Source organism: Geotrypetes seraphini, chromosome 6, assembly GCF_902459505.1.
Source record: "Geotrypetes seraphini chromosome 6, aGeoSer1.1, whole genome shotgun sequence".
In the NCBI taxonomy this organism is placed as follows: Eukaryota; Metazoa; Chordata; class Amphibia; order Gymnophiona; family Dermophiidae; genus Geotrypetes; species Geotrypetes seraphini.
Genome location: NC_047089.1, coordinates 197,951,560 through 198,185,019, shown reverse-complemented (window position 1 = coordinate 198,185,019; position 233,460 = coordinate 197,951,560). Strand labels below are relative to the sequence as shown.

The 233,460-nt window shown below is 42.7% G+C and overlaps 2 protein-coding genes across 5 annotated transcripts; one reads left to right on the top strand and one right to left on the bottom strand.

Annotated features, from left to right (window-relative positions):
- The first annotated feature begins 12,963 nt into the window (after window positions 1-12,963).
- On the top strand, window positions 12,964-190,098 carry LOXL2 (lysyl oxidase like 2). Of its 3 annotated transcripts, none has more exons than XR_004539830.1 (14): window positions 12,964-13,093; window positions 32,998-33,416; window positions 36,218-36,393; window positions 87,582-87,793; window positions 111,509-111,731; window positions 112,887-113,070; window positions 119,754-119,905; window positions 128,555-128,722; window positions 148,636-148,801; window positions 151,923-152,166; window positions 163,343-163,469; window positions 176,129-176,265; window positions 181,301-181,412; window positions 188,167-188,238. XR_004539830.1 is itself a non-coding variant. In XM_033948229.1 (14 exons), the coding sequence occupies exons 2-14, from the start codon at window positions 33,059-33,061 to the stop codon at window positions 188,244-188,246; spliced, it is 2,328 nt and encodes a 775-aa protein (XP_033804120.1). In that variant the 5' UTR covers window positions 12,964-13,093; window positions 32,998-33,058; the 3' UTR covers window positions 188,247-190,098. The 3 variants fall into 3 exon arrangements, 2 of the variants coding, with proteins under 2 accessions (XP_033804120.1, XP_033804121.1); XM_033948229.1 differs by having other exon boundaries at window positions 163,343-163,458; window positions 188,167-190,098; XM_033948230.1 differs by lacking the exon at window positions 12,964-13,093 and adding an exon at window positions 21,891-21,965 and having other exon boundaries at window positions 163,343-163,458; window positions 188,167-190,098.
- Window positions 190,099-191,473: 1,375 nt separating this feature from the next.
- Window positions 191,474-209,879, bottom strand: R3HCC1 (R3H domain and coiled-coil containing 1). Of its 2 annotated transcripts, none has more exons than XM_033948232.1 (7): window positions 209,777-209,879; window positions 206,552-206,689; window positions 205,458-206,139; window positions 200,740-200,912; window positions 196,762-196,832; window positions 196,176-196,271; window positions 191,474-192,724 (listed from the first exon to the last, which is right to left on the bottom strand). In XM_033948232.1, exons 1-7 carry the CDS (start codon window positions 209,794-209,796, stop codon window positions 192,615-192,617), a joined length of 1,290 nt encoding a protein of 429 aa, XP_033804123.1. In that variant the 5' UTR covers window positions 209,797-209,879; the 3' UTR covers window positions 191,474-192,614. The 2 variants fall into 2 exon arrangements, with proteins under 2 accessions (XP_033804123.1, XP_033804122.1); XM_033948231.1 differs by lacking the exon at window positions 209,777-209,879 and adding an exon at window positions 209,216-209,469.
- Between the last annotated feature and the right edge of the window lie 23,581 nt (window positions 209,880-233,460).

Below are 233,460 nucleotides of genomic sequence, written 5' to 3'. Positions count from 1 at the left end.
CGATCCAGGGCAAGTAGTGGCTTTCCCCATGTTTATCTCAATAGCAGACTATGGGATTTTTCTCCAGGAACTTGGCCAAACGTTTTTTACAAAACCAGCTACATTAACCACTCTTCCCACATCCTCTGGCAATGCATTCCAGAGCTTAACTATTCTCTGAATGAACATAAGAACATATAAGAACATAAGAATTGCCACTGCTGAGTCAGACCAGTGGTCCATCATGCCCAGCAGTCCGCTCACGCGGCGGCCCTCTGGTCCAAAACCAGCACCCTAACTGAAACTAGCCACACCAGCGCACGTTCCTGTTCAGCAGAAACTTGTCTAACTTTGTCTTGAATCCTTGGAGGGTGTTTCCCCTATAACAGCCTCTGGAAGAGCGATCCAGCTTTCTACCACTTTCTGGGTGAAGAAGAACTTCCTTACGTTTGTACGGAATCTATCCCCTTTCAACTTTAGAGAGTGCCCTCTTGTTCTCTCTACCTTGGAGAGGGTGAACAACCTGTCCTTATCTACTTAGTCTTTTGATCATGTCCCCTCTCAATCTCCTCTGTTTGAGGGAGAAAAGGCCCAGTTTCTCTAATCTTTCGCTGTACGGCAGCTCCTCCAGCCCCTTAACCATCTTAGTCGCTCTTCTCTGGACCCTTTCGAGTAATACCATGTCCTTCTTCATGTATGGAGACCAGTGCTGGACGCAGTATTCCAGGTGAGGGCGTACCATGGCCCAATACAGCGACATGATAACCTTCTCTGATCTGTTCGTGATCCCCTTCTTTATCATTCCTAGCATTCTGAAAAAAATATTTCCTTCCATTGTGCATTTTGATTTGATAATACCAACTTGAAAACATTTTCCATTTAGAATCAGTAAGAACAAGTGTCTTTTCATGCGTAGGCCCTAGTGAATGGAATACACTACCTGTATATATTAGACAACAGGAAGATGTATGAGCCTTTAGAAACATAGAAGCATGATGGCAGATAATGGCCAAATGGCCCATCTAGTCTGCCCATGCACAGCACCCACTATCCCTTCCTCTCCCTTAGAGATCTCATGCAGGGGTGATGGCTCAGTCCCAGCCCCAGCTGGTAAGAAAACCCTTAGGACCTGTTATAGTTGCTCCAAAGACCCAGTCCATAGGCAAAAGATCCAAACAGGAGTGGTGGGATGGTAACTGTCTCCACCCCCACAAACAATTTAACCAGGAAGTGTTCTGTGGTCTGAACCCAGGGGAATGAACAGACAAAAAACACCTCAGCCCAACAGACAATGGCCATAGTCTGAGTCCAAAAAAATAGCAAAAAGTCAGACCAGCTGCACCAGTCCAACTTGCACCATCTGCTGGAGGTGGAGAAATACTGACTAGTTTCAAGCTGTTAAACAGGTAATGTCACTGGAAACTGTGTTCCTCTACCGCCATCTGCTGGTAAGAGAATATAAATCATTGGTGTGGACTGATCTAGCTGGACAGTAAAGAAATCTTATTAACACAGCTTGCACTCTTTCTCTTTCAGAGGGGTAAAGTGTGGTCAAAATTCCTTCTTAAACCCAAGACAGGGTAGAAGTCTCTTTTGACTTCTAATACCTATTTGGTTACTGAAACTTAACTGTATTATATCTATCAAAGCTCAGCCTAATGTGACAGCTGTGTCTAACCAGCTATAGCATAAAGTATCTAGGCTCTCCCTCATGCAAGGGTCTAGGCCAGGGGTCTCCAAAGTCCCTCCTTGAGGGCCAAATCCAGTCGGGTTTTCAGGATTTCCCCAATGAAAATACATTGAAAGCAGTGCATGCACATAGATCTCATGCATATTCATTGGGGAAATCCTGAAAACCCGACTGGATTCGGCCCTTAAGGAGGGACTTTGGAGACCCCTGGTCTAGGCCATGAGGCAGGAACCAAAGACAAGATTTGAATTTGAGCTACAGGATTTATACTTCTGAGTTGTTCCCTGTAATTTCAATCTCCTTCCTTAATTAACATATTGACTATAAAGGATACTCCTACTCCCCATAGTTCATAAGCGACTTGAAAGATCACTAGAGTAATACTCTTCCTCAGTAACCAATGATGTAACTACTAAGTCCAGGTTACACTGCTATTGATGGAGCCTTAGGGATTTTCTGCACATTCTATAATGGCCAAAATACTATGGGTTTCTACAGGAAAAATCAAAATGGATAACAGCATAAGTTGTGAGGATGGAAGCAGACCTTCCCCATTGTGGGCTGACAGCACGTACTGAAAGCTGTTTCCAGAGCTGCTTAGTCAGGAAGAAGACTTTTTGGCTAGTCCAAGTTGTGATCTTATATCCTACAGCAGTTTGGCATTTGTTCCTGATTTTACCCATTTAAATCACTGCTGAAGATCCTATAATGTATTAGGCTTGGGATATGAAGCTGGAGGACCTTACTGAGCTAGCACAAAAATTATTTCTTTTTAGGTCTGTAATTCATCAAATCGCTTGGACTTGAACACAAGTCGATGGCACTTAACTAACTGTTAGAATCCAGAACTGGTCCAAATTCTCCTTCCTGGAACTGAATTACATGGCAGCTCTAAGTTTGTTATTAAGAAGCTCCCAGAGCCCCTTCAGCTTAATGCACCTGAAAAATAGCTCTCCAGGATATCCCTATAATGGGATGGAATTCCAACTTAAAAAAAAGAGCTGTAGTTCTGGTGTTCTCTTTGCCATGACAGTTTAAGCAGGCCAACAAGACTTAGAACCTGAACAGGTCAGTCTAAGAAAGGCCCTTGCAGTGCAGCCTCATGTGGAAAAAAAAGTGAGCTGTACAATGTGCAAAAACAATTAAGAGAGAGAGAGAAACATTTCAAACATCATTTTTTCCAGTAAACATACCTTGGGCTGAATATTTCCAGCTATTGCACCATACAGACAGCTCAATGAGTTTTGCAGAACTGAGACCCTTGTAAATATAAAACCTGCCCTCCATACCTGAGTCATGGGTCAAAATCTTATCATCAACATACAAACTCTTCTATCAAAACCAGTCAAACATCTACAATGACAACTGTAGGGTTGCTTCCCGTTTTCACTTGAAATGTATTTTGCTTTGTAGGGTGTTACCTGTGGGGCAGCAATTCCTGATATATGAATGAATGTGGTGGTGATATTACTGTTTCTTATTTGGCTAATTTTGTACTGGAATAAATGCTCAAACTTATCTGCATGATTAACTGATGTGTTACAGAAATGAAATGCATAAAAGAGATTTATTCTTTATGATAGGTAATGTATGTTCCACTATTTACTGTATTTACACCACTAGATAAGTTGTATAAATTGAATAAATTTCTAAACATTTTAAGCCAGCTTTGTTCACAGTCATACTACTTGGATTTTTTTTTCCTGAGGGGGACGGACATTTTACCCATTTTTAACCTTCTTCCTCAGCATTCGACACCTAGAGTTACCATACATCCGGGAAAACCCAGGGTTGTCCTCGTTTTAGGATAAAGTAGTAATGTTTTGGGGGTGTGGTGGAGCTGGGGGTGGGGTCATATGCCCTTTTTTTTCTTGTCTTCACAAATATGGTAACCCTACTGACACCATGCGACAAGGGATCGACAGAGCCTGCCTGAGGGTGATGCTTCCCAGGTCATCCTAGGACCCAAGGATGCCCAAATCGGGTGTTATATTAATTATTTTATATTGAAAATCCCTTAGATTGTTGACTTTACAGTATATCATGCAAAGTTGATGATGGTAACAATAAGAAGGAGGTTGTTTTGTATAGTAGCAGGAAGGATTTTCTGTCACCCTTGCCATTAGAAACATAGAAACATAGAAAGATGACGGCAGATAAGGGCTACAGCCCATCAAGTCTGCCCATACCATTGACCCCCTTTTAAGTCTACTGGCCCCCTTAACTCTACTGACCTGCTCTATTAAGTCTATATCCTAGCGACCCTATTCATTGGTATGACTCTCGCAGTGATCCCACATAGGTATCCCATTTATTCTTGAAGTCTGGGATACTGCAGGCCTCGATCACCTGTACTGGAAGCTTGTTCCAATGCTCTATCACTCGTTCCGTGAAGAAGTACTTCCTGACGTCTCCACAAAACTTCCCTCCCCTGAGTTTGAGCGGATGTCCTCTTGTGTTCGAGGGTCCTTTGAGAAGAAAGATATCATCTTCCACCTCGACCCGTCCCGTGATGTACTTAAATGTCTCAATCATGTCTCCCCTCTCCCTACGCTCCTCGAGAGTATAGAGCTGCAATTTGTTGAGTCTCTCTTCGTACGAGAGACCTTTTAGCCCCGAGACCATCCTGGTGGCCATCCGCTGAACCGACTCAATTCTGAGCACATCTTTATGGTAATGTGGCCTCCAAAATTGCACACAGTATTCCAGATGAGGTCTCACCATGGCTCTGTACAATGACATCATGACCTCAGGCTTCCTGCTGACGAAACTTCTCTTGATACAACCCATCATCTGCCGTGCCTTAGATGAAGCCTTCTCCACTTGAGTAGCAGTCTTCATGTCTGCACTGATGATCACTCCCAGGTCTCGTTCTGCTGTAGTCTTGGTCAAAGTTTCTCCATTCAAGGTGTAAGTTCTGCATGGATTTCCATTTCCGAGATGCATGACCTTACATTTCTTGGCATTGAAGCCCAGCTGCCAGACAGAGGACCAGCTTTCTAAAGTACGGAGGTCCTGTTCCATAGTATTCTGCAGATTGTAGCCGTTTATGATATTGCATAGTTTGGCATCATCAGCGAATAAGGTTACCTTACCTTGAAGCCCTTGAGTCAAATCCCTAATGAATATGTTGAAGTGGAGTGGACCCAGGACTGAGCCCTGCGGCACTCCGCTGGTCACTTCCGACGTTTTGGAGAGGGTGCGCTGCTACCATTGGCACTGCAGCATTTTGGAAAAGCAAAAGCATATACTTCCTGTTTCTTGTAAGAAAGTGCCTGTTTGTGTCTTTTAAAATTGCCATGTTGCTGGAGGCAGAAGTACAGCACAGTGGCAAGGAACAAGTGCCCTTAAGCTTAAACCCCCTGAACCCATGCCTCACTGGTTTGTACCTTAAGCCAGCTCTGGTCCCCACAATATGTGCAGGTGCCAGCAAATACTGATGTTCTTTTGCAAGTCCTAATACCTATTTCATCAAAAGCTTTACATTTATTGAGCTTTTGGTAAATACCTGGGAAATATGTGAATGTTCTGATTTGGATGTCCCCATTTCTGACCTAGATGCCCTTTGCAAAATGGGGCTTCATATTTCAATCAGAAAGTTTCCCAGCTCACAGAGTGTTTAGGGGGAATTTTCCTGGGAACAGAAGAAAATTGATTTTCTTTAAACCATTAACATGCATTGGAATTATTTATCCCACTGGATTTCTCCACAAAAGTGATTCTCAGTTTTCCACTGATGCCATTCCATTGTGGGATAAACAAACAGGGCTGCAGAGCTCATTATTCACCAAATGTTTTTATAAAACATACTTGAGCTAATTCACGCTCTGCATTTAGGAGGTTTAAACTCTGTATAATATAACCCTAGCCCTATGAGTAGATATATGAGCCATTCTGTGGTTGCTACTTTGCAAAAAAAAAAAAAAAAAATGGAGAGCCTGGTGTATAGGGGAAAGGGAGAGAGGAAACTGACCCAAGGCCCTAAACTAAACTAAACTAAACCTTAAGTTTGTATACCGCATCATCTCCATAAAGATAGAGCTCGGCACGGTTTACAGGTAATTCAATAAATGAGTGAAAGGACATAATAAGAAATTAGAGGTTATGAAGAGGATAGATAGCTTTACGTTTTGGAGAAAAGCCATGTTTTCAGATGCTTTCGGAATAATTGGAATAAGCCTAGGTTCCGCAGCGGGGCAGGGAGGTTATTCCAAAGCTCAGTGAATTTGAAGAAAAGGAATTTCCCTAATTTACCTGCATACATGACGCCTTTTAATGAAGGGAAAGATAGTTTGAGTATGTGGGTGGATCTGGTAGTGTCAGGTCTCTAAGAATTCTAGGATAGTGGGATTAGGGGAGGAAGAATGCCATGTAGAATTGAAAATTAGGCAGGTATATTTAAAGTGAATCCTAGAAATCACCGGAAGCCAGTGAAGTTTTGACAGAAGTGGGGAAACATGATCTACGGGGCGGTGAAAGGTCTTGTCCCCATTCCTGCAGTAAACCAGTTGCAAAAGTCTCCATTCCTGCGGATTTACTGCGGTGACCACGGTTTACTGCGGTCATTCTCTAGCAGCCATTTCACCATCTGCCAATTAATGAATTAATGAGAAGTGACTGTATAGTGAATTTTGCTTTTTCAACCTGATGACTGCCTACATTGAAGAAGTTGTATATAGTTAAGATTGAAATCTTCAATCAAGTTGAATAGAGTTCCTCCAGTTTGTTTCGGTTATACCTTGGCCTCTGCCTGCTTCTTGCAAAAACAGGGGTGGTGGGGCAGAGAGACTGAGTGCTGTGTCTGAGACCCAGGATTTCCTGCTCCTCTGGTCTACCAGAGTTATGTGGCCCCGGCCTACTTCCAAGCTCAAGTGAGATCTTTTTATGAAGCTGAGATCAGTGTGATCTGAGAGAACTGTAAAATATTTTTTTGTGAGCCCTGGTTGTGGGTTTTCAATCTGACGAGCTGGCTGGAGCCCTGTGGTATGGCCACAAGACGGGACCAGGGCTACATAAGCACAAGAATTGAATGAAATTAGATAACTATCAAATAACAGAAATATTGCTCAGTCTTGCCATCAGACAAATCCTCATTGTCATCTAGTGGGACACCTTTTTGATCTTCTTGGCAGCCTGCAAGCAGAATGCTTTGCCAATTCCAATCTTCCTCTTAAAAACTGAGGATGAGGATCCAGGGTGCTCATCAGAGACCCACTGATAAGGAGTAAAGAGTCTCTTTTTCAAGAAGAAGAGAAGGATGATTGGAATTGGCCATGCAGTCTGCTTGAAGGTTTCCGACAAGAGCAACAGGTAGCCCAGTGATTCCCAACCCTGTCCTGGAGGAACACCAGGCCAATCGGGTTTTCAGGCTAGCCCTAATGAATATGCATGAGAGAGATTTGCATATGATGGAAGTGATAGGCATGCAAATTTGCTTCATGCATATTCATTAGGGCTAGCCTGAAAACCCAATTGGCCTGGTGTTCCTCCAGGATAGGGTTGGGAACCACTGAGGTAGCCTGCCAGATAATGAGTGTTTTGTCTTTAGGAGAAACTCCTCTATGATAATCTCAAATTTCTTTACCCTGGAAAAGCGGAGGCTCAGAGGAGACATGATAGAGACTTACAAGATCATGAAGGGCATAGAGAAGGTGGAAAGGGTCAGATTCTTCAGCCTATTGGGAACTACCAGAACAAGGGGGCACTCAGAAAAATTGAAAGGGGACAGGTTTAGAACCAATGCTAGGAAATTTTTCTTCACTCAGAGGGTGGTGGACATCTGGAATGCGCTTCCGGAGGATGTAATAGGACAGAATACATTAAGAGGATTCAAAGAGGGATTGGACAAGTTCCTGAAGGATACGCGGATTGAGGGATATAGATAGAGACAGAGATAGGATGATGAAAGGGTACTGAAAGGTTTTAGACAAAGGATCACTTACAGGTCATGGACCTGATGGGCCGCCGCGTGAGCGGACTGCTGGGCGCGATGGACCCCTGGTCTGACCCAGCGGAGGCAACTTCTTATGTTCTTATGTTCTTTACAGTTGTAGGGAACCTCATCTCTGAGGGCACTATCTGAGGCTACAGAAAGATGATGATGGGTTCTGTGAGGTGATGGAGATGAATTTCCTTCAAGGCCCTCATTCCTGCAGCCCAACTATGGTATCTGATTTCTGCACTTGGAACTTCTTCAAATCTTCTCCTCTCCTGCTCCTGCTTATCATTTCTATAGTACTTCCAAATGCATGCAGCACTGTACATTAAACAAGCAAGAGACAGTCCCTGTTTAAAAGAGCTTACAATCTAATTATGACAGACAAACATGATAAAAAAGGGCTGTGTGATGAAAAGGGACTTTTACAGCGTAACTGGGCAGGTGATGGCTTAAGTATTCCCTGGTCATGATACTGAGCACTTTTGATCCAATATGATTGCTTCCCAGGCCTCTGCAAAGTGAAGGAGCCTGTCTCCCACTGGGTGAGAGTCAAAAGAATGGGATGGGCTTGATAGCAGAGGCAGGTGAAACTGCAAGCTGTTTCTATTCACTAGTGCTTTGTTTTAGAGAGTTGCGCGGGGACAGAAATCTCATCCATCCCTGCCAGGATCCTCTCCGTCCCCACCCGTCCCCGCCAGGATCCTCTCCATCCCCACCCGTCCCCGTCAGGATCCTCTCCGTCCCCACCCATCCCTGCCAGGATCCTCTCCATCCCCTCCCGTCCCAGTCAGGATCCTCTCCATCCCCACCCATCCCCGCAAGGAATTACCTCCATCCCCGCCCGTCCCCATAAAAAGCAGCAATTACTTCTGACAGGATCATCAATTCTACAGTTTCTTTTGTGTTTGTGCTGCTGTTTTCCTTGTGGAATCTCTTTGGTGGAACCCTTTTTTTGTTTTCTGTTCAGATAATAAACTTATAAACCCCCTCTTTTACTAAGGCTGACGTGTCCATTATATTATATGGACGAACCCTGCTTCCAAAGCCTTCCATCCCGTTGGCTAGAGGGGGGTCCCCATGGAAGTCCCGTGGGCCAGAGGGGGGTCCCCGTGGGAGTCCCGTGGGTTAGGGGGGATTCCCACGATCCCTGTTCCCATGCAGACCTTTACTTTGTTTCTGCCCAAAGAGTTAGGTGGACTTGTGTTGCAGGGCTGGCCTTGATACTATTTGTATATCTTCATTGCAAGAACTGCTGAAAGATATTGTTGAGGGCAAGACTTCCTGAAGGCAAACTGCATTGGTCTTTTATATTAGGATAACTGTTCCAGTAGTTGGGAAGAGAGCTTACAGGGTAGAGAATTGCCCTTAATTTGAGAAGCTGTCTCTCACTTTATCTCCAGAGAGAGAGAGAGAGAGAGTCTCCCAGACAGAGCCAAGGTCTTCCTGTATGCTTGAGACTTTAAGCTAGGCCATATATTAAGCACTGAAATTTTGGGAACCTCCTGTAAAGAAGATCTGATTTTCCCTTGCACTCCTCTCATTCACTCCATTCTAAACTCTACATGTAAGTTCTAGGGGACCCTAACTGTGTTAGCTGGAATAGGATCCTCTTCTCTGGAGTATCTCCTGGGGACAGAGTTCAACTGAGGCCCTAGTGCTTCTTTCTCGCCTTTATTCCTGGCACTCCTCCAGAGTTTTACTTTTATCTCCTTCCTGAAAGTTCAGAGACTCCCACTGGCTTGTGCTTATCTAGCATTCAGATCAGATTGATAGAAAAAAAGAGCCCTTCAATGGGTCTGCTTCCACACTTTTCCTGGCAGGTAAGCTGAACCTCCAGGTAAGTTTATAGAAGTAAATGGCCTATTGGTTATCCTCCTTCTCTTTAAGGACAGAGTATATCTCTGTTCCAAGATCTTTCACCTGAGCATGATAGAGAAGGTAGAAGGTGGCAACAGTAATATGGAGTCAATGTCCAAAGCCCATGGAAAAGTCCCATAGCCATCGCTCAAGAATAACACCTGTTGATTAAGCTCAGGGTGTTGCTGCATTAGCTTGTTATGATAATATTTATTAATTCTATAGTGTAATTAAATGTATACAGTACTGTACAATGGTGATACATGTTCAGGGACAAGAAGTCCTTGCTACAATGAATGTACAATCTAAGTAGCACAGATTGTTCATGGCAGAAGTAGAATTTCAGTGCTGGCTTCTCTGGCTCTCAGCCTGTTGCTCTAACCTCTAGGCCAGTTTTCCACATCAAATGTTGTGGTAGGTGACTTCTGGCTACCGAGTATGTATGCAATGACTCGACTAGATGAATGATGGTTAAAAATGGGGGCGGGGGAAGCAACTCTCAAGGAAGCAAAAATAATACAAATCACGAAAAAGGTTTTCAAGTGTGCCTGCTATATTGATTATTGTATTATGGCCCGAATAAAATCCAGGTCTTGTAGGATTAATAAGAGCTCTTTTTCATCTCTAACATGCTCCAGAGATACTGAGTCAAGGGTCCTTGGGCCACAGCATACTATGACATCACTCTCACAGCCACGATCAGAGACAGAAAGAGGTCGTGGGAAGGCAAGTGGTGAAAGGTGAGTCTTGACATGCTAAAAGTAACACCCAGTTGATAAGATAAATATTATGCCCCATACTAATTTGAAAGCATTACCAAATTACAAATGGCTACTGTGAACTGGGCCAACCCCTTGTTCAACTCTCTTATGTGCTGTTTCAGTGATTTCTTACAATGTATAAATCTTTAAGGGCTTTATTCATTTTCTTTAATGGAAGACTATTTCTAAATTTCCCACTTAGATTGCAGCCTACAGCTACTATGTATTTGCAGACCTGTAAGGGAATTTTGAAATGCAAACGACATATGCAATTTTCTTGCAAAATCTGATGAGCCCTGCATATTTTGTAGGTGCATGAGACAAAGCAAGACACTGGGGAGGTCAGATGCATAAAATTCCGGCCCTGCTTGAGAAAACACCAGCTTTTATAGCAATTCTCAAGTACCGATCGATGCTCAATACTAACAGCGTGCAAATTTATACTGTATGCAAGCTGTTAGTGTTGAGCATTGGTGGTAAAAAGGGGAAGCATGTGCCCGGCACATGCGCCCAAGAGCTGAGTGGTACGCACAACTCTGGTTCGCACACCCAGTAGAGTGTACGGCCGAGGTCTCCGGCGCTCCAGCAAGGCAAAAGCAGTATGCAAGGCCAATAAAAAGACAAACCTTCACAGAGTGGCAGCTGAAGCCTCTTGTTATGGCAGTAGTTTGGAAAGTTTTGTTGTTGTTATTGTTCCATGACAATTGTGGACATATCCGTTAAGCACACATACAATACATGCACATGGCCACATTTCACACACATGCAGACTGCTCTATGAAGAAGTCACCCTCATGTTGCCACAGCTCCAGAGCTGCCGGAAAATTTTCAGTGCTAAAAGGTAGGTGTTCCTCTCTATGCATTAAACACAAACATTGATTGGGAGAAACATTAACTGCATGGGTCAAGGACTGGCTAAACAGTAGACTTCAGAGAGTGGTGGTAAACGGTACCCTTTCCAAAACGTCGGAGGTGACAAGTGGAGTGCCGCAGGGCTCGGTCTTGGGCCCGATCCTGTTCAACATATTCGTAGGCGACCTGACTCAGGGGCTTCAAGGTAAAATCACATTATTCGCCGATGACGCCAAACTATGCAACATAGTAAGTAAGAGAACTATGCCCGACAGTATGACGCAGGACCTACTTCTATTGGAACATTGGTCCTCGACTTGGCAACAGAAATCCATGCAGAACTTACACACTAAATGGTGAGACCTTAGCTAGAACTAAGTCAGAACGTGACTTAGGGGTGATCATTAGCGAAGACATGAAAACTGCCAATCAAGTGGAGAAGGCTTCATCAAAGGCAAGACAAATGATGGGTTATATCCGTAGGAGTTTCGTCAGCCGGAAGCCCGAAGTCATAATGCCGTTGTACAGATCCATGGTGAGACCTCATCTGGAATATTGTATACAATTCTGGAGACCACATTACCAAAAAGATGTGTTGAGAGTTGAGTCGGTTCAACGAATGGCCACCAGGATGGTCTCGGGGCTCAAAGATCTCCCGTATGAGGAAAGGCTGAACAGATTGCAGCTATACTCACTCGAGGAACGTAGAGAGAGAGGAGACATGATTGAAACGTTTAAATATATCACGGGCCGCATTGAGGTGGAAGATGATATCTTCTTTCTTAAAGGTCCCTCGGCCACAAGAGGGCACCCGCTGAAAATCAGGGGTGGGAAATTTCATGGCAACACCAGGAAGTTTTGCTTCACCGAAAGGGTGGTTGATCATTGGAATGAACTTCCACTTCAGGTGATTGAGGCCAGCAGTGTGCCAGATTTTAAAAGGAAATGGGATTCACATGTGGGATCTCTAGGGGGGTAAAATCAAGGGGGGTGGGTCATTAGAGTGGGCAGACTTGATGGGCTATGGCCCTTTTCTGCCATCATCTTCTGTGTTTTTATGTTTCTACACGGAGTGCTCATTTTAATACTAATGAGCGTGGGCTAATGGAACATACTAGCTAGTTAATGCTTCCATGCATATTCTCCACCCTCTCCAAAATATATCTATAACAAATAATATATGGTTCGTGTGTGGAAAAGAGGATATTACCACAAAATGCATTAAACTATTTTGCGATAAGCATTTTCTCATGTATTAAACACGTGTTAGGTCTTAATGCCATTTAGTAAAAAGGCCTTAATGTCCCCTCCCCCTCCCCTTTTAACTTTATGACAGCTGGGTTGTAATAGTATTGAAATCTTGTAAATAAATATTAAATGTGACCCCCCCTTAAAAAGCTCTAACCCCATAAATAGAATAAATACTCATCTCCACACAGATGATTTGAATGTATGAGAAAAGTACTGCAGAACTATAACCTGGTTTTCTTCTTTGTGAGATACGACACTGGTGTTCTGTCATATCAATTTATTGTAGAGCATTCTAGGTGAGGCACATGGTCCTATCTGCCAACTTCTGGCTCACTTTTTAGTTTTTAATTGTACCTTTCATTTAAAAGAAAATGAATTTTCCACACTTATATGAGTACTGTAAGCCTAACAGGATAGATTTTTTTAAGGTCTCCCACACCTCCCTCTCCAATTTTGTATTAACCCGCTACTCCTGTTGGACATGCAATGCTGAAAGAATGCCAGCTCTCAAATTACAAAAAAAAAAAAAAAAGCTCATGATATCACGCAGTGCTGCCTGGAATGGCTGAGTCTGTGGGGGTGGGCTGTCCATGGGAGGTGTTTGCAAAAATAATCCATCTAAAACAAACTTCCAGGAGAAAGCAGTCTTTCCTATGCTACAGTACAGGATCTCCAAGCGGGGAGCTCCTACTAAGCTCCCTCGGCCCAGGAGAGGGCAAGAGCGCCCCGGAAAGTGGAGACAGGAGGACCTCAGAGATTTCCCAAGTAAGTGCTTGCGGAGCTGAGCATCACTTTATCCACAAATTATTTTGAATGAACGTTAATCCTATTCATGGAACACAGGAAAGAAGTGGCCAGTGAGTATCTGTCAATTAACATAACGGAAACATTCTTAAATTGATTTCAAGAGAGATCACTTTTAAATTACCCTCTGGATGAATTTTCATCACAGAAATAAGTTTAAAAACCAAAATGGAAGATGACACCTTTTTTTTCCTGCCTTTTAATGATTTGTTACTTAGCGTTTGGGAGTTCACATCCTTTCCTCGAGTCAGAATAGAATGAACAAAAGATGACCTTAGCAGAAAATATAAATGAATCCTAAACAGCATTTCAATGAGAGCACAGAGTCGAAGGAGGAACCATAGGTGATACCTTCTCATGAATGGAGGAACAGCTGGTCGTGTTCTAATTGCTTTTGCTTTAACCCCCAATGACTTCTGCGCCACGGACCAAGAAATAATGCAGTGGCTTTATGAAAAGGATTTTTTAAGAGAGCACAGCTTGGTTACCTCCCAAAGGTTTAATTATTGGTTGGAACAAGGGGAAAACACAAAGTTTCCGTTTTAATAGATTTATATCAGCTGCATTTAGCTTTTCTTCTGTTCCCTTTTGGGCTGCAACCAACCAAAAAAAAAAACAACAACCCTAAAAGAACAAGAAAATAGGTAGGAAAAGTAAACAAGTTTGACAGATGTTTACAATGCCTGCTTCAGGTTATATGTGGTCCCTCCTGCTTCCCAGAGAAACCAGTTGCCAATGAGTTAATGGAAAAGGCTTGCTTGCGTGCCTAGACAGCCTATTAACAAGGACAGAGTACTTTTGCAGTTTGTCTGTACCGATGTTACACAACTTAAGGCACTCCATTACTCAAAGCAGTGCCTTCAGATCAGTCCATAATATACTCTCAGTCCTAAATTTCCTCTTCCTCTCTCTCCATAACTTTAGTTTGGTTTGCTCCTAGAAAGGATGGTATGTGGAAAAAGTAAAGCAAAGGTTTCCTGCTCCTTGAAAGCAGCTGCATGCACAGACAACAACTTTTCATAATGATCACAACACAAATTACCTCTCCCAGGCACTTCAGTTGGAGAGAGAAAGGAAGACATCTTAAGGTTGAAATAAGTAGTAAAATGTAGGTTAGCAATATTGTTGGGTTAATTGTGTATTGATTGAATCTCTGCTGCAGTCATAATAATATAACCTAAACCATAAGAACATAAAAATTGCCATACCAAGACAAGCCCAGTATCATTTCCAACAGTGGCCAACCCATGTACCAAGTACCTAGCTAGATACCAAGTAGTAAAACAGATTTTATGCTGCTTATCCTAGGAATAAGTGGTGGATTTCCCTAAGACATCTCAATAATGGCCTATGGACTTCTCTTTTAGGAAATTATCAAAACTTTTTTTAAACCCTGCTAAGCTAACTGATTTCACCACATTCTCCGGCAATGAATTTGAGTTTAATTACAAATTCCCAACCAACCAACCAACTTCCTAAATTCTGAGTGTTATTTTGCTACTCTGTAGCTGAAAAGAGTGTTATCTTATTTCATTAAGTGCCAATTTGAAGGAACAAAATTCTATGTTTTAACATTGTTTTTGATCATTGATTGAACCATTTCCACATCATTTTCTTCTTGGTTGGGCTGAAAACTTTTCAGCAGCCCCTCATACATTGATATATAATATGTGTAATTTTATATATATACAAGTGATGTATATATATATATACCTCGCTTGTATATGTACATAAGAACAGCCCCACTGGGTCAGATCAATTGTCCATCAAGCCCAGCAGCCTGCTCCCACGGTGGCCAATACAGGTCACTAGCACCCGGCCAAAACCCAAAGAGTAGCAACATTCCATGCTACCGATCCAGGGCAAACAGTGGCATCCCCCATGTCTTTCTCAATAATAGACTATGGACTTTTCCTCCAGGAAATTGTCCAAACCTTTCTTAAAACCAGCTATGCACTCTTACCACAACATCTGGCAATGTATTCCAGAGCTTAATTATTTTCTGAGTGAATAAAAAAGTGTAGTATATATTAGCAATTTCAATCATTTTTATTAATATGAGTATAAGTAATAATGAACTTGTTTGCAAAATCAGAAAACTGATAAGCCTGAAAATAGAAAATGTATGCTTAAAAATATTTCATAAATTCATTATGTATGAAGCCATTTTAAAGTACAGGTGAAATTAATTCCACCTCTTGAACATTTAAATAAATTTAATAGAAAAACCATATGACATTTTTAATTTTTGTGAGGCCCCTGCAGATTGTTAGGTCCTAAGCTGTAGCTTATTTAGCTTATAGGTAAATCTGGCACTCCTCCCACCTAGACATTTTTTGTACAGCATATTAAAATGTGATGCTTATCATGTTACAGTCTCTGGTAGAAGCTGCATGGGAAGGTTTGTACTAGCTGCAAAGCAGCAGTTCTTATCTCAGAAGGGAAACTTCACCTTGGAGGAGGTAGACATGTTTGGAGAGGAACACGGAAGTGCTGAGACACTGCAAACATCTTTTTGCTGTGGCAAGGCAAAGGATCAGTGCCCACGCCTCTTAAAAGGCATGGGTAGGGAATGGGATCTGCCATGGTGACAGAGGACTGTTCCAGTGCCTCAGACAGTGGAAAGGGTTGTGGGCAGAGTGCTGAGAACCAGACAGGCTCACAGAAGCAACCCAGAGAGGATGGAAGAGGGAAAGAGGATAGGGGAGGGGCAAGAAGTATGGAGATGGAGGGGTTTCAGATGACAGACCTTAGTGGATAGGATCACAGACTCTCTCTTGCTCTCTCACAATCAGCACCAATGCCAGCAGTCACAAGGACATGTCTGGTGCCAGTGGCATAGTAAGGGGGGATGGGGCAGACTACCCCTGGTGCCATCTTGCTGGGGGCACTGGCACCTCTCTGGCCCCCCATGCCACGCTCATGCCCTCTCTTCCCCACCTCCATTTCTTTAAATCTTCGCTAGTGCAAGCAACGTTTCCAGCCTGCTGCTCGTGCTGGCTTGGCTCCCCTCTGAAATCACTTCCAGGTTACGGGGCCATGAAGTGACATCAGAGGGAAAGTGAAAGCCAGCGTGAGCAGCAGGCCAGAGAAGCTTCTTATGTTGGATGAAAATTTAAAGGGGTATGGGAGGGGGGAAGGGAGGTCGCATGTGTGGCATGGGGGTGGAGAAGGAGCAAGGGGTATGGAAGGAGCGGAGGGTGGAAAGGGGGGGCATAGGGAGTGCCACCACCCCAGACACCTCCTACCCTCTCTACGTCACTGTGTGGTGGCACTATAGAAAGGGAATATTGCTACACGACCACAGCGAATATTAAAGCACAGGAAAGAAAAACAAGTGGGGAGGGGATAGAACACGTCGACCTTGAGACAAGTGACCTTTATTTCCTCAAATTTTAGTACATATAAAACCACATAGATAAAAAGTCCCATAAATGAAATGTCCTATGTTGGAGGGATCCAATAGATGACCCGATACCCTGGTTTCGATTCTTCCACGATTACTTCTGAGTCCTGCAGACGTTTCAGATTCCTTTTAGAGTCCAGCAGACATTTCAGGTATTATTTTTAAAGTTTGTATTCCCAGCACTGGACTGACACCTAGTGGACCCATAATCACACCCCTGAGGTAGGCCACTGTCTGGTGGCTGAAACACAGACCGTGTCGGGTTATGATCCCTCCAACATAGGACACTTCATTTATGGGATTTTTGTATCCAGGTGGTTTTATATGTATTATAATTTGAGGAAATAAAGATCGTTTGTCTCAAGGCTGACATGTTCTATCCCAGTCCCCACTTGTTTTTCTTTCGTTTGGTTTTACGTGGGGTTTCTGTTCCCTCTCTTTTTTCTATATTAAAGCACAGGAACATAATAGGGCCACATTGGGTAAATCTTTCTCGCATGGTTGCAAACTGGCAACAATCCTACAGTTTATTTAAATTGCAGATGAAATTTAATGTGGACAAGTGTTAAACAATGGCCAGAAATCCCAACTACAACTGCAAAAGATTCTTGGAGTCATGAAATTTTAGTCCAGGGTATCACAGCTGCTAAAAAAGCAGAGCAATTATAGGAGTTATCTGAAAAGGAATGAAGTGAGATTATCACTATGGGCTCCTTTTATCAAGGTGCGCTACGGGGGTTAGCGCGTCAGACATTTCATCACGCGCTAACCCCCGCAGCAAGCCAAAAATGGAGGCATTAGCGAATCGCACGGCAGGCGGTTGAATGCGTGGTATTACGCGCGTTAACCGCCTACCGCACCTTGATAAAAAGAGCCCTATGTCTTTGTATGAGTTGTGTGGAGTTCTTTTTGCCTCATTTGGAAAATAATATACATCTAGAAGAGATTTAGAGAAGTGTGACAAAAATAATAAAGGTGATGGAACACCTTCCTTTTGAAGAGAAAAAAGACAAGCTTTTTCAGCCATGGAGAAAAGATAGTTTCATAGTTTTTTAAAAATTTGATTGCACACCTATCAAAATTCTAGGCGAAAGTACAATACTGTATTAATAAAAATAAGGGGTACAATAAAATTTCCCACTGAAAATCAGGGGTGGGAAATTTCATGGCGACACCAGGAAGTTTTTCTTCACCGAAAGGGTGGTCGATCATTGGAATGATCTTCCACTTCAGGTGATTGAGGCCAGCAGCGTGTCAGATTTTAAAAGGAAATGGGATACACACGTGGGATCTCTAGGGGAGTAAAATCAAGGGGGGTGGATCATTAGAGTGGGCAGACTTGATGGGCTATGGCCTTTTTCTGCCATCATCTTCTATGTTTCTATTATACATGGAAAGGGGGAAAGAACTACAATAAAGTTAAAAAAAGAAACATATAAGGAACAAACACAAGGAAGGAGAAACACATGTTATGCTGCTGAATTTCTGTTAAAAGAAAGAAGAGAAACTGGATGATGGTAAAGGATATGATAGAAGTTTATAAAATCAGGAATGGAATGGAATAGGGAATGGTTTTAACATTTTAAACAGTAAAACAAGATTGACACTCCAAAACTAATAGCCAGGAAAAATATTATTTTTTACACAACACATACCGGTAATTAAACTGTGAAATCTATTGCCCAAGGATGTAGTATTTCCAACTTATATAAGGGGTTCAAAAGATTTTTGGATAAGTTCTTGGAGTAAAAGTCCATAAAAAATGATTAACCAAGTAGACTTGGGAGAACCATCATTTATCTCATGAAACGAGCTTTGAGAACTTAGGTCAGGGTTGCCCAATTCCGGTCCTCGAGATCTACTGGCAGGCCAAGTTTTTAGGATATCCACAATGAATATGCTTGAGAGATATTTGCCTTAGATCTTCCAGGAACATGTAACCCAGACTGGTTTCTGTCAGAGACAGGATGCTGGGCTCAACATATCTTTTTCATGTTCTTACGTTCATCCAACCTATGGTCAATGGGTTAGATGGGTCAGTGAGGAGATCTGAGTTTTCATCCCAGACGTTCTCCTTTCTGCAATCTCTGAATATGACAATGGCTGGCTCACTTTTTCAATACCTTAATATCAGGATAACCAGAAATCCTTAAAAGCAATGAGGCAAAGTAAAGGTTGGATCAACCTAACCTGAAAACCTATTACCGTTTGGCCATCTCTCTTGACATGTCAGACATACCAGGGTCCTCTCAGGGAGCTTTTGTGTTCATTGTATACTGCTTGCTTCTGGCTGCTCACAGACTGATCAGGTGATATAATACACTCATCTAATTTAACTGCTGGCATATCCTATTGCTTCTAATTTGAGAAATAATTTAGGTTTGGTCTTCAGTCTGGGTTTTCAGCTTTTAAGCACATTAACTTTTATTTGCCATAGCTCACTTTATGTACGAAGCAAAGTAAATCATTTGAAGTATTGAGAACTCTGGTTTTAATTAACAAAGAACCTTTTTTTTCTATATAGGTCAAAAATTCAAGAAACCTTTTAGTGAATGGGATCCAGAAAAATGATTATTTTTGACCCAAGTTTGGAAAAATCCTTTTTTGGGGATGTGTGTTAAGCACCATCAACTCGGGCTTAATTCCTAGCAACTTGATGAAATACTTGATTTTGTATTGTCTGGTAGGTCCTCCAGCATCAACCCTATGGTTGTTTTCAATGTATTCAGCCATCTGATTGCATGTCACCCTCTTCGCCTGGTTCCTTCGATCTTCCCAAACATGTGTCCTCCAGTGAACTCTATCTCCTGATGGTGTGGCCAAAATAAGACAGTTATAATTTCATCATTTGGGCTTTGAGTGATATAACTGGTTTGATCTCTTCCAGAATTGATTTGTTAGTTCTTCTGGCAGTCCACGGCATGCATTAAATCCTTCTCCAGCACTAAAGCTCAAATGAGTCAATCTTCTTTCTGTGTTGTTTCCATAGTGTCCAGCTTTCACAACTGTAATTGACCACTGAGAAAAATCAGTGTATGGACGTCTGATCTTTGTTTGGACTGCTATTTCCTTGCTTTCATTGAAGAGTGACCAAGTGCTATTCTGCGGAGTATTTCTTCCCTGCTCGTTGCTTTTTTGTATACGAAAGAGCCCAGGAGACTGAAATCCTTTACAACTTCTATTCTATTGCCTTCAAGCTCAAAATATTCATCATTTTCGGTGATCATGATCTTCATCTTGTTTATGTTTAATTCTAATCCCATAACTTTCGACTTTGACTTTTCTTAGTAGTTATAGCATGTCTTCTTTGCAGTCAAAACTGCAGATTTTCATCTTCGTCCTATGCAGATATAGTCAATTTGATTTCAATACATGCCATTTGGAGAGGTCCATGTGTACTGGTGATGACTGACGGTTTGTTTTACAAAACTGTACTAAGTTATCACCAGCTTCATTTCTTTCTCTTATGCTGTGCTTTCTAAACACTGGATCTTCAGGTATACTTCCTACTTTTACATTGAAGTACCCCATAATGATCAGTAGATCTTGTTTCGGCATTTGATCTATTACATTTTTGGGGGGAAATGCTCTATTATTAGCATTTTTGGGGGGAAAACAGTGTTTTTTAAGTAACAACATTTATTTATGATGTTACCATTATACATCCATCACATGGCCACATTATAAGAAAGAGCCATGATTGTCACGATTTTTACTTAGATATACGAGGAATGGAATTACAATTAATGGAATACAATTAATGGAAAATAAACTTGGACACGTATTACTTAAATATAATGGTTTTAGCATTAATGAAGCCTCAACATTGGTTTTACAATTCATTTTCAAGAGATCTTCTTATGTGTTTAGGATAAGAAACAATTGTAAAGCTGGCTCCTCACAAAATGGTTCTGGGACTGCGAAACGCACCCGGCTCGAACAAAAAGACGAACGAACCGGGCGACTTGATGTCATCACGAAAACGTGATGCATGATAGGCTAAACCTCAGCTGATAACAGACCAAAGTAGATTACTACTTTGGTCTGTTATCAGCTGAGGTTTAGCCTATCACGCATCACGTTTTCGTGATGACGTCAAGTCGCCCGGTTCGTTCGTCTTTTTGTTCCAGCCGGGCGCGTCTCGCAGTCTCAGAACCATTTTGTGAGGAGCCAGCTTTACAATTGTTGCGTTGGAAGAAGCGGGAGATTTTTGGACATTGGAATTTTCCCCTGAAGTAGCCTTTTAGGCGAAACAGAAAGACTTTTCTGTCGGGATAGGGAATTGAGAATCTTTTGAGTCACTTCGCATCTTCAGATGAGTGGATGTTTTTCTCTTACTTTTGTTCCAAACCCCACGCTTCAACAATTGCTTATACCCGTAAAGTTGAGCTGTAGCCCTCGTTAATTTTTTAGTTAGTTCGGGATCCTGTTCATGCTGTGGATATGTTCTAATATATTGAACTCTGCTTACATTGCTCACACTTAAAAACCCTTGGGGGGAAAAAAATCTTTGAAAAATATTAACTGTGCATGAATGAAAGTTATTTATTTAAATGTACACGGAGTTTTTTCATAAATCAGTGATGATGTGAGTTGGCTCGGGTACTTGTGTAGTCCCGGCCTCTCACAATTGAGGTTTATTTTTCTCCGTTGTTTTATACTTTGTTATATTGATGGTGTGATGCTAAGAGTTTCTGTTAATGTGGTATGAATGATTCCCTGCTACTAAACACTATTCTCAATACGTTTCATATACATTCTGCTATACACGATTGAATTCCCTTATACATTTAGTTGTATAACTTTCCTTAGGATAAGAAACACCATATCTGGTTGTTTAAATATCATACACACTTACTTCACTAGTATTATGCACCTACCATTATACAGGCTGTTAGTTGAAACATTGGCTGTGTTGGGTCTTTTTGAATAAAGAACATTTAAGTCCCAGTTCTTCAGGCCTTTGTGCTGTTTGTTTTTCTCAAAGTTGTTCATAAAATAATTTTATATCCTAACTTCCATGTCTGTTGTTGGAGCATATACTTGGAACAACGTGACATTGATCGGCTTGCCATGACTCTATCACTGATAACATTGTACTTTAGTACTGTCTTTGAAAGCTTATTGTTGAGGATGAATGTCACACCATTTTTCCTGTGTGTTTCATGACCAGAGTAGCAAATCCAATGCTCGTTTGATTGAAAATGGCCCTGTCCTGTCCATATGAGTTCACTGATCTTTAACAATTTCCAATTTTCCTTGATTCATGGTTCATATGTTCCATGTTCCTATGTTGAGAATATCTTTACAGCTTCTGATCTCCCTTTTCTGTCCAGCAACATCAGCATCAGGTGGTGGCTCAGATCTGTCAGCTTCGCAAACACTGGGCATACTCTGGGTGATGATCAGCTCTTCCCTAGTTGCAAGGTATGTGCTTTCTGACCAAGGGGACCATCTTCCGGCACTTTATATTGATTCTCTATGTCTCATCATCATCATCATCATCATCAAGTTTTCTTGGCAAAACACATAAGTAGATTGCCTTTCTTCAGCGCAGTATAAATTCGATGTCGTCACTGTTGTTGCATCAAATGCGATCGTCCATCTCCAACACTGCCCATTTGCTGCTGCCCAGATGGGTGGTACATCGTTAGTTTGGCATCTCCACTGAAAACTGTCCACCTTGGGAGGCTCTTGCTGGTAGTGAAACTACCAACAGCAACGCTTTCAGATTCTCAGATGCGCAAACCCCAGTGGCACGACTGGAGTTTCTGGAGGCACTGGGTGTAAGCATAGTGCTGTATCTCATATTTAGTAGAACTGTAGAAATGAACAACAATGATCTTAAATGGTTACGTTCATATAATTTTCTTTTGCCATACTTCACACTGTCATTTCTGAAAACCCTCATTACTACTCAATCTCTGACTATATGCTGTGATTCTTGAAAGTTTTTGTCATTTGTAAATGGTTACGTTCACATAATTATCATCTGTAACACTGTACACTGTCACTTTTGAGCCCCCTTGTTACTGAAAAATTGCAAACTTTGCACTTTAATTCATGGAAAATGTTGTCATTGTAAACCGCTTAATATACCTTGTCCGAGCAGTGTATCAAATGAAATAAATCCAATCCACTCTACTGTTTTGGAGCAGGCTTTTTCCTCATGGCTCTGTTTTTTTGGCATTTCCTTCCTGATGCAGTACCCTGTGTTCATTTCCTAAGGAAAAAGTCATCTGCATATACTTGGAAGCTCTCTGTTTATTGCGTTTGACTGTTTCACTGCACTAGGTACAATTGGCATTTTTCTGTCCCAGGGCTTACAATCTAAGTTTATACCTGAAGCAATGGAGGGTTACATGACTTGGCCAGTGGGATGTGAATGAGACTCCCATGGTCCTCAACCTACTGCTTTAATCATTAGGATTTTTCCTCCATTCCAATATGTCTTATTGTAGTTTTTATGATTATTAAATATCCTTTGGTTTTCGTCATGTGGCTCAAGCAAAGGCAATTAACAAAAACAGCATTAATAATTTAAAGAGACTCTGGGGCCCTTTCATAACATTTTCAGAAATTCCGTAATGAAATGATGCAAACTGTTTGAGCTGCATTTATAATTTATAACATTTTTCTTGACACCCTCCAACTAGCTGCCAGTTGGAAATATCCACCCTCCAAAGTGGAAAAAAATGCGCCATAATTTGTAATTCTGCTTGCAAACAGCTCATAGTTACCAACCCAGTTTAATTCTGTTTATAGCTTTTGGGTAAACTTGTGACCCTTGATAAATGAGACCATTGAGTATAGCAATGGAACCTGGCTAATGCTGTATTCTTGAATTCATCTCAGCTACATTACAAATGAAACCATTAAGATGAGTTAGGTAATAGAAGTAGGCTTCATATGGAATGTGCAGCATGTTATGAGCAAAATTGGGGATGCTAACAGAGTGCACAGTGTTGAATGTAAGTTCTTTATTAGTCCCTGTTAAAACATTCCAATAGGCTTCAAAAAGCATTTGTACTGTACCTTGGGAATTTCAATGTAGAACTTTGTAGCTTCATGAGTGCAGCGTTACCTTTCATGGGAAGCATCCAAAATCAAATCATGTTTTGCTTCCTGGCTGCATTTCAGGTAAATACCAAAAAAGGAGAAAAAAAAATCTCCTTGGAAAAAATACAAATGAAATAGGAGAGGACGGATAAAATAAATAAATACTAAAAAGTAGCCTGAGGGCTCCTTTTACTAAGCTGCAGCTTTTAGCGCATGCAGCGTTATAGCGCGCGCTAAACCCACGCTACGCGGCTAGAACTAACGCCAGCGTTAGCCTCTAGCACGTGTGGCAATGTAGCGTGCGCTATTCTGCGCGTTAATGCCCTAGCGCGGCTTAGTAAAAGCAGCCCTAAGTGTCAAGGAATGGCAAACCCAACCTCCCCTTCCCGATATACAGCCAGCAGTGAGCAGCACTTTGACTGTCCATGGCCGGTGTTCAGTCTGGATAGTCATTTCCAGGCTCTTTCTGGCAAATGACATTGAATATCTGGTTGTTGTTTTTTTAATGCCGGCTAGCGCAGGGCTGGTTAAGGTGATATTCAGACTTAACGGCAATGGCTTAGCGGGCAAAGATAGGTCTGCTTTTGTGCGGCCTTATTTGCCATCGAGCCTGGTTGCTTAAGTTACAAATATTGGGAACTTAAGTGGCCATGCCCCCCCCGGAATGCCCCAGAACACCAGCCATTTTCCAGAAGTAATAACCAGTTAAATGCCACTGAAAATGACCAATTAGCTACTGAGATGCAAGTTAACCAGTTAATGGCCATTCCCTGATGGTTAACTTGCATTGAATATTAGCCGGAAAGTTTATTCCCCAAAACAATGGAAATTTCAGTAGGATTCAACATGATGTCATATTACAGAACCAGGGCAGGATTAATTCGTCGAGAGCCCCTAGGCACTCAAGTATACTGGGCCCCCTGCCCTGCCCCACATGCGCCCAGGTGGAAACAGGAAACTGCGTCAGAGGGAAGCTTTGGGCAAGCAGCACCGCTTGCATAATTACAGTTCCTGTTGCCTTTCTTACCCGCATTGCTTGCTTGTCTTACTTTCTGTCGATGGGGGGGGAGGGGCTGCATTGCCAATCGGGGTGGGGCCCACGTTGCCGATCGATGCTGGAGGGGTCCATCGCCGTTTGGAAAAAACAATATTGATGCCCTCCTTCATCGGGCCCCCCCTGACCATTTTGGGCCCTAGGCAAGTGCCTACTTGGCCTATTGTTTAATCCTGCCCTGTACAGAGCAACTGCCTGCATCAGCGGTCACAACATTCTGAGTAGCTTGGGTGTGGGAAGGGAGTTAAATAACGTAGATCTCTCAATGTAGTATGAAGATGAAAGTGAGGTTATACAAACCTTAACAAATCCAAAACTTCACCTCACTTAATGTGAAGAAAAACTTGCTAAATTTATTATTCTTTAATCATGCAGAGTTCCTAGCATGCCCCTAGCATGATTAAAGAATAATAAATGATTGAATTATCAGACGTCATTTGCCTGTCTTGCTTCTGAGATGAATAGAAGATGACAATATTTAGCAAGTATTTAAAGACATACAACATATCAGATAATGGATGTTGTGGCATATCTCAGACTGGAGATTTAGCCATATTTTTAATAGTTTTTCTTCACATTAGGTGAGGTGAAGTTTTGGATTTGTTAAGGGGAGTTAAATAACCCTCAAAGGGGAAAATATTTATGTGAAAGCTTCCTCTTCTAAATGCAATAAGGAAAGTTATTATTTATTTATAATTCATTTGCTATACCACAATGAACTGTAAAAAAACAGAACTAAGGGCTCCTTTTACTAAGGTGCGCTTGCGTTTTTAGCGCACACACAATATTAGAGTGTGCTATAGCGCGCGCTAGCCGAAAAATTACCACCTGCTTAAAAAGCGGCGGTAGCAGCCAGCGTGTGCAGCATTTTAGTGCACTATTCCACGTGTTAAGGCCCTAACGCACCTTTGTGAAGGGAGCCCTAAATGTTTTACTGACTAATAAAGTAAGGAAAGGAAAACCATTTATTTGACAGGAAAGAAGGAAGGAACAAAAATCCTTGCAAGCCATTGCAGGAGAGAATCATAAAATAGATATTATTTATGTATTTCATTTTCTATCTCATTTTCCCCAAAGAGCTCAGAATGGGTTAAAGGTTAAACATACATAAAATACAGTTAACTGGATTTGCACTGGATTTGCCATAATTACAGGACAAGTTTACGATACAAGTTTTTATCCTAACTCGATACATACTAGGGGGTCTAATACCAATATACATAATATACAGTTTATAGGTTACAATTTGTCTTAGTTATCCATACATAACATAAATATTTATTAATATACCACAAAATGCCTTTTGGTTCAATGCGATTATAGAAAAGTAGGTACAACAATGGAGAAAACAGTGCAGGTTTTATCAATACAAGTTATTATTCTAACTTGACACACACTAGGAATCTAATACCAATATGCAGTATATAATGTACAATTTGCAGGTTAAATTTTCCATGGTTATCGTGGAAAAATATTCAAATCAAGTTTTTATCCTAATGTAACACATGCTGGGATCTAGTACCGATATACATTTCTGTGTAATCCATCGGCCATGGGTGAAAAGGTATGTTTTTATTGCTTTCCTGAAGTTGGAGTCCTTCAAGTGATCTGATCTGCGGAGGCAGTCGATTCCAGTGGCTCAGTATGAAGTGGGAGTAAGAACGTCGTTGGGTGGTTTGCAATTGCAGGGCACGGCCAGGTGGTGTTTTGAGGCATATTTCATCCTGGGAGATGTAGGTACGAGTCAAAAGGACAATTAGGGAAAAGGAAAAATCTGCAGGACTAGTTCAAGTGCACAAAGTAACCCTGCACAATTAATCTTGGAGTTAAAAGACTTGTGGGAAAAAAGGCCAGGTCTTTATTGCTACTGTAAATTTTTTTTAAGAGAAGACAAACTACAGATCAAAAGTGGGAAATTGTTCCAAGTAAATGGGGCTGTAAAATAGAATGCTCTCTGTCTTTTAACTTCGAGATGTAACTGCTAAGGACCTGGGAGAAACAAACGATGATCACTGAAGGAGCGCAATAAGCGGACAGGAGAATATGGTATGGTCAAAACTGAGGGCAAGATTCTCAAAAGTGTAACGCCATCGCTAACCTGTTTTCCAGCAGTCTAGCCTGTATGCAGTTTAGCGGCGGATGATCAAAAGGGATTATCTCTGTCTTTAGTGAGGTTTCTAGCAGTCTTCGACACTGACATTGAAACATTGGATTCTTAAAAATCGTCCAGGCATTTTTGAAGAGCGGCGTCGGCTTTTGGTGACAAAAGCAGCCACTGGTCCGGGGGTGCCATTACAGTGTGTTTTGACTGTGGCTAATGAAAAAGAAATGTGTGGAGGGTATTAAAATCACGCTTCTTTTGAGTTTGGGAAGAGGCATGTTTCATATGTGCTTGTTAAAAGCCGATGTTCTTGAGCACATGTATGATACCTTTATCTTGTGTGTTTCTGGCTGTTGGTCATGATTAAATTTGACATTAAAAACAAATTATAAGAATTACCTGAATTATAGTAGATTTTTGGGTAAGAAAGGCATGTTTTATACGCGATTGATAAAAGTCGACATTTCTTCTCCCCTCCTCTCCCTTCCATTCATCCAATAGCTCTGGGCATGCCTATGATTGACACACCGCTTATGGCTTATATGGCACCACTGATGCTTTACGGCAGGGAAACTTAACAAACCATGCCGGGATTTGTCCTGCAATTCCAGAATTCGAACGCCCGTGATTTAGAAGCGTTTCTGAGCCGCTCGTGTTTTGTGTTAAAATACGTATGGATGGTGGTTCATGTCTTCGCGCTCTCCTTGTTGTCCTGAAGAGAAGATATGCAAGACCCGAGGATGATGATGGTGATAACTGTGGAAGGAGGGAGATACAGCGGGACATGCGCACTTTCATGCCGCTTTCCTTGTATATTCTATGCATGTGCCAGTCACTAGCACCAGCGACTCAACACATATAAATTTAGTGAATTTTCGTTGCTATCTGCCAACATCATTTGCATACGCGATTTTTGGAGATTATCTCACTTTTTTAAATTCGCTATCAAAACCGCTGCGTTAGCAGACCGTTGCTTTTTCTGAGAATCTTCCCATAAGAGATAATCCGGAACCCCGAGACGAAATGCTTTAAAGGTCAAGAGTAAAGTTTTATATATAAATATTTGTTTAACTGGCAGCCAGTGATGGGATCTTAATAAAGATGTAACTTTATTATGTCAAGCTGCCTTACAAAGAAGCCTAATGGCTATGTTCTGGAATGCACAGATAATATTGTAGTAGTCAAGCCTTAAGACAAATACAAAAAGCAATGAATGGAAGGTATCATGATCAAAAAGATGCTCTAGGGCAGGGGTGTCCAACCTGCGGCCCCGTGAAGTATTTTGTGCGGCCCTGATCGAGGGCGATGCAGTGTTTTCCTCTGCTGCCCCCGGGTGTTTACTGTCTCGCCGGCTCCCTCCTCTGTCTTGCTGCAGCGTTTGCGCGTTTGTGCAGCCCCAGAAAAATTTTATGCGGCCAATGTGGCCCAGGGAAGCCAAAAGGTTGGACACCTCTGCTCTAGGGAGGAGATAGTGGATGCTGTGAATGGGCAGACTGGATGGGTCATTTGGCCTTTAACTGTCTTCATATTTCTCAGTTTTATTACATTTGAAATCTGAGGTAAGAAAGATAATTGAGAATCTGAGATAATTCCTAGATAACGAAAACTGTCAACAGGGGTAATCCTCTTTCCAAAAGAGTGTAATTGGGAAGGTTGTTGGTTTTTTTTATTGCTTCTCTCCTACTTCTTTTTCACTTGCATTTCAGGTGTTTGTTTTTTAGATATTTTTATTGTATTTTATCATGAATATAACATTTGTGCTCTGCCTACAATGTTAGTGCGGATAATAAATAATAAAAATAAATAATAAATAAATATTTCACATGTGTACATTTATTCCTGCTTTTGAATAGAGTTGTTAATTGACAATTATTGGTACAAGTTAGGCCTATTAAGCAATTAAGTTGTGCATGTACATTGGCTATGCACACAGATATATGCACACAACTTTGGTCACTGTACAGTGTTCCCCCACGAATTCACGGTTCACGGACTCACTCACTCTCGGTTTTCTCTGCTGCCTTTTCCTGTAGTAAAGTCGAGCTATACCAATCAGGAGCTCCGTGTTGGAGCAGACCGCAAGTGATTTTCTTCACCCGCTGGTGCTCCAGCTGCTCTCTCCTGCCTCTCCAGATGGCCTCTCCTGCCTCCCCTGCCTTTTGAAAGGCGAAAAACCGCATTTGCGGTTTTTCAAAATTTGTGGGGATTCTGTATTTCAGGGGAGTACCATATACAGATTTTAACTGTTAGTTCTTTCCTATATTAGCACTTTTCCCTTGAGTCTGATTAAATTCAGTTTTCTTCTCACATTATTTAGTCCTATCCACAGGGCCGGATTTTCCTACAGGCTAACTAGGCTTCAGCCTAAAGCCTCAAGATCAAGAGGGGCCTACATTCAAATTGTTAGCAAAATTAAAATTACACTATTCTAAAAACAGTGAAAACTAAAACACTGAACCGAAAATAAGGAGAAATTCTACACTTCGGGATCAGAACCAGCTCCGGCCGCAACGGGGCGCCGACTCGGATTCTCCCTTTCTTTTTCTCGCCCTGGGAGGAGGATCGGGGAGGGAAAGACGTCAGTCCGGAAACAGCTGGGCAAAGCCAAGCCCCATGGGGAGAGAGGCAAAACGTGGATACGTCAGGGCGGCCCAGACTGGCATCAGGGGGTGGGGTGGGGTGAGGGGTTTCAGTCGAAGGGGGATGGGAGGCAGGCAGGCTGGCAACAGAGGGGGCGGGGAGGGTTTAATGGAAGACAGGCAGGCAGAATGGCATGGGGGGTGTTCAATGGAAGGGGTATCGGAGGGGGGTGAGGTGAGGAAGGACGCACTGGGGGCACTATGGACATAGGAAGGGGCAATGTTGTGTATGTTTGATTAGTTATTGTTACAAGTACTATATATGGTGCTGAGAATAAATGTCCAAATAAGTGTTCTCATCTTTTTTTTATTTATTATCCGTGTCACATTTTTTATAAAGGTTAGTACCAATAACAACATGTTTCATTTAACATATTGATATATATCACAGTAATGATGTATTTTATTATCTCTCATGTAATTTACAAACTTAAAAATGGGAAGAAAAAAGGGCCTCATAAATGGAATAGCCTAGGGCCTCTATTCATCTAAATTCGGCCCTGCCTATCCATAATCATTTTTTTTCTATGCAATATATATATGCAGAGACTAAGGTAGCAAAATGCCCAAGGGGATTCTCATTAGCACTGCTTTACTTGTTGGAATCCTCACCAGACTATCACTGGACCGAGGTCCTTTTGTTTCATGAATTGCAGAGTCTGAGTTCCTGTGGTTAGCCACTCAGTTTGAACTCTGGTTTGTAAGACAGTTAAATGTCCTAGGTATCACTGTCCCAATGGAGGTAACAGTGGGTACTATGGTGATTGCCTAGCGACAGACATTACGGATTTGTTGGCTGGTGATAGTGGGATATCCCCAGTTTTTGTTTTTTGGTATGACTTCATACTGAAAATATTCAGACACCGGTCTGGTTGTCTGGTCTGGGTGCTGCTTACTGGTATGAATGGCCAGTGGAACTTTCCAAGAATTTCAGCAGGATGTCAGTGGGCTTCCAGCTGAGCCCCACAGCTGGGTTTATGTTCCCTTGCTCACCAAAAGATGCAGCTACTTATTCTTTAAGTAAACAGCCAAGATTTGAGTCTCAACATTTTGACATTTCTACCAGTATGCAATTCCAAGACAAACAGTGCCAGCTAACATCAAATGGATTTATTGACTGAGGTCATACTTCCTAAATGCAACATTTTGAACTGGGAAAAGCATGAATAGGGCTGTCTATTGAATTCCTAGCAAATACTTACATAAGAGAAATGCGGCTCTTATATAGTACATAGATCTGTATCATGTACTCCATACGACTGGTACAAGTATTGCTAATGGTTAGCACAATAGGCTGGAAGCCTGGTTCAAATCCCATTGTAGCTCCTTGTAATTTTGTACAAGCCATTTAACTTTTCAATGCCTCAGATAAAAACTTAGATAGTAAGTCCTATGAGGACAGGAAAATATCTATTGTATCAGAATGTAACTCCCCATGAGCTACTGCTCAAAGAAATGTGCGAGCTCAATCTAAATCCCTTTATGAGGGGCCAGCTGAAAAGTTCTCAGCCCAACCAACTAAGTTGGGGCAGTCTCCATCGAGGGTTATACAGTCCAGTGATTTTCTACATTTTTTGTTCTGTCAGAAAAATACCGAACGAAAAAAGTGGCAAATCATTGGACTGTATAGCCCTCGATGGAGACTGCCCCAACTCAGTTGGTTTGGCTGAGAACTTTTCAGCAGCCTCTTATATATTTTGAGTAGAGGAAGAGAATTAGGTGCCATAGGTAAACTTTCAACCTTGACTCCCCCCCAAATTAACTTTCAGGACCTAGACTCTCCCTCCCCATAAGAATTTGTTTACTAAACTCAATAACCATGGCCTTAACACCACCTCTACCAGATCAGTCCTGTAAAAATACATGGAGTGTACGGCCAAAGGTTTACCTAATATCCTTGCATCATTTGTTAGGATTTGGCTCACACCTTTTCCAGTTGTAGCTCAAAGTGGGGTTCATTCAGAGGCAGTAGGTATTTCCCTGTCACTGGCGGGCTCAAAATCTAAGTTTGTACCTGAAGCAAAGGAGGGTTAAAGAAACTTGCCCAAGGTCACAAGGATTAACTGTGGGATTTGAACCAGGCTCCCTTGATCTTCAGCTTCTGCTCTAACCATTAGTCTGCTCCTCCAAAGTGCTGTTAAGGTGGTGGAGAGGAAAACGGTAACAGAGTTCAAAAAAAGCAAGGGATGAACACAGAGGATCTCTATTGAGAAAATAATGGACATATATTGAAGAACTAAGGCCAGTACTGGGCAGACTTGCACGGTCTGTGTCCCATATAAGGCCATTCAGTTGAGGATGGGCTGGGGAGGGCATCAACGGCTGGGATGGTTTAGATGTGCTAGAATGAACTTTGATGGAGATTCCAGTAGATGGGACATAAGCAGAGCTCTGGATTTCTCGCCCAGAAATAGCTAAGCAAAAGGACAATTTAATTTAAATCAATCATGAATTTATAGAGTTTGTACGGCTGGGTAGACTGGATGGACCATTCGGGTCTTTATCTGCCGTCATTTACCATTTATTCATTATAATGTTTAAAGAAGGTGATTTTATAAATAGCAATTTTAGGAAAGCCCCTATTTATACATTTAGAACTATAGCACATGCAGTTTGGAAGGGGATATGTTCTGGGTGTTGTTTGGTGGACCCGCAAATAATACAATCATAGATGTTGACAATTACATTGTTCCAAAGCTGTCAGGTCACCTAACTTCTTTGGATCTGGGATTTCCAGCAAAGATGAAAGGAACAATTGTGCTTACCTTTGTGGGGCTTTAAACCAGCTCACGAATTCAACAAAAAAATATTTCTTTGTTTTCATTCAGCTTCTTAATTGGTTGTTCCTGGAACCCAGCTTAATAACACCTGGCACTTACATGTTTAAGTGCTGGCCCTTACATGCATAGGACTAAAAATCAGCACTAACATGCCCAAAACACTGAGTGAAGATGCTTTTTCTTTGAACGAGTTGTTTACTAAAATAGATGCACCCTCTGGATGTGCTGGCACTTACATGTGCATTTCCTCATGTACTCATGGGTATTTTACAAAAGATTCTGTTCATAGAGCTTTTTGTAAAATATCCTCGAAATTGTACACGTTCTGACCTGGGCTACTTTAATTCATATCTAGATCTCCTATGCAAAATTGTGTTTAAAGACATGGGGGAAATGCATATGTTGGGAGGGTGGCAAGGAATGCCTATCAGATTTATAAAACAATAAATAATATATAGACTGATAAGACCAGAAGGGTTTAAGAATTTCTTCTTAGAAAAAGAAATTATTTTACATTCTAGCTGGGAAAAACATATGTAATTCTGACTATCAGCAGCTTTCAATTTACCATACTTAGCTGCATCCTCTGGTCCAGCCAGACCCCTGGGAACAGGCTGTTTTGTGTTAGATTGGGAAACTATTTGAGGTTCTGGCCTTTAATAACAAATTATCCAAGGTCTCAAGGGGTCTCTTTTTATTTTGATAAAGAATGTAGATTTTATGACAGACATATAGATGGACAAGTAGATTCTTAATAAATTAATTTTAAACCCCACTTATTTTATGTATGGGTAAAGTAGTAATTTGATTTTATTTTCTGTTACAGGTACTGAATACAAGTCCAGCTGCTGGAGAGGAATTTGCACATTTCAAGTTGAACGCTAAGAATGGAAGGACCATTGTGTTCTCGCATCCCTGTTATCACTCTCCTTCTTTTGTATGCCTCTCTGAGCCACATCTGCTTTGCACAGTATGAACACTGGCCGTATTACCCTGAGCGCCACGAAGGGCAGCAGGAGCCTCCACAACACCAAAGGCCGCCCGATGTCCCCAAGATCTACCTACGACTCGCTGGGGAGAAGAAGAAGCACAACGAGGGCAGGGTGGAGGTGTACTATGATGGGGAGTGGGGCACAGTTTGTGATGATGACTTCTCTATGCATGCTGCTCACGTCGTGTGCAGAGAACTGGGATACATGGAGGCCCTGTCTTGGTTTCCAAGCTCCAAGTATGGAAAGGGGGAAGGTAAAGGTCTTTATTTACATACCAATTCAGCAGTAACTTATTCATTTAAATAATCATTTACACTTTTCCTATTATATTTTTGACCCAGCAGTTTTCTACGGACTCTTGAGCCTCCTAGTTCAAACAAAACCAACTTCAGTAGGGCTACAGAGTCACAAACTCTCATTCATAGCTATCCAGCAGGACAGATTTTTAAATTATAATTTATATTAGTGGGTTAGCTGTTGGATTATTTTTTGGCCCCGAACATCATTTTATGCTAATAATGTATTTATAATATGGACAGATAGACACCTCTTCTTTCTCTCAAGCCACGTGAATATCTTTAGAATGCCTATGAAATTCAGGGCTTATAGGCAAGGGATTCTTAAGCTCAATATTTTTATTTGAAAAATTCAAATACATACAATCCCCAATCAGTTTTTCACGCTGATTTTAGAGCTGTTATTATTTTTTTCAGTCACGTAAACTTTTAAAGTTATGACTAATGTTAGTTTATACTAAATCAATATCAATATTATAGGCTATTTCAGACCGGATTTCACAATGTAGCTATTAAACTATAAACCAGTCTCACATATTTCATCAATTCAATCATTCATTATGAGCTCTTCAAGATCCTCAGAGGGTTAGAAAGTCCCATTGGTTCCTGTGAAAAAATCACTGAACCCAATCATCATCAGATCTACCACTTTTAAAGTTTTTGAAATTTTTATATTTTTCTGTATAATTTATATTTATATTTATTTTCACTTAGCTTTATATATTAGCCCTTTCGAGTGGCTAATATATAAAGCTAAGTGAAAATAAATATAAATATAAATTATATAGATACAAAGCCCCTTCCCTTGTTTAAAAACAGACTAAAACCCCACCTTTTTGATATAGCTTTCAATCCTTAACCCTATTCCTCTGCCCTCCAACCCAGCCAGCTGATTAACCGTTCCCCTTAACTGTATCCATGACATCTTGTTTATCTGTTTTGCCTGTTTAGATTGTAAGCTCTTTTGAGCAGGGACTGTTTTCTTACTCTTTGTGACTCTGTACAGCGCTGCGTGCTTCTGGTAGCACTATAGAAATAATTAATAGTAGTAGTAGTTAAGTTATGATTCCTTTTTCTGTAATGAGTTATATTAGCATCTTTTGCAAGCAGGTGCTTTTTCTTAAGCCTTGAAGTAAGAAGTTCTGTTTTTTTCTTTTTGAAAGATTTAGATCACAAATAAGATCATTGAGCTCAGCCTGTGTAAATGTCTCTGGTTCTGAATCTTCATCAGGATCAGATAATTCCAGATTGTGACCAACTAAGAACATAAGAACTGCTGCATTATCATCACATTTCTCATCATGTTTCACAGAAGCATGTCCATCTTGTGGAGACAAAGACAGGCAGTGAGTCATCATGAGGAACAGGCCTAATAGCAGAATCCAGAGTAGGATATATAATTTTGTGTTTAGTTTTAGCTGAGAATCCACTTGTATTAACAAGGAAAAGTAGCAATATTTAATATGATCTCACGGTTCCCTTCATATCATTGGAATTGCAAATGACATTGCTGCCTTTTGTCGATTGAGCCAGTCACGAAGTCCATTGGAACAATTGGTACAGATGATATGTAGAGCCCAAGACTTATCCTGGTCACCCAGTGTACAGCCAAAGTACAATTTGTATACCTTCTTCAGATCTACGGTAATTGGTTGACGTTGTGCTTTCGTCGTGAATAAACCACAGACATAACAGAAACTATCTGGATGATTAGTACAATGTCTTGGCATGATAAAGACTGATATTAATCACCATAAATAATGTCTGTAGCATAAAAAACAAAGACAACTGTTGTTAACCCTCCTTATACGTTTATCTTATAAACACATGATATATCGCCCAATTAACATTTATAATTATATATCATGAGCCTCATTACAAAAATGTGACGTGCTAGTGAAAAACTAAACACAGATTTGAAATCAGCATGAAAAATACTACAAAACCCATCCAACATTAACTCTGATGAAAATGATGTGTTGACCTGTATTATTATTTTTATGTGTAATACGTGCACAACATCTCTGCCCATTAAAAAATAAATAAGCTGTGGTTTCTTTACACTACCAGCACCTCCAGACCTGTTTGAGATTTTGGAGCATTAAATACCGGCACTTCAGTTTGTGCATCATCTGGGTATCGATCAGAGTGCTCATTTTAATAATGATGAGCTCATTGTAATCTATTTACATAGATTATCGGAGACTTCTACAAAAGATTGTGATTAGCCATTTGAATGTTGGAATGTTGGAGTGTTGGATGTCCCAATTCTGTCTGTGCAAAACTGAGATTTGGATGCTTCTGGCACATGGACATTCACTTCAGCTTTTTGAGGTGTCCAAATGCTTCAAATAATGAGTGCCAGTGTGTCTCCAATATATGCATACTGTATGTATCTCATGCATAGTCATTGTGGCAATCATGAAAGCTTGACTGGTTAGTCATACCTCCAGAACAAGATTGAGAAGCACCGTTCTATATCTCTGGAACTGAGCGCATCCTAACTTGGATGTCTCAATTCTGATGTCTATATTCTATACAAAATGGGGCCCTTGTATATCTGTAAAGTAGCAGATCCTCCCCCAGACCCTGAAAGTTCTGGCAGTTCTCCCATTCTGCCTACTCAAGCTTTGGTTTGCTTATCTGATGAATTAAGGGGAGAATGTGAAGGTAGTTAATACCACATGAATGTCTGCTCAGTCAGACCTTGACCAAAGTTTTCTATAGCATCATTGCTTTCTTTTTCTTCGTTCTACAGGTCGCATCTGGTTAGACAATGTTAACTGTAATGGGCAAGAAGGAACCTTAGCTGCATGTACATCCAATGGTTGGGGCATATCAGACTGTAAGCACTCTGAAGATGTGGGAGTGGTTTGCAGTAGCAAGAGGATCCCTGGATTCAAGCTTGATAAGTCACTAATCAACCACATTGAGGTAAACACTTGCTAACATGCATGCACTGTTAACTTGGCAGATAAAGCAGAGCAGTTAATGCTGGTTCAAGAACATTATCTGCTCTGTAATTAGCATAGGTTAGTATCATTTTTGTGATAGCCCTCCTAAATGCCTCATCAATTAACCCCTTAAAAGACACAATATCAAAAGGAAGGGCTTGCCTGAGATACTATGGGCTCCTTTTACAAAGGTGCGCTAGCGTTTTTAACGCACGCACTGGATTAGCATGTGCTATAGCGCGCGCTAGCTGAAAATCTACCGCCTGTGTTTATAACAAAAAAGTGCCAAAACTCACTTACAATTCCAGGGCAAAGCTGGCAGTCGTGAGGATGGACAGAGGGGCCTCATGATAGCTTCATCTTTGTTTAGCCACTGTTGCTGATAGTCTGGAGAAGCAGCAATGGTGGTGGTCGAGGGAAGCTGGATAAAGGAGGAGAGAGGAGGAAGAGCCTGGATACAAGAGGGAGAGGAGGCAGATATGCTGGATGGAAGGGGGAGGGGAACAGACACTAAATGTAGGAGGTGTAAGGGAGGAAGATAAGTGCTGAAGACTATGAGGGGAGGGAAGGAGAGAAATGCTGATCATCTTAATGGGGAGGAGGTGTTCAGAGGTAGGGAAGGATGCTGTAATGGTGGGAAGACCACTATGGAATGGTAGGTAAGGAAAAGGGAAATTCTGGGGTTGGGGATGGAACATGTATGATGTTGGGGGAGGAGCTTGCCCCCCTCAACAAAAAAGCATTCCGCTGCCCCTGAAAGGTGAATCTTCTCCCTAGCTCCAGGTTTATGGAAGAAGGGGAACAGGTTTTCCTCAGGGTCTGCCTCTACTTTGAACCATCCATCTTTTCCTCAATCTTCATAAAAGTTACTGTTCCACTGCTGCATGACATCCACAGAACATATTGTAATACCGCCACCACTGTGCTTTACTTTTGGGATGGTGGTGCTATGTTTGTTTTACACTATATCTGTTACTTAGCATCGAGACCAAGAAGTTATACTTTGGTCGATGAAGAACAGATCTGTGAATCTGAGTTTTGAGATTACGACCGAGACTATGAGGTCAGGCTGGTCCGTAGTAGGTGTTTGGCATTAACCTCATACTTCAATGTTGTTGAAGGCACGTATAGGCAATAATTCTGCATGTTAATTGGTGGAGCTACTGTACATATCTTTTCATCTGTAAACCAGATGAAGCTGACACTGTGCTCCGGGTACTTGGTCAAAAGCTGCTTGCATCGTTTCAGGCATGTGTCTTTGTTGTGTAAAGTTAACTCTTGGGCAAGACACTTTTTAAGACACGCTAATTTCAGATCATCATGAATTATCCTAACTATAGTTGTCTGGCTTATTCCAACTTCTCGTGCTGTTTGGTGTGTTGTGGCACATTCTTCTGGCTCAATACAAGATCGCATACAATGTCAATGTGCTTTTGTTTGCAAATCAAACTTGGTTGTCCGCTGCCTGGCTTATGATCCACAGTGCCCGTTGCTCGGATTTTGCATAGCAGCACACATCAAGACTGGTTTTGTTCCAATCCTTTTGTGGGAACTCTTTCACAATTGTCAACTGCTGTTACCTTTTAGCAGTACCAAGTTCTTTATCAGAATTAGGTTTTCTGCAGAGACTGTATACAAACTATCGTTTGCCCCATAGCAACAATTCATTTTCACAAGGTAATGGTGTGGTGCGGTAGAAAATATTTACATTTTATATCAACTTCATTCAAGAAATGACGCACTAAATTTAATAAGAATCAGCTGAGTTCTGTGGAAGATATGACAAAAACTATTTTGGTGTGGTTTTTTAGTTCACAGTGTGTGTGTGTGTGTATATATATATATATATATATATATATATATCCCACACTTTGAAATGTCTTCATTGGCTGTTAATCGAACAAGGAATTCACTATAAAATGTTATCTTTGGTTCATCAGATTCTATATCAATCTACATCCAATTCGTTTCAGTTCCTCTGGGAGGTTTAGAGACCAAATAGGGCACTGCGATTAGAGGGGGGCGTGAGATTAGTAGCACAAACAGCTGAGAATGTGAGATATGTGGTTACGAAACTAAAAATGTTTTCTTTTGCGGGTATGTCTCCTTGGAACAAGCTGTCTTGTCATTTGAGATTAAGTATTGATCATTACAGTTTTAGGAAACTGTTAAAAATCAAGCTGTTTGTTGATGCTTATTTTTAGAACTACTTCTATACAAATTATTTATACTTCTTTTGGAATATAGTTTTTTGTTGTTTTTTTTTTTAAATAATATTGGGGTAGGATATCCCAGGTTGTATTTTGTTGTTTGTTAAGTAGTATGTAGATATTGCTCTGGGATGATGTAAATGATTTGCCAATTGTAAGACTTATACGTAATTATGTATGTTTGTTGTATGGAAACTGTTGAGATCTTTATTTATTTAATTTGATTTATATCCCGTCCTCCCCAGGGAGCCCAGAACGTGTTACATGGTAGCATACATAGCATATATAACAATATACATATATAACAATTAACAGCAGGGAACAGAAGACTAAGGTCCTAGGACACTGTGAGGTGTGTATATACATACACACTTAATACAAGCCACAGTGCTGGTGTGAGAGCCTAACTCCCCCTTTTACTAAGCCGCAATAGAGGTATCTACCTTAGCCTGGGACGCTAAATGCTCCAATGCTCATAGGAATTCTATGAGCGTTGAAGCACTTTAGTACTCTGGGCCACTGCAGAAACCTCAACTGCAGCTTAGTAAAAGTAGGGGTAAGTGAGGAAAATGTTTGCATACCTACCATACCTAAGTTACACACACAATGTGAGATTCCGGCATGTGTCCTACCTATAGTATTATTTAAAGGAAAATAGATACCTCCTTTTTTATATAGACTCATCTTCTGCTATGCTCTCTCTGGATATCTTTCTGTTCTAGAATTGGCAGGAGTATCATGTGCTGAGTGTACTTCCAGCTTTTCTACTTTCTAAAGACATCCCATTTGGCAGCCTTTGAAGTGTTACTTTTTGTAAGATTTAGCAAGTGCCCCCATTCATTGGCACAGCAGCCCTGCCATTGGTTAGTGTCTCAGGATGTGCGCACTATACAGTAAAGGACTGTGGATAATAATAATAATAATAATAACAACAGTTTATATACCGTAATACCGTTAAGTTCTATGCGGTTTACAGAAGATTAGTGGAGTACAAGTTGAGTTGACGTACAAGTTGAGTTAACTTAAGGGATGTGGGAACAATGGGGAGAAAGGGCAAGAGAGGGGAAGGAGGGAAGTGGGTCAGCTGTCTAGGTATGATGAGAGTCTTTTAGTCATTCATGTTACTATTTCAACTGAATGCCCAGTAATTAATTTTCAAAAAAAAAAAAAAGAAAGAAAAGAAATTGCTCATCTGTCATTACCATCTGAGGTAATATCTTCCTCTGCAATGAAGAGTCTAACAGAGCAATAAATTTCAGATGGAAAATCTGGCGTGAAACTTTCCAGTGGTGACTGCAGAACAATTTCCTCTTCATGTAGCCCCGATGGATTTATAGCATCAAATTAAGAATGAAGATAGGTTTCCAGCTCCATCTGTCAGGCTGTCTAGATTACAACTTCTGTTTAAACTATTGGTTTAATGTTTTTCATCTTATCCCCCGCATAAAGGGAAAAGGCAGATGCATTTCATGCCTTCGTGAGGACAGAGTTTTTTGAACAGATGTTTTATTTTTGTTTTTAAGTAAAAAAAAAAAAAAAATCACACAGAAAAAAGCACCTCTGAATTTCATATTTTGGATATAGATTCATGTTTTTAGGGGGTAAATAAGAATAAGACCCCCAATTTATCTTTCTGATTTTGAAAGTTAAAAGTCATCTAGTTGAATTTAATTTAACTACGGCCCTAAATACTATTTAATGCTAATAATGTATTTATATTATGAACAGTTAGACACCTCTTCTTTCTCTCAAGCCACATTAATATCTTTAGAATAACTATGAAATTCAGGGCTTATAGGCAAGGGATTCTTAAACTCAATATTTTTAATTGAAAAATTCAAATACATACAATCTCCAGCACACAAGACTTCATTCTCAAATAGTTCAGTTCCTAAACAAAGGGTTCTTATGCTATGGGAAAGCTGACAGAAATGTGGACTGCCATGGAATGCCTTAACATGAAACAAAAACCACTCTATATGTGTTTTGGTTTTTCCAGTCTGCACTCCTCAAGGTAGATTAGAATGTTCTGTTGCCACACAGAGCCCAGAAAAATATTTTTGAAACTTCTTGTATTTACAGAAATGTTATTCCATATTTATTTATTTAATTAGTTTTCTATTCCGTTTTCCCCAATGAGCTCAGAATAGGTTACAAGTTAACATACATAATATACAGTTAACAGGTTACAATTTTTATAGTTGTTGTTAGGTGCTCATGCTCGAGTCCTAGCAACTTGATGAATTACAGATCTATCGTATTTTTCGCTCCATAAGATGCACTTTTTCCCCCAAAAAAAGTGGGTGGAAAAAGGGGTGTGTCATATGGAGTGAATACCCAAACCCACCCCCCCATTACCTTGCAGGACCACCACCTGCTGCCGCTGTGAGTTGCTCACTGCCGCCGAAAGTAGAAGAAGGGAAAGGCCAGGTGGGTGCAGTGATTGCATGTCGCCGGCCCAGAAACCTTACCCCCAACATCAGAATTGACGTCAGGGGTAAGGCTTCTGGGCCGGCGGCGTGCAATCGCCGCACCCGCCTACCCCTTCTGGGTGCCGCGCTGCTGAGCCAGGAGTCCGCAATTCCGAGTACCACGCTGCTGAGCCAGGAGTCTGCCCCCCCTCCCCGCTGCTGCTGCTTTGGCAACGTGTCCTCACAGCAGCAGTGGGAGGTAATTACATCCAGCGGGTGGGCAGGCAGGCTTGGGGGGGCAGGAGAGGACAGAAGCTGGAAAGCAGTGAGGGGAACAGGAGGGAGGGATAAAGGGACAATTGTTGGGCCTGAGGAAGGAAAGAAAACACCAGACAATGGGGTGGGGGGAGAGAGGACAAAGGCTGGAAGGCAGTGAGGGGAACATAAGAGGGAGGGAGGAAGGAAGGGACAATTGTTGGGCCTGAGGAAGGAAAGAAAACACCAGACAACGGGGTGGGGGGGGGGGGAGAGAGGACAAAGGTTGGAAGGCATTGAGGGGGACATAGGAAGGAGGGAGGGAGGAAGGGACAATTGTTGGGCCTGAGGTAGGAAAGAAAGAAAAAAAGAAATCATCAGACTATAAAGGTAGGAAAAATGATTTTATTTTCAATTTAGTGAGCAAAATGTGTCAGTTTTGAGAATTTATATCTGCTGTCTATATTTTGCACTATATCTGTCAATTTTTCTATAGTTGCTGAGGTAACATTACATATTTTAAAAAGTCATCTGCCTTGACATCTGTGCCCTGTCCCTGCCTGCCCTATGCCCTGCCCCTGCCCCTGCCCGGCCTGTCCCGGCTACAAATAGACCACCAGAGGGGGGACAGGGTACAGAGCCTGGCAGGGAAGAGGGACAGGGTGCAGAGCCTGGCAAGGAGTGTGGGGTTCTGTGCAGAGCCTGGCAGGGAGAATTTGGTCCAGATGTTTTTTTCTTGTTTCCCTCCTCTAAATCTAGGGTGCATCTTATGGTCAGGTGCGTCTTATGGAGCGAAAAATACAGTAAAAAGAAATTTTTTTGTGCTAGTCAAGAAAGGTCCTCCAGCATCATCCCCATGGTTTTTACAACGTGTCCAGTCATCTGATTGCAGGTCACCCTCTTCGCCTGGTTCTTTCGATCTTCCCAAACATGATGTCCTTCTCCAGTGATCTCTTTCTTCTGATGGTGTGACCAAAATAAGACAGTCATAACGTCATCATTTGGGCTTCAAGTGACATAGCCAGTTTGATCTCTTCAAGAATCGATTTGTTAGTTCATCTGGTGATCCACAGTACACATGAAATCCTTCTGGTGGTCCACGGCACGCATAAAATCCTTCTCTAGTACCAAAGCTCTAATGATTCAATCTTCTTTCTGTCTTGTTTCCATAGTTCCAGCTTTCACATCCATAACTGACCACTGAGAAAATGAGTATGTGGACAAGTCTGATCTTCATTTGGAGTGTTACTTCCTTGCCTTTGAATACTTTGTCAAGAGCTTTTATTGAAGAGCGACCAAGTGCTGTTCTGCGGAGTATTTCCTCTGCTAGATGCTTCTTTATTTACAAAAGAGCCCTGGAGATTGAAATCCTTTACAACTTCTATTCTACCGCCTTTAAGCTCAAAATCTTCACCATTTTCTGTGTTGATGATCTTCGTCTTGTTTATGTTCAGTTTTAATCCCATGTTATGACTTTCAGTTTTGACTTTTCTCAATAGATAGGTCTTCTTTGCTGCTAGTGATGAGCGTTGCATCTTTTTCTTCCAAATTTGCTGTTCTGAAGATGGTTTCACCGAACATTAGAAATCAATCAGTGTTGCCATATTCAGTTTTCACTGCAGCTTCTTGATTTTCATATAGGCTCTCTATCAGCTGAGTTATGTGTTTGGGTATTCCCATTTGCACTAGAGTTCTCCATAGTTTATTGTGTTCCACACTGTCAAAAGCTTTGTTGTAGTTGATGAAGCAAAGGTATAGGGGTTTTTAGTATTCTTTGCTCTTCTCCATATCCATCTAACATTGGCAATAATGTCTCCTATTCCGCAACCTTTTCTGAAACAAGCCTGAAGTTTAGGTAGTTATTGCTCAATGTATGATTGGAGCCTTTGTTGTATTATTTTCAGCTATAATTTGCTGGCATGTGGAATTAATGCAATTGTTCTGTAATTGTTACAGTCCTTGATGCAACCTTTCTTCAGTTTTTTCCTTCCAAATCTGTTGACATAGTTGAGTGAGAGCCATGTTAGCACTTTCTGAGCCTTTTATTAATTCAATTAGAATACTGTCGATACTAGATGACTTGTTTTTCGATAAAGCTTTAATTGCTGCTGTGACTTTTAAAATATCAGGTTCTTTTTCGACTTCAGTTTCCAGTTCAATTTCCCCAATGTTATCTTCATTGTCATTTTTGTATAAATTTTCCGTATATTCTTTCTGTCTCTTCTTTTTTTCTTTATTTCAATTTTTCAAACAAACTCAGAAGTACACACTTATTCAAGCAATATAGAATCAAAAAGAAACATAATGCAAATTGGTACAATAGAAACAGATGTAAGGTTCTTCCTTAGACCTCTAAAGGGATGAGAAGCGTTCAAATATTTAAGGGAGAAAGAAAAACAAAAACAATATATAGAAAAGGCTTTAACATGAATTAAGCTCTATTATACTCTACATTAGCAATCTAAATAACTTGAACTTCAGGCAGACAACTTTTAAAAATCAATAAATGCCTTCAGATGTTCTGGTTAGAAATAAACATAAGTATATGACATTTACAAGAATAAGCCAACAAAAATTTCACACCCAATGCCAACACTTCTTGTCTCATATCCAAAAAAGCTCTTCTCACAATTTGTGTCTGTCGTGTCACATCTGGGTAAACACAAATCTTTTTCCCACAAAAAGTGACTTGGGCATTTCTAAACTATAGGTTCATAATCAAATTTACATCTTATTTGAATACAAATGAAATGTCAGAGGGGAGTGTCGAGGCCAGTTCGAGCATTATGTTGGAGCTGTTGGTCGTGCCGGTAAAATGTTACAGATACAGTTGGGGGGGGGGGGAAGTGAAGGCACGTGCGCAGGGAGGGAAGGAATGGGGGGAGGGAATATTGAAGGAGAGGTGCCGGCACCCCCTTCAAGACTGCACCCGGGGCAGTCCACTCCCCTTATCACACCACTGTCTGTGGGAGCAGTTGATTCCAGTGGCATGGTATGAAGTGGGAATAGGAACGTCATTTGGCAGTTTGCAGTTGAAGGGCATAACTTGGAGGTGTTCTGAGGCATGTTTCATCCTGGGAGCAGACTGGCCTGTTTGGGACGTATGAAGGAAGCTTAGTTGGCATGTAGCCTGGCGCCATGTTGTGCAAGGATTTTAATGCTAACATCAGGCCCTTGAAGACACAACAGCCAGTGAGCTGATGATAGAGCCTGGGAGACAGTGACATGGGCATGGAGGTTGTTGGGTCTTCATTGTGACAAACGGATGTCTTTCCCAAGGTTTGCCACAGGGAAAAGAAGGAAAGTATACAAACCCCAGTGCAGAAGGGCTGACCAGGTCAGTGCCCAGGACAATAAATTAGCTGACTACCCTGTGAGTGACAATGAAGAAATGGAAATAGAACAGGAAGGCTTAGACTTACCTGAAGCAGTCCCAAAGCCAGGCAGAAAGCTCATAAGCAGTTTCCCCTCAGAGAAACGGCATGGGCTGAGGAAGGAGTTCCCTTCCCCCATCCAAAGCCAAGGGGGAGTGGTTCTTTCCCTCAGCTTAAAGCCAGGCTCATGAGAGAGCAAGGGGAGTAAGGAGAAGGAGTAGAACTAGGCTTGGCAGAAGAGCAGAGGCAGAACGGGGCTGAGATTGCCTCAGACCCAGCAGAGCAGTCCCTCAGCACTGACTGGGAGATGACTGAGGAACAGGCTGGTAATTTGGCTACAGAATTCCTTCCCCCAGAGCCAGTGGTGTTGGAGGAAAGTAGGGCTATGCAAGAAAGCTGGCCAGAGGAAATGGAGAGCTGAACACACTGGGAAAAGGTCTGTGAAAAGGGTTTTCTTTCTGGCTGTATTTTTCTGTTTGCTCTTTGAGCTAATGACTGTGGGAGTTATCAAGGAAAGTAATCCTTTACTGCAGTTTCACATGCTGGTTTGCTGCAATTTGTGAAGGACACAGTAATCTCCTCTTCAGGACATTTTCCCAGCTGAACCAAACGCTAGGCTGTAATTCTAGCCAGTTTAAACCCAGAGTTTCCTTGTTTCAGGACTCTGTGCAAGAGCCCAGCTGTGAAGTGATTGCCATAGCAACTAAATAACTAAATTAGCCCGCATGCCTCGTAGGGAAAAGGAGATTAACCCTCTCAGGGTAAAGCCTGCTCATGACTAGGTAGAAAGTCCAGCCCAGCTGGAGAGAGTGAGTGCACTGTAGGTAAGCACAGAGGCCCTGATTCTCTAAAGTGCATCCCGATTTTAGGTGTCCTACAGCTGTCTAATCAGCCAATCGGGATGCACGTTTTTAAAAAAAAAATGCTCCCCAGGCAAGCCTGAAGGCACCTCCGGGAGCCTAGGGAGACCCGCAAGATGCCTAAGCTCGTCTAAGGGCCTTAGGCGGGCCTTAGGCTGAACCTAGGCGGCCCTACGCGTCTCCCTAGTAGAGGAGAAGCTTAAAATGTAGGCCAGCAAAATGCTGGCCTACATTGTAAGTAGAAGCGGCCGTTATACTTATCACGGCAAGGGATCTCTCTGCCGCTATAAGTATAGCGGGCCAAGGCCCCCTGACCAGGAGGGGGCCCAAACCCTCTGCCCGAAGACGCACCCCCCCGACACTAACGACCGCCCCCCCGACACTACTGACCGCCCCCCCCCCGACATTACCGATCTCCCCCTGACAATATCGATAGCTGGCAGGAGGGTGCCCAATCCCTCCTGCCCAAAGATGCACCCCCCCCGGCGCTAACCCCCCCAAACCTCCACTCCACCAAACCTGTTCTTAGATGGGTCTTGCACGTCTTGAGCCGGCAGGCACGCCTCATCGAAATGAAGCGGGCCCGCCCCTTCCCGGCCCATCCCGCCGAAGCCTAAGGCCTGATTGGCCCAGGCTCTAGAAGCTTGGACCAATCAGGCCTTAGGCATAGCGGGTCCGCCCATCCCCACTTAATCTAAGGTCTGTTTGGCCAATCAGGCCTTAGATTAAGTGGGGATGGGCGGACCCGCTATGCCTAAGGCCTGATTGGTCCAGGCTTCTAGAGCCTGGGCCAATCAGGCCTTAGGCTTCTGCGGGATGGGCCGGGAAGGGGCGGGCCTTCTTCATTTCGACGAGGCGTGCCTGCCGGCTCAAGACGTGCAAGACCCATCTAAGAACAGGTTTGGTGGAGTGGAGGTTTTGGGGGGTTAGCGTCGGGGGGGGGGTGCTTCTTCGGGCAGGAGGGATTGGGCACCCTCCTGCCAGCTATCGATATTGTCGGGGGCGGGGGGGATTGTTAATGTCGGGGGGGGCGGTCAGTAGTGTCGGGGGAGGGCGGTCGTTAGTGTCTGGGGGGGGGGTGCGTCTTCGGGCAGAGGGTTTGGGCACCCTCCTGGTCAGGGGGCCGCGGCCCGCTATACTTATAGCGGCAGAGAGATCCCTTGCCGCGATAAGTGTAGCGGGCCGTGTCTAATCTAACCCGTTTCTCTAACCCGCGTCTGTAACATGGACGCCGGTTACAGAATCGGGGTTTAGTTTAGGCCGATTCTGAATAGGACGCCTCTCCCGGGCGTCCTATTCAGAATCAGGGCCTAGGTGTCTTGCGGGCCTCGCCTTCAATATAGGCGGCCTGCCTGGGGAGCATTTTTTTTTTAAAAAACGTGCATCCCGATTGGCTGATTAGACAGCTGTAGGACGCCTACAGCTGCCTAAAATCGGGACGCACTTTTAGAGAATCAGGCCCAGAATGTCTCTCAGGCATGAATAAGAATGTCTCCTCTGTAGCTCTACAGTGAAAAGTTATTTTTGTCAATTGTTTCACCTCCAAGCCTCATGAAGAGCTAAATGACTGTATATGGTTTACCAAGCAAGCTCAGAGCTGATTACTGAGTGATAATGAGTGAAATGAACTTTTTCTTTTGGTTTTGTATTATGTTCATGCTACCAGGAAAACCTGGAGTGGCACAGTGATTCTACGGCCGGTGGCCAAATAAAAGCTTATGTTTTTGCACCAAGGCCATTCTGACAAGTGTGGTTTCTTCAAAGTCCTTGGGAATAAGCTTAGTTAGGCGTTTGCCTAGTGGCGGCCAACTTGAAAGGATACCCTAATTCTAAAGGGACCATGCCAGTAGCAAACATCGTGTCACTACCCGACGGCTCAGGGTGTTCACAGAGGGCCCGGGTGTGACATCATAGACCTCTTCTGAATCATCTGAAGAAGAGATCAGTAGGACTCTGAAAGCTTTGATTATATTTATTTTGAATTTCCTTGAATGGCTTGCCTAATTCTCTTGAACACATGGGAATGATCATTGTTCAGAACAGCATCAGAGATGACTCTAGTTAAGATTGGCCCATTTGTTAAAAAAGCAGGAGGACTAAAAAAAACAAAGCCTCTTTCAAGTAAGAAGGGCCAACTTAAACAAGTGGCTTAAAAATAAGAGTTAAAGTTCTGAATGGAATCCTAAAAAGCACAGGAGATCAGCAAACATGAATGGAGCAATGCTGTCCAAGTGTTTTAAAACTCCATCATGATTATGGTTGCCTCTGCTTAAAGCCTAATCTAAAACAATAATAAGTTCACAACTAGAGAATGGCACGGGGACAAATTTGTCCCCATACCCGCAGGAACTCAATATCCATGTCCCGTCCCCACGAGTTTTGTCGCTGTCCCTGTCCCCACCCCATTCCTGTAAGCTCTGCTTTAACCGCACAAGCCTCGGACACTTATGAGCTTGCAGGAACAGGGCAGGGGCAGGAAAAGAACTTGTGGGGACGGGAAGGGAAAATGAGTTCCTGCGGGGATGGGAAACAATTTGTCCCCGTGTCATTCTCTATTCACAAACACTGGACTGACAAGTCCAAAATTCTTACAATACCTTGTAAGACCAGTGTAAAGCTGACTACTCAAGATATAATATGAGGGGGTGCTGAAAAGATCTCACCCAATGGCTCAATCAAGGATCTAAAACAATGTCAAAACACAGAATTTTGTTTCTGCAATTTGGCAATTAATGATATAAGATAACACTCTTTTCAGCTACTTTGGCAAAATAATGCTCAGAATTTAGGAAGTTGGTTGCTTGGGCTGAGAAAAGTGTGGAATAACATGTAAGCTTCATGGCTCCACATCATTCTCTTCTTGGTTGAGCTGAGAACTTTTCATTGCCCCCCTCCCCTCCTCCCCCCCCCCCCCCGCAAATGTAGGACACCCTCAGAATTACATTTTATCTTCCTTACAGTCTAACTACTATGATTTATCTTTCATAGTGCTCTCTCTGAATACTGCAAAGTAATTTATGTGCTTAATAACAAATAAATCACAATTGTGCATATTATCAGAATCACAAATATCCAAAAATCATTATTGTGCCCATATAATTGAAAAATAATGATCACTTATCTGATTAACCATCTGTGAGTCGCAGTACATTCTTTAGTGCTGCCACTAGACTCCGGTGCTGCTGTTGCTTTACACTGGTCTTATTGTGAGAGTTTTGTAGGCTATTCTAAGCATCAGCCCTCCTGTCAGGGAAAAATAGGGGTTTGATATGTTATTATTTTATTTTGTGGTTATAAAATCTAATTTTACATGTTTTTAACTTTCAATCAATATTTTGCTTGCAGTTAATCACATCACCTGACAATTTTAAGCGAATAGCAAACTGATAATTAAAGGGCAGTCAGGTTATTTTAAAGTACTAGTCAAAATATTTGCACTGTGTTTTAGCCCAAGGTTTTAAATATAAAGTGCCCAACTGGAACTGGATTCAAACTCTGAATTTCATACTGAACAGCTAGGAGGTGAATGATATGCATGTCTCTGCAAGTGGGCACCCTTCGTTAGACACAACAGCTCTTATGGGAAGTGCCAAAACCTGTATTGTCCCCAAATTATTTGTCCTCTAGCCCCAAGCACTCTGAGGAGTATATCATTTTGGACTTCCTTACTTTAGAAACATAGAAACATGATGGCAGATTAAGGCCAAATGGCCCATCTAGTCTGCCCAACCACAGTAACCATTATCTCTTTCTCTCTCCGAGAGATCCCACGTGCCTATCCCAGGCCCTTTTGAATTCAGACACAGTCTCTATTTCCACCATCTCTTCTGTTCCATGCATCTACCACCTTTTCTGTTAAAAAGTATTTCCTTAGATTACTCTGGAGCCTATCACCTCTTAACTTCATCCTATGCCCTCTCATTGCAGAGTTTCCTTTCAAATGAAAGAGAATCGACTCATGCACATTTACATTATGAAGGTATTTTAACATCTCTATCATATCTCCCCTCTCCTGCCTTTCCTCCAAAGTATACAGATTGAGATCTTTAAGTCTATTCCCATACGCCTTATGATGAAGACCACATGCCATTTTAGTAGCCTTCCCCTGGACTGACTCCATCCTTTTTTATATGTTTTTGAAGGTGTGGCTTACAGAATTGTACACAATATTCTAAATGAGGTCTCACCAAAGTCTTATACAGGGGCATCAATACCTCCTTTTTCCTACTGGCCATATCTCTCTCTATGCATGCTAGCATCCTTCTAGCATTCGCCATCACCTTTTCAACCTTAATGGCCACCTTAAGATCATCACATATAATCACACCCAAGTCCCGCTCTTCTGTCATGCACATAAGTTCTTCATCCTCTAAATTGTACCATTCCCTCGGGTTTATGCAGCCCAAATGCATGACCTTGCATTTCATAGCATTAAATTTTAGCTGCCAAATTTCAGACCATTCTTCAAGATTCACCAGGTCTTTCTTCATGTTATTCACACCATCCGGTGTGTCTACTCTATTACAGATTTTGGTATCATCCGCAAAGAGGCAAATCTTACCCAACAACCCTTCAGCAATATCGTTTATAAAAATGTTAAAAAGAACAGGCCCAAGAACAGAACCTTGAGGCATACAACTGGTTATATCCCTTTCCTCAGAGTGATCTATATTGATCACTACCCTCTGCCGCCTTACACTCAAGTAGTTCTTGACCCAGCCCATCACTTTGGGACTCATCCTGAGGGCACTCAGTTTATTTATTAGACATCTGTGTGGAACACTGTGAAAGGCTTTGCTAAAATCTAAATACACTACATCGAGTGCACATCCTCTATTCAATTCTCTGGTCACCAAGTCAAAGAAATTGATCAGATTTGTCTGACAAGAACTACCTCTAGTGAATCCATGTTGCTTCCGGATTCCAGAAACTTGACCAAACTCTGTTTTAAAAGTGTTTCCATTAATTTGCTTACCACAGAAGTCAGTCTTAATGGCCTATAATTCCCTACTTCTTACTTATTTACACTTTTGTGGAGAGGGACCACATCGCCCTTCTTCAGTCCTCTGGTACCACTCCTGACTCTACTGTAGAGACTCATTGAAAAGATCAGTCAGCGGAGCTACCAGAACTTCCCTAAGTTTCTTCAGCAACCTAGGATGTACACCATCTGGCCCTATCGCTTTATCTACCTTTATTTTAGCTAGCTCCTAATAGAGGCCTAGCTATGTGAAAGCTTTTAATTAGTTGGATATCACATTAATTTAGCATCTTATAAATGGCTTCCGGTAAATCTCTGGCTTTCTAATCTCATGTTGGCACTAGATGGGTTTGTTTGGAGAACATTTTGACAGGAGTGAATCCCAATTTGAAGTCAGTCTATGCTGCATATAATCTCAATCTCAACTTTGTATGCATGGCTCTTCTTAATAGTTTGGTTATTAAATGATTTGATTAGAACACCTTTGAATGCAGTAAGGTAATTTACAAATTTATTACAAAATACTTATGTTGTGTCAAAGAGCTTCCTTTTGATGTTTTTGTAACATTTTCTTGCCCAAATCAGACTCAGGTAGGGTACTTTACATAAAATATACATATAGTTTTTGGCTGGGTCCATTGGCACAGCAATCCATACTCTCCACTGGCATTCATTAACTCAGTCTAGGCCAGAACTTGGATTCTGAACCAAAAGGTTTACTTAAAAATATAGCCTTAAGCAAAAGGGAGAAGAATCACAAAATCAAAACTATAGGCGGAGAGCAAAATTAACAGCCACTCGTTTGTTACTTCAGGACTTTCTACTCCTGTAAGACTCCTCTTCATCTCTATTACTCCTCTATACTTTCAGAATTGGTTTACCCGCAAAAGGGAATACTCATTCCACTGTCAGTCTCTTCTCTTTGTAGATCCAAGGGATATTCTCTATGTCCCTTCCTGTTTTTCAGAACCAGGATGCCTTGTTACTTTAGCTGGAGGAGTAGCTTAGCGGTTAGCACACCAGGCATGACATCCAGGGGTGCTCAGTTCACATCCCACTGCTATTTCTCATTTCCTTGGGTAAGTCATCCAACCCTCCATTGCCTCATGTACAAAATTAGATTGTGTGTAGAGAATGACACGGGGACAAATTTTTCCCCGCCCCCACGGGAACTCATTTTCCCATCCCTGCGAGTTTTTTTTTCCTGTCCCTGCCCTATTCCTGCATGCTCTGTCCTCATCTGCACAAGCCTCAAATACTTTAAAATCATAAGTGTTCAAGGCTTGCTTGGTTACAGCTGAGCTTTCAGGAATGGAGCAGGGACAGGGACAGTAACAAGACTTGTGGGGATGGTACCGGGAAATTGGGTTCCTGCGGGGATCATTAGATTAAACCTTTAGTATTTGTGTTAAATTTTTCAATTTATTTTTTTATTGCAAACATTCCGTTTATAATGCATGGAATGAGCACTTAGCTGGAGCTGAAGTCTAGAGATCCAACGGAGCTTCCATTTCACGTCTCTGGAAGCTTCTTCAGGAACCAGACTTCACTCATAACTCATGCAAGCTACCACATTCCAGATACACTGTATTTCGCGTTGGCTATAAAAGAACAACAACAGTGAAAAGGATCCGGTAACACTGTCTAGGTGTTTTTATTATTACTCTTTGAGCTTACATCTTAAATTTTATTTGCTTTGTCTAAATCAAAAAAATTGTTTTGTCAATTCACTCATTACCTACCTAGGGCTCCTTTTACGAAGCTGCGTTAGCGGCTTTATCGCACGCGACATTTTATCACACGCTAACTTCCGTGCTAGCAGAAAAACTACCGCTTGCTCAAGAGGAAGCGGTAGTGGCTAGCGCGGCTGGCAAATTAGCGCACGCTATTACACACGTTAAATTGCTAACACGGCTTCGTAAAAGGAGCCCTTAGTTTACAAATAGTGGCTGGGCATTTTAAATGCTTAAAGTGCAATGTAAGGCGTGATGATGTATTTTTCATCGCTACAAGATATTGTTGCCTTAGTCATTAACGTTTCTAAGCAGTATCCATTCTGAAAGATCGTCTAGTCATGCTCATTAAGCTGTCTATTTGTAATTCATAGAAATTTAGATACATCTTTGGAGTACTAAAGAAAATAATTATACTCCATTTCGCTTAATTTTTAAATTTTACTTACTTTATCAACATTTTTAAATTTTTAAAGAATGATAAAAAATTATATCTCACATTTCCTTAGTGCACTATTGGCTAATGCCAAGAACTGGATTGAACAAAGCATCTTGACATCATCGATGTTTAACTAACGACACGAGGTGTGGGGGACAGCGTAATTTATACCTCTATTGAACTTCATTTATTTGGCCTATAAATTTTTAAATTTTAAATAGTACCCATTCTGCAAATCTATCTTGACCTACTCACTTTACCATCGATTTGCCATGCACAGCAATTTAAATACATCATTGGAGCTCTATTCATTGAACCCTAAAGAATATTTGATGCTTGGATTCAATTTGATATCTAAACTGGTGTGGGGGTGGGGTGGGGGTGCATTTGCTTGGTGGCGGGAAGGAGTGGGCATCTCTCCCACTGCTGAGGAGGGGGGGTTGTCAGGGTATCTGTTGTGTGGCGGCAGGATAGAGTGGGCATTTTTCCTGCTGCCGGGGGGGGGGGGGGGTGTTATCTGAGTGTCTATTGCTTGGCAGTGGGAGAGAGTGGGCATCTCTCCCGCTGTGGAAGGGGTGGAGATTATTAGTGTCAGCAATGTGGCATTAGAGAGTGGGCATCTCTCCCGCTGTGGAAGGGGTGGAGATTATTAGTGTCAGCAATGTGGCATTAGAGAGTGGGCATCTCTCCTGCCGAAGTTCAATTTGGGTTGGGTTTTTTAAAATATTTATTTATTTTGCATGGGGGGAGGCTTTGCAGTGTCGGGTGATTATGCGACGAGACAGAAGAGAGTGAGCATCCCTCCTGCCGATCTTCACTGATCAGAAAGTAAGGCGACAGCTCAGACCTGTCAATAAATTTTGGCTGCAAATGTGGCACAACAACATTAGAGAATTGCTCGGAGTGATCATTTTAATATTAATGACTTCATTGTACTACATTTGCATGGCAGTATCGTAGACTGCTATAAAACTCGGAAAAGACCTCGCTAAACCGGATTGATAATCCGCTGCCAAAATACATGCACACTAAATCGGCTGGAACCAGTTTAGCAAACACATTAAAGGCAGATTTTAGTTTTGAGAATCTGCCCCTAAATGACTTGCTGAAAGTTGCTGCTCTAGGCCACGCCTTGTGTGATTCATATGTAACCGACTGCTTCATCTCCCTTCTCTAGGGCAATCCACAGTGCCTCACTTCCACTTTGCCTTTCCTCCATTTCTCTTGTTCTTACGTTAACCCTTATGTAAAATTCCACTCTACCATTTCCTATCTACCCTCTTTTTCTGTACAGTCTGGCACAGCCCTATTCCATTTATGGTGTTCATCACTCCAGTTTTCTGTGTTAGCCACCATGCTCAGATCACTCTCTCCCATTAATGCCTACAGGTTTGAACATTTGTGCATGAATTGAGGCTGTACTAGCAGAGGACTCAAGGTAATACAAATAAAGAGGGTTGAATCAAATTTTGATTCCATTTTTATGTAATTGCATTTTTGATCTGGCCATTTTCTCATACTGTACTCCTTTGAAACCAAGTTTGTAGGGCAGCAGTGCCAGGAATCTTCATATGTAACTACTCATAACTATAGTTTACATAATCTTCCCTCATCGAACTAGTGGTTGTCACCATGAAGCAATGGATGAACACTCTTTATCTTTCTCTCCCCTTGGGAATTGTGAATACATTACATTACATTAGGGATTTCTATTCCGCCATTACCTTGCGGTTCAAGGCGGATTACAAAAGGTTAATTTAAAAAATACAGAGTTACAATGATTAGCTAGAGAGGTAAGTTGTAGATTTTATAAACATTAACGGGTTGTTGAGGGTGAGGTGGTTTGTAAGAGAATTAATAGTTGGTCATAGTGGAGGTTCTTTTGTTGTGAATACTACCTTTACAGCATCCTCCAGATACTTTAGGGGGGGGGGGCAGAAATTGAACCTGGGTTTTTCACAGCACACTTGCCACTGAGCCACATGGAACGTCTGAAACTTTGTGGTTCTGAACAGACTCAAGAAATTCTGATAGAAGCTCTTTCCTGTGGGCAGTGTTGAGATTAGCAAAGATGTTTCCCTTGCTTGTTATGACAGGAGAATACTTATCTGAATGTCAGAGTAAATGTTTACTTCCTTATATACAGAGAGTGCAGCCCACCCCACTTGTTTCCATGAGCTCAGTCACAAAATATGTTTCCTTCCATTAAAGAGAAGAGCCATCAAACCCTAAAGATTTATATGAGCATTGTCACCCTCTTGTCTATTAGAGAAGGGAAGGTCCATTAATAAATCATATTGCAGCTGGCCTATGGACAGCACAGGGACCAAGTTGCCAAGAGTGAGGCTTTGGGGGCTTAGACAGAACCTGCCAAAAGGAAGTCCTCATACTGGATGGAGGGGTTTGGCTGCAAAATAAATAAATAACAGATATGAGTAGAGCTTAGAAACAGAACTGGTTTACGAGAAATGGGCTAACAAAAAGGGCAAATTATCCAAGGCCTCAGTAACACAAGAGAACCTCTAGCAAAGCTGAGTAATATTATTGAGGCAGAGTTTTAGGGTAGCTGGCATTGAGTGAGTTCACTCTTTAGTGTCTGATGTGCCCCCAGAACAGCTGACATTAAAGTGGGTAACAGCAGCTTCCATAGATCTCAGTATAGCTTGGGGGTAGCAAGAGTGTGGTGCAGTGATTAAAGCTACAGTCTCAGCACCCTGATGTTGTGGGTTCAAACCCATGATGCTCCTTGTGACCCTGAGCAAGTCACTTAATCCTCCCATTGCCCCAGGTACATTAGATAGATTGTGAGCCTGCAGGGACAGAGAGGGAAAAATGGTTGAGTACCTGAATAAAATTCATGTAAACCATTTTGAGCTCCCCTGAGAGAATTGTATAGAAAATTGAATGAATATATGAAAAGTGCCAGCTACATGGGCTCTTCTGCTTTTCGTTCTTTCTCTTCTTAATTTAGGCCTAGCTTACCTCAGAACCAGGGCCGGATTACCCAATAGGCCAACTAGGCATGTGCCTAGGGCCCGAAATAGACAGGGGGACCCGCTGAAGGATGACTTATCATGCCATTTTTTTTCAGATGGCAACGGGCCCCCCCTCTTCCCTCCCTGCATGGCAACAGGCCCCCACCCGATGACAACAACACCGGCACCCCCAGCAATAGGCCCCCACCCGACGACAACAATGTCGGCCTCCCCCCAGCATCGACGGACGGCAATGCAGCCAATGAAGCTCCAAGAAGGTACCGCGAAGACTGCATTCCCCTCCGACGTCACTTTTTCCGGCAGACGCAGTCATTACGGGACCTTCTTCGAGCTGCGTTGGCTGCATTGCCGTCTGTCGATGCCGGGGGAGGGCCGGCGTTGTTGTCGGGTGGGGGCCCGCTGCTGTGCAGGGAGGGAAGAGAGGGGGCCCATTGCCATCTGAAAAAAATGTCTGCTTTGCCGTTGATGCCAGCGGTTGGCTGCATTGGTTTCCGTGGATGCTGGGGGGGGGCAGTGTTATTTTCATCATTGATGCCGGGTGGGGGTCCGTTGCTGTAGGGGGGGCGCATTGCCGTTGCTATGTGGAAAGGGTGGTGGAGGGCGAGAAAGGGGGCATATGCTGATGGAATTGGTGTGTAGGGAAAGGGGGGAGACATAAGGGGGAAGGATACTGGATGGATTTAGGTCGGAGGGAAAGAAAGGGGGCTAATGTTGATGGAATTGGTATGCAGGGAAAGGGGAAAAACAAGGGGGAAGGATACTGGATGGATTTAGGCTGGAGGGAAAGAAAGGGAGCAGATGCTGATGGAAGTGGGGGGGGAAGAGAGACAAGAGAGTGAAATGCCAGACCATGGGGATGTGGGTGTGGGAGAGGGAAGGGAAGAAGAGAAGAGGAGAGAGATGCCAGATCATTGGAGGAGAGAATGGAAGAAGATGGATGCCAGACCAATGGGGGTGAAGGGAAAGATGGAAAGGGGAAGCATACAGTTTCTGGAAGTGGCATAGGACAGGGTAGTTGGGAAGAGAAACGGAGAGATGATGGACCATGGGGTGGTGAAGAAGGAGGGGGAGATGCTGGATGAAAGGGTAGTTGAGAAAATGACAGATGGTGGATCTGGGGATGGTGGGGTCCATTGCCGAAGCTGCGGATATGGATATGAAAAAAAGGAAAGATGCCAGACCTCCGAGGGAGGGAAGGGAAATGGAAGGGGAGGACAGAGATGGAAGATGGATGGTTAGCATGGAGAAAGAAGAAAATGACAAATGGGCAGGAGACTCTGGCAAGCGAGTTATCAGAAGACAATCAGAGCCTGGGACCAATAAAAGGTAGAAAAAAATAATTTTATTTTCTGTTTTGTGATTACAATATTTATTTTGTTTACACCACAGAGCTGGTGTGGGGTTGGAGATGTTGTAACCCTATATGTCTGTTAAGATTAAGCCTTAGTCACTTAGGGATCCTTTTATTAAGGTGCACATTTAGCGTGCGCAAAATCAGTTAGCGTACCTTAATAAAAGGATCCCTAAGTACCTTAATTAAAAATTTGACCCGCGACTTAACCTTTTTTTCAGATTTCAGCCCCTTATATGATTGAGTTTGACACCCCTAATGTAGAGTGAGGCAGTTAGGTGATGTAAATTTGTTTATTAATATAGACTTATATTTCAGATAGTATTACTGCTTTACAATATATTTGAACGCTTTTATATATGTATTGAAAGGGTTCAGAGTTAATGTCCTGGATAAGTAGGTAGGAAGGGAAGGAAGGGGGATTTGTTCAGAGATGTTTGGTGGTTGCATAGAAGAAAAACTTTGCATGGGTATGCTAATCTTTGTTTGTTTTGAATTTTTAAAAAAAGAAATATAAGTGGAAATAAAAAAGTAAATAAGAAAACAGATAAATGGGGCGGGGTGTGGGTGGGGCATGGGTGGGGCAGACCCAGGGGGGCCCAGTGTACTTGTGTGCCTAGGGGCCTTCGAAGAATTAATCCTGCCCTGCTCAGAACTGGCTTTATCACTGGACAGATGAAACATCTGCCTAGCTTGGCAGGCTTTGGAAGCAATAGCAAGCCTACAGGTGTTGTGTCAGTAGTGTGGCCAAAGGATGGATTGGTCTGTGTAATCCTACAAGGTGGGACATTAAAAAAAGAAAAATGGGATAAACAGGAAACAACACAGTATGTAAAAGGGTCTTTTGGAGGGGAAGGCAAAATGTCCCAGGATCTTTGCTGGAATGATCCTCATAAAAGAAGAACACACTGAAGAAACAAATCGTCATCAACAGGGTATCTTCTCTATAAAAACACTTTCACTTGGTGTGTTCTCAAAACAGAGTATCTACAAGAGAAAAATTTGGGCAATAGGTAAAAAGGCAAAGCAACAGGCAAAGTCAAAAAAGAAAGTCCTTACTCCATTGAGTAGGGTCCACTGTTAAACTCCCTTTTATAATCCTCTTCTTTTTCTTCCTTTTTTTCTTTCAGGTTGTGTCTCAGACAAGGTCCCCCACTCTTTCAAAAAACACTTTACAAACAGTTCTCTCAACAATACCCTAGCACTCTAATCCAGACTTTGGAAAACACATGTTGGTGCTCTTCCTCTTTGTCAAAAATCCCTAAAAATATTTCTCAAATGATATCTTCTAGACAGGAAATACAAAATAGGAAAAAAAAATCTCTCTTCATGCCCATAGGGAAAAGACAGAATGACACTGAGGGGCTGATTCTGTAAAGGGCATCTAACTTGCCCCCCCTTTTATGAAGCTACGTCAGGGGTTTTTTTTTATCGCTGGCTGTGGCAGTAAAAGCTCTGACGCTCATAGAATTCCTATGAATGTTGGAACTTTTACCACCGCAGCTGGAGATAAAAAAAAAGCTAATGCGGCTTCATAAAAGTGTGTGTGTGTGGGGGTGGTGTTAATTGGCAAAATACCCTTAATAGGCTCAGTAATTGGGGAAAAAAATTGTGCAATAGGCACCTATTCAATTCTATAAAATATAGGATCCTATGGCATGGCGCTTAGCGGTGCTTAACATCTACATGGGTGTTTTTGTGGGCTGATTGTGACTTAGACACCGCTAAGCGCAATTCTCCAAAACCTTAGGTGCCTGAAATGTAGGCCTTTAAAACCCTCACCTACATATCAAGCACCTAAGTTTTTACATAGGTGCTGGTACATAAGAACATAAGAATTGCTGCTGGGTCAGACCAGTGGTCCATCATACTCAGCAGTCCGCTCACGCGGCGGCCCTCTGGTCTAAGACCAGCGCCACAGCCAAGACTAGCCCTATGAGCGTGTGTCCTTGTTCAGCAGGAACTTGTCTAACGTTGTCTTAAATCCCTGGAGGGTGTTTTCCCCTATGACAGACTCCGGAAGATTGTTCCAGTTTTCTACCACGCTCTGGGTGAAGAAGAACTATAAATGGCAGTTCTATAAATGGCACCTAAGTGCTTTCATATATTGCCTAAGTGTGATTGATATGTGGCCGGCCCCTATGTTTTTTAGGTGCCGGACAATTTAGGCGCTGTTTATAAAATCAGCCCCTGAGTGCTTGTGTTGCAATGAGGAGAATGGTCCTTGAAATAAATAGCTTCTCAGGGGTAGAGATGGGATGCACCTACTAGATCCCACTCAACTCTTGAAAGAATCACAATTCCTCTAGCAGCTGGGCTATTGTCAGGATGTTTGGATTGAGCCCCTTCAGCCATTGCTGTTATCCCAAAATATTGCCAAGTTGGGTCCCCCCCAAAATCTACTTTGATTCATTTAGCCTCTCTCTTCTGCTTTTCCTTCTTCCTCTTCTTAATTTAGACCTAGCTTGCGTCAGGACTAGCTTTATCACTGGGCAGATGAAGCATCTGCCTAGGTTAGCAGGCTTTGGAAGCAGTAACAAGTCTTTGAGTACTGGTATACCCATGATCAAGCTGCATCCTATCCTCTTCAAAAGGAAGCTTGCCAAAGAAAGGTTGGGTTCTGGCAGGCCACAGTGCTCAAAGGCCCACCTCTGTACTTCTTATGCTTTTACTTGTAGGCTTGACTGAGTTGGCTCTAGCAGAGGTAAGGTAGCAGAAGAAATGGCATTGGGGGAGGGGGGGGTGAAATCCTGGGCACCTTGGAAAGAGGCTATGGGGAAGTATATAGATGCTGGACATTAGTTGGTGGGGGGGGGGGGGGAGAAATAGAGAAGGGGAGATGTTGAAAAGAGATTATTGAACATGAGATGCTGGAGACCTGCAGGGGTTAGGAGAGGGAAGGAAGATGTTGGACACCTGGAGTAGAGGGGAAATGGGAGATGCTGGACAATGAAAGGAAGGGAGGTAAAGAAGGGAAGGGATGGGGTAATACTGGACTACAGGACAGTAAGGCCTTCAGTTGCTCTGGTGAGGAAAAGAGAAATAGGGGGTTGTGAGTTGCCCTGGTGATGTGGGAAGGAGTAGGGTTGACCCTGGATGGTCTAAAGGAATACCACTCTTTGTTTATTATGACCTAACTGGCCATCAGATAGAGTGCGTCCCCCCCCCCCCTCCACTGTTGTGCACCCCTGGGTTCCTGTTGCACCTTTGCCACCTTAGTCTGAGTCTCTACTACAACTTTGTCTCTCTCTCTCAAAACTCCCAGACACTGATTAGCTTATTTCCTTATTTCCTTCAAAACAGAGAAGATACTCCCTCACCATATGTGGACAGGCAAGCCCAATCTCCACTATCTAACACTTGTTCAACATAATTTTAACAGCCAGAACCTCAAAATCTTCCTCATTCTGTCCTCCGTCTTGTAGTGTTTGAGTATTTTCCTTTCAATGTTTGCATTTATGTTCATCAAACAGTGGAGATAGTCAGCTTTGCACAGTCAGCAACAAATCCAAAAGCAGCGTCAAACAATGTGCCGGATGATTTTCTGTAGGTGTTTTACCATTGGTTGCTATTAAAGTGTGGTTCGTTTGAAGACCAGGTGCATGCTGCTTCTGCTTTTGGATTTGTTGCATTCATATACATTCACTTATGTCTATGCCTAATTTTACCATTATTTCTCTTGTTTTTACTTCACATTTTGTTTGCCATAGCAACGCTCTATAGGTGGATTTTTTTTTTTTTTAACAAAACTGCTTATTTGTCTTTATAAGCTCTTATGAATGTCCAAATCAAATTCCGCCTTGAACAATATATAATGTATAATGTATTCAAAATTAATTTTCCTATGAACTGTTTTCCTACCTTCTTCTACTCTATGTTTATAACCTAACTAATTTATTTTTCTCAAGTACTTTAGCAAGAATGTGAGCCTTTGGGACAGTCAGGGAACTCTAAGTACTCTCTCTTCATCTTAATTAATCTTACTTATTGCATTTCTTCTGTTTCTACTGTAAACCGCTTAGAACTTCACGGTACAGCGGTATATAAGAAATAAAATTATTATTATTATTATTATTATGAAGATGAGCTGGCAGAAGATCATTCTTCTCTCCTGACATGCTTTGGGAAAGAATATTTTGGGAAGGAAACAATTAATTTTAGAGGCAGGAGGGAAAAAAGGATGATGAATTGAGTTTGAAGGAACAGCACATCCTCCCCCACCCTGGTCTTCTGCAATGCTGGCTATTCTATTTACCGTAGTTTCTACATTACTCATTCATGGGGGGGAGGGGGCTATACCTACAGCAGCTTGTCTTCCTCATTGTTTGTTCAACCTCTGGGTTCGCCTACTAAAACCACTGGATTTCCGACAAGCATAATGAGTTCCAGATGTTCAAATTGGACTCCCATCCACTTGACTGACAAGGAAATACCCTCAGGAGCATTTCTGCATAGTTAACTTAACCGAGTGGATCATTACTTTGGACACCTGGGCCCTTATTTTAGAAGCATCTCCATACGTAAATAGTAACTTTTACACAGGTACATCAAATACAAATGTAAACAGAAATTTTAAGAAAGCTGCTATTTATATATGGAGAACAGATTTTAGAGGACGTGAGAAGGACCTTGTTTGGGCAGGCTGAAAGTCTTCACGTGTATTTTCCATTTTTCAAGGGGAATATATGTAGAAACTCTATAAGCTCCATGTCATTCTTTACACCTGCCCTGACACACACACACAAGTCTGAAGGGGCAGATGCACAGGCCGATGGAACAGTTCTCCTCCCCTGACAGCATCAATATGCATTCTGGCATCCCCAAACCCTCCTAACAGCACCCATATGCACTTCCCCCTCCCCTGAAAACTGCCTTTACTAACCATAAACACTTCACCAACACCCAAACACCTTCATAAAAACATCCATGATTACCGCCAAACCTTACTCCATTCTCACTGCACAAGAATAGCTCTCTTCCCTGATGAAGGCCTCTACCCTTCATCCTTATCCCTTGCCTGACCTTAATTCACATGACCTTCTTAATAATATTGGTTTCAAAATCTAATAATGCAATGTAAATTGTACAAATTATAGGGATCTTTGCTTTAGAACAGTGGTTCTCAACCCTGTCCTGGGGACCCCCCGGCCAGTCGGGTTTTCAAGATATCCCTAATGAATATGCATGAGAGAGATTTGCATATAATGGAAGTGACAGGTATGCAAATCTTTCTCATGCACATTCATTAGGGATATCTTGAAAACCCGACTGGCTGGGGGGTCCCCAGGACAGGGTTGAGAACCACTGCTTTAGAAGGATACACACAACCAAAGTGCTGACTTAATTTTTGAATTTTAAAATCATTCTCTGATTTTTAAAAAGGGCTCATTTCAATGTCTCACTTTCTTTGAAAAGAGATGAGATGAAATTAAACTGCTTCTGTCTCTTGGGCAGAAAAAATCTAAAAGTACTCGGAAAGCTTCATTTTACATGAGAAATAGCTCTATATTAAGGATATTACTCAACTGGATTCCAATTACATTTATCTACTTCACTGTGATTCCTGTCTACTCGTAAGCAATGTAATTCCAACATGTGACCACCATGACCCTCTTTTCAGTTCACCCTCCATTTCCACATTCACTTCAAGCTTCTCCTATTCACTTTCAAAAGTGTTCAGGTGAGTCCCACTTAAAAACCTCCCTTTTAAGTTTTGTTATTAAACCACGCTTTTCTTGATCATAGCATTAAGAAATGAATATGGGTGTATGTCACTCTCAGAGAGGAAACATATTTCAAAAGGGCACAAAATGTAAAGGGCCCTGCTGTTCAGGTGAGATGGTTCCCAAGTGCTAAACTGGAGTAAATTAACAAGTACAAAGGCAGCAAGGGAAAATAGATGGAACATATTTAAGTAAAATCACTTTTAGTGGGTGATTAGCATCAAAAGTATCTACAGCCCTTTCTTGAAGAAAAACCAAGTATTTGCACTGAAGAGCTCCTCTTCATACTCTTCTTCCTTATGCTCTCCCTTTGGATGGTTTCCAGGTAGGTCTCCTCCCATTCTCTCTCCTATTCTTATTCCACCCCCACCCCTGGTTATTTCCCGTGAGCCCCTCCTCTTCACTTGCCTTCCTTATTCTCTTCCCCTGGATGGTTCCCAATTAGGTACCCTTCTTTTTTTTTGTAAATCTTTATTGATTTTTAAACTTTGATAGTGCAATACAAATGGTAAATCATACAAACTGCATAAAAACACACTATTAACTATACAATTATTACATTAAACAATCATTTTCTCCCCTTGTTATCTTAATTATTAAAACAATAATACATATGATAGGTACCCTTCTTTTATAATGATTCTCTTTAGACTCTGGGCAAGTCACTTAATCCTCCACTAACCTAGGTATAAAAGCTTAGATTGTAAGCCCACTAGGGAGAGAGAAAGTACCTGTATATAATTTTTAAAAATTTAAACTGCTTTGCTTGTACTACATAAAGGCAGTATAATCAGGTTAAACATCTTCACTTAAGTAATAAACTCTGGATACAAAACTCCTCAGTTCCTCCAGTCCCTCTAAAAGTGAAGGGGATCTGACCTCAGTAGAGATATAATTAAGGAGATGTACTTTCTCCCTATGATGGCAAGTTTAAAAAACTTACAAATACAGTGGTGCCTCGCATAACGGCCGCCTCGCACAGCGAACGCTGCGCACAACGAACTTATTGTCTTGATTCGTACAACGGACTTCGTTTCACACAACGAAGTCGCCCGAGCTGCATCGCAAACCTCCCCCCGCCGCCACCGCATATTGTTAAACCTCCCCCCGCCGCCACCGCATATTGTTAAACCTCCCCCCGCCGCCACCGCATATTTTTAAACCTCCCCCCGCCGCCTGGGCCTGCGCTGATCTCTGAATGGCTGCAGTCAGCTCTCGCGGGACTCACAAGAACTAACTGCAGCCATTCGGAGATCGGCATGGGCCCACACAGGCGTGCAGAGGAATTGCTCCTGATCTCTGCGCTTCTGGCCTGTACGCCACTGGCTGGGAAAGATGGGAGGAATTAAAAAAGGTACTGGGGAGTATGTGGGGGGTGATTATAATACACAGCAAGGATCAACAAAACCCCTGTCTCCCCTCCCCTTCACATATATCCCCTCTATATCATGCTAACAGCTCTAACAAGATAAATTTATCTTTTTTTATGTCATCTTAGCATATTTTATGCTACAGAATGAATTATTTTTTTTTACATGTATTGTTATGGGAAAACGCGTTTCACATAACGAACTTTTCGCATAACAAACTTGCTCCTGGAACGAATTAAGTTCGTTGTGTGAGGCACCACTGTATAAAAATAACCCCGTCTTCTACGAAACTGTGATAGCAGTTTTTAGCGTGGTGGCCTGCGCTGCTCCCGGCGCTCATAGGGAGCAGTGCGGGCCATTCAGCGCGGCTCTCTGCGCTACAAGCTGCTAGAGCAGTTTAATAGAAGAGGGGGTAAGTTTATTTAGTCTCTGACTGGGAGGTTGGGGGATACACCTGGGTGTTAGAGTCCTCCTACAGCCTTGAATTTTTTACTCCTTTTCCTCTTTCGCCAACAAATGAGCAGATGGTTTTCCTCTCCTTTAGTACACCGACTCCTCTGTTGCTCCTCTCCACAAACTTGCCTTTGCCTGTATTCCTCTTTCTTCCTTGTTGCAGTGTGTTGCTAGTTTATGCCTAGTCAGCTTGTGGCTGAGCTGCAATCCTGTACCAAGTGGCTATGTTGTCTAGGAGGCAGCACCCTGGTTGTGTCATGCCTCAGCTGTGGGCTCAGACAGCTTTTCCTACTTCCCTGGACTCATTATAAAAGGAAGTCATAAGTCACTGCATGGAAGACCCTTGTATAGTTCGGTTGAGGGGAGATATGATTGAAGTCTACAAAATCCTGAGTGGCTTGATTTTTCACTCCGTCAGAAATTATAAAGACTAGGGGACACTCGATGAAGTTACAATCAATAGGAGGAAATATTTTTTCATTCAGAGACTAGTTAAATTCTGGAACGCGTTGCCAGAGGTTGTGGTAAGAGCGGATAGCGTAGCTGGTTTTAAGAAAAGTTTGGACAAGTTCCTGGAGGAAAAGTCCATAGTCTGTTATTGAGAAAGCCTCGGGGGAAGCCACTGTTTGCCCTGGATCGGTAGCATGGAATATTGCTACTCCTTGGGTTTTGGCCAGGTGCTAGTGACCTGGATTGGCCACTGTGATGGCCATTGGTCTGACTCAGTAAGGCTATTCTTATGTTCTTATGATAGAAAAGTCCAACCTTCATGACATCAGAATTCAGGTGAGTTCAACCTAAGAATGCTGCTTTTTGTGAATTTCAAGTTTATTTGGTTTTGATATACCGCTTTAAAATACAAAGCGGTTTACAGTTATACAGAAATTTTTTTAAAAAAATTTAAAAATATAAAAGAGGTAGCTAACAGACTTACATAAACAATACAGACATAACATGCTACATAAGGGTAGATGGGGGGAATGCATTGCATAAAACTAAAAAGAAAGGGGAACGGGAAGAACAAAAGGGGTAAGAGAGTCTTTAATGTAAAGCCAATTGTCTGAAGCTCATAAGTGAAAAGCCTTAGGAATAGATCTCGTAAGCATCTTTGAAAAGAAATGTTTTAAGGCTGGATTTAAAGTTTTAAGAGGCTAGTTTCTTGTCTCATAGCCAGAGGTAGGGCATTCCACAATGTGGGCTGTTACTGAGAAGACTGTTTTGTGTGTCATATCATAAAACAACTGTCGAACGGAAGGAACTGCAAGAAGATGTTGTTGAGAAGAGCATAGGGACTGCTAAGATTCTTAGGGGACCAGCAATCTGTCTATTAATGAGGGAATATGATTGGATTGAACTTTAAAAGCAAGAAGAAGATCACAGATATGCAACATAACTACTCATGTTATTCTTTCACAGTGGTCAATAATAAAATTAAAATACAGTGCCAAAAATCTTAACCCCCCCTCCCAACTCCTATAACCTCACAGAGGGAACAGTTCTGAGGTCTCAGCTACACTGTGATAAGTGCATTTCCTGAAATCTCCAATTTGTCTTGTCTGTGTGTTGTGTTTAGACCAGGGGTGGGCAACTCCGGTCCTCGAGGGCCAGAATCCAATCGGGTTTTCAGAATTTCCGCAATGAATATGCATGAGATCTATTTGCATGCACTGCTTTCAATGCTTATTCATTAGGGAAATCCTGAAAACCCGACTGGATTCCGGCCCTCGAGGACCGGAGTTGCCCACTCCTGGTTTAGACAGTACACATCAGAGAATAGGTATCTGTAAGTGTAAATGTTCAGAACTGCATTCATCTAGTGCAGTGATTCCCAACCCTGTCCTGGAGGAACACCAGGCCAATCGGGTTTTCAGGCTAGCCCTAATGAATATGCATGAGAGAGATTTGCATATGATGGAAGTGATAGGCATGCAAATTTGCTTCATGCATATTCATTAGGGCTAGCCTGAAAACCCAATTGGCCTGGTGTTCCTCCAGGACAGGGTTGGGAACCACTGATCTAGTGCATGGGTGGGCAACTCCGGTCCTTGAGGGCCGGAATTCAGTTGAGTTTTCAGGATTTCCCTAATGAATATGCATTGAAAGCAAATAGATTTCATGCATATTCATTGGGGAAATCCTGAAAACCCAACTGGATTACGGCCTTTGAGGACCGGAGTTGCCCACCCCTGATCTAGTGATATGATATGAAAGAAAAATTAGGATTACCAGATGTCCAGATTTACCTGGACATGCTCTCTTTTTAGAGGACTATCCAGGTGTCCGGATGGGTTTTCAAATTTTGGCAGTTTGTCTGGGTTTTGAAAAGCGTTGAGCTCAGGGCTGCTTCTGGAGGGCCTCTGCCCATGCGTGGATGCGCCACGATGATATCATACACTTGAGCGCATGCACGTGGCATCATTGCGTTGCATCCACACATGAACAAAGACCCTCTAGACTTGGCCCTGAAGAGACAAGGTTTGTGCGGGGGCAGAATGGGGCAGGGCTGTGGATGGAACAGGGTGGGGCTGTGGGAGGAACAGGGTAATCCTAGGAAAAATGAGTGAAAAACTGATGAAGTAGATGCACAGGACTGGGAATTTTATCATCTGCAACTATAAATATCTAAATCAAGGTTGTCCAGCATCAGTTCTCAAAGGCTGCAATCCAGTTGGGTTTTCAGGATTTCCCTAATGAATTTGAATAAGATATATTTGCATGCACTGCTTTCATTGTATGCAAATAGATCTCATACATATTCATTTGGGAAATCCCAAAAACCTCTCCCCTGGCGAAGGCCGAGGTTGGACACTCCTGATCTAAATAGTACCAGGGAATTCTCTATTATCTCAAATATGTAGGAATCAAAAGGAGCAGTGTCTATAAAATCTCATGACTCAGGAAGCAGGCAGCTGGAATATGACCTAAGTAGATTGGATGATGCCTGGGGAATTCAGAAATTTTCTATTAGAAAAGTAGCACTGTAGTTTTTTTTATTTTGAGTTTCTAGAATTAAAAAAAAAGCACAGTAAAGATATATTTTTAAGTATTTGACAAATGATATTGGGATTGAGTTATGGTGTTTGTTTGCCCTGCAGACAATAACTGGCAGGCAAAGTTCCTTCTCTAAACTTGAAAGAATATCATTCCGAAGCAGGCCTGGATTTATGCACAGCAGTTCTCTGCTTGTTGCTGCACGGCTGAGTAGCACAGTCTGTTTCACAAAAATGACACTTGGCTTTCAGCCTGGAACTAGATGAACCTTTTCATATTTCATCAGACTTCAAAACTTTAAAGAATTTTATTTCAGAGTTAATTTCTTTCTCCCTAGCTCTTATGTGAGGGTGGGGGTGGGGGGAGGCTTGCTTTGGGACTCTAAAGTCTCTGGACTTTCTCTGGTATCTCCAATAAAATTTTTGGGGTTGTTCCAAATGCAAAATCTTCACAGAGGTATTTGTGAGATGGTGATAATCTAACAAAATATATATCTTCTGGTCACATCCGTAGGATAAACAAAAATCCAGACAGTCACAAAATACAATTTATGAGAAAAAGCAATGAGCAACAGGGCTCTCTCGGGATCCTCTGTAGAGGCCTTCCAGGCTATGGGCTTCCTCTACTGGTAATTGAATATAAGGTGATGATTCTCTGTCTCCACTATTAAATGTTAGTCTTTGCCCTAGACAAGAGTGAATACCTAAGAACATAAGAATTGTCATACTGAGACCGACTGAAGGTCCATCAAACCCAGTATCATGTTTCCTACAGTGCTCAATCCAGGTCACTATTATCTGGCAAGATCCCAAGGAGTAAAATAGATTTTATGCTGCTTATCCGAGGAATAAACAGTAGATTTCCCCAAGTCCATCTCAATAATGGGGTATGAACTTTTGTTTTAAGAAATTATCCAAACCTGCTAAGCTAACTGATTTCACCACATTCTCTGACAACTAATTCCAGAGTTTAATTACACGTTGAGTGAAGAAATATTTTCTCTGGTTTGTTTAAATCTACTACTTAGTAGCTTCCAAGTTTCCAAGTTTATTAAAATTCATCACATGCCCCCTAGTCCTAGTATTTTTGGAAAGAGTAAACAAGTGATTCACATCTACCCTTTCCATTCCACTCAGTATTTTTTTTTAAATTAAGTATTTATTTACCACCTATCAAGGTTATCTAAGCAGTTTACAATCAGGTACCCAAGCATTTTTCCTATCTGTCCCAGTGGGCTTACAATCTATCTAGACCTCTACCATATCTCTCCTGAGACATCTCTTCTCCAGGCTGAAGAACCCTAGCTTCTTTAGCCTTTCCTCATAGTATAGGCAGAATCTAGCAGATACGGTCTTCAAAATTGAACACAATATACCAAGAGGGGCCTCATCAACGCCCTGTACAGGGGCATCAACACCTTCTTTCTTCTACTGGTCACGCCTCTCTCTATACAGCCTAGCATCCTTCTGGCAACAGCCACCGCCTTGTCACACTGTTTCTTTGCCTTTAGATCTTAAGACACTATGGGCTAGATTCACTAAAACCGATTCTGTCTCCGATCCGTTCCCAATTGCATGCAGGCCAACGAATTCACAAAAGGCCTGCATGCATATGGGGACGATCGTTGACATGTTCCCCACCCCCATTATTTATTTATGAATTTTTCAAATTACATACCAAGTATTCGCTTGTACAGAAAGTGGGTTAGGCAAGATATAACTTTCTTAAAAGAATAAATCACATTACACCTTCACATAATCCTATATAATAAAACCCTAAGGGTTTCGTGTCCCTGCCGCCGTGGTGTGTGATCCGTGGCCGTGTTCCATTTTAGAACCCTGCGGCAGGGAACACTCTGGCCACTCCCCTCCTCCCGCCCTCACTCACCAACCGCTGCTGCTGGAGGAAGCTGCAGGAAAGCTCTCTCCCAGCGGCGCCAGAGCTGCATCATCACCGCCCAGTACCGCTGCTGACGCCGCTCTTCAAAGGAGCCTGGTGAGAATAGCGGCCGCCTGTAACAAACTTTGCAGGCCGCTCAGCACCTCAGTAGCACGTTTCCTCTGACGTACGCGATTGCGTCAGAAGGAACTTGGTACTGAGGTGCATAGCGGCCTGCGAGGTTCGCTACAGCTGGCCGCTATCCTCACCAGGCTGCAAACGAACATGCTGGACAGGAGGAGCAGGTAAGGGGTGCTGATGGGCCGGGAAGCAGGGAAGAGGGACAGGGGGAGCATGGAAGAGGTGCTGATGGACGGGGAGCAGGGAAGAGGGACAGGGGGAGCACGAAGATGGGCTGATGGACGGGGGAACAGGAAAGAGGCTGCAAACAAACATGCTGGACAGGGGGAGCAGGTAAGGGGCGCTGATGGACCGGGGAGCAGGGAAGAGGGACAGGGGGAGCACGGAAGAGGTGCTGATGGACGGGGGGGGTAGGGAAGAGGGACAGGGGAGCACAAAAGAGCTGCTGATGGACTGGGGAGCAGGGAAGAGGGACAGGGGGAGCACAGAAGAGGTGCTGATGGATTGGGGAGCAGGGAAGAGGGACAGGGGAGCACAGAAGAGGTGCCGCTGGACACGGGGGACATAAAAGGAAGGGAGAAGGGCTACTGCTGGACAGGGGGAGCTGGCATGGGGTGGTGGTGGACAGCGGAGGAAAAAGAGACAGAAAGAAAGAAAGACAGACAGACAGAAAGCAGCCAAGCAGAGAGAGAGAAAGACACATCTATTCTAGCACCCGTTAATGTAATGGGCTTAAAGACTAGTTTTATAATAAAAGAAAATTTATTTATATACATGTTTTTAACTTGTTTGAAACCGCTTAGACCCTTGTGATAGGCAGTATGTCAAATTGAAATAAACTTGAAACTTCTAGGCCAAGGTTTTATAAGCCTACATTATAGGTGCCTAAGTACTTTAGAGCATCACACCTAATGGCGCCTAAGTCCTTCTTTGCACCTTAACACGCCTACTTTGGAGTTAAGCACTGTTAAGCACTATAAGATAGGCGTCTATCTCCCAATTAAATTTTTTTTTTCAATTATGAGCTTATTAAAGCTGATAATTGAAGCCAATATACTAATTAAACCCCCCTTTTACAAAAGCATGGAAAAAGTTTTTAGCACCGGCCGATGCACTGAATGCTCTGCGCTGCTCCAACGGTCATAGGGTTCCTATGAGTGTCAGAGCAGCGCAGAGCATTCAGCACGCCAGCCGGCGCTAAAATCTTCTTCCATGCTTTTGTAAAAGATGGGGGTAGGTAGTGGTAAGTTGCCTAACTTAGGCGCCTATTATTTTTATAGAAGTTCCCTCTATAAGCTCAAACTTTCCATGAATGAATAATTTTACAGTTTTGAACTGACGTACAAACTATTCGCATGCCTTATTCCTAATTTTGAAAGGAAAGTACATGCAGGAAATGCAAGCAAAGGCTGACAACTGGGAGAGCCATTTTTAGAAAACCGTCTCAACACGTCTGGTTCCAAAATCAATGCAGATGTAGTCAAATATCCTCAAACAGAAACTATATGAACATTTAAAATAATAATAATGATTACCAGCTTTTTATGCTTACCCAAACTTTGCACAAATAACAACAGAAAGTAGCTTTGAGATGTTTCCAATTTTGTATTTAGTTAAAGGACAAACATGATGTAAATTCTTACTAAATAGGGTACGCTGCTCCTGCCCTGTGAATGAGAGGACGCCAAAAATAAGTGCTCCCTTTGGAACCCTAGAGAAAGCTTGTTTAGGCGAAACGGGTTCCGTCGGGCATATAATTGTTGGGGCAAGCGAAAATTGTACAACAATAAAGGATAAGTAAATAAGAATCCATCGACTGCTGATTGCTTTTATGAATCTGCAAGAAATTTATTTGTGATATTCTTGGATGATTTAACCCTGATGAGTGAGGGCCTTTTATGCTGTGGACTGGCCCCTACCTACCTGCTATCTCATTTTGTGCTATTCAACCCTACCAGGATAACCAGGAATTGAAATTATTTACCTATCCTAGGATCACTGGCTGTAGATACAGGTCGTTTTTGGATAGGATGCTAGCATTCCAAGCAAGTAAATAACAGTCCTAGTTGGGCAATTATATTAACGGAACCATGCAATCTTACAGCGCATTTCAAAAAGGGGATTAAGACTGTACTATTTGATAAATTTATTTCTTAACTGAAGTTTTATTTTTAATAACAATTTTAAACTGTCTATACTATAGATAATATGTTGTACTTTTATTCTCAATACTTTGTACTTCGCTGATTGTCCAGTTTCTCTTCTGTGTAAACCGCTTAGAAGTCGTTTGATTGTTGGCGGTATAGAAGAATAAAAGTTATGTTAAAGAGCTTATCTTCCTAAATTTATGGACTTAAATTCCAGTTAAACTTTTGTATCAAAAGCATTTATTTGGAACGCTCCACTTATCATATAAACTACACTGCACAACAATTTTTTGGTTAAGTCTTGATTCCTGAAAAGTTTTTGGTGATTATGACAGGTACCAACTTGGTATGCTCAAATATGGTTTTGGTTTTACTGCATCACGTAAGAACTATGAGAAATAGACATTTTTATGTTTACTGACAATAAAATATATAGTCAAGTTTACGTTTCGCACAAGCGACTAAATGAAACAGAATTAAAAGTGTTTTGCTCCCGAGTTTCTTTTATATTCAGTGTCTGGTGCATCACGTTGTAGCATCCAACAATAGTCGGCAAGCATTGACGGATTCCAATTGCCCTGGTATCGTTTCTCCATCGTAGCTATGTCTTGATGAAACCTTTCACCGTGCTCGACACTCACAGCACCGAGATTTGCGGGGAAGAAGTCCAAGTGTGAATGGAGGAAATGAATCTTGAGTGACATATTGCACTTCATTCTCTTGTATGCTTTGAGAAGTTTGTCTACCAGCTGAATGTAGTTTGGGGCTCTGTAATTGCCCAGAAAATTGTCAACAACGTCTTTCAAGGCTTTCCAGCCAATTTTTTCCGGCCCAACTAACAGATCTTCAAATCGCTTGTCACTCATAACATGTCTGATCTGGGGGCCAACAAAAATACCCTCTTTGATCTTGGCATCAGTTATTCTTGGGAACATCTGTCTTAAATAACGAAAACCTTCCCCTTCCTTGTTCATTGCTTTCACAAAATTCTTCATGAGTCCCAGTTTAATGTGAAGAGGAGGCAAAAATATCTTTGTCGGGTCAACAAGCGATTCATGTGCTACATTTTTCTGTCCTGGAACTAACTTTTTACGGAGTGGCCAGTTCTTTCTAGAATAGTGCGACTCTCTGTCTCGGCTGTCCCATTCGCAGATGAAACAGCAGTACTTTGTATAGCCAAGCTGCAGTCCTAGTAACAGAGCAACGACTTTGAGGTCTCCACAGATATTCCAGTTATACCTGGTATACTGGACATACTTTAGTAACATTTCCATATTCTCATATGTTTCTTTCATATGTGCTGCATAGCCAACAGGTACTGAAGGATAAACGTTGCCATTGTGCAACAGAACAGCTTTCAGGCTTAACATTGACGAATCAATGAAAAGATGCCACTCTTCCGGGTTGTGATCACAACCAAAGACCGAGAACAATCCTTCAATGTCACAACAGAAACAGAGACTGTCGACTTGTGCAAAAAATTTGGTTATATCATGATGCCGGTCTCGAAACACAGAAATTTTCGTACCTGGTGATAGCAAACACCATTCCTGCAGTCTCGAACCTAGCAGCTCAGCTTTTGCTTTTGACAGACCCAAATCTCTGACCAAATCGTTCAATTCGGACTGTGTTATCAGATGTGGATCGCCTGATGAGGATGGTTCAAAATCCGGGTCAATGTCACTGTTAGAACCCTGCACTGCAGTTTCTTCATCTGGTTCGTCTAAGGTCCAATCCTCTGGTGGTTTCGGAACTGGAAGACTGTCATCATGTGGCATGGGTCTCATTGCTGAAGGCAGATTAGGATATTCAATTGACTTCTTGTTTTTGGCAGAGAAACCAGACACATTAGTCAAACAGAAATAACAGTCCGTCACATGGTCTTTCTGTTCTCGCCATATCATCGGAACAGCAAATGGCATCGTCTTTCGAGTACCTCTGAGCCAGGCTCTCAGACTAACAGCACATGTCGCACAGCAAATGTGAGGCGCCCATTGCTTGTCTTGATCACCTATTTTGCAGCCAAAATACAGATGATAGGCTTTCTTTACAAGGGCAGTCATCGAACGTCTCTGAGGCGTAAGTGTATATTCCCCACAGATATAGCAGAATGTGTCGCGGCTGTTACGACACCGACGAGACATATTGCCCGACACCAAAACGTCTATAGCATCAAGCTTACTTACTGTTATATTGCTACAGCTACTATACTACTATACTTTACTATACTGATACTATATACACACACGGACTATCTATATTAACCAAATGAGCAGGATCGGTGTATGGAAGCCACCATTATAGCATGGTGAGACAGCGCAAGCTCGTTCAGACCTGCCCAGACATGCCCAGGATGTCATCTTCCATAAAACAGCTTCCAACCTGGCTAGATTTTATGCATGGACATACCCAGGCGGCACAAACCGTTGTTGATAAGACACTTATGGGAGAAAAAATTGTTTGCATCCAAATATAAGAAAAAATCACGACAAAATTGAAGATTTCTCTGAAATGGTACGTGATGGGTAATTTTTGATGTAATATTCATGATCAGCACCCAAAATTCTATAAGAAACACCCAGCAGTGTTCAGGAAGCAAAAACTTTGTTGTGCAGTGCTATCAAACATTACTTGCAATCACATTGTACACACAGAAAAAATATGCAAAGAGTAGCTTCCCCACCCCAGACCACCTTGCAATCCCTTGTGGTCTAGTCGTGTAGTTAGGGCAGGAATGATCCCCAGTCATGACAGCTCTACTTTCAAAATGACTGGCATAACCTCTTGCAGCAATGTCGCAAGATTGCCACTAGCGGTCATGACAGATATTTTGAGAACAGAGCCATCATAACAGGAGCGACTGAGGATCACTCCTGCCCTGACTACTCCCCTAGGATGCCAGGGATTCCATGAGAGGCCCGAAGGGGACCCCTACAGATGGGTAAGAAGGAAAGTCAGCTCTTGTTCAGAGGGGAAGGGAAGGGAGGGAGATAAAAACACCAAAAACAGAGCCATGGCCATAGCCTTTTGGATCAAACTGAAACCAGGCAGAAAAATGATTTGGGGTCAGTTTCCGTGCTGTAAACCAAAACCAAAATTTAATCGGCCTCTACTAGGGAACACACCCTGAAGAATTTTTTCCTCTTCTGAAGGACCCACCATCCAAGAGAAGGAATCCTTTTGGGAGGGGGGGAGGGCAGCAGGTTGTGGCTGTCCATTGTACCTATTTCTATTTGTAGCACACCACTCAGAGTTAATTGGGGCTGAATGTGACCCCATAAACGGATACGCAAACAACATTGGAGGTGTTTGTGGGCTAAAATGCTCATACCACCTCTAAATCTTTTCCCCAAGCAAGTATGTTCAACCTCGTGAATGGCTGAATATTCACTTAGAACATAGTGTTTTAATGAGTACCAAAAATGACACTTTCTAAGGAAAAAGAAGGAAGACAATCCCATTTTATCTAATCCCTTCCAAGAAACAAAATATATAGAGCATCAAATGATGAGGCAAACAGTTCTCAAAAACAAAGGGCTCCTTTTACTATGGTCTGCTAAGGTTTTAGCGCTCGCACGAAATTACCGCGCGCTAAATCACGCGGTATGCTTCTATAATAATGCCAGCTCAATGCTGGCATTAAGGCTTAGCACGCGTGGTAATTTAGCACGTGCTATTCCGCACGTTAAGGCCCTAACACACCTTAGTAAAAGGAGTCCAAAGTAAAGTAGTTGAAAATGTATCAAAGATGTTCAACATATTAGCAGTTCTTGGTCTCCTTTGAGATGTGCCCTGTTATAAGTTATCAGGTATCGCTTCTTCTTTTCTGGACCAGTGTTTCACCTCTCTGCCCTTTATTTCTCTATCTGGATTGTTAGCAGCCTGTTTATTCTCCCCCGTTATGCTGAGTGTTTATGGCATAGGTTCCTCCCTGGTTTTTCTCCAATCCTCTCACTCCTGTTATGTGCTGATGCTGACTTATACTTGTATTCTACTATATACACTTCCCCCTCCATATTCGTGGGGGTTAGGGGCAGAACCGGCCTGCGAATATGGAAAAACCGCAAATAATATTCGAGCCGGTTCTGCCCTTATCCCCCCCGGCCCTTATCCCGCTTCCCCTGGCTATTTTTAGCCCTGTAAGCCCCCCCCCCTCTTAAGCTTTACCTGGTGGTCTAGTGGGTTTTCAGGCAGGAGCGATCTTCCCACGCTCCTGCCCCGTGCAGATCACTCACAGGAAATGGCTGCCTTGAGCTCCCGTAGTCTCTCGAGTCATTTCCTGTGAGCAATCCACACGGGGCAATAGCGTGGGAAGATCGCTCCTGCCTGAAAACCAGCTAGACCACCAGGTAAGGCTTAAGGGGGGGGAGGGCTTACAGGGCTAAAAATAGCCTGAAAAATAAAAATTTATTTTTTGGTCAAAAATCGCGAATAACCGAATCCGTAGATATGGAATTTGCGAATACGGAGGGGGAAGTGTAATGCCATCTAGGCACCCAGATATCATAATAACATAACATAACAAATTCACTTATATTCTGTAGTAACCTCTCAGTTCAATGTGGTTAACAACAATCAAGAGACTGTACAAGCACAATAATCACATTCAGAAGAATTTATCAAATAAGTAGGTCTTTAGCATTTTTCTAAAGGAAAGATAGGAGTTAGAGTTTATCTGGACAGAAACGGATTTATCCCATGGTCCAACTTGAAAAGACAAAATTCTATGGAAAAATCTTTTACAGTAGGAGAAATGCCAAGAAAAATGTTTTCTGTCAGTAAATTTAAAGTGATCAATAATATACCCCCTCTTTTACGAACGCATAGCGCAAGTTTTAGCGCCGGCAGTGGCAGTAAGGCCCAAATTCTGTAACCAGTGCCTAAAGTTAGGCACCTATTTCGGAGGCGCCCAACTAGATAGGCGCCTATGTTTCAATCAGTGCTGATTAAAAAGATTAATTGAGTTTGTTATTTAATTTAGATAGGCGCCTATCAAGAAAGCGCGATTCTGTAACAAGGCGGCTCTAAAAATTTAGGCGGCCTTCAAAAAAATAGGCGCTATGCATGTTAGGCGTGGGCATGGCTACGTGTTAGGCGCCTTGTTGCAGAATCGCTGCTTTTAAGCGTGCTTAAGCGCTCAGCTAGGCGCCTAACTTTTAGTTGTGCCTAGAGCTGGCCTATTTATTGGGCGCCTCTAAAATAGGTTCCGCTCAGCGTGATTCATTAAACAGCACCCAATTTTACTTGAATCGCGCTGAACAGTGCCTAATTAAGCGCTTAACTTTTGAGTGCTTCTTATAGAATTTGCCCTTAACTGCTCCAACGCTCAAAGGAATTCTATAAGCGTCGGAGCATTTAATAATAATAATAATAATAACTTTATTTTTGTATACAGCCATACCCAGAAGAATTCTAGGCAGTTCACATCAATTAAACAGAGTTACAAGCGGTTCAATACCAAATTGTTCAAAATTGCGAACTACGAGAAGTAGGGGAGAGTAGGTCAGGGTGGGGGGGGGGGTAGTTCGGTAGGAGGGGAGAGGTGTTGGTAGATAAAGAAGGGGCATTAAGGGTCCTGGTTTTGGAAGAGGTGGGTTTTGAGTGATTTTCTAAAGCCGAGGTAGTTGGGGGCCTTGAAGACCATTTGGGCTAGCCATGGGTTTAGCTTGGCGGCCAGCACTAAAACCCACGCGATGCTTTCATAAAAGAGGGACATAATCAGGTATAAGGCCAAACAATGTCTTGTAACAGGTACAACCTAACTTGAATAATATCCTTGCCTTAACTGGGAGCCAAAGTAGCTGCCAATAGAATTTAGTTCCACGATCAAATTTTTTTCAAGTTGAAAATCAACTGAAAAGCCGTATTCTGAATGATCTGCAACCTTTTTATATTCTTTGTACTGGAGGCTCAGCATGTGGCATCAAGGTTCCTACTGGAATGAAAAAAAGCGCCCAGAAAAATAAATGGCATGAAAATGTTTTGGCTGCCTTTCCCATGTAAAGCGGTCCATGGTCATGATGCACGTGTACTTTCAAAAGCAAAAGAAACAATAACATCCCATAAGAATAAAAAAAAATAAGTCACCTGACTCATCAAGGTTTTGGCTCATAGGCATAATACAAACATTGCATTTCTGATGAAAGTTCTTGATGGGGAAGTGAAATATTAGTTCTTTTGAATTATACGTGAATCCAAATTGTTTTTTCTTCAAGCTTGACATATCTGAATTAAGTACCATATTGATTCTTGTATCCCACAAATGTCAACTAGGAATCATTGCAGCTTACATAATATTAGAAATGATAGAGAGGTATAGACCACATACACATGAATACGTTATAACAGGTCACGGCAGAGAATAGATGTGCTTTCAGTGCCTTCCTGAATTGGAAGTATGTGGTAAGTCGTCGTAAGCTGCTTGGGAGTTCATTCCAGGATTGTTCTCACTCTTCCTGGTTGGCATTCAAGTGAAGGATATGAACTGGGAAGTGAGAAGAAAGCCTTCTTGGCCTTTTGGTTGAAATGAGAAGTTCTTCAATATAAGGAGTTAATGCTCTGCCATCTCTGTAAATGTTAGTAGCAAACAAAACATGTGGATTTGTGAAGGCACATGTAATTCATTTCATATTATTAAAACATCTGCTTTTCTTTGGAATTTCTAAGGCCATTTCCCCACTGGAAATGACTTCTTGCACCTGGTCATTGGTTTCAGTTCATGAAATATCTGGTGGGCTGGATGAAAGCCAAAGCTATAATGCAGCTGGGGATAGCCTTGTGGTCTCTCTTTCACAGAGGAAAGACCAGGCTTAGATTATTCTAGAAATTTGTAGAATTACTTTTTAATTGCCCACAGTAGTAACATTTTCCAGTTCTGTGCTTGAATTCCTAAAAGTTTTGTAGATGCATATAGGAGTATGCTTCTTCACTTAGGAAAAAAATCCATTTCCTTCTGAATTAGATAAATTAAACCCAGCAAAATAACTATATAGCCACAATGCTGTTTGTCTATATGTTTATTTGCATTTGTGCATTTAACCTTGTCAAGGATTCTGGTAAAGTGGGATATGATGAGATTTGAGGGGGTGGATATGATAGAGACATTAACATACCTCAAAAATATAAATCAAGCCCAAGGAAATAAATGCTCCAGAATAGTGATTTCCAAACCCGTCCTGAGGGCTCCCTAGATAGTCAGGATTTCAGAATATCCACAATGAATATTTATGAGAGAGATTTGTATTCACTGCCTCCACTGTATGTGAATCTAAACTAAACCTTGGGTTTATATACCGCACCATCTCCACGAATGCGGAGCTCGGCACGGTTTACAGGAAGAAGGATGAGAGAGGAACTACAGTGGAGAGATTAAAGAGTTAGGTGTAAAGGGGGAAGGTGAGAGGCCTAAGAGGGGGGAAGTGTTACAGTTTTGAGAATAGCCAGGTTTTTAGGTGTTTGCGAAAGAGTTGGAGGGAGCTTGAGGTTCGGAGTGGGGAGGTGAGGTTATTCCAGATGTCAGTGATTCTAAAGGGGAGGGATGACCCAAGTTTGCCTGCATGGGAAATACCTTTTATGGAAGGGAAGGATAGTTTAAAAATTTGGGAGGATCTGGAGGAAGTAGGGGTTGGGGAGTTCCAGGATAGAGGGATAACGGCAGGAAGGATGCCATGTAGGATCTTGTAGGCCAGACATGCACATTTGAAGTGGATCCTGGGGATTACTGGGAGCCAATGGAGCTTAGACAGGAGTGATGAGAGGTGATCAAATTTGCTTTTCGCGAAAACAAGCTAAGCTGTGGCGTTCTGAATCCGCTGAAGTCTGTGGAGGCTTTTCTTGGTTAGGCTGAGGTAGATAGAATTACAATAATCCAATCTGAAGAGGATGATGGATTGTACTAGGACTGCGAAGTGTTTTTGGTGAAAATAGGGTCTGTCTTTCCTTAGCATGTGAAGGCTGAAGAAGCATTTCTTCACCAGGGATTGGAGATGTTCTTTGAAGGATAGAGAAGAGTCTAAGGTGACACCCAGAACTTTGCTTGAGAACTCGAGCTGTAATGGGGGGCCAGAGGACAATGGGATGGAGGAAGGTAGATGGTCTAATTTTGAGCCGAGCCAAAGGAGTTTTGTTTTGGACTCGTTTAGTTTCATATGCATTGTGAATGCCCAGGATTGGAGGTTCTTTATGCATGAGGATATGTTCGTGGAGAGGTTAGTGAGGTTCGAGTCGGTCTCAAGGAGGACGAGGATGTCATCAGCGTAAGTGTAAAGAGTTTCAAGGGGGGATAGTTGGAGTAGTTTTAGGGAGGACATGTAAATGTTAAAGAGGATTGGGGAGAGGGGTGAGCCTTGTGGGACACCACAAGTCGGGGTCCAGAGGGAGGATGAGGTGCCGCTCATGTTAACCATGTAAGAGCGGGAGCGCAAGAATTTGGAGAACCAATCAAGAACTATGGAGCTAATGCCTATCTCGGAGAGTTGGAAAATTAGAATGTCGTGGTGGACAACGTCAAAAGCTGCGGAGAGGTCGAATTGTAGAAGGACAGCAAACTTGTTACGAAAATGCAGTTGCTGAACCTTAGAGATTAGAGAGGCCAATAGGGATTCAGTGCAGAAGTTGGGTCTGAAGCCATATTGGTAAGGTAAGAGGATGGAGAATCTTTCTAAGTAGGAAGAGAGCTGGGTAGATATGATAGACTCGAGCAGTTTGGTGAGGAGAGGGATATTTGCTATTGGACGGTAGTTGGATGGTATGGAGGGGTCTAGATCAGCTTTTTTCAGTAAAGGGGTCAATGCGATGTGTCCCATTTCACTGGAGAATAGGCCTGATAATAGGGCAGAATTTATGAGTTTGGTAAGAGATGTGATGGCCTGTGCAGGGATTTTCTCAAATAGGTAGGAGGGAAATGGGTCCAGGATGCAGTTGCATGATTTTAACTTGAGGCAGAGTTTAAGGGTCTGAGAATCAGATATGAGCTCGAAGACAGTCCAGGATCTGTCGGCAGGGATGGGGTTGAGAGCAGCTAGGGTGGGGTTGGGTTCGGGGGGCACCAGAGAATTGTAGGAGATTGCGGGCGGGAAGGAGCGCCTTAAGGTAGAGATCTTATCATTGAAGAATTTTGCTAGGACCTCGGCTGAAGGAGATGAGGGAAGAAGGGTGGAGTCATTTTTAGTGGTTAGGGAGCGCCATTCTGGTTTCTCTCTCATGAATATCCATTCTGGATATTGTGAAAACCTGACTGGCGTTAGAGGGCAGCAAACAGGGCAGGGGGCCCCCGACTGCGTGGTAAGGTGGTATAAACTTCCCTCCCTTCAACTCCCTCGCTGCCCTCTCTTCTGCCGCTGCCACAGCCTGTAAGCTCTAATACTGTGCGTGTCTACTTCCCTTCTCTTTCCTCCCCCTCATGACATAACTTCCTGTTTCGGAGGAGAAGAGAAGCAAATGGAGAGGGCAGATAGTAGATGGAAGTAAGAGAATGATAAGAAGATGAGGAAAGCAGAAACCAGACAACAAAGGTAGAAAAAAAATTCTATTTGTTTTATTTATTTCTCTTTGCTTTAGGTAAGGTAAGGTAAGGTAAGGTAAGGTACATCCCATTTTCAACGGGACAGTCCCGTTTTCGGACTGACTGTCCCGTTGTCCCGATCCACCACTTCAGGCCACCGAAATGTCCCATTTTCAGGGACAGCGTCCTGAAGCTGTGCGCAGGGACACCAGGACGGGCGATCACTTTCCCTCCCTGCCGCGCCGATTCAATCCCTGGGCCGCCACCGCTGCTTCTTGCCTTCTTCCCAGGCAGTAATTGGCTAGCCCGAACTTCCTCTCCGACATCAAAATTGACGTCGGGAAGAAGACAAGAAGCAGTGGCGGCAGCCCAGGGTTTGAATCGGCGCAGCAGGGAGGCAGACTGGCAGGCAGCGGCGGTACACGGACGGACGGATGGGCAGGGGGGGGTTGAATCAGGCACTGGAGGGAGGGAAAGAGGTGGGCAGGCAGGCTGGCTTCAGGAGAGGGACAAAGGCAAGGGAAGACATAGGAAGGGGGCACTAAGGACATGGGAAGGAGGCACTAGGGACACAGGACAGAGGCACTGGGGACACTAAGGACATATGATGGAAGGAGGGAGGGAATAGAAAGGTACAATTGTTGGGCCTGAGTGCAGAAAGAAAGAAATGAAAGAAAGGATACACAGTCAGAAGGAAACACAACCAGAGACTCATGAAATCACCAGACAGCAAAGGTAGGAAAAATGATTTTATTTTCAATTTAGTGATCAAAATGTGTCAGTTTTGAGAATTTATATCTGCCGTCTTTATTTTGCACTACTGTATATTTGTCTATTTTTCTATAGTTACTGAGGTGACATTGCATATAGAGAATGATATGGGGACAAATTTTTCCCCATCCCCGCGGGAACTCATTTTCCCATCCCATCCCTGTGAGTTCTTTTCCTGCCCCTCCCCCATTCCTGCAAGCTCCGTCCTCATCTGCACACGCCTCAAACACTTTAAAATCATAAGTGTCCGAGGCTTGTGCGGTTAAGTCAGAGCTTACCGTAATGGGGCAGGGACAGGAACAGCGACAAAACTCGTGGGGACGGGACAGGGAAATTGAGTTCCTGCGGGGACGGGGACAAATTTGTCCCCGTGTCATTCCCTAGTTGCATATTTTAAAGTCATTTGCCTTGACATCTTTGAAAACCCCCCAAATATAAATGATAATTAACATTTTCTCTGCGTATAGTGTGCTTTGTAGTTTTTTTTTTAATTTTAAGGTTACCATTATGAATTAATATGAAGATATTATGTGTACATGAAAAATGAAATGAAGAAATTGGGGGTGGGATTGGGGGCAGGACTGACAATTAATAGATGTCCCATTTTGATGAAAAAAATAAATGGTCTCGTTAGCTTTAGGATAAAGTATTATTGTAGCTGTGTTGATAATCATTTATGAATAGAAAATGGGAATACGGTGATACTGTTTATTGGACTAATTTTAATACATTTTTTTACTAATTCAGAGGCCATAACTCCTGTCCTCAGGTCAGGACAGGGATACTGTAACAGCAGTATAGTTTACTGACCTGAAGAAAGAGGTTTTTAACCTCTGAAAACTAATTGAGAAATGTATTAGTCCAATAAAATGGCAGGCACTAAATTTTCTTCCCGCTATGCCCCATGCATCCTACCCAAATGCAAAATATAAATTGGTGAGCATATGAATTGCTGCTCCTGGGTCAGACCAGTGGTCCATCGTGCCCAGCAGTCCGCTCACACGGCGGCCCTCTGGTCAAAGACCAGCGCCCTAACTGAGAATATCCCTTCCTGTGTGCATTCTGGCTCAGCAGGAACTTGTCTAACTTTGTCTTGAATCCCTGGAGGGTGTTTTCCCCTATGACAGACTCCAGAAGAGCGTTCCAGTTTTCTACCACTCTCTGGGTGAAGCAGAACTTCCTTATGTTCGTACAGAATCTATCCCCTTTCAGTTTTAGAGAGTGCCCTCTCGTTCTCCCTACCTTGGAGAGGGTCAACAACCTGTCCTTATCTACTAAGTCTATTCCCTTCAGTACCTTGAATGTTTCGATCATGTCCCCTCTCAATCTCCTCTGTTTGAGGGAGAAGTTTCTCTAATCTTTCGCTGTATGGCAACTCCCCCAGCCCCTTAACCATCTTAGTCTCTCTTCTCCGAACATTTCCTTCTTCATGTATGGCGACCAATGCTGGACGCAATACTCTAGTTGAGGGCACACCATGGCCCGGTACAGTGTAATGATAACCTTCCCCGATCTGTTTGTGATCCCCTTCTTTATCATTCCTAGCATTCTGTTTGCCCTTTTCGCCGCCGCACATTGTATGGACGGCTTCATCGACTTGTCGATCATAATTCCCAAGTCTCTTTCTTGGGAGGTCTCTCCAAGTACCGCCACGGACATCCTATATTCGTACATGAGATTTTTGTTACCTACATGCATCACTTTACACTTATCCACGTTGAACCTCATCTGCCATGTCGATGCCCATTCCTCGAGCCTGATTATGTCACTTTGCAGGTCTTTGCAATCCCCCTGTGTCTTTACTACTCTGAATAACTTTGTATCATCCGCAAATTTAATCACCTCACTCGTCGTACCAATGTCCAGATCGTTTATAAAGATGTTGAAGAGCACAGGTCCAAATACTGAGCCCTGCGGCACCCCACTGGTGACGCTCTTCCAGTCTGAGTATTGTCCATTTACCCCATTCTCTGTTTCCTATGCTGCAGCCAGTTTTTAATCCACGTATTTCACCCTCGATTCCATGGCTTACAATTTTCCGAAGTAGTCGTTCATGTGGAACCTTGTCAAACGCTTTCTGAAAATCCAGATATACAATGTCAACTGGGTCGCCCTTGTCTATCTGTCTGTTTACTCCCTCAAAGAAGTGCAGCAAGTTCATCAAACACGATCTGCCTTTGCTAAAACCGTGCTGACTGGCCCTCATCAGCCTGTGTCCGTCAAGGTGATCAATGATGCGGTCCTTTATCAGTGACTCTGCCATATTTCCCGGTACCGAGGTCAGACTCACCGGTCTATAGTTTCCCGGATCTCCCCTCGAACCTTTCTTGAAGATCGGTGTAACATTCGCCACCTTCCAGTCTTCCAGAATCTTTCCCGATTTAATCGACAGATTGGTTCCCGAAGCTCTGCTGGCTGAAGATCTCTTCCTCTAGGAAGGAAGGGGGGATTTGGTCAGAGATGTTTGGAGGTTGCATAGAAGAAAAACTACACTGGCACTGGTATGGTAATCTTTGTTGTTTGTTTTGAATTTTAAACTAAAAGAAATAAAGTGGAGGGAGGGGGGAGTGGCCAAGATGGCGGCACTAGTCTGACAGCGTTGAGAATGCTCAGGTAGCAGTGGAGGTGCGCGCTGCCCGACCGAGAAAATGGAAAAACCTTTTCCACGCTAAGATGCTACATACGAAAAGGAAGGATAGTGTGAGGGTGCCTACCTCCCCAACCCCCTCGTCTGCCCTCACACAGCATACACTGGAGCATTACCTGTCAGCAGTTTGCTCTGGAATGGGCGATTTGACTCCTGCTGCGAGAATAAGTAGAGAAGGCTCATTCTCGCTGGAACAGGAGATCTCGCTCTCGCCCACACTGGATGTCCCACCTCCCTGTCTGGCTGAGGCACCTGCCCTGGAAGTGGAAGGAAGAGGAACCGAGAGTGCACCCGATCCAACCACAGAGGAAGGCTTCACAGCAGATGAGCTTCTGCCAATGCAGACCAGCATTGGGGATTTTTCCCCTGCCAGAGAGGACACTTTAGTTGCAATCTTCAAGATACTCCAGAAATTGGATATTTTGCCACGATGAAGACAACTGAAGAGGCAAAGGCTCTTGGAGCCAAATTGGACAATTTAAGTAAAACTATTGAACAGTCAAATACTGAAACTAAAAATGTAATTGGGAAACTACAAAATGAGGTCCCATCAATACAAGCTTACAAAATAGCTACAATAAAGGATAGTGAATTGATACATCGATAAATAATATCCCTGGGAGCATCTTTCCTATTAGTATATCCTTGCAAATGTATAGTGAAGTATGTATTTTTTCTCCCTGGCCATTTAAAATCCTTTCTGGAACTGAAAAAGATAGCCTGAAGTTGACGAAGTGAATTATAAGAAAGCAAACCTGTGTTAAACCTTTCCTTTAATATTTTGCCTTATTGATTAAGAAATTTACTTCTCATATATTCTGGCCTTGACTCCCCCTTGTTATGTTGTGGTCTAAGTAAGGATATACAATTATTCTACTTTTCATTTAAAATGATAATTTGTAAATTTTATTATTGCTCTATTTCTTTCACAAGAAGTCTTATTTTCTTGTATCTGTTGTTGAAAATTATATTAAAAAAAAAAGAAATAAAGTGGAAATAAAGAAGTAAGAAATAAGAAAATGGGTAAATAAATGGAGGCAGGGGTATGGAAAGGAGCATGGCATGGGGTGGGGTGGGGTGGGGCAGGGGACCCAGTGGACTTGTGTGCCTAGGGACCCTCGATGAATTAATCCTGCCCTGATCACATTGCATTATGGGACCTGCAGCACTGATTTCAGTGGATAGAATCATGGACTACAAATGCTATACTGTTTGGGTGAACTTTCGGAAATAATCCTCCTTCTTCACATCAGAAAAAAGCAAACGTTGGCAAATATTAGTACGGGTGGATAGGAGACTGAAAGATAGCTCTGTCCAACCACCTTTCTGTCTCCAATCCCCAAAATGCTTTCATGTTTTTTTCTTATATATACTGATATTTGTCAACGTTTGCTTTTTTCTGATCTGAAGAAGGGTTACCTTTAAAAGTTCATCATAATATGCATTGAGTTAGTCCAATAAAAAAGGTATCATCTTATTTCTTTTGTTTCTTAAACTTACACCCCAAGTGTAGCATTTGTAGTCCATGATTCTATCCATTGAAATCAGTGCTGCCCTGCCTCATTCTGCCCCCTGTCACATCCTGTTCCGCCCCCACAAAAAACCTCATCGCTTCTTCCCCAAGTTCGGGCCACGTCTGGAAGGCCTCTGAACATGCACAGATGCAAAGTAGTGACATCACACACATGCATGCATGCGTGTAATGTCATTGCATCACATCTGCGCATGCTTGGAGGCCCTCCAGATGTGGCCCCAAGCTCAGGGCCTTCCGAAACCCAAACAAACTGCTGGGTTTTGGAAATCCATCTGGGCACCCGGCCAGTCCTCTAAAAAGAGGACATGTTTGAGTTTTTGCCAGAGATCTGGTAACCCTACGCGTATGTGTAAATGCAAACCTTTTCCCAACCCTAGCTATCAGGAAGGCCCATGTTTATTCTAGATCAGGGGTCTCAAAGTCCCTCCTTGAGGGCCGCAATCCAGTCGGGCTTTCAGGGTTTCCACAATGAATATGCATGAGATCTATTTGCATGCACTGCTTTCAATGCATATTCATTGGGGAAATCCTGAAAACCCGACTGGATTGCGGCCCTCAAGGAGGGACTTTGAGATCCCTGTTCTTTATAGAGTTACACATGTACAAGCTGTATGTGTATAACTTCACCCACATAAACATTTATTTCTGAGTGGAAAGAAAAACACTGCTTTACCCAAAGAAATGCCTTTGATCATCCTGGATTGCCTAAAGGTCGTCATGTCATGCCTAAAGGTCGTTTTTACCATGTATTGTGCCACTAATATTTGCATGGCTGAGGTTTTGGAGGAAAAATAACTCACACAGACACAAAATTTGAAATCTATGCATGTCCTTTTCACTCCTGACCTAATACCCCCTCCCTGCACTCCCACAAGCCAGAGGAACAGCTGCTATGAAATGGCACCTACTAAACCACGATTCCAAGGGAAATTTTCTAAGCCAGGGGATCTTGGTGCCTAACTCCCTTGTTAGACATCACCTTATTAGACACCATTCTTTTGACATTTTTCATCCCTGTGGCCTGGCAGAGTGTTTACTAATTAAGCTGTCATCCATACCAATAGCAACATCAGGTTTCAGGTTTATTTAAAATTTGATAGTATCGCTTATAATACTTCTAAGCGATGTACAATTTAAAAATTGGGATATGATATTACAAGTTAAGAACATATACCAAAACAAATAAGCAATACAGGTTGGGACAATTATTTTTCATCAGATTAAGGCAGACCTGCTATTTTTATAGGTATCAAAATTAAAGAACAACTTCAAGTTGACATAACAGAAAATAACCTAAAACACATATTGTTGTTTTAACTGAGTCTTTTGTATCTGATCTTCACCTGTACTTCCTTGACATCCTCCACATGCTATATTCTCTTTCTCCTGCTGTTTCTCCAGCAATTGAATATCCAAATAGAGGACATAAGAATACGTCCTGTTCTGTCTGCATACCGGAAGCGCATTCCAGTGACAGAGGGTCAGGTGGAGGTGAAGGATGAAGGCAGCTGGAAGCAGATTTGCAACATTGACTGGACACCAAGGAACTCCCGGGTCATCTGTGGGATGTTTGGGTTCCCCAGCGAAAGGAAATACAATAACAGAGTCTACAAGTAAGAATAACTGGATATAACAAATTGGTGCTTCCCCACATTTTAAGCCGTGCTGAGCAAGTACATTCTAGCTGATGCTCACAGAGCCTAGTTGAAGTCATTCTTACTGTCAGGTTTGCTTCTATAGAATTGCAGAGTTGTATGAATTTCCTTCACAGCAAATTTTAGTGATAAGAGAAGGGAAGCAATCACAGAAATGTCTGTGCTAGGTTTAGGAAAAACCGTATCCCTGATGCTGGACTGAAAAATCAACCTGAATCGGACTTTTGGCTATATACGCCGAGTTGGATATTCAAAAGCTTTGATTTGTATGGGGAAGCTGCTTGATCAGGGGTGGGTAACCACAGTCCTCAAGAGTCACAACCCAGTAGGGGTTTTCAAGATTTCTACAATGACTATGCATGAGATCTATTTGCATAAATGGAATCAGTAAATTAAATTAAATCAAATCAATCTCATGCATAGTCATTGTCCAAATCTTGAAAATCCAACTGGGCTGTGGTCCTCGAGGACTGGGTTGCCCACCCAGTACTAGATGGACAAGTGCCCTATCTACCAATTTTTAGAAGTACCATCTGGATAGTCCCGCTGAAAATTCTTACACACCACTTCAGTGCTATCCAGATGGTGCCCGGGCAGAGCAAGCATGGACTGTGGGCATTCCACCTACTTCTATGGATAGTCAATGATACCCAATGGAACCCACAACTGGGCCTTGATATTTGAGCACTGATCCAAGATGTTTGCCAGACTAAATTGGCTAACGAGCCAATTAGTGCCATGATTGGGTTCTAATCAGCACTAATTGATACCAATTTGAATTTGCATTCATATCTTGCTATGTGCTATTCTACAACATGTACCCAAATCCCATGGTGTGCAATCCAAAAGTGGCCGTGGCCTAGGAAGGTCAGGGGTGTTCCTAAAAATGGTACATAGTGCTAGATTCACTAAAGATACCGACTGGATCGATGTTGACCGAATCTTTGGCCGATTCTCCAGCAGAGATCGATGCAGTATCAAGTTTGCATGCAAATGGATTTGTTTGGAGGTACAAATCATTTGCATGCAAACATGACCGATTAATCGCTCAATGAACTATTGACACATGCGCAGAGTCCTAACAACAGTGACAGGGGACGCAGCCTCCTGTCACTGCTGTTAGGGTTTCTTTTTTATTAATGATACAGATGTTGTGTGTGTGTACTACACATGCATAAAAAAAAATAAAAAGCCCCCTCCCGGCGCCAGGCACTCACAGCCACTGAACCCATAAAAAAATGGCAGGAGGGATGCCCAATCCCTCCTGCCACGCAGTACACCCCTGCGACATAGTCCTCCCCTGTGCCAGGCACCCCCAAGCCACTGCCCCCGAACAAAAAAAAAAAAAAATTGCAGGAGGGATGCTTACTCCCTTCTGCCACCAGATGCCCCCCCCACCCCGAACCTCCCCCATACCTTTTTAAAAAGATGGAAGCAGGAAGTTCGCTCTGAGGTTCGTGCTTCAGGCCGCCAGTCCTAAATGATGGGCCTTCCCCTCCCCATTTGTTTTTTTGGAATAGCCAAACAATGTTAGTGCATCAATCGCTTGGCTACTTTGCATGCGGTTTTAGATAATTTGCATGACCGGATCGGAAAATGGGTGATCAAGGGAAAAAACACGTGGTGGGCTGTTTTGTGCATCAGGTCGGTAAAAGTGGTCATTGCTAAAGCTGTGAAAACAGGTTTAGTGACAATCGCTGACTTTAGTTTATCTAGCACTTAGTATTATAGAATACTGGGGATGTGCGGCCAAATTGGACACCAGGAATTATACCTGGTTACAACAGGCATATGTCATGGCGTCCAAATTTTGGAACCAAGTTTGGTAGTAAATGCTATTCTATAATGGGCATTCATCTTGTAGACTATAGTGGGCATTGTAGACTATAATGGGCATTGTAGACTAGCATTGAGTGCCAAATTTTTGGGAATGCCAACTTTTGGATCGTATTTTCTTAAAACCAATATAAATTATCAGAAAGTCTTTAGTGCAATATTTCATCCTTGCATAATAGACAAAATGGTAACTTTAGTCATTTTAATTCTGTAACTTATCTGCGAAGCTCTGTGTGTGTCATATCTTATTTAGAAATAGTCTATCTTTATAACACATCCCCCTATAATAAACCTTAATTATTATTAAAAAAAAAAACTGGACATGTAATTTAAAAAGTAATTTTTAAAGGTATATCTAGTGCAATAGGTGTGTCATTCTGGACAGCAGGGTGTTCTCCCTATGCTCACGAACCATGTAGAATGAAACCACTCCAGTTTTTAAATTCTTCCTCCTTCTCCAGAGGGCTCTGCTGCTCCCTTTAGTTTTTCCTTTTGCATGTGAGCCAGAAGGTGTCTTTCTGATCTGCCATGTATATTTCATTATTTTCGGTGTTTGTTCATATTTTTTTGTGGATTTTGGTGCACCAGAACTCCTCAATGTAGGAATAAGCTCTGCCTGCATGGAGAAGAAACAGACATGGGTCTGCAGCTGGCAATTTAATCCCTTGGGGACCTGTTTGGCCAGCATGCAGAAAACTAGGTGGAGCTCAGGGTCCGTATTCTTAGTAGCTTAGCTCAGCTACTGAATTGCAGGTGCTTGAGTATAGGCTTTTAGGCTCCTACAGGGGGCTCAGCAGGGCTCTTCAGGGTGCTGGCTGCTATTTTGCCTCCCCCCCCCTTCACATGCACGGTTTAATGGGGGTTGAGTTTAAGTCCGACTTCGGTCTGACTGGAAGCCCAAGGATTTCAACACTTAGAGAACTGACGGATTGAGGCAAGGATTCTTCTCCCAGATCCAGCTACTTCTTGGAACTGAGGCAGACTGCATCATCTTAAGAACACATGTGAGTAAAGGTTATTACAGCCTGTGGACAAAATTGGGGGGGGGGGGGGGCGGGGTCTGAAAGAGCTGTTTTTAAAAGTGTTTGCCATTTCCTCTAGAGTCCATTAGAAGTGATGCAACAGAGGAAAGGCCTTGCCAGGGTGGCCATGAGCAGTATGTTTTCAGCACTGCCTCTGTTTTCTGGCTGCTGTTTTGGTGAGGGAGGGACAGTGGGGGGTACGCAGCGCAGGTCCGCTGCTGCTGCTTCGGGAATGGATGGAGGGAGGGGGGTTCATGGCTCAGGACCGCTGCTTCGGAGAGGGCTGTAGGGAGGGGGCTCGCAGCTCAGGACTGCAGCTGCTTTGGGGCTGGTAGGAGAGTTGGGGTTGAGGCTCAGGACCACTGCTGCTGCTTCGGGGATGAATTTTTTTCCGGTGATTATGTATGCTGTTTGGGTGAGAGTGTCGGTTGCTTAAGTACCGGTTAATTGGGATTCTACTATATTAGCTATAATATCCTGCACTCCCAAGCTCAAGTACTTGTAAGATTTTAGACCTATTTTTCCAGAATATGTGCAGTGAATGTTCAAGAACCTGTGAGGTAGGTTAATTTGTATGTTTTAGTTACTCTGGAAACCAGACTTCTTGATGATTCACCAGGGCCAGAACTGGGGACCATTAATACCGTGAGGTCTCTGTTAGTCACATTAGAGCTATAAACTATGGAAACATCTAAATCTTTCAACTCACTCCATGTTTCCTAGAAATGCACAAGAACATGTCTAATAGGAAACATTCAAAGACTGTAGTCTGATCCTTAGCCATTCACTATTAAAGTGTTCTGTTGACTGCTCTATACAATACATAATCTATCTGGATTTATGTGATTGCCTGCAAACAATCTCTTTCAGCTTTGCCAGATTCTCCCCTCCTTTCCACCCCCCCCCCCCCTACACACACTAACACTCTTATATACTTCCAAGAAGCAAACTTAGGCTTTTGATGAGGTTAACACATAGAGGATCAAGCACAGCTGCAGTATTGCTAAATGATAATTTAAAACTCTTATGGGGGGAGTGTGCAGGCCCCAGAGCCAGTGCAAACTAATATCCCTCCCTCAGGCAAATCTTCAGCCTCATGGCCCCTACCCCCACTCCAAATTAATGTTTAGGCTTATTCCTCAAGAACTAAAATCATAATACCTCACTAGTATTCCTAGAAGGGTCTTGCAAAAATGTAATTTGACATTACTAGGGCTGAATTCAGTTTGCCACTACCACAAACAGGCAAATTCTATATAGTCCACCTAAAGTTAAGCACCCTACATGAGCATGCCTAGTCGATGTAGGTAGGGTTACCAGATTTTTGGGAACAAAAATCTGCACCCTTGGCCCTGCTCCCAGGCCTGCCCTGTTCTGCTCAGCCATGCCCCGTTCTGCCCCAACCCCGCCCCCTCAACCTGTTTGCTCGTCGGGACAGCATCTGCGCATGCTGTGGTGTGACACAATGATGTCATGCCCGACGTCACTCATTGCTAGAAGCTTTTCAAAACCCGGACAAATAAGAATAGCCATACTGGGTCAGACCAATAGTAACATTGTAAATGACAGCAGATAAAGATCTGAACAGTCCATCCAGTCTGCCCTATAATTACATGCATTACAATTTCATGATTATATTACAATGTCTCTTTTCTTTGTTGTTTATGGGCCATAGACCTTAGAGATCTGCCCAGTACTGTTCTTAGGTTTCAACTACTGGAGTTGCCATTGAATCTCACTCCGGCCCATCCAAACCATCTCATCATTTGCGGGATTCAAACCGTGAAAGTTTGCCCCGCACTGTCCTATGTGACAAATTGCTGGGCTCCCATCGAAGCCCTCCCAAGTCCATCTTAAACCAAATTGCCATATATGGGACACAGATCATGCATGTCTGCCTGGTACTGGCCTTAGTTCTTCAATTTATACCATTCATATTCTAATTAGATATCCTCTGTGTTCATCCCATGCTTTTTTGAATTCTGGCATTCACTACCAATGGTTTAACACAAAATTAAAAACCAGGATGTTCTAATAAACTTCCTAACATTCACTTTACAAATTCTATACTCAAAATGTTCTTATTTTATTTTATTTTATCATCTTTATCTCTTTTTATAAAAATTACATCATAAAGTGCAAAGTGCAATTATGTGCAAAAGACAAAAGACAAAACTGGACTATGACAATAGTCAATCCATACTGTTCATATAAAACTTCAATTGGTCTTTTTTTTATAGTTCATCCAAAAGTATAATTCATAAGTTCAATCCAAAGGAAATTTATAAGTTAATCGGCATTTACCTCTGTCCTTTTCACCAATCAAAATATCTTCTACTACCGCAGCCAGACAAGTTATCTCGGTGCGTGATTCACAGTGTTCCAAATCCACTAAGTAAAACAATGTTATATTCTCCTCATAAAGCAAACTCTATCTTCCATTTTCATTAGCTGCCATTAGCCTCCTAACGAAAACGGAAGATAGAGTTTGCTCTATGAGTATGCAATATGGATTGAGTACTGCCGTAGTCCAGTTTTGTCTTTTGCACAAAATTGTACTTTGCACTTTATACTTGTAGTAAAATATTCATTTTAGATAGAATATGTTAGAAATCATGTAATTTTTATAAAGATAATAAAATAAAATAAGAACATAGAATTCACTACCAATGGTCCATCTAGCCCAGTATCCCGTCTTCACAGTGGCCAATCTAGGTCACAAGTACCTGGCAAAAACCCAAATAATAGCAATATTCAGTGGTACGGAACCGGAGAGTGCCATTAAAATTGTCCTGTTAGCACCCAACTCAAAACAGACTATCTTGAAGGTGTTCTATGGCCAGTTAAGTATTGATATAGTCAACACATAACCAGCCATAGTAACCACATAAACAGAGTCACATAAAAGTCAGTCCTATCTTTATGTGGTTCACCATAGCAGATTAGGTACAGTACTGAGTATTGCATGTAAATGGCTATGTTCTCGCTGGTTCCATAAACCTGGAAATTCAATGCTTTAAGCCCGGACATTTTTACACTGCTATTTAGGCATGGCCTTTTAAAGTGAGACCCCTTTATATTATTGCTTTTTAAGTGCCTATTTTCCTTTACAAAATAGGCTCCTGTGGTAGCCAAACATGAATCCTCAACAAAAACAATTACTCAGAGAGCTGAAAATGAAAAGAAATCACTTTACTTATATTTACGAAAATGTAAAGCTTGTTTATTGTACAGAATGTATAACGTAAGAAAAGAAATTCTCAAATTCAAGTAATCATCTTGTAGCCATGCCCTCAGAGGAGCCTCCATGCTCCCCTGAATAGGAACCACTGTCACAGTTTACTGGCATGAGCTCTTCACATCTCCAAGTAGTGCTACTTTTCCCTGGTCACTAGGTTCAGGGTGAAATTCCAATGCAATATTCATAGGGTGGCCTGGATCATAGAGAGGCGCTGCAAGGACTACAGGGACCAGACGGACTCCATTTGACCAGCAGAGGTAAGAACATCTTCGGACACCGACTAGCCCGCCTACTTCGCAGGGCTTTAAACTAGGTAAGTTGGGGGAGGGGACCTACTCATATACTGGGGTGGAAAGGAACTATCCTGATGGGACGAGTCGACACTCAGATTCCGAGGTAAGGACCCAATATGCAAACAGTTCTCTTGGAGCCACACAGACTCAGTCAGGAATAGCCTTACAGGGACTCAGCAAACACAAAGTGTGGAGGGCCATGTATGTTAATGCACACAGTTTAGGCAATAAAATTCTAGAACTAGAAACTGAAATAAGGGATGCCAACCTGGACGTGGTGGCAATATCCGAGACTTGGTTCACTGACGCACATGGGTGGGATATGGCTATACCGGGGTACAATCTACTTCGTCAGGACAGAGAGGGCAGGTTAGGTGGAGGGGTAGCACTATACATTAAAGAAGACATCAAAACTACCAGGATCACTGATGTCAAGTATACCGGGGAGTCCCTCTGGGTTAACCTGGCACGAGGTAGTAAAAAATGCCTGTATCTTGGTGTGGTATACAGACCTCCAAGACAACCGGAAAACATGGACGCAGAATTAATTGAAGACATAGAGAATATAACTCTACGGGGTGACACTGTGCTGCTAGGGGACTTCAACATGCCTGATGCAGACTGGAACACATTTTCAGCAGCAACCAGCAGCAGCAGGAGGCTTCTGAACTCCATAAAAGGAGTACATCTCAGACAGATGGTAACGGAGCCCACTAGGGCCCAGACGATCCTAGACCTGGTACTCACAAACGGGGAAAGCATCTCAGAGGTCTCGGTAGGAGATACGCTAGCCTCCAGCGACCATAACATGGTATGGTTCAACATTGGGAAAGGATCCCCTAAATCAATTACAAAAACAAAGGTGCTCAAATTTCGGGGCGCCGACTTCGCACGTATGGGAGATCACGTTCATCAGACGCTACATGATCAAGCAGAGACCGGCAATGTGGAAACTATGTGGTCGTACCTGAAATCATCCATACACGAAGCAACTAATCGCTACATAAAATCAGTAGATAAACGGCAAAGAAACAACAAACCCCAATGGTTCACTGAAGAGATCTCACTCCTCATTAAGGAGAAGAAAAAAGCATTTCTTTCCTACAAACGCACCCAGAGAAGAGAAACTAAAGTAGAATATAAGACCAGATCTGCAGTGGTCAAAACAGCAGTTAGGGAGGCCAAACGTCGAGTGGAAGAAACTCTGGCAAAAAACATTAAAAAAGGGGACAAATCCTTCTTTAGGTATATCAGCGATAGGAAAAGGAACACAGACGGTATAGTACGCCTTAGACAACCGGACGGAAACTACGCGGTGGCGGATTCAGAAAAAGCAGAACTACTAAATGAATATTTCTGCTCAGTCTTCACCTGCGAAGCACCGGGACACGGACCACAGTTGATGATAATACAAGACGTGGATGACCCGTTTCAGAATTTTGAGTTCACTCCTGGGGACGTCTACAACGAACTGGCAAGGCTAAAGGTAAACAAGGCCATGGGACCGGACAATTTACACCCAAGAGTGCTCAGAGAATTGAGAGATGTCCTGGCAGAACCGTTGGCGGTGCTCTTCAATCTCTCACTAAGTACGGGGAAAGTTCCGTTGGACTGGAAAACAGCCAACGTCGTTCCTCTACATAAAAAGGGTTGCAAGGCTGAGGCTGCGAACTATAGACCGGTAAGCCTCACCTCAATAGTGTGCAAACTCATGGAAACACTAATTAAGTATAAATTAGATACGATCCTGAACGAGGGAAATCTCCGGGATCCCAGCCAACATGGATTCACCAAGGGTAGGTCATGCCAGTCCAATCTAATAAGCTTCTTTGACTGGGTAACAAGAAGACTAGACTCAGGAGAGTCCTTGGACGTCGTGTACCTGGACTTCAGCAAAGCGTTTGACAGCGTCCCACACCGCAGGCTGCTGAACAAGATGAAATCTATGGGATTAGGAGAGACTCTAACTGCATGGGTTAAAGATTGGCTTAGTGGCAGACTTCAGAGGGTGGTGGTCAACGGTACCCTTTCTAAAATGTCGGAGGTGACCAGCGGAGTGCCACAGGGTTCGGTCCTGGGCCCACTCCTCTTCAACATATTCATTAGGGATCTGACTCAAGGGCTCCAAGGCAAGGTAACTTTATTCGCTGATGACGCCAAACTATGCAATGTAGTAAACGGCTATAATCTTCAGGATGCTATGGAGCAAGACCTGCGTACTTTAGAAAGTTGGTCCTTGATCTGGCAGCTGGGCTTCAACGCCAAGAAATGTAAGGTCATGCATCTCGGCAACGGAAATCCTTGCAGAACTTACACCCTGAATGGAGAAACTTTAGCCAGGACTACGGCAGAACGAGACTTAGGAGTAATCATCAGTGCTGACATGAAAGCAGCCACTCAAGTGGAGAAGGCTTCATCTAAAGCACGGCAAATGATAGGTTGTATCAAGAGAAGCTTCGTCAACAGGAAACCTGAAGTCATGATGCCACTGTACAGAGCCATGGTGAGACCGCATCTGGAATACTGTGTTCAATTCTGGAGGCCACATTACCGTAAGGATGTGCTCAGAGTTGAATCGGTTCAGCGGATGGCCACCAGGATGGTCTCGGGGCTAAAGGGTCTCCCGTACGAAGAAAGACTGAGCAAATTGCAGCTCTACACTCTCGAGGAGCGTAGGGAGAGGGGAGACATGATTGAGACATTTAAGTACATCACGGGACGGGTAGAGGTGGAAGATGATATCTTTCTTCTCAGGGGACCCTCGACCACAAGAGGACATCCGCTCAAGCTCAGGGGAGGGAAGTTTCGTGGAGACACCAGGAAATACTTCTTCACGGAGAGAGTGATTGAGCATTGGAACGAGCTTCCAGTGCAGGTGGTCGAGGCACGCAGCATCTCAGACTTCAAGAACAAATAGGATACCTATGTGGGATCCCTACGAGGTCATGCCAAGGGATAGGGTCACTAGGACTGAATGAGCGGGTCAGTAGAGTGACAATATAATTACAATTATTCTTTAGGGGGTCAGTAGACTTAAGAGGGTGGGTAAATAGTGTGGGCAGACTTGATGGGCTATGGCCCTTATCTGCCGTCATCTTTCTATGTTTCTATGTTTCTATGTTTCTAAATACTGAAAGTAACTCAACAAGTCAACAATCTTACTGACTGTCTTTCAGAACTTGGAGACACCAGGTCAGCCCCCCTTCTCAATATCCCCAAACAAGAAGCTGTTTCTGACTGGTTCATTTGTTTTGAATATTAACCAGAATAATGTTATTGGGTTTTGCTATTCCTGTTGAACAGGAAATAAAGACTTTGAGTATGGTTTTGGCTGTCTTCTTTAGCTTTTGATTCATAGATTGATCGAGTGATTAAAAGAAGGCCTAGTATAAGCTAAATTTGGTTCAGCAGCTTAGATCATATTTGAGACCACATGATTTTCAGACAGTAATGCAGATGACAGTTCTTACTTAGTCATGTTGACTATTATAATGCAATTTATTCAGGCCTGCCAAAGAAAGCAGTGAAAAGGTTACAGTGAACTCTAATTTTGGCTATAAGGGTTGTAACACACAGTAAACTTAGGGATAAAGTTACTGCATTGCTCTATGTCTTGCACTGGCTCGCTTTGGAGAACCAGATAAAATTTAAGATGCTGTGAGCGATCTTTAAGGCAATTCATTGAGCCTAACTATTTGAATGAGAAATTGATTTTAGCTTCTTCAACCCAAATTTTGCATTCCAATTTGTAAGTGAATTTGGTACTTTTTCTGGAGCTGCTCTAGCTATGTAGAATTCACTCTCAACTGAATTTAGAAATGACGAAAAGCAGCTGCCTTTTAGGAAATTCTTAAAAAATATGCCAGGTGATCTTCAAAGCAGGTTAACCAGCCAGGAACAGTTAACTCGTTTCCATTCGACTATCTGGTCATTTTCAGCAGCACTTAACAAGTTAAGTGCTCATTTCCATCAGTCAGCCAGATCTTCTGTTTCACACATTACATCACATACCATCCTTGTCGCGTTCCCACTTCTTGTCCCTTACTCCCTTTGCTGTAAATAAAAAAATAAAGCTGAACTACTGATCCTTAATTCTATAGAGCTATGCATCCAGCTTTGCAGCTAGTGCACGATGTTTTGTATGCAATTTACAGAATCGGGTCAATTACACTTGTAACTTAACTGGTGTTAATGACCAATTGTTGACTATAAATGGCTTTACTTGGTGCTAACTATTACCAGTAATATTAACAGTTATGCACTTACCTGCCCCTAGTCGGTATTCTATAAAGTTAGCATGCAAATTCCAGCACATGCAACTGCGAGGGGGTGTGCCCTGACAAGGGCATGCATAGGTCAGAGTAGAGTTACCATATTTGAAATGGTAAAATCTCGGGCGCAAGGCCCCACCCCGTTCTACCTCAAATCCCGCCCCATTCCGCCCCCTTAGACCCGCCTCCGCACAGCCTCATCTCTTCTTTCCTGCTGGGTTTGGAGGGCCTCCGAACATACGTGGATGCATGTGACATCATCCACACATGCTCAGAGGCTCTCCAGACGCAGCGGGGATTTCCAGAACCCAGATAAACTGCTGGGTTTGGTAAGTCCATCCGGGCACTCAGACATATTCTCTAAAAAGAGTTGACTACAGTTGGCTCCCAAGAATTTTTTGAAGGAATTGCTGACAAATTAGTTGCAACTAAGGTTTTACATCATATTCTAGTGGGTGATTATAATATGATTATGAACCCTAGTATAGACAGAATTTCAAATGCCTAAGGCCAGGACCACCCTTTCTGACATAATGTCACATTTAGATCTGAAAGATGCTTGGCGTTGTCTTCACCCAACCAGTAAGGAATTCACTTTTTATTCATCACCTCACTGCTCATACTCATGCATAGACATGTTTCTCATCAGCCACTCTGTCAATTCATGCAATATGCTTCCATCGAAGAAATCTCGATCTCTGACCATGATGCCATAACTTTAACTTTAGACAATATTGCACGAGTGCCTGTTTCCAAACAATGGAGATTTAACTCCAATCTCCTTCAAGAATTGGACTTCAAAGAACATATTACCAACACCATTAAATAATTTTTCCAGTTTAATAAACCTGAGGATACTAATTAGATAACAACATGGGATGCCTTCAAGGCGTACATCAGAGGTGTGATCATCTCATTTAATTCCAAAATGAGGAAATTAAAGGATGTGGAAATTAAAGCGCTGGAACAGGAAATCAAGACCAAGGAGCTTGAGCACCAACAAGATACAAGAAATTTTAATACTCTCTTGGACCTTCAAAAATTTTGCTTCCAATACAACTCCATCTTAAGGAAAACCATGGCTCACTCAGTCTTCATCTTAGAAGCCAACTATTAGTCTGAAAATAATAAATCTGGGCATCTCTTACCAACTTACTTGCAAAAGAAAAGCGAAAAAACCAATTGATAAACTTATCTCTTCTACCGGTGACACCATTTCCACTACCTATGGAGATCTTAAATGAATTTTAAAAATATTAAGAAAAACTATATTCCTTTGAGCTGACTGACAATACTACTTCGCATACCTTTCTAGATGAAATCGAACTCCCGAAGCTACCCTTTGAAGATCAAGACCAGCTTTCCATACTCAATTTCAGAAATGGCTAAGAACAAATCGCCTGATCCAGATGGATTCACAGTTGAATTCTACCAATCTTTCCAAAATACTCTAGATTGCTAAATTTTCACATAAAGCCTCTAATCTATGTTGGCCTGTGAGAAATTAGTGGGTACACTACCCCATATGGGTTTTCAATGCTCTCTGCTTACAATATACTGGCAGAGAGTTTGGAGCACCATTTCCTCCATACTAAAGATCCGAGAACCGTTAAATTTCAAAATTATTGTGTTAGGAGGACAAGGTCTCACACAACCTCTAACGAAGCCCAATGCTTGTTTACTTAGGTCTCTTTTTACTAAGCTGCGGTAGCGTTTTTAATGCGCGCTGCAGATTAGCGCACGCTAACCCCTGCGCTACGTGGAAAACTAATGCCAGCTCAATGGAGGCATTAGCGTCTAGAGCGCGTGGCAATATAGCCGCGCTAAAACCGCTAGCGCAGCTTAGTAAAAGGAGCCCTTAATATTCTACTGTTTCTGGCTATCCAAAACATTTTACACTGCTGGAAGAATTTATCTAAGGTAGAATTCATAGTATGGTGGAACACAGTTTGTATTACTAGCAAATTTGAAAGTGTAATAGCAGAAAAACATCACTCTACTAGATCATACATTAAAATCTGGAGTCCAGTTCAATCTTAATGTAATTTAGACCTACTCTGACCTATTTTAGATCATATGCTATAAAGATTATACTGATCATCTCCTCTTAATTATTATGTGTTGCTCGTTGGAAGTTCTCTTATATGCTTGTATGTCTGCATGCATACCATTTACTGATAATGTGTGTACTGGTTTTATATATCTGCTATATACATTTTATATATATAATACGCATGATTTGTACAGTTGATTTGTTTTATGTTTTATTTGATATTTGTATATTTTATTTATCTGTTTCAAGCTTAATAAAAATATTTGAACCTGGTAACCCTAGGTCAGAGGCATGTTTGTTAGTTGCATGCATGGATATAGAATACCTGCATTTATGTCTCAACTGCCAACAGTTAGGTGCAAGCATTTTAGAACCCAACTTGAACCTTGGATCTTTGGTTTCTGTCGAAACTGAATCTGCAATTGAAACTGGCCGCTTGGTTTTTGCAGAAACTGAAACCATAAATGAAAGCACCCCACTACTTTCTTCCCCAACCCTGACCAAAAAAGCCAACCTCCTGAGTCCACCCCTGGTGGTGGCCCCCATTATCTCTGACCTCCGCATCACTCTTTCTTCTATCCCACCCAACCACCCATAAACCCTCCTTGGGCCTGCCTTAGGAAGTCCTGGTAGTCTAGTGGTCTCTTCAAAGGTAAGAACAAGTCTCCTGCCTGTGCTGGTTCCGATCACAAAATGGCTGCCAGGAGGCAGGACCTCCTGTAGCTGGAAGTTTCGGCAGCCATTGCATCAGATCAACAGCACAGGGCAAGAATGAGCAGGGTTTCTTCCTGCGGCTGAAGAGGTCACTACACCACTAGGGCTTCCTAAGGTTGACCTGGGGAGGATCTATGGATGATCAGGTGGGATGGGTAGATAGTGATCACGGGGAGAAGGGGAGTGATCATGGGGAGGGGGGAGGGAGAAAAAGGGAGCATCAAGGTTTAAACTGAAAATGCACAAGCATTTTCAGCTGAAATTCAAAACTGAATTTTAGTCTGGTTTCAATGCCGAATCCAAAACTGAAAATGAAATTTGGCCAGCCTCTAGAGCATTTCTACCAGCCATTTGACTAAAGTAAATACTCACACCTAATTCAAGGTATGTAAATGTGGACTTATACTAGTATTCTATAATTAGGGTTACCATATTTTACAAAGGAAAACCCCAGACACATAGCCCCACCCGGTTCCATCTCCAGCCCCGCCCCAGCAAGCCTCCTCTTTTCTGTGACAAGCTCTGGTTGCATCTGGAGGACCTGGAGCATGTGTGGATGTGTGTGACATCATCCGCGCATGCTCAGAGGTTCTCCATATGTGGCAGGAGTTCATCAAGGCTTTCCAAAACCCAGACAAATGCCAGGTTTTGAAAAGCCCATCCAGGAGCCTGGACAGTCCTCTAAAAAGAGGACATGCCCAGGTTTTCCCAGAAGTCTGGTAACCCTATCTATAATGGCACTTGTGCATGTAAATGTTGTTACAGAATTTGTACTCACATCCCGCTGTCCAACTTTAGACAGCCTCTTGGGAAGCAAACCAAGACAGGCTCATTTTGTAACCTAATCGCTGAGAATCAGTTCACCAGTTAGGTTTTCAAGACATCTACAATGAATATGCATGAGACAGATTTGCGCACAATGGAAACTAAACTAAACTAAACCTTAAGTTTGTATACCGCATCATCTCCATAAAGATAGAGCTCGACACGGTTTACAGGTAATTCAATAAATGAATCTGTTTCATGCATATTTATTGTGGACATCCTGAAAACCAGATTGGTCAGGCCAGACCCCAAGGACCAGGTTGAAAGCCACTGCTCTTCTTTACTTATAATTTAATCTCTGTGACGCATGCAAGGATTTTGGATTTTTAAGATGTGATTAGTTATCTTTCAGTTTCTAGCAGGGGCAGATCTGGGCCCCCAGGTAATAAAGGCCCTGGGCCCTCATCTAGGCTGGGCCTTGCCTCTCCCCTGGGCAATTAGGCTTCCAGCACTGTCACCCAGACTAGGCCTCACCCTTAAGCAATAAAGCTCCTGGCCGTTCTATCTATTTCTCCAGCAGCAACAAAAGAGCTTACAACAACAGCAGAGCTTCCTATCAGTTGTCTGCTGTGGAACTTGCAGCCTGCTCTGCATCATCGTGCTGTTACTGGAGTAGGAAATTACATCAGATAGAGGCAGGATGAGCAGAGAACAGGCCACAAGCTGAGCAGCAGACAGCTGGTGGGGAACATTGGGCCCCCCAACTGCTCTGGGTCCTCAGGCACTGCTCGGTTGCCCGTATGGTCGGTCTGCCCCTGGTTTCTAGCTTCCTAGCAAATGATGCAGCAAAAATAAAAGAGATTAGATTGGAAGGTTTACTTCTACAGCAGAGCTCCTCAAATTCCATTGCTTGCAAATAGATCTCATGCATATTCATTATGGAAATCCTGAAAACAGGCTGGGTTGGGGACCTTAAGAATTGGCTTTGATGACTGACCCCTGTTTTATAGTTTCTTGCTACATACGGTACCTAGCTATATAAAAGAAGAGGGTGGAGAAAAGGTATGTCTTTGCCAGGTTAGGTGCCCAATCACTGGCAGTGTTCTAAAGAGTGTAGCTTTAACTTAACCAGTCTTTAGTAATAATAATTATAGGCTTTGAGGAATAAAGAACTGAGCTTCAAAGTTGAGAGCAGGCCATTTGCTCAGCAACACACTTAATATTGTCATTGGACCTTGTGCCAAATTTAAGTAATGTTGTTGCATGGAAAAAATTCATTTGAAGATGCAAATTTCAGATGAGATGTATTTCCTTTCTTGCAACGCATGAAGCCATGGAAGGAAAATCTTATTACTCACCTTCATTCTCTCCTCATTATAAAAAGTGTTCTCACCAAAGCACCCACTCTAGTCATATGTTTGGGATAGTTAATGCAAACCACAGTGAATCTTTTCTTAGTCTGGGACAAGAAATACTTGTCGTATGAGTCACATGAAAGAAACCTAAATGTTTGATTGCTGAATATACAGCATAAATTTGAAAGTAATTACATTCTTATTTTGTTATTTTTTGGTTTTGGCAGCAGGGTTTTCTAAATTGCTTTGCTATGCCTTTCCATACTTCTCTAGTTTATATTATCAAACCATAATAGCTCTCCTGGTTCATATCTAAAATTGTTTTCTAGGTCCAGCACTAGGAAGCTGTTTTGGATTCTGTATGGTTGCCTGACTTGTTCTATTGTCCTTATGGATAAACTGAACCTATTCTGGTTTGCTTTGTTTTCCCTCCCTAATTTCCATAGAATTCATAAGTTCCAGAATCACTGTGGTTCTGTCTATCCCCTCTGAGGAACATTCCACAATGGCTCTCTCGGAAAGATGTACTCTTAGAAATGGAACATTCTATCTACTCCTTGCGCAGACCCTTTTGCTGATCAGGAATTTAAGAGGTTGTTACATAAGGATGTAAATGCTGGAGTAATAGTGAATTGGATAATCAATGCTGTTTTCCACAGTATTTTTTAGTCAGTCGATCTGTAATTTTAAAAAGGCTTATGTGCCAGACCAGTGGCTCAGTGGAAGTGTTGCATGTTGCTATGCAAAGCCAATGGTTCAATTCTGACTGGGTCTTCCATATCTGAATCAGCTGGGCTGATATTGTTCTACAAGCTGTGTTCACAGCCACTAGGGATGGTGTGGGAGTCATGGCCATTAATAATGGTGATAAATAGTGGCTATACTTACAGGCTCATAATCAAAAAACATAGATGTCCAAAAAGCATCCTAAATCCGCACTTGGACGTCCGAATCACCAGGACGTCCAAGTGCCAATAATCGAAACCATCTTTCTGTACATCTAACAAGGTGTCCCAGGATTTGTTCGTTCAGAGCACAAGATGGGTATGGTGGGCTTTGGGCGGTCTTAAGGTCAGGTTAGACATGGTCATCTTGCAGCAATAATAATCAAACATTTTGCAAAACATCCTGGACGGAACTTATACATTTGGAACGACACCTGTTTTAGAAGGGTCTAAGTGCCACAAAGGTGTCCAAACTGACCAGATGACCACTGCATGCATCAAGGTAAGACACCCCCCACACTCCCCCAATGCTCACTGACCCCCCCTTCCACCATACAAAAATAAGAACAAAAAGGTACATACCTGTCTCTAAAACAGCAATATCTGCACATAGTTGTTTTAAGTAGCCTGGTGGGTGGGCTAATGAACCACAGAGAGAAGGACCCAGGTCCATAAGCCACTCTAACCACTACATTTATGGCCATTTTTGTACCTCCAACTGGAAACGCCCAAGTTGGACTTAGACATCCTATCGAAAATGACCCTCTGTGTGCATAACCCTGCCCAGACTTCGCCCAGGTATACACCCACCTATAAACTATATCCTATCATTTATCTGCCTAGTTATAAAACAGTGTGTAGGTCCATGTATGTATGAACACATATATGTGCATGTATGTTAATCATTTAAGTGCATAATACTTCTGTAAATGAATTACCCCATAATAAATAGTAGTAGTAGCTGTAATTGCATAATGTACTGAAGAAATGTTTTGGGGTCTTTTGTTCTTTGCTGCTCTGGTTTCCCTGCTGGTTGGAAATGACGGCAGCCTCGCTCTCTGGCCACATTAGCAGTCCTTGTAGCAGCTGGATGTGGCTGAAATTTGGCATGAGTGGTGATTCATTTGTAAGACATTCTGTAATTAAATATCAGCAAATTCTATCTGCAGAGTAGTGCTGCCCGATTCACGATTCAAATTGGTTCACCGATTCACTTTGGGTGAATCGATTCGAATCGATTTAAATTTTTAAAAAATCGGCTTCCCGATTTGGACCCTCCCCTCTCACCCCCTAAAGCAGGAGTGGCAGCGCTGCTCTTGCTGGCCAGCCGCTGCCGCATCTGCTTTAGAGGGCAGGAGGGAGAGTCAGTCAGGAAGTGCTGCTGTCCCCCCTTGCATCCCTGAAGTACATTGCATCGAATTGCACCCCCTGAAGGAGTGCACCCCCCCCCCAGGAAGGCCTCTGTTTCGTCCCGTCCTCCCCCCCCCACGGGAAGGCCTCCGTGTTCCCTCTGGCCTCCCCGCAGCGTTTACCTTATAGCTGCAGCCTGCAATGAAGATCGCAGTTACAGTGTCTTTACTAAGTGCTTTCAGCTCTTTCCTCCGCCCGAATCTGCCTCTGACGTCAGAGGAGGGGCGGGACCACAGCAGAGGAAAGAGCTGAAAGCACTTAGTAAAGACACTGTAACTGCGATCTTCATTGTAGGCTGCAGCTATAAGGTAAACGCTGCGGGGAGGCCAGAGGGAACATGGAGGCCTTCCCGGGGGGGGGGGCAGGCCTTGGGGGGTGCAGGCCTATAAGGGGGGTGCAGGCCTTTAAGGGGGGAACAGGCCTTTAAGGGGGGGTGCAGACCTTTAAGGGGGGTGCAGACGTTTAAGGGGGGGTGCAGGCCTTTGAGGGGGAACAGGCCTTTAAGGGGGGGTGCAGACCTTTAAGGGGGGTGCAGGCCTTTGAGGGGGGACAGGCCTTCAAGGGGGGGATAAGCCTTTAAGGGGGGACAGATAGGCCTTCAAGGGGGGAATAGGTCGTCAAAGGGGGGAAAGGCCTTCAAAGGGGGGGACAGGCTTTAAAAAGGGGAGACAGGTCTTCAAAGGGGGGACAGGCCAGGGATGGTGGCACAGACCTTCAGGGGGGACAGGCCTTCAAGGGGGGGACAAGCCTTCAAGAGGGGTGACAAGCCTTCAGGGGGGGACAGGCCTTAAAGGGGGGGACAGGCCTTCAAAGGGAGGGACAGGCCTTCAAAGGGGGGGACAGGTCTTCAAAGGGGGGGACAGGCCAGTGATGGTGGCATAGGCCTTCAGGGGAGACAAGCAAGCCTAAGGGGGGGGGACAGGCCTTCAGGGATATGGGTACAGGCCTTCAGGGGGAGGTGCAGACCTTCAGGGGAGGGGGACCCTGGTGTAGAAGTACACGGAGGGAAGGAAGGGGGGTTCAAAGAGACGTGCATATGCCGGACTTTAGGGGGGAAGAAATAATGGGTCTAAAAATAGAGGAGAGGGAGAGAGATGATGGACAATGGGATTTAGAGAGGGAAGGAACAGAAAGGGAGAGAAGTTGGACACAAGGGATGGTGTGGAGGGGGGGATAGAGATACTGGATAGGAGGGTAGTTGGGAAAAGAAAGGGAGAGATGGTAGACCCTGGGGTGATGGGGAAGGAGGGAGAGATGCTGGATGAAAAGGTAGTTAAGAAAAGGTGGATCTGTGGATGGAGACAAAAAAAAAAAGAAAAATGCCAGACCTCCGGGGGAGGGAAGGGAAACGGAAGGGGAGGACAGAGATGGCAGATGGATGGTTAGAATGGAGAAAGAAGAAAGAAGGAGACCCTGGCAAGCAAGCTTTCAGAAGACAACCAGAGCCTGGGACCAAGATTTGACTAATGACCAGACAACAAAAGGTAAAAAAAACTAATTTTATTTTCCATTTTGTGATTACAATATGTCAGATTTGAAACGTGTATCCTGCCAGAGCTGGTATTAGACCGCAAACGTGAGCTAGGATTTAAGAGAGAGAGGAAAAGTCTTTTTTGTTTGTTTATTTTGTTTACACCATAGCGCCAGTGTGGTTAGGAGAAGGCAAAGGGAGTGAAGAAGCTATAAAAGGGGTGAAGAGGCTATAAAATAAACCCACCAGGATGTTTGAAAAAAACACCCAATTGGGCAGGAAAATCAAATCGAATCGAAAAACCAATTCAGTAGGCTGAATCGAATCAAAATTTTTTTACCTGAATCGAGCAGCACTACTGCAGAGAAGGATCCCACAATATGCATATGGACAGACAGACAGAAAGATGCACTGAGAATATCTGCTCTTACTCTAGTAAAATGTGCCTAAAATTTTAAAAAGCCTGCCTCCTTTCCAAAATTTTAGAATGTGAAAACATAAATGGATGTACTAACAGTGTCTCTATTCATACAGATGTTCACTTATCTGTATTTGTGGAGCATATTTCAGATCACCCATGTGGCCTCAGCTCTATGAATGTGAAAAGTTCAAATGCTAAAGCAAACACAAATTTGTGTGTGTTATGCTGTCAGTAGTATTCAGCCAGTCAGTCAGTCATTGGATTATCTCCCGTGCTGGTTGCTTTGGATCAGAGCCCATGATACCTTCCAACTTGGGAGCAAGATACAGAAGAGGCTGCCAGCACTTGCTGTGAACACAGCACTTGGGATTTGCATTCACTTCTGAAAATGGTTATCAAAAGAAATAGCAGGAGGTAACGGAACACTGCCAGAATTATGGAACATGACGTCTCAATTTCCTGTTCACCAAGCACGTCCATTGTAAGATACAAGAAGGCACTATATACCACAAGGGACTTGACTAGGATGTCAGAACTGAACAGCATAAGGATATATGTGGCATAAGGATGTGTGTAAATCTGGAGAAAGACAAAGTGGGCATTTCCTGTTAAAACCTTAGAACATCTGCAGTAATATAGGTTGAATCTTGACTCTACCGCTGACTCCCCTGTCTCTGACATCCAGGAAGGGACTTTTATGCTGCACTTTAATTAGCTAACATTAGATTATAATATAGTACATGATTCAGTCAAAATCTCTCTGGAACTTTCGAGGGCAAATAAGGGAGACAACTTGGAACAGCAACGGTCACAAAAGCAGATTGTTTTCCACAACATCTGGAAGATATATTCAGAGTATGTAGGAGGAGTCACTCTAAAGTCTTTGGGACTGTAGAAAAGAAAAGCAAATAGGGTTGGAGTTGTGGTATACCCTGATAGATTTTTAGAGGATTGCGTCCATGAGGAGCTCGCTAAACTAAAGGTGGACAAAGCGATGGGCTGGATTGTGTACATCTGAGGGTACTAGGAGTGGTCAGTGGTATAGTTAGGGGGGTCTGCCACGGGCATGGTCTTTGTAAGGGGTGCAGGCACCCATCCTCCTCTCAATCCCCCCTGCTCCTTGCCAACCCCCCCTACCGTGCGCATGCTCTCCTTCCCTCTCTTTGTATCTCTTTAATTTTCCCTGTGTGAGCAGCATTAAAAACTTGCTACCTGCATCGGTGTCGTCTTTCTCCGACATTTTTTTTATTGTTATACGCATTGAAAATATTTGATATTGCATTTATATCAAAATTTTAATAAACTTGAAACTTGAAACATCACTTCCGGGCCCTGCGCCTAGCAAGAGACATCAGAGGGATAGCTGACATGACATGGGCAGCAAGTTCGTGCTGTTGCTCGCGCCTGCAAATTAAAAAGTGATGGGGAGAAGGGTTGGGGATGCGCGTGCGGCAGGAGGTCAGGAAAGAATGGGGGTGGAGAAGAGGGCAGGGGAGGGGTGCCACCAATCTTCACTACGCCACTGGGAGTGGCATCAGAGGATTGGAAAAGGGCAGATGTAGTCCCTCTCCACAAAGGTGGAAGTAAGGAAGACGTAGGGAACTACAGACTAATAAGTCTGACTTCTGTGATTAGTAATTAATGGAAATGATTTTAAAACAGAGAATAGTGCAATTTCTGGAATCCAGTGGATTACAGGACCTGAGGCAACATGCATTCACTAGAGGCAGGTCTTCTAAGACAAATCTGATCAATTTCTTTGACTGGATGATCAGTGAATTTGATAGAGGATGTGCGCTAGATGTGGTATATTTAGATTTTAGCAAAGCCTTTGACAGTGTTCCACACAAACGTCTAATAAATAAACGGAGTGCCCTCGGGATGGGCCCCAAACTGATGGACCAGGTCAAGAACTGGTTGAGTGGAAGGTGACAGAGTAGCGGTCAATGGAGATCGGTCTGAGGAAAGGGATGTTACTAGTGGTGTGCCATGAGGTTCAGTTCTTGAGCCTGTTCTTTTGAACGTTTTTTGTAAACGATATTGCTGAAGGGCAGACTGGCAAGATTTGCCTCTTTGCAGCTGTTAGTAAAATTTGCAATAGGGTAGTCACCTCTGATGGTGTGGATAACATGAAGAACCTAGTGAAGCTTGAGGAATGGTCTGAAATTTGGCAGCTAAGATTTAATGCTAAGAAATGCAAGGTCATGCATTTCGACTACAAAAACCCAAGGGGACAGTACAGTTTAGGGCAGTGATGGTGAACCTTTTAGAGACCGAGTGCCCAAACTGTAACCCAAAACCCACTTATTTATCGCAAAGTGCCAACTCGGCATTGGCCTGCTGGGCAGAAGGGCGGGTGATGTGAGAAATGTCCTCAGGCATGCATGGAGAGGGAGAGGGGAGCAGCCCGGCGTCATGTCCCTCTGGCTTTCTAGTACCGTTTTTCCCAGAAAATAAGACACTATTATATTAATTTGGGGTCCAAAAAAACAAACTATGGCTTATTTTTGGGGATGTCTTATTCTTTTGTGTGTGTACAACGATCATCTCTCCCTTCCTCTTGTCCACCCCAATTCTTCCTCTTTCCTTTCTTCCCCACCCCCTCTTGTGCAGCATCTTTCTATCCCTCCTTCCCATTGCCCCCCATGCCACATCTTCCCTATAAAATAGAGCTTTACATGGTTAACAAATAAACAAATTACAGATTCTTAAACTGAATTCAGATGTCATAACATTTCTGAAATAAAAAAAAGTCTTGAGATCTTATAACAGAGCAAATTCATTAGCGTAAAATGAATGATAAGAGTTTAAGCAACTTGGACAGATAATACAAAGCCATTCCCCCATGCAGCAGAAGCCCGCCGACCCATCCTCTTGCACAGCATCTTTCCATCCCTCCTTCCCATCCAGTGCAGCAGAACCCCGCCGGCCCTCCCACCGCGAGGCCGACATACCTTTGTTCCAAACAGCAGGGGCTGCAGCACTCTGAACAGGCTCTTTGCGGCTTTCCCCGCCTGGGCCTTCCCTGTGCCGTGTCACTGATGACATTATCAGTGATGCGGCAGAGGTAAGGCCCCAGCGTGGAAAACAGTGAAACAAACCCTAGCGAACTCTGTTCTGGGGTGACGGCGCACGTGCCCACAGAGAGGGCACTGAGTGCCCCCTCTGGCATGTGTGCCTTAGGTTCAACACCACTAGTTTAAGGGGTGAAGAATTTTTGTGCACAAAAGAGGAGAGGGACTTAGATGTGATGATCTTGAGGTGGCCAAACAAGTTGAAAAGGCAACGGTGATAGCTGGAAGTATGCTTGGGTACCTAGGGAGAGGAATGGTCAGTAGGAAAAAGGAGATATTGATGCTCTTGGATAAGACTTCTAGTACTTATCATTTCTATAGTGCTGCCTGATTACTATTCAATGTATTATAAACCACTTTGGGTGAATCTATTCATGAAAAGGCAGTAACATGGTAGATGACGGCAGATAAAGACCTGAATGGTCCATCCAGTCTGCCCAAACTGATTCAATTTAAAATTTTATAAATTTACATTTTTTTTTCTTCTTAGCTATTTCTGGGCAAGAATCCAAAGCTCTACCTGGTACTTAGATCAGTAAATAAATAGCATTTTTCTAGTTTTTTCCACTGCATTGCACTGTTTCGCTATGGCAGTTATGACTACCATGAAATTTTCTTCAGTCTCTCATCCTTCCTCTCAGTCAAGTGCAGTTCCCTTATGATGTTAGAAGTTTTCTTTTATGTCTTAGCTGCCAGACTCCTTGAGCACTCCTCAGCGTTAACAAAGCAGCTTTCACGGAAAACATTTCAATTAGTTTTAAAACTAACTGAAATGTTTTCAGTGATATTAGAACAAACAATGCTAGACCCTAACATTGAAACACGATGGCAGATAAAGGCCAAATGGCCCATCTTTGATATGCATGAACACCAAATGCATCTATGATATTCTTGAATTTCCAGCAGTAGGTAACAGAGGCTGTTGTGATTTTGCTGATAATTCTGAGCTGTCATTGCATCAGAGATCCCAACACTGAAGATCTCATTCTCTCTTTCTTCTTGATTGTTTTTATTTTATATAGGCTTTTAGCCCAGCGACGGAAGCAGAAGTACTGGCCATACTCTGTGAACTGCACTGGCAATGAAGCTCACATCTCCAGTTGTAAATTGGGGGATCGCATCGTTGTGGATATGGAGAAAAACCAGAGCTGTGAACACGGCATGCCAGTGGTAGTGAGCTGTACAGCTGGGAGAGACTTTGCCCCCAGTAGCCATACTGGCTTCAGGAAAGCATTCAGACAGGAGGTGAGCCCTCTCTTTAATTCAGTGGTTCTCAACCTTTTTTTTTTTCTGTTGTGATACACCGAGCACTAACATCCTCTTTTACAAAGCCGCGCTAATAGTTGCCGCGCGGCTACAGCCGCGAAGCCCTTTAAATCTCTATGGGCTTTGGGGCCAATAGCGCAGCGCAGCCGCTAGTGCAGCTTTGTAAAAGAGGCCGTAAAAGTCACAGCTGAACAAGACACGCCTAAATTTTTCATTGTGTCTGAATTTGCCTATCCCATATCAAAAAGCTGTCTGTAACACATTAGTCCCAGATTTCTCACTTGTCATACAACAAAACAAATATACAGTGCTCCCCCGTGAATTCACGGTCTGCGATTCGCGGACCTAGTCATTCGGGATATTTTCCAACCGTGAATGACCGGACAGGAGAGAGTAGTTGGAGCGCCGGCGAGTGAAGGAAATCACTCGCGGTATGCTCTGACCGCCTCTTCCTGTACTAAAGTCGGGCCTCACCAATCAGGAGCTGCTTTGACATGCAGCTCCTGATTGGTGAGGGCCGACTAGTACAGGAAGAGGCGGTTGGAGCATACCGCAAACGATTTCCTTCACTCGCTGGCGTTCCGGCTGCCCTCTCCTGTCTCCCCTGCTAAAAACCATATTAGCATTTTATCAACATTCGCGGGGGTTCCTGGAATGGAATGGGAGTACTGTATATTCAAATTCTGGTGTCATCTCAGTAACAGCAACACAGAATCCCTCCACTGCCACATGCAGTGAAGCAAAACAAAAATATGCAAATATGCTACTGAGAAACTATATAGCAAACAGAATCTATGGAGAGCAGACCTGCAACATTTTCAGTTTGAGCAGGAGGCAGCATTTATTGTTGGGGGGTAGTGAGGAAGCGTGACTAAGGAACAGTTATGGGGATTTCAAGAACATAACTCTCAAAATTACTGGTCTTCCCAGCTTGCAGGAACTGATGGTTGTAAAAGCTTCACGTGTTTCAGTGTTTCATATTGAACCACTAGAAACTTGGTTTAGCATCCTCTTTTTTGGTTGCTGCACTTATTGATCTACCTGACTAGCAATGCAGTTATTGGTCAGAATTAATTGCATGAGCCTTTTATGGACTAAGCTCTGTTTTCATGTTTCTGGTGGCTTCTTTACCAGCAACCATTGGTGAGACTGAAAGGGGGAGCTAACATTGGAGAAGGCCGAATTGAGGTACTGAAGAATGGGGAATGGGGAACCATCTGTGATGATCGATGGAACCTGTTGTCTGCCAGTGTGGTGTGCCGGGAACTAGGCTTTGGAAGCGCTAAAGAGGCTTTAACGGGTGCAAAGCTTGGGCAAGGTAAGAACGCCAAACATCATATCTGTGCATCAAACAACATTGCTCTAAAATAAGATAATCAGTTTAGAGTTATTGAACAATGATCCAATTATCTATGCAAAATAATTGGATTGTTGATAGATTGAGTGGAGGAGTAGCATAATGGTTTGAGTAGCAGATTAATGGGTCCTTTTACGAGAGTGAAATGCCGAACAGCACATGCTAAATGCCGAGCTGACCATTCTATTCCTAACAGTAACAGAATAAATGACAGCGGATAAAGACCTGGACAGTCCATCCAGTCTGCCCAATAGTCACACTCATTATGCAGTATATTTTTCTGGGCAATAGACCATAGAAGTCCACCCAGTACTGTCTTTAGGTTCCCACTGCTGGAGTTGCCATTGAAGTCCACCCCAGGCTAATCTAACCATCCTGTTACTGGAGCGTCTATCAAAGCCGTCCACAGCTCATCCTAAACCAAATCACCATATTTGAGGCAAAGACCGTGCAGGATTGCCCAGTACCAGTCTTTGTTTTATACCATTCATTTTCTAATTAGAGGTCCTCTGTGTTCATCCCACACTTTTTTGAATTCTGTCATCGTTTTCATCTCCACAACCTCCCTCAGGAGGGCATTCCAAGCATCTATTACCCTCTCTGTGAAAAATAATTTTCTAACTTTACCTCTAAGTCTGCCACCCCACAACCTCAATTTCATGCCTTCTAGTTTTACCATTTTCCTTTCTCTAGAAAAGATTTGTTTCTATATTAATACCTGTCAAGTATTTAAATGTCTGCATCGTATCTCCCCTGTCCCTCCTCTCCTCTCGAGTATACATATTCAGGTCTTCCAATCTCTTCTTGTACGTCTTTTGGCACAAGCCCCATACCATTTTGTTGCTTTTCTCTGGATCACTTCAAGTCTTTTTACATTCTTAGCCAGATATGGCCTCTAAAACTGAACACAGCACTCCATGTGGAGCCTCACCAACGACCTGTACAGGTTCTGCTGGTTATGCCTCTTTCTATACAGTACATCCTCCTTCCACCTACAGCCACTGTCTTGTCACACTGTTTTGTTGCCTTCAGATCCTCAGACACTATTACCCCAAGGTCCCTCTCCCCATCTCTCACCTCTTAGCACATATGGTTCCTTTGGATCTCTGCTCTCCAAGTGCATTGCTCAGCACTTCTTCGCATTGAATTTTAGTTGCCAAACATTAGACTACTCTTCTAACTTTTGCAGATCCTTTCATATTTTCCATTCCCTCCAGAGTGTCCACTCTTACAAATCCGCAAAAAGGCAAACCTTACCTTCTAACCCTTCAACAATGTTGCTCACAAATATATTAAATAGAATCAGCCCTAACACTGATCCTTGTGGCACTCCACTACTCACCTTTCCTTTCTCTGAGCAAATTCCATTAACCACCACCCTCTGGCATCTGTCCATCAACTAGTTTCTAATCCAGTTCACCACTTTGGGTCCTAACTTCAGCCTGTCAAGTTTGTTCAAGAGCCTCCTATGAGGAACTGTGTCAAAGGCTTTGCTGAAATCTAATTAAATTATATCTAGTGTACTTCCTCAATCTAATTTTCTGGTTACCCAGTCAAAGAATTCAATCAGATTCATTTGGCTCGATTTATCTTTAGTAAAGCCGTGATTGTCTCTGAACTGAGCACCTTGAAAATTGAAGTGGAGGAAGTCAAAATAACATACCTCTCCCTCATAACTGAATTTTAAAGCAATAGTTTTATGATTGTGGTTCTAGGGAGCTGTTGATGCTGCTCTCTTCCAAAATCATGCCTGGGAATTCCAAAATCCCAAAACTACCACTTTAAAATTTGGTAGGTCTTCAGATATGGCATGGTAAAAAGACAGGAAAGGCAAGGTATTTTGACTTCCTCCTTTACTTCAACTTTTAAGGGTCTCAGTCCAGATGCTATACAGGCCTAAGGACAGAATTATTTGACTCCTGATACAGGTATAGTTGACAAAACAGGGCTGTGTCAAGGCCTTTTAGTCCCTTCATCATATTCTGGTTTGGTTGTTATTAATAAAGTGATTTTCTGTGAACATCTTGAGTTCCTATCTTGGAGCATAAATAATTCAAATTCTGCTTATGTTTCTTCTAAAATACAGAAAAAAATAATCACCCATAAATGAGTTGTTTGAAGGTGGTTAAATTCTGAAGGTCTGTTCTATAACATAGTAACATAGTAAATGATGGCAAATAAAGACCCGAATGGTCCATCCAGTCTGTCAAACAGTACATGCTCTATAAATTAATCATTTAATTTAAATGGTCCTTTTTCTTAGATATTTCTGGGCCAGAAACCCAGAGCTCTGCCCAGTAGTGTGCTTAGGTTCTATCTACTGGAGTCTCCATAAAAATAAAAAAATACCTCACTCCAGCCCATCTAAACCATCCCAGTCATCGAAGCCATCCCCAGCCCATCCTCAATTGAATGTCCATATATGGGACACTGACTGTGCATATCTCCCCAGTTCCTTCAATATATACCCATTATTTTCTGATTAGAGATCCTCTATATTCATCCCACGCTTGTTTGAACTCTGTCACCGTTTTCCTTTCCACCTCCCTTGGGAGCACATTCCATGCATCCGCACCCTCTCCCTAAAGAAGAATTTCCTAACATTTAGTACTCTTGAGTCTATCACTCCTCAACCTCAAATTATGTCCTCAGGTTTTACCATTTTCCTTTCTGTGGAAAAGATTTTGTTCTATGTTAATACCTTTCAAGTATTTGAATGTCTGAATCATATCTCCCCGTCCCTCTTTTCCTCTTGGGTATACATATTCAGGGCTTCCAGTCTCTCCTCATATGTCTTTTGATGCAATCCTCCTACCATTTTCATCACCTTCTTCTGGACTGCTTCAAGTCATCTTATGACCTTTGTCAGATATGGTCTCCAAAATTGAACACAATACTCCAAGTGGGTCCTCAACAATTGCCTGTACAGGGGCATCAACACCTTCTTTCTTCTACTGGTTATGCCTCTCTCTATACAGTCTAGCATCCTTCTGGCAACAGCCACTGCCTTGTCACACTGTTTCATTGCCTTAGATCTTTAGACACTATCACCCCAAGGTCCCTCTCGATCAGCCTCTCATCTCCCAGCACATATGGCTCCTTCCGATTTCTATTCCCCAAATGCATTACTCTGCTCTTCTTTGCATTGAATTTTAGTTGCCAGATATTAGACCGTTCCTCTAACTTTTGCAGATCCTTTTTCATGTTTCCACTCCCTCTTTGGTGTCAACTCTTACAAATCTTGGTATCATTCACAAAAAGGCAAACATTTCCTTCTAAACCTTTGGCAATGTCGCTCATAAACATTGAACAGGATCGGCCCCAGCACTGATCCTTGAGGGACCCCCACTACTCACCTTTCCTTCCTCCAAGCAAATTCCATTAACCACCACCCTCTGGCATCTGTCCGTCAACCAATTTGTATTCCAGTTCACCACTTTGGGTCCTAACTTCAGCCTGTCAAGTTTGTTCAAGAGCCTTCTATGAAGAACCGTATCAAAGGCTTTGATGAAATCTAAGAAAATTACATCAAGCATAAGTCCTTGATCCAATTCTCTGGTCACCCAATCAAAAAAATTCAATCATAATACTTTATTTCCCTTTGATTCATGAAAGATTGTTATACACATCCAGGTGGGGTGGGGGGAGAGTTAGGTTAGGGGGTGTTAAACAGCTTTATATTATTTGTTGGAATAGAGTACAGTATGTTATATTACTTGATTGTTCATATGTTTGCACTATGTTTTTGATGTCAAAAACGAATAAAGAATAATTTAAAAAATATATATATATTCAATCAGATTTGTTTGGCACAATTTACCTTTAGTAAAACCATGTTACTTCGGATCCTATAAGTTTGCTACTTTTTATTAGATTGATTTTACAATATTGGCTTTCAGCTCAGAGACTGGATTTGGATTCAGTGGGCAACTGGTCTAACCCAGCATGAGGTTTCTTTTGTTCTTATAAACATTTTCTTCCTGTGCCTTACATTTGGGGCTGAGTAATAATAGTTTTTCTTCTGTTCTTCCTTTATTAATAAGTTATATTAATCAGTTACTCATGAAACTGGAAAGACAAGTTCATACACATAATGGGAGTAAATTCAGTACTGACTCAGCTAGTCCCTTTTGGCAAAAGGCTATGTGGTCACCTCAAAGCATAATTACCTAAAACCTACCAGATGTTTTTTAAGTGCCATAATTGTGATGGGCGTTAGCTTAGCTGATGTCAGTTCATTCTATAGGCATCCATCCTTCTATCCAATAAAATTGTATAAACCGTCCAGAGCACCGAGGACAGAACTGTCGGTTACTTGACACGGGTAGAATGAATACAGTGCGTTATCAACGGACAAAAAAAATCATGTTTTTCTATTGCTGGGCCCATTCTCTGGAATGCCCTAACAGGCATACTGAGATTCTTTAGTAACCAGTCATATTTTCAAAAATTATTGAAAACCCTTTTTTTTTTTTTGCACATGCATTTTTGTACTAATTGTCCCCTACATTGAGTAGAATATGTGACTTTGTTGACAAAGTGTATGATAAAATGTTTAGTAAGTTACCTCTTTTAATGTTTTTACTCTTGTTATCAGAAGAATCATGAGATCTGTATGTTTTAAAGGTAGGGGTTCATAATAATAATAAAAAAAAAAGTCTAAAAAGTGTCCTAAATGGCTACTTGGATGATCAAAAAGCCTGATCGTCCAAGTACCCATAACCAAAGCTGGTTTTTAGACGTATCTAAAAACAACTTAGGCTTTTCCCCTGCCTCTAAACGCACAGAGAGAAAAGAGGCGTGTTTAGAGGAGGGGAAAGGGTGGGCAGTGGACGGGAGGTGGGCCGACCTACACCTAGGCATACAACAGGTTTAACCAAAACTGTAGGCAGGTTGCCTAGTCGGCACTTAGACCTTTTTGACTTAGATGAAGTCAAATCAGGTCTAAGTGCCGAAAAAGGGACGCTGAGCTGATTGTGGCCCACAGGAGGGGCCTAAGGCTCCTGGGCCTATTCTGATTGAGCCCATTCTGGACCCGGCTGGCCTGCTGGATGGGCGGGCTTGGCACCCGTCCATTTGACCAACGTGAAAGGTACGGGGGTGGGGGGGTCGTGGGGTCAGCCGGGGGGATCGGGGTCGGCAGTGGGGAGGGCCGATCGGGGGTTCTGGGGTGGGCGGTCATTGGAGGGAGGGGGGTTGTGACGAGAGCAGGAGGTCATGGGATCCCTCCTGCCCTTATTGTAGTGGAGGTTGGGGGGTAGGGGGTTGCCAGGGCCAGAAGGGCTTGGGCTCCCTCCTGGCCCAATACAGTCAGGGGGGTCACCGGGGCCAGGAGAGCTTGGGCTCTCTCCTGGCCCATTCCTGTCAGAGGGGGGGTCGCCGGGGCCAAGAGAGCTTGGGCTCTCTCCTGGCCCATTCCTGTCGGAGGGGGGGTCGCCGGGGCAAGAGGGCTTGGGCTCCCTCTTGCCCCGATATCGTCGGGGAGGGGGTTCGTGGTTCGACATGGCAGGAGGGCTTGGGCACCCTCCTGCCTGGATCGTTGTTGGAGGGGGGGGGGGGATTCTGTAACCGGTGTTGTTTTTGACAGACACCGGTTACAGAATCCAGCTTTTAGGTGAAGGACTGGCTCCTCCTTCGCCTAAAAGCCCTTCTGTTGGACGTTTGGGGCTTAGACGTTTTTTTGGTTCATTATGGCCAAAAAGTGTAGACGTCGTGGGGATATACTTGTAGACATAGTGGTGATCTGGGCGTTTAGTAGAGGCAGGCCATAATCAAAACAAAGACGTTTGTTTTGGTTATGGACACTTTCCCTGCTTCTGCTTTGAACGTTTAAGGACTTAGGCCAAAAAGGGACTTAAACGGTTTTTTTGATTATGCCCCTCCAAGTATGTTGAATTGTGAGCCACTTTGGCTAAAAGCAGAATGGAAATGTTTTAACTTTAAATCATTTTTAGTAAGCATGAGAAAATACATGTTTCAAGTTTCAAGTTTATTAAAAGATTTTTTAAACCGCTTAATCAGGTTTCTAAGCGGTGTACAATATAAAATTACATAAAAACATATTAAAATGTAAAAACATATAAAAACAAGGGATACTGGATAAAATCTCGGCGAGAGGGAGAATTAGAAGGCCTTGAGCATGCGCAGATGCATGCTCAAGGCCGGCAGAGGCTGGAAGATCTTCTAGTGGCACCGGCACGTCCTGTGGGCTGCGTGCCGGTGCCAGACAGGGGGTAAGTTCGTGTTTGGGTGGGAGGTGCTGGTTTGAGCAGAGGAGGTGGTGCCAGTTCACACGGGGGGGGGGGGGGCCTTTACGAGCGGGGGGGAGGTGGAGCAGCGCCGCTGGCTTCGGGGGAGAACGTATCAAAGCGAGTTTCCATTATTTCCTTTGATATCGAGTATTTTGGTTTACGAGCATACTTCTGGAACGAATTATGCTCGTAAACCAAGGTTCCTCTGTATAAATAAACAATCAATAATAAATTGAAACAATTTCAATTTCAACTACCACATTGTATCTTACAAACCCATTGCTCACCACCCACCCAATTTCCTGATTAAATAAGCATATGAATATAAGAAATAAAAATAGGAAATGTTTTAAATAAATAAGTTCCAATATAGCATTTTATTATTTTTTTTAGGGTTGGGTCCTATACATATGAATGAGGTACAGTGTACCGGCTTGGAAAAGTCCATCACTGACTGTGGATTCAACATTCAGTCCCTGGGATGCAACCACGAGGAAGATGCTGCTGTGAGATGTAACATCCCAGTCATGGGCTTTCAGAAACAGGTTAGACCCTCTAAAACCCAAAAGTACCAGTACCACCACGTGCACGTAATTCAAAATTAATTTATATTGACATGGTATTATAAAGAAGCACTTGTGATTTACAGAGATTAGTAGAAATCTGGAATGCTCTTATGGAGTCTGTTATAGGGGAAAACATCCTCCAGGGATTCAAGACAAAGTTAGACAAGTTCCTGCTGAACCAGAACGTATGCAGGTAAGGCTAGACTCAGGGCACTGGTCTTTGACCTAAGGGCCACCGTAGGTGCGGACTGCTGGGCTTGATGGGAGTTATGATCGACAAGTCTTTGAAGCCGTCCATGCAATGTGTGGCGGCGGCAAAATGGGCGAACAGAATGCTAGGAATGATAAAGAAGGGGATCACGAACAGATCAGAGAAGATTATCATGCCGCTGTACCGGGCAATGGTGCGCCCTCACTTGGAGTACTGCATCCAGCACTGGTCGCCGTACATGAAGAAGGACACGGTACTACTCGAAAGGGTCCAGAGAAGAGCGACTAAGATGGTAAAGGGGTTGGAGGAGCTGCCGTACAGGGAAAGATTAGAGAAACTGGGCCTTTTCTCCTTCGAACAGAGGAGATTGAGAGGAGACATGATCAAAACATTCAAGGTACTAAAGGGAATAGACTTAGTAGATAAGGACAGGTTGTTCACCCTCTCCAAGGTAGGGAGAACGAGACGGCACTCTCTAAAATTGAAAGGGGATAGATTCCATATGAATGTAAGGAAGTTCTTCTTCATCCAGAGAGTGGTAGAAAACTGGAATGCTCTTCCAGAGTCTGTCATAGGGAAAAACACCCTCCAGGGATTCAAGACAAAGTTAGACAAGTTCCTGCTGAACAAGGACGTACGCAGATAGGGCTAGTCTCAGTTAGGGTGCTGGGCTTTGACCAAAGGGCCGCTGCGTGAGTGGCCTGCTGGGCACGATGGACCACTGATCTGGCCCAACAGTGGCAATTCTTATGTTCTTATGATTTTCTTTTCAATGATGACAAGGATGCAGTCGAAGAGGTAAAACTATAATCTTCAGGTTTTGGATATATTAGGATTTTGCTATTCTGCCCATTATATGAAACATCTAGGCAGCTTACAGTCTAAAAAATGTACAAGGATGTGAAGGGGTAGGACACGACATGGCAAAAGGAAATGAAGGGCAAGAACTATACACTGGTACCTTGGATTACCAGCATAATCCGTTCCAGGAGCATGCTCGTAATCCAAAATGCTCGTTTATCAAAGCGAGTTTCCCCATAGGAAATAATGGAAACTCGTTTTGATAGGTTCCCACCCCCCCCCCGAGGCCAGCAGCGCTGCTCCCCCCCCCACGAGAACCGGCATAGCTCCCCCCGAAAGCCCCCCCCCGTGAACCGGCACCCTCCCCCCGCGATCCGCACCCCCCCACCGCCATCGGGCACCCCCCCGCCGCGACCTGAGGTCCCCCCAACCCACCCGAACCCTCTTCTTACTTTGCTGTAGCCTCCGCAGCGGCACCGGCACCAGCATGTCCTGTGTGTGGTGCCGGTGCCTGAAGATCTGCTTCCTGTGCTGGGCCTTGAGAGTTCACGTTCGACGTGAGAGTTCACGTTCGACGTGAACTCTCAGGCCTTGAGCATGCGCACATGCTCAAGGCCCAGCACAGGAAGCAGATCTTCAGGCACCGGCACCACACACAGGACATGCTGGTGCCGGTGCCGCTGCGGAGGCTACAGCAAAGTAAGAAGAGGGTTCGAGTGGGTTGGGGGGACCTCAGGTCACGGCTGGGGGGTGCCCGATGGCAGCGGGGGGGTGCCCAATGGCGGCGGGGGGTGCCGGATCGCGGGGGGGGGGGGCTCGCAAATCAAAGCGCGCTCGGTTTCCGAGGCGCCGATTTTGCGAATGTTTTGCTCGTCTTGCAAAACACTCACAAACCGGTGCACTCGTAAACCGAGGTACCACTGTAATTCAAATAGGACAGTAAAGACAATACATGAAGAAGTCATTCAGGTTCTCCTCAGCATGGATAAATAGTTATGTATACGTATAAGCATCCAAAAATAAAAATGGGGTCCTTTTATTAAGGCCCGCTAACTGATTTAGTGAAAGCTAAAGATTAGCACGTGCTAAATGCTAATACATCCATTATATTCTATGGGCGCCTTAGCATTTAGTGCGCTAAATCAGTTAGCATGTCTTAATAGAAGGACCCCCAATGAGAGAGGAAATTCCAGAATTGCCTTCTGGATACCACACATAAAGGAGGGAATTATCACACTGGACATAGAGCACACATACACTTTAGCCAGTCTTAAAGCATTTACGCTGAAGCTTGCTGTGCTACTCACAGTCACCTATTTATTCTGTGGGTAGGACTGTGTTGTAAAAGTTTACTCAGATTTGAAAATACCATATTTCTGCTCTGAGCAAAATGTTTTCCAAGTTTCAAGGTTCCGAGTTTATTTAAAATTTGCTATTCCACTTATTCAAGCTTCTAAGTGGAGCACAATAAAAACAGGGGCAATACATAAAATATATTTCATATATACAAGATAAGATTAGTAAACAAACATGACAGACATACTGGAATAGTAGGAAAAGGGGAAGAAAACAAAGAAGTGAAGTACAAATGGAAGGGAGAACCTGTCAAAGATTAGGGGAAATGTATGCTGTGCGTCCTCCCCAAAAGTACTGTACATACTAGTAAGTATATACAGAAACCAGCACACAACCTTACCTGTCACATGATCAGTGAATCTCTGCCTCAGCACCCTGAGGTTGTGGTTTCAATCCCTTGTGACCCTGGGCAAGTCACTCAATCCTCTGTGACCCTAGGTATTGTAGTTAGATTGTAAGGTATATAAGAAATGTAAATAAATAAAATAGAGAATAATGCACACTACTTCAAAATTCACATATGGGGATGCAGAAAACTTTCAAATATATACACAATAATTATTACCACATGAGATCTATATAAATTGATATCAGGACCATCAGAGGTAAAATTCTCAAGGCTGTGTCAATGAGAAAGTAAGTTCGCCAAAAACTTTTCATCGGTCCGATTTTTAGTACTTAATCCCAGTAATATAATTGTTAGGTGGAATTTCCTATTCATAAGACTATTTCATTACTGAATCTAATTCAACTTATCTTAGATCGCATTGGGGAAGCGCAGTCAGCCAACACAAATTTGTGTTTCACCAAGATAGGCTGTTTCAAGGCAACTTCCCCCTTACAAATTGTGCTTCCCTACACTCCCACAGTGCTCATTGATCCCCCCTTACACCCACAAAGATGAGAATATAAACGTACATACCTGTCTCCAGAGCATCAACACCTGGTATAGAAGAACATAGTACAGCTGCACACAGGGGTGGAAGGGGACGTATACAGATGGACTAAACACTGGTTGGCAGGCAGAAAGCAAAGGGTTGGAGTGAAGGGCCACTACTTGGACTGGAGGAGGGTCATGAGCAGTGTTCCGCAGGGGTCGGTGCTCGGACCGCTGCTGTTCAATGTATTTATAAATGACCTGGAAACGGGGACGAAGTGTGAAGTTATAAAATTTGCGGATGACACCAAACTCTGTAGCAGGGTTAGAACAGCGGAAGAATGTGAAGACCTGCAAAGGGACCTAAACAAACTGGAAGAGTGGGCAAAAAAATGGCAAATGAACTTTAATATAGAGAAATGCAAGGTCATGCATATAGGGAAAAAGAACCCGATGTTCAGCTACAAAATGGGGGAATCAGTGCTAGGGGAAAGTAACCTTGAAAAAGACTTGGGTGTGCTGGTGGATACAACAATGAAATCAACGGCACAATGTGCAGCAGCCTCAAAGAAAGCAAACCGAATGTTGGGTATTATTAAGAAGGGTATTACAACAAGGACGAAGGAAGTCATCATGCCGCTGTATCGCGTGATGGTGCGCCCGCATCTGGAGTACTGTGTCCAGTATTGGTCACCGTACCTCAAGAAGGACATGGCGATACTTGAGAGGGTTCAGAGAAGAGCGACGGAAATGATAAAAGGTATGGAAAACCTTTCATACGCAGACAGGTTAGAAAGGCTGGGGCTCTTCTCCCTGGAAAAGTGGAGACTCAGAGGAGACATGATAGAGACTTTCAAGATCATGAAAGGCATAGAGAATGTAGAAAGGGACAGATTCTTCAGCCTATTGGGAACCACAAGAACAAGGGGGCACTCAGAGAAATTGAAAGGGGATAGGTTTAGAACCAATGCTAGGAAATTCTTTTTCACTTAGAGGGTGGTGGACACCTGGAATGCGCTTCCAGAGGTTGTGATAGGACAGAGTACACTACCAGGTTTCAAAGAAGGATTGGATAAATTCCTGAAGGATACAGGGATTGAGGGATATAGATAGAGGTAGAGATAGGTTATGAAAGGAGATAGGTTATGAAAGGGTATAGATAGAAGGACAAGGGGGATTAAAGGGTTTAGACAAGGATCACCTTACAGGTAGGTATGCCACTGTGCAGTCATAAGGGCTATTGGGGTTGAAGACAGGTAGGTATAGTGGGTTTGGTGGGGGCTCACTAAAACCTATAAGGAAGTTCTGGTGAGATGTTTATCTGGCACCCTTTATGTGAAGTTCACAGCAGTGCCCTCTCATGTGTCCCACTGCTCTGTTGCCAAGTCTGGGTAGCCTGTCAATTACAGGACTAGCCCCTCCCTTGTCCAAATTTGGTCTTGTTCTGGGCATTTGGGACTTGGACAAAATTTTGTCAGCCTTGTTGTTCCAATGGTCTGAATGTCCAGATAGAGGATAAAAAATAAAAAATAAATTTCTAGACATGTTGTGGTTTGCCTTTCAAAAATAGGCATTTTCTTACTGCTGACTTTGGACATCTAGTGCCATACTTCCAAATCGGACTTAGACATATGTTTTGAAAATGCCTCTCCATGTGTGTTATTTTACAGTCCAATATATTGTGAGTGCAGAACTTTAATTGTGTATGTTTCCCATTTCCCACAGTACACGTCCCCCTCTATATTTGTGGTTTCATTAACTGTGGTTTTGGTTATTCGCGGTTTTTCATTGCAGGCTCCGCCCCCAAATTTACATTACAGGAAATCGCTGCTCCCAGCGTTACACAGAGAAAATCGATCCTACCAGTGTTCTGTAGGGTTGCCTTGAGGCTTTGCAAATGATTTTAGGTCTGGTAAAAGGCATTACTCATGGCAGCTGCTGGCCGAGGTGTGTAAACTGACAGTGTCGGTGAGCTTGGGCTCCCTCGTACTTGCCTTGCTGGCCCTGCTTTTCTAAAAGGCTTTCTTGTGTGTTGGTGAAGAAAGCTGGTGGGCAAACGTTCGCTTGTTACCGAATGATACATGCATTGGCCATCATTGTCGGCCTCTAAATAGAGTCGGGAAGAGCAAAGTGAATTGATTTTCATCTGTTGATAATGGTGAGGGTTCATCGTCAGATCTCTCAGGGAGCAGGGAGCAGGAAATCTCTGCTCCCAGCGATGCACAGAGAAAATCAGGCTATTCGCGGTTTTGTGTCTTTTCTAGGATTTTTTATTTGCGTTTTTTCTGTATTTGCGGCCATGCTATTCCCCTATCACTGCGAATACGGAGAGGGACATGTACAAATGAGAATTCCCTTTTCTAGAAACCGTCTAGATTCTCTTAATTGTATTGACTGCTCTTAAGAGCCACCTGGATTCTCAGCTTTCTCTAGTGCAGTGGTTAAAGCTACAGCTGCATTACCTTAAGGTTGTGGGTTTAAATCTATGCTGCTCCCTGTGACCCTGGGCTCGTCACCTCATCCCTTTATTGCCCCCAGGTACATTAGATAGATAGATTGTGAGCCCACTGGAACAGACAGGGAAAAATGCTTGAGTACCTGAATAAATTCATGCAAACTGTTCTGACCTCACTTGAGAGAACGGTATAGAAAATTGGATAAATAAATAATTACTCTCTCAGATTTGATGGTTTGAAGATACTTGGGTTTTCCTTGACTTATGCAGCTAAATCCTGTAAAACAGGGGTGTCAAAGTCCCTCCTCGAGGGCTGCAATCCAGTTGGGTTTTCAGGATTTCCCCAATGAATATGCATGTGATCTATTTGCATGCCTGCTTTCATTGTATGCTAATATATCTCATGCATATTCATTGGGGAAATCCTGAAAACCCGACTGGATTGCGGCCCTCGAGGAGGGACTTTGACACCTCTGCTGTAAAACATCTGTATTATATTATCCTTCCTCAAATAAAAGATTTGAGCAATGCAATTATAAGCAAAACAGTCTGACTTCTAAATCATTATAGGCCCTGGCTGCATGGTGTTTGTATAATAATTAGTTGGCAGAGCTGCCAAAGGAATGAAAAACACAGATAATGCTTTTTGATTAAAATCTTACATTTCTGAAATACTCTGGAAGGCACAGCTAACCAAAGAGTCTTCCCAAGGGTATTATTCAACTTGAAATAAATAGCTTAAAACATGGGATGGCCATGACAAGCAGGAATTTTTATTTAGACCCAGCAATTTCCTAATATTCCTCTACTTAACAGCTCAGTCAGAACCAGGTCTGGGCTCCAATGACATTTTATTTCTCCTCCTAACTTACTTTAGTGCAGTCTTTGCTGTGACGGTCTTCTGCCGAGGGTCAAGCACCTGCAACATGGGCTTCACATATGGCCTGTAGATGGCACCATTGTGCAAAGGCTGTGACACCCTCCTCTCTGGGGTTCTCTGCATTGCTTTCTCAACCCTGGCAGACTGAGGGATCAAATGGCGTGAGCAGGGAAATGTGTCCAGGTGCTTTCACCCACTAAAACAGCCTAAGAAAAGCAGGATCTTAGGGCCAGATTTTCAAAACAGCAATGTTCGTGGCAGCCATCTAAAAAAGTGGGGTAGATCGTGTGTCAATCACTCAATGGTGCCGTTTCATGGCCACAGCAAAGATAGGCGCCGGAAATGTGAACATTTCAAGAGATATGCAGGAGGGGGGAGGGGACGCTCAAGTGATGGGGAAGAGTTGGGAGGTGTCCAAAGAGTGGGGAAGGGCAGTAGAGTGGAAAAGAGTGGTGGAGGCACACGGTGCGGCGATGCCAGGTGCTACTGCTCCAGCCATCAACCTACCTCACTATGTCACTGGATGGGGCTGCCGCAAATGCTTTGTAGATATCTGCTAGTTCTATATTTGTTATGTAATAAGGTTTTCCTGTCTGGGTCCTTGTTACATGTAGGGGATTTTTTTTTTTTAGCTCAGTACTGTTCCTTATAAGTAGATCAGGAGGAAGGGGAGCTAAAATAGTGAAGTTAAACAGGCAACATTGTTCAGAAAATGATTGAATGAGAAAGTGACGTTAGAGGGAGAGCTGAGGCCAGCACGAGCAGCAAGTAGGAGATGCTACTTGCTGCCGGTGAAGGTTTGAAGAGGTGAATGGAAGGACATGCACGGTAGGTATGGCATGGATGAGTGCGGGGGCATACGGCAGGGAAGAATTCAGGGGGAGGGACACACAGTACAGTGTAGCTTGGCGCCACCTCCCCAGTGCCTCCTTCCCTCGCTATGCTGCTGCTAATATCTCACAACGGTAATTGCAAGTCCAATTGCAGATATACAATTCACGCTCAGTGCGCTTCTTCCCAGAACCCAACTTTAACCAAGCTATAGAGAATTAAACCTGTCATGGCACAGCTTGGAGTCCAAAAAGTGTAGTTACTTACCTGTAACGTAGGTTCTCCATGGACAGCAGGATAGTCAGCCACATATGGGTGTTGTCCCAACAGCCCCCAATTTGCGCAAATTGGAAGCTTTTGGGACAACACCCATATGTGGCTGACTCATCCTGCTTGTCCTAGGAGAATCCATAGTCTGAGGGAAGCCGGCTTTGACACAGCCAACGGAGGGAGCGAATGGTATGTCTATCAAGGAAGTTGCACACTGAGCCAAGACCAGAAAGCAATTCCCCGGCAGCCTCAGGTCAGGTCAGAGTCCCTGGTGCCATTGCTCTCATTTTTATTGCAAAAAGACACTAAGGCATTAGGAATGAGCACTAGATTGCAGATGAGTGTAGAAGCATCCAGATAGACTCAAATGTGACCACAAATGTGACCACAGCAAATGTTTGTGTGGATTGGGAACATCAGAGCACTGTGGCTGAGTCCAATTGCTTGCAAACTTCTGGATGTAATCCAGGTTTGGCTGTCCTCAACTTTCTTCTGTCATTGATTTTGATGCAATTTGGGAGGCTGTTTCTAAGCTAAGTAAACTTTTTTTTAATTTTTTTAATATCATCTTTATTAAGGAGTCAACAGAGAACAAAAACAAGATCCTTCATAGAGCATACATTACTAGGGAGGGGGTGCCAGAATGAGATTATGGGATGATCCAAAGTGCAGTAAACAAGCTACCGGTACATTCCTGCACTCCTTTGAGTAAACTTTATTTCCACATATTAATGAGCTTCCTCAGAAGCTGAGGAAGCTGGAAGATACAATGGCCTGGCATGCTTTTGAATTAGCTCAGGTTTCTGGTCAAGTAAATGATATTGAAGTGTCTGACTTCAATTAAGCAGTTACACACAACTCTGTGTAAGGATGCTTCTGCTATTTAAGACTGAAGCTGTGGAGAATTCAATGCAAAGTTGTAATATTCATATGTTTTTATCTGACAGATGCGTTTAAGAGGTGGCCGCACGCCTAACGAAGGCCGGGTTGAGATCCTGGTGGAGAGGAATGGAACTCTGATATGGGGGACAGTCTGCAGTGAAGGCTGGGGGACTGTGGAAGCTATGATAGTCTGTCGTCAGCTAGGGCTGGGTTTTGCCAATCATGCATTTCAGGTAGGTGCTTTGTTTCTCCCTCTCTTTTGCAGGGATGTTTTCTATGTCAATTCTGCATGATGTCATATAGCTGAATCCAATTCAAAGATAGTATAATCCATTTGATAGGAACATTGTAGCCAGTGGTATAGCAGCTTCTCTGGCCTGCTGCTTGCACTGGCAATAGCTTTCCCTCTGATGTCACTTCCTGGCCCCAAAACCAGGAAGTTTATTTATTTTATTTATTTATTTATTCCTTTTTCTATACCATTCTCCCAGGGGAGCTCAGAACAGGTTTGCATGAATTTATTCCTGTACTCAAGCATTTTCAGAGGGGAGCCAGACCGGCGCAAGCAGCAGGCTGCAAAAGTTGTTCAAGCTGGTCAAGATTTAAACAGGTATAGGGAAAAGGGAGGGCATGAGCATGGTTTGTGTGTGTGTGGGGGGGGGGGGCAAGGTGGAGAGTTGTTGGCACCCCCACCAAGATGGCTCCTGGTGTGGCCACATACATCCCCACCCCCGCACCACCCTTACTATACCACTTATTCTAGCCAATTTTCAAAGCAAGTTAACCAGCCACAAATGGATGCCAACCGGTGACTATTGATTCATTTTCAGTGACTTAACCAGTCATCCTCAATGAAAAGGACTGGTAACCGCTAAATTTAAAGTTGGCTATTTTGGGGGCATTCTGGGGGCAAAGTCCAGTTAGGTCCTGATATTCAAACCTAACTGGCCAGGTTTAGCACAAAAATAGGACCACATAAATAGCTGCGCTATCTTTATGCAATAACCTATGGCTGGTTATGTCTGAATATTAACTGGTCTTGTGTTAGCCAGCTTTTAAAAAAACAAAACCCAGAAATTCAATGCCACAGACTGCACAGGGCCCAGCATTGAATTTCTGGTTTAAGCATCGATGGAATACAAAAAATGCTGTCTGCTGCCAGCTGAATATCAGCTGGAACTTGTTTATTTCGTGCACATGCTTAAAGCAAAAATCTATCAAACTGTACAGCTATATTGCAATCTAGTGCTGTATATGGTAGAATATGTCCAAGAGCATCAGGAGAATTTAGGAGATCTGGTGGTTGCAACGGAGGTGTTAAAACGTTCTCAGCCCAACCAAGAAGAGAATGATATGGATTTTGGTTCAATCAATGTACCGTAAATGTACCAGAGACTATAGTTGAGCAGGTATCAAAAGATACGGAGAAAAGACCGCAGTGTTCCTAGAGAAAAGAACTCAGGGAACTACTATGACAACTACAAAATTGTCATAGAAAACACATCCTTGGTCTAAGAAAAACTCCGTTCAATAAATCTAGTATCACAAAAACATATTTCTAAAATTCTTTACATAAGAAAAAACCTGCACTTAGCTTTAACAGTATCTTTCTGTCCTCTGGTATGGGCAAGATCACTACAGCGCAGTGAAAAAAATCACCCGGTACTGTTTCTGTCAATGTAACGTTGCACAGGAGACAATCATGAAATTCCCGACAATCATGCTGCATCAGGGGAATTTGTTTGAAAAATAAGCTGCTGCTTCAAAGATCCTTTTCTTAGAGAGGATCTTTGAAGCAGCAGCTCATTTTTCAAACAAATCGAACATGATTTAACCTTTACTGCGGGCCAGATAATTACAAATTTGCACTTAAGTTGGCCCTCTGGCAGACATTTTTTTTTACCCAGTCGGCTACCAGCACCGCGTCAGCTGTAAGTTCTCGCAGGATGCATTGCGCCATGCATTGCACTGACGAGACATTCTTCACTGTGGGTACCGTGGCAGCGACAGTGCTCCCGCCACAGTCGGCATGACTACAGCTTTCTACTGCTTCTAATTCATTTGCTCACCTTCATTTATAAGGGTCAGTGGTATTATAATGGAGTATATTTAATTGTTCTTTATTTGTTCTTCGTACATTGTAATGCCTTTTCTTTGTTTTATCATTTGATAAAAAATAAATTCTTATTAAAAAAAAGCAAAGAAAGAAAGAGTTGCATGCACTCCCAACATTGACTGAAATTTTTCCCATTTGTATTCATGATAGGTATCCTGAAATACTGACTAATAAGATGTAGCTCATAGGGAACATTAGACTAAGAAAAGTGAGGGGGGGGTTTGTTGTGCTGCCTGTGATGTCACACTTATCTTCGATCCACACAGCCCAATATTTGTTATCTGTTGCAGTTCCATCTGTATGGGAAGAGTAGCCTAGTGCTTACTAGTGCTGCCCGATTCGTGATTGAGTGAATCGATTCGAATCGATTCGTTTATACAAAAAAAAAAAAAAAAAACTCACCGATTCAAGTCGGCCTCCTTGCTAGAGGGGCTTTTCTTCTGCCGCTGGAGTTCGTCCATCTAATGTAACTTCCGGTTTTTCAAAACCGGAAGTAACATCAGAAGCAAGGACTTCGGCAAAGGGAGGCTAAAAAGTAATAGCAATTTTAAAAAATAGTAATAATGAAAGGTCCAGAGAAGTGTGCATTTTGTTTCGGGCCATTTTCCATCCCGGTTTGATATCTGATCATCCCCCCTCTCCCTTTGAGGTAAGAGCGGATTATGGGGGCGGGGGAGAATATGTCTGCCCCCCTCACGGCATAAGCCCGAGAACTGTGTTAGCGATCGCCCTCCACCTGCAGTGGCTGATCCCAGCAAAAGTGAAAGAGGAGGGACCCAGGGAGGGGGGCAGCTGAAGATCCCCCCCGATGCGCGAGGATATTGCCTTTGGCAAATGCTGAGCTGACATGTATCGACCAGCTCTGATGTTGGCCGGCGGACTGGGCTTTCCCCAGCAGAACCTAGTCTGCATGGTGGTGTGGGAGTGGCTCAACGAGCATGGCCTCTGGCGACCTGCTCTCTCTTCCTCCCTACATCTCTCCTCACATACAGGCCTTAAAGATCACTGGTATAGACATTTTAGGGTGGCTGGAGAGGAAAGCAGGCAAATCAGGTATTCTCTGCTTGTCCTTTACTTGGAAAGGTTTGAAATACAAGGCAAATATAATTCTGTTGTGGGGAGGGGAGTGGGTTTTTTGTTTTGGGGCAAATTCTAATGCTTATGTACATAGTGAGAAAAAAGGCCTTTTCTACTTTTGTTTGAAGATGTAAATCACAGCAGATAAAGACAAAGATGGACAAGTTCCTGCTAAACTAGAACATATGCAGGTGAGGCTGGACTCATTTAGAGTTCTGGTCTTTGACCTGGGAGCCGCCGCGTGAGCGGACTGCTGGGCACAATGGACCACTGATCTGACCCAGCAGTGGCAATTCTTATATCCCACCCTTAATGCATGCTAGCAAGAGAAAGCGCTGACTGTTCCCCCCTGCGCGCGTGATCCCAGATGCAGAAAGCAAACATGACTCTCCCTCCCCCTGGTTCTGACCTGCAGTTTTCTCACAGCCCAGGCCAACCGCACGGTTTTCAACCAGACACAGCGCTGATTCAGTGCCAGTGAAACGGAGGCCATTTAGGCTGCCAATTCTGCTTTTCAGTGTGCTTTGCTCTTGTCTCTCTTCCTGTTGGCTACAACATGCAGGAGCTGCTCCTCGCTCCAGCTCCAGTCAGGCCTAAGCAAAGGGCTTGGGGTCCTCAGGGTTGGGAGTCTTTAGTTGAACCATCCTCACCACCCTTCGCGATTTTGATAATTAAAGTAAAAAAAACAAAACTGCATGAGGCTGCCAGAAATCTCAGATTGGTCTGAAGGATTCACCCTGTACCTGGATAACTTGATAGGTCACATGCTCTTTCTTCACTAGGGTGAAGGGGGAAGATGGATGGTGGAGGGGGGATGGACTTGGGGGAGATTATGGAGAGGGGAGATGGACTTCGGGTAGTTCATAGAGAGATGAACTTGGGGGAGATCATGGAGAGGAGATATGGGGGAGGGATGGAAGAAATAATGGATCTAAAAACAGGAGAGGGAGAGAGATGGTGGACAATGGGATTTAGGGAGGGAAGGAACAGAAGGAGAGAAGTTGGACACAAGGGATGGAGTAAAGGGGTGTATAGATAAAGGATAGGAGGGTAGTTGTGAAGAGAATGGGGTAGTGGGGAAGGAGGGAGAGATGCAGGATGAAAGGGTAGTTAAGAAAAGGAGATGGTGAATCTGGGGATGGTGGGGTCCATCGCTAGAGCTGCGAGGATGAAAACAAAAAAGGAAAGAATGCAAACCTCCGGGGGAGGGAGGGAAAACAGAAGGGGAGGACAGAGATGGAAGATGGATGGTTAGCACAGAGAAAGAAGGAGACCCTGGCAAGCATGTTATCAGAAGACAACCAGAGCGTGGGACCAACCTGATTTAAATAATGACCAGACAACAAAAGGCAGAAAAAATAATTTTACTTTTTGTTTTGAGATTACAATATGTCAGATTTGAAATGTGTATCCTGCCAGAGCTGGTGTTAGACTGCAAATGTAAGCTAGGATTTAAAGAGAAAGGAAAAGTATTTTTTGTTTACACCACAGCGCCATTGTGGGTAGGAGAGGGCAAAGGGGGTGAAGAGGCTATAAAATAAACCCACTAGGATGTTTTTTTAAAAAACACCCAATTGGGCAGGAAAATCGAATCAAATCGAAAAATCGATTCAATAGGCTGAATCGAATCGAATCAAAATATTTTTTCCTGAATCGGGCAACACTAGTGCTTACTGCTATGGCCTTAGAATCATGGGAACTGGGTTTAATTCCTAATGCATTCCTTGTGAGCCCAGGCAAGTCACTTAACCTCTATTGCCCCAAGTACATTAAAAAAAAAAAAGATTGTGAACCTATAAGGTTGGAGAGGTTGTAACTCTATATTTCTACTAATACTAAGGGGTCCTTTTATTAAGGTGCACATTTAGCGTGCGCTAAATCAGTTAGCGTACCTTCAAGTTTCAAATTTATTTGAAATTTCTTATACCACCTAATCAAACCTTTTAGACGGTGTACAAAAATGTTAAAACCATCTAATAATTAAAATACAGTTTAAAAACACACAACAGCACTAGGGAAAATACTAACTTTTAAAGACTAAAAAAAATAAATAAATTTACAAACAGAGACAAAAGGGAAAGAAGGGCTAGAACTACAATATGTAAAGAGAAAGAAAACATGTAAGGGAAAAAAAACAATAGGGAGGGGAACAGGTAGTAAGAATCCTTCTAGGTACTAGGTCGTCCTTAAAAGGACAGTTAGATTTCAAAAGCGTCAAGGAAGAGGAATGTCTTTAATTTCGACTTAAAGTCTGTTAGTGTAAGTTTTTCGCGTAGGTAGTTTGGGATACTGTTCCAAAGAGAGGGGGCATTAACAGAAAAAAATTGTAGACCTTAATGTATTTATATGTTTCAGAGATGGGATCGTGAGAAGGTTTTGAGCTGTAGATCGTAAAGTCCTTGTAAGGGTTCTGGCTAAGTATCTTAATAAAAAATTCAGCCCGCAACTTAGCCTATGTTTTAGATTTCTGCCCCCTTACGTGATTGAGTTTGACACCCCTGGTCTAACCTATGGCTGTTATGAAGAGTGGCCCTGAAGAGACAAGATTTGTGTGAGGCTGGGGTTAGGGAAAGGCCACACATCCTCTTTTTATTGAAGAAAAATTCTGGTAACCCTTGTAACTGTGAGCCTGCCTGCCATTCTTCAGTGGCTAGTACTGTGCACTGGTCTGTGTTTACACAAAAGCCTAGTAACATAGTGCATGATGTCAGATAAAGATCTGCTGGTCCATCCAGTCTGCCCAACAAGGAAAAGCTACATCCTCCATACTGTACAGATTATAGTCATTTCAATATAAGATTTCTGTTTATTTATTTATATACCTGGGATCCTTTAAGAAAACCATCAAACGCTTGAGAATCGTACAGAATGCTGCCATTCGCCTCATCTATGATCTCAAAAAAATCAGATCATGTAATCCCTTATTACAGAAAACTGTACTGGCTGCTGATGGAGGCAAGGATCATCTTCAAATTTGCTTGTCTCTGCTTCAAAACCTTAACAGGCTCTTCCCCAATCTACGTGTCGGAACATTTTGAATTTTCAGGCCCCACCCGCACACGTAATACCTACCTGTTTGCCTTCCCGTCTTTAAAGGGCTGTATCTACAAGAGATTCCTTGATAGATCTCTGTCATTCCAAGCAGGCAAATGGAATAAATGTCTAACCACCCTCATTTCAAATTCACCCTCCTACCAAACTTTCAGGAAATCAATTAAAACCTATCCCTTTGATAAATGTCTTGTATCTCTGATATGCCTCTGGATATACCTGACTAATCCCGACTTGCTAAGCTAATCTGAATGTCTTGTATGTAACATCGCTGTCTGTGTACAGTCTCTTCCTCTGTAAACCGCTCTGAACTGTTGTGGTACTGCGGTATACAAAAATAAAGTTATTATTATTATTATTTACTTTAAAAAAAACAACCCACCAAACTAAAAACAATCACTTCTATCTTAAGGTTTGCAAAATGAAAATTTCAAGAGAAGCTGGACTTGTGGGGCAGTTTCCAGCATTTCTGATTTCTAGACTATGCCGGATCAACTATCACCCACTGTAGTCCACTCTGAATCACTCACCACCAAAGGGTTCTCACACTACAGTTTCCTGCTCTTCTGACCAGACTGCCAGATGTTCACAGATAAATGTGATTTGTTCTCTGGGCGCCGGGCCTAATTCAGCAGCATGTTTAAGTACGGAAACCGAAGGAAGGCCAAAAAGGAACCAGTACAGTGGAAAGCTTTAAGGTGTCTACATCTGTTTACTTTAGACTGATGTCAAAACTGGTTTTATGTACTTAAGAACTGAAGAGTTTCTACTGTAAGGAGATTGAAACGTAAACTAACTCTGGTGTTTTATGGAATGTAATAGGACCCTGTGGTTTTGGTTTGTTGCTTTCTGCAGTGCCTCTGTCTCCTCAATTCTTTCCTATCTGACTGGTAATTAGTAGGAAACATGTTTGTGTTTGTTCTTTTTCAAACAAATGGCATCAGGAGCATGCACTTAATGTTAGATGTCCCGATAGAACACGCTAAGTGCAAATTCTATAATGGCAATTAGGTAATTTATTGGATTTACAACCACTTTAGCCGAACTTGGCTGATGAACAAGGAGGAGGGTAAGTGAGCTGGAAGACAGCGATCAGTAAAGGGGGGAAAGAGTCGGGCGTGTGGCCAGGTAATTCCGGAGAGGGGGCGTTAGGGGGCTTGTTTGTTGAATAGATAAGTTTTGAGTGTTTTTCTGAAGTCGAGGTAAGTGGGAGCCTCGAGAATCATTTGGGCGATCCATAGGTTCATCTTGGCTGCTTGGAAGGCGAAGGTTTTGTCTAGGAATCTTTTAAGATGACAGAGCTTAAGCGAGGGGTAGGCGAACAGTTGAATTCTGCGGGATTTCTTGTTGGTGCAGTAAAGGTTAAAGAGGGGATTGATGTATCTTGGCGAAAGGCCATTTACCGATTTGTAGCAGAAGCATGCGAATTTGAAGAGCACTCTGGATTCGAAAGGCAGCCAGTGAAGTTGGTGGTAGAAAGGGGTGATATGTTCCCATTTCTTTAGTACAATTTTATAAGGCAGTAAATATCTATTATACTAAGGTTAATAATATAGATCGAAAATAACAAAAGACCTTAGATAACATATACTTTGTCCCGTTTAAGACCTCAGCGGTGCTAACTGTGAGAAATTTTCATTCACAGATTACAAGCACAAAAATCTTCATCGGTCATAATTTTTCATAGTTTTTTCTATATAAATAAATTTTTGAAAAAATACTCATCTCTTTATTAGAGAAGCATAGCAGGGGTTCTTCACCTATGCTTCTCTAATAAAGAGATGAGTATTTTTTCAAAAATTTATTTATATAGAAAAAACTATGAAAAATTATGACCGATGAAGATTTTTGTGCTTGTAATCTGTGAATGAAAATTTCTCACAGTTAGCACCGCTGAGGTCTTAAACGGGACAAAGTATATGTATATCTAAGGTCTTTTGTTATTTTCGACCCATTTCTTTAGGCCATAGATGAGGCGGACGGCGGTGTTTTGGATCACTTTTAGTCTCCTGGTGGTTTTCTTCGTGGAGTTCAAGTAAATAATATTATAGTAGTCTAGAATGCTGAGAATGGCAGATTGCACTAGAAGGCGGAATGAGGAGTCATTGAAGTATTTTTTTATGGTTTGGAGTTTCCAGAGTACCGCGAAGCATTTCCTGACGCTGAGGTCGGTGTGAGATTCTAAGGATAAATGTCTGTCCAGCGTAACACCCAGGATTTTTACAGTGTTTTCAAGGGGGAAAGGCCTTCCTTTCAGTTGGATTGTGGTGTCCTTGATTTTGTCATTGGGGGAGGCCAGAAAAAATTTTGTTTTGTCGGAGTTTAGTTTCAGCCTGAATGCTAGCATCCAGAGCTCAATCTGGTTGAGGATATTTGTAATGTAATCGAGTGTTTCGGGTGAGAAACTAGTAAAAGGGATGACTAGTGTGATATCATCTGCATAGATGAAAAATTTGAGTTTGAGGGTGTGTAGTAGGTTACCTAGGGAGGCTAGGTAGATATTGAACAGGGTGGGGGATAGAGGGGAGCCCTGTGGTACACCACAGGTGTTTTCCCAGCAGTATGAGAAAGCGTTGTTCTGGTGTACTTTGTATGATCTATTTTTTAGGAACCCCTGAAACCAGTTGAGGACCTGATCAGAGATACCAATGTGTGATAGACATTCCAGGAGTATCGTGTGGTCGACTAGGTCGAAGGCACTGCTTAGGTCTAGTTGTATAATCAATGCACTAGAGCCCTGACTAAAGAGTGTGTGGAGATGGTCAAGAAGGGTGGCTAAGATGGTTTCGGTGCTGTGTTCCATGCGAAAGCCAGATTGATAGTCGCTTAGGATGTTGAATTTTTCTAGGTATGTGGAGAGTTCTACCTTTACTGCCCCTTCTGCTATTTTGGTGAATAAGGAGATGCTTGCGATCGGTCTGTAGTTGGATGGGGAGTTTGGTGATTCTTTTGTGTTTTTTAAAATGGGTGTAATCATGATGTGACCTTGCTCTGGCGGGAAGATTCCTGCGGATAATAGGGAGTTAACCCATGTCATCATGTTTGCTTTGAAGTGGCTCGGGGCTGCTTTCATGATGTTTAGTGGGCATGTGTCCAATTTGCAGAAAGAGTGGTTGTATTTATTGTAGTAGGTATTAAAGGTTTTCCAGTCAATTGTTGAGAATTGTTTCCAGCTAAGGTTTGTTCTGGCTCCTGGGTCTGGTTTAATTATACCCGGGTCTGAGTTAGGTGTATTAGGGTCTGGGAGGATGGGGAACTGTTCGAGGGAATTGGTCTTGGTAGGTAAAGTTGATCTTAATCTTTGGATCTTGTTGTTGAAGAAGTCTGCAAGGGAGTTGGCAGTGAGAGTGGATTCTTCATATACATTTGTGAAGGTATCGATGTTGTAAAGGTCATTGACCAATTTAAATAGGTTACTGCTGTTGGTCTTAATGTTACCTATTTTGTGGGAGTAAATTTTTTTTCTTTTTTCGTTAATGAGGTTTTTGTAATTTTTTAGTTTTAGAGGTACCCTTTTTCCCCAATAAAAGGAGGAAAAAGGTTGACTCAAATATAAGCTGAGGAGGTGGGGGTATAACATTTATGTACCCTGACCTGCCAGGATCTGCACCCATCCCCCTCCCTGCCTTATCAGGCTCTCCACCCTTTCTCCCCTCCCTCCCTGCTCTGTCCTGACGTGCCAGGCTCTCCACCCTGTCCCCCCCTTCCTCCCTACCAAGCTCTGCACCCTGTCCCACTTCTCTGCCCTGTACCCTGTACCTCCTCTCTCCCGATGTCCTGCAGGCCTCCACCAAGCCTGCTGTATGACCTGGTGATTCAGTGGTAGGCCAGGACAGGATGATCCCTCCCGTTTCCTGTCCCAGCCAACTCTGACAATTTTTTTTTTTTTTTTACCTCCAGACCACTGGTGTACCGGGTAGGAGGGAGCTTTCTGCACTTCTGCCCCATGCTGAGCCCCTCCCTAAATGGCTGTCTTGACTTCTTGATGCCCATCGGTGTATCGGGCATGAGCGAGCTTTCTGCGCTCTCTGAATGGCTGACACCAGTTCTCATAAGTCCCACGAGAATTGGTGGCAGCCATTCAGCGAGCAGCTCAGCATGGAGCAGGAGCACAAAAAGCTCACTCCTGCCCAGTACACTGCTGGACCGCAAGAACTCGCAGCAGTCATTAAGAGGGGCTCAGTGTGTGGCAGGAGTGCTGAAAGCTCGCTCCTGCCTGGTACACCGCTGGATCACCAGAGATTCAAAAAGGTATGTGAGGGGAGTTAGGAGGGAGGCAAAAAAATTGTCAGTCGGCTGGGACAGGAGACGGGAGGGATTCCTCCTGTCCAGGCCCACCAGGTCATATGGCAGGCCCGCCAGTGGCATGCAAAAAGTCCAGGAGGGGGGTAGGTGGGCATTGACCCGAATATAAGATGAAATCTTCATTTTTGGGACTTTTTTGGGTCCAAAAATCTTGTCTTATATTCGTGTATATACTGTAATTGGCATTGTAATTGCCATACCATTAAAAACTAATTTAAAAAAATAAAAAATCATGAAACCTGGACTGGCACTTAGCAACGCCTAAGTTGAGGCACCTACTGATGCCTAACTATGCCTACCTTTAAAGTAGGCATGGGTTAGGGGCAGAGAATAGGTGTGGTATGACTTAGGCATCGCTAGGCGTCTGTGGTAGGCACCAGTAAATTAGGCCAGGAGAACCCCAGCTAGGGTTACCAGATGTCCAGGAAAACCCGGACATGTCCACTTTTTAGAGGACCATCCTGGCACCCAGATGGACTTTCCAAAACCCAGCATTTGTCCGGATTTTGGAAGGTCCTGATGAACTCTGACCGTGTTTGGAGGGCCTTTAAGCATGTGCGGATGTTGTCACACACATCTGAGCATGTTCCAAGCCCTCCAGACGGAGCTGGAGCTCGTCCGGAAGAAGAGAGGAGGCTTTGTGGGGGTAGGGTTGGGGGCGGAACTGTGTGGGGCTGGAGGAGGAACCAGGCAGGGCTGGGGCGGAACAGGGTGGGACTGGAGGCAAAATGGGTCGGGGTCATGTGGCCTGGGTTTCCCAGAGAAAAATATGGTAACCCTAACCCTAGCCTAATTATCAGTGCCTACCATTAGGATGCTTAGCGACGTCTAACTCAGGTTAGGTGCTGCTAAGCATGGTTCTGTAAATGGTGCCTTGCTGAGCAATGCTGATAGGCGCTGTTTATAGAATCAGGCCCTAAGGACTAAATTCTCCAAACGTCACTCCAAAGTTAGGCGGCAGTAGGCATCCTACCGCCATCTAACGAACCAATCAGGATGGACGTTTTATAAAAAGAAATGTAGGTGCCGTACTTAGGCGCCTGTTTCATGCTTACAGAGCTACATAGGAATGCCTAAGGTCGGCATGGGCTTAGCTTGTGCCGGAAGTGGCCATAGGCATCTGTAGGCATCCCTATGCATCTCCATAGGCACAAGACCGCCACCTTAAATGTAGGCCTTTAAAATGCTGGTCTACATTTAAGGCTCCTGTGTAAAAAATGATGTGATTCTGGATGCAGCATCTGCCGATGATTGACACACAAATCAAAGCAAATACATAGGTAGTGATATCACCTCTGGAATATAATATACAATAAAGTATCCCATAAGAATCAATTTTAAGATCAACATCCTTAATTTAATCAAAAAAAACATTTATAAAAAATCTATTTATTCTGTTTGTTTCGTCTTGTTTCATTTACTAGTCAAAAACAAATGTTTAAATAGTACCCAAAAGGGAAAGAAGCATCAGACTTCAGACTGGAAAGGGGTCATGGGGCCTCTTATAGCACATGCCATTTCAGTACCCACTTCACCGATCCTCATCTATTATAAGTCAATTAACAAAAAGATTATTTTGAAATATCTATTTCTAAATAACTCATTGAATCATGTATTATAAAAAAAAACATTGAAAAAATGTTCAAACAGACATCCAGTGTATAGTGATGTTTCTCAACCACAATACTACAAACGTGTTAGGCAACACTTATCTGTCCCACTGGACCCCAATGGAAGACTCCCGATGCTGACACATAGGAACAGTGGCGCTGCCCCGCCTAACTGCAGTCTTTCCCAATGCATATGCATGCACAAACTATTGCTATCAGGAAAGAACATATGAATAGCCTTACAGGGACAGACCAATGGTCCATCTAGCTCAGTACCCATCTTCACAGAGACCAACCAATCCAAGGCAAAAACCCAATTAATAGCAGCATTCCATGCCACTGATCCAGGGCAAATAGTGGCTTCTCCCATGTCTGTCTCAACAGCAGACTATGGACTTTTCCTCCAAGAAATTGTCCAAACCTTTTTTTTAAAACCAGTTACATTAACCATTTCCACCACATCCTCTGGCAATACATTCCAGAGCTTAACTATTCTCTGAATGAAAAAATATTTCCTTCTTTAAAGTATTACTCTGTAACTTCAAGTGTCCCCTAGCTTTTGTAAATCTTGATGCAGTAAAAAAATCAATCCACTTGTACCCATTCTACACTTCAGTCATATCTCTCCTCACCATCTTTTTTCTAAGCTGACGAGCCCTAACCTCTTTAGTATTTTCTCATATAAGAGGAGTTCTATCCCTTTTATCATCTTGGTCGCGGGGGGCGGGAGGGGTGGTCCGCCCCGGGTGCCAGCCCTGAGGGGGTGCTCCCGGCCTTGCAGTTCAGTCCCCCCCACCCCCGAAGGACCGCTCGCCCCACTGACCTTCCTGCACCACTTATGAAGTAGCCCGCAGCAGGATCGCGACGTCAGCGATCCCTGAGCTGCTTGGGCGCTGCTTCCTGTGCTGCGGTCCCGCCCCTCCTCTGATGTCAGAGGAGGGGTGGGACCGCGGCGCAGGAAGCAGCGCCTAAGCAGCGCAGGGATCGCTGACGTCGCGATCCTGCTGCGGCTGCTTCATAGGTGGTGCGGGGAGGCCAGGGGGGCGAGCGGTCCTTCGGGGTGGGTTGGGGCATCAGGCCTTCAGGGTGGGGCGGGCAGGCAGGCCTTCAAGGGGGGACAGGCCTTCGGGGGTGTGTGTGCAGACCTTCAAGGGGTGCAGGCCTTCAAGGGGGGAGGGACAGGCCTTCAAGGGGGGGCAGGCAGGCCTTCAAGGGGGGGACAGGCCTACAAGGGGGTGGGACAGGCATACAAGGGGGTGGGACAGGCCTTCAAGGGGGGGACAGGCCTTCGGGGGGGTGCAGGCCTTCGGGGGGGGTGCAGACCTTCAAGGGGGTGCAGGCCTTTAAGGGGGTGACAGGCAGGCAGGCCTTCAAGGGGGGGACAGGCCTACAAGGGGGGGACAGGCCTACAAGGGGGTGGGACAGGCCTTCAAGGAGGGGGACAGGCCTTTGGGGGAGGGTGCAGGCCTTCAAGGGGGGGACAGGCCTTTGGGGGGGGTGCAGACCTTCAAGGGGGTGCAGGCCTTCAAGGGGGGGGACAGGCCTTCGGGGGGTGCAGGCCTTTGGGGGGGGTGCAGACCTTCAAGGGGGTGCAGGCCTTTAAGGGGGGGACAGGCCTACAAGGGGGGGGACAGGCCTACAAGGGGGTGGGACAGGCCTTCAAGGAGGGGGACAGGCCTTTGGGGGAGGGTGCAGGCCTTCAAGGGGGGGGACAGGCCTTCAAGGGGAGGCAGGCAGGCAGGCCTTCAAGGGTGGGATAGGCCTACAAGGGGGTGGGACAGGTCTTCATGGGGGGTGCAGGCCTTCAAGGGGGGACATGAAGACCTTTAAGGGGGGATAGGCCTTTGGGGGGGACCCTGGTTTAAAACTACACGGAGGGAAGGGGGTGTTCAAAGAGACGTGCATATGCCAAACTTTGGGGGGGGAAGAAATAATGGGTCTGAAAATAGAGGAGAGGGAGAAAGATGATGGACCATGAGATTTTGGGAGGGAGGGAAGGAACAGAAAGGGAGAGAAATTGGACACAAGGGATGGTGTGGAGGAGGGATAGAGATACTGGATAGGAAGTTAATTGGGAAAAGAAAGGGAGAGATGGTGGACTCTGGGGTGGTGGGGAAGGAGGGAGAGATGCCGGATGAAAGGGTAGTTAAGAAAAGGTGGATCTGTGGAGGGAGATGAAAAAAAGGAAAGATACCAGACTTCCTGGGGAGGGAAGGGAAATGGAAAGGGAGGACAGAGTTGGCAGATGGATGGTTAGCATGCAGAAAGAAGAAAGAAGGAGACCCTGGCAAGCAAGTTATCAGAAGAAAACCAGAGCCTTGGACCAACAAGATTTGAAATATAACCAGACAACAAAAGGTAGAAAAATTAATTTTATTTTCTGTTTTGTGATTACAATATGTCAGATTTGAAATGTGTATCCTGCCAGAGCTGGTGTTGGACCGCAAACGTGAGCTAGGATTTAACAGAGAGAGGAAAAGTCCTTTTTATTTCTTTATTTTATTTACACCACAGCGCCAGTGTGGTTAGGAGAAGCCAAAGGGGGTGAAAAAGCTATAAAACCCACCAGGAGTTTTGAAAAAAATCACCCAACTGGACAGGAAAATCGAATTGAAAAACCAATTCAATAGGCTGAATCGAATCGAAATTTTTTTCCTGAATCTGGCAGCATTAGTTTGCGCTACTGTCTTAGACTTTAGGACCTGGGATTGGGGAGAGACGGCATCCTCAGTACTTTATAATGCAAGTGAAACGAGGATTTGGTCAGACTTTTGAAGGGTCTGCAGAAAAAAAATATTGTATAGGCCGGGGACATGAGACAGCAGGAAATGGGAACTTTTCTTCCTTCTATTTTTGTGAATGGAAAGGCTGAGGATGTCAGAGAGTTCAGTTAAAATATGTGCTTTATAAGAAAATATAATAATGAGTTTTATAAAGTTTATAGCATAGCTGACATACCCAGTGAGGTGTTCTAGTGGTGGTGGTGGCAGCGTGTCAATGTGTTGAGAGGAAGAGGTGGTCTGGGAAATTCTGCTGAGCAAACTCCGGGCCCATTTCCACCCCCCAGTTAGTCCACTCCACTCAACTGGTTCACACACTGAGTGGGTCTTTGGGTGTTGTTTTGGGATCTCTTCCAGTGGTTTATCAGTATCTCCTTCTGGTCCAAGGAAGGAAACTTTGTTATCCTTAGCATTGACCTACAGAATATGTTTGTAACAGCGCTGCTTGTGTGGCATTAGGCTATGTAGTGATCAAAAGAAAAAAAACAGACCTTTGCACATATTTGCACTATATGGTGGGTGTATGAGGAGATTCACATTTCCTGCACAGCTAAGTCCATGTGAAGTTACCTTGTGCTGTATTTGACATCTAGCAAGGTCTCTGTTTGAAAGGAAAGATCTAAACTTAAAAATGAAGTGGCCAGAAGTTATGATTTGGACAAATTCCTGGAGGAAAAGTCCATAATCTGTTATTAAGACATGGGGGAAGTGTCTGCTTGCCCTGGATTGGTAGCATGGAATGTTGCTACTCTTTGGGTTTTGACCAGGTATTAGTGTCCTGGATTGGCTACCATGAGAATGGGCTACTGGGCATGATGGACCATTGGTCTGACCCAGTTAGGCTATTCTTATGTTATGTTCTCATCTGTAGGGGCCTTTGTTTTCACTTCTTATTTTAATGTATTTTTTTTTCTGGGAACTTATCAGTGTTTTTTATAATGGGAACAAAAATGGAAGAGAATTAATGTGTGTGGGATGAGGGGGTAACTAATTTCTTCAGCTAAATAATTCAATCCACCTCAAACAGACATAGGAGAACTCATGCACCATTCACACACCCTCCAACCAAAAACGTTAAAAGAAAATACTGTTCGACAACCTCCTAGCCATTCGAGCTGCAACACTCGACCCCCAACTCTACAACCAATTGACATCGACCACAGACTGCAAAACCTTCAAAAAGAAATAAAAACCCTTCTATTCAAAAAACACATAAAACCGAACTAACACAATCAGAACTGTCCCAAGCATCACCTGCAACTACTCCATATGTACTTCTGATGTCATGACAATTCAGACATAATTTATGTTGTGTTATGTTTGGAATATAAGAAAATTTTCACTGCCTTTTTCTATTCTGACCATTTATTCTGTTTCATGGTCATTACAAAAAAATATTTTTTTACATGGGGGGGGGGGTGGTCAAAAAATGATGGGCCCCGGGTGCCACATACCCTAGATAAGACGACCAGAAATGAACGCAATATTCAAGGTGAAGTTGCACTATGGAGCAATATAGAGACATTATAGCATTCTTAGTCTTGTTTACCATCTCTTATCTAATAAATCTTAGCATCTTGTTTGCTTTTTTGACTGCAGCCACACATTGGGTGCAAGGTCTCAGCGTATTAACTACAATGACACCCAGATCTTTTTCTTGGGTGCTGACCCCCAAGTTTACCCTAGCATCTGGTAACTATGATTTGGGTTATTCTTCCCAATATGCATCACTTTGTATTTGTCCACATTAAAATTAATCTGCTGTTTGGATGTCCAGTCTTCCAATTTCCTAAAGTCTTCCTGCAATTTTTCAGTCTGCTTGCGTGTTAACAACTTTGAACAGTTTAGTGTCATCTGCAAATTTAACTCCCCTTTATGAAACCGTGTTAGGGTTTTTTAATCACTGGCCGCGGTGATAAAATCTCCGACGCTCATAGAATTCCTATGCTTTTTTGAGAGGAGGGAAGCCTTTTGATCTGAGATTTTTCTGATCTGAGGAAGAAGGGGTTATCTTCAAAAGCTAATCATAAACTACACCAACCCCCTCACCCTCCCCTTTTTATGAAGCCGAGTTAACGTTTTGTATCGCTGACCATGGTGTTAAAAGCTCTGATGCTGATAGAATTCCCACTGTGGTTGGCAATAAAAAAAACACTAGCGTGGCTTCATGAAAGGCGGGGGAGGGGGATAAGCTAGTCAAATTAAAAAAGGTTTTGGTTTTTTTTCTTTTATATTTTTGTTTTATTTCTACATATTACAAATCTGAGTTTTAAATGATTCATTGTTTTTTTTTACATATTATACACTCCCCTCCAATCGTACACACACCACAACCTTAACCCCTGCAAGTGGTAACTACTAACATTATCCTTATGAAAACATTTCAGTCCACTCTACAGCATCAGCTTGGAGCTGCACATGAAAGCATCCTCTCATTGCTCCTCCCAGAGGAACTCCCTTATAATGGATCTCCTGCTATACCAAAACATCTCCTCAAAGCTTTTCCTTAGGCTTTGTATTTCAGAGGGGAACAAACAATGGTCCTAGATCCAGTGCAGGATTCTTCTTTCTCCTGGTCTCCTTGTATGTGTAGTGTTTATGTGGGGTTCTGAATGCAGTGGACATGTACTGAAGCTCACATTCTCAAAACAGCGCAATTAGTTAGGTGGCAGTAGGTGCTTTACTGAGGTGCTTTACTGTCACCTAACTTATCCCCCCCTTTTATAAAACCGTAGCGTGGTTTTTTAGTGCCGGCCGTAGCGGTATTAGTTCTGATGCTCATAGAATTCCTATGAGCGTTGGAGCTGTTACTGCCACAGCTAGCGCTAAAAACCGCGCTACAGTTTTGTAAAATGGGGGGGGGGGGGAGTTTAATTGGTTTAACTGATTCAATTGGCGCAGTCATTGACTGCATCAATTAAAAGCCTACAGGACAATCCCCGTCCCACCCGCAAAACATTGTTATTCTCATTCCCAACCCTCAAAGGATGCCACTACAAAAGATTCCTAGATAGAGCACTTTCCTTCCAAGCAGGCATATGGAACAACACCCTAAGCAACCTCCTCTTGAACTCCCCAACATACCAAGCTCTCAGGGGAGCCCTCAAAACCCATCTATTTGACAAATTTGTCTGATTCTCCAAACCCCTGACTCTTTCTGAAAGCCCCCGTCCCTCTCTTCCCCCCTTCTCCTTTCCCCTCTACTTCCACCTCTTTCTCTCTCTGTCCCCTTTCCCCCTACCCCCTTACTCTACTTATATTGTTAATTACCCCCACAATGCCACTCTAATCATCCATTACTGTATCCACTATTGTATACTGTCTAGAACCGAAAAGGTTCATCTTCTACTTTGTACTTTTCCACCATTGTATAATGTCTTGAACTGAACAGGTATGACGAGATATAAATAAAGCTTTATTATTATTATTATTTAAAAAAAAAAACAATGAAGAGGCATTGTTGTTCTGCGCTTGTCCACTGTAGGCATGGTTAATGCCAGAACTGGACTTAGGTGGCTGTTAGGTACCTCCTTAGATGCGATTCACATGAAAGCCAGTCACCGCAAAGGTAGGCCTTTAAATCCCTGGCCTACATTTCCGGTGCCTACCTTGCCTTTGCTTCAAAACCATAACAGGTTCATCCCCAATCTATCTATCTCGTCATTTTGACTTTCCAGGCACAACTAGTACACGTAGTGCCTACGTGTTCGCTTACCCATCCTCAAAGAGCTGTATCTACAAGAAATTACTCGATAGAACACTATCATTCCAAGCAGACAAATGGAATAAATGTTTAACCAACTTTATCTCAAATGCTCTTTCTTACTAACCTTTCAGTAAGTCAAGCAAAACTTATCCCTTTGACAAATTTCTCTGACTCCATTTCTGCCATGATGTACTTCCAGGAAAAATCGATGAATCTTATCATGTTAATGTAAGTTTGAAAGTTTTTCTTGTAATATCGCTGTCTGTATACAGTCTCTTCCTCTATAAACCGCTCTGAACTGTTTGTGGTTTTGCGGTATATAAAAATAAAGTTATTATTATTATTATTACCTTTCACTTAGCCGCAATTAGCATGATTTACATGTGATCAGTGCTGCTTTTGAAGGCGGCTGCCAATAATGGCGCTTTTTAGTGAATTCGGCCCTGAGTTCATATTTCTGCTGGAAAGAACAGATCTTTTTATGAATATCTGCTAGATTAGCATAACCTTTCCTACCCATTCTATATCTCAGAGACGTGAGAACATTGTGTACAGTTGGCACACTGTAATGCCAGCTAGAAGTGGGAGATGTGTGTTTTCTTTATACTAACCCCCTCTTTTTTACAAAGCCGCACTAGTGTCTGCCACGCGGCAACAGCCCTGAAGCCCTTTAAATCTCTATGGACTTTGTGGCTGTTACCGCAGCGGCCCGCACTAAATGGCTTTGTAAAAGAGGGCCTAAGTCTGTTTCATGCTTTCATGGCTGGGGTATAGATGAGTGAGGCATTAATGACACGTGGTAGTGATCATCGTCAGCAGAATTTGATGGTTCACTGGGGTCATGGTTGCCCCCAACAGCTTGCCAAACAAGGTACCAGTGAGTAAAAGCTTGTGTCTGGGACTAAAGATTAGTTTGCTTGGCCCTTCCAACCAAAAAGATCTGCTGCCCTTGGTACTGACTAGAGAATGACATGGGGACAAATTTTTCCCCTTCCCAGTGGGAACTCATTTTCCTATCCCGTAACCACAAGTTCTTTTCCTGTCCCTGCCCCATTCCTGTAAGCTCTGCCTTAACCACACATGCCTTGAACACTTATGATATGTGCAGATGAGGACAGAGCTATCAGGAATGGGGCAGAGATTTTTTTTTAAATGCTTAAAACTTCACTATTTCTAGAAACATTTCAATAAAAGATGTGTTGCCTAATGCTGGTTTTAGGATGAACTGTATTGTGAGGATCTATCATCTGTAATTTAAGTCTTGTCTGTTCCATTTTGTGTATGTTACTTTTGTAAAAAAACCTAGGAATAGGCAGTTGATAAATTTTTAAAATACATAAATAGGAACAGCGAGAGAACTCATGGGGACAGGATGGGGAAATTGAGTTCCTGCGGGGACAGGGAAAAGTTTGTCCCCATTTCATTCTTTAGTACTGATATAAGATAGGCCCCTCTATGCCAGAGAGTTCTCTAAAAACCTTGTCCTGTCCTTTGTTTGCAGGAGACCTGGTATTGGCACGGTGATGTCAGCACTGATGATGTTGTCCTGAGTGGTGTGAAGTGCTCAGGCACTGAGATGTCCTTGTCCCACTGCCGACACCATGGCATGGAACTGAACTGCCCAAAGGGAGGAGGGAGGTTTGCTGCTGGAGTTTCCTGCTCAGAGAGTGAGTTATTTTTCAGCTGCAAGGTCTACATTTCCCTTAGGGCTCCTTAAATCAGTCGTCCCAACCACCACCCATTCTATTTTTTAAAGTAAGAACTCCTCTGGCGGTCAAAAAGAGAGTCAGTCTGGTGGCAAGTACTGTGCACCTCAGTTCCGCTCCCTGACTAGATATTCTATACCCGGGTCATATGGATTCATTCTCCATTGTTGAATCCAAACATCAGCGAAGTGCTCATAGCTTGTTTAGGTTTCCTTCAACTAAGGGTGTTGGTATAAAAAACTTCATCACCGTCTGCTTTCCTACCAAACGGCTCTTTGGAACAGGGAACTGAAACCCCTGCTACTTTGTTCTAAGTCTTATGATTTTAGAAAGCACTTGAAAACTCATCTGTTTAGTATTTAACTAATCTGATCCTTTTGTATGGCATTTTTAAAATTTATGTAAACCGCATTGAACTCCATTCAGGATTGCTGCTACTGCAAGGACCAGATTTGACCAACAGGAGGATCAATTGAAACAGGTGAAAAATTCCTGCAAAGTTGTGAATAGAGGTCTATGGCATCAGCATGCCACTGTTAGTTCCCGTCTGAGCTGGATAAGCAAACAGGAACTACAAGATTAGGGTTACTATATTTTGAGTGGTAAAATTCTGAACACATGGCCCTGCCTTGTTCCTCCTCCGGCAACGCAGCACTCTATCCCAGCACTGCCCAGTTCTGCTTCCAGTTCCGCCCCCACCCCCAGCCCTACCCCATTCTGCCCCCAACCCCCACAAAGCCTCCTCTTGTCTTCCCCGACAAGCTCTGGCCACGTCTGCATGGCCTGGAACATGCGCGGATGTGTGACATTATCTGAGATGCTCAGAGGCCCTCCAGATGCGGCTGGAGTTCATCAGGGCTTTCTAAAACCCAGAAAAACTGCTCTAAAAAGAGGACATATCCGGGTTTTGACTGACGTCTGGTAACCCTATACAAGATTAAAATAAAAGACTTGTAATAAGGTTTGTATCTCATGGTTAAGTAACTAAGAGGGTAATTTAATAACAGATGTGCCCACAAATTGTACCAGTTTTCTAAGACAGTGCTCACCAATTTTTCTGTGGCCATAACCCTAATTATCAGAGCTGGCAAAAGCCTATACTGCACCCACCCCGGTTATGACTCCAAATGCAGGTTTCAGGGGGTCATAACTCACAGTTTGGGAAGTTCTGTTCCATGAAAAAATATGCAGATATTTTTTTCTTTGAAAATTTAAATACACACATGCTTTTACACTTTGCTATTCAATACCCACAACTTTCACAGTTTATTTTATGTGTTTGTGCATGTATTTTACAAAATATGCACATATGTGGTAATCCTTTCTCTATCCTGACCCTGGGGATGACTCCACTCCGGCTGTATACCCATAAATTTACACCAGTGCTTCCTAAACCTGGTCGTGGGTAGGGTTGCCAGATTTCCTCTTAAAATAAAAAAGAGAACACCTGGCACCAACCCGTTCCGCTTCCAACCCCGCCCCATTCTGCCTCCAGCTCTGTCTCATTCCAGCCCCGCCCCCAGCTGAACCTCCTGTCTCTTTCCCTGACGTATGCAGGCCCTCTGCACATGCACGAACATCAATGCGATGATATAACTCGCAGGTGCACGTGCATATGATGTGCAGAGGGCCTCCAGACTCGACCCCGAGCTCAGGGACTTTCAAAACCCTAAAAAATTGCTAGGTTTTGGAAATTCCTCCGGGCACCCAGACAGTTTTCTAAAAAGAGGACATGTCTGGGTTTTCCCCACACTTCTGGTAATGGGGGTACCCCAGTCAGGTTTACAGGATATCCACACTGAATATGCATAAGACATACAATAATTTGCATGCACTCCCTCCACTGAATGCAAATTTGTCACATGAAATCATTGTGATTATCCTGAAACCCTGACTGGCTGGGGTGCCTCCAGGACCAGGTTTGGGAAGTATTGATTTATGCACAAACACTCTTCTTTTCTCTTTCTTTCATTCCCCTTTCATTACAATTCCTTTCCTTTCTAATTGTTCCTTGTTTTTACTGATGTATATTGCCTTGTTATCTGAATGAGGAAAGACGATTCAACAGGTTCTAATACACTATAAACCATACACTCTGGACATTTTTTATGCAAAAACAAAACACTCCATAGGGTTTTAACCACAGAAACGCTTTTTTTGAAATTACCCCCTTTATTTTACCTCCATCCTGACTGGGAAGGTTTTGGAGGTACAATTTGCTCTCAGTATTTCAGAGCAATGTCACAAACGCATTACAAAGGATGGAGTCAGATTGTTGCATGTTTTCTTAGGTCACCTTCGGGACATCCTCAGGAAGCAACTGAGGGTTTGAGCAACAGCCTTTTCTTGTTGCTGCCATTGTGGAACATTCTTATTTCCTGTCCTTCAGATGACCTAGTATTATGAGCTATAATCAATATGCTCCTAAATTTAGGCTTCTAAGTTAGACTCTTAAATTTGTACCCTATTTTCCGCCAAATTTACAAGTTATAAACAAGCCAAAAATCCAAGCTTTCTGAGGCTTTCTGATTGGAACCCTGTATTGGGATTTCTCCCTTGGCTTACTTATTGCAGGACTTCTGCTGGCCACAAAGTGTCATCTTTGTGTGATGATTGGGTCTCTGTCCTCCCGTGGGCCTTTAATGCGGCCTTCACAACATCCTAAGCCTTAGCCAGAAACCAAATCCAAATTCTTGCACAGCATTATGCAAAATTGTTACTGAGCCAGCCCCACTGATTTCTTATGGTCATTGTGCATACCTGTTTAAGAAGATTCTAATTAAGTCATTATGCAAGAATTTTGCATAGTCATTAGATTAAATCCAGCTTGAGATTCCAATAGTCACAAATTATCTGAAACTGTGGACTTTAATGAAAAGATCTAACTGAGGTGCTGTAACGATTAAAGTCTTTGGTTTCTACTGTTGACCATCATGTGGAAGTCCATTTTCCATCCCTACTCCATTGATGCTTGGTTTACCTACATAGGGATTGATTTCTGATTTCCTTCTGTTCTGTTATTTCTATAATAAATCATACAGATGAAGATCCTAGTAAGCAGTTTGTATTTCTTTACTGCCAGCTGCACCTGACCTTGTCTTGAATGCACCCCTTGTTGAACATACAACCTACTTAGAGGACCGACCGATGTTCATGCTACAGTGCGCCCTTGAGGAGAACTGCTTGTCTTCCACAGCAGCCACAACCCACCGCAGTACCGGCCACAGAAGGTTGCTACGCTTCAGCTCTCAAATTCACAACACTGGCCAGTCAGATTTCCGTCCCAAGAATGGTCGCCATGCCTGGGTCTGGCATGACTGTCACAGGCAAGTGCCACCTGTTTAATATTTCTGTCCCCTCTATTTCCTCCCCCCCCTCCTCATGGAAGCAGGTTAGTTGGTGGTTTAATTTTCTTGATCTTGGTTGCAATGTTGATACTGGATATATAAGTACTAGCTAAATTGTAACTTTTCATTCTGACTGGAATCCAGTGCCAAATTCTTGCTGCTGAATATCCAGATAAAGTAATGAGGTACTGCCACTATCCGAACAGTAGCCATATTCAGCTACTATTGTGAAAGATTTAGTAGAGATCTTTCTTGCTATCCTAAGTTATCCGGATAGTTAGGCAAGTAACAAGCTGGAAACAGCTGCTACCCAGATAACGCTGGTCTTTACCCTTCTGCCACTGCTAGACCACCCCAATATTATTTAGATAGTGCTGAAGCAGTCTGTCTTGGATGGATTTATCGGATAGTAGATACTTCTACCAGATAACTGATTTTTAATAACTGTTCTGTAGTTTAAAAAAGGTTTGGATAATTTCCTACAAGAGAAGTTCATTATTGAGATGGCTTGGGGAAATCCACTGCTTATTCCTAGGATGTGTGAGCCATGGCTGCATGCACAGTGAGGAGTGGTTTGCCATTACCTTCTCTGTGTGGCTCTACAATGTTGCTGCTGCCCAACATAGGGCCCTGCAGCCTACAGCACCTGGTATTTCCTAGTGGTCCTCCATCTAGGTATTAGCCAGGCCTGACCCTGCTTAGCTTCTGATAGCAAAACTGGGCCTACCCAGGGCAGCCAGGCCATAGGTATTCCTAGGATAAGCAGCATAAAAATCTGTTTTACTCCTTGGGATTTTGCCCACTAACTGTGACCTGAATTGGCCACTGTATTATAAACAGGATAATGGGCTTGATGGACATTCGGTCTGTCCCAGACTAGTATGGTAATTCTTATGCTTTATGGTATCTTTTAAGAGCAACTAGAGCCTTCAGGTTGTGCGTCTAGCTGATATGTATTCATTCTATATCAGTGTTTCTCAACTTCTTCAAACCAAGTACCCCCTAAGTCTAACAAATATCAACCGAGTACCCCTGCCCAAGCTCCATCCCAAACTCACCTAAGCTCTGCCTCTGACCCTACCCCCATAATAATAGTACTAACTCTAATATAATTTCTTCCATTCATTTTTCATATACACACAATATAATCTTATTAATACATAATGGTAACCATAAAGTTAAAAAACAAAGAAACACAAAACACACTATATGCAGAAAAAATGTTAATTATCATTTATATTCTTTTTTTTTTCAAAGAGGTCAAGGCAAATGACTTTAAAATATGCAATGTCACCTCAGTAACAACTATAGAAACATAGACAAATATAGTGAAAATATAGACAGCAGATATAATTTTTCAAAACTGACACATTTTTATCACTAAATTGAAAATAAAATCATTTTTCCTACGTTTGATGTCTGGTGATTTCATGAGTCTTTGGTTGCACTTCCTTCTGACTGTGCATCCAATATTTCTTTCTTTCTGCCTCCTGCACACTTCCTCTCCTCCAGACCTCATTCCCTTCCCCAATCAACATCTCTCTCTGTCCCTCTTGAGTCCAACTTTTCTTCCTCTCTCCTCTACCCCCATTGGCAACATGTTTCCCTCTCTCTCTTTCACTGTCCATCTGTCTTTCTCTGATTCCCTTCCTTGCTGTAAAGGGAGTGGCAAAAGAGAGAGCGAGAGATCCAAGGTGCATCTCTCCCACCCCCTCTACTGCCACATCCAACATTTCTTCCTCTCTCATTCCCTGGACCATATGCAGCATTTTTCACCACTGCCCACCGGCTCCATGCCCATTTCTCCTTCTATCACCCTCTCCAGCACCATGCCACATCTCTCCCTTCATCACTATGTCCAAGTTTGCTTGTAAAACTACAAAAAAGGCAGTATACAAGTCCCAATTCCTTCCCCTTGCATCCCCTTCAAGCTGTCCCTCTGTTCCCTCTCTGCCACAATATCCAATATTTCTCCCTCTCATCCTTCTCTTCCCCATGCATCTCTGCCTCAATCTTCTCTCTCTCTCTATGCCAAACAATTTTCCTCTTTCTTTCTTTCCCCACGTGCACCATATATTTTCCCCCTCACTCACACACTTACGCCCAACAATTCTCCTAAGTTAGTCCTTCCTCCCTCCCTCCCTTCTGTGTCCCATGTTCATGCCCACTCCCTTCCTTCTGAGTCCCGAGTTCATGGCCCCCTTCCTGCCTTCCAGCCTTTGTCCAAAATCCCCTCCCTCCTCCTTTCTCCCTTTGTCCCACAGTCATGTCCCCTCTCTCCCTTACTTGCTACAACACGCTTGCACCCTTCAGGGCTATCCAGTTGGGCTGCTCCTTCCTGCCTTCAGCAGCACAGGGCTGCGTTGAGGGCAGTGGTTCTTACATGCTGTATGTGGCTGACATCATAGGAGGAAGGTGGGCGGGAGTCCTACACAGTGCACGTACCCCCAACTAACAGCTCGCGTACCCCTAAGAGTACACATATTGCGTGTTGAGAAACTGCTCTATATGATACTTATTCACATTTATAGTGAGGCCAGTTACTGCTCTCTAAAAGCACTTCGTTTGAAGACAACGGGAATGCTTTTTCACCCTTGATGTATTTCTTTCTTCTAGCTCCTCTTCCACATAAAACTAAATCTGTTTTAATTTTGAAACTGTACCACCAAACCCCATAAAAGAGCAAAGTGCAACATGATAGGGAAAAAGGATAGCCTTCAATTAGAGCAGTGTGCTGGAAATGAAAACACAAAAGTGCATATCCCACTTCCACCATTACCATTCCTTATGATTTTAGGAAGCAGATGGCTTTGTAGACAAATGCATGGGTAACAAAAAGATATGAATACCTGTCTTTGTTTGGTATTTGCTAGATTTTCACAGTAAGTATGCGTGTACTTTTGTTTTTATTATTGCCCTGGAAAACTGGGTGCACCTATCATTTATAAGGGTATAATTTTCTGTGTTAAATTGCATACTTACATGCATATGCTTGAATTTACAAAAGTAGGCGTGCAAGTGCTAACTCTCCCCACCGCTGTCCTTGAGAACACCTCCATGTTGATTGGACAAGCTGAAGACATTTCAAGAGGACAGAGGGAAACCAGAGTTGAGGGAGTTGCAGTAACCTATGTGGGTGATAGCAAGTGAGAGAATGAGAGAATGGATGTGAGAGAGGGGCAGAATTGGCCTGGGTTCACAAATTCCGTTAATGCACAGAAAGATACCTTCAGAACTGATTTGAGGTTCAAAGGCTGCAGCAATCATTCAGATGATTATTGAAGAGGAAATAGAGGTCAAAGTATACAGGATCTGTTACAGCCTTGAGTTGGAAGAAGTGTAAGTAAGGAGGCAGAAAATTGTTGAATCGGAACACAAAATTAAATTAAAGAAATGGATTAGGAAGAACATAAAATTCATAAAAAAGACAAGACGGTGGAAGAAATTACAGCTGTAACTATGTCAACAGACATAGTTCTGCCCCCACTTTATGTGGCCATTTGCTCAGTTTCTTATATAAGAATAAGTTTAAGTGATTATGTTAAGATGTATAAATAAGGTGTGCTCTGTGGACTTAATTCCCCGGAGGGCTTTGCTTCTCCCAGAGAGCTAGGCTGCATCCACAGAGCTTAAGCCCACCCATCTTCAGTCTGAGAGAGAACAGTTGCCTGCATGACTGTATAAGAACCTGGGACTAGCATTATTCTCCTACCAGGTTTTCATCTTTATTTCTAATAATCAAACACAGCTTAGTTTTATATCGAAGACTGGGGAACAGTATTATTTCCACAAGGTATGGACACATTCCCAGCTCCCTTTTTGAACAGGAGGGGCTGGTAGAGTAAGAAGATTTTGTAACAAAGTTGAACTGCCTTGAAGTCATCAATTGTACGTGCTCATTCTTTACTTCATGCTATTAAAAAAAAGCTGTTCAAGAAATACAGAGTCTGGCTGGTAACACTAAGATTACAGAAGCAAGGGTTAACTGAATAGGAGCTTCATACAATTGCCATTATAACTCAGAGTGAGTTCAACAGTGTTTGGCCATTCAAAGGAGTTCTGTTTTTGTAGTACAAAACCTGTTCAGGGAAGCTGTAACCTGTTCAGTAAGCTGTCCCCCATCTCACCGACTACTCCCAAGCTGATAAGCAATAATGGCATTTACTTTTATCAGAACTTAAAATGCAGCAGGATGGTTGCTGCGCTAATCCACTTGATTGATGAAATATTCCTGAAAGACAGTCGAAAAATACAATAATCACCTTATATAAATTTTCGTCTTTATTTCCTAGCCTTTTTTTTAAAAATCAAAGAATGCATTTGTGACATTTATCTATACAAGAGGAATAATAATATAATAATCTGTTTTCTTATATATGGTTCTGGGAGGTTCACAATAAGGAATAAAACTGAACATTTCAGCGAAGAGGATACAATTTCATATTAAAAAACAATACATCGTAAGCAATCAAATGCAACAGAGACTATTATACAATTTAAAATATTAAAAAGTCTAATGAAGAGAAACACGTGGAGGGGCATAATCAAAAAAAGCGTCTAAGTCCCCTTTTGGCCTAAGTCACTAAATGTTCAACCCAGAAGCAGGGAAAGTGTCCATAACCAAAACAAACGTCCATGTTTTGATTATGGCCTTCCTCTGCCTAAACGCCCAATCTCCACTACATCTAAAAGTACACCCACAGCACGTCTACACTTTTTAGCCATAATGAAAGAAAAAAACGCCTAAGCCCCAAATGTCCAACAGAAGAGCTTTTAGGCGAAGGGGGAGCCAGTCCTTCGCCTACAAGCTGGATTCTGTAACCGGTGTCTGTCAAAAACAACACCGGTTACAGAATCCTCCCCCCCACAACCATCCAGGCAGGAGGGTGCCAAAGCCCTCCTGTCATGTCAAACCAACCAACCCCCCACCCCAACAACATCGGGGCAAGAGGGAGCCCAAGCCGAGGCCCTGCTGAAGCCGCGACCCCCCGACTCGATCGGGGCAAGAGGGAGCCCAAGCCCTCTTGCCCCGGCCAACCGCGGCACCCCCGACTCGTTCGGGCCAGGAGGATGCCCAAGCCCTCCTGGCCCAGGAGACTCTCTACCCCCACCCCCCACTAAATTACGGGCAGGAGGGATCCCAGGCCCTCCTGCCCTTGACGAACCCCCCTCCCCCCAACGTCCTCCCCCCCAGAACCCCCGACCAACCCCCCGGCCGACCCCCACGACCACCCACACCCCCCTTCCCCGTACCTTTTTTTCATTGGCTGGACAGACGGGTGCCCGCCTGTCCGGCAGGCAGCCACCAGCAGAATGAGGCCGGATTGGCCCATCCGTACCAAAGCCCCGCCTACTGGTGGGGCCTAAGGCGCCTGGGCCAATCAGAATAGGCCCGGGAGCCTTAGTCCCCTCCTGTGGGCGGGGTTTGATCATCCAAGTAGCCACTTAGGACACTTTTTAGACGGGTTTTTTTTTTTTTTTTTAATTATTACCCCCATAATATATAAAAAAAAGGCCTACAGCAGTTTTCTTCTAAAAACCGATCAATTAGTAATTGAACCCATCAGAATTAAAAAGCATCAATCTAATTTATCAAATAAATGTTTTTAAATCTTTCCTAAATGTAGTATAAGAATAATTTTGAGCGATCAATGGATGTAACCAGTAATTAAATTTCCCGGCCTGGTACTCCAATGTCCTGTCAAAAAAAGTTTTATAATGGCAGGACCTCGGGGCAGGGAAGGCAAAAATACCTGAGTTTCTGGTATCTTTTGATGAATAGAAAAATTTCAAGTAGGAAACTAAGTAAGATGGCAATAAACCAAAAAGTGCCTTGTAACATATGCACCCAAACTTGAAGAATACTCTGGCACCGAATGGTAGCCAGTGTAGTTTAGCATAGTAAGGGATGACATGATCATATTTTTTAAGTCTGAAAATCAGGCGCACAGCAGCATTCTGAACCAATCGAAGACTTTGTAAAGTCTTCTTTGGTAACCCCAAGTAAACTATATTGCAATAGTTTAATATTGATAGTACCAAAGATTGTACCAATAACTGAAAGGATTCCCCATCAAAGTACTTCTTGATGGTCCTTAATTTCCATAATACAGTGTAACTTTTTTTGATTAATAAATCACTATGCTTTTTAAAAGTTAGGCTGCGATCCAAGGTTATTTCTAAAATTTTTAAATTATGCACTATCTCAAAACTTTGACCCTTCAAATTTATAGTTGTCTCCTGTATTTTATCATTGGGGCTTGCAAGGAAGAACTTAGTTTTTCCAGGGTTAAGTTTCAACCTAACCCGTGACGTCCATTTTTCAACCTCATCCAAAATATAGGAAATTTGGATAATCAACTCATTTGAAATAGCCTTACAAGGTAGCAGTATGGAAAAAAGACAATCTTGCATATATCACCAGCATTTACAATGTATAGAAATGTTTTGACAAAACACTACTGTCTCCTCCTATGCCACCAAAGATGAGATCATACCAGTTGCTTCTAATTTGCTACTAGGTGTGGCTTGGAAATTTTCTTGTTCCATGACAAATGTTGGACATATTTATTTCTTTGTTTAAAATATTTATATCCTATGTACATAATAAACACACAAATAACCCAACATACATTACATCCTTATTGAAATGCCTCATGAAGTCCAAGGATAGCACTATGATACAAATATTTTGTATTTTAGTATGGAAAATTCTGACATTAACTGAACTGTAAAATTAGAATGTTTTCCTCTCCTTTCACAGTAACTACATATGGGTTCCTAATTCAATTTGAAGACAATTAGAAAAAGGCATATTACTTAACTTTTTTTTTTTAACTGAGCATTTGTGGAAATTCAAAAGTAGATTCAGATGTTGATGGCATCCAGGTTTGCAGATTAAATGTCATGGTGTTGATTGTCTAGAAAGGTTCAACAAATGGTTTATTGATAATAGACTAAATCCTGACAAGTCTGAAGATATCTAGTTCTCTCACAGACATGATGAGGTTCTGGAGACTAAAATTTCCATAATGGTTGTTTCTTTGAAGGTGAATACATTTTGTATAAAGTATTTATTTAGACTTTTTTTTAGGTGAAATCTGTTTTTTATTAAGCAACAAACCACAACAGGTACAAACAGCAGGCAAAGTCATATGTAAAAACAGGGCTCCCCTCCCCCAAGAGGACTGGACTCTTATGTCCTCTCAGGTTACAAAACGCCCCACCCTCCCAATCCCCCCAAAAGCAGACCCCTCCCAACCCCCCTCCCAACCCCCCCAAACTCCCCGCCACCTTATTTGGACTTTTAATGTAAAGAAAGTTTCTCTGTTTATCTGATCACATTTTGCCAATTTATGTCTTTTGAGAAAAGTTTGGTCTATACTTGGGAAAGGATGCACTTATTCTTTTAGAGCATGTTCTGATTACCATTAGGTTGGAGTACTATTATTGTTTGTGTATGGAACTTAGAAAAAAAAACAAAAAACAACTTAGATGCCTCAAGAACAGCTATTAAACCCAACCAAGTAGGAGGGACTGGCAGAGTAGCTAGTAGTCTATGGGGCTCATTTTTAAAACAGAAAAAATCCAAAATGTGACATAAGGGGTAGATGTTTTTCTCACCAAACCCTTCCAATTTGCTATTTTTGAAACCCATTTTCTAGAAGGATTTCTATGGTGGTTGTCTGTAGTACATCTAAATCTGATGGGGACATATTGGAAGTGTGATCTAAGAAGAACAAGGGCAGGTTTAAGATTTGGATGTTTTTTTGCAATAATTGAACATTTTAGAATACATCCAGGGCACAGTTTGGACATTTGGGGCCAGACCTGTTTTAACAACAAATGAGTGCCCAAAAGGAGTCCAAACTGACCAGATGACTCCCTCACACATTCCTGGTCACTGATTCCCTCCAGTTCCTCAAATATTTGAATGAAACTGTACATACCTGCCTGTATGACAGCTTCAAATATTATGGCCAGTCCTAGTAGAACAGGAAGCAGGTTTATGGAGTAGCCTACTGGGGGAGTGTAGTCAACCATAGAGATGGGGACTCAGGCCTATGTACCACTCTGACTACTAAACTTATGGTGGAATATGTGAGCCTTACACAACCCACCAAAATCCTACTGTAACTACATATAGGTGATACCTGCAGATGTAAGGGTTATTGGTATGGTTTACAATTGGGTCGAGTAGGTTTTGGGTGGGTTTTGGCGTGCTCACAATAAAATATAAGGGGGTTATGGTGAAATGTGTACCTGGGTCTATATATGTGATGCTGGGACCTGTGTGACCAGTCTACTAAAAATTCTGGCTCCCTCCTACATCTCAATGGCTTGTTTTGTATGATTTTCTTTTTGACTTTTTAATAAAAAAATTGGTTCAGAAAGTTAGATGCACTGAGGACAAACACATCTGAGAAATGACCATTTTCGAAACGTAAAGATGGATATTTTCTTGTTTTGAAAATGGTCATGTTTGATATTGGAATTTTTGTGCGTGTTCCGTAAAATGTTCAAACTCAGATTTCGATGTCATATTGAAAATGCCCCTCTATGTATACCAAGGTTTTGGAGGGAAAATATCTTTTTCATAAAACCAGAACAGCTTATCTTGGAAATCAAGATAATCACTGAGTTTACTTCACATAATTATCAGGGTCTGGAATAGGGAGAGACACTGCTCCAATAATAGAAGGAAGTGCAAGATGACTATGTACTTTTGTGAGCTGAATCAGATAGTCTGACTTGGTTCTCATGCCTGGTTCAACATTACAGGGAAACAAAACAAAGGAGAAAGTCCAACTTTGTCTGCAGAAAAAACCAAGCAGGAGAAACAAACAAAACTGCAGACTGTGTACAAGATGCAGGCAAAAATTTATTGTACCAAAATTAAAATGCAAATAAGTAAAATAAAAGGGTTTTATTTTACTTATTTGCTTTTTAATTTTGGTACAATAAATTTTTGCCTGCATCTTGTACACAGTCTGCAGTTTTGTTTGTTTCAACATTACTGCAGGAATGATGTGAAAGGAGCTATATGAAAGGTTCCTTTTTCTACTAATCTGGCCTGAACATTGGACAAGTCAAAAGCAGACAGATCTCGAACAGTGGTGTAGCAAGGGGGGAGGGGGTGGACCTCTCTGCCCCAATGCCATGCTCGTGTCCTCCCTTCCCCACCCCCATACCTCTTTATATCTTTGCCAGAGTAGTTGGATGGAACTCCTCTCATATGAGGAAAGACTAAAACGGTTAGGGCTCTTCAGCTTGGAAAAGAGACGGCTGAGGGGAGATATGATTGAAGTCTGCAAAATCCTGAGTGAAGTAGAATAGCTACAAGTGGATCGATTTTTCACTCTGTCAAAAATGACAAAGACTAGGGCCCTCTTCTATCAATTATTGATGTGCTCAATAGTCAATTTATTTGTGTGAAAATTTGGGCACAATATATAGAATCCAGGGATTAGAGTATAAGGAACATTTTAAGAGTCAATCCCATGGGTTAATTAGGGTGTTTCCTCTGGAAATGGCCTATTTGAAAATTGCTCATATGGCGATAAAAGGTTAAAAATATGTGTGTTTGTTCTACAACACACATACTTTTACTCACATTTTACAGAACATAGAAACGTGTCAGCAGATAAAGGCCAAATGGCTCTTCCAGTCTGCCCATCCGCAGCATCCACTATCTCCTCCTCTCCCTAAGAGATCCCACGTGCCTATCCCACACTTTCTTGAATTCATACACAGTCTTCATCTCCACCACATCTTCCGGGAGACTATTCCATGCATCTATCACCCTTTCTGTAAAAAAGTATTTCCTTAGTCCAGTGATTTTCCACTTTTTTTGTTCCGTAGGAAAAATAAAGAACAAAAAAAGTAGAAAATCACTGGACTATTTATTTAAAAAATTTGTAGACTACCTAAAACTAAGCGGTTTACAAAAAGAACATACATAACCTGAGTTTTATGTTGTATATGTTATTATCAGCAATAAAACTTCCTTATCTTTTTAATATACTTATCTGAACAATGTTACCGTATCCATATAACTTTTCCTCTCATAATGTATTACATAAAAGCAACAACAAATAGCAGAGTTTTCAATAATCTTTTGAAAGTCATTTGATCCATACAAAGTCTCAAACTCCCAGGAAAAATATTCCAGTTTCACAGCAGCTATTGAAAACGTCAAGGCTTTCGTCCTTACATAGTGGATTCTCTCTTCTCTATCCATTATCAGTTTCATCTCCCCCCTCCTCCCCAGACCTCAACCTTCTTCTAGGATGGTATATTTTCCAAAGATTTTGAAAATACAATGGGGCTAACCAGTACAAAACTTGGTGCACTGTACATAACACCTTGTGTTGTATTCTCTGTTGTAATGGAAGCCAGTGTAACTGTTTTAAGACTGGCGTAATATGGGCCATCCTAGATATAGCAGCAATTAGCCTGACTGCTGAATTCATCAATTGCTGCAACACTTTACACTTTGTCTTAGTCAAACCGAGGTAAAGTATGTTGCAGTAATCCAATCTAGGCAATATTAGGGCTTGAACAACTGATCTAAAATCGTAAGTTGAGAGCATTGGTTTCAGTCTATACAGAATATGCAATTGTGAATACCCACCCTGAACAACCTCGATAGAGATTGCCCCAACTTTGTTGGTTGGGCTGAGAACTTTTCAGCAGCCCCTCATATACCAAAAAAATAATTAGAGATAATTGATGTTCTATACAATATTACAGTATATATAAAACATTGCTATATTTATATTTATCTAATAAAAGCAAATACTGAAATGCTAAATTACCCAGTTTCAGGCTAAGAGATTTTGTGTCAATCCAGTCCTGGATTTCTAAAAATCCCATTCAGATGCATTATGGGTCATGCAGCCCTAAGATCAATGTGCAGGAATCAGGCACTACAAATCTCACACTGCTTTCTTCAAAACCAGGACTGGTCAAAAAGTCTCCAGCCGAAAGCTGGGTAGATTGGCATCTCTGCAAATAATAATAATAATTAAAAAAACACAAACCAATCAAAGATTGTTTTAAACTAATAAGAATCCAAGTATTTCACACACTGCTCTAATTTTCATGACTAAGGTCTTGTTTTAAAGCTTACAAGTTCTTTTTGTTCTGGGCACAGGCATTATCATAGCATGGAAGTTTTCACACATTATGATTTGCTGACCCTCAATGGAACAAAGGTCGCTGAAGGACACAAAGCAAGTTTCTGCTTGGAAGACAGTGAATGTGAATCAGGTAGAGTCACTGTAAGCATCTAGTGGAAGCCTCACCATGGATCTCAAGATTTCTTTATTTTATAGGGCTAAAAAAATTCACACATGAGTAATCATTACACAATGTTCTGTCTTAAATGCTTGCCAGTTCTAGCACAAAATTGACTGGAAGCTTCCTCTTATTCTTAAGTGAACATAGGATCAAGGTGGTGCCGTCTATGTGTGAAAGTGTTATTTTCATAACTTATTGCTTATTCAAGTTTTCAGGCCTAATAAACATAGACAATAAGGCCCAAATTCTATAAACGGCATCCCGATTGTAGGCGGCCGACTGCTGCCTAACCAGCCAATAGGGATGCATGTTTTCTTTAAAAAAACCTCCTGAGGCAAGCCGCCTACGTTGGAGGCGTCTCCGGGAGCCTAGGGAGGAACACATGCCCACCTAAGTGTGGTTTGGCCCGGAAGTAGCCTTAGGCGGACCTAGGCGGCCTTATGTGTCTCCCTGGGCCCGCGGTAGACCCGTACAATGTAGGCCAACAAAATGCTGGCCTACATTGTAAGCAGATGCTGCTGCCTGTCCTTCCCCCATACATCGCTGGCAGGAGGGATGCCCAGTCCCTTCTGCCGGAACCCCTCCTCCCTGAATGATTGCAACAGGAGAGATGTCCAGTCCCTCCTGCCAGAACTCCCCACCCCTCTCTCAACAATCGCGGCAGAAGAGATGCCCAATCTCTCCTGCTGGAATCCCCTACCCCCGAACGATTGCGGGAGGGATGCCCAGTCCCTCAAGCCCGGAACCCCCGAACCCCCCCCCCCACCTCAATGATTGCGGCAGGATAGATGCCCAATATCTCCTGTTGTCCCCCCACCCCTCCCTCTATGATTGTGATAGGAGAGATGCCCAATCTCTCCTGCCGGAACCATCCATCCCCTCCCCCCGAATGATCGCAGCAGGAGGGATGCCCAGTCCCTCCTTCCCGGCATCCCCCAAAAGTTTATATTTCTGCCTCCTTCTCCTGGCTGCAGGCCCTTGCCTTTTTCTCTCTCACACCCACAACACCTGCTTTTCCTTGCCTTTTGCCCTTTCTCAGCTACCTAACATCTTCTTTTCCTACCTTTTGCAATCCCAGCCCCATTTCCTCTGCATCTGCTCCTCCATGCTTCTTGCTCGGAATCCACTGCATCAATTGTGAGCACAGGTTTGCACTAATGCTGCTGCAGCATTCACCACAAAACATGTAATTGCCAGGAGGTGCAAAAAAAATCACATATTATGGAGTACCCACACAGGTTGCAACCCCAAATGTGGGTTTTCTAACCCTGTTTTGGAAATGCTATGCTATGGATCTCATGTATCATGTGATCAGCAGCTGGAGCTGCCAGTCTGTGAGGATTTCTTTGACTGGGTGACCAGAGAATTGGATAGAGAGAGCAGTGGTGCACCAAGGGTGGCGAACCGCCCAGGGTGCACGCCCTAGGAGGGTGCACAGCCGGCCAGGTCCGGAACCTCCTGGGACCTGCACTTCAGCGCGGCTACGGTTCACCCCCACAGCCAAGAAAAAGGCTAAGAAACCAGCGGGTGCAGCGAAAGCATCCTTTAAGGCAGGGGTAGGGAACTCTGGTCCTCGAGAGCCGTATTCCAGTTGGGTTTTCAGGATTTCCCCAATGAATATGCATTGAAAGCAGTGCATGCAAATAGATCTCATGCATATTCATTGTGGAAATCCTGAAAACCTGACTGGAATACGGCTCTCGAGGACCGGAGTTCCCTACCCCTGCTTTAAGGAACACTCTCCCAAATCTGGCACTATCCCCGCCCCCTTCGTGATGCATCACGAAGGGGGCGGGATAGAGCCAGAATGGGAGGGTATTCCTTAAAGGATGCTTTCACCACTTCCACCGCCTTCTTAGCCTTTTTCAAACCATAGCAGTGGCGTACCAAGGGAGGGGGCTGTGTCAAAAAAATGATGGGATGGGGGGGGGGTAAAAAAATGATGGGTCCCGGGTGTCACATATCTTAGGTACGCCACTGAGAGGGAGTGTGCTAGATGTGGTGTATTTAGATTTTAGCAAAGCCTTTGACAGTGTTCCACTCAGATATCTAATAAATAAACTGAATGCCTTCGAGATGGGTCCCAAAGTGATGGCTGAGTCAAGAACTGGTTGAGTGGAAGGCGACAGAGGGTAGTGATCAATGGAGATCACTCTGAGGAAAGGGATATTACCAGTGGTGTGCCTCAAGGTTCTGTTCTTGGGCCTGTTCTTTTTAACATTTTTATAAACGATATTGCTGAAGGGCTGTCAGGTAAGATTTGCCTCTTTGCGGATGATACCAAAATCTGCAATAGAGTAGACACCCAGGATGGTGTGAATAACATGAAGAAAGACCTGGTGAAGCTTGAAGAATGTTATGAAATTTGGCAGCTATAATTTAATGCTAAGAAGTACATTTGGGCTACAATAACCTATAGGACAGGTACAGTTTAGGTGGTGAAGAACTTATGTTCACGATAGAAGAGCGGAACTTGGGTGTGATTGTATGTGATGCTCTTAAAGTGGCCAAACAGGTTGAAAAGGTGACGACGAAAGCTAGAAGGATGTTAGGGTGCATAGGGAGAGGTACGGCTAGTAGTAAAATGAGGCATTGATGCTCCTGTATAAGACTTTGGTGAGACCTCATTTAGAATATTGTGTACAATTCTGGAGGCCACACCTTCAAAAAGATATAAAAAGGATGGAGTCGGTCCAGAGGAAGGCTACTAAAATGGTTGTGGTATTCGTGATAAGGCGTATGGAGACAGACTTAAAGATCTCAATCTGTATACTTTGGAGGAAAGGCGGGAGAGGGGAGATATGATAGAGACTTTTAAATACCTACGTGATGTAAATGTGCATGAGTCTAGTCTTTTATTTGAAAGGAAGTTCTGGAGTGAGAGGGCATAGGATAGAGTTAAGAGGTGATAGGCTCAGGAGTAATCTAATGAAACACTTTTTTACAGAAAGGGTGGTAGATGCATGGAGCAGTCTCCCAGAAGAGGTGGTGGAGACAGAGACTGTGTCTGAATTCAAGAAAGCCTGGGATAGGTACATGGGATCTTTTCTGAACTATTTGTGGTACTGCGGTATATAAAAATAAAATAATAATTATTATTAAGAACATAAGAAGTTGCCTCTGCTGGGTCAGACCAGAGGTCCATCGCGCCCAGCAGTCCGCTCCCGCGGCGGCCCATCAGGTCCATGACCTGTAAGGTGATCCTTGTCTAAATCCCTTTATTCCCCTTTATGCTTCTATCTATACCCTTTCATAATCCTATAACTACCTCTATCTGTATCCCTCAATCCCCGCATCCTTCAGGAATTTATCCAATCCTTCTTTAAAACCCCGTAGTGTACTCTGTCCTATCACAACCTCCAGAAGCGCATTCCAGGTACCCACCACCCTCTGAGTGAAAAAGAACTTCCTAGCATTGGTTCTAAACCTGTTCTGAGTGCCCCCTTGTTCTTGTGGTTCCCAATAGGCTGAAGAATCTGTCCCTCTCTACCTTCTCTTTGCCTTTCAGGATCTTGAAAGTCTCTATCATGTCTCCTCTGAGTCTCCGCTTTTCCAGGGAGAAGAGCCCCAGCCTTTCTAACCTGTCTGCGTATGGAAGGTTATCCATAACTTTTATCATTTTCATCGCTCTTCTATGAACCCTCTCAAGTATCGCCATGTCCTTCTTAAGGTACGGTGACCAATATTGGAAACAGTACTCCAGATGCGGGCGCACGATACAGTGGCATGATGACTTCCTTCATTCTGGTTGTAATACTCTTTTTAATAATACTCAACATTCTGTTTGCTTTCTTTGCGGCTGCTGCGCATTGTGCCGTTGACTTCATTGTTGTATCCACCAGCACATCCAAGTCTTTTTCAAGGTTACTTTCCCCTAGTACTAATCCCCCCATTTTATAGCTGAACATCGGGTTCTTTTTCCCTATATGCATGACCTTGCATTTCTCTACATTGAAGTTCATCTGCCATTTATTAGCCCACTCCTCCAGTTTGTTCAGGTCTCTTTGTAGGTCTTCACATTCCTCCGTGGTTCTAACCCTGCTACAGAGTTTTGTGTCATCCGCAAATTTTATAACTTCATACTTCGTCCCTGTTTCTAGGTCGTTTATAAATACATTGAACAGCAGCGGTCCGAGCACCGACCCCTGCGGAACACCGCTCGTGACCCTCCTCCAGTCCGAGTAGTGGCCCTTCACTCCAACCCTTTGCTTTCTGCCTTCCAACCAGTGTTTAATCCATCTGTATACGTCCCCTTCCACCCCGTGGTTCCACAGTTTCCTAAGTAGCCGCTCATGGGGTACCTTGTCAAAGGCTTTTTGGAAGTCGAGATAAATGATGTCTATGGGTTCCCCTTTGTCCATCTGGCTGTTTATCCCTTCAAAGAAGTGCAGTAAGTTCGTTTGGCACGATCTTCCCTTGCAGAAGCCATGCTGGCTCGCTTTCATTTGTCCATTTTTTTCTATGTGCTCACAGATGCTGTCTTTTATCAGCGCTTCTACCATCTTGCCCGGAACTGAAGTCAAGCTTACCAGCCTGTAGTTCCCCGGGTCACCCCTCGATCCCTTTGTAAGGGAGAGGAAGAGATAATAGTTACTGTGAATGGGCAGACAGGATGGGCCATTTGGCCTTTATCTGCCATCATGTTTCTATGTTTAACTACAATGCCAATACAGGAAATAAAATGGGTTCTGCCATTCTCTTTCTAATCTAATCTAATCTGGTATTTCTGAGTCATGCTATGCCTAAACAGGTGCAAGGCGATTTATAATATTTTGAATTACAGAATGAATATACTACATTATAGTAGTTTGAAGAGGACAGAATTATGAATAGGTTAATAGAAATGAGAGAATGGAGGTTCTTTGATTGAATTGAAGGTGGGATTTAGTGATATTAGATATTCTGAGTTAAGCTGTCAACGGTGTGTATGCTTTTAAAGAAGAAAGTTTTTTTTATTTTTATTCATTTATACATGTATTACAAGTATAACTACTTGTTAAAGAAATACAGAATCATTTTAAAGATTAAAACAAAATCCAGGGGAAAAACCCATTAATAACTTAGATTCTTCCTTAGACTCCAAATTATCTATTGTTGGGGAGGGGTGTCTAGAAATTAACAAGAAAACAACATGAAGAAAAATATGAACTATCACAAGGCTTTAACGGTAATCACTCGGTACATTATTCTGTACTTCTAACCACACCACTGGATAAATTCTTAATGTCCAAAAAAGAACGTAGATGTTCGGGTGAAAAAAAAACATATTTTAAACCCAAATATTTAATGACACACTTACAAGGGAAAGCTAGCAAAAATGAGGCACCCAATTTCTTAGTTTCTTCCCTAATGAGAAGAAACTCTTTGCGTCTTAATTGAGTAGATGTTGTTACATCTGGGTAGAGCCATAACCGCTGCCCACAAAAAGAAGAACCACCTTTTTTGAAATACAATCTCATTACTGAGGAGAAGTCTTGCTCAAAAACAAAAGTTACCAATAAATTAGCTCTTTCCTTGATATCAGATGACGATTCCTCAAGAATCGCTGTAAGGTTATGAAGATTAATTTCAAAAGGAATATTTTCATTCAAAGGCAAGTCACCTGCTTCCAAATTTTTACTCCCAATAGATGGTGAATAATAAACTTTATTTAAAGGTGGAATTAGTTTGGGGGGGGAATCAAATTTTCTATCAGAAATTTTTTTTGAAAACTTCAGCTGGTGACATTGTTTGAATTTTTGGACAATTTAGAACTCTAAGGTTGAGGTGTCTATTGTAGTTCTCAATTTGCTCAATCTTCCTAAAAATAGAGTTCTGAACCTTAATAATAGTAGAAACAGAGTCCTTCAGTGGAATCCTTTCCTTACAGCAGTGTATCACAAACTGTATGTCGCGGCATACCATTGTACCTCCTGAGATATCTGGTGTGCCGCAACACACTGGCGAGACACGTCCTATAGAAAGTCAGCCAGTGTGGACGACTCTCCTCCTGGCCTGCGTCACTACTCTTCTAGATCCCTCCTGGATCCTTGCACCTCCTGGATCCTTGTAATGGCAAGGTCGCAAGATGGGCCTCTGTGCATGCGTGGAAGTCAACGTGATGACATCACACATGCATGTGACATCATTGCATCACCTTCCGGGTGCTTTCCGTCCGGGGCACTGCATTTTTTCCACTGTCCCGTCCATCTTCTGTATAGCAGCCAAAAGAGTTTCCAGTGTTTCCTGTGCCAGGTTTCCCTCCCTCGTCATTCTTCTAACACTGCAGACCTCCAGCGACTGAAGCACCTCCCACACTCAGCTCCGGGGTTTCCTTCTCCTCCCTCCTGGGGCTAGAATCTCCACTCCACGCCTCTGCTGGACATAGAGGCATGGATATCATCGGGGAGACAAAGATATAATCTGAGCCCAAGGAGCCAAGTGCTTCCTCACTCTGCTCCACAGCGGCATCTGTCCCCTACAGGGCTACCTGAGGGTTGGAGGGAGTTCGAGGATCAAAAAGCTGCTGAATCATTGGCTGAATCGGGAAAAAGGTAAAAGCCGTCAATACCGCTGGCCTCACCGTCCCCTTCCTTTTAAAATGCGGCATTGCAAAGTTCAAAAAGCAGTCTTTCAGAAGAGGAAATACGCAAAGCAAAATAAACGCTGTGAACTTTCTTACAAGCCGTCTGCCATATTGACACACCAGGTTGTTCCAGGTCTTGGTGCCAAGATATGTGAAGAGCAAGTTGAATAAGCATTTGTATTTAACCTCTTTGGGAGATGGGAGTAGCAGTTGAAGCAATTTCAGTTTTCTGGTTGACGTAGACCAGGAGTTAACAAATAAGTTTATGAACGGTTTTTGCACATAAGGTTTGAAACATTATGCATGATAGTTTGAAGACAATAGGAGTTTAGAGAGGCAGCCGGTGTAAGTTCTTCTAGGTGCTGCATAGTCTGATGTGCAGCTTAAAACGATAGTGGGAAAAAAATGCTGCAGGACCACACACATGCCCACCGTAGACAGAGCACTGGCTCTGATCTAGTTCAGAATTTAAAATGTTCACTTTTCTGCTTTGCGGATTGAGATGAGCTCCAATTTCTGTGCTCTGTTGTGCCCACATTTTACATACCTCCAGATTTTTACTGGGTGAATAACCCATTGGAAACTATCACTTTCCAGTTTGTCTACATTATCTGTATTACTGGACTCCATATTTCATAAAAAGATGGGATATTCATTATAGAATGACTTACATAGATAACTCAGAACAGATGCAAGTATTCTTTCTCATAAACTATTTATTCTAGACTTGTTTCTCTGATTGCTCTGCGAGATTCCTAATAATTAATCATAGCCTGTGCCTGAAGCGCTTTGGTCTATGGCAGATCCAGCTCCCTTCCTTCCCGTTTCATGCTCCGTTTTCAACCAGCATCATTTGGTGTTCTCTAAATTTGCTGCTAATAGTGTATTCATTTATTGTTGGGGCTATCTATACTGGACTGGAATAAAATAATTATTATTTAAAATTCTTTGTATAGTGGAAGCAGGCATACACAGGTCAACTGACCTTCAGGAAGGCAATAAAAACTCACCTCTTCCCCTGACCATTTATGAGAGTGTGCCAATTGAAACTCCCTGGACCTGCTGAGAAAAGGCCCTAACCTTCCACAGTCTCGAATCTCAAAAGCTGATATGATTCGTCCTATGTCTGACAAAATGCCATGTTTTGTCATACAATATTCTACTATACTATACACCATATTTACCATACTATGTTTGCCATACTAGGCCTGCCATGCTATGATCTCTCATGCCATGCTTGCACACAATGTTTGCCGTTCCGTGTCTTCCATGCTTCCTTCATCATGCATGCTTGCCTTACCATTTTTGCCAGGTTGTGTCATACTATATTAGCCATGCTTTGTAATACTATGTTTGCCGTGCTAGGTTTTGCCAAACTGCTTGCCATACTGTCTCACCATACCATGTTTTATCGTATTATGCTTCTGCCATGCTTTGCCATTTTGACAGAAAATATTTACCATGCTATCTTTTTCCATAGTATGTCTGAGAGTGTGGTGCAGTGGTTAGAGCTGCAGCCTGAGCACCCTGAGGTTGTGGGTTTGAACTCATGCTGCTCCTTGCAACCCTCGGCAGGTCAGCTGATCCCACATTGCCCTAGATACATTAGATAGATTGTGAACATGCCAGGACAGGGAAAAATGCTTGAGTACCTGCATAAATTCATGTAAACTGTTCCGAGCTCCCCTGGGAGAACGGTATAGAAAACTGAATAAATAAATTATACAAATCTACATCAGAGTAGCATTTTCCCTGGCTAATACCTTCTCTTGGACTAATTACCTATAGATGAATTGCCCTTTTATTAGATGGGATATAAAGAACGGCGCTTCAATGAAACTAGCAGGAGCCAATACAGCAACAGAATTGAAGCATGCATTAGACAGGCAGAGACCTTAGTGATGCATGAACAAGGAGTGCACGAGGCAGGTATCGTGGGGCAGAGCAGGGGGTCAACTTGGTCCTTTTCCAAAGTAGGCAGTTCTCTCTACAGCTCCCCATACTTTCTTTGGGTACTAGGCAAGGAGGTCTAGTATGTGAAAAAAAGGAAGGCCACAGACGATCACAGGAGGCAGGTACTGAGGGCAGAGAAGGTGAACTACTTGGTCTCTTCTGTAATAGAAGCTGGTTTTCTCTACAGTTCTCCAAATTTTTTTACAAGAGGCCACTGCAAAGTTCTCAGCCCAACCCTCAAAGTTGGGGCAGTCTCCACCAAAGGCTATAAACTTAGTCCAGCAATTTTCCAATTTTTTAATTCCATATTTTTCCAACAGAATGAAAAAAGTGGAAAAGCACTGGACTAGTTGGTTGGGCTGGGAACTTTTTAGTGACCTCTCATAAGGTACCTGCTACTCCTCCAGTTGATTGGAGCTCACTGTACCTGAAATAAGCTGCACCTTCCATGTATACTGATGGTTTAAATCATGGTTCGATAAATCCTAGGTACCAGATTGCCATGGCACCTAGAAATTGCACACTGATACCTAGGATTTATGGTCTCATCCCACCCCAAATTTTAGTGGGCTTAAATTTTTTTTTTTTTTTTAAATAACCCTACCGGTTGCTTCTGCACTGCAATTCAGCACTCTATGCAATCTTGAGCTGCATGATACAGGAAGCTCAGGAGTCTTGTGGCTTTGACCCTCAAGGCCCTTGTAACTGTGAGACCCACCCAAACTTCCTGTACCACGTGGTTCAAGATTACATGAGAGTTGAATCATGGGTGCTAGGAAACATGCAGGTGAGGAGAATAAGTAGCAGTGAGGGAAGAAGTATGGATGAAGGTGGAGTGGTTTGAAAGAAACTAGGTGAAGGCTGAGGGGTGGGTATGAGCAAGAAAGAGATTGGGTGAAGGCTAGATGCAGATATGTGCGAGCGAGAGCCTGGGTAAAGTCCATGGGGGGGGAGCAAACAAGATTAGTAGGGACCCAGATTTTGATGACACGTGAAACAAGAGGCACTTGCCTCTTTATTTCACCTATTTAGAGGGTGTCGTCATACAGTGGGCAGCAAGCTTTGAAAAGGGAGACTACTGGATTTTACCAGTGATTGCAGAGGCCTGTAAGAAACTGATTTACTAAAGGTTCTTTGCCCACAGACACAAAATAAGAAGAGAGCACTTGGTAAGCCAGTTTCTAAAAGAGGTATTGTTGAGCTAGAAGGGAATTTCCCTTCTTCACTGGAGAGAGATACTGTTGGAAGGATGGGGAGGGAGAAGCATGAGAGGTATCTGCTGCTGGCTCCTATGTCTGAGAGTGTGGTGCAGTGGTTAGAGCTGCAGCCTGAGCACCCTGAGGTTGTGGGTTTGAACTCATGCTGCTCCTTGCAACCCTCGGCAGGTCAGCTGATCCCACATTGCCCTAGATACATTAGATAGATTGTGAACATGCCAGGACAGGGAAAAATGCTTGAGTACCTGCATAAATTCATGTAAACTGTAAAGGTTAACAAAGCAATGGGGCCGGACAACCTGCACCCCAGGGTGCTTAGGGAGCTGAGTGATGTCTTGGCGGAGCGACTGTCCGCGCTCTTCAACCTCTCCCTTAGCACAGGCAGCGTCCCATTGGACTGGAGGACGGCTAACGTCATTCCACTCCACAAGAAAGGCTCAAAGATGGAGACAGCAAACTACAGACCAGTGAGTCTAACATCGATAGTGAGCAAACTAATGGAAACTCTAATCAAACACCAATTAGATAAGATCCTGGATGAGGAGAATCTACGGGATCCCCGACAACATGGATTTACTAAGGGGAGATCCTGCCAATCCAACCTGATCAGCTTCTTTGACTGGGTAACAGGGAAGCTGGATATTGGGGAGTCCCTGGACATCGTGTACCTGGACTTTAGCAAAGCATTCGATAGCGTACCACACCGCAGGTTACTGAGCAAGATGAGTTCTATAGGATTAGGTAACACATTGACGAAATGGGTTGGGAGCTGGCTTGGAGGTAGGCTCCAAAGGGTGGTAGTGAACGGCACCCCCTCCGAAATGACGGAGGTGATTAGTGGAATACCACAGGGCTCAGTCTTGGGCCCAATCCTATTCAACATCTTTATAAGAGACTTGGCAGAAGGGCTTCGAGGTAAAATAACATTATTCGCCGATGACGCCAAACTTAGTAATGTAGTGAGCAAATGCACAACAGACGAAGATTCAGTGCCCGACAACATGATGCACGACCTACTCCTACTGGAGCGATGGTCTAGGACATGGCAACTCAACTTCAATGCCAAAAAATGCAAAGTTATGCACCTGGGCAGCCAGAATCCATGCAAGTCTTATACCCTTAATGGCGAGATCCTAGCAAAAACGGTAGCAGAACGAGACTTGGGGGTAATCGTCAGTGAGGACATGAAGTCTGCCAATCAAGTGGAGCAGGCTTCGTCCAAGGCAAGACAAATCATGAGCTGCATACGAAGGGGTTTCGTCAGTCGTAAGGCGGAAGTTATTATGCCATTGTATAGATCCATGGTGAGGCCCCACCTGGAATACTGTGTGCAATTCTGGAGGCCGCATTATCGCAAGGATGTGCTGAGACTGGAGTCGGTGCAAAGAATGGCCACTCGGATGGTCTCGGGACTCAAGGATCTACCATACGAAAAACGGCTTGACAAATTACAGCTATACTCGCTCGAGGAGCGCAGAGAGAGGGGGGACATGATCGAGACGTTCAAGTATCTTACGGGCCGCATCGAGGCGGAGGAAGATATCTTCTTTTTCAAGGGTCCCACGACAACAAGAGGGCATCCGTTGAAAATCAGGGGCGGGAAACTACGAGGTGACACCAGGAAATTCTTTTTCACCGAAAGAGTGGTTGATCGCTGGAATAGTCTTCCACTACAGGTGATTGAGGCCAGCAGCGTGCCTGATTTTAAGGCCAAATGGGATCGGCACATGGGATCTATTCACAGGGCCAAGGTAGGGGAGGGACATTAAGGTGGGCAGACTAGATGGGCCGTGGGCCCTTATCTGCCGTCTATTTCTATGTTTCTATGTTTTTGGGCTGGATCCTAGATTTTGTGAAAATTTGTTGAGGTCTGGGTTAAATTATCGCATCTCCATCTGATTAAGGTTATCGGATTTCTTCAAGATAAAAAGAGGACACGTGGACCCACCCCATTCCACCCAATCTCATCTTCCCCAAGTCCAGGCCACGTCTGGAGGGCCTCTGAGCATGTGTGGATGCGACACAATGACATCACACAAATGTGCACATGCATGTGACATCATTGCATTGCATCCGCACATGCTCAGAGGCCCTCTAGACACGGCCCCAAGCTCAGGGCCTTCCAAAACCCGGACAAATTGCTGGGTTTTGAAAATCTGTCTGGGCACTCAGACAGTCTAAAAAGTGGACATGTCTGGGTTTCCCAGGCATCTGGCAACCCTGCAAACACTATGTAATCACAAAAATACAGCAAAGTGCTTTTCAGTACTAGAGAATGATACAGGGTCAAATTTTTCCCCATCCCCGCAGGAATTCAATTTCCCTGTCCCGTCTCCACAAGTTTTGTTGCTGTTCCTGACCCTGTCCTATTCCTGTAAACTCTGCCTTAACTGCAAAAGCCTCAAACACTTATGATTTTAAAGTGTTTGAGGCTTGTGCAGATGAGGACAGAGCTTGCAGGAATGGGGCAGACAGAAAAAGAACTTGACCTAATGGGAAAATGAGTTCCCGCGGGGAAGGGGAAAAATTTGTCCCCGTTTCATTCTCTATTCAGTACCTTAAACTTGCTTCATTGAGAATCATTTTTCTGGGACTTTTCCTAAGATCAATACTCCAGAGGTATCTCTGCAATATGCTACGAGTGTTGGCTGCATCCCTTTTCAGAAATTTTAATGAGATTTAGGGCCTCTGGTTCATTGCTTAATTTCAGAAGTAGTTGACATGAATAACATTTGGCTACTTCTACAAAAGTTTCCCTCTTTTGGTATGCTAGTTGTCGGTAAAGGAGGGTTGCTGAGATGTAACTATGAGACGTACTCTTCCGCCTGATGAAAAGTGTAAATCAGATAGCCACATCTCTTGCACTTTCCTAACATATTGAAAGAAATTGTTTTGTTTCTTTTAGACATTCAGAAGCAATACGAGTGTGCCAATTTTGGAGAACAAGGAATTACAGTTGGCTGCTGGGATGTTTACCGCCATGATATCGATTGCCAGTGGATCGATATCACTGATGTAGCACCAGGAGATTACTTTTTCCAGGTATTAGTCAACTATTGCACAGACTTCCACTTTATGTTCTCTGGACACAGAATAATATTAACCAAGTACTGCTCAGGGTCCAGTTTCAGTAGGCTCTTGCACTTGGTTTAACTTACAAATTTCCCTGCTACTTTACCTAATCCTTTATATTCCAATAGAGATACTGGGTGACTATTTTTTCAAGCAAACACAAAACTGTAGAACCAATAGTCTTGCTGAAAAAGTTTAATAAAAGTCTTCACAAATAAAAGCGATATAATCTAATCTATTTCTGCGTCGCTCATACCTAGGTAGGCTCAAGGCAACTTAAAGAGGGGGGGGGGGGGCAAGGAAGGAGGAGGGTAGGAGGGAGTAGGGAGAGGGGAGAAGAGGATACAGGTGATTAAGTGTCAAATAGATGAGTTATCAGTTTCTTCCATACTGGTCATTTTAGTAAGCTCATTCCAAGTTTTTATGCCTAGAAAGGTGAGCATGGAGTAGAAAACACGTTTGTATTGCAGATTTTTTGTGGAAGGGAGATTTAGAAGTATTCTGTTGAGGGAAGGTGACCATGCCTTGGAGAAGAGCTGGATAAGAGGAGACGCAGAGTTTCCGTATATGGTGAATGATGCATGAAGTTTTGAAGGTTATTTGAAGCTGAAAAAGCTTAATAAAAGTCTTCACAAATAAAAGCGATATACATGAATAATGACTCCATAAAACACACAGTAAAAAATTGTGCTGGACCCAACACGGTCCGTGTTTCGGTAATAAGTAACTTTCTTCTGGAATACAATCACATTATACTACAATGATAAAATATGCTGAAGAGCATCTGGAGAACTGTGAGTTAGGAATCCAAGTGCTGACAGTATGAAAGTGCATAAAACACCAAAGAGAAGAGGAGTGAGGCGTAAAGAAGTCAGGTGAACCAGATGTATATGTGTGTGTTTCAGCATTGACACCTGCATCAGGAGTTGGTATGCCTGGACCTGTAAGGCCTGTATCTTTCTAGTGTCAAGGTAGAAGGTGAAATAGGTGACCCTGTTTAAAGGCCAGTTTGGTAAACCATGATGTTTAATTTTCTGGAAAAACACTTGTACAGTGGTATGCTTCTGCAACAAAGGCTGTGCTAAATTAGAATCTCTTTCTTTTGTAATCCGCATAGAACCGCAAGGTATTGGCAGAATAAAAGAAACTAATGTTAAATGTTATAGCAACAAAATGTCTGCTATATACACTTTCATGCCGTCAGCACAATTTTTTACTGTATGTTTTATGGATTCATTATTTACTTATATCGCTTTTATTTGTGAAGACTTTTATTAAGCTTTTTCAGCAAGACCATTGGTTCCACAGTTTTGTTCTTGCTTGAAAAAAGTCACCCACTATTTCTATTGGAATATAAAGGATTAGGCAAAGTAGCAGGGAAATTTGTAAGTTAAACCATCGCTTTTATTTGTGAAGAATTTTATTAAACTTTTTCATCAAGACCAGTGGTTCCACAGTTTTATTCTTATGTGGTCTCTCCTTTTTTTGGTTTTGACTATTCATTCTTAGGCCAAGCACATCTGTAGCTTCATAATTCTAAAATGATCTCATAATAAGCAGTCTGACACACTTGTTGAAAAAGACTTTTACATTAGGTGTAGTTCTGAGACTATTCTTGAGGCTACACTAGAGGTGCATTCTTTTTACATTGAAAGAAGTGTTGGAACAGGTTAATTCAAGCCCACAGCACAGCAAGAAATAAGTCTAATGATATCTAATACAAGATTTCTGAATTGCAAAAGAAGCCATGGTCACTATATGGGAAAATACAATTCTTTGGATAAAAAGTTATCCTTACAATTCTTTAACTAAAACTTAACATATAAAAATGTTTTCAATATTCTACAAAACTTCTGTCCTTATTTCTATAGGTAAATCATTCTAAATAACAATAGCAGCACATGTAAAAGAAGAATTAAATTGGCATTTAAAACGTATACAGTGGAACCTCGGTTTGCGAGTAACCCGGTTTGCAAGTGTTTTGCAAGACGAGCAAAACACTCAGCAAACTTTTGCCTCGCAAACCGAGCATATTCTGGTGTACGAGCACCTCCCCCCCGCTCTAACCGGCATCGCACCCCCCTGAACCGGCATCGCAACCCCCCCCCCCACGTGAACGCCCCCTTGCGAGAACCGCAAAGCACCCCCGTGCTGAAAGCGGCATCCGCCCGCCCTTCCTCCCAAGTACGGTCCTTACCCCTTCTGCTCGTTGTAAGGGTGAATGCGAGCTCCCGCCTCTTGCCTGGGCTGGGCCTTGAGCATCTGCGCATGATCAAGGCCTTCTGGCTCTCGTTCTCTCAGGCAAGAGACGGGAGCTCGCATTCACCCTTACAACGAGCAGAAGGGGTAAGGACCGTACTTGGGAGGAAGGGCGGGCGGATGCCGCTTTCAGCACGGGGGTGCTTTGCAGTTCTCACGGGGGGGCGTTCGCGGGGGGTGGGTGTTTGCGATGCCGGTTCGGGGGGTGCGATGCTGGTTAAAGCGGGGGGAGGGGGTGATGGAGCAGCGCCGGTAGCCTGGGGGGGTGGGTTGGTGGAACGAATTGTTCAAGTTTCCATTATCTTCTAAGGGGAAAGTTGCTTTGATATACGAGTGTTTTGGTTTAAGAGCATGCTTCTGGAACGAATTATGCTCTTAAACCAAGGTACCACTGTACCTCTAAAATGGGGAAACTGCAATAAAAATGTATTAGCAAACATGAAAAAAAAACAGAGTAAGATGATCGGAAGGCTCTGCCTGTATAATCAGACAAACAGTTTTAAACTATATACATTTCTCTACAGGCAGCCAATGAAGTTTCTTATAAAATATAGAAGCACTCCTCTCTTCAGACCATATATCAGTCTTACTACAGTATTTTGAATCAGCTGCGATTCTTTTTTTACCATTTTTGAATTTAAGTTCAAATACAAATTACAATAATCAAGTTGTTATAACATCAACATCTGAACCACCATCAACATCAACGCAGGTGCCATAAGGCGGTAAAAGGGGCCAAAAGAGACTACGAGGGAAAAATAGCCAAGGAGGTGAAAAACTTCAAGCCATTCTTTCAATATATTAAAGGAAAACGACCCGCAAAGGAAGCGGTGGGATCATTGGATGACCAAGGAGTAAAGGGAATGCTAAAGGAGGACAAAGCAATAGCCGACAAATTGAACACATTTTTTTCATCTGTATTTACCGAAGAGGATATACACAGCATACTGGAACCCATCAGGCTATATGCTGGAAGTGAAAACGGGAAACTGACAGGATTAACAGTCAGTCTAGGAGAGGTATGCAAGCAGATTGATAGGCTCAAGAGCGATAAATCTCCGGGACTGGATGGCATCCATCCAAGGGTCATCAAGGAACTGAAAGGGACCATAGCTGAACTGCTTCAACTAATAGCCAATCTGTCGATCAAAACAGGAAAAATTCCGGAGGACTGGAAGGAGGCGAATGTTACGCTGATCTTCAAAAAAGGTTTGAGGGGAGACCTGGAAAACTACAGGCCGGTGAGTCTGACCTCAGTACCAGAAAAGATGGTAGAGGCGCTGCTAAAGGATCGCATCATTGATCACCTTGATGGACACGGGCTGATGAGGACCAGCCAGCACGGTTTCAGCAAAGGCAGATCTTGTTTGACAAACTTGCTGCACCTCTTCAAGGGAGTAAACAGGCAGATAGACAAGGGTGAACCGGTCGACATTGTATATCCGGATTTTCAGAAGGCGTTTGACAAGGTTCCACATGAACGACTACTTCGGAAAATTGCGAGCCATGGAATCAAGGGTGAAATACCCATGTGGATTAAAAACTGCCTGGAGCATAGGAAACAGAGAGTGGGGGTAAATGGACAATACTTGGACTGGAGAGGGTCACCAGCGGGGTGCTGCAGGGCTCGGTGCTTGGACCCGTGCTCAACATCTTCATAAATGATCTGGACATAGATACGATGAGCGAGGTGATAAAATTTGCAGACGATACGAAGTTATTCAGAGTAGTGAAGACGCAGGGGGATTGCGAAGATCTACAACGTGACATAATCAAGTTCGAGGAATGGGCTGCGACATGGCAGTTGAGGTTCAACGTGGACAAGTGTAAAGTGATGCATGTAGGTAACAAAAATCTCATGCACGAATACAGGATGTCCGGGGCAGTACTTGGAGAGAACTCCCAGGAAAGGGACTTGGGAGTTCTGATCGACAAGTCGATGAAGCTGTCTGCACAATGTGTGACGGCAGCAAAAAGGGCGAACAGAATGCTAGGAATAATAAAGAAGGGGATCACAAATAGATCGGAGATTATCATGCCGCTGTATCGGCCATGGTACACCCTCACCTGGAGTATTGCGTCCAGCACTGGTCACCGTACATGAGAAGGACACGGTACTACTCGAAAGAGTCCAGAGAAGAGCGACTAAGATGGTTAAGGGGTTGGAGAAGCTGCCATACAGCGAAAGATTAGAGAAACTGGGCCTCTTCTCCCTCAAGCAGAGGAGATTGAGAAGGGACATGATCGAAAAATTCAAAGTACTGAAGGGGACAGACCTAGTAGATAAGGATAGGTTATTCACCCTCTCCAAGGTAGGGAGAACGAGAGGGCACTCTCTAAAGTTGAAAGGAGACAGATTTCGCACAAACGTAAGGAAGTCTTCTTCACCCAGAGGGTGGTAGAAAACTGCAACGCTCTTCTGGAATCTGTCATAGGGGAAAACACCCTCCAGGGATTCAAGACTAAGTTAGACAAGTTCCTGCTGAACAAGGACTTTTGCTGGTAGGGCTAGTGTCAGTTAGGGCACTGATCTTTGACCAGAGTGCTGCTGCGTGAGCGGACTGCTGGGCATGATGGACCACTGGTCTGACCCATTAGCAGCAATTCTTATGTTCAAAAATATAAGATTTCACCATTAACTAGTATGTATCCACTGTGTCTATGCTAACGAGAAGAGCTTAAAGGAGGCTTCTTAGCAACCTAATCTCACAATATATTTTTTTTCTTGTTTCTAAAACACTATCAGGTAATCATCAATCCCAACTATGAGGTTGCAGAATCTGATTACTCTAACAATGTGATGAAGTGCCGATGCCGATATGATGGGCAGCGCATCTGGATGTACAACTGCCATACGGGTAAGCATGAGGGCTGACACAGAAAAAGTGGAGGCAGCTTCGGCACAGCTCAGTGTAGTAACTCACAGGATGGCCTGCACTTCAGTGTCCCCAAAATGCAAACGAGGCTAAAACGATCAAACCATTATTGCATGATAAGATTTATCACAAACTTCAGGAAATATTTAAATAAAAATGATGCATATGCCATAGTAACATAGTAACATAGTAGATGATGGCAGATAAAGACCCGAATGGTCCATCCAGTCTGCCCAACCTGATTCAATTTAATTTTTTTTTTTTTCTTCTTAGCTACTTCTGGGCAAGAATCCAAAGCTTTACCCGGTACTATGCTTGGGTTCCAACTGCCAAAATCTCTGTTAAGACTTACTCCAGCCCATCTACAAATCGACAAAATAGAGCAGAGAAGATTATTTACATTGTCCAATTTGACACGGACAAGAGGACATGAAATGAAGCTAAGGGGGGGCAAGTTCAGGACTAATATCAGGAAGTGCTGCTTCACACAGAGAGTGGTTGACATCTGGAATACTCTCCCAGGGGAGATTATTGCGGAATCGACAGTCCTAGGCTTCAAAAGCAAACTAGATGCATATCTCCTTGAGAGAGGCATATAAAGATATGGTTGGATATAAAATAAGATAATAATAGGAAGATATACAGTGATATTCTGTGAACAACTCTCAATTATATAACTACTAAATTTCACAGTTACTGTTTCTTATATCTTTTTCATTTAATAAATGAATATATTACGGTGATGTGCTCAGACCATTAACCCAATGAATAGTGAAGTCACTATCTTGAATTTAACAAGGGGACCATCATTGCAACCACCTGTCCCCGGCCCTCCCTAAATAATCTTAAACCAGTTCATCTGATGGCCTGAAGATTTTGAACGATTCTGGTCCCAGCTAGCCAGTATCAGTGTCCCTCCCCGACGAAGGAGACGAAACTCGAGTCGGGGGGACGGAAAACGATGAGGATAAAGATAAACGCTTTTGGATTTTAAACAACATTATTTTTGTTAGAGCACAGTCACTATTGAGATTTAACAAGACCAAGTTCAACAACAACAGCCTCTCTATCCAGATAAGTACAAATACAACAGATGAACTGGTTTAAGATTATTTAGGGAGGGCCGGGGACAGGTGGTTGCAATGATGGTCCCCTTGTTAAACTCAAGATAGTGACTTCACTATTCATTGGGTTAATGGTCTGAGCACATCACCGTAATATATTCATTTATTAAATGAAAAAGATATAAGAAACAGTAACTGTGAAATTTAGTAGTTATATAATGGATATAAAATAAGCCAGGTGTATACCTAGCAGGGCCTCCGCGTGTGCGGATCGCCGGACTTGATGGACCGAAGGTCTGATCCGGAGATGGCGCTTCTTATGTTCACCCTCCCAGCCATTGAAGCCCTCCCCTGCCCATCCTCCACCAAACGGCCATACCCAGACACAGACCGTGCAAGTCTGCCCAGTAACTGGCCTACTTCAATATTTAATATTATTTTCTGATTCTAAATCTTCTGTGTTCATCCCACGCTACTTTGAACTCAGTCACAGTTTTACTCTCCACCACCTCTCTCGGGAGCGCATTCCAGGCATCCACCACCCTCTCCGTAAAGTAGAATTTCCTAACATTGCCCCTGAATCTACCACCCCTCAACCTCAAATTATGTCCTCTGGTTTTACCATTTTTCTTTCTCTGGAAAAGATTTTGTTCTACGTTAATACCCTTTAAGTATTTGAACGTCTGAATCATATCTCCCCTGTCTCTCCTTTCCTCTAGGGTATACATATTCAGGGCTTCCAGTCTCTCCTCATACATCTTCTGGCGCAAGCCTCCTATCATTTTCGTCGCCCTCCTCTGGACCGCCTCAAGTCTTCTTACGTCTTTCGCCAGATACGGTCTCCAAAACTGAACACAATACTCCAAGTGGGGCCTCACCAATGACCTGTACAGGAGCATCAACACCTTCTTCCTTCTACTGACTACGCCTCTCTTTATACAGCCCAGAATCCTTCTGGCAACAGCCACTGCCTTGTCACACTGTTTTTTCGCCTTTAGATCTTCGGACACTATCACCCCAAGGTCCCTCTCCCCGTCCGTGCATATCAGCTTCTCTCCTCAAAGCATATACGGTTCCTTCCTATTATTAATCCCCAAATGCATTACTCTGCATTTCTTTGCATTGAATTTTAGTTGCCAGGCATTAGACCATTCCTCTAACTTTTGCAGATCCTTTTTCATATTCTCCACTCCCTCTTCGGTGTCTACTCTGTTACAAATCTTGGTTTCATCTGCAAAAAGGCACACTTTTCCTTCTAACCCTTCAGCAATGTCACTTACATACATATTGAACAGGATTGGCCCCAGCACCGAACCCTGAGGGACTCCACTAGTCACCTTTCCTTCCTTCGAGCGACTTCCATTAACCACCACCCTCAGGCGTCTGTCCGACAGCCAGTTTCTGACCCAGTTCACCACTTTGTGTCCTAACTTCAGCCCTTCAAGTTTGTTCAACAGCCTCCTCTGAGGAACTGTATCAAAGGCTTTGCTGAAATCCAAGTAAATTACATCTAGCATATGTCCTTGATCCAGCTCTCTGGTCACCCAATCAAAAAATTCAATCAGGTTCGTTTGGCACGATTTACCTTTTGTAAAGCCATGTTGCCTCGGATCCTGTAACCCATTAGATTCAAGGAAATACACTATCCTTTCTTTCAGCAACACTTCCATTATTTTTCCAACAACTGAAGTGAGGCTCACCGGCCTGTAGTTTCCTGCTTCATCCCTGTGACCACTTTTATGAATAGGGACCACATCCGCTCTCCTCCAATCCCCAGGAATCACTCCCGTCTCCAGAGATTTGTTGAACAAGTCTTTAATAGGACTCGCCAGAACCTCTCTGAGCTCCCTTAGTATCCTGGGATGGATCCCGTCTGGTCCCATCGCTTTGTCCACCTTCAGTTTTTCAAGTTGCTCATAAACACCCTCCTCCGTGAACGGCGCAGAATCTACTCCATTTTCTCGTGTAACTTTGCCAGACAATCTCGGTCCTTCTCCAGGATTTTCTTCTGTGAACACAGAACAGAAGTATTTGTTTAGCACATTTGCTTTCTCCTCATCACTCTCCACATATTTGTTCCCAGCATCTTTTAGCCTAGCAATTCCATTTTTTATCTTCCTCCTTTCACTAATATATCTGAAAAAATTTTTATCTCCCTTTTTTACATTTTTAGCCATTTGTTTTTCCGCCTGTGCCTTCGCCAAACGTATCTCTCTTGGCTTCTTGGTTTCACCCTGTAGTCCTTTCTGCTCTCCTCTTCTTAGGTTTTTTTATATTTCATGAACGCCAACTCTTTCGCCTTTATTTTCTCAGCCACTAGGTTGGAGAACCATATCGGCTTCCTTTTTCTCTTGTTTTTATTGATTTTCTTCACATAAAGGTCCGTAGCCATTTTTATCGCTCCTCTCAGCTTAGACCACTGTCTTTCCACTTCTCTTATGTCCTCCCATCCTAACAGCTCTTTCTTCAGGTACTTTCCCATTGCATTAAAGTCCGTACGTTTGAAATCTAGGACTTTAAGTATCGTGCGGCCGCTCTCCACTTTAGCCGTTATATCAAACCAAACCGTTTGATGATCGCTACTACCCAGGTGAGCACCCACTCGAACATTAGAGATACTCTCTCCATTTGTGAGGACCAGATCCAATATCGCTTTTTCACTTGTGGGTTCCGTCACCATTTGTCTGAGCAGAGCCTCTTGAAAGGCATCCACAATCTCCCTACTTCTTTCCGATTCCGCAGACAGAACATTCCAGTCCGCATCCGGCAGGTTGAAATCTCCCAACAACAGAACCTCCTCTTTCCTTCCAAACTTTTGGATATCCACAATCAGATCCTTATCAATTTGCTGCGATTGAGTCGGAGGTCTGTAGACTATACCCACGTAGATAGAAGTTCCATCTTCTCTTTTCATTTCCTCCCAAACTACCCTCTGAGCAGAGTGGTGAGGAAAGCTATATTGAGCATAGGATTACAAGTAGGCATTAGTCAAAAGTCCTCTTTTTCTGCCTCCATTTTTGAATAGAATATACTTTGGAAGGGGGAAGGGAGCTGTCGCTATTTCACAGACTAGGAGTATGAACTGGCCTAAAAGTCCTGCTCTCCCTACTTTGCATTTCACAGTTAACATGAATACAATTAGAAAAATGATATTACTGATGGATGGAACAAAGCTTCCTCTCTTCTTCTGGACGTGCTCCAGCCACACCTGGAGCATAGGCGGATGTGTGCTACATCATCCGCACATACTAGTGCTGCCCGATTCAGGAAAAAAACATTTCAATTCGATTCAGCCTATTGAATTTATTTTTCGATTCGATTTTCCAGCCCAAATTGGGTATTTTTTTCAAACATCTTGGTGGGTTTATTTTATAGCTTCTTCACCCCCTTTGCCTTCTCCTAACCACACTGGCGCTGTGGTGTAAACAAAATAAACAAACAAAAAAGACTTTTCCTCTCTCTGTTAAATCCTAGCTCACGTTTGCGGTCTAACACCAGCTCTAGCAGGATAGATATTTCAAATCTGACATATTGCAATGACAAAACAGAAAATAAAATTATTTTTTCTACCTTTTGTTGTCTGGTCATTATTCAGATCTTGTTGGTCCCCGGCTCTGGTTGTCTTCTGATAACTTGCTTGCCAGGGTCTCCTTCTTTCTCTGTGCTAACCATCCATCTTCTATCTCTGTCCTCCCCTTCCATTTCCCTTCCCCGGAGGTCTGGCATCTTTCCTTTTTTTCATCTCCATCCACAGATCCACCTTTTCTCATCTACCTTTTCATCCAGTATCTCTCCCTCCTTCCCCACTACCACAGGGTCCACCATATCTCTCTTTCTTTTTCCAACTACCCTCCTATCCAGTATCTCTATCCCCCTCCACACCATTCCTTGTGTTCAACTTCTCTCCCTTTCTATTCCTTCCCTCCCTAAATCCCATTGTCCACCATCTCTCTTCCTCTCCTGTTTTTAGACCCATTATTTCTTCCCCCAAAGTCTGACATATGCATGTCTCTTTGAACCCCCCTTCCCTCCCCTCCCCGTGTACTTCTACACCAGGACCCCCCTCTCCTGAAAGTCTGCCCCCCCGAAGGCCTACACCCCTCCTGAAGTCCTGCACCACACCCCTGAAGCCCTGCATTCCACCACTGAGGGCCTGCCTGTACCCCCCCCCGAAGGCCTGCACCCCACCCCTGAAGGCTACCTGTCTCCCCTGAAGGACTGCGCCCTCCACCCGAAGGCTTGCTTACCCCCCCAGGAAGGCCTGCGTGTTCCCCCTGGCCTCCTGCGCACATTTACCTGCTAGCAGCAGCCTGCAGAGAAGATTGCTGGGGTTAGCGATCTCTGCAAGCTGCTATAGATCTTCGGAGCTGTTTATTCTGCCACGATTTTGCCTCTGATGTCAGAGGAGGGGGCGGGACTACAGCAGAGTAAACAGCTCTGAAGACCTATAGCAGAGATCGCTAGCCCCAGCGATCTTCTCCTCAGGCTTCTGCTAGTAGATAAATGGTGTGCAGGAGGCCAGGGGGGAAGCCGGACACCAGCAGGAGGCCAGAGGGGAAGCTGGACATCAGCAGGAGGCCAGGGGGGAAGCTGGACATCAGCACTTCCTGACTGACCCTCCCCCCTCTAAAGCAGGTATGGCAGCGACTGGCCAGCAAGAGGCAGCGCTGCCGCTCCTGCTTTAGGGGACGAGGTCAGTTTCCGAATCGGGAGGCCGATTTTTTTTTTTTTTTTTTTAAATTGATTCGAATCAATTCACCTGAAGTGAATTCGGTGAACTGATTCAAATCGTGAATCGGGCAGCACTAGCACATATTCAGAGATCCTCCAGATATAGCCAAAGCTTGCCGGGTTTTGGAAAGTCTGTCTGGGAGCCCAGACAGTCCTCTAAAAAGAGGACATATCTGGGTTTTCCTGGATGTCTGGTAACCCTATGTAAATCAAGCTAAGGAGACAAATCTGTGATTTACTCTATAAAGTTAATCAGCTTTTACATCCTGGATCATAACCAGTGCCAATGTCCTCACTTCACTACTGCCATCTAGTGCACACATCAGCCTCTGCAGTCTCCACATAATTAAGTTGAACGAGACTGTCTACCCTCTCATTTAAATTCTCTCCTTTGCTTAGTGGTATATGAAGGCACAGAAGTGTGCCCAGCTAAAGCAATGTCAATTTAGGGCACTCCCTGAGGAATATCTAGTGCATATGCCTTGTGAATATCCTGAAAACTAGATCTGGCTAAGGAGTACATGGACTAGAATTAGTATTGCTGGCTTAGATAAACATTCAATCAATCACTAATTACCACTGAGTCTGAAGTTCAAGAACAAATTTAGGTTTTGAATCTGTCCTGCCCTTTCTGTACTACTGTTCGCTTCTATAATTTTAAGAACAGTCTACAGCAGGTATCTCAAAGTCCCTCCTTGAGGGCCGCAAACCAGTCGAGTTTTCAGGATTTCCCCAATGAATATGCATTGAAAGCAGTGCATGCACATAGATTTCATGCATATTCATTGGGGAAATCATTAAAACCCGACTGGATTGCGGACCTCAAGGAGGGACTTTGAGACCCCTGGTCTACAGAGACTTCTCTTTTAAGCCACAACTTCATAAGGAACTAAAATAGCTAAGACTCTTTTAATGGTATTTTCTTGCTCTTTGTCCCACAGGTGGCTCGTTAGGTGCTGAGACAGAGGGCAAGTTTTCACAGTTTGCAGGACTGCTCAATAATCAACTCTCCCTGCGATAAGGCAGCAAGATGCCTCCACTATTGAAAAGAAGCAGGGTTGCCTGTTTCAGTGACTTCCCTAACCACTGCTGTCCACAGAGAAGAGGAGCCTTAATAAATTATTACTATCATAAATAAAATCACTTGTAGGCCAGCAAAAATATTTGAAAATGTTACACCAACAACCTCCATGCTGTGAATGAACTGCTCCCACCGATGAAGGAAAAAATTGGAAATGCAGGGTTAAGATTATGTGTCACTGAACTCATTTAAGGTATGAGACCAACCTACTACTAGCAACAGAGAGTAACCAGTAAACAACAGTTGAAAAACCTTAATGTCAAGGTTAAAAGCAGCCCAGGATGCAAAATTTACACCAACCTTGTCACCTTGCAACACAAATGCTATTATTATTTATGCAAAGAAGTTTGATTACCACCGTCCATAGCAAAACTTTGTAGCAAAAAGAGCAATCAGCAAGACATCATGAACCAGTATAAGTTGGCATCTTGATGGGGAATTGGGAGAGGGTAACTTTTTAAGCCTTCATTTTACATGTAAAACAGTGTTTTATGCATACACATGGGTACTTATAAAATTGTCCAGGGGTACAGAAACATAAAAATAGTGTGTACTTTTACATAATATACAGTATGTGTTATATATTCCTGAGGGCAAGGTTGTGAGGACCTGGAGTGAATGCACATGTACCCATGTAAACTTAGGCAGGTCCACTGGTGCCTGCCTACTTTCTAGTAGGGCAATTTATAAGGTACAGGGGTCACATGCTGCCTTTATAAAATACAGAGCAGATTAAAGCAACAAAATTATTTCACCCTTTTGATGGCATTTACAAAATAGACACAGTATATGCCGCTGAGTGGTTTCACACCCTAGCCTAGACACACTATTATAACATTACTTTCATAATTTTTATATAAAAACTTGTAACCAGTTCTAAGTGCTCCTTGGATAATGGGATATAAAACCCTTCTATCCTAGGTGAGAGAACTTTGCACAGAAGAAAAAACAACCCATTTGTGCTCCTGTTGCAATAAAACCAAAAAGCAAGCAGGAGGCTTCTGAGAACTTCAAAATGCCATAGTTAATTTGTTTTTATGAAGTGATATGTGAGAATCAGGCCAGTTTATTTCCCCTCCTCCCAATTTAATACCCCTTTTTGTGATACTGATTAAAAGTTTGATTGCTATACAGACCTTTTTATAAACACAGTTAATGTTAAAAAAAAATAGCCTACCATAGTTTTGTGCCTTAAACCAAATCCATGTCAATTATCAGCAATACATAAGAACACAAGATGTGCCATACAAGGTCAGACCAAAGGTCCATTAGATATTGTAGCCTGTCTCTTAACAGTGGCCAATCCAGGTCCAAAGAACCCAGTACATCTATTTCTTGATGTTCATGCTCAGAATTAAGCAGTGGTTTTCCCAAACTTACATGCGAGTGGAAGCAGCAGAGGAGAGGATCGTGCACATGCTTCTCTGCTTTCACTGAAACTCAACTGCTGGCTTCTCCTTATGCAGTGAGCTCAACTCCTTTATTGCGCTACATATTACACATGCTTTCTACAATACCTCTTATTTAGATTACTTGCATTTAACCTGTGTGTATGAAACAAGTACAAAATTACACAGTCTTCAATATCCTAAAAAGAAAAAAAAATTGGTAATTACTAGCAAGGACCAGGGCCACTGCCTCTCTTATTCCTTCAGAAGCCACTTGAGATTGTTTCTCTGCATCTTTGTACATGTAAATGGTGCTAAAAGTGTTCCTCTGTTTTATGAGGTACATGTTATATGTCACCCGAGAAGACGTACACATACTTGAATAAAATGGATTTGTTCCACTTCTGCTGTGTCTTCATGGAATACATTTTCAACAGCAAAGCTCACCGGGGGAAGGTGTGCTTTGAAATCTTTTGATAATGCAATAAAATCAAGCTTTTAATAAACTTGGAAATTTGGGAGGAAGGTTCACAAACTGCTGCACAAAGTCCATTTATTTAACCTCCTCTGCACAGCGTCACCACTGCTGCACATGCTGTAAGACACTTCACAAGGAGGAGAAACAGAATTATTATTAAGGAATTCAGAGGGTTAAGGACAGAATTCCAACCTATACAGACCATAAAAAAGCAGGCCTAGCGGGGCGGAAACCCTACAATAAGAATGTTTAAAATTAATGACCACACCATCTTTGGTCTAAGAGCCAACATATGACACTATCATGTGTCAGCTTTCAAGGTCACCAAAACTCCCACCACGCCCCCATTCAACAGATGTGATCCTGAAGTTCACCAGCCACAACCTCTATGCAATCTTCATGCTAGTCCAGTAAAATGTCATGCCAGCCTGCAAAAGAATCCAGAACTTATACAGCTTTTAGACCCTTACACTTATATTTTAAACAGTACAATTTACTTTTGACTGTTATGCCAACTGAAATCAGACTGAAAGAACACAGATCCAGGGAAAACATGGCTGCTCCTTGTAAGTCTGGATAAGTCACTTAATCCTCCATTGCTCCACATGCACAAAAACCCAGATTGTGAGGCCAGTGCTGACAAAGAAACTACCTACATATAATGTGTACAGTGCTACATACATCTAGTATCACCATAGAAACGAGTAATATTGCTAATATTGTTGTGCCGAACATTGGCTAGTCTGAAAACCATATATGTCTATATTAAATAAGCTGACCAAGTCACAAAAAAGGGGGTATATACCAGTTTATATTGGCAGGGTAAATGCGCTCTTTTTGCGTGCATGAAGATTGAAGAATTTATTTGAAGTTTACAGGGACCCGGTTTTTGCATATGAATTCCATTTTGGGTTCCCAGAAGCAGAGAACGAAACATGGTCTGTGTCGTGAATCTACAACATTGAAAATTTAAGATAAGTTTGTATTGCACTTTTTGTGCTTTGTGATTGCATGATTTCTTATTAAAAAATATGCAACGATTGGTCAGTGAGACTGCAGTTTGAGATAAATATCTCAGAGTCTCTAGGTCTCTGAGCATATATTACATTACATTAGTGATTTTTATTCCGCCATTACCTTGCGGTTCAAAGCGGATACTTAAACAAACCAATACATTTTATGATTGCCGGTAACGTTTGTTTGAGAAATTTACAATTTTTACAGGAGCTGGGTAGCAACACAAGAGTGTATATTTAATAAGTTTTAAGAGTTCTTTCAAATGAAAAGAAAAGAAATACACACACAGTGAGGCTCTGTCACGGAGCAGTTTATTCCCTTCAGAACGACAGCAAGTTATCAGCTGAACTCTGAAGACATAAAATTATAATTTCTCAAAAACAATCACCTTTTGAGTGGACATCACCTGTGTAAAAGATGTCCTTTCAGCTTATTTCTGCTGATTGGATCAAAACAGCATACAGCCAGAATGACTTCTTTTTAATGGTTCAGCAGAACTTGCTAAGCAGCAGCTACATAAAGTATAAGAAATCTTGGCCACAAGAAAGTGGCTCACCAAAGCCTCTATAGGCCATCAACCCTCAGCCTCCTTTAGGAACAGCAGAGGACCCTTATGAGATGGCCTCTAGAATCTGAGAAGGGTCGATATATTTGTAATACTGGAAAATCTAGTATTTTGAAAACTTCCAGAAAAGTTTCCCCAACAGTTAACTTATTCAACAGACATCACAGAATACAATATGAAAAATCTAAGCAGCAACTAAGATACTCGAACTACACAAACCATGCCCTAAACATTAGAATCATGCAACAGTATTAATCATCTCCTTTCAAACTTCTAATACTAAAAAAAAATATTAAGACGCCAGCATATAAACTTTTCATATTCTAGCATGATCACAGTTGCGCTTGCCAAACCTTCAAAAGAAAAAGGAAAAGGTTTCAGAGCTTTAGTATAGGGTCAGTTGTAGGACCCCCATGTTACCTTCTGCAAACCTAAATCCAGGTTTAAAATATTCATTTTTATGGAGAGCTATTCCAGTAAAATGCAGGGGATAAGCAGATACTGTCACATTCTTTCCTGACAGTTTTCTACCTAAGGGAGAAGAAAGAACAAAAAAAAAAAAAAAAAGTCTTAAAAGCATGACAAATTGGTTAAGTGCTCCTTTGGGCGATATAGCACGTTTAGTGGCAAGAACTGCACATCTGAATTCTTTTTCAAGTATGTCAGGTGTGGCACCTACAATCCTCAAGAGTCACAAATGGGTCTGGTTTTCCAGGAACTTGTGAATATTCGTTGTGGCTGTTTAAACACGATGACCCAAAGTTTATGGTCGATTTAGAACGGTTCATTATTCTGGAACCCACAAGTGTTTGAATTTGAGGATCCTTCATCTCTGCTCCAGAAGAAAGACAAAGAATGTGTCATTCGGATTTTGGCTCTTTTTGATTCTGCAGTCCCAAAGCTCTTTTTACTAGCCGTTTAGCCACTGAAGGATCAGTTGGAGATCTCCACTTGGTAGGCTGAAAGAATTCTGAAATAATACACAAAATAAATTATTACACAAATACATTTTGTCCTGTTCCCCCATTCTTTCATTTCCCCCCCTATCCTTTATTATACAGAAGTGGAAGAATGGGAGACCCGAACAAAACACAATTAATAATCACCTGGTAAAGTTAGGGAGAGCACCCAATTTTACTCCCTAACTAACTATTGTGCCAGCCTGTCTGAATGTCATCATGCAATATGAATCCATGTCTTGTTTTGTCTCCCTCATCCCACCTAAGCTGTTTTTAGCTTAACTCCATGCCAAATGGGATGTGAATCCAGCCCTGGTTTTCTTCATCCCAGAGCCGCCCAGTTTTATTCTCCTGCAAAACGCATTGAGATGAAAGTTATAAAACAATGACAGTGGGAAGGGCTGTGGCGGCTCACTGGTTGAGCTGCTGCCTCTGCACCGAGGTTGTGAGATCAAATCCCAGTGCTGCTTCTTGTGACCCTGGGCAAGTCACTTAATCCTCCAGTGCCCACCACTTTGAATGTAAGCTTTGAAATGTCAAAGTCAGAAAAAGGCAGTATACAAGTCCCCATTCCCTTTTCCTCAAGTACCTGGTACCTTCTTAGCATTATGACAAAATCATTATTATAGTATAGATCTCAACCCAGTCCTTAGAACATCCAGTCAGTTTGGATTTCAGGCAACCCACATCTAATATATATGCAAATCTATATAATGAATATTCACTGTAGACAGCCCAAACACCGGACCAGTCCGGTATGTCCTGAGGACTGAGTTAAGACCTACCACTCCAATAAATATTAGTAACATATAGTAACCTAATAAATGACAGTAAATAAAGACCAATGTGATCCATTCAGTCTGCCTGACTGAGACTCATTTGCTTTAGATAAATGCTCATATAAATTACAACATGCAACCCAATATCAGATCCCCTCACGACCCATGTCTTTTAATATAAAAATATAGGAACAGCCTTACTGGGTGAGACCAATGGTCCATCAAGCCCAGTAGCCCATTCTCACAGTGGCCAATCCAGGTCACTAGTACCTGGCCAAAACCCAAGGAGTAGCAAAATTCCATTCAGAATCCTAAATAATAGCAATATTCCAGAATCCCAAAGAACAACAAAAGATTCAGGAACCCCAAGGAGTAGCAACATTCTATGCTAACGATCCAGGGCTAGCAGAGGTTTCCTCCATGTCTTAATAACAGACTATGGACTTTTCCTTCAGGAATTTGTCCAAACCTTTCTTAAAACCAGCTACGCTATCTGCTCTTACCACAACCTCTGGCTACGTGTTCCAGATCTAAAACTATTCTCCGAGTGAAAATTTTTTCCTCCTATTGGTTTTAAAAGTATTTCCCTGCAGATTCATCGAGTGTCCCCTAGTCTTTGTAATTTTTGATGGAGTAAAATATCGATCCACTTGCACCCGTTCTACATCACTCAGGATTTTGTAGACTTCAATCGTACCTCCCATCAATTGTCTCTTTTCCAAGATGAAGAGCCCTAACCTCTTTAGTCTTTTCTCATATGAGGAGTTTCATTCTCTTTATCATACTGGTCACTCTTCTTTGAACCTTTTCTAGTGCCGCTATATCTTTCTTGAGATAAGGAGATCAGAATTGAACACAATACTCCAGGTGAAGTCACACCATGGTGCGATACAGAGGCATTATAATATCTTTAGTCTTATTAACCATCCCTTTTTTAATAATTCCTAGCATCTTGTTGCTTTTTTGGCCGCTGCCGCACATTGGGCAGAAGGTTTCATCATATTGTCTACAATGAAATCCAGATCCCTTTCTTGGGCGCTAACCCCCCAAGGTGGACCCTAGCATCCGGTAACTGTTATTTGGGTTATTCTTCCCAATATGCATCACTTTGCATTTGTCCATATGAAATTTCATCTGCCACTTAGATGCCCAGTCTTCCAATTTCCTAAGGTCTACCTGTAATGTTTCACAATCCGCACGCGTTTTAACAACTTTGAACAGTTTAGTGCCATCTGCCATCACTCGTCGTTCCAATTTCTATATCATTTATAAATAAGTTAAATAGCACCGGTCCCAGTAAAGATCCCTGCGGCACTCCACTGTTTACTCTCCTCCATTAATAAAAATGACCATTTAACCCTACCCTCTGTTTTCTATCCAATAACCAATTCCTAATCCACAACTGAACTTTGCCTCCTATCCCATGACTCTTTAATTTTCTCAGGATGCTCTCATGAGAAACTTTGTCTCTGCTATAGCGTTATCCTCCCCAAGTACCCCTTTTCCTACCACAGCCTTCCATATCTGACCTAAGCGGGCCTTAAATTAGTCTTTGTGTTGTGATGCACAGAAAGGCTCTTTAAGAATAAATGTGTTTACCATCAGGTACACACACTATGCAGTTACAAAACCCTCCCAAGGCTAGCCCTATCACTCAGGCTCTAGAACTGTGGCACAGGAAGGATTCAGATTCAAATTCCTCTTCCTTCAAGGCTGATAAGACCTAGGGAGAGAAGACATTTGCTGATGCTGTAGCATCATATTCTGTTAGTAGCACAATACAACACCTGCTAACTACTATTAGATAACACAAAACCACACCACCAAATAAGAGCAAAATGTTCAAACATAAGGGCTAGAACAGTTATTAATCACTAGCATCCTAACCACCAGAGCAAAATAATAGTGCAGAAAAAAAAAAAAACCTCCACTCAGCTCAAAGTGTGTGATAACTATCTAATGAAAAACAAGTCCAGACAATAAAGGCAGCAAAACCATACAAAGTTCAGTTGGATTTATCATTAGATAGAGTTATCACACACTGAGTTAAGTGGAGGTTTTTTCCACCTTGCACTTTTATCTCCATTATTTTGCTGGTTAGGTGCCAGTGACAGTAACTGCTATAGCCTCTATGTTTAGACATTAGTCCTGTTTGGGGTGTTTAGCACTGACTCACTACCTTCCATTTTCTGCTTTTATTTGGTGGCATTGTTAAATACTATTTAATAGTGGTTAGCAGGTATTGTATTGTGTTATTGTATATATCTATTTACCTCTATACTTTTGATTAACTCCCATCAGCCATTAAGCAGCAAAGAGTGAGACAGTCCAGTCCTTGGACCGATCAAAGGCAGACAGTATGCTCTGCTTCCTCTCAGTGACTAGAGAAGTAGCCAGACGGTGACCAGACTTCAGAAATCAGTGAGGTCAGAGTGAGCCAGCGACACTGCAGCCTACCACCTGCTGCTCATTTGTTTCTGTGGCAAGGAGACAATAATACTATCTGCAATTTCATCATTTTCCTTTGTTAGTTATACCCAGTTTGAAGAGTCACAAGAGAAGGATTCCATGTAAGAAAGAAAAAGTAAAAGGAGGAGGAGATCACTAAGGAGACAAAATGGAAGAAGAAGATGTAAATGTGAGTTCATCCCTATCCAGAGCCAACCATCTCCTAGGTTCTTACCTGCACGCTGACGTGCCCGAAACTGTGACTGTTTTATTCCCTGAGCCAGAGGACGGAATTTGAGGAGCGGGTGGGTCATCGACAATGCCTGGACCGCTTGAAAGAATAATATCAATTTTAAAATTAACAGTATTCCAAGTTTTAATCATCAGATCACATTGGTGCTATCAGAATAGACAGAGTGACTCAATTTGAAACAAAAAGCAAAACATAAAATTTACTCTGAAGCCTGGAAGCCCAGATCCAGTTTTTCCTCATCATTACAGTATGACCTTAAAAATATATTACATGGTCAATTGTTCCAATGTCTGTGCTCAGCATCAACATAACCAAAACATTAGAAAGCCCATAACATCAAAAACACAATTTAATATTACAGCAAAAAGTGCTTTGATTTCTAGGACTGTAATTTTTTGTTACAAGCACCTTGCAACCAAACTGTTAATGTTGTAAAATGCTCTATAAATGATATCACAATAATTAAAAAAAATAATCCAATAGTTCACCTAGCACAAGAGTTTCACATGGTATTAAAAATTAAAATCTGATCTTTGTGCACATAACCTAATATATCCATTAACAGTACCTGCTGTCTGACTGGAGAATATTCCGAGGGCATGTGTATCATCCACCCACTGAAGCCGGAAGCCTTCGACCCTGTAAGCGAAATACAAAACAAGAAAAGATGCAAAGAAGCTAACCAGACTTACAAGACAGAGAGAACCATCTCAGTACAAGATTAGAGAACTGGGGAACAGGAAGGATGTAGAGAAAATGGGTAAAGAAATAGCTACTCCTTCCTAAAAACGTGGGAAATATCACCCTCCTAAACCTTTATGTGTTCATTAGTGTGCACACCTTGGGTAGCGGAAGATTTATTATGATGTTGACGAGTGCTCATTTTATTCCACTGGGTCCATGGGGAAGCTCTTGGCTACAAGAGCAGGAGACTACCGAGACATAGATGCTGTGGCCTGCTGCTTTCTCAGTTATATCACGGAAAAAACAAACCCTATGCCTCTAACTCCCATTCTTGATGTACCAAATCATTACAGCTTACTGAAATCAGTTGCAAACAGTGTTAAGTACAGTTAAATTTATGTTTGTTTGGTTTTGGAGAGTGGTGGAAAGGTTTTGGTATACATGACGCACCAAAACAGGAGATCCTACCTTCACACAGTAGAAACATAAGACAGACAGAAAAGGCGATCTGTGTAATCAAAACTCGACACTTAGGTGTTTCGTCCGTAATGACCTGCCTCAGGAATCTGAATCTTTATTTAGAAATATGTATCTAATATTCTAAGCCTTATTGCTGTAGTTCTTGAGGTAAAGATATAATGAATTAAATGTGAATTATAAAAAGTATCTCAGCTGACAGAAGCAAAATAGGCATCACGGGCAATGTATTCAACTGATTCAGAGACTTCTTGCAAAATAGGAGTTACCTCATATGGTTATGTCTACGCATGGATGGATAAATCTAGATCTATTAGACGGTACAAACAACCTGCCTATACACAGACATCCAGCGATACTTCAGAAGATGATAAATCTACTGATTCAGAAACCCTGACAAATGTTTTCAATTTATCTTCAAGAGCATTAACCGATATTGAGTTTTCTGTGTTGAATAAGGGATTATATTTTGTTCCCACCACCTTCTACGATGCCAGTGACACACAAATCTCACTATATAAGTTCTTAAGAAAATGCAAGTTACGTCATTTTTTTAAAGACACTTCAACTTTTCCTATAAACCCTTTTAGGACGCCATCTTCCTGGTGCCCCCCTGGTCCTACTGACCCACACATCCAACAGTTAGTGGAGAGGGATATTCAACAGATGGAATCTCATTATTCAAGATCTTACTCCAACCTCACAAGTGATCAAAGACAAGCTATTACTCACCTAGCGCAAGATTCTTCTATAACTATTCGCCCCGCTGACAAAGGCGGTGGGATAGTTATTTTAGACACTAATAAGTATCTTCATGAAATTCATCGACAACTTTCTGATACCACATATTATCAACGACTCGACCACGATCCTACTAATGACCTAGTGGATTTGATCTCTGATCTTCTAATTCAAGCTTTTGAAGCAGGATTCATCTCAGATCATGAACTTAAATTTCTTACTAGAAAACATCCTAGGATACCGGTCATTTACTTTGTTCCCAAGATACATAAATCTCTTGAAAACCCTCCTGGGAGACCCATAGTCTCAGGAATTGGTTCAGTATTAGAACCTCTATCTGAATTCATCGATTTCCATCTTAAACAAGAGGTCTCTAAAATCACTTATGTCAAAGACACAAATGATATGATTAACCTCTTAGAGCAAATATATGATGAACCGATACACGCTACTCTTTTGACATTAGATATAGCAGCACTATACACAAATATCCCCTCAGACTGCTGCAGTTACAGTCATAAGATCTCATCTGCAATCCATGGATCTCCCTGACAACAAAATACAGCTTTTGACCCGTCTAGCACAAATAGCTCTAAATCATAACTATTTTCAGTTTGGACCTGATTTTTATGTACAAGTAAAAGGCACGGCTATGGGAGCCAAAATGGCCCCCTCTATAGCATGCCTCTATGTTGCCAACTTTGAACAGCAATTTTTGTATCCTTCAGAGCACTACAATAACATCTTATGCTGGAAACGATACATAGAAGACATTTTAAAGTCTGGGTAGGTACACCCATGAATCTTGACACCTTTTTACATTGGATAAACTCCTGTGATTCCAATCTACAATTCACAGCATATTCTCATCAGAATCAGGTTTCTTTTTTGGACTTTACTATTATTCTTCAAAATGGTTCTTTTACCACTACTATACATAGAAAGCAAACTGATCGCAATACTCTACTACGATACGACAGCTTCCATCCTAGGCATTTGAGAAACAACATCCCTATGGGACAATTTCTCAGACTTAGAAGGCTATGTTATACACATCAGGATTTTGAACATAAATCTCAAGATCTTGCTGCAAGATTCTTAGAGCGTGGTTATCCTGGCCCAGTTATAAAGAAAGCATACAAAAGAACTTCCAATGTCTCCCGCACTACGCTCCTATCTTTACAACACCACCACCAGGATTCATCATTAGTATGCGTTTTGCCTCAATTCAAACATGCTTTTCACATTAAACATCATGCAGTACCATCCTGAATTTCAAGATCCCCCAAGATTTGCCTTTTCTAAGGGACCCAATTTGAGACAGCAGTTAGTTCATTCTCAATACATCCCTTCAGGAGTCCCGCGTACCAACACTGGTCACCAACCATGCGGTCACTGTAAATTTTGCCAGTACAGTGTCCCCCTTTCAGAGCTCACCCTCCCCAATTGGGTCAAAAAGAAAGGCAATTTTTCGACTTCTAATTGTGATACCAGGGGAGTAATATACATTATCCAGTGTCCTTGCCTATTATTTTACATAGGACAGCCTTCTCGCAACATTAAGTTGAGGATCGCTGAACATCTCAGCAAAATTCGTACTAAAAAATTGGAAGCCCCCCTTGTCCAGCACTGGTCAGATAAACAACATGCTGTTGAAGATCTACGTTTCTCTGTCGTAGAAGTACCTCAACTTCTGAGGGGTTCTTTCACGTATCTTATGGGTTAAAGAATAACAGTTAATCCTCAAACTACATACCCTTCACCCTGATGGACTTAACAGTGAAATCGAATGGCAAGCTTTTCTATGATATATTTTGACACATTTTGGCATATATTTTTTATTCTTTTTATTTTTTTCACTCATTTTTTATTCATATGTTTTCTTTCCTTTTCAGTTTTTCGATCTCAGTATTTTTGCACTGTTAACCTAGTTTCTCTGTATCCTGCTCCTCCTGGTGGCCTTTCCTTTGTATGACCACTTGTTTAACAATTTTTCTAGTCGGCCCATTTTTTCCTGTGTTGCTTTTTAGAGCTTTCTTTTTAGACAATGATATGTAAGCAGTTTGTATTAACCTTAAAACCTTGTTTTTTTATCTTTCTTCACTCTAGTAAAAAAAATTTTCATTTACATCACCTAGCAACTATTTCTTTGGTATTTGAAACTACCAACACCTCTTTTGGGTTCCTTGAAAAAGACCCCCGAAACATGGTCCATGTCGGGACCTACTAACACCCCTTTAAGTTAAGTAGGAATTGTTTTTCCTTTCATTGCCACTGAAAAATACTTTTATTATTTAAGAAGCACGGATTACACATATCTGAGTGTATGTATAAATGCATTTACTTTATTGTATCTGAATCTCTTCTTACTTCTTCTTTGGATATTTACTCTGAGAAGTCTTTGTTCTAGTGTTATATTGTTATCGAGTTTGACCTCTCAGCCATGCTTTCTTTCAGAGCATTTTCCTCACCACCTACTATTTTTAAAAGTTTGCTAGGACATCAAATACCCTTGGACCTGCCTTGCATCTTGTCTGTTCCAAATTAAAATTAGTATCCAATTCATTAAGCCCACAATATAATTCTAGATTCCTAATGACTGCCAGAGTTTGGTGCAATCTGCTGAAATGTGACAAACACTCACTGGAATTCAGTAAATGCTTCCATAAGATCCTCTGTTCGAAGTGCCGGTTCAAAGTCAAATATTTCAATGATGTGGCCAAACTTATCTTCATTCTCTGTCACATCACAATAGGTTGAATAGTCAAACAGTGGCTTATTAATGCTGATATCCTTCTCTGTCAAATGAGCTGTAATCTGTAAAGGGAAATGTATGCTTTCATTACAATGAGTTATTTGTATTTTTAATTTCCATTAATGGGGAGAACAAATTTTCAAAGAAATATATCTGTGTAAAGCAGTGCTTTATCCACAGAAATGGATTATTTGAAAACTGCCCATCCAGTGTACAAACACTGCTAACCTGCATTGAGTGGAGACATTTCCAACAGCCCTAAGGTCAGGGACTACAATACACACATTTGTTTTTTGTTCACCTTTATTTGATGTAACGCAAAATTATAATGAATGTTTAATTGGTTTAAAAAGAAAATAAAGAAAATATGAAGCCATCCAGGGGGATCGAAAGGGATGGTGGTCTAGGTTACAAATTTGAAGTTAACAAAATTAAACATACTATGAAACAAAAGGAAGGTAGGAAGAGTGACTGAGGAAGACAACGTTCAGTGATAATAGGCTAATCATTAATGCTGAAAGACTCCAAACTACTGGTCAGAGGGGAAGGCATGAAGAAACGTCTTCAAGACAGCCTTAAATTTTGTAAAATGAGTGCTCAAGGTCAATTGCTCAAAAAATGGTTTCAAAGAGAAGGATTATCAAATATGACATGGAAATGTGATGGAATGAAAAGTATGTTGGGTGGGGGTATATGGGATAAGAAACTTTGGTGAAAAGGAATCCCAGTGTACAAAATACTGGTGAGCAATAATGAATAAATATCTTAAACAGGATTTGGTAAGAAACGGAGCCAGTGTTCAGAATATAACAAGCGAGTTACGCTATCAAAACATTTAGCAAAATGAAGAAGCTTAATAGTATTTTGAAGAAGTTGCAATGTTCTAATTTTTGAGACATTACAGCCTTGATAAAGAGAATTGCAGTAATCCAACCAGGAGAGAACCAAAGAATGTAGAAGTAGATGCAATGCTTTGTAGTCCAAAAGGAGTAGACTGTGAGCAGTTCTCAATGTAACCAAATATTTTTGTATAAACACTAGAAATCTGTGAACTGAAATTCAGGTACCTATTTATTGTAATACCCAGGACACAAACAGAATCCTTCAACAAGATGAGAGCACCCTGAATAGTGGGGGAGGAAAGGGCAGGAGTAGTTGCACTCCAGAAAAATAGCACATCTATTTTAGAAGGATTGAGCTTCAGTTTTGTTATCCATAAGCCACTCTGCAATAATGTCCATTTTAAAGAGAGTTCAGAAACATAGTTAGACATATAAGAAATCTTGCCCGGTACTTGAGACCTGTGTTGTTATCTGTTGGAAATGGGATTCTGGGCTTGATGGACCTTCAGTCTATCTCAATATGGCAACTCTTATGTTTTTATGAGTCAAAAGGCACCAGCTGTACATCATCAATATAAAGCATGTGAAACGTGATCAACCAGAAGAAAAGCAGAAAGAGGTCAAATTACCCTTCAGTCCAAACAAACCGGTTTCCACCCCCATTACTTGCCCTGGTGGGTTTTGTCAGAGTTAACTTCCAAGTTAATTCTGACAAAACCCACCAGGGCAAGTAATGGGGGTGGAAACAGGTTTGTTTGGACTGAAGGTCATTAAGAGGGAAATGCCTAACTTAATTAGTAAATTGGCTTCAATAATTAGCTTTAATAAGCTCATTATTAAAAAAATATTAATTGGGAGACAAGCGCCTATCTTCTTAGGCACAATTCTACAAACCTATTGCATGGGGCCTACTGGCACCTAACACCAAAGTAGGCATGTGTAGAGGCAGAGAAGGATTTAGGTGCCTCTAGGGGTGATTCTCTAAAGAACTTAGGCACCTATAATGTAGGCCATTAAAACCCCGGCCTACGTTACGGGTGCCTAAGTTTTAAGTAAGGCACCGCTGTGATTCTGTAATGTGCGCCTAAGTATGATCAACATGCAACAGGCACGAATTACAGAATCTGGTCCTAAGTTGGTTTTTTTTTTTCTAAATACAGCAAAAGCCGCAGGGCAAACAGTTTTTCCATCATTTTGGAAATGAATGATAAAAAGTAGAAATTGGACAATTTGAGATCACAGGATCAGATTTAGGGTCTTTTAGTCACAAATGGACAATGTACAAATTGCTTGAATCCAAGGGTTCCCATTACCTGTACAATTCCACTGTGTTGAACCTTATTGCAGATAGTATAGCTTGCTCTTTTATAAAAAATATAGAAAGCCTTCATGCTTTACTCCATCCACAGTACCTGCTTTCACCCCCATCAATGTAACCTGCCTCAACTTTGACTTCTACACTAACTTTAAGGGTTCCTGATGTTCCTTTCTCAGAATTTACCCTTTCCACTTTGGACTTTAGGAAAGTTGTCTCACACCCTAAATCATCCTCTTATCTGTGACTCCCTCCCCCCTTACTTACAATCCATTGCATACTCTATCCTCAAATCAGGCACCTTAACTGACTGGAAACTTGTGAATCTTTCTATTTAAACTAAACTAAACTAAACCTTAAGTTTATATACCGCATCATCTCCACGGATGTGGAGCTCGGCACGGTTTACAAGAACTTAAAATATAGGAAGAGAAGGAAAAAAAAAAAAAAAAAAAGGTTTACATGAACTTATATATAGAAGAGAAGAGTAAGGGGGGATAGAATTATATTTTAGTGAAAAGCTGGGTTTTCAGTTGCTTGCGGAATAATTGGAGAGAGTCCAGGTTCCGCAGCGGGATAGTAAGGTCGTTCCAAAGACCTGTGATTCTGAAGAGAAGGGATTTTCCCAGTTTGCCTGCATACCGAATACCGTGTAGAGAGGGGAAGGATAGTTTATAGCTTTGGGTGGGTCTGGTAGAGTCAGGACTCGAGGAGTTATAAGATAGTGGGATTAAGGGAGGAAGGATGCCATGAATGATCTTAAAAGCCAGGCAGGAGCATTTGAAATGGATTCTGGAAATCAGAAAAAAAGGAGGTGCAAATGCCTACATATATAGTTTCTTTAAACAACTTTCAAAGTGAATGTACACTTGTGCGTTTACTTTGAAAAAACTATGAAAGTCACGGATCAAAAGTATATGTGGGCTCTACAACGTGTGCAGTGTGAAAATTATCCTGTGCGTCTATAAACCATGTATCTAGAGCAGTGGTTCTTAAATCTGTCCTGGAGGACCCCCAATCAGTCAGGTTTTCAAGATATCCCAAATGAATATGCATTAGGAATACAACAGAGGTGACAGGCATGCAAATCTGCCTCATGCATATTCATTATGAATTTCTTAAAAACTGGCTGGTCAGGGGTCCCCCAGGACAGGCTTAAAAACCACTGAACTAGAGATTAAGTATAGCACGAGCACATACTGTATTAACATGCATTAACCCAAGTCTGGTGAGAGCCCCTCAGTCATTTACCAATAAAAGCTGGTGGCCAAATCTTTATCTGTGATTGTAGTTTGCAACCTGGTCAGTGAATTTCTGACACATTGCTTCTGAAGTCTATGGTTTATGTAGTCCCCTAAAAGGACAAAAAGAATATGGCTTTCAGAGTCACTGCTGGATTAAAAAGCAAATCAGTAATCTTTGTTCTCTCCATGGAGACTGAAGGTAGGTTATGAAGTAGTATTTGTATCATCACTAAGAATTGGATGAGTGCAATCTTAAGAGGAGTCTATTAAATTACTCTGCAGAAATGTTTTCATTTTCCCCTTTACTTCTTCACAGCAGTTTATTTCTGCTCCATTGGGTTTGCAGCTCAATGGAATATCCACCAGGCGAACGACCTGGCAGAGATGAAATATACTCACCGGGTACTCCCATCACTGCTCACTGTGAATGTACAGTAAATGCAGCACCTCTCTCTCTCTCTCTCCCTCCCCATTCCCTACCCTACTCCTAGATAGTCTCTTCTTTCCTTTTCCATTCTCAACCTTCACTGTCCCACTCTCCTCAAGAAGAGCCTAAAAGTTGATGTGTGCTCAGACCTTATGGTGGTGGCCCATTCTTGTAACACAAAAGCTGCATGCAATGGGGGCAGAGTTCCCCAAGAATACATACCAGCTTGCAGACCCCGTTCTGAGTCTATTTTGACTGCTGCTGTCCATCCTCTGTAGACTGTCCTACCAAATTGTTGTTTCCCAGTCTGCCCTGTCAGTTGGTGTGGTGCCACAGTAGTCCCCCTGCTATAATTCTCTTCCGGGGAGGGGCGTCATTTGGCCAGAGTGGGGAGGGGGAGTCTTTTTTTAATGAGACAGATATTGTGCACAAAATCTGTGTCCATTAGAAAAAAAAAAAGGGTTCCTGCCCCAAACAGCTGAATGGCAGGAGGCTTTCCCTGCCAGCTCTGTGCATGTGTGAGAGTCGTTCTCACAGCAATATATCGGACAGGTGAGATGGGGATTACAACGAACCTCCACGCAAATTATTTGCATGCAAAATTTTTAGTGCATCAATAGCTCTTAGAATCAGCTAAAAATCAGAGCAGACCCACACGGTCTTAGCAATCCTTGCATCTAGCTCTTAGATCAACATAAAGCACCTCTTTGGTAAGGCCCTATCATCTGTCTATGAAAATTCTCCTCAGCAGGTTTTGACCATCTTGGGTTTAATGTTACCTCTTTTAATAGCTGATCAGTGCAATCCCCATCCGTTTTTCCTTCCTCATCACCTTCTGTAGAGGATTCCAGGGTTCCACTGTCTAAAGGTAAGTCTCTGCTGCACTCCATCTCTCTTGTTGCTTCTCTGCAGTTGTCCCTTGAATCTCCTTGCTCTGGCACACCCATGCCATCAGCTAGTGCTGTTCTTTCTGTATTTTCCCCCAAAATCCTGCTGCTTTCAGCCTCTAAATGTTCTTCACCAGTTTTTGCACTTGGGAAATGCACATCTTCTTCACACACTGCTGTCATTCCACTGGATGAGCTGAGCAAGTTCTGATTATTTCGCACATTATCCTTATTATCCAGAGCTTCCTCTAATTTACCTTGGAGGCAGGTTTTTTCCTTGCCTATTGCTTCAGTGACTGGCTCCATTCCTACTCCAAGCTCATTTTTCTGTTCCCCTGCATCTAGTATTTGGCTCCTCCTAGGGGGGACATACAGAGCTTGATCTGGTCTCTTATTGAAACGTCGCCTTCCTCTGCCTCTTTGGGATCCTCTGTAGGTTGGACCGGTGCCAAGCTGATGCTCTGCCACTGCAGAATCTGTGCCTCTAGCACCATGGAATCTTTTCTGGTGGCGATTTGAAGTTTGGGGCACTGTAGAACCAATAATGTGAGCAGCATCTTCTTGATCAGGCAGCCTAGTATTTAAAAAAAAAAAAAAAAAGGCAGCAAGAGATAAAAGTTAAATCAGTCACTTTGAAAGCAAACAGACAACTCTATGCATGTCCTTTCTTAAAATACTTCAAGCACCTGTGCTTGCCACCATCAGACAAAACTCTGCATTAAATAGCGTTTCAGGTTGACCCATTTTGTCAATTCTTAAATCTTTATGACATGCCAAAAAAAATTATGCACAAACATATCCTCTTTCTTCTTTTCATGTTTAAAATTTTCTCTTTTCAGTGACATCAAAAAACAACTTTGCAGTTAAATTATTACATCAAGACAATTATCTGCAACATTATTGCTTAATTTTGGTAAGGCTATGCTCTCCTGCTCTGCCCACAATTTTACTGCTTGTAAGACAAGTACCAGTTTCTCTAAGATTACCTGACATTGAGATGGCAAATAACAGTCCTCCTCTTCCAACTTTCCCCAACAGAAAAGCTACTTAAGGAGTCAAACGTTTCAGTGATTCGGTGGGTTATGTATCTCAGACGACTGGTCAGAGGAGGAAAGAGGAGCACTCTAGGAAAGCAAGAAAAAGCAATATATGGGCATAATAATGAAAGCAAACATATCTTCAGACTGTCTCTCTGAAAATTAAACTCCCACAGTGGCAAGGAGACATTCAGACAGTTGCTACTAAATTATTTCCTATTTACCTTACAATATATTTATCAGAAGGAAAAGGCCTCAAAGTTTTTTTGAGCAAAAATGCTTCAGTAATCTCTTATCATTGGCTATAAAATGTGACTCTTATTTCTATTTAAATTGAAAAAAATAGTAACAAACTTAACTTTTGGTGTCAAAAACATTTAACTTGGTCCTCCCGACTGGTCAGCATTTCACAGTAAGCAAAACTACTGGACCACAATGAATGCTTCTATGCTCTTTTATATAATTCCATTTCTGTGGAGGTAGAACTATGTAAAAGAGTATAGGAAACACAGAAATGTTTGTTGAGGTCTATTCATTTACCGTGAAATTCTGGCCATAACTGGAAGGACCAAGTTAAGGGCCCTTTTATCAAACAGTGGTAAAAAGTGACCTCAGCACGCTCTCAAGAAGGTCATTCCAACATGCTAACACCATTTTTACAACTGGTGTAAAATGGCCAAAATTTCTATATTTTTTATATTAATGGCAACACATTAATTTTGCCATTAGAATATGGCCATTAAAATAGATTAGCCTGTGAGCCCTAACACCCAATGCAAGGAAATCTTTAGTGAATACAACACTATAACATGGATGCCAGGTCCGAGAAGGCATTGAGGGTTAGCTGAGAGGATTTAATGCCAGTGTCTTCTTTTTTGCTATGAACATAGCAGTACTGCAACTTTTAAGAAAGAACCAGGAAGTGAGGGTTCTGCACCCAGGTCCAAGCAGATAACAATATATCTGTGCATGAACTGAAATGTTTTGTGCATAAATAGTAGCCTTCCAAAAATGTTATGTGCAAGAAATTTTTGCAAGGCTATTTACCTACAGCGGGGGTGTCAAATGTCAGTCCTTGAGGGCCACAATCCAGTCAGGTTTTCCCCAATAAATATGCATGAGATATATTAGCATACAATGAAAGTGGTGCATGCAAATAGATCTCATGCATATTCATTGAGAAAATCCTGAAAACCCGACTGGATTGCGGCCCTTGAGGACCAACATTTGACACCCCTGACCTACAGAATACCATTACAGCACATGTAGAGAAATGTGTGTTAACACTTTTGTTTTGCTTAAATTGTGCACGATACTACCTGCTGTCAGTGTAGACTCTTGTGTACATGTGTCAGCAAGTTTATACCCTGATTAGTGCACAGGTTTTGCATGCTTTGAATTTGCATATGATAAACTCACTGCACTGGCAGATAAAGCTGTCTTGGTAAATTTGTAGTAGAAGCTACTGAAAAGCTTTCTGCACTGGCCCCTAAGTTAGTACCTGAGGATGGTTAAGTAACCCCCAAAATCAGAAGAAGCACCAGTGGATTTGAAGCCACTCTCTGGTTCTCAGTAGGAGCATAAAAAGTAAGGCTGTACTGAATATTCATATTCAGTTTGACCCTGAATACATTATTCATATTTGGCCAAATAGTGATTCAAATTCAAATAAAAATAATCTAGGGCTCTATTATACTAAATTCTACTGAAATGAACACGATCTCTGATTTCACATTGCTTCTTTTATTATTTGTTGTGTTAACCCTCAATGCCCATTATTTGAATTCAGCTAAATAATATTTTTCATTATTCTTTGAGTAAAACATGTTATTTGGTACAGATCTAGTAAAAAAAAATAAAATCTAAATATGGGGGGGGGGGGTCTTTAAGGTGTGCTTGTCGATTTAGCATGCACTAAATGTTAATGCACCCATTATATTGGTTTTCAAAGGCAGGGTTTTTTTTTAATGCCTTTACCCATAAACAAACAGGCACAAGAGAGTAAAGATTAGAATAGCTTTTCAATAATACACATGAAAAAAAACTAACTCCCAGAGTACAACATGCTTCAAATTACAGTACTATTAAGTAGAGGAGTAGCATAATACTGTAGTTGGATTCACACTGCAGCTCCTAGTGACTCAGGACAAGCCACTTAGCCCTCCATTTCCCCAGATTTGAAATAAGTACCTGTACATAATAAGTAAAGTGCTTTTATTGCAACGACAGAAAAGCGATACATATCAAATCCAATCCCCTTTCTTCAAGTCTTATTCTCTGACCCAGTTAGGACTGCCAACAAAAAAAATCTCAACCCCCCCCCCCCCCCCCCCAATATTTTGTGCAGAAATCGGAGTAGGGTCTTCTCGGTTTATCTACCTAGGACCCTAAGAGAAAGACCACAGAGAATGACTCGTAAAAGGATTGATACGACTAGCAGCTGGCGTCTGTCCTCTTACTCTAGGCAGGGCTGTCATTGAGAATGCTCCAAGCATGCTAATTGCCTTGGATTCCAACACGGGGGGAGGGGGGAGGGATCCCTGCAAGAAATCTCCCCGGGCTGCGCGAGGAGAGCGGCGAGGCTCTTTTTTTTTTCTTTTTTCTTCTTCTTACTTTTTCTGATTCTCTTCCAGTCGGAAACGCTCCAGGTCCTCCAACACCTGGCTGTAAAAGTCATTCTCGAGGCTGGAGAGATAAAGCCCGTCCAGAGAAGCCAGAACGGCTGCGGGAGAGGCGGCGAAAACGGGACGACTGACTGAAAACGACACCGAAATCCCACAACACTCACTCAGCACAACCGGCAAATAGCCGCCGCCGGGTAAGAGAGACAACAGAGCGAAAGAGAGACCCATGAGCAAGTGTACAGCGCCTCCCGGCGGAGCGGCGGAATCTGGTATTACAGTCGTCTAATCGTCTCGTCGCTCTAACTCAGTGGTCTCTCAAACTCAAACCCTTTGCAGGGCCACATTTTGGGATTTGTAGGTACTTGGAGGGCTTCAGAAAAAAGTTAATATCTTATTAAAGAAATGGCAATTTTGCATGAGGTAAAACTCTTTATAATTTATAAATCTTTCCGTTTAGCTAAGTCTTAATAATAATATTGTCACTTATAGCTAAAAAGACATATGATCAAGAAACTGTTTTATTTTACTTTTGTGATTATAATAAACATACCGAGTAATTAATGTTTCCATTACATCTGATTGTATAATTAGGTGATTTCTTTTTGTTTGCTTGCTTGATTGTTTCCGATCTTTTTCAAGTTATGTATGCTTGATTAAATTTAAAAGGTTATAAAAAAATAAAAAAAATAAACATACCGAGGGCCTCAAAATAGTACCTGGTGGGCCGCGAGTTTGAGACCACTGCTCTAACTCATTCGTAAAGAACCGAGGCGGAAGGCTGGAAGAATCTTTTACTTCTACTAAAAGCAATGGAAGTAAGGAGGACAGATAGAGACATTTGGAAGTAAAACCCGGATGTCTCAATCCATCCTCCTTTTTCTGGAGCCATATGATAACCTTAATTGGCTAATAGGAAAACTGTGTTGGCTTTTCTATCAAAATTCATAGAAACAAAAACTAATAGTGCCAGGAACCAAACTAGAGAATTTTACTGCAAATCGCTTGCCCTACCCTGCCCTTTTACAGGGTAGCAGGATACCCTCTGCTGGCAAGAGAGACAGGATAGCTGCAGTAAGCATTCTCTCAAACTATGGCAGGGCAGGATTAAGACAGAGGAACATAAGAATAGCTTTTCTGGGTCAGACCCGTGACGTAGCAAGGGTGAGAGACGCCCGGAGTGGTGGGGCCCCTTCCCTGCCCTCTTCTCCACCCCCACCCCCCTGCTGCACACATGCACTCCTTCCCTATCCTGTACCTCTTTTAACTTCCCCGGTGTGAGTAGCAACCTCAACCTGCTGCCAGTGTTGTCCTTGGCTCTCCCTCTGATGTCACTTCCTAGGTGTGGGATCCGGAAGTGACATCAGACAAAGAGCTGATGCTGGCACGAACAATAGGTTGGAGTTACTGCTCATGCCAGCAAAGAGATAGAGGTACGATGGGGGGAAGTGAAGGCGTGTTCATGGAGGGGGGAGGAGAACGGGTGCTGACGCCCTCACCAAGACATCACCTGGGATGGAATATCCCCCTCCCCACCACACCCCACCCTTACTATGCCACTGGGTCAGACTAATGGTCCTAGTCCAGTATCCCATCTTCACAAGTACCTAGCAAACACCCAAATAGTAACAACATTCAATGCATGGGAGGGAGGGAGGTGCCTGAAGGTGGCGGCGCCATCCACGTCCTCCTCTCCATCCCTTGCTCCTTCCACAGCCTCCACACACCCCACATCACACTCACGTCCTCCCTTCCCTCCTTGTACCTCTTAAAATCTTCGCCAGTGTAAGCAGCTTCTAGGGCCTGCTGCTCGCGCCAGCGTTGACTTTCCTTCTAACATCACTTTCTGGCATCATTACCAGAAAATGATTTCAGAGAGGAGCCAGGCTGGCGTGAGCAGTAGGTCAGAGAAGTTCACGCTGGCGAAGATTTAAAAAGGTAGGGGGAGGGGGAAAGTAGGGTGTGAGCATGACGTGGTCCAGGGTCCAGGTGATTGAGACAGGAGAGAATGGGCATCCATCCTGCTGATATTCATGGGGGGATTCAGATGGCCTCCTGAGGCAGGAGGGAACTGGCATTCTTCCTCCTGATATTCACTTGGGGGGGGGGGGAGTCTGGGAGTCCTGCCAATTTTTGTTGTTGTTGTTCAGGGGCTGTCGGGAGAGGGGCCAGCATGACTGATTTTTTTAATGGGGACAGATATTGTGCATGTATAACACACACACACATCTGTGCCCACTTTAAAAAAAAAAAAGTCTTCCTGCCCCGAATAGCTGAGTGGCATGAGGCTGCTTCAAGGCTTTCTGTGCTGCTCAGCTGTTCTGGTTTCCCCTGCTGACTCTGCACATGTCAGCCACTTTTCTAGTAACTGATCAGATGGAATTATAGAGGATCCCCGTGAAACTCATTTGCATGCAAAATTCTTTCTACATCACTCACCATTTTGAAATCGGACAATTTGCCGGCACTACAACAACCTGACAGATTTTATCAGCAATATTAGAGAATCTGGCCCTTCCGAGAATATTTGTGTGAATTTTAAAACATACTATTCTGAAGGGGGCCTAAGATGCTTCTTTGTCTTTGGCCTTCTTTAGAGCCAGATTTATGGACTGGAAAATATTTCAAACCCAAGTTCCAACTCTACCAACAGGGCCAGATTTATGGGGTAGGTGGCTGGCCCGGAACGTCCTCTGACGTCAGAATTGATGTCAGGTGGCGAGAGTTGGTCGGCCTCGTGGGGAAGAGAAGCAGGAAGATCTGGCCTGTTCCCTGATGGCGGCGGTGGCTTGGGGGAGGGCAGTGAGAAGGGAAGCAGGTTGGGCACCCCTGCTGTAGAAGAGCTGCGAGCCACACTCAAGTGGCTAAAGAGCCGCATGCGGCTCGCGAGCCCAACCACTGCCCTAGGGAGAACACTGGAGCATGGCCAGCTGTGCACCCCCTTGGGGCTTGCACCCGGGGTGACCGCCACCCTGCCCTCCCCTCTTGGTATGCCACTGCAGCAGGGCCTTAGCCGTGAAACTGCTAGTATCTTCTTTTCTCAATGATCTTTATTCTGGTTTGGATAATGTTGACCTTACACTACTGGTTTCTTTGGATCTTGCTGCAGCTTTTGATCTAATGAATCATGAACTTCTTGCTAGACTTGATGCTATTGGTATTTCTGGTACTGTTCTTTCTCGGTTTTAGTCTTTTCGTACTGATCATTCATTCTCTGTTTTTAATTCTTCAGTGCTCTCTACCCCATGTCCTATTCTTTGCAGTGTTCCCCAAAGTTCTGTCTTAGCACCTTTCTCTTTAATATAATCCTGAGACCACTGACCACCCTTATACAAGATTCAGGGCTCCTTTTACTAAATGGTGCTAAACAAAGAGGCAATTACAGATAAGGAAGAATTAATGTTAGTGAGGTTGGGTAAAAGGGAATTGATACGGCATAAGGACAAGGTGATGTCAGCATACAGGAATAGAAGGCACAAACACCTAACGCTGGGTTTTACTAAATGGCACTAGAGGTTTTTAACGCAGGCCAGCAAGGTAAATGCTCTGACGATCATGAGCAAAGGTAGCAACTGTTTTTATTTTTTGTGTCCTCTTTTTTTGTCTCCACAAATATAGTAACCCCATGACTGACTGAACATTCTTTCCACACCTGGACTAGCTTGCTGCACACCCTATAGTAGTGTATCGCAAACTGTGTGCCGTGGCAGATTCCAGGTGTGCCACGAGATGCTGACAAGGAGGAGAGGCACTGGCGCCTGCTGACTGCTTGCGGATGTGCCTCTTGCAGCGAGTCAGCTGGCGCCGACGACTCTCCTCCTCACCGGCGTCTCTCCTCCTCTCCCTGCACCTCCCCTCCTCCAGGATCCCCAGCTGGTGAAGTGACAGCTTCAGGTTCGCGGTCAGAGGGCCTCCGCACATTTGTGGATGTCGAAGTGATGACATGAGCATGATGTCATCACATTGATGTCCACGCACTTCCGGATGCCTTCCGGCTACGGTACCAGGTTTAGTGTGTCACGACTCCAAAAAGTTAGCGGGACACTTTCTTATACCATAGACCAATACTTCATATCTTGTTTAAGTGTGCAAAGAATGTGCCCTGAGTTTGGTTATCTATTTACCCCAATTGACTGTACTCCCCTTCTATATAACTGGATTTAGCTTCTCAGCAACATAGCAAGCTCTATTGTAGGAACAGCATCATATGTTTCATTGATATTATTCTGACATCATATCTATGTTGTTTGAATGTTCTTACATGCTATTATGGTATCATTTGTATTGTACTGGCATTTATTTTATTTTCGTTATATGAATGTTCTATTAAAGGTGTATATTTTTAAACTGTTTTGTGTTAGTCCTATTATTAGGTTTCAATTTGCCATTTCCAAGTTTACCTCATTGATTTTATTTATGCTTATTTTTGGTCATTGTACTATTGTTATGCTGTTAGCAAATTGTAAGTCTTATGTTAAAATGTACTTGCAGTACACCACCCTGGCTGATTCTCTTCATAAAGACAATTAATAAATCCCAATAAATAAATAAATAAACAAACATACCAGTATTCAGGATTGGCCCTATACATCTCTCTGCTTTTCAGCTCCTCCAAACTCATGCAAATGAAGCCCCATAGCAAATGGCTGTACAAGACCCTTCATCTCTCCCCATCCACAACAGGTTGTGTGGTTAGGAGTAGGGAGGAAGAAAAGTTTTCCAAGTTTTATTTAAAATATGCAGTGGCGTACCTAGCATATGTGACACCCAGGGCCATCATTTTTTGGCACCCCCCATCTGTACGAAAAACATGATTTTTAGTAACAAGCCACACGTCACACATGGGTACCTAGGAAAAGGCAGCATCTTACATATGCAGTGAGCAATACATCATACACCCATTGTAAAACTAAACAGACTAGTACAGATCAATCCTACACTGTCAATCCTAACAGAAAACCATGTCTTTTGAACACACAGAACACAGAAAATACCTTTGCCTAGTATGGAATATGTCATCACAAACTAACCCCTCCCTCTTTTACAAAACTGTAGTGTGGATTTTAGCCACGGTGGTAACAGCTCTGACGCTCATAGTACTCTGAGTATCAGAGCTGCTGCCACCATGGCTGGCGCTAAAAAACGCTCCACAGTTTTGTAAAAGGGGGGATAAAATAGAAATACATAGACAAAGGTTAAATTGAACCAGCAAGAAGCTGGACTCTGCATAAAATGCAACACCACAGAAACAGTGACACGTCTTCTAAAGCAACAAATAAATAGAAAACTTTTGTTCTACCTTTGTCTTCTCTGGTTTCTGCTTTCCTCATCTTCTTGTTACTCTCTTCCTTCCATCCACTGACTGCCGTCTCTGCCCCTATATGGCATCTTCTCTCCTATTCCCCTTCCAGAAACTGTATGCCTCCCCCTTCTATCTCTCCTTTCACCCCCATTGGTCTGGCATCTCTCTCCTCTCCTTCCCTCTCCCACACCTCTCTTCTGCAATCCCTTTCTTCTCTCATTTTCCTTTATAATTTATTTTCTACATCCATCTAGATCACAGTTCTTCAACCGCTGGTCCGCGGACCGGTGTCGGTCCGCAGAAAATTCCTGCCGGTCCGCACAGGGTCGGCGAGATGGACGCCGTTAAATTTCCTTCCCCGGAAATCTTCTGTTCCTCCCAGCCTCGGGCGATCAAGACAGGCTGCCGACGTCAGGCATTCCCTCTGTGAGTCTCGCCTATGCGGAAACAGGAAGTTTGAACAAAATAGGCAGGATTCAGAAAGGGAAGGTCCCGACGTCGGCAGCCTGTCTTGATTGCTGCCCTGCCGAGCCGCCGAAGAGGGCCGCGGGGAAGCTGCAAGTAGAAGGGAGATGGTCAGCGTGTGGATTGGGGCCATCAGCAGCGTCTGTGCTGAGAGTCTGCCCACGTGCAAGATGCGGTGGGTAGGGGCCTCCAGCTCATCTTGGGCGGCAGGGGGCAGCTGTTTTTGCCGGCTTGGGGGGGGCGGGTCGCAAATGTGCAGGGCACAGCAGGAGTAAGATCCTGGGGAGCCTTCAACAGTGGCTGTCTCCTCTCCTAGCAGCTCTGTACTTACCAGGGCAGTGATTCACTTCGGCAACTTCCCCTTTCCTCAGAGGCAACGGACCCAAGGCTGCCTAAGGAAATCACTGCTGCAGGCAAGTACTGAGAGCTTTTTTACTGTCTACCTACAGCTCGCCACCTATTTCCCTCACCCCCTCCAGTATTTCCCTAACTCAATCCTTTTCCCCCATCATGTGCCCTCCTTTTATTTATTATCCCCTCCTTCCATCCTCTGCCCTCTTCTCTCTCTCCCTTCTCTCCACTTCCATCATCTGCCCCTTCTCTCTTTCCCCCACTTCCATCATCTACCCCTTCTCTCTCTTTCCCCCTCCTTTCATCATCTGCCCTCTTCTCTCCCCCCACTTCCATCATCTGCCCCTTCTCTCTCTTTCCCCCCCACTTCCATCCTCTGCCCTCTTCTCTCTCCCCCTTCTCTCCACTTCCATCATCTGCCCCTTCTCTCTCTTTCCCCCACTTCCATCATCTGTCCCCTTCTCTCAATTTCTCCATCCACCACAGGCCCATCTTTCTCCCTCACCTTTCTGATTTTGGCAACAAGATCAGCAACCGCCCCCCGCGACGGCACTGAGCGGCATTGGCGCCCCCCTCCACGACAGCACTCAGCGGCATCAGCGCCCCCCTTGCCCCGCGACAGCACTCAAGTTCGGCCTCCTTCTCCCGGCATCAGCAGAACTTCAGATCGGCAACAGGTGCTCAGTCAAAAGCTTCCCCTGACTGAACTGCCTGGGCAGAAACAGGAAGCTGAGTCAGGGGAAGCTTTTGACTGAGCACCTGTTGCCGATCTGAAGTTCTGCTGATGCCGGGAGAAGGAGGCCGAACTTGAGTGCTGTCGAGGGGCAGGGGGGGCGCCGCTCAGTGCCGCTCAGATGCCGCTCAGTGCTGTCGCAGCCCAGGAATTTTCCGGACCTGTCCGGCTGTGCACCCCCCCCCCCTAAGGCTACACCCGGGGCGGACCGCCCCCCCTTGGTACGCCACTGAAAATATGATATACCACCTAAAAAGTTGTCTAATGGTGTACAAAATTATAATTTGTTAAAATAATTGGGGAGAAATAAATTAGACAAAAATAGTCATAAATGGCGCAATGAAACAAAAGGAATAGGGGGAGTAATACAATTTGCAATAGGAGAGAAGAACCATTAAACTCAATACAGTAGATAGGGAGTAGGGAGTATGCTCTTCCTTCTTCTAGAAATTTACTCTTTTACTAAGGCATGCTAGCCAATTTAGTGCGTGCTAAATGCTAACGCACTAAATTGACTAGCGTGCCTTAGTAAAAGGACCACTTAAAGAATTACTTATCATAAGCATCCATAAATAGGAAGGTTTTTAGATTTACTTTGAATTTGTCAATAGGTGTCACTTCCCAAAGGTGCGGAGGTAGAGAATTCCAGAGTGTAGGGGCCGTAACTGAAAAGATCCTCTTTCTAGACTTTGAGGGATAGTTCTGCTGGGCAAAGACAAGGAAGGGATATAGAAGATACTGGGAAGTGGGAGTCAGAAAGGAAGCCACAATGTGGGAGATAACAGCACTACCAAAGGAGAAAGCATTGTGTAAAATCCTCCAGATCCTGTTTACTACCTTAAAAGCTGCTGGAAATCAAGTTTCAAGTTTATTTAAATTTGATTGATCGCCCTATCATATATTCAGGGCGATGTACGATTCTAAAAATAGTTTATAACAATGCACAGGGGAACAAAAAGTTCATATAACAAATACATGACTTTCAAGACAGACGGGACTAGTAGGGTAAGTAGGATAGAAATACAATAATTGGAGGCAAATGAGACAATCAAGGAGAATTACAAGAGGAGGGGTTTTGTTTTTGTTTAAGAAAGGATGGAATTATGGTTTGGTTTGGTTGTTTTTATGATGTCAAGCAGTCAAATGCATCTTTAAAAAGAAAGCATTTTAACTGACTCTTAAATCTGTCAATGTTTCTTTCTTTCCTTAAGTAGATTGGCAAGGAATTCCACAATTGAGGGGCCACGCCAGAAAAAATGTATTGTCTTCGTGTATTAATGGTTTTAAGTGATGGAACGGTTAACAAATGTTGGTCATTAGACCGAAGAATTCTAGTGGAGACGTAGGGAATTAGAATCCTTTTGATGAAAGCTGGAGACTTATAGAGTTGGGCCTTAAATGATAACAGACATATTTTGTAAATTATTCTATGCGATACTGGGAGCCAGTGAGATTTTTTAAGAAGCGGTGAGACATGGTCAAACTTTTTTGCATTCATGATAATTTTAATAGAAGCGTTTTGAAATAGCTGTAAACGCATGATCTCTTTTTGAGTAATACCCTTGAATAAGATGTTACAGTAATCGATTTTAGAAATGATCAGTGAATGTATTAGTATGTTTAGGGATTGTGGTTCTAACCATTTAGAAATTGAACGAATTTTCCGTAACCTAAAAAATGTTGATTTAACTATACTGCTGATATGATCATGGTAGGACAGTTTCTGATCGAATATGACCCCTAGAATTTTGATAGTAGTAGCTGCCTGAAAAATAGCACTTGTAAGAGTAATGGGGTGATTGAATTTTAGGCCTCCTTTCCATTGAAAGCATAAGATCCAGGGGGAAGATCCATTGAAAGCATAAGATCCAGGGGGAAGAAAAGGAAGCCAAATTCTCTTGGTCCCTCAGATTCTATGCTTTTAAATTGAACTGTCACTAGAGCTGTGAACTGGAGGATCCAGCACAACTTATCCCACATCTGTGATAGATGTAAGGTATTTACAAAAAAAACCCCAAACCTCCCCCCCAAAACCAAAAAAAGCCCTCACCAATGCTCTGGTCTGGTGCGTGCAAAAATTTTTCATGTGAGCAACAAGTTCTAAAAACCAACAGTTTTCCAGATTTGCAAGTATTTTTATGAGTGACCATGTAAAATCTGTGAGCGACACTCCTAGAATGTATGAGTAATTGTTCATATGCACAGCTTAGAGGGAACATAGCCCCTCACCAATTTGCAGCATCAGGTAATCTTTACAATATTGAGAAAAAAAAAATAATATTTAGCTTGAACAGTCTTGCCTAATAAGATGTCCAACCTTGAAAGGACTTCAAGAATTTTGCCCATTCCTTACATTTCGTTGTTGATACCTAAGGCAGAAACTGTGCTGCTGAATACACAGTGTGATACAATGACCACTAGATGGTGCACTATATCCACTTAATAACTGCACCACAGCCCAACAGAACTGGGAAGAAAAAAAATTAAATAGAATGGTTCTGTACAGTATGATCATTATTATTGCAGCTCCTGAAGTAAAACTTAGATAATAAAATTAATGTAGTCACATAGTACATTAGGTAAATCAATAGGACTTGACAAGGTTTTGAAGGTGGACCTCTTAAGAATGATATATCAATGAAAGCTAGGCTAGGATAACCCCCTTTTTTCATGCATCTGCACATGAGCTAGTGACAAGGTAGGCTTATCTTTAATTCAGGGAAACTTGTGAGCATTTCTGGCTCACTGGAACAGACATTAAATCCTAAGTTAATTCCTAGCTGTGTGTGTGAGGAAGAGCACCCATTTGGACCCTTTAAAGCAGGGCTGCCCAAGTCCGGTCCTTGAGATCTACTGGCAGGCAAGGTTTTTAGGATATCTACAATGAACATGCATGAGAGAGATTTGCCTGCACTGCTTTCTTGGTATGCAAATCTGTCTCATGCATATTCACTGTGGATATCCTGAAAACCTGGCCTGCCAGTAGATCTTGAGGACCGGACTTGGGCAGCCCTGCTTTAAAGGATTAGCAGGTTTTAACAAAAGATTTGGATAATTTCCTAAAAGAAAAAGCTCATAAGCCATTATTAAAATGGACTTAGGGAAATCCACTGCTTATTCCTAGAATAAACAGCAGAAAATCTGTTTTACTGTTTGGGATTTGCCAGATACTTGTGAACTGGGTTGGCCACTGTTGGAAACAGAAAACTAGGCTTGATGGGCCTTCAGTCTGTCCCAGTATGACAACTCTTATGATAAGCTAGGAGAACTATCATTGTCAGTGTGTGTTTCCTCAAATCTGGGGTAACTACAAAAGACTTTGTAGTCTGGAGATGGTAATGCAAGTTTCTTGATAGAGTTACCGTGTGGCTCCAAAAAAAAGGAGGATGGATTGAGAAGGATGGCAGGTTTTACTTCCACTGAAAGCAATGGAAGTAAGGAAGACAGATAGGGACATCTAAGTTTTACTTCCATTGAAAGCAATGAAAGTAAAACCTGGATGTCTCAATCCATCCTCCTTTTTCTGGAGCCATATGGTAACCCAGGACACTGCAGGGTTGGGGGTCACCAGAAATTAGGAACTCAAGGTTGCTATGAAACTGTGAGGGAGCTATCCTGCAGTCTGGTGTGTCCTAACAGAGGGGAGCTTGGAGTAAGGAGGGTCTGGCATCAGATACCAGATATAAGTACTACCAAAGAGCAGAGGTCTAGAGTAGTGGTCCTCAACACAGAGTCGGATTCTCTAAAATCCAACGGGCCGCTATCGTGGCCATAAATGTAACAATTTGAAAAAAAATGAGTCATTCTGTAAAAACCATGCATGGAAATGAATTTTGCAGAGGGTCACTAAATTTACATGGGACGAGTCGCTGGTGATAGATCAGCACATGCGCAAAATACACTCTGCAATTTTTTTTAAAAATAAGAGACCCCTGAATTAAAGATCGTTAGGAGGGATGTTGGGTGTTTGGTTGGCAGGGGATCCCAGCAGCAGCCAAAGGGATTGGGCATCCCTCCTATCGATCTTCAATTTAGAGGTCTCTTTAAAAAAAAAAAAATTATGGGCGGGGGAGGGGGGTTCTAAGCTGTCAAACCTTACTTTCCTGTCAGTATCTGTGCCAATCAACGCTCAGGCATTGATCGGAAAGTAAGGCTACAATATCTCAGACCCTGCCAGAAAGATTTGCCCACAAATATGGTACAACGAGATTGGGGAATCACCCGGCAATGATAGAGATTCACCTGGAGTGCTCCTTTTAATATTAATGAGCACATTTTACTAATATTTGAATATTAAGGAGCTTGTTGCACTACATTTGCACGGCAGAGTTGGAGACAGCTAGGAAGCTTGGAAAAGACCATGGTAAGCCGTTCTAATAATCGGCCAGTAAAATACTGCCCCGTTATACCGGCTGGAGCTGGTATAGCTATCACGTTTAAAGGCACGTTAAATTTTGAGAATCTTCTTTCCAGTGTTTGAGGCACATAGCCAGTTGGGTTTTCAGGATGTCCACAGTAAATATCAATTGTGATCTCTCTTAACAAAAGAGAACTTGGCCAAACTTATCTTTGCATTTGTAATTAGCAGATTAGATTACTGCAATATACTATATAAGGGACTTCCCAAAATTGCTCTGAAAAGGCTTCAGCTTGTACAAAATATGGCCGCAAGGCTGATTACATTTAAAAAGAGAGAGATTTACATTGGCTTCCAGTTCAAGCACAGACATCCTTCAAATTGTTATGTCTCGTTTTCAAAGCCTTTCATTTTTTCAGCCAGTTTACCTTAGAGAGAAGTTAAATGAGCAGTGCAGGAACAGAGAGTTGTGATCATTTCAACACAATTTCTTTGAGCTTCATTCATTGCAGAGTATTTGTTTGACATTAACCAGAAATAGGGACTTCTCATATGCTGGTCTCTTTCTTTGGAATACTATGCCCATGGTTATTTCTGAGTTGTTAGATTATTTAATATTTTGTAAGAAATTGAAAATCTGTTTGTTTTCTTCTGCCATCAGTACTGTTGATTATTTAGTATATTTTTATGGGATTTTTTTTTTCCCTTTTACATATTATTCAGATATTGTTCTATGTAAAATTAAGAAAGGTTTGAATTGATTGTAAACTGCTGTCAAACTATATGTATAAGTGGTATATATAGTGCGTGAATAGAATTAGTGGCGTAGCAAAGGTGAGTGGCGCCCAGGGCGGTGGTGCCCCTCCCCCACCCTCTTCATCACTCCCGCTCCTTCCCAATCCCTCCTGCTGTACGTGCACCCCCTTCCTTCATATCTCTTTAATTTTTACAGCATGAGCAGCATTAAGAACTTGCCGCCTGCGTCATGTCGGCGTCAGTGATGCGGGCAGCAAGTTCTTGATGCTTAAAGAAGTATGAGGGAAGGGAAGGAGCGTATGCGCACGGCAGGGGGGCTCCGGTGGGGCAGAGAGGAAGATGGGTGCTGGCGCCCCCACCAAGATGGTGCTCGGGGAGGACCGCTCCCCTGCACCCCCTTACTACGTCACTGAATAGAACAGAAAGATAAATTTGCATACCTAGGAGGCATTGCATGCAAATATATCTCATACATATTCATTGTGGATATCCTGAAAATTTGACTGGCTGGATGTACCTTGAGGACTCAGACAAGTGTTCCTGAAGGAATCCAGCTGCAGGTGTGAGTTTTATTTTTCAATATACTTCAGAATGTTAATGGGAAATCCAGCCTGTGGTCTGCAATCTGGTGCACTTCAAGCACACAGTAAGGGGGATTTTGAGAATTTTAACAGTGCTTTGTCAGTGAGAAGTTGTCTAAGATTCTTGGATGGATTTTGTTTTTAGAAAGGTGATGTGTTTTTCCCCAGGTTTAGTACCTTTCCCAAATATGTTATTTATGAGAATGGTTTTGGATCTTTTCTGTAGAGTCCAGGGCATAATAGCACTGTGTGCTTAACTTAGTTACTGAAGAAGTTTTGGGTATTTTGAGAGAGTATATCCTGTTAAAACATTTTCCAGATAGGAGTGGACACCTACATCGGGATCCATAGGGGGGCCATACAGTCTGGTTTTGCTGCTATGTGTTCAGTGTCCGATACCACACACTATACTGTTCAGTCAAGCCTGGCTGGTTAAGCAAAAGCAGCCTGGATTACAGATAATGGATGTCTGCTATTCTCTCTCTGACCTGTGTGTTACCGCTTTAGCTGCTCATGGTGCTCACTAGAGAGTTGCGCGGGGACAGAAATCCCACCCGTCCCCACCCGTCCCCGCCAGGATGCTCTCCGTCCCCACCCGTCCCCGCCAGGATCCTCTCCAGCCCCACCCATCCCCGTCAGGATCCTCTCCGTCCCCACCCATCCCCGCAAGGAATTACCTCCATCACCGCCCGTCCCCATAAAAAGCAGCAATTACTTCTGACAGGATCATCAATTCTACAGTTTCTTTTGTGTTTGTGCTGCTGTTTACCTTGTGGAATCTCTTTGGTGGAACCCTTTTTTTGTTTTCTGTTCAGGTAATTAACTTATAAACCCCCTCTTTTACTAAGGCTGATGTGTCCATTATATTATAAGGATGAACCCTGCTTCCAAAGCCTTCCATCCCCGTGGGAGTCCGTTGGCCAGAGAGGGGTCCCCATGGGAGTCCTGTGGGTTAGGGGGGATTCCCGCGGGATTCTTGCGATCCCCGTTCCCGTGCAGACCTCTAGTGCTCATCCCCTCTTAGGAGGTTCACTGATTTTCTTTTTTAACTACAAGGGGCTCTCCAGGTGCAAAACACTGTATATTGGTATTAGATCCCTACTATGTGTCGAGTTAGGATAAAACATTTGTATTGAAAAAACTTGTACTATAGCTATGGCAAATTAACTACATATTACATATGTTAACCTGTAACCCTTTCTGAGCTCATTGGGGAGAAAGGAATAGAAAATGAATTAAATAAATACATAAATAAATAAATAGTTCACAGAAAAGATCAGTAAACCATGCTGAATGGGGCTGAGCTAGGTTTACCATATTTTCCGGAACGAAAATCTGGACCCATGGCCCCACCCCCCAGGCCCGCCCCCGCCCAGTTCCATCTGAGTCAGCCCCATTCAGCCCCCGCCCCCTCAACCTGTTCACTTGTCGGAAGGGCATCTGTACATGCGCTGGCCTGACGTGATTGCATCACATGCATGCACGTGACATCATCGCATTGCATCTGCGCATGTGAAGTTGCCATGCTGATGTTGCTGCTAGCTGGAAGCTTTTCAAAACCCAGACAAAGTGCTGGGTTTTGAAAAGCCATTCAGACCTCCGGACATGTCCTTGAAAAGGAGGACATGTCTGGAGAAATCCGGACATCTGGTAACCCTAGGCTGAGCAGCACCACCAATAGCTAAAGCAGCTTCAGAGAACTGCACAGACTGTCAACACTAGAATAGGAAGGACAAAGTGAAGAGGGAAAGAGGTACAGATTCTATAAGGTGGCGGTGGAGGGGAGGAGCTTTGAGGATTGCCTGACAGAGGTATTGTTACGAGATGTCTGGGACTGTCCGGGCTCCAGGATGGACTTTCCAAAACTCGGCATTTGTCTGGGTTTTGGAAACCCCCAACGAGCTCCAGCTGCATCTGGAGGGCCTCTGAGCACGTGTGGATGACATCATACACATCCGCACATGCTCCAGGCCCTCCAGACATGGCTGGAGCTCGTCCCGAAGAAGAGAGGAGGCTTGGTGGGGGTGGGGCTGGAGGCGGAACTGGGTGGGGTTGGAGGCAGAGCAGGGCGGGGTCATATGTCCAGTTTCCTGGAGAAAAACATGGTAGCCCTAGACCAGGGGTCTCAAAGTCCCTCCTTGAGGGCTGCAATCCAGTCGGGTTTTCAGGATTTCCCCAATGAATTTGCACGAGATCTGTGTGCATGCACTGCTTTCAATGCATATTCATTGGGGAAATCCTGAAAACCCAACTGGATTACGGCCCTCAAGGAGGGAATTTGAGATCCCTGCCCTAGACAGAGAAGAACAAAGGAAGTACTTGGTAGATGAGGGGAGAAATGACTACTAGGAGAGGAGAGATGTCTGTTGGTGTGAGAGGGGAAAGAGGGGCCCCTAATGAGGAAGGTGTGGGAAACAGTGTACCTAATTGGAAAGAGATACTTGATGAACAGAAGAGTGCCTGACAGAGATGGGGGATGAAGGAGGAGAAAATGACTGTTTGTTGGGAAAGGGGGTATAGAGGAAGAAAGGAAAAAGAGAAATTCCTGTTGAGAAGAAATGATTATACGGATAAGAGGGTATCAAATGGAAAAAAGGGAGGCTATAAAACAGCTTGGGACCAGCCACTCACTCACTCTGCTGAAAGCAGATCTCATCATAGCTAATTCATAGAAAAGTGTAATTTGGCCTGTGGTGCATCAGAATGGGATGATTAATTGCTCACTACGTTAGGCCAGGCAGGGGTCTGGTTCTGATGCTGGGTTAGCTCATCTAACATTACATACTAGGCCTGTCTCCAGAAGGTTCGTGGAAACTGCTAGTAGTGTTATAGTGCACTGACACAAACATAGGGGCAAAAAATAATAATTTTATACTGTGCTCATTGATATCCTAATTTAGTGTTTTTGAAAAGAGATACAGAAGCATCGGGTCATTATTCAACCCTGAAGTATAATCCTGGGGAGAAATTTCTTAACCATGCAATGATATGATTCCTCTTGCAAAAGCAAGTAAAATATTTGAATCGTACACACATATAAAGACATCAGACTGGGCAGTGGAGTCACATACTGATTCAAATTTGCCCAAATTTGACTGAAACTTCTGGAATGACTTTAAGTAATCAGACAGATTTTCTTCCCCTGGAGGTTCTTCTGCAGTAATGCAAAAACTACTTTGGAAGTTACCAGGGTAGTATATTTTTCCAGGTGAGCCATTTTCGGAATAAAAAGAAAAAGAAAAAGGTAGTCTCAGCCCAACCAACTTCCTAAATTCTGAGTGTTATTTTATTTTGCAAAGTGCCAATTTAAAGAATCATAATGCTATGTTTTGACATTGTTTCAGATGACTGAGTCACGTCAACAAAAAGTGTGAAATTTTCAAGTGTGGAACTCTGAGCCATCATGAATTTCTTATTCTTGCAGAAGAAAACTCTAAAGGAAATCCATGAATGTATGATGTAAATATGGAGTGACAAATGGCCATCGAATTCCACAGAGAAGTGGTGTGCAAATTTTCAATGTGGAGATTTCGAGAACGGAGATGCAACAAAGTCTGGAAGGCCTCAAACGGTGTCAACTCAATCTGTATATGTTGGAGGAAAGGCGGGAGGGGGGAGATATGATAGAGATGTTTAAATACCTACGTAATATAAATGTGCATGAGTTGAGTCTCTTTCATTTGAAAGGAAATTCTGCAATGAGAGGGCATAGGATGAAGTTAAGAGGTGATAGGCTCCAGAGTAATCTGAGGAAATACTTTTTTACAGAAAGAGTGGTAGATACATGGAACAGTCTCCCAGAAGAGGCGGTGGAAACGGACTGTGTTTGAATTCAAGAGGGCCTGGGATAGACACGTGGGATCTCCCGGAGAGAGAAAGAGATAATGGTTACTGTGGATGGGCAGACTAGATGGGCCATTTGGTCTTTATCTGCCATCATGTTTCTATGCTTCTATGTAACTACTGAAATTGTTCACCATGTCCATGACCTGATTTTGGGCAAATATCAGTTAAAATAATTGCTGAGACACTATAGATATCCAGGAATCATGTTGGGTGTACTCATATAATCTACAAGCAGCTGGGTATGCCAAAATATTTGAATGCTGATGAGAAACGGCGCTGAGTGGACACTTCCAAGTTGATTTTGCAGCATTTTCAGCAAGCTGGTGCCAACTTTTTGGAATGACTAGCTACTGTTGATGAAACATGGTTACACCACTATGATCCTGAGACAAAACAACAGTGCATGCAATGGTGGCACTCAGGTTCTGCAAGGCCAAGGAAATTCAAGACCCAAAAGTCAGCAAGAAAATCATGGGATCAGGAAAGTGCTGTAATGACTGACTATTTTCCAAAGGGAAAAACAATTAATGCAGAATACTACTGTAACTTGCTGTGCCAAAGGAGGCATTGAAAGAAAAAAGGAGAGGGAAGCTGCTCACAAGGCTGGTAAAACGATGTATGTTTTGATGCAGTTGGGCTTTCAGTGTATAGGCCATCCACTCTACTCACCAGATATTGCTCCCTCTGACTATTTTCTGTTTCCATACCTTAAAAAGAGTTTGAAAGGGTGACAATTTTCAAGTGATTCATAGGTGATTGCAGCAGTGGAGCAGTATTACAGTGACCAGACAGAGTATATTTTGGAAGGGTTACAGAAACTTCAGACATGATGTGCCATGTGTATTGATCTTAGGGGTGAATACGTGGAATAACTTGTAAGTTTCATGGCTCCACGTCATTCCCTTCTTGGTTGGGCTGAGAACTTTTGAGCATCCCCTCATAAGCTTTGAATTAAGGAGGAATCAGAGTCTGAGTAAGCTGTTATTGAGCTAATGAATACCATGTTTGTCTAAGGTTTACAACAATCATTAAATTCATCAGTATCCTCTGAAGAAGCAGGCCATTGTAAGGATGAAGTAATTAACATTGAGAATGACAACAGAGAAGATAAGTGTCAAACCTTAGCAAATTATTTAAGGTTCTTTGTTATAATTGTTCCATTGTGGATTAGATTATTAGTGCAATAAATGGTTTTAAGTGCAACATATAAAATGTATCAGGAGGATTTTTAGACCTATGGAAGAGAATAGAGTCAGATTCCAACTGCATGAGGTGAACTGTGGACTTCTGAGATCTTTTCTTCCTGCATTAAATAGTCAAATTACTTTGGCATCTAGACAGTTGAGAATTGTTTTATGTGACATATGATGCAAGCATTGAGATTTTGAAAATTGTTATAGTGTTGGCATTGTAGAGCAAGCCACAAGCAAGAGGAATGTGTTTTGGGTTCATAAGTGGCCAGAAATTTCTGACTCTTGCTTTAAAAGATCATATCTGCTTCCTACTCAGCTGCTGCAAATCTTGTTAAACTAAAGATCATGAGATGTATATCAGAATTGCAGCAGGTCATTAGACCTAATGAAAGCAAAAAATGGAGACATAAAAAACTTTCTTCAGCATCAGCAGTAGCTTCAGAAAATACATTGAGGGCATGAAATCTCAAAGGCTAAAGTGCAATATTAGATGTCATGGCAACTTGTTGGCCAGGATTTGTTGAGCTCTAATATAAGGCACCAAAATGTAGGAACTCAAAACCAGCAAATATTTAAATTAAAAAAAAAAAAATCAAGGCACCTTACTCTTAAATTTGGGCATCTAGATACCTTTGAAAATAGTGGTTAGGCACCTACATCTTTGAAAATCAGTCCAACAGTGGTTAGACCATAGTACTTTGAGACCCTCTGCACCATTCCCTCTATGACCTTGAGCTAGTCATTTACACCCAAATTCTATTTATGGTACTTTGAGTTGCACATGCAAATTTTGCCACACAACTTAATTGAATGAGCCAATTAGTGCTGACTAATGAATGGATCAACAATTGGCATCAATGGGATTTATCCTATATGTATGCATGTACATTTAGGTGTGAGATCCACACTTAAATTTTACAAGCAATGCCAAAAAATGGGACATGGAAATGAGAGGATCTTGGGCACTGGGGGGGGGGAAGGAGGGGGCAATCCTCACATTTATGGCCACAATTACAGAATAAGGGGCATCCATACCTAACTTTAGGGGTAAGGATTTGCACCATGTTTCCATTGGTGCAAATGGCCGTGCCTAGGGCATAAGTGCTGTTCTGTAAACGGTACCCAACTTTTGGCACTGTTTAGAGAATAGCAGTTAGGCATTTTTTTCTATGCTGATTTTTATGGCACAATATTTAGAACTCAGTCCTTAATCCACCTCCGCTCAAAGTAACCCCCTCCTTTACAAAGCCATGCTAGAGTTTTTAGCACCAGCCACCGCGGTAACAGCTCTGCTGCTCACAGAATTCCTATGAGCATCGGAGCTGTTACCGCTGTGGCCAGTGCTAAAAACACTAGCACGGCTTTGTAAAGGAAAGGGCAAGCTTTCAATCTTTTTGCAGTAGAGATGCCATTGTGAGGATTTTCTACAGTGCTAAGGCTACTAATTATGCAATATAAGTGATAATAATTTCAATTACAGAATTCACTTCAGCTTTTGTGGTCCTGTTGAAAAAGACCTGGACCCAGTGGCGTAGCGAGGGTGGAAGGTGCATGGGGTGGTGGCATCCCCCCTCCTCTCTGCTCCCCCCCCACTCCTCCTGCACCAACACCGTTCCTTCCATGCCCCACGCTACACTCGTACCCCTCTCTTCCCACTCCGGTACGTGTTTAAATCTTTGCCAGCGCGAGCAGCTTCTCTGGCCTGCTGCTCATGCTGGCATTGGCTTTCCCTCTGATGTCATTTCCTGGCCCCAAGATCCAGAAGTGATTTAAGAGGGAGCCAGGCTGGTGTAAGCAGCAGGCTAGAGTAGTTGCTGGTAAAGATTTTAAAGAGGTACAGGGGGTAGGGAAGGGAGGGCTCAAGCATGGTGTGTGTGTGTGGAGGGGATGTGGGGTGGAGAGGTGCTGGCGCCTCCACCAAGATGGCGGTCCACCCCCCCTTACTCCACCACTGCCTGGACAATCTTAGTTATTAAGAGTTTCTCCTCCCCCCTGCTGTGTGTAAAAGAAAAAATTGGTTTCCTGAGTTCTTAGGGTACAATTGGGGGAAATAAACAATATTTGAATTATACCAGAAGTAGAACATGAATAAGCTTCACACTATTACACCTCCATAGCTGCTCTCAAAGCTGCTTCCATATTCTTCTGTGCAAAGGAGACATTTTTATTCTACTGTGACTTACAGCCTGCCCTTCCAGCTCATTGTAGAGTCACATAATATGCTGCTAGGTGAAAATTAAAGAAATGAAGGGGAAGGCTCTGACCCTTGCAGGGAAATCCAATACATCACAACCTTCTCTCTTCCCAAATAGCACAATAGACCCTTTCACAAAGCTTTGAACAGGTTTAAACTCTTCAAAATCAATAAACCCTCTTAAACTTCACTTTTAAAATGTTGTATAAGATGATCAGATGAGTGATAAAGCAAGCAATATGATTGCAGTGAAAATTCAGTCAAAATTTTTGATATGCATCATTCTCTTATAGAGAACAGAACAACATCACAAGTTATTATGAAGGTCACTACTAGAAATCTGCAAGTCCATGAAGGAATAATAAATCTGGGTGGAGTTTGTTTGTTTATTAAGGTACTTATACCACCCTTTGCAAGACCATCAAGGTGGTTGTTTACATTCAGGTACTCGAAGTATTTTTCCCTATCTGACCAGGTGGACTCATGGTCTACTTATGGTACCTGGGGCAATGGAAGGTTAAATGACTTGCCCAGAGTCAGGAGCAACATAGGGATCTAATCCACAGGACTCCCCTCTCTCTCCTTTACTCTTTAATGTTTATTTAAGTTCTCTGGGTTCAAGACTGTCCGAACTGAATTGTTAATTATTACAATTATGCTGATGATATAACTGTGGTAATTCCTGTTCCAACTATGCTGTTACAGTTATCTCAGTCAATATCTGCAATACTGTTGGTTATAGAATGTTGGATGCAGGAATTTAAATTAAAACTCAACAAGGATAAGACAATTTTTTATATGCGACTCCTTGCAAAAAGACCATCGTTGAAGCATCTATTAGTAAATGGAACTTCCTATCCATTAAACTCAACGATTAAGATCTTAGGAATTACATTGGACCAAGACTTATCCATGAAAGAACACACCAACCAGCTAGTTCGGAAGTGTTTCTATATACTCTGGAAGTTGCGTTCCATACGTTCTTACTTCGATCATTCTGCTTTCAGACCATTGGTGCAATCTCTGCTCCTCAGTACTCTTGATTACTATAACATTGTTTCTTATGCTGGTCTCAAGAGTAACTTGCGCAGACTGCGATTGATTCAGAATACAGCACTCAGGTTAATTTATAACCTGAAAATATCAGATCACATTACTCCTTTCTATCGGAAACTGCACTGGCTTCCGATAGAAGCTAGGGTCATTTTTAAATTTGGATTATTATGCTATAAGGTGTTGTTTGGCCTCACTATGAATTATCTGAAGGATCATTTTGAACTGGTAATATCAAAACAGCCTCATCGCCTTTTATCATATTTTGCATTTCCTTCTGTTAAGGTATGTCAATATAAAAAATATTTTGATAGGTTATTCTCGTTTCAGGATGCAACCAGGGACAAGGAATTTAGTCAACTAATTGTTAAGGCTGAATTTTATGAACATTTCAAGAAACTCTTGAAAACCTTTCTATTTGAAAAATTCTTGTAATATAAAGTCAGGGCTTAATTATCTGTTACTTGTGTAATTCCTGAGATTCTCTCAGATTCTTAAATTGTGAACCACATGGAACTGAATAGGTTATGCAGTATACAAATGATAATGTAGAGCACTAGACTGACAACCAGTGAGGCCTGATTGAAATCCTACTGTTGTTCCTTGTAAGTCTCTTAATACTCGGTTGCCTCAGATACAGACTTAGATTGTAAGCCTTCTGAGGACAGAGAGTATACCTGAATGTAACTCATGTTGAGCTGCTACTGAAAAAGGCGTGAGCTAAATCCAAATAAACAAATATTGTTAAAAAACAGGATTTGAAATATTCAGTACTGTGGTAGCAAGTTAGAGACTAGGCCTCCACTCCTCAGCCTTCATTTCTTTCTGCTATGGTCCTCAAACTGAACCAGAGCCACCAAACTCACATCACACAGGTCACATGATAGCAAAACACCAGACTGAAAATCTCTTCCACTGTCACTTGGAAGCATATATTTGTCTAGACTAGAGGAAGTTGTCTAAGCAGCTCTAAGAATATTCTGAATAGGCTGCAAATACCAAGAGTGGAAACTAGCACAATTTGCAGACAGGCCTAGAGACTTCAAGTCAGGATGGAGAAGACAGCCTTGGCTTGCAAGGAGGTAGAACTATTAGCTTTTTGAGAAGAGAGAATCAGTTCTTTTGAGGCAAGAATTGCAGCATGCTTCTCCTAATGCCTCTGCTTTGCTGGAACTTCTGCATGGATCTGAAACGGGAGCATGGCCATGGTGGGTCATGGGTTTTCTAATGATCTGTGTCCACTGTTACAGACCTGACATGCCTTTTAGGCACAGGGAATTACACCAAGGTTCAGTTGTTATAAATTCTCACACCTACTCTTCAACATATTTATCAATGACCTGGAAACGGAGGCAAAATGCGAGGTTATAAAATTTGCGGACGATACCAAACTCTGCGGCAGAGTTAGGACCAGGGAGGAGTGTGAGGACCTGCAAAGGGAACTGTACAAGCTGGAAGACTGGGCAAACAAATGGCAAATGCGCTTTAACGTTGAGAAATGCAAGGTCATGCATATAGGAAATAAAAACCCGTTGTTCAACTACAAAATGGGGGGGCACTGCTGGGAGACAGCGGACTTGAGAGAGACTTGGGTGTGCTAGTGGATGCATCAATGAAGCCATCCGCACAGTGTGCAGCAGCAGCGAAAAAAGCCAACAGGATGCTGGGCATCATAAAGAAGGGTATCACAACCAGGACGCGGGAAGTCATCATGCCACTATATCGGGCGATGGTGCGCCCGCATCTGGAATACTGCGTTCAGTATTGGTCGCCACACCTCAAGAAGGACATGGCGGTACTTGAGAGAGTCCAAAGGAGAGCAACGAAGCTGGTAAGAGGGCTGGAAAACTGCCCATATGCCGAGAGGCTGGATAAGCTGGGTCTCTTCTCTCTGGAAAAGAGGAGGCTCAGGGGAGATATGATAGAGACCTTCAAAATCCTGAGAGGCATAGAGAGAGTGGATAGGGACAGGTTCTTCAGACTGAGAGGGACAACGGGTACGAGGGGGCACTCGGAGAAACTGAAGGGGGATAGGTTCAAGACAAATGCAAGGAAGTTTTTCTTCACCCAAAGGGTCGTGGACACATGGAATGCGCTCCCGGAGGAAGTGATCAGGCAGAATACAGTACAGGGATTCAAACAGGGATTGGACGGATTCCTGAGGGACAAAGGGATCGTAGGGTACTGAAAGGGGTGCGGGGACAAAGGGTCAAAAATTGGATGGGAAGATAGGACTTCGATGAGAAACCAAGGGGTGATTCAGACAGGTCATGACCTGTTGGGCCGCCGCGGGAGCGGACTGCTGGGCGTGATGGACCTGTGGTCTGACCCAGCAGAGGCACTATTTATGTTCTTATGTTCTAACACTTGATGAGGCTCTTTTGAACCTGGGCGTGGCAGCCTATTAAAAATGGACAGCTATGTGGTGGAATGGGCAAGCATGAAAAATAATATAGCCATTATATTTTCCTTCCATTGCTCTGGATTTACTAGTCAGGGTTTGATTATAAGATAAGGATCTATCCAAGGGCAAAGGAGAAGGAGTTATAAATAGCTATATAAAATTACAATTGGAGAAGCCAGAACACAAACCAGATAAGACAAATATGGGATAATATATTGACCTAAATATGTGTTTTGTGCTGAGGTCACTGGAAACAGGAGTAGGCCTTCTTTCAGGTCACTAGAATTAATATATAAGCTCTGTTGAAGACCAGAGAAGATATACACAGGCTGTAGCTTAGTTTTATGAAGTTCCATTGTTTCAATGTGTGCCCAGTCTGGTCTCCAAAGACCTGTGTGGCAAATAAAGTTTGGCTTTTGGCCTGGTTGCTATAGAGATGGACTTTTCTTCTTACTACAGAGATTACATTCCAGGGGAGAGGGTTCCCTCTCCTTTTTGCAGGGTAAAGTTAGAAATGCTAATTTTAATTCTTGTAAAATTAATGTATGGGTTTCTTTATTAGTGCTTATTATCTCTTATGGATATGAAATGTATATCATAATGAGCTTTTTGAAGATTTGATTATTAAATAAAAATTTATAATAGTTTTAGGATAGGGTGGGGGGAGGGATATAGATTGATTTGTTTCTTGAAAGAGTATTAAGTGATGTCTTAAATATAAAATGTATTTAATTTATATTGCACTTATTGAAAATGTTGAAAATGAATAAAGAATTTTTTTAAAAAAAGAAATGCTAATTGGATATACAAAATGCATATATGTTGAATTAAATTTTAGTAAACTAATAATGTAGGAACTTTCATATTTAAGGGTTCAGATTGAAATATAATTACCTCTAAAAATTGTACTGGAGGATGCATATAGGAAAATGTAGGGTTTGTGGGAGTGGATTGGCCACTCCCCTTTTTCTTTCATTGAGACACAGGATTTCAGTGCATGCT

Excerpts from the sequence above, each read along its gene's own strand:
- LOXL2 (XM_033948229.1), top strand. The coding sequence starts at position 33,059 with ATGGAAGGACCATTGTGTTCTCGCATCCCTGTTATCACTCTCCTTCTT. Across the intron at positions 33,417-36,217 it reads CAAGTATGGAAAGGGGGAAG|GTCGCATCTGGTTAGACAAT; the intron begins GTAAAGGTCTTT and ends TTCGTTCTACAG. Across the intron at positions 176,266-181,300 it reads CAGGAGATTACTTTTTCCAG|GTAATCATCAATCCCAACTA; the intron begins GTATTAGTCAAC and ends AAACACTATCAG.
- R3HCC1 (XM_033948231.1), bottom strand. The coding sequence starts at position 209,454 with ATGGGTCTCTCTTTCGCTCTGTTGTCTCTCTTACCCGGCGGCGGCTAT. Across the intron at positions 206,140-206,551 it reads ATTTGCCATCTCAATGTCAG|GCTGCCTGATCAAGAAGATG; the intron begins GTAATCTTAGAG and ends TTTAAATACTAG. Across the intron at positions 196,272-196,761 it reads ATTCTCCAGTCAGACAGCAG|CGGTCCAGGCATTGTCGATG; the intron begins GTACTGTTAATG and ends TATTCTTTCAAG.